The sequence below is a fragment of the Aquarana catesbeiana genome, linkage group LG01, assembly GCF_042186555.1.
Source record: "Aquarana catesbeiana isolate 2022-GZ linkage group LG01, ASM4218655v1, whole genome shotgun sequence".
NCBI classification, from domain to species: domain Eukaryota; kingdom Metazoa; phylum Chordata; class Amphibia; order Anura; family Ranidae; genus Aquarana; species Aquarana catesbeiana.
In genome coordinates, this window is record NC_133324.1 from 884,215,984 (window position 1) to 884,504,341 (window position 288,358).

Genomic DNA, 288,358 nt, shown 5'->3' on the forward strand with positions numbered 1-288,358 from the left:
GGGGGGTGTCCCTGAATGGCAGTTTGGAAATGTGGTCACCCTAGTCCTGATCTATTACTATAAACCTAAGATCAGTGTTCCTATGTCCAACCTCCAAAAAGTTTCTGCCCACAGGCAGCTCAGTTTTTCCAGATTAAAAGGAATACCTACAGTATATTGTACACTTCCCTGATTTTTTTGTGTAGTTTCACCTATACTGTATATACAAGATTACAGGTTTAGTAAATAAATTATGTATGTGCTCTGACATGTGAGATGATGTTTAATCACATAGTTATCATATCATCAGAACTGGAGAAGACATTGCCCTTCATGACATTAGCAAGCTGAGTAATATGTCACATATTCTTTAAGTATATAAACAGTAAAAAAGGGAGGACAGACCATATTGGCCCAATAAAGAATGAGGAAGGAAATCTGGTTACAAAGGATGGGAAGATGGCGAAGGTATTGAATTTATTCTTCTCCTCAGTCTTCACGAGGGAATCGGGGGGCTTCAGTAACCAAAACTGCAGTGTTTATCCTCATGACACATCTCAGGAAGCACCCTCATGGCTAACAGAGGACAGAATTAAAAATGGACTTGGAAAACTTAACATTAATAAGTCACCGTGACCAGATGGCTTGCACCTGAGGTTCCTTAGGGAACTCAGTCAAGTAATTGCCAGACCATTGTTCCTAATTTTTACTGACAGTCTAGTGACTGGAATGGTACCAGCTGATTGGAGAAAAGCCAATGTAGCACCAATATTTAAAAAAGAGCCAAAATACATCCCTGGGAATTACAGACCAATTAGCCTAACATCAATAGTATGCAAGCTCTTGGAGGGGATGATAAGGGACTATATACAAGATTTTAGTAATGAAAATGGTATCATTATCAGTAATCAGCATGGATTCATGAAGAATAGTTCTTGCCAAACCAATCTATTAACCTTCTATGAGAAGGTGAGTTGCCATTTGGATAAAGGAAGGCCTGTAGACGTGGTGTATCTGGATTTTGCAAAAGCATTTGACACAGTGTCCCATAAACGTTTACTGTACAAAGTAAAGTCCATTGTCATGGACCATAGGGTGAGTACATGGATTGAAAACTGGCTACAAGGGCGAGTTCAGAGGGTGGTGATAAATGGGGAGTACTCTGAATGGTCAGGGGTGGAAAGTGGGGTCCCCCAGGGTTCTGTGCTGGGACCAATCCTATTTAATTTGTTCATAAACGACCTGGAGGATGGGATAAACAGCTCAATCTCTGTATTTGCGGACGATACCAAGCTAAGCAGGGCAAACACTAATCCGCAGGATGTGGAAACCTTGCAAGAAGATCTGAACAAATTAATGGGGTGGGCAACTACATGGCAAATGAGGTTTAATGTGGAAAAATGTAAAATAATGCATTTGAGTGACAAAAATATAAATGCAATCTACTCACTGGGGGAAGAACCTCTGGGGGAATCAAGGATGGAAAAGGACCTGGGGGGTCCTAGTAGATGATAGGCTCAGTAATGGCATGCAATGCCAAGCTGCTGCTAACAAAGCGAACAGAATATTGGCATGCATTAAAGAGGGGATTAACTCAAGCAATAAAGCGATAATTCTCACACTCTACAAGACTCTGGTCCGGCCTCACCTGGAGTATGCTGTCCAGTTCTGGGCACCAGTCCTCAGGAAGGATGTACTGGAAATGGAGCGAGTACAAAGAAGGGCAACAAAGTTAATAAAGGGACTGGAGGATATTAGTTATGAAGAAAGGTTACAAGCACTGAACTTATTCTCTCTGGAGAAGAGACGCTTGAGAGGGGATATGATTTCAATTTACAAATACCGTACTGGTGACCCCACAATAGGGATAAAACTTTTCCGTGAAAGGGAGTTTAATAAGACACGTGGCCACTCATTAAAATTAGAAGAAAAGAGGTTTAACCTTAAACTGCGTAGAAGGTTCTTTATTGTAATGCCCCGTACACACGATCGGACATTGATCGGACATTCCGACAACAAAATCCGTGGATTTTTTCCGACGGATGTTGGCTCAAACTTGTTTTGCGTACACACGGTTGCACAAAGTTGTCGGAATTTCCGATCGCCAAGAACGCGGTGATGTACACCCCGTATGACGAGACTAGAAAAGCCAGTTCAGAACCAAGCGCGGCACCCTTTGGGCTCCTTTTGCTAATCTCGTGTTAGTAAAAGTTTGGTGAGAGACGATTCACGCTTTTTCAGACTCATGGTTTTCAGATTGTTTTCTGCTGTTCAGTTTGTGCTTGTGGGTTTGTATCTGCTCTTCAGTACCATTGACTCTTGTAATTGTGTTCTTGTTCGTTCGTTACTGTTTTTCAGGTCGCTCTTCACAGGCCTTACTGTTCTTCAGTGCGTTCTGTTACTTCGTTCTGAGCAGCCGACCGTTTTTTAGCCATATTGCGTATACGTACTCCTCGTAGAGTTCGTGCTGTGCGGGGGCTTGGTGTTGGGGTCCTGACCTTGACACAAGTCCAGTCCATGAACAGGGTGGGGAGGAGTTCATGGACCAAGAACTGGTCATCCTGAGAAGTTTCAGGAACTTTCTCAGGATGACGGACCCCGTATTTCACCATTTGTTGGCTTTGCTGACCCCCTATATCAGCAGGCAGGATACCTGCATGAGGCAAGCCATCACTCTGGAGCAGAGGCTAGTTGCCACCCTGCGGTACTTGGCGACTGGGAGAAGCCTGCAGGACTTGAAGTTCTCGACAGGCATCTCCCCCCAGGCTCTGGGGATCATTATCCTAGAGACCTGTTCTGCCATCATCCAGGTCCTGCAGAAGGAGTATATTAAGGTAAGATTTTTATCCTTTAATATCACATTTTATTGTATTTAATGTTTGCTAATATATTGTATTTCTTTCCTCATTCCCTAATTACCATGATTGCAATATGCTGTGAATGTCCCCTTTGTCCTCATGCATGCTGGATTGTTATGTAATTTTTTTTTGTCCTTCATACATATTTGCCTTCACTAACCTCCCCAGCATGGTCTCCTGTCCCTATATTCACCTCATGTAGTCACTTAACAATGTATTTTATCAGCTCCATAGTAGTGCTTTACCCCAAACACCCCCTGAAATGTTTTTAAATGTGATTTGTGCTTTAAATTCAGGCAGAGTGCCAGAGGTTTTTTTGGGGGGGTCCCCAAATCATTTGGAACCCTCCCTCCCCCCAACTGCTAAGTCAGCTGATAACAATTCTCTATCCTCAATCATCTATCTTCTGACTTTGCCAAACCCATACACACTATAGCCATCTCTTTTGTGGTCAGATTTATGGATGAATTCCCCAAAGCATGTAGTGCAAGGGCCTGCCTGTATACTTTCAAATGGTACTGTTTAAAGTTTTTGTATCCTACTATTATCTTGATAGGTAATAGCAGAATGTCCAAATGTGCTAAAATGTGTACAATGTGTATTTATATCTTTGTATTATGACACTTCTTACCTGTCCATTGGGCTGCCAATAGTGTAACTAAGGAGGGTCTGGCCAAAGTAATACCCATTATTTAGGCATTCATCTCTCAATGAAGTGGAGATGGTTACCTGTCCAAGAGCTCCCCCCCCTAAAATGTTAGAAATGGCCCATGGGGGGGGGGGGGGTCTGATAGGTGTACCTTATACTTTGGTCTTTAAAACTCCCTCAAATAAATGTTATCTTGATGTTGGCCAAGAATGTTTGTGTCTAATCTGCTTTCCCTGTTTATGTGCAAAATGACTAATTTGTTTTTCTTGTTTGACTCCACAGTTTACTTCCACGCCACAGGAATGGCAGACTGTGGCCTCGCACTTTGCCCAACGGTGGGACTTTCCTAACTGCGGAGGGGCAATTGATGGGAAACACGTCCACATCGTCCCACCACCCAACTCGGGGTCATACTATTTCAACTAAAAGGGGTTCAATAGTATTGTGATATTGGCGGTGGTGTCGGCTACTTACGAGTTCCTGTATGTGGACGTGGGGAAGAATGGCCGGATGTCCGATGGTGGAGTCATCACCCAGACGGAGTTCTACAGGTGTCTCCAGAATGGCAGCTTGGACTTGCCACCTCCAGAAGACAATGTGGAAGGACTCCCATTCGTCTTCGTTGCAGATTAAGCGTTTGCGCTGGGGGACCATCTTATGCGGCCATTCCCGATGAGGACCCTCACCCTGGACCAGAGGGTTTTTAATTACCGGCTGGCCAGAGCCAGAAGAGTGGCGGAGAACACGTTTGGAATCATGGGCAGCCAATTCCGCCTATTTCTTACACCCATACACATGGCAGAGTACAAACTGAATCATATCATCCTGGCGTGCTGTGTTCTACACAACTTTTTACGGCACCATTCTGCAAACTATGCTGGCTCAGTTGGGCCTGAGGCTGGAATTCAAAATGAACCAACCCTGACGGCGCTTGAAAGTGGCTATCCTGACTTGCCCCCCCCCCCGAGTGCCCGTGATGTCCGTCTAAGATACCTTGAATACTTTGCGGGTAGGGGGGCTATCAATATGCCAGACAATGTCTGAAACCTTTTTCAAATTAAAAAAAAAATTAACTACTAAAATCTTTGGTGACATTTACTGCTTGTGTTTCTTTTAGCTGACCCTGGCAGAAATGTGGTGAGTCCTGAAAATGGTGTGATTGTGTAACATTACAAAGCACTGTTGGGTGTTATTTACTAAAGGCAAAGACACTTTACACTACAAGTGCAGTTGAAACTGCACTTGTAGTGCAAAGTGGATTTTCCCTTAGGAAATAACCCCCATTGTCACAGAAAACACCAATTAGAGCACAACAATACCAGCACAATCACATGTGCATTTAGAAAAGGTTTTTAAAACAAACCAACATGTTTGTTGTATGACAATTTTTGGGGTCACATTAGAAAAAGTAGAAATGTCCATTTAAGATAAAACAGGCATGTTTAAAAGCAACAAGAAAGACACAAATCTTGAACTTACAAAGTTCACATTTGGTAGAACTTGAAGGCAATATCAGACATGAGTATTTACAAACTGTGTTTGATATTGCGTTCAGATGGGGTGAAGTCACCCCTAGAAAAGCCAAATTTTGAAGATGCACACCAATTGCCGAATGTCAACATGTGCTAGCTGCCATCAAGGGGGATCAAGGGACATGTTTTGTGGGTGCAACGCCTTCCTCACAGCTACTTTATTATTGAGGAAGGGGTTGTACCCCCAAAACGCGTCCATTTATCTCCCGTGATTGCAGATAGCACATGTTGACACACTGTGTGCCTCTTCAAAATTTGGCTTTTCGCAAATATGTCCAAAAACGGTAAAAATTTTTAGCTCAGAAAAAGCGCCAAAAAATAAGGGATTTTGAGGGGTTTTAAACTCTCCCTAAAACATCAATGATGTTCTTCATTTTTTGTTGAACATCATTGATGTTTTTCAGGATGTTTTCCAAGTCCCTATTACACCCCATGATCTCCCCAATCAGGATCTGTGCACTTTCTGAGGTGAAATGCCCTGGATCTACAACATCACGATCACCTAAAAAGATAGAAACAAAAAAACACCATGTATTATAAATATGCCGGTGTTCTGCCGAGAAAGTTTCCCTCGGCGGATAAAGACCCCCCTCTACTGCGCAGGCGCAGCGCTTGCGCAGCAGGAGCCGACGGAAATAGCCGAAGCCGAATAGAATAGAAATCAGCTGTACATGGCGCCTGTAAGAGGGCCCCTCGCGGGTTCGCTTCGCTTGCCACGCTTCGGGAACGGCCTTGCTTCGCTCGGCACTTTTTTATTCTCCCTCTAGGTCCACTTGGATGGTGGGGCTTGAACCTGGACCCAGGGCACAGGCGCCGTGTTCAGCTGATTGAAGTTTTTCAGCTTTGGCTATTTTCGGCGGCTCCTAGTCATTCGTACTGCGCAAGCGCTGCGCCTGCGCAGTACAGGGGGGTCCTTATCCCCCGGGGGGGAACTTTCTCGGCAAGACACTCACCTGATGTGGTGCCAATTTCCACCACGTCTTCCTCCTGCTCTGCTTGGCTTGGGTGGATTTCCCCTTCTTGCAGAGGTGGGGGGTCTGTGGTCTCCTTGGATGAGGGGTGTCCTCCAAGTCTTTTGTAAAAAAAAAATAGGTATACTTAACACACAGATATTTGATGGCAGAAAAAGGAATATGAAACATTGCTTGGAAGTGGGGTACAATTGTCTATTTTGGCAGAGTTCCAAGATGTAGAATTTTTATTGTCCTTTGTCAAGCTTCAATACTTTACCTGTTTTGTACAAGCTTCACAGATGGAGACACCCCTATAGTATACACTGGAGCACCTGTGTGGGCCCCCTAATAAAAAGGGTTTTCATGTGTCCCACACCAGTGCTCCAGCGTCCAGATGTGAAAACCGCTGCTGAGTGTCCTCTCCTTACACAGAATCTAGTTTGCATTTCATTCTAGTTACAAACCCATCTACACAACCAAATTATTTGCAGACAAGTAGGCCATAAAAAATGTGGGCAAATGCATATGGCCAAAACAATGGTGTTTTCTAGGCTGAACGAACAATGTTTTATACGAACGAATAATGTGCTCATGAACATGAAAGTTGCCATTTTAAACTGGATAACAGTTAAGAAAAGCACATGGAGCAGCACGAACGTAATAAACATAAAGAATAGGAACACAGCACAACTACTTACTCTTTTGCAGCACTCTCCGGATCTTTATGTACTGCTCGTGCTCTCTTAATTTTAGGTCCGAACACTGTTTCCTGAGCTGATCTTTCGATCGTTGTACCCCGAAATTCCGGTGCAGACTCTTGACCACTTTCGCCATGATCTTGGCCTTTTGGACATTGGGGTTGGGGTAAGGTCCATTCTTCCCGTCATAGTCGGCCTTCTTCAGGATGTCCACCATCTCCAACATCTCCCCAAAGGATATATTTGCCTTAAATCATCTCCTTCTGGATCGGGATGTTTCAGGCTCCAGGCTTTCCTCCCCCTCCTCCTCGTTGCTGTAATTATCTGACACCTGCTGTGTCTCCGCCATGTGCTCTTCCCCCACTGCGCTGAACGAGAAGGGGCGGGGAATAGAATAGAAAGAACGTTAGGGCGGGCAGAGTTTCACGCATGCGCAGTGTGTATAAAGCGTAACACGCGTGCGTAGTACGTACAATCTGTGAGCGGAGGAAGGAGTATCGGAGGCACCAATCCTGATAACGAAGGTAAGATCTAAACTTGGGCCTATACTGCTTTTAGATTGAGGCCTATATTGTAACAAGATTAGGAGAGTTTTGCCTGACATTAGGGTTTGTCTTGTGTTGTGTCTTGCAGAGAAAATGGATGGCTTCAATGACCACAACTTCCTCCCCCTGTTCATAGACAAGTACAGGGAGCGGCCCTGTCTGTGGCAGGTGAAACATTCACATTATAATCATAAGCAAAAGAGGCAGACATCGCTGGAGAAACTGCTGGAGTTGGTGAAGCCGGTGGTCCCCACAGCAACCATCCCCTATTTAAAAGCCAAAATTGGTGGCCTGAGGAGCACTTATCTAAGGGAGCGCAAGAAGGTCACAGATTCCCAGAGATCCGGAGCTGCAGCAGATGACGTTTATGTCCCCAGGCTGTGGGTACTAAGAGAGACTGCGCTTTCTGTCAGACCAGACTGGAGTCAGGGAATCCCTCTCATCCCTTCCTTCCACTCTTCCTTCCACCCCAGCTGAGGCTTCCGATGTCCAACCTGTGCCTTCCAGCCAGGAAGAAGTGGAGGAGCCCAGCTGGAGTCAGGTATAGCATTCTTCTACAGATTTCTGGTCAATAAAGAAATGATCTTTACTAGATGTTATTATTGATCACTAATTACTGATTTAATAAAGGCGTTTACATATCAATAGACAGTAGTGGGCAAAAATAATTGGGACAAGAATTAAAAATGCTGGGCTCAGAAGGATAGTCTTTTATATTTGTTAACATTCAATTTGCAACAGTCATGATATGAAAATTGTGTGTGATTGATGAAGTAAAAACTAAAACTATGTCCCTTTTTCATACACAGGAAGACCTCAGCCAGGACGAGGCTCTGGAATGTGGCACACAGGAGGAGGCTGTGGAATGTGGCAGCCAGGAGGAGGCGGGGGTTATTGGCAGCCAGGAGGAGGCGGGGCTAAGTGGCAGCAAGGAGAAGCCTGGGATCAGTAGGAGCCTGACTGAATCGCAGGTTCCTCCCCTCCGCCTTCCAAACAAAAGACCCAGGAAGGGGAGTCACGTGCAGGATTCAGCACTCAGGCTCATTCAGGAGGCTTTTGTGTCCCTCAGAGCCACCCCCACTCCTGAAGAGGCCTTTGCCTGCATGGCTACCACCAAACTGCAGGGCATGCAGGAGGGCCAACGCCAGCTGTGTGAGGACCTTCTTTATAAAGTCTTAACTAAGGGGGTGAGGGGTGAAATCACACCCAATACCCACGTGATTGAGTTAGAACATCCTCCTCTTCCTCCTCCTCCTGCCACAACTACACCACACAGCCACAGGGTAGAAGGAAGCGTGGAAGGAATACCAGAGAGTGATGACCCTGGGTTCAGTCTGGTCTGACAAAAGATGCAGGGTCTTGTATGACCACAGCCTGGGGACACAGATGTCATCTGCTGCTTTCATGATCTCTGGGACTTCTGGACCAGACTGCACTCCCTTATATATGGACTCCTCAGGCCACCAATTTTGCAGTAAAATAATTGATGTCTGCCCTGGGGATCAAAGGCTTCACCAATTTCTGCTGTTTCTCCAGCGTTGCTTCCCTCTTTGTTTGGTTCTGAGCCCTTAATAAAGGTTTTTTGGTTTCAATTATACTCGCCTATGTGTGTTTTCATTCAAAAAGGACAGTTTGTTTGTGAGGAGGCAGGTACATTTCAAAATACAATGTGAAATTAACAAGAGACACCAACACCAAGCAACCTCCTTGAGATTAAATAATAGAAGATAATAATGGAGTTGTGGTAACTTGACACACAAAACACACACAAAAATATTCTGGATGTTAAATAACTAAAAAAAAAAAACACAAGATCAGCCTTGAAAAAAATACAAACCAAAAAAAAAAAAAAATCGCATCACAAAAAACAAAACAAAAAATATGATAAAGATTTTTGGTCAGATGTGACAAATCATAATATATTGAGGGAATCACGATAAATAATAAAGAAAGAAGTTTGTGAGAACTCTGTGTGAATATGAGCAGCAAAACTACTTCATTCTTCTTGCGTTATAAAGAAGAAGAGAGTGCGCTGTATTAAACAATTTTAAAGATTGCAGCCTGACGAAAGTGCTATATCCATTCCGAACGCTAATTTTACCAGACGGAGCTGTTCCGTCTCGGAATTTCTTCTGAGCATGCGTGGCACTTTGTGCGTCGGAATTGTCCACACACGGTCGGAATTGACGCGATCGGATTTTGTTGTCAGAAAATTTTATAGCCTGCTCTCAAACTTTGTGTGTCGGAAAATCCGATTGAAAAAGTCCGATGGAGCCCACACACGGTCGGAATTTCCGACAACACGCTCCGATCGCACATTTTCCGTCGGAAAATCCGACTGTGTGTACGGGGCATAAGAGCGGCAAGGATATGGAATTCCCTTCCACAGGCAGTGGTTTGAGTGGGGAGCATCGATAGTTTTGAAAAACTATTAGATAAGCACCTGAAAGACCACAACATACAGGGATATACAATGTATTACTGACATATAATCACACACATAGGTTGGACTTGATGGACTTGTGTCTTTTTTCAACCTCATCTACTGTGTAACTATGTAACTATGTAACATATCTTTTTTAATAGATCCAGATTGGACCTCATTGACTGTTGACTGTATGTAGAGGGATTGGATCTCTTCCGGCATTAGATGAGCATACCCAAGGTTATACATAAGATCCCCTCATCCACTTACACAAGGACAGGATGTAGAAGTGACATACAAACTGGCAGAAGGAACCACTGAGTGAATCAGGGGACACAGAATATGATAAATCATTTTAGTGATAGAGTCACTTTAGTTTGGAAAGCTTTTGAAATTCCTAAAGCATTACCTTTTGAGGGTGGAAAGCAAAGTTTTACTTTTGTTTTCGGTAAGGTGGAGAAAAGAGTTATGCCATATACACACAATCGAATTTTCCGACAACACATGTTCAATGTGAGCTTGTTGTTGGAAATTCCGACCGTGTGTAGGCTCCATCGGACATTTTCTGTCGGAATTTCTGACAACAAATGTTTGAGAGCTGGTTCTCAAATTTTCCAACAACAAATATAGAGCGTGTGTACACAATTCCGACGCACAAAATTCCATGCATGCTCGGAATCAAGCAGAAGAGCCTCACTGGCTATTGAACTTCATTTTTCTCAGCTCGTCGTACGTCTTGTACGTCACCGTGTTCTTGACGTTCGGAATTTCCGACAACATACGTGTGACCGTGTATATGCAAGACAAGTTTAAGGCAACATCCGTCTGAAAAAAATCCACGGTTTTGTTGTTGGAATGTCCAATCGTCTGTACAAGGCATTCGAATCTCTTGATGATTTTTTTAAGCTGCTTGTGTCTTCACTAAAGGAGATTTGTCCTGCTAACCATTGTTACTGGAATGGAAAGTTAGGGAAAATATACATTTTTGAGTGTGGAGGAGAGAAATATCCTGCTATGTGATCTTTCCTGCTGGGTCCTCCCACACACCAGCCTTTCCTCCAGTCTCCAATGGTTTTAAACAAATTCCTTTTATGCCCCCAGGAATCCTGTCCACCTGCAGGAACATGGCTTATCAGGTCTGCAGGTCTTGACTGGTTGAACATTGCTTTAAATGGTAACATGTTCCAGTCTTAAGCTGCCCTCTAGAGAGTGGGTTATCTCTTCCCTGCAAATGTGCTGTTTTTAATTAAGCTTTGTTGACCTTGCTTTAAAGCTACCTTCTGTAGTCTTTCTTATATCTTTGCTGCCCGTCTGTCTTCAGTTATATCCATCAGTGACATTAGACTTCTCACCTTGATTATTCTACCTAACCACATAACACCATCTCTGCCTAGTTGAATACAATCTTTAACCGATCTCTGACCATAAACTTACCTAATACCTCTCCAGGTGGTCCTTATAGCCCTCATTTTTGGTCTCTGTAGCTTCCAGCTGTCATCAGCAAGATCAACCCAAATGACAAGGGCTAGGTACTTCTAAACACTGATCCCTGGTGATAATCTGTCAGTCCAGCTAACGACTGCATCCTATCTTCAAGTTCTGTAAGGATAATCACCCTCATGAAAGACCCTGTTAAACAGGTTCAGTAGGACTCATGGGTTCATTAATGTCAATAATTTTCCAGACAAAATCAGCTATTCAGTTTAAAGGAAAGTATTTACCGGTATCTGAATTATAAACCTCACGCAACATCCACGCAACCTTAAAAATAAACTTAAGAAGATAGCAGCCAGCAAATGATTTGTTGATTACAAATACTCAAAATATAAAGGGACTAAATATGCAGCATTATCAATAGTAAACAATGGTATTAGATTGCACATTAAATATCATATTCAGAAAAAGTCCATGGGGGTTATTTACGAAAGGCAAATCTACTTTGCACTACAAGTGCAAACTACAAGTGCAAAGTGCACTGAAAGTGCACTTGGAAGTGCAGTCAATGTAGATCCGGGGGGGACATGCAAGAAAAATAAAAAACAGCATTTTATCTTGCACATGATTGGATGATAAAATCAGCAGAGCTTCCCCCTCATTTCAGATCTACCCCTCAGATTTACAGCGACTACACTTCCAAGTGCACTTTCAGTGCAATTTCAAGTACACTTTGCACTTGTAGTTTGCACTTGTAGTGCAAAGTGGATTTGCCTTTCGTAAATAACCCCCCATGTATTGCAAGATGGAGAAAACAGATGGAAAGTCCCCACGCCAATCTTCTGTGCACAGGAGAAGCACACAACACCACCGTGCTCACAGTGGGTCTCCTTACCAGATAGAATGGGCCCTCAGATTAGTGAGTGGCCACATAAACGAGTATCCAAAAGGAAATCCTCTGATCAGCCCTGGGTATCCAATAGAGCAATTCGGAATAGCCTTCATAAACTGGACTCGCAACCTTTCATTCACATGGGCTCACTGGTAATGAGGGCACATAGTCAGACATCTGATATTTTATGTGCAATCTAATGCCATTGTTTACTATTTATAGCACTGCATATTTAGTCCCTTTATATTTATCTGAATTAGGCAACCATGGTGTCCGGGAATCTTTTTTGTCTGGAAAAGATAATCTTTGCCCTAGAAACACCTGCAAAATAGAATTCACTAGATGTCTATGGAACCATCTCCCAAACCAGGAGCTACTAGATGATTTTATGTTTGTACAAAAATGAACAGAAAATTTTGGCAAGAATGACACACATTTGTGGAAGAACTGTCCAAAGCAGCCTTTAAAACCGATGCCATAGTTATTATTATTGTAGTGATGGTGTTAGCACTACTGACAAACAATCCGCCAAATCACTCCACTGCCAGACTTCATGCATCCTTTCCAGAGACAATGAACTGTCTTTTGCAAGCTTTGTTTTTGTTGTTTTATTGGGGGGTACAACTTGGATAGGGATTGGGATATGGGATGCCCATAGATTTAATCATTACCATCATATTTACAGATTCCAATATACTTTGATCATAGTTAGAGCCTGAAAAATAAACTTGACTAAGTAGAAATCTTCTCCTGCAGCTCCCTGCAGACTGTTACTCCCTCTGCAATCTCCATGCAGACGGCTGTTCCTAAGAGTTCTCCATCCGCCACTGTGTGAGGGACAGAAACATCACTTTTGACCGTGTAAAAGCAACGGTCTTACATCTCTTCACATCCTGACCAGAACTTGCTTCCTCTTGCACAACTGGTTTCCTCCTGCACAAATTGTAGTTACATTTTAAGATATAACACATCCTCTTCTAATGGGTATGAAGAACACACTCTGAATAAGCCCCTCTACTGGCTCTGGTGACTCGCTGCTACTAGGCCTGAGGCCTGCAGAACCTCTCCCCAGAGGCCTAGTAGGTTAAAGTCTATCTTCTAGGAAATGGACTACTGCTCCCAGCCAGTCCAACTTGCAAACAATGTGCTAGCCAGCCACACTGATTTGACACAACTCCCCACAGTCTCTTCTCTCATCCAGGACTCCTCACCATCCACTGTGTGCATGATAAAGACTCTGCTAGTGACCATGTAGAAGCAGAGTTCCCTTCCAGATTCCCTGGCACCTCCAGCCATCCACTGTGGTAACACTCACCGACCTTCCAGCCCTGAGTCCTTGATGAGGAACTTGTCCGGACCATGCGTTCCGACACCTTCTCCTGCCCTCTGCTCCAGGAGTTCCCTGCCATGACCGTGTGGTGACAGAGACATTGCCAATGACAGTGTAGAGGCAATGTTCCCTCACAGTTCTCCCCGGGCCTCCACCTGCAATCGCTACACCCCCACCCCAGATGGGGGTGTGCTCCTGCAGCTGTCTAGCACTCCATTCCTCACGTCACCCAGCCGACTACTCCTACCCAGCAGCATGTGACCTCAACTTATTTAGGAGGGCCGCCCCCTGCCAACACCAGTTAGGGATTGGTCAGGGCGTCCACATGAGTTGCCTCCCACTCCAACTCTAGGTCCAGCCTCCTCTTCCAGAACATTCTCCCAGGAAGCAGGGGAGGCACCTCAGAACTGGAGCACAGGTGGTCACACCCACTGCTATTACCACTCCCAGCCCCCAGATCAAAACAGACAGGCCTAGCTTGCAGCATAGGCCTGCCTAAATTTGCCTGTGCTGATCAACCTAGTAAAATAACCCTTACTAGCACCTACCTTCTGGTAGAGGGTGCTACATTATTATTATACAGGATTTATATTGCGACTTTACAACATGGAGGCAGACAATAGAGTTAAAACTGTACAGGAGGAATCAGAGGGCCCTGCTTATTATAGCTTACAATCTAAAAGGGAGGGTCAAGTGATACAAAATGTAATTACTGTGGCGGATGAGCTTATGGAAAAAATAAAAGTTAGTTGTTAGGTGGAGGCAGGATGGCCTTCTCTAAAGAGAAGGGTTTTCAGGTATCACCTAAAAGATACAAAGTAGGAGATAGTGATTGTGGTAGGGAGTCCCAGAGGATAGGAGAAGCTCGAGAGAAGTCCTAGAGGCGAGCATGGGAGAAGATGAAAAGAGAGCTAGAGAGCCGAAGGTCTTGAAAGAAACAAAGAGAATGATTAGGTTGGTATTTTGGAGACTAGGTTGGTGATGTAGTTGGGGGCAGAGTTGTGGATGGCTTTGTAATTTATTGTTAGTATTTTGAATTTTTTTAGTTGATTGAGCAGAAGCCAATGGAGAGATTCGCAGAGAGGGGTGGCAGACACTGAACGGATGGTAGGTGGATGAGTCTGGCAGCAGCATTCATGATGGACTGAAGGGGAAATAGCTTATGTAAGGGTAATCCAATAAGGAGGGAGTTGCATTAGTCAAGACAAGAGATAACCAGGGAGTGAATTAGAAGCTTAGTGGTGTCATTGGTTAAGAAGAGGCATATTTTGGAGATGCTGCAAAGGTTGAAGTGGCAAGATTTGGACTCTGTTTGGATGTGGGGCCAAAAGGAGAGTTCATAGTCCAGCAACATCAGGAACCTTGGCATGCGGGGATGAGTTAATGGTTGTCCAATTGATTTGGACAGAGAAATCAGGGGAATGGGCACGTGGGGAGGAAATAGTTTTGGATAGACTGAGTTTGAGGAATTGTTGTGACATCATGATTGATATGCCTGGCAGTAAATTAGTGATGCGTGAGAAGACTGAAGGAGTGAGCTGAGGGGTAGAGAGATACGTTTGGGTGTCATCAGTGTAAAAATGGTATTGAAAGCCATGACAGGCCATGAGCTGACCCAGGGATAAGGTCTAGATCAAGATTAAGAGAGGTACATAGTGGAAACTTATAGATAGATTAAAAAAAAAAAAATTGGAATATCAATTTCAACTTTCTAGAACTAAACCACTCTTTAAATTGCTGGTGTTTATCTAAAACAAAATTACATTACATGGCCAGGTTAGATTCAAATTTAGATAGTGGCATTCTTTAATGTTTTCTCTGCATTCTAACATATAGGTTAAGGGTTCTGTTTTTTATCTGACGGTAGCATTTTTAAGTAAAATAGTTGCTCAGTGAAAATCAAAGTAAAAGAAATCTAAACTGCTTTAATGGATTTTTTTCATAGAGCATCTGGAGTGGTTTGTATCCAAGATGTCAGCACATTTCCACAAGATAGGACTTTGAACCCAGAGAGTTATTACCTCTTATAAACTGTTAAAAAGCTATGTTGATGTATGTGACTAGCAAGAAAAACAATCAAGTATTGCAATGCACCTGTAACATCATCAACTGCAACCCCCCCCCCACACACACACACACACACACACATACTCAGTGTACTGTAATTTGGCCAAGATGATTTTGATTTGGTTTCATTATTTCTGAGAATAAACAGAACTCTCTGGGATCTGAAAAGCATTTTATGTCTCAACTCAACATTAAAATTTTGTTGAGAGATGATTGCAGAAACACATATGCTAGAGGGAGGACTTCCTTTTTTACATGGCACATCAGGGAGCAATTTTGCTAATTCCTTTATTGGTTATTAAGTTTTGATGGGCTGGATCGTTGGCTCAACATTCAATGCTTTCTCAGCACAAGCTTGAAAATGGCCATGTTGGAGACAAATTATTAAATGGCAATTAATTATTTTTGTGAGTAGAGGGATTCGGAATGCCAAAAGGAAATCCACTCACAAATTTGTGAATAACATACAGTTTTCAGGGAGACACTGTTACCAAGGGGAACCCCAAAGAGAACTGAACCCCAGACCCCATTGCTGGCCTTCCCCTGGTCGCTGACTGTCACTTGGTAAGTTGAAGGATTCCATTTGATCTCAAGTTAGCCTGCAGAACTATAATGCCTTGTAGCCTTTGTGGGCAAGGGATGTGCTGGTTGGATGACGCCACCAATGATGTGATTTGGGACAGGTTGGGCTGACGGATCCGTTCACCTGGGATCCATCTACTGTAGAGTGTCTGTGTCCTCATGCACCCACCCTGACCTTGGCATGCCCTAACCACAAGTAAAGCAGGGTGAAGATCAAGTGACTGATCAGGGCAAACTGGTGACATTTCAGCTGCTTTGTTTTTGTTTAACCCCTGAAAACTGTAACAAGTACAGTAGCAAACCACATAATGTCACAGAACAGGGATCGAAAATGCACATAATTGCTTTCTGAAATAAGTGACTGCCCAACTGGCACTAGATTTGCACCAGATTGTTTTGGTTTCTTACTAAATCTCCCTCAAAGAACTAATTATATACACAAGATAGATAGACAACTAATAATAGTGAGCATGAAATGCAAAGGATTTACTCTGCCTTGTATGCTTTAGGGAGGACTCCAACCAAAATGGCACTATGACCAAAGACTACCTGCAAAATTATTTAATTTTCTGTGCATTCATTCAGAGTTACATAGTTAGCATGGTTAAAAAAAGACATACCTTATTTTTCGGACCATAAGATGCACTTTTTTCCCAAAAAAATGTCTCTGCGTTTTATGGAGCGAATATACACCACCAGGCACCGCCCCCCGCCCGCACCGCCCCCCTGCTGCTGGCGACACCACCCTCCCACCACCGCTGCAATGTTAGTACAGAGAACAAAGATCTCAAGCCCAGGCTGCATTAATGCCAATGGACAGGCTGCATTAATGCCAATGGACAGGCTGCATTTTATTGGCACTGGTAAGTCTGCATTTCTTTGGCATAGGTCAGGCTGCATTTCATGTGCACTGGTAAATATTTTAGTGCACCATTTTGTTCAGAATATTTTTTTTCTTGTTTTCCTCCTCTAAAACCTAGGTGCGTCTTATGGTCAGGTGCGAAAAATAAGGTAAGTCTATCCAATTCAACCAATAAAAAGGAACAAAAACATATTCATTGATTTTTACAGGGTCCTCCCATGCTGTCAGACTGATTTAGCTCAATGGGTAACCAATCCTTTTTCTCTTTCTGTATCTTTTTCCATGAGGTCTATCCTGAACTTTCTGAATTGGGTGTACTGTCAATCTTTCTTCCAGCACTTCTAGTGCCTGAAACAGGAAACTTTAAAGAGGAAATTCTTTCCCCTTTCATTTGGTTCAGTCCCTTCATTGGCATGGTCATTTTCTTTATTATGGCATCCGCGCAGATGTGCCAAAGGGTTCTACCTTCGCCTTTGGGTCTGGGCAGAGCCCTTTTGGCATATCAGTGCACTTGATATTTTCTGCATGTGCACAAACACGGCAACGTTTTGGAGGTGTCATAACAGCTGTGTTTTGTGTGCACACGGGGGGAGCCGCACATGGACAAGTGTGTCACAGAGAAGCCCAAAGCCCTGTGGCACATATGTGCATAAATATCATCCTTGCCTAGGCAAGAAATGCAGAATAAAACCCTGAAATAAATATTCAACTGTGAGAGGGGGTGTAGGGAAGGCCAAAATTAAAGTTAAGGGTGAAGGTCCACTTTAAAGCACATCTAATCCCAAAAAATAAAATGTAGTGAACTGCAGTTTACCAATCCCTAGTTTTTCTAATGGGGCGCACACACGGCCGGACTTTTCGGCTACAAAAGTCCGACGGACGCCGACGGACCAAATCCGGTGGACAATCCGATAGTGTGTGGGCTTCCCCGGACTTTCACCGGACTTTTCCAGTCGCAAATCTGACGGACTTTAAATTTGGAACATGCTTCAAATCTTTACGTCGTAACTCCACCGGACCCAGAAATCCGCTCGTCTGTATGCTAGTCTGATGGACAAAAACCTACGCTACGTCATCACGTACGAATCCGTCGGACTTTTGTGTGATCGTATGTAGGCAAGTCCATTCGTTAGAAAGTCCGCCGCAAGGGCTGTCCGACTTTTGTAGCCGAAAAGTCCGACCGTGTGTACGCGGCATAAGACATTTTCCCCTTTATTTTCACCTGGGGAATCTTCAAGTAACATACTTTATGTCTCTTGTGGCCACACTCACTCCTCCACTTTAACTATGGAGGAGCAACATAGCCACCATGGACAATAGTATTGTCAACCTGTGGAGAGGGTAGTGTTTGATGGACTAGTAGATTCAGATGGACTTTACTTAAGTGACTAACAAATTAAAGCTGAACACCAGCTAACACTTTTTAGGCAGTTACAGAAGCAGTTCTATTTTCCTGTTAGAAAAGCGTTTTTAACTATATGAATAAAAGCTGACTATTGAAGCACCCATGTCAGTGTTAAACAGTTCGTCTAAGCCCACTAAGTGTCACTTTTGCTGCACAGGACAGCTTAGTCTCTTAAAGGAAGATGGAAAACAGACTTATTGGTCAGATCGCCAGGTGAAAAAAGGACAAAAAAACGACTGCAGCCACCACAGCTAAGAATTGATATGCTGCAATATATTACATTTTGTTTTCAGGTTTAACCACTTCAATACTGGGAACTTTCACCCCCTTCCTGCTCAGAAATGTATAGCTTTCAGCGCTGTTGTACTTTGAATGACAATTTTGTGGTCATGCAACACTGTACCCATAGGTACACAGATAGAGATAGAGATTTCTTTTGGTGGTATCTAATCACCACTGGGTTGTTTTTGCTAAAGAAAGGAAAAAAAAAGGTACTGATAGACGGCACTGATGGGCACTGATGAGCACTGATGAGGTGAAACTGAGGAGGCTGCACTGATGGGCACTGATGAGGCGGCAATGATAGGCAGCACTGATGGATACTGATAGGTGGCACTGATGGGCACTGATGAGGTGGCAATGATAGGCAGCACTGATGGACACTGATAGGTGGCACTGATGGGCACTGATGAGGAGGCACTGATGGGCACTGATAGCCTGGACTGTTGGGCACTGATAGGCTTCACTGATGAGCACCGATGATTAGGGCCCTGATTATCAGTGTAAATGATGTGCTGACATTCTTGCTGGTTATCGGCTTTCCTTTCCTCCCACAGACACAGCATGATTGGACACAGCTGATCACATGGTAAAGGGCCTCTGTGATTGGGCCTTTACTCCGATTTGTGATAAGCTGTGTCCGAAGGACACAGCGGTCACAGAGTGCACTCGATTTGCGAGGTGGGGTTCTGCGATGAAATCTATAGACGCCCACCCAGAACTGGACGACCGCGCTGTAGCCGTCTTTCGGCTATATTACGGTCAAAAAGTGGTTTAATAGACTTTAAGTTGTATAGGAAACACCAAATGTACAGAGTGGAGACATGACCAAAGCTCTTACATCTAAACGGGCAGGAAATACAGTGGGAACTTTACAAATCTCAGCATGTAAACAAGCAGAGTTGTTAGATATCGAAGGAAGCATGACAGAGGGTAGCTTTTGAAGTAAAGCAAGCTTTAACTGCTTTAAACCTGCTAGAATTATTGTGTCCAGAGTTGGACTTTAAAGCATATCTAAACCCAAGAACAAATATGTAATATATTGTAGATTCCCAGTTCTTAAATGTGGTAGTTGCATTAGTTTCCTTTTTTCACATCAAGAACATTTTTACCAAGTACAGTAAACTCCAATTGATGCTGCCAGAAATCGAGCGTCCGTGTCACTCCCTTTGAGCTGAACTCAAATTTCAAACATTGTTATCAACCACCCTAGCTATCCTCTGTAGATTATAGACATAGGTGTGCGCATACGCCGCATAGAGTGTGCCAGATGTCTCTGGGCACACCCTAATCACCCAGAGCACCCACACCCTGCTGTTTGGCTGCAGAGAAAGGGATTTGGAAATCTCTGTCCTTAGTCCTTTTCCCTGTCTCAAAAGTGAGACATCAGGGGTTTGTTTGAACCTCTAATATTTCACCAAAGCCCCCCAAATGGATCTCCTAAAAAATTGTAAAAAAATATTGTAAAAAATAACAGAAAAATAAAATAGTAAGTGAGTACACCCCTCACATTTTTGTAAATATTTGATTCTATCTTTTCATGTGACAACACTGAAGAAATGACACTTTGCTACAATGTATAGTAGTGAGTGTACAGCTTTTATAACAGTGTAAATTTGATGTCCCCTCAAAATAACTCAACACACAGCCATTAATGTCTAAATCACTGGCAACAAAAGTGAGTACCCCCTTAAGTGAAAATGTCCAAATTGGGCCCAATTAGCCATTTTCCCTCCCCGGTGTCATGTGACTCGTTATTGTTACAAGGTCTCAGGTGTGAATGGGAGCAGGTGTGTTAAATTTGATTTTGTCACTCTCACTCTCTCATACTGGTCACTGGAAGTTCAACATGGCACCTCATGGAAAAGAACTCTTAGGATCTGAAAAAAAGATTTGTTGCTCTACATAAAGATGGCCTAGGCTATAAGAAGATTGCCAAGACCCTGAAACTGAGCTGCAGCATGGTGGCCAAGACCATACAGCGGTTTAACAGGACAGGTTCCACTCAGAACAGGCCTCACCATGGTCGACCAATGAAGTTGAGTGCACATGCTCAGCGTCATATCCAAAGGTTGTCTTTGGTAAATAGATGTATGAGTGCTGCCAGCATTGCTGCAGAGGTTGAAGGGGTGGGGGGGTCAGCCTGTCAGTGCTCAGACCATACACCGCAGACTGTATAAAATTGGTCTGCATGGCTGTCGTCCCAGAAGGAAGCCTCTTCTAAGGATGATGCACAAGAAAGACCGCAAACAGTTTGCTGAAGACAAGCAGACTATTGGAACATGGATTACTGGAACCATGTTCTGTGGGATGATGAGACCAAGATAAACTTATTCGGTTCAGATGGTGTCAAGCGTGTGTGGTGGCAACCAGATGAGGAGTACAAAGACAAGTGTGTCTTGCCTACAGTCAAGTATGGTGATTGGAGTGTCATGGTCTGGGGCTGCATGAGTGCTGCCGGCACTGGGGAGCTACAGTTCATTGAGGGAACCATGAATGCCAACATGTACTGTGACATACTGAAGCAGAGCATGATCCCCTCCCTTTGGAGACTGGGCAGTGTTCCAACGTGATAAAGACCCCAAACACACCTCCAAGACAACCACTGCCTTGCTAAAGAAGCTGAGGGTAAAGGTGATGGACTGGCCAAGCACGTCTCCAGACCTCAACCCTATTGAGCATCTGTGGGGCATCCTCAAACGGAAGGTGGAGGAGCTCAAGGTCTCTAACATCCACTGGCTCCGTGATTTTGTAATGGAGGAGAGGAGGAGGTTTGGCTAATGCTGGTTTTAAAGTGACAATAAGCAATATCCTTATTCTCCAAAAATATAATCCCCAATTTTTTTTATATTGTGAAAGATAATGTTACGTCAAGTAAATTGATACCCAATATGTCACGCTTCAAAATTGCGCCCGCTCGTGGAATGATGACAAACTTTTACCCTTAAAAATCTCCATAGGTGACATTTAAAAAATAATACAGGTTGCATGTTTTGCGATACAGAGGAGGTCTAGGGCTAGAATTATTGCTCTCGCTCTACTGATCGTGGCGATACCTCACATGTGTGGTTTGAACACCGTTTTCATATGCTGGCGCTACTCACGAATGTTCGCTTCTGCACGTGAGCTCGGCGGGACGGGGCGCTATAAAAAAAATTTTTTTTCTTATTTATTTTACCTTTTATTTTTTATTGTTACACTGTTTAAAAAAAAATGGTGTCACTTTTATTCCTTTTGCAAGGAATGTAAACAAAGCATGACAGGACCTCTTAAATATGAGATCTGGGTCAAAAAGACCTCATATTTACACTAAAATGCAAAAAAAAAAATTTTTTCATTTAAAAAAAAAAAAAAATGGCCCTTTAAGAGCTACATAAGGGCGGAAGTGACGTTTTGACGTTGCTTCCGCTCTGCAGTGTTATGGAGACAGGTGGGGGCCATCTCGTCTCCATGCACAGCCGCTGAGAGGACCGGATCGCCTCCGCCGCTGCTGGCGGCTCCAGTAAGCGGCGGAGGGCATCGGATCGTGGCGAGAGGGGGGGGGGCCTCTCTCGCCACCAATAAAAGTGATCTCGCGGTGAATCCGCCACAGAGACTACTTTTATTTTGTACCGGACTGCCGGCCGAACATGGCGATACCGGGGTTATGGCAGCTAGCTAGGTCTGGAAGTGTCCTTACTTTTCCCCCTCACTTCTGTTTGTTTGGGTTGAGCAGTGTATGTTAGTTGTGGTCATTATGCACACTAAACATTCCATAGTTACTGGTCCATCTGAGGATTTAGCAAGAGATGAGTGGCTACAGTATATTCCTACATACAGTGGGACCATGGGAAATGAACATAGCCACCTTCTAACAGAAGTCAGATCACAGCAGCAGCAGCAACTGCAAAAAAAAAAAAAAAAAAAAAACATTTGAAGATTTGGAGGCTGAGAGCAATATAAGGCACTTTTCTGAGTTGAGAATACATACTTAAAATGCCAATACATAATATACAATACATAGTACAAAACTATCAATAAAAGGTGTACTAAATGATGTCCATACTCACTCAGTTACTATGGGATTTGTTTTCTGTATCTCCTCCTCCATGCCCACTAACCAGCTAAACACAATGGGGGTGGGATATGTAGATATTACATGTAGATTAATGGTGGCTTCACCAAATTTGCCCGCATCATGGTATTGCCACAAAATAATAAAGATTTGATTTCAATTATATATTTGTATGACAAATTAAAACAGTTTATTGCTATTATTTATTGCTAATTTTATTTATTTTGAACATGTGACCACCAGCAGAGGACTAGAAGCTCCTCCTGACACTGTTTCCCTGTAGATAGGCTGGGAAAGATAGGCAGACTAGGGAAGTGGTAGTTACAGGACTGAAGGGAAACAGGCTGACCAGGGAAGGCTGCAGGAGCTGACAGGCAGTACAGGGGTGACCGAGCAGGAGCAGAGCAGTCGCACACACACACACACACACACACACACAAAAAGCCACAGATAGTTTTCTTTGTGAAACCAAGCTGTGTTGTGTGTTTTTGTATCTGGGAGTACCTTTAGTACTAGGGGTAACTAGGGTAACTGGGAGTACCTAAGTACCTGGGAGTACCTTAGTGCCTGGGAGTGCCCTTAATACCTGGGAATTTCTTTGCGACTGGGAGTGCCCTTAGTACCTGAGAGTGCTTAGTGACTGGGAGTACCTTTGGTAACTGGGAGTACCTTTAGTGCCTGGGAGTGCGTTTAGTGCCTGGGAGTGCTTTTAGTGCCTGGGAGTGCTTTTAGTGCCTGGGAGTACCTTTAGTAGCTGGAAGTAACTTAGTGACTGGGAATGCCCTTGGGACCTGGGAGTATCTTTAGGACTTGGGAGTACCTTTACTACCAGGGAGTAACTGGTAGTACCTTTAGTAACTGGGAGTACCTTTAGTGCCTGGGAGTACTGAGAGTTCCTGGAATAACTGGGAGAACTGAGAATAGCTGGAGTGAACCGGAGTGACATTAAGGCCCTGGGAGTACCTTAAGTACCTGGGGTTACTGGGCGCAGGGTGCTGAGAGTGACGCGGGATGCTGTGAAGTGACGCGGGGTGCTGAGAGTAATGCGAGGTGCTGAGAGTGACGTGGGGTGCGGAGAGTGATGCGAGGCGCTGAGGGGGGCTGTAAGGTAATTGGAGTAGCTGTAGTGCCAGGGGAGAGAATACTGCTGTGCGAGATGTCAGCTAGTTGTTTCTCTGGAAGCACAGATCCTGGATCTAGAAAACAAGGTGGTAACACTGCTCAGCATCAACAACCTGGAAAAGAGTTAGGACATTATCCAGCAGGTGCTGGCGGGGGCCAGTGTAGAAGAGTTTGGAGACAAGGAGGCACAAGAGCCAGAGGTAGGGAGCTGGGTGACAGCTAGAAGGAGGGGTAGAGGGAAGAGCGCTGTGGAGGCTAGTCCTGAGTTGGTACACCCCAACAAATATGCCAGGTTGCATGATGCTGGGGATATAAGCTCAGGGGTAGCAGTGCTGAAGCAGGCGCCCTTCCCTAGCTGCCAGGGGAGTGACGGCTCCGGTAAGGAGGGGGGCAGAGATGCAGGAAGGGTTAGACAGGTGCTGGTAGTAGGGGACTCAATTATTAGGAAGACAGAGAGGGCACTCTGTCATAAAGACCGTGGTCACCGAACAGTATGTTGTTTACTGGGCGCTCGGGTTAGGCACATCACAGATCGGGTGGACAGATTATTGGGTGGGGCTGGGGGAGGACCCAGCTGTCATTGTACACATTGGCACCAATGACAAAGTGAGAGGAAGGTGGAGAGTCCTAAAAAATGATTTCAGGGACTTAGGGAATAGATTGAAGAGAAGGACCTTTAAGGTAGTTTTTTCAGAAATACTACCTGTGCCTCGAGCCACACCAGAGAGGCAGCAGGAGCTTAGGGAACTGAACAAGTGGCTGATGAACTGATGTAGGGAAGAGGGGTTTGGGTTCCCAGAGAACTGGGCTGACTTCTCAGTGAATTACCGGATTTTTAGTAAGGACGGGCTGCACCTTAATGGGGATGGTGCAGCTCTATTGTGAAGAAAGTAGGTGTTGGGGGGTTCTAAGGGAGTGACAGCCAGCAGTGAGCAAAGAACGGGGGGTAATAGTGAAGCCAGTAGTGATAATATAGCCGTAACATCTAATCCAGGGGTGAATGAGTGGTCAAATAAAAAAAAAAGCATGAGAAAACTTAAGGAGAAACTAATATGCACTCATACAACACTGGGAGGCGTACACATTCATTTTAAGTGCCTAGCTAACAAAATGGAGGAACTGGAGCTGCTATTACACGAGGAGGACCTAGACTTTGTGGGAATAACAGAAACTTGGTTTGACAGCTCACACGACTGGCTGGCAAATAATCAGGGGTATTCCTTGTATTGGAAGGACAGGGAAGGTAGAAGGGGGTGTGTGTCTATATATCTAAAACGATGTAAGGGTGGTAGAGAGGAGTGACATTGTGAATGGGACTAGGGGGAGGTGAAATCTGTGTGGGTAGAACTCCAAAAAGAAGAAGTAAGAGGGAAATTGATAGTGGGGGTATGTTACAGACCCCCCAATCTAAAGGAGGAGGAGGAGCTGGACCTCCTATCACAGTTAGAAATGGCGATCATCGAAATGTCATCATAATGGTGGACTTTAATTATCCCAATATCGACTGGGCAGAGGGGACAGCTCACTCATTAAAGGCCCATCATTTCATGAATGTCTTGTAGGGACAACTGTCTCAATTGGTGGATTCTCCAACTATAAAGAATGCATTGCTAGATTAATTAATTACGAACAATCCAAGTCTGGATAAAGGACTATTACTGGGTACTAAGTATTACTTTCAATGATTTCCTGTGGTATTGTATGTTTGTACACTCAACCTGGAGTGTTAGAAGGGCTGAGGGACCTTCTTGAAAAGGCCAAGGCAGGGAACAGAGGACCCATCCTAGCCTGCGGCTACTACTAGGGTAGTGCTACACTTAAATCCCCTTATAACCTCTCCTATCTTGATATTGAGGTAATAACCCAAAGTTGTGTTTTATTTCTCTTTCCTATGTTGCATACAGTTACAAAGGTTCAGATCGTATTTCAACTACCTTATGAACAAGAAAAAACAAGACTCCTCTGATATTGTTCATGGTTTTATTGTCCACAATATGACAAAAATACATTATCTGTCTCTTGTGATATGTTTTTTGTATTCACGCTTTGTGTTCCTCACTGTAATTAAGTTGAAACATTGTGCATGTGTTATATAAATAAAAGAACATAAATAAATAGCTATCCTATAATTTAGATTTCCTGTTTTTGTGGGGGTGGGCGGTTGGATGATAGCTAAACTAGTTATAGAAGTTTTAGAACAACGGCATCATCATATCATAGAATTTCTGGAGACAAGCCCAATGTTTGGAGAGCCTTGTCCTTTCTGTAGATGTATAGACAAGACTATATGAGCAGTACTAAGCAATAGCCAAATACAGTGATGAAACACAGATACTGTATCTGTATGGGAACTGTTTTACTTGGCAAAGGATTTGTATTTCTGTCCAACCGTTCTGAGATTAACACAACCCTGCTGCCAGTGCTGGGACAAGGTCACCTAGCGCCCAGGGTAAAGATTCCAAACTGCGTCCCCCCTGCGCTGCTCATAATATGCAAGCTTAGCAGATACTACACCCAGCAGTCACTTGCTTGTCAAAATCACTGCTGCTGTCACTACCCCTGTCAGCCTTGCAACAGAAGGAAAGCGCCCCAGTAAACCATTGCACCCAGGGCAGCCGCCCCTCTCACCCAGTGCCAGGACAAGGTCATCTAGAACCCAGGGCAAACATGCCAAACTGTGCCCCCCCCCCCAAAGATGTACGAGCATTATGTGTCAGCAACCCCCACCCCCCCACCCCAAAAAAACACTAAGCACTAATCTGCATGCTTATCCCCTAGGCATAAATCCCCCCTCCAAGTACCAATCCGCAGCCCTATTGAAATCCCCCCTCTCAGCACAAATCTCTGCCTCCCCCCCAAATCCCACCATCTCAAATGCTCCCCCTCCAAAAAAAAATAAAAATCACCCTTACTAGTAGAGCTGCACGATTCTGGCCAAAATGAGAATCACGATTTTTTTTGCTTAGAATAAAAAGATCACGATTCTCACAACGTAAAATCTTTCACATTATACAAAAAAAAAAAGGCTAACTTTACTGGTTAGTTTTTTTTTTTTCAATTTATTAAAGTAATTTTTTCCAAAATAAAATGCATTTAAAAGACCACTGCGCAAATACAGTGTGACATAAAATATTGCAACAACCACCATTTTATTCTCTAAGGGTGTCTACTAAAAATATGTATATATATATATATATATATATATAGCAAAAAAAAATGATTTTAACTTGAAACCAACAAATGTCAGAAAAAGGTTTAGTGTTTAAGTGGTTAAGCTTTTTTCACTTACACACAAAGTCTATTCCATTGACCAATTGTTACAATGTTTATACTTAAGTTCAACTGATAAAGAATGTTTTGATTCTTTGCAGACTGCCCCATTTTTCTCTTCCTTTCTTTTGACAGCTGTGGCTTCAGAAGAACAGAGAGAATTCTTTGCATAGAAAGAATTGTGAAACACTTTAGTCAAGATTGTGATAACAATTCCTGATGATTAATTGTGCAGCTCTACTTACTAGCACAACTCTCTACCCTTAAAAGTTCCCCTCTTGGTTTTCATTGTCTGTCACTTCAAATTTCTCCATCCCAGCACAAATCCCCCCCATTCTCCTTCCCAGCACAAATCCCCCTAAATCGCCACTCTTAGCACCCCCCCCCCCAAATTTCCCCTCCTGCTGCCCCTAAAATCCCTCCTTCCAACACAAATTGCCCCCCCCCCAAATCTCCTTGTGGCACCCCCCCACCTCACATGATACTACAGTGCCCAGGGCAGCCGGCCCTCCTGCCCACCCCTTGTCACGGCCCTGCTCTCGCCCACCCCTTGTCCCGACCCTGCCTGCTGCACAGCCAGGTGGATAACATCACATTCTCCGCTACAGTTATAGGCTGCAGAAGGGATGCAATAGTGGTCCCCTCTCCACACCTAACCTGCCTATTGGTCAGTGAAAGGCCAACAGGTGACTAAACAGATCATCTCCCTTATAACTCTTCTCTGTCCTATCAGCATGTGAGCACATTTGCATACAACACATCTGACGGACTCCCAGTCTTGCTGCTCCCTCTCAGGTGTGAATGATACTGTACAGGGAGTTGCAAGAGGCTGAAAGTCAAAAAAGTCAAATGCAGTCACACTAGTTGCATTTCATGATTTTTTTAATAAATACACACCTGCATTCATTTGTGTTTTTTGTAATTTCATTGAGTTCACCTTTAATTGAATCCCCCCCCCCCCCCATTTCAAGCCACACCCACAAATCAAAATCACATCTCCATCTTTTTTTACAATTTATTTTTATACGTTTCAAATAAAGCATATATAAGTACCAAGATACAAAAATATAAAACCATCAACACCATTGGCTAAGCACCTTGCCACCAAGAATAATTAGCTTGGTGCAAGCATTATAAGAAAACAGGGATATAATGTCTTTTTCCTCTCTGTTTTCACCTGGTGATCTGGCCAGTAACACACCTCCTGTTTTAGAGTGTCCCCACTCTGGATGATGGAGCACAGGGGACACCTCTGGACAGCAGCATTGTCAGCAGTAGCGGCCCGTCCATAGAGGGCGCACGGTCGCCACCCCCCTATCAATGCATCCGGCCCCCCGATCTACATATCAGGGCACTGGACTATGGATTCCAATGGCGGGGGTGTTTTTTTTAAGAATGTGATTAGAGCCAGAGGCTCTAATAGTCTTCAAAAAAGGGTGAGCTCGGGGCGCAGAGCACTGTGCTCCGAGCCCACCCAGTTGTGTGCCGATAGCGAACAAATATTCGCTATTTTCACACTAAAGTTCCTCCCCACCAATCAGGAGGCAGGTCGTGAGACCTGTTTCCCGATTGGCCAAAGCGTCAGGCAATCCTATTGGATGCCTAGCACTTAGGCAGAGGAGACAGGAGACATACGGCAGAGGAAGCTGCTGGAGGAGCAGACACTGGAGCCACTGCCCACACCCTGCCACGTGCACAGTGGGCAGGCTGAAATACTGTATGTTGGTACTAGTGAGTTAGCAGCTGTCCCAGGCTGGGGGAAAGGGTTAACTGCTGTAGGCTCAGATCCCGGGCTTTTCGGTCCTAGCCAGCCCACCTGTGCTATAAAAAGGGGGGGAGGCTGAGATCCGGGGCTTCTTCTTAGCCGAATTGGTTGATTCTGACCTGCTTGTGGTATCAGAACTTCTGCACCTTACAGTCAATCCAGACATTCAGAGACATCCAAGCCATGTAGAATGCCAAGATGGGCTCTCACCACACAGAGTCATGCCTGGGAAGCCACTCAAATATAGTTTCCTTTCAGGAAACAGATTCTTCTCAGGACGTAGGTGTGCAAAACGCGTCTGGGCGGAGCCAAGGCAGTGACGTCACCAGAGTCCAGAGTGGCATGCGGTGTGTAGTGCTTTGATCACTCATGTAGATGATTAATGAATATGTAAGTGCCCAATCTGCATTACAATAAAGGTTTTAAAGATTTGGAAGCTATGGAGGCTTTTTATTTTTCATATGCATAATGTGATTGCGGTTACTTTATGGATACCTCAAATGATGTCATACTTGCGGCTTGGACCATCAGGGGCCAGTTTGAGTGGGGTGGTGCTGCAGGAGGATTGAGGCAAACGTGCTTGGGCCTTGTTTGTGGGGCCAAACCTTCTCATAAGTGACCTGTTTGCTCACTGGTGTGGTGGAGGTGCACCAAAGTTATGGTTGAGAAGCAGTGGGTGACCAGCACTGGCTCCTTTTATCCAGATGAACTTTTTGGAAATAGTTAATTTAGTTTTTTGCACAAGTCACTTTTTGGTGGATGGAGGTTGAAGTGGCGGTCAATAGGCGGCAGGAGATCTGCTTCTATTGATACAATAATATATAATATTGATACGATGCAATATATATAAATTAACTTATTTTGGTGTTTATATGATATACATTTATGTAGGAGACAATTTGAATGTGTCACTTTAATTTTGTGTCTTTATTCCTTTTTGCACTTTATATTTATGAATTTGTACGTGTGGTATTATGAATGAGTGAGTTAGCACATCTTTAGTAACCCTTGAAGTCAGGGGTCTGAAACTCAAATTACCTGAGGGCCACAGGACAAGTTTTCATATCCCATGGGGTCCACATGCAAACTTTCAAACTTCAAAAACAACATTAAACTAGTATATACAGTGGTAGTTACTGCTTACTACCAGTCACTGCTTACTGCCAGATGCTTGGCAGTGTTTGCCCTGCAGAATCCGGCAGGACCCACAGGTCAGTGGCCAGCAGGACCCACAGGTCAGCGGCTGTGGACCTGTGGGTCCTGCTGGCCACTGACTAATGGGTCCTGCTGGCATGTGGGTGCTGCTGGCCTATAGGCCATGGCTAGCAGGACCCACAGGTCACTGGACAGGGGCCAGCAGGATCCCACAGGTCAACGGCCAGCAGGATCCCACAGGTCAGCGGCCAGCAGGACCCCACAGGTCAGCAGCCAGCAGGACCCACAGGTTGCTTGGTGGTGTTGCCAGATGCTTGGCAGTGTTGCCAGATGTTTGGCAGTGTTTGTTCTGCAGAAGCCAGCAGGACCCACAGGTCAGCATCCAGCAGGACCCACAGGTTTGCAGCCAGCTCCTAGCAGGGTCCACCTGTGGATCCTGCTGTAGGCTGGCTGCGGACCTGTGGGTCCTGCTGGCCACTGACCTGTGGGATCCTGCCGGCCCCTGTCCAGTGACCTGTGGGTCCTGCTGGCCATGGTCTACAGGCCAGCAGGACCCACAGGCCAGCAGGACCCATATAGCCTACCTGACAGCCCCCCCCCTCCTTAGCTGAAAGTGACTATAGATGTAGATTTATCAGTCCCTTTCTATACAGCTTCAGCTACACAGATGAATGAATAGGAAATGTTCTGAGCCTCCCTGCTCATTCACAAACTGAAGCATAGTGAACACAATTTACTATGCTTCAGTGATGAATGGACACAGGAGTGATTGGTACCGATTGCTCACCGTGTTCATACAGAAAAGGAAGGGACCAGTAAATTACATATTTACTGGCCCCTTCCCACGTTCTCCATCCTGAAACATCCCACTGTGTCCCTGCAGCAGCTTCTGACATGAAAGGAGGTTAAGCTGGCAGCTCTGCAGAGGAAAGGGGCATACAGGGGGGCCCGGACAGCAGATGGAAAGGGTGCATGTGCAGCCGGATGGAAAAAGAGGCGTTGGTAGCGCTGCAGGGGATGGACAGAAGAGGATCAGTGTCTGCAATAAGACAGTACAGCTGGCCCTCCTGCTCAGCAGATGCCCGTACCCCCTTTTAAACTGGTGGGGCCCAGACCCAGTATACTAGGACTGGTTGTACTGCCTTATCAGCCCTGTAGAAGGGTGTCAATGGACACATATCTGTTGACACCCACCGCTCCATAGAGGAGACTGGAGGGTCCCATCAGGCCTGCCTGAAAAACTGACAGGTGGACTCGATTGGTCCGCCTGTGTGAAAAGGCCCTAAAAGAAAATCCCAAATTTTGTGTTGTCCCAGAAAAGTAATAGAAGAGAAATCTTTCAATAGGGACACTAATTCTGGTGACCTGGAGGTCCCCACGGTATTCCATAAATTTGCAGGGATTTCCTCTCACTTCCTGTTTGGCTATAAGACAGGAAGTGAAGGGAAATCGCCCCAATGAGACACAGATGGCAAAACAAAATGTGACAGGGGTTATAACCCTCCTTTACGCTATCCAAAATGAAAAAAAAAAGCTTTGCCTATAGTTCTACTTTCATATCTCTGAAGTGTTTGTGTATTTAGACACATTGTAGGTTTGTAGCTTTCTCCATATATCACTTTTTCACACTTTGCAGAGTCTTATGCACATAGGGGTCAATTCACTAAAGCCTCCTACACACGCTTAGACCCCATACACACTATTAGATTTTCTGCAGATTTTTGTCTTCAGATTTACCAAAACCATGTAGTGTAAGGGCCTGCCTGGTTGCGTACAAATAGAAACTCTTAGACCCCTTTCACTCCGAGGGCGTTTTGCAGGCGCTATAGTGTTAAAAATAGCTCCTGCAATCCGCCCTCAAACAGCTGCAGCACTGTCTCCAGTGTGAAAGCCAGCGCTGCGCTGGCAGGGCGTCAGGAAAAGTCCTGCCAGCAGCTTCTTTGGAGCGGTGTGCTTACCGCTCCTCCACCGCTGCTCCCCATTGAAATCAATGGGGCAGCGCTGGGATACCGCCGGCAAAACGCCGCTATTGCGGCGTATTGCGGGCGGTTTTAACCATTTCTCGGGCGCTAGCAAGGGGTAAAAGCTCCCCGCTAGCGGCCGTAATGCGCCGCTAATCCGACGGTAAAACGCCGCTACAAATATCGGCGTTTTACCACCGACGCTATGGGCGGCCCGGTGTGAAAGGGCTCTTAAGGTTTGACCTCATATTATATGGTTTTGGTAAATACGAAGACAAAAATCTGTAGAAAATCTAATAGTGTGTATGGGGTCAAACTATTAATAAAATTATTTCAAAAGTAGTCAATTCAATAGAAAATATTTTTTATTTACCAAATGCGTTAAATATTTATGTTTATCAATATTTATCACTTAAATGTTGCATTATTTTTTCATTTACATGCTAACACTGCACCAGAGGAAGAAATAATATGAAACTAGAGGAAACATTCTAGCAATGCTTTAATTCACAGAATGATCTCCCTGTGGTGAAATGTTATGATTAATTTTCATTCCTGAGCTCAGTGCAAAACATTCTGATACATTGTATGCTTTTAACCACTTCAAGTCCGTCCTATAGCAGTTTTAATGCTACAGGGCAGCGCCTGTGCGCCAGATCACACACACACCACACACACACACATATATATATATATATATATATATATATATATATATATATATATATATATATATATATATATATATATATATACATACATCATATGACACTTCCAGGTAGGGAGCCCGCTTCCACTATGATTAAACACGAATGATCGGCGGGTGCCGGCGGACATCGAGTACCGTGCACCTGCCGATCGTTCGGCAGAGCGGTGATCTGCCTATGTAAACAAGGCAGACAACCGTTCTGACAGGAGGGAAGGGATGGAATTCGTGTCCCTATGAAACAGAGAACAAATTCCATCTCTTCCCCTAGTAAAAGCACCTCCTACACTACACATAAACACTGGTTAGGCACACGGTTAACCCTTTGATCATCCCTGATGTTAACCCCTTCCCAGCCAGTATCATTAGTACAGCATATTTTTTTTAGCACTGACCATTGTATTAGTGTCACGGATCCCCAAAAAGTGTCAAAAGTGCCAGTTAGTGTCAGAATGGCCGCCGCAATAAGTCGCTGATTGCCGCCATTACTAGTAAAAAAAAAAATGTAGACACTATCATTTTTTTTTTTTTTTTACCAAAAATATGTAGCAGAATACATATTGGCCTAAATGTATAAAGAAATTAGATTTTTCCAATTTTTTCTTGAATATGTTTTATAGCAGAAATTAAAAAATATTGTTTTTTTTTTTTTTAATTGTCTTTTTTGTTTATAGCACAAATAATAAAAACAGCAGTTGTGATCAAATATTACCAAAAGAAAGCTCTATTTGAGGTATAAAGAAGGACATTTGGGTACAGCGTTGCATATCCACGCAACTTTCAGTTAAAGTAACGCAGTGCCGTATCGCAAAAAATGGCCTGGTCATGAAGGAATCTTCTGCAGGTCAAGTGGTTAATTTACTGGCCAGTGCAGAGTTCCCCTCATTGTTATTTTGTGCTTTGCTAAAATACCAACTGCCTACTGGCAGGTGATACATAACGAATGTGTGTGTTCTTTAGTGAACTATCTTTAAAGCAGTGGTAAACCCAGCCATGTTATACTTACCTGTTCTTTGCAAGGGTTTTGCACACAGCGACCCCGATCCTCCTTTTTTGGGTTCCCCCGGCGGTGCTCTTGGCCCCTCCTCTTCATTGTGTGCCCCCAGAGAGAGACACTTTCCATGGGGGCACCCGTATCGGGCGCGCTCCCGAGCCTGCTGCTGTGTCCATTGACGCAGACAGCTGGACTCGACCACGCCCCCCTTCTCACTGGATTTGATTGACAGCAGTGGTGGCTCCCACTGCTATCAATCTATCTAATGGGGATCCGAGACAGCGGCTGGAGCTACTGGGCTCCTGCTCGTCTCTGGAACGATTGGGTTCAGGTAAGAAAAAGGGGGGCTCTGGGGGGCAGCTGCAGCACTAAAGGTTTTTCACCTTAATGCATAGAATACATTAAAGTGATACTAAAGGATTGTTTTTTATTTTTTTTAAAATAACAAACATGTCATACTTGCCTCCACTGTGCAGCTTGTTTTGCACAGAGTGGCCCCGAACATCCATTTCTGGGGTCCCTCGGTGGCTCTTGCGGCTCCTCCCCGCATTAGATAACCCCTTTGGTAAAGCGCTCTCACGAGGGGGTTACCTTGCGGGCTCGCTCCCGAGTCCAGCATTTGGCGTCCATAGAGGCGGATTGCAGGATTCGGCCCCGCCCCCCCGACGCCCGCGTCATTGGATTTGATTGACAGCAGCGGGAGCCAATGGCTGCGCTGCTATCAATCTATCCAATCAAGAGACGGGAACCTGTGGAGAGAGGGACGGCGGGGACACGCCGATGTAAATTCGGGGCTTAGGTAAGTAAAATGAGGGGGGGCTAGGGGGCCGGTGACTGCAAGGTGTTTAAGGTGCATTAAGGTGAAAAAACACGAGCCTTTACAACCCCTTTAAGGTGAGAGACTTTACCAATCCTCTAATGATTTATTTATTTTTTTATTTATTGTACGGTATTTATCACAAATTTATAAAAATGTCCAGTGTTTATTTCACATTCAATATTTTACTTTGATGAATTGACTTTTATTATCTCATGCGATCCTTAAAAAAAACAAAACAAAACAAAAAAAAGCCGTGTGACCTTCATATTGCATACAGCAATCTTGAGGCTCCATTCACATCTAGGCGTTTTTCTGCTCTAAGCCTCCGCTTTAAAAACGCCCAAAATGACACATCCCATTAATTTCAATGGCCCCTGTTCACATCTGAGCAATCTGTCACCTAAAGCAAAATGACCATTGCTCCAAAAAAGTACATGAGCTTTTTTTTGGCCAATTACATGCATTTAACTGCTTTTACATTTGTGACCTTTTAACCCCTTCCCGCCGAGCGTACGCAGATGTGCGTACACGGCTTTCCGGGGTTATACCGGGATGATGCCCGCAGCTGCAGGCATTATCCGGTACCATTGTTTAGAGCGGGCGATCGGCTATCCGAGTATAACAACCGATGCGGCTAAAAGCCACTCGGCTGTTATACCGGAGAAGCGGGAGGGGACATTCCGTTGGGAGGCCCGATGACTAATCGGCTGCCTCCGGCGGCTGGGGGCGGGCTGGAACGAAGCCGTGGGCGGCTTCGTTCCAGCCTCCTAATCATAAACACGGAAGCGACGTCATGACGTCACTTCCCGTTTACTCGGTTGCCAATGGCGCCGGTTTAAAAAAAATACACAGTATTCAGAATCGCCGTTTTCGGCGATCTGAATACTTTGAAGTGCAAAGGAGGGATCGGGGGTCTTTTAGACCCCCGATCCCTTCATAAAGAGTACCTGTCACCACCTATTACTGTCACAAGGGATGTTTACATTCCTTGTGACAGCAATAAAAGTCATCAAAAAAAAATTTTTTTTTTAAACACAATTTATAAATATAAAAATAAATAAAATAAATAAGAAAAAAAAATTTTTTAGCTCGCGCAGCAAAGAAAACGCATATGGAAGTCGCACCTGCATATGTAAACGGTGTTCAAATCACACATGTGAGGTATCACCACGATCGTCAGAGCTAGAGCAATAATTCTAGCACTAGACTTCATCTGTAACTCTAACCTGGTAACCGTAAAAAAAAAATTAAATTGTCGCCAATGGAAATTCTTAGGTACCGTAGATTGTCGCCATTCCACGAGTGCGTGCAATTATCAAGCGTGACATGTTTGGTATCTATTTACTCGGCGTAACATCATCTTTCACATTATAGAAAAAAATTGGGGTAACTTTACTGTTTGGATTTTTTAAAATTCATGAAAGTGTCCCTTTTCCCAAAAATTTGCGTTTAAAACACAGCTGCACAAATACCGTGTGATATAAAATATTGCAAGAATCTCCATTTTATTCTCTAGATTCTCTGCTAAAAAATATATATATATATATAATGTTTGGGGGTTCTAAGTAATTTTCAAGCAAAAAATACAGATTTTAACTTGTAAACACCAAATTTCAAAAATAGGCTTAGTCGCGAAAGGGTTAAACTTCAAAACGCCTGTACAAAAACGCTGCAAAAACGCCCGTAAAATAGCAACGCCTAGGTGTGAACGGAGCCTTAGTGAATTGACCCCACAGTTGTTTATGATCAGTGTGATTACCTATAATAAATAAATGCCTGTAGGTAGCCTATGTATGAAGCACATTGTGGATTCACCCTCTGGCATCAGGCAGTGAATGGGTTACAGGATAGGCACAGTAAGAATTTGTGTGCATTTTTGTGGCAGTGTGGTTATTGGTTAGAGACTCTTGTGCAACCTTACACAGACATATGCATTCCCTCAAAGTCAGCTCCATACAGACAGACTTCTTTACACTAAACCCAGCCAAAGCCTCCTTACATGACTACAAATGAGAGCAATGAATGATTCCCCATGTGCAGATAAATCCAGGATCTCCTCCACAGGGTGTGCTGGGCTGTAACCTGAGCTATTGGAACACGTGAGCAGAGCGCTGCCTGGGAGGGAGAGAAGACTGCGAAGGCTGGTCCGCTCTCTACTGTGCCACATCAATGGCTGGACACTACGAACATCTCCTGAGCGGCTGTCTCATCATCACCCTCACTGCAGGGCTGGTGTACGGCTCCCCCCGCTGCCTCCCCGGAGACCGAGCCTTGGGTAAGAGAACATTATTAGTGACCATGTGCTGGAGAAGTCAGGACTTTGTAGAAGTGTAGGAACTGGAGGAAGATAGGACCAGAGGATACAGGTAGACTCCTCCTTCGGTCTAGATGTTATCCTTCTGTTAATGTAGATGTTCTTATCTACAAGATCCCACTTTTTATCTAGATGGTATAGCTGTCTCTGAGCTAAAATATAAAAAGCACGTATTGTATTCTGTTTCCTTTTTAGAAAGTTTTAGAAGTATAAATTACTATTGTTTTTTAGATATTTAAAGTGCAAGTAAACTTAAAGAGGAAGTAAAGTGCTTACCTTTCTTGTTTTGTTTTCCCTGACCTGCAAAGTAAAGGCATAATGTGCTAGTATGCATCGCATACTAGCACATCGTGTGAAATTTACCCGCAAACGAAGCCCTCGTTGTCGCAGCTGGAGGCCGCAACCATCTTTTGCCCGCCTTCCTTGACTGGCTGGAGCCGCGTGACGTCACTAACGCGCATGCCGGCGGGAGACGCAGGCATGGCACACAGTTCTGAAGAAACGGCACTGGAGGCCATTCCTTCAGAGTGCGTGCGCCAATGATGTCATCAGCTGCATATGCAGTAAATAGCTCCTAAGATATTTACAGTACCTATAGGTAAGCCTTATTCTAGGCTTACCTATAGGCACCAATAATCCATGGAAGTTTACTTCCACTTTAAAATAAAATAACCTGAAAATGGAAGAGGAAATCTAGTATAAACTTGGTGCATTTTTATAATAAATTAAAGTAGAAGTCCGGTCTAAATAATGATGATCTGGACAATTAAAGAGAGTAAATGTCCCTAATAAAGACACACAGATGATAATAAACACCTAAAAGAGATTCTAACCCCTCACCCCTCTGTCCAAACCTAACAAAAGTTGTTTGTCTTATGCCCAGAGGCGTTGCTAGGGGGGTGCGGTCCGCACCCGGGTGACACCTGCTAGAGGGGTGACACCCTCCCGACTGTGAGGAAAGCCCTGTTTTTTTTTTTTTTTTTTTTTTTTTTTTTTCAGCTGACCCGTTCACCCCACTGGGCTGGAACAACACACCTCTAGTGTCGCGGCCGCGCCTGGTGTGTCACTGTGTGAGTGTATCCTCCTTCTTCCTCCTCCCTACCCTACTGAGCCAGCGAGCCTCAGCCCGTCACATCTCACACTGCACTGCAGACATGATGATGATGTCACTACACACACTACTAGTATCTCCGCCCGGGTGGCGCAGCGGCTGCACGCTGTGAAGCTGCCCTCCTCTCCAGACTCCAGCTGCCGCCCAGAGCCCAGATTCAGGACATGTGCGGAGGGTGGGGTGTCCTGGTGTCCACTGCCGGCCCGAGTCCAGGGTGAGGTGTGTATGTATGTTATACCGCACCAGGTGACACCAACCCTAGTGACGCCACTGCTTATGCCGCGTACACACGATCGCACATTCCGACAACAAAACCTTGGAGTTATTTCCGACGGATGTTGGCTCAAGCTTGTCTTGCATACACACGGTCACACAAATGTTGTCAGAAATTCCAAACGTCAAGAACGCGGTGACGTACGACGAGCCGAGAAAAATGAAGTTCAATAGCCAGTGCGGCTCTTCTGCTTGATTCCGAGCATGCGTGGAATTTTGTGCGTTGGAATTGTCTACACACGCTCGGAATTTCAGACAACAAATTTTGTTGTCGGAAAGTTTGAGATCCAGCTCTCAAATATTTGTTGTCGGAAACTCTGACAGCAAATGTCCGATGGAGCATACACACGGTCGGAATTTCCGACAACAAGCTCACATCCAACATTTGTTGTCGGAAAATCTGACCGTGTGTACGCAGCATTAAAGTGATACTAAAGTCTAATTTTTTTTTCTTTAAAAATAACAAACATGTTATACTTACTTTCCTCTGTGCAGTTGTTTTTTCACAGAGCAACCCAGATCCTCCTCTTCTTGGGTCCCTGGCCAGAGCTCCTGGCCCCTCCCTCCTGTCGAATGCCCCACAGCAAGCAGCTTGCTATGGGGGGCAACTGAGCCACAGCTCCCTGTTTCCATTCAGACACTGAGCCACAGTTCAGCCCCGCCCCCTCTCTCTCTCTCTCCTCTCTCCTCATTGGCTAACTGACTGAGGCACTCATGGACATCGCTGGATAGAGATGGGGCTCAGGTAAGTATTAGGGGTGCTGCTACACACAGAAGGCTTTTTATCCTAATGCATAGAATGCACTAAGATAAAAAAAACCTTCTGCCTTTATTATTAGGTACACCTTGCTAGTACCGGGTTGGACCCCCTTTTGCCTTCAGAACTTCTTTAATTCTTTATGACATAGATTCAAACATTCCTCAGAGATTTTGGTCCATAGTGACATGATAGCATCACACAGTTGCTGCAGATTTGTCAGCTTCACATCCATGATGTAAATCTCCTATTCCACCACATCCCGAAGGTGCTCTATTGGATTGAGATCTGGTGACTGTGGAGGCCATTGGAGTACAGAGAACTCATTGTCATGTTTTAAAAACCAGTGGTGAGATGATTTGACCTTTGTGACATCGCAGCTGAAATCGAGACTCATCAGACCAGGCAACGTTTTTCCAATCTTCTACTACTGTCCAATTTTGGTAGCCTCAGTTTCCTGTTCTTAGCTGACAGGAGTGGCACCCGGTGTGATGATCTGCTGCTGTAGCCCATCTGCTTCATGTGTTGTGCGTTCAGAGATGGTATTTGAGTTACTGTTACCTTTCTGTCATCTCAAACCAGTCTGCCCATTCTCCTCTGACAGCAACAAGGCATTTTTGTCCACACAGCTGCCGCTCACTGGATATTTTCTCTTTTTCGGATCATTCTCTGTATACCTTGAGATGGTTGTGTGTGAAAATCTCAGCAGTTTTTGAAATACTCAGAGCAGCCCGTCTGGCACCAACAACCATGCCACGTTCAAAGTCACTTAAATCCCCTTTCTTCCCCATTCTGATGCACAGTTTAAACTTCAGCAAGTCATCTTCAGCACCTCTAGATGCCTAAATGCATTGAGTTGCTGCCATGTGATTGGCTGATTAGCAATTTGTGTTACCAAGTAATTGAACAGGTGTACCCAATAAAGTGGCTGGTGAGTGTGCTTTATTCTAAGTCCTATACGAACTACCCTGTAGAGCAGGGATATGCAATTAGCGGACCTCCAGCTGTTGCAAAACTACAAATCCCATCATGCCTCTCTCTGCCTCTTGGTGTCATGCTTGTGGCTTTCAGAGTCTTGCTATGCCTCATGGGACTTGTAGTTCTGCAACAGCTGGAGGTCCGCTAATTGCACATCCCTGCTGTAGAGGAAAGATTTCTACACTTACGTATTCTCAGGGGCGCTCTTGTCCAGTCTTGCGATCTATTTCCAGCGCCAGCTTCAGGGAAGAAGAGACAGCCGACAACGGATGCACCATTGTAAGTCTTTGGGTGACGTCACTGCCCAGGGATTGCAGTCATTGTCGGCGATCTCTCCTTTCACCTGAAGCCGCCACTGAAAGCTAATCATGTGAATGGACTAGAGTACCCTTAGATAAGGTAAATATTGACACCTTTCCTCTACAGGCTAGTTAGTATAGGACTTATAGTGTGGGCGAAAGCAAGTTTGAAGTGATTGTAAACCTTTGTTTTTTTTTTTCAAAGAACATGTTATACTGTGCAGTGGTTTTGCAAAGCACAGAACCCCCAATCCTCCTCTTCTGAGGTCCCCCATCAGCGCTACTGGCTCCTTACCCTGCTGAGTGCCCACCATTGACCCACAGAGTGTGGCTCGGCCTTACCCCCTGCTCCCTCCTCACTGGCTGCGATTGACAGCAGTGGGAGCCAATGGCCCCTGCTGCTTTCTCTGAGCCAATGAGGAGGGAGAGAGCAGACAGATCCTCTGCTCTCGTGCACATCTCTGGATCGAGACTGGGCTCAGGTAAGTTTTTTACCCTAATGATGAGAACGCATTAAGGTAAAAAATCTTCAGCCCTAAGACCCCTTTCATACTGAAGCGGTTTTCAGGTGTTTTAGCGCTAGAAATAGTGCCCGTAGGGCTCCTTTCACACTTGTGCGACTTGAAAGTCGCGTGCTATTTTGCCACAATTTTTGCCGCGACTTTGGCGCAATTTTGACTCATCTTGAAGCTTGCTTGTGTAATCTTGAGGTCTCTGGACCTCAAGTCGCATCAAATTCGGACAAAAGTAGTGCAGGAACTTGAAGACGCACAGATATGAATGGTACTCATTGGAAATCATGGGGTATGACTTGTCATGTGACTTTGCATTCCCAAGTCGCAGGACAAGTCGCACAAGTGTGAAAAGGGTCTAAACCGCCTAAAAACTGCTTCCCATTCATTTCAGTGTGACTTTTCACACTGGGGCGGTGCACTTGCGGGACGTTAGGAAAAGTCCTGCAAGCAGCATCTTCATTGTGGTTTGGGAGCCATCTAACAGGAACAGAGGGGAAATCCTCTAACTAGCGCCCCTGTTCCCGTGAGTACTGTCTAAGGTCTTGTTCACACAGGCATTAAAAATAGCCCCCACCGCTCGACCACTCCCCGAAAGTCTCTAGCCTCATGAACGCCTGGTAGCTGCTGCTCTACCACCCACCCCAGCGACTATCCTACATTTATCACTCACCCCACCCCCATTTCAGAGACTATCGCTGTGTGAACCAAGCCTAAGAAGTGATTCAATTCCTGTTGATTCAACACCCTGACAAAGGGGACCACTGTGCCCCTGAAGGTCTTGTATGGAACTTCTGTAAAGTCTTCAACTAGAACCTGGTGTACTAGTTTTTTTCTACATTACCAATTAAGATCTGACAGGGCAATCAAACCTTCCCCATGTCCCTATGTCTACCTGTGTCATTAGGTTTGTTTTGGAGCACTAGGGAGCCATTGAACCCTGGAGCCCCAAAACCAGTGTATATCAACTTCAACATGACTTCTCAATATGGAGGTCTAGTTGGAAAGATATGATAGGTTGGGCCAAAGTGATGACTTTTTATATTATTTAAACACCCCAAGTTGAGGACCTTCTGAGATGTTTTAGAGTAAAAATGAAGATGTTTGCAGGCCCACCTCCACTTTACCAACATGTATGTCAAATATAGTTTAAATGTAATATTGTAAAACTTAATTCATTTAGTAAATATGTGTTCTTACTATTCTCGGTATAGGTATTGTAAACACTGTGGCCTCATTATTTGATGGCTCAGGGAATGGAAGTCTTTTTGGCCCGACTGCAGTACACATGGGCCGAATGACGGACAGTTTCTATTGAACTTACTAATGCCGCTCGACATTCGGCCCTGTGTGTACAAGGCTTTAGCTATACACAAATATTTCAAAATATACCATTAACTTTGTAATGCTAGGATCTGCTACAGTTTTGCTTTTAAACTACATAAGTGGTATTTTTTTTATTATTAATTTTTTTTTTCAATTTGGCAGATCAATCCAAAAACAATTGAGACAGTTTATAGCTAGATTTAGACAATCTATAGTTCTATGTTCACTCTTCTATAAAGAACATAAAGAAAAGGAGACTGTTCTATGGGCAGTGGCAATTGTCTGAGATAACTAGACCTTCAGACACCTTAATGCAGGGGTACATTGATCTCAGCACTCCAGCTGTGGTCAAACTACAAGTCCCATCATGCCTCTGCCTCTAGGAGTCATGGCTGTGATTGTTAGGGTCTTGCAATGGCTCATGGGAATTGTAGTTTCACCACAGCTGGAGAGCCGAGGTTGCCTACCTCTGCCTTAATGGTTGGACCTCATATATCCCTTTTGGAACTTTTGACTGATTTAGGGTTTTTCACTGTACCAAAATATACTTATAATGCCAATTTAAGGGCTTTTGTATACATGATGTTAAGATCAGTTTGAAATTAGATTGTGCTTTTCTTTAATTCTTCCGTACGGATCAGGTGAATGCTTGCCAAATGCATGGTACACATTTGGCAAGTATGTCTAAGCACGTAGCAAATACATGGTAAATGCATCATAAAATGAACATGTTTTGCATATACAAAAAGTACATTTTAATGGTGGCTGCAAAATGAATGCATGTTCACCCCCCCCCCCCCCCCTCCACCACTTAGTTCTGCTGCTTGTGAAGAATAAAGAGAATAAAATTGGCACCACAATTTATCACAAAAGTCCTGTGTTTTTGAATCATGCATGCATTCGAAAAGTACTTTGTGGTTGACAGCCAACTCAAAATGAATTGGTTGAACATGTAACATATCAAATGCCCACATGTGTATGGCAATCCACTGCAAAGGTCTAAATCCATCCCAACTTTTTTATTAGGTAATATTTTCCATGATTCTTCAGGTTACTATTTCTGTCCTTACATCACTATGTAGAGGCTTCTATTGTTCTTAGGTGCAACTTCATCCTTGAACGATGTAAAGACATCATCAAGCTGCACTCATTGCATTGAAATGCATTGATGGTCTAGGGCAATGTTTCTTAACTGTGGAACTCTGTGGTGAAGTTTGGGCTCCCCAGGGGTCCTGCAAATATGAGATTAGCATCATGAGTTGCCATGTTGTGGGTGGGCTGGTCTACAGCACAATAACATCCAATGACGCTCTAGGGCCATGACCCTCAGCCGGCTGGTACTCTTATTCAGGGCAGGTGGGATTCAGGTCTGCCCCTAGGCATTTAGGAGAGGACATAAGTCCACCCCCTCTAGACCTGGTCCACCTGCTGCCTTTTGCCGTTCTATTTAGGTAGAGTCGTGTAAGAGTGATGGAATACCAGGTGAGGTCATGAGGCCCAAACAGACCTGCTGCTAATCAACTTTGCCCCTTTTGCATTCTCCTAAATTATGCAGACTGAGATCTGACAATTCATGAATCATTTTTCCTAAATATCTCTATAGCACAACATTCTGCAAATTAGACAAGTATACAGATATTCTGGAGGATAAAAAAGTGATGGACCTGTGATTCATTCGATTAGTCATCCCCAAAAATAAAGCACCATTGCTCTTTCATTCAAGTGATTTTTTTTTTTTTTTTACCATTCTAGTATTTGCTTACCAGGTTATTTAAAAAAAAAAAAAAAAGAGACTATACCCTGTTTTTACTAAAAACGAGCAGTCCAGCTGTTCAGTTGGAATGCTGCCTTGTGCAAAAATAAACATTTACATTTATAAAGGAAAAGAACACTTTCAGAAAAGATTATTTTGTAAAAGGCGGCTGTTCTAATAATCTGTGGCTTTTAGTTGAGAATGTGAAATTGTTAAAGAGGAAGTAAAGCGTCTGAAAAAAAAAAAATATGCCCTCTAAGAAAAAGGCATAATAAGCTAGTATGCATAGCATACTAGCTCATTATGAATTACTTACCTGAGATCGAAGCCCCCGCATTCGCCTCCTCCGATGCCGCCATCTATCCCGGAGTGACTTCCGGGTATCGTGGCTCCGGCGCTGTGACTGGCCGGAGCCGCGCTGGCGCCGCCACTGACGGCATGATTGCCGTTAGAAACGGCACGCTCAGTGCGCCTGCGCCCGATGTCTACGGCGCATGCGTAGACATCAGTACCGCTATTTCTGCAAATATCTCCTAAACCTTTTAGGTTTGGGAGATATTTCTTGCACCTACAGGTAAGCCTTAATCTAGGCTTACCTGTAGGTTAAAGTGGTTGTAATGGGTTTACAACCACTTTAAGTAGAAAGGCACCAAGGAGTGTATGATTTAATATGCTGAGCGTGGTATGTTAATGTGCGCTGTTATAGCAGCCGCTAGCGATAGTCGCAAGAAAATCCAGCAGGCTGGTTGTACACAAGCTGATACAGTCAAGTCCATAAATATTGGGACATCGACACAATTCTAATCTTTGGCTCTATACACCACAATGGATTTGAAATGAAACAAACAAGATGTGCTTTAACTACTGACTTTCAGCTTTAATTTGAGGGTATTTACATCCAAATCAGGTGAACGATGTAGGAATTACAACAGTTTATATATGTGCCTCCCACTTTTTAAGGGACTAAGAGTAATGGGACAATTGGCTGCTCAGCTGTTCCATGGCCAGGTGTGTGTTATTCCCTCAATATCCCATTTACAAGGAGCAGATAAAAGGTCCAGAGTTCATTTCAAGTGTGCTATTTGCATTTGGAATCTGTTGCTGTCAACTCTCAATATGAGATCCAAAGAGCTGTCACTAGCAGTGAAGCAAGCCATCATTGGGCTGAAAAAACAAAACAAACCCATCAGAGAGATAGCAAAAACATTAGGTGTGGCCAAATCAACTGTTTAGAACATCCTTAAAAAGAAAGAACGCACCGGTGAGCTCAGCAACACCAAAAGAATTCTTTCCCTGGTGAAAAAAACACCCTTCACAACAGTTGGCCAGATCAAGAACACTCTCCAGGAGGTAGGTGTATGTGTGTCAAAGTCAACAATCAAGAGAAGACTTCACCAGATTGAATACAGAGGGTTCACCACAAGATGTAAACCATTGGTGAGCCTCAAAAACAGGAAGGCCAGATTAGGAGTTTGCCAAACAACAACTAAAAGAGCTTTCACAGTTCTGGAACAACATCCTATGGACAGATGAGACCAAGATCAACTTGTACCAGAGTGATGGGAAGAGGAGAGTATCGAGAAGGAAAGGAACTGCTCATGATCCAAAGCATACCACCTCATCAGTGAAGCATGGTGGTGGTAGTGTCATGGCGTGGGCATGTATGGCTGCCAATGGAACTGGTTCTCTTGTAATTATTGATAATGTGACTGCTGACAAAAGCAGGAGGATGAATTCTGAAGTGTTTCGGGCAATATTATCTGCTCATATTCAGCAAAATGCTTCAGAACTCATTGGACGGCTCTACACAGTACAGATGGACAATGACCCGAGGCATACTGCGAAAGCAGCCAAAGAGTTTTTTAAGAGAAAGAAGTGGAATGTTATGCAATGGCCAAGTCAATCACCTGACCTGAATCCGATTGAGCATGCATTTCACTTGCTGAAGACAAAACTGAAGGGAAAATGCCCCAAGAACAAGCAGGAACTGAAGACAGTTGCAGTAGAGGCCTGTCAGAGCATCACCAGGGATGAAACCCAGCGTCTGGTGATGTCTATGCGTTCCAGACTTCAGGCTGTAATTGACTGCAAAGGATTTGCAACCAAGTATTAAAAAGTGAAAGTTTGATGGATGATTGTTAATCTGTCCCATTACTTTTGGTCCCTTAAAAAGTGGGAGGCATATATACAAACTGTTGTAATTCCTACACCGTTCACCTGATGTAAATACCCTCAAACTAAAGCTGAAAGTCTGAAGTTAAAGCACATCTTGTTAGTTTCATTTCAAATCCATTGTGGTGGTGTATAGAGCCAAAAAGATTAGAATTGTGTTGATGTCCCAATATTTATGGACCTGACTGTAGATCGATCAACTTGGTACATTCAGCCTGCCCATTAATGGTTGGAATCGAACTGTGTATGACCAGCCTTACAGTCACCAGCTCTCTGCTCTGCCCCTCCAGTGCTCACTGGAGTGCCCACCCATGCAGGCAGAGGGAGTGGCAGGCTCTCAGTAGCATGCTGAGAGGCTAAGCCAGATGCCCCTCAGTCATTTGGGTGGATTCCAACGTTAAAAGCGGGTTCCCTCTAGAGTTTGGACCAGCTGATTGACATCAGCCAGCAACGGGCTTTAGCCCACTGTTGGCTTAATACGGGTCACAAGAGCACAAAACATACTGCACTCCTATGACCCACAGCAGAAGTAGGATAAAAAAGTTTTTGACCCTACTTCTTCTTTAAATGCAAGCAGTGTAATTACTTGACCTTGACTTGGCATTAGCCCCTTGCAGCTCCTGTAAAGCAGGGTTGGAGTGTGAAAGGACAAGGGAACCAATCAGTTCATGTGCTTACAGGAAGCATGTTGATAGGAAGAGAAGACAGAGTAACAGAGTGATTAGCACTGGGATACCTCTGCTTTCACTGTCCGGTCACAGACTAGGGGTGGGTCCAAGATGACTTGGGCTCAGAAGAAGTGGGTTCTTCTTTACTGTCTAAGGACATCTAGTGGCATACAAAAGTACTGCACGGGAAATCTCTGGATTGAAGTTGAATGGGCTATTTGTTTTTTTATCATGGTAGTTGTGGCTGTAGTTCTGCTTTAACAACATACATGTCAGCAGTGCTGTTTATGTGGTAAGGTGATGTCTTTTCATTGCTTTGGTCAGATGCAGTCAGAGAGGTATTCAAAGGAAAGAAGAGCACTGAGTCGGCACACTCATTTAAGCACAGCATGCTACATAGTGATCTCTTCACAGCATGCTCATTGCTTTCTTTTGGTCCCTAGAAACTTTTGTTTCAGGTATTTTTTATAACACTTACAATTTACACAGCTCTTTACATATTGTACATTTACATCAGTCCTTGCCTTCAAGGAGCTTGTAATCTAAGGTCCCTATCTCACAGTCATGAATATATGCATACACATAATAGGCTCAATTTAGACAGGAGCCAATTTACTTACCAGTGTGTGTTTGGAATGTGGGAGGAAACCCACAATGGCACAGGGAAAACATGCAAACTCCATGCAGGTATTGTCCTTGTTGGGATTTGAACTGGGGACCCTAGTCCACTAATCACTAAGCCATTGTGCTGCCACAAAATGGTCACCAAAGATTCACACATTTTTCAATTAGATTTCATTTGAAAAAAAGTGTGAATCCGTGGTGAAAGTGATATGAATTTTAGGTGAAAATGTTTATAAACACACCCTTAATTGTTCCTAAGGACCAAAAATAAGTCTGGTTTTAGAAAGCTGCAGTTAGAAAAGCCAATTTTGTCACCCATATATACAATCCCTCATGCTCTGTTTTACTATCTGAAACTAGCTACAAATATGCTTAATTTACAATTCACTTCTAAAACATATGTCAGCTGGCTGCAGTAAGCATTGCTTTGGCTGCATCAGATGCACTGGAAACGCTTCCTAAGCTCAGGTCCTCAAAACGTGTCCGTATGACCCAAATTTAAAATGCCTCCAGAGATGCATATTTCCTTTTCTACTGTATTTATAATGAATTGTCCCAGAGCTCATTTCATTAACCTAACCACAGCCCCCTGTGTATAACACAATTTAATGGCCTTGTCATTTAATACATTGGAGGCTGAAGAACTGGAGAAGTTATTTTGGAGATTCTATGTTTTATTCAAAGTAGAAGAATAATTTAAAAATGCTTTCATTGTCAAATATATTTTCTTGTCAGGACATTTTTACATGGATTTAATGATAATGTTAAAACATCTGCTTATAGAACAGGATGGCAGGTCATAAAATGCATCAGATGCTCCAAGGTGCTAGGTTGTGATAATTACCCCCCTTGTCCAGATAACTAGGGAGTGTTGAGACTTGCTTTACTGCCCATTATGTGGAATGCAGAGGGTCTGCCTCTCCCAATAAACCACAAACCTTACATTTTTTCAAGCACATTTTTTTGTTATTGTTTTAGAAGCCTTTGTATGCCACAGAGTAAACATCAAATGTTTTTCTACCCTAAGCTATGTTTTAGAAGGAGATGAAATTACTAGTAGGGGGTTACTATATATAGATGGATCGTCATATGCCACCGCTTACATGGACATTTATGTCCAAGATGTCTGATGTATAAAGAGAATTTCCCAATTTGTTTCAAGGCAGAGCACAAATATATGATATTATGCACAATGATGTCCCTTAATCAGCACTGTAGAAGGTTAGAAGGTGCCACAAAGTTTGGATAAGTCCATCAAAAACGTTATTCATCAAGGTAAGTAAAAAGCTTGCTCTGAGCTGACTGGTTCCAGGAGCCGCTCTTGCTTTGAGTGCTCGTTGTGGCTGTCAGCACTAGCTGCTGTGCTGCACGGTGGACTCCACATCCCCCCCATATCTATGCCCTTGCCCCTTCTGTACAGCTCTCCCCCCTCATTACAATTTTACCCGAAGTACAGCTCTCCCCCTCATTACAATTTTACTCCCAGTACAGCTGTGACCTCTTGGTACAGCTCTACCCCCAATACAGCTTTGCCCCCTTACTACAGCTCTCCCCCTAGTTACAACTCTATCCCCCAGTACAGCTGTGCCCCCTTAGTTCAGCTCTCCCCCTAATTACAACTCTATCCCCCAGTACAGCTGTGCCCCCTTAGTTCAGCTCTCCCCCTAGTTACAACTCTATCCCTCTATCCCCCCAGTACAGCTGTGCCTCCTCAGTACAGCTTTCCCCCCTCCCTCCGTACAGTTCTACCCCCCTCTCCGTACAGCCCCAAGTACAGTTCTACCTCCTTAGGACAGCTCTCCCCACTTTCAATACTGCATTGGGTGTACAGCGTACTAGTCAATACTCAGTGCTGTGGTGCACTGTGGACTCCCCTCCCTCATCCATGCCCCTTCCCTGCTTCAGTACAGCTTTCCCAACTCAGTACAGCTCTACTGCCCCCCCCCCCCCCCCAATACAGCTGTGCCCCCTCAGGACGCCCCCTTTCAGTATAGCTCTTGTTTTCTCTCAGTACAGTCACTCCTCTTAATGCAATTCTGTCGCCCCCCCCCCCCCCCCCCCAGTACCCCTACCTAGACCAAGGCAATTCAGAGTAAGGGAAGTGACTGTGACTGAACTGAGAAGAGCAGCTCCTGCTTTGTGTGCCTGGCGTAGCTGTCAGCCCTAGCTGCTGCTCCGCACCATGGATAATCTTCTGAGGTGGGAGGATTGCACCCCTTACCCCCCCCTTCCTTTTCTACTCTCCTAGTCAACAAGTCAACAGTATTGCCTGAGGTCTCCTTGCAGCTGATTTTCTCGATTACAGTTTTACCATGCCTTATTCTGCACTGTGTGTTTGTGTGGAGGAGGCCATCTTGGTTGAGGCAGGGCTCTCTTTTTTTGCTAAAACCTCCAGCAAAGAGAACGATGAGCAGCACAGTATCGATATTATCACATCTCACTTTAATGACGTGTATTGACAAGCTTTTGTTTACTTCAGCACAGCTTCTCTCCCTATCCAAATCTATGGGAATGCAAACAAAGGTGATCCTGGCCAAATGCTGGTCAATTGCACTTGCAGTAATTTCTGAATGATCTCAGAAGCATCTCAAACTAATGCCAAAATTGTGCTGCATTTGCCTATGAAAGTGCAATTACAGGCACTAAATCTTGTGACACTAGCAGTCAGAGGCAGCAATACCTTTTTGATGTGTGTCAAACACACCAGGCCATTTCATGTGGTCCTCTCACCCAGGGCTATTTTTCAGTTGGAACGTCTTATCTCTGCTCCCCACTCACCACTGTCACTTGTAAAACACAGAAGCCTTCTGTGTTTATAAGGACAGCTTTCTTCTTGACAGCTCTCAAAGACCGCTCTGCACTCAGGGACAAAGGAGGTGCGGATGCAGTGTGGGATGGGTCACCATGTGGTAAGCTTCATTGTGATTCCCATCTGTGCCCAGGGGAACAGATGCCAACCAATGATCTCCCTGAAAGGGAGAAAGGCAGAGCCGCCTACACTGCCGGGAGGTACTAGAGCTGGCCTGGGTGCGTGAGATATGAGGAAACCTTTTTTGGGGAGAAGAGAATGAGGGCTGTTGAGGGAGATGTGTGCAGAGATGAGGGATGGGGGAGAGTGGTGCAGAGGTCAGTGCTGAGGAGGGGTGAAAGCAAGATGTGGAGAGAGTTGTAAAAGAATGCTTAACCCTGCACACTGCACATAGCACACCCCTAAGCCATACAAAGCGTATCCCTGAACCCTGCACTCTGTACAAAGCTTATCCCTGAACCCTGCACTCTATACAAAGCATACCCCTGAACCTCGAAATCTGTATAAAGCTTATCCCTTATCCCTGCACTCTGTACAAAGCTTATCCCTGCACTTTGTACAAAGTTTATCCCTGAACCCTGCACTCTGGACAAAGCTTATCCCTGAACCCTGCACTCTATACAAAGCACACCCCTGAACCCTGCACTCTGTACAAAGTTTATCCCTGAACCCTGCACTCTGTACAAAGCTTATCCCTGAACCCTGCACTCTGTACAAAGCTTATCCCTGAACCCTGCACTCTGTACAAAGCTTATCCCTGAACCCTGCACTCTGTACAAAGCTTATCCCTGAACCCTGCACTCTGTACAAAGCTTATCCCTGAACCCTGCACTCTGTACAAAGCTTATCCCTGAACCCTGCACTCTGTACAAAGCTTATCCCTGAACCCTGCACTCTGTACAAAGCTTATCCCTGAACCCTGCACTCTGTACAAAGCTTATCCCTGAACCCTGCACTCTGTACAAAGTGCACCCCTGAACCCTGCACTCTGTACAAAGTGCACCCCTGAACCCTGCACTTTGAATCTAGCGCACCCCTGAACCCTGCACTTTGAATCTAGCGCACCCCTGAACCCTGCACTCTGTACATAGGGTACAGAGCATACTGTCTGCGTGGATTGTTCTCAAGCTGTGTTATGGAATCTTAATGTCCAGTCAATGGCAAAAAACTGACACTTAACTTGATACTCTATGAAGAATATTTTTTTTTTATTTTGAAGTAAAGCAGCTGGATCTGCAAGCAGTTTAACCAATTTTACCATGTAAAAAAAACTATAGAAAATGGAATTTTATACATACACCCCTGAACCCTGCACTCTGTACAAAGGGCACCCCTGAACCCTGCACTCTGTACAAAGGGCACCCCTGAACCCTGCACTCTGTACAAAGGGCACCCCTGAACCCTGCACCCTGTACAAAGGGCACCCCTGAACCCTGCACTCTGTACAAAGGGCACCCCTGAACCCTGCACTCTGTACAAAGGGCACCCCTGAACCCTGCACTCTGTACAAAGGGCACCCCTGAACCCTGCACTCTGTACAAAGGGCACCCCTGAACCCTGCACTCTGTACAAAGGGCACCCCTGAACCCTGCACTCTGTACAAAGGGCACCCCTGAACCCTGCACTCTGTACAAAGGGCACCCCTGAACCCTGCACTCTGTACAAAGGGCACCCCTGAACCCTGCACTCTGTACAAAGGGCACCCCTGAACCCTGCACTCTGTACAAAGGGCACCCCTGAACCCTGCACTCTGTACAAAGGGCACCCCTGAACCCTGCACTCTGTACAAAGGGCACCCCTGAACCCTGCACTCTGTACAAAGGGCACCCCTGAACCCTGCACTCTGTACAAAGGGCACCCCTGAACCCTGCACTCTGTACAAAGGGCACCCCTGAACCCTGCACTCTGTACAAAGGGCACCCCTGAACCCTGCACTCTGTACAAAGGGCACCCCTGAACCCTGCACTCTGTACAAAGGGCACCCCTGAACCCTGCACTCTGTACAAAGGGCACCCCTGAACCCTGCACTCTGTACAAAGGGCACCCCTGAACCCTGCACTCTGTACAAAGGGCACCCCTGAACCCTGCACTCTGTACAAAGGGCACCCCTGAACCCTGCACTCGGTATCTAGAGCATCCCTGAACCCTGCACCCTGTGCATAGGACACCCCTGAAACTGTACTTGGTATGTCTGGCATTCCTGCACCTATGCTCTGAGTAAAAAAAGCCCTAGATAAATATATATAGTCTTACAGATACAACGGCCCTTTGAGAGCAACCATAATGCTGATGCGGAGATAGAAAAATCCTGGACTGCCGCACTCCATACAAAAACATCTTTATTGAAAAATGAGATTAAAATCCAAAATTGCAGATATGACAAAAAGTGGACACAGCGGGAATAAAATAGCTAACGCATTTCACATTCACAGATTAGCATCTTTGAATGTGAAACGCGTTAGCTATTTTATTCCCGTTATGTCCACTTTTTTTCATGTCTGCAATTTTGGATTTTAATCCCATTTTTCAATAAAGATGTTTTTGTATGGAGTGCGGCAGTCCAGAATTTTTCTATCTCCGCAGACTTGAGCATAGCCAGCACCCAGCACTGTGCAGTAGGGCGGGAGTACTCATGAAAGCACAGAGACTTCACAGAGTGGCATTTCCTTTGTACTATACTGCTGATGCGGCCTGCACTGAAATTGAGTTTAACACCCCTGCCTTAGATGACCCCACACTATATCGTAGATATACAGCTATGAGACTGTGAGTTCAGGAGTGCCTAGACACCCTCATGTTCCATAAAGTGCACTGATATTTTTTTAGGAGGAAAAAATAAAATCTTTCAGGATACTGCTTAGGCACAATTAACAATTTCCTGATGTTCCCTATAACAAAGCAAATCTTCACTCTTTGCCAATGCCTGCCTTTTAAAAACTGCTGATTACCTGTCTGTCTTTGGTGCTGATATTTTCTGAGCCGCTGACCTAGCCTGCAGCTTGTGTATGAATTGGCATTTTTGTCTTGCTGCCTGTCAGTCATATCTGTTCTCAGAAGTTAAAATATAAAACTGGTAATTTTCCTACTTCAGGGCCACAGTCGTCTAGAAGGCCCATGTCAGCCTGAAGGATGTAATTATAAGCCAGCAAAGCCTTTGTGTCAGGATCTTTAGTCTAAGGTCGTGTTTGCATTCGAATGATGAATAAAACAGGGTCAAGTCTATACTCGTTTCCATTCAAAACACATTTCTGTCTAATTCTAGATAAAACAGATACAAATACACTCCATGGTCTGGCCTAATTTGCCCTCTTCTCCCTTACAACACAGCTCAGCATGAAGACCATAAAAACTCATTTATTACACTGAGCTGACAAGTTATTTTGTTGATTTCTTTCTTTTTTTTTATGCAATATTGCTCAACAGACTATTACGCAAAATCATAATTGCTGTCCCCTAGGGTGAGTAAGCTTGTTTACAAAGATAACCACCCCCATGCATGTTATACTCAGAGAAACAATTGAAATGTTCCTGGACAAACCCACAGAACCCCCCTTTTTTTTATACAGGAAAGTTTAACCACTAAAGTGCCAATCTGTATATACCCCTTCATTATTAGGCCATTGTTTAGTTCGCAGTGCTGTGATGGTTTGACTGACAGCTACTTGGTCATGCAACACCCAAACACATTTTATATAATCTTTGAGACAGATAGAGCTTTATTTTTCTTGGTATTCAATACCACTTTTTTTCTATTATGCCCTGTACACACGATCGGACATTGATCGGACATTCCGACAACAAAATCCATGGATTTTTTCAGACGGATGTTGGCTCAAACTTGCTTTGCATACACACGGTGGCACAAAGTTGTCGGAAAATCCGATCGTTTTGAACGCGGTGACGTAAAACACGTCGGGACTATAAACGGGGCAGTAGCCAATAGCTTTCGTCTCTTAATTTATTCTGAGCATGCGTGGCACTTTGTGCATCGGAATTGTCCACACACGGTTGGAATTTCCAACAACAAGCTTCGATTGCACATATTCTGTTGGAAAGTCTGGCCGTGTGTACAGGGCATTACAGTATCTCACAAAAGTGAGTACACCCCTCACATTTTTGTAATGTGAGACCACTGTTATACAAGCTGTACACTCCTTTGTTTCACTTTACATTGTAGCAAAGTGTCATTTCTCCAGTGTTGTCACATGAAAAGATATAATAAAATATTAACAAAAATATGAGGGGTGTACTCACTTTTGTGAGATACTGTATATAAAGGAAAAAAAGACTTTAAAGTAGAAGTCCACCCTAATGCCGCGTATGCACGATCGGATTTTCCGACAACAAATGTTCGATGGAAGCTTGTTGTTGAAAATTCCGACCGTGTGTAGGCTCCATCGGACATTTTCCGTCTGAATTTTCAACAAATAAAATTTGAGATCTGGATCTCAAATTTTCCGAACACAAAATCCGTTCTCGTAAATTCCGATCGTGTGTACACAATTCCGACGCACAAGTTCCACCCATGCTCTGAATCAATTACGAGACAGAAGCGCTCGGTCTGGTAAAACTAGCGTTTGTAATGGAGATAGCACATTCGTCACGCTGCAAATTTTTTACACTTTTAATGCAGCGCATTCTCTTCTTCTTTATAATGCTAGAATAATGAAGTTGTTTTGCTGCTGATATTCACACAGAGTTCTGAAAAAATGATTTCTTTATTATTTCTCGAGATCTCCTGAATAATATTAGTTATTTTTTTCGTCAGATCTCCATAATAATGTTTTGTATTTTTATAGTGATTTTTTTTTTTATCAAGATCTCCTGTTTTATTTATTTTTTTCTAGTGATCTCCATAATATTTTTTTTCGTTTTGTGTGTCAAGTTACCACAACACCATTATTATCTTGTATTTTTTAACCTCAAGGAGGTTGGTTGGTGTCCCTTGTTAATTTGACATTGTATTTTTGAAATGTACCTGCCTACTCGCAAACAAACTGTCCTTTTTGAACTAAAACTCATAGGCAAGTATTTAAAAAAATATAAATAGCCATTTATTATGGGTCATAAAAAAATAAAGAGGAAGGCAACCCTGGATAAACTGGTGAAATTTGCAAAGCCTTTTGTACCCCAGGGCATACATCAAAACTATTTTACAGGCAAAATTGGTGGCCTGAGGAGTCCATATAATAGTGAGCACAATCCGGTCCAGGAGTCCAAGAGATCAGGAACAGCAGCAGATGACATATATGTCCCCAGGCTGTGGTCATACAACAGCCAGCATCTTTTCCAAGACCAGGTGGAACCCAGACTATCACACTCTTGTCTTCCTTAGACGCTTCCTTCCAGGCTGTGGCTCTGGTATTGGAGTTGTGGCAGGAGGTGGAGGAGGACGATGGTCGACCTCCTGGCTGCCACTTACCCCCGCCACCTCCTGGCTGAGGCTTTACTGTGTTTGAAAAAGGGACATAGTTTTAGTTTTTAGTTCATCAATCACACACAATTTTGAGCTCATGACTGTTGCAAATTGAATGTTAACAAATACCAAAGACTATCATTCTGAGCCCAGCATTTTTCATTTTTGTCCCAATCCTTTTTGGCCACTACTGTCTATTGATATGTAAACCACTTTGTTAAATCAGCAATTAGTGATCAATAATAACATCTAGTAAACATCATTCATTTTATGACAAGAAATATTTTGAAAAATGCTCTACCTGACTCAAGCTGGGCTCCTCCACATCTTCCTGGGTGGAAGGCCCAGGTTGGACATCGGAAGCTTCAGCTGAGGTGGAAGGAAGCCTTGAATGAAGAGTGGAGAGTGTCTGGCCGAGGTTCACTCTGGTCTGACAGAAAATGCAGTCTGTCATAGTACCACAGTCTGGGTACATAAACGCCATCTGCTGCTCCTGATCTCTGGGAATTCTGGACCTTTTTTCGCTCCCTAAGATAAGTACTCCTCATGCCACCAATTTTGGCCTTCAAATAGGTGATGCCTGCCATGGGGATCATCGGCTTCACAAATTCAAGCAGTTTCTCCAGCGCTGCCCTCCTTCTTCTTAGCTTATTAAAAAATGGGTGGTTCACCTGCCACAGACAGGGCAGCTCCCTGAACATGTCAATGAATATTGCTAGAAATTCCCTATCAATGAATGGATCCATTTTCTCAGCAAGACACAACACAAGACAAACCCTAATGTCAGGCTAAACTCTTCTAATCTTGTCACAATATAGGCCTCAATCTATAAGCAGTATAGGCCACTGATGCACCAAGTTGAAATTGTACCTTCCTTATTACGTTCGTCGCTTCTGCTACTCCTTCCTCCGCTCACAGATCGTACGTACGACGCACGTGTGTTACACTTTATATACACTGCGCATGCGTGAAAATCCGCACGCCCCTGACATTCTTTCTAGTCTATTCCCTGCCCCTTGTCTTTCGGTGCAGTGGGAGAGCACATGGCGGAGACAGAGCAAGTGCATGCAGACAGTAGCAGCAACGACAAAAGGCCGGAGCCACGAATGTCCCGATCCCGGGGGAGATTTAAGGCCTCAAATATGTCCTTTTATAGAGATGGTGGACATCTTGAAGAGGGCCGACTATGATGGGAAGCATGGACCTTACCCAAACCCAAATGTGAGAAAGGCCAAGATCATGACTAAGGTTCTGAGAAGTCTGCACAGGAATTTTGGGGTACAACGATCCAAGGATCAATTGAGGAAATGCTGGTCAGACCTGAAATTGAGGGAGCACGATCAAGAGAGTTCTTCAAAAAAGTAAGTAGTTGTCGTGTGTTATTATTATTATTACTTACATGCTGCTCCAAGTGCTTTTCTTTAATGTTGTACAGTTTAAAATGGCAACTTTCAGGTTCGTGGGCACATTAATCGTTCGCAGTAAACATCGTTCGTTCGCCCACTAATACAATGTTTTTGGCAGATGCAGGTTAACTACATTTGGTCATGCCCATTTGTATTCAAAGAAGTTTAGTACATTGTTGTCTAGATGGGTCTGTGACTAGAATGAAATGCAAACTTGATTCAGTGTAAGGAGAGGACACTCAGCAGCTGTTTACACATCTGGACGCAGGAGCACTAGTGTGGGACACCAGAACACCTTTTAGGTGCTCCAGTGGATACTAGGGGTGTCTCCATGTGTGAAAATTGGACAAAAAAGGTAAGTATTGCAGCTTTATAAAGGGAAAAAAAATAATGTCTATAGCTTGAAACTCTGCCAAAAATTGTACGACACTTCCAAGCAATGTTTCATATTACTATTTCTCTCCTCAAATATCTGTGTGCTAAGTAAACCTTTTTTTTTTTATTCACATAGGGGAGAAAAGACTCAGGACATCTGAGGACACCAGGGACCCCCCACCTCCTAAAGAAAAGGAAATCCCCCACACCACAACCATAAGATGTGGGGGAAGGAGAGGTTTATGAAGTGGGCGAAATAGTGACCACAACAGGTGAGTGTCTGAGACCACAGCTTCAGGTAATAGATGTATGCCTGCATATTTATAATACATGGTGAGTTTTTTTATTTTAGGTGATGTGGATGTTGTGGAAGAAGAATCTCATTTCACAAGTGCAAGTGCACACGTCCTCATCGGGGAGATCATGGTGTGCAATTGTGATGTACAGAAGATCAAGGAAGACATCAATGATGTGGAAAAAAGGCTCAAAAACATCATTGATGTTTTAGGCAGAATCTAAAAAACCCCAAATTCTTCTATTCTGTTTGTATTTTTATTATTTACACACATTTTAAATATTTTTATGAAAGCCAAATTTTGGAGATGCACAGAGTGTGTCAACATGTGCTATCTGCCATCATGGGTATCAAGGTACGCGTTTTGAGGGTGCAACCCCTTCATTGCAACTAAAGTGGATGAGAGGAAGGGGTTGCACCCCCGAAACACGTCCATTGATCCCCCATGATGGGAGCTAGCACATGTTGACATTAGGCATGGGATCAGGAGGGAAATCCCCATTTTGACTCTCAATTTGTGTGCATGTTCAAAATTTGGCTTTCACAGGGGTGACATCACCCCATCTGATGAAGGTACTATTAACACAGTTTGGAAATACTAATGTCTGATATTGCTTTCACTTTGTCAAAGTTGAACTTTGTAAGTTCCTGAGTTGTGTATTGTTGTATGGTTTTAAACATGCCTGTTTTAACACAAAAAGGCAATTTGTACTGTCGAAAACTAAAATGTTATTACTAAAATATGTTGGTTTGTTCAAAAACCCTTTTCTAACACACATGTGAATGTGCACAGAGTAAAAAGTTTTCTACTCAACAATGTGTGGCTTCTTCTTTCAATGCTCAATATCATTTTTTGGACTAAGTTGGTGTTTACACTGAAATGGGGGTTATTTACTAAATGTAAATCCACTTTGCACTACAAGTGCACTTTCAGTGCAGTTTCAAGTGCACTTTTGCAGTGCACTTGGAGGGCAAACAACTCCCACAGTGCTTTATAATTTGCCACAATCATGCCATTTTCGTGACTCAACAAAATTCATCCATGGTGCTGAAAATGATGTATATTTTTATCAGTAATGCATTACATACATTAACAACAAAAACAAGGTGTGTGTGGCAGACCCACCACATAATAATAGTTCACTCAGGAAGAGATTGTCACCTCATGTATCAAATAAATTACATTTGCACTATTGAAGAAAATGGCCAAAAAAAAAAGCCCATTGGATAACCTAGGAAATAGCTATAAGAAGCACAAGCAGTAAATCAAAGCAAATATTATTTCAGTTTAACTAAAAAAAAATGATTTTAAAAATGTTTATTAAACATTTTCTGGCATATCAATGGCCCCCCTACCCGCAAAGTACTCCATATATTTTATACGGACCTCGCGTGAGCTTTGGGGGGGCAAGCACTGAAAACCAGATACGAACCCACAAGCACAAACTGAAGAGCAGTAATGATCTGAAAAGCACGAGGCTGAAAAGCGCAAATTATCTCTCACCAAACTTCTACTAACATGAGATTAGCAGAAGGAGCCCAAAGGGTGGCACACTGGCGATTGAACTTCCTTTTTCTAGTGCCTTCGTACGTGTTGCACGTCACCGCATTCTTGACGTTCGTAAATTGCGGCAACATTTGTGTGACCGTGTGTATGCAAGACAAGTTTGAGCCAACATTCATCGGAAATAAAACGTGCATTTTCTTTTGGAAAATACGATCGTGTGTACATGGCATAACACTAAAATCCCTGCATCTACAGACATCCACGATCTAACACTAACCTATCTAGTCCTGTAAAGAAGAAATCAGTATACATACCTTTTTTGAAGCCGATCTGGTCCAGTCTCCAGCAGTGGGAGCTCTATAGAGGAGACAGCCAACAACGGCTGTTAAATGAACGGGGAGTGACGTCACCCATAGACTTACTATGGGGCTTCCGTTGTCAGCTGTGTCCTCTGTTCCCGTCTCCACAGCAGAGCCGCAGCCGATGGCTCAGCATGGGATCGGATCGAATCGGCTTCAGAAAAGGTATGTATAGCGAATTCATCTTTACAGGGCTAGTTAGGTTAGTGTTAGATCGTGGATGTCTGAAGATGCAGGGATTTTAGTGTTAGGGTGGACCTCTACTTAAAGTTTTGGTTTGCTTCTTTATTCTTACCTTTTATTTCTTTGGTTAGACCCCCCCCCCCTTCATTTCTCTATTTTTGTTGGGATAGATTTGCCCTTCTATTTGTGCTGGTAACAGAAATTGAGTGATGTCCAAAAGTATAGAGTTGTTACTAGAGTAAGAGGTAAGGGGAAATCATCCACAGGAGAAAAGCTCTCTGTTAACAACTAAGAGGAAATCGCAACGATGCTTGTCACTCAAAAAGGAACATGAGCTTCTTTTGTGCCACAGCGGCGTGCGTTACGATTTGCCGCAATTGCAGCTCGATTTACCATGCGTCAATCATGGCAAAATTTTGGCACGATTGGGGTGCCATTAGAAGTAATGGCATCGCAAACGTGTCCTGTGTTTTGCAGCGATTTGCAATCGCGGAGATTCCATCCATGATCATGTGTGAATAGAGCCTGACCCCGGGTTCACACCTATGCGAATTAGATGTGCGTTTCCCCACATCTAATTCGCATAGTAGGAGAATGTGACCGGCTCCCGAAGGAGCCAGTTCACATATCTCCGGGGCGGCTGCGGAGCACACTGCACAAAAACGCTGTGCGTCTTTGGCTCCGTTTCAGGGCCGAATTCAGGCATAGAATCGGCCCTGATTCATCCCTGAAACAGGGAACAGGGACGCACAGCCCTCCTGTGCGATCCGCAGCCTGTTATAGTGTGAACCCGGGCTGAGACAGAATTTGTAGAGATTTTCCATGATTTCTGTTGAGCCAGGAAGAAAGTGATGGCAAATCTTTCAAGTGGAGCACAGACAATAAAAAATAAAAACAATGATAGGGGTTGTAATGGCTCCCTACTTTATCTAAAACAGGGGTGTCCGACTTTTTGACCTTCCTGGGCCGCATTGGAAGAAGAGGAATTGTCTTGGGCCACACATGAAATTCACTAACAATAAGGAAAGCTGATGAGCAGAAAAAATAATTCTGAAGGTGCTTATAAGATATTTTGGTTCTAATTTTGCCCTTCGTGTGCTTCATCCTTGAAAATAGTTGCTCACAAATAAAGATGCTGCCAAAAACTGATGACATGAATAAGGCATGATTGTGAAGAGTGGGAGATTTTTCTTTGGGAAGATAAAACTTATAAAAGTCCAGTAAAGAGACACTGTCAAATTTTTATTTGGCCACATGTGTAAACGCATTTAAAAAAAACAAAAAAAACAAAAATCAACATTTTTAAGTAAGTTTACGATTTTGTGATGAGCTTCATTCATAGCTGTTTTGTGCCTCATGTGGTCCCTGGGCCACAGGTTGCACACCTCTGATTGAAAACATAAAAAAAGTTTTGGGCATACGCTTTGAATTGAAATTTTATGTATGGTCATTTTTACATAGTTACATTGCTTTAGCTTGAACCAATCTAAATCCCCATACACACTATCAGATTCTCTGCTGATTTTTGTCTTCAGATTTACCAAAACCATGTAGTGCAAGGGCCTGCCTGATTGCATAGAAATTGAAACTCCTAAGGTTTGACCTCATATTATATGGTTTTGGTAACTCTGAAGGACAAAATCAGCAGAAAATCTGATAGTGTGTATGGGGCTTAAGCATTTATATGTTATGCCTGTGGGAACCTGTGGAAGCTGGAAATCATTGTAATAGGAAACATTATTACATTCATCATCACTAACTTCAGGGTCCTGTGCTGAGCATCTGCCTTGCTGCTTACTGAACACAGGAGGCCTCTTGCAGGGCACAGGTGCCATTCAGAAAACACTTCATTTCCTCTTGATGATGCCTCCCCGTCTTCCCACCTTGTACAGTCAGAGAATTTCTTTGCATTCATTTAGAAAATTAAAAGTGTTCCCTAAATGATGCCCATGCCATCCTCCTGTGTTTACAATGTAGAAGACTAGATGCTTGGCATGGCGCCACAGATATGGCACTTACATACTTGTACTGGTCCAAGCTGAAGCAATGTAACTATGTAAAAATTGTCATACCTAAACTTCAACGTGGACGCCAAACATACTTCAGGTTTTTTTTTTGGTGGGTAGCACCAACTGTTCTCACAACATTGTCGGAACACAAACAATGCATGTGATGCTAATCTATGGATATTCCTTATAAGTTGAATTTTTAACCTTTTCTCATTTTAATATTTGCAGGGCGATGCGTGGATCCTGCTTCAGAGAAAGGTAAGTGATCCATGAAGTAGTGTGTGCACTAAATACTTAGATAATTATAGTGGCTGAACTAGTGTGGACAATGGAGGTGCAGCCTATCACAGACACTTGACCTAGGCTCACTGAACAGTTTTCCTTTACTTTTAGATTTGCCATCCTGTTATAAAAGGTAACATGGCCTTTTTGAAATGGCAATTATATTTTCCTGTACAGGAGGGGAAGCGCTTCTCTTGCATGAGAATATTATTAGAAGGAGCCTATATTAGCTACTACAAATTTGGAAGGCAGCACAATCTCATTAATGCGTAATGCCAATCAAAAAGCTATATAATTTTGGATACATTTGTGAAGGGTCTAAGCCTGCATCATCTTTTTTTTTTGTCATCCATGCCTTAGTTTTAGAAATTTTGTATTATATTCTACCTAATAGGTGACAGAGAGAACAGGAACTGAAAGGAAATCTCCTAACTGGGAAATGAAAAAAAAGGCAGGTGATAGATTGCAACAATTGGATCACGATTATGTACAGTGACAGTTGCATGGGTAGTTCTTCGGCAGCTCAAAAGTGACCACTGTTATGCCCCGTACACACGGTCGGACTTTGTTCGGACATTCCGACAACAAAATCCTAGGATTTTTTCCGACGGATGTTGGCTCAAACTTGTCTTGCATACACACGGTCACACAAAGTTGTCGGAAAATCCGATCGTTCTGAACGCGGTGACGTAAAACACGTACGTCGGGACTATAAACGGGGCAGTGGCCAATAGCTTTCATCTCTTTATTTATTCTGAGCATGCGTGGCACTTTGTCCGTCGGATTTGTGTACACACGATCGGAATTTCCGACAACGGATTTTGTTGTCGGAAAATTTTATATCCTGCTCTCAAACTTTGTGTGTCGGAAAATCCGATGGAAAATGTGTGATGGAGCCTACACACGGTCGGAATTTCCGACAACAAGGTCCTATCACAAATTTTTCGTCGGAAAATCCGACCGTGTGTACGGGGCATTATAGTGGGATAGCAACAGTCATTGAACACAAATAAAGCGCTCAAATTAACTCCCCAAAATAATGACCATTAAGTCGTTTTAGTGCTTTACTTGCGTTTAATGACTGTTCCTAAATGGGAACACAAACAGTAATCTGAAAGACATTCTGAACCTTCCCCACTGTAAAAAACAAAAAAAAAAAACATTAGTTGTAAGTTAAGTTGGGCATTCAGGACAAAGTGACATATTTTCTTATAAAAACTTTTCTTCTCTCCTGCTAATACTCACTGCACTCACCACATTTTCCTTCTGCACTCTTCTTCTGTCAGAATACTTGGAAACATGTGGAGGCATTTGACCTTCTCCCAGGATGTGGTGTTCAGGCCTGAGCATCCATTAGCAAGGCCCAAACACTATCACCTTGGGAAGGGAAAAAGGTAATTAATTTTGTGTAAGCTCTGACACAGATCAGTATTTAACTTACAATAGGCAGCTGGATAGCACAGGAAAAGTATCAATGAAAGAGTGACTTATCAAGAGAACCTGTCTATTTTGTGAGTAAAAAAGTCACTTTAAAGAAAGTCTCACTTCCATCTTTATTAATGTGTTCTGTTCCCCAGGGGACAAAGTACATGTCCCATCTGTGCTGTCTTTGGCTGGCTGTGAGGTCGCACAGGGCGCCCATCCTCCAAAGCTATGACTAAGCAACAATGATGTTGTGATGTTGTGAAACGCATCAGTGGTTGTCCTGCTTCTGTTGTCACGTGGACTATTCATTACAATGAAGGCTTTTATCGGAATGCGGCTGTCCAGAATCCATTTCTTCAATATTGCCCATCCTCCATAAACAGCCATCCAGCAATGCAGCTTCTTCATCCCCAAGCACTTGCCTGAGACAAGCATCTCACAAGGAATACAGGTAAAGGGGAGCTTGTAAGCTAAAATGTTCCAGGCAAGCGGGCAAGTGCTTGGAGATGAAGAGAAGTAATGCTTGTCAGTGCAATTGCCTCCTTGCTAGCTGCATTTTCTGACAGCCGTATAAGGAGAAGGGGCATTCTCTATAATCTCACAGCTAACCATAGACAGCACATTCAGAGAACACTTTGCACTTCATCTTGATGACACTGCCTCGGCTTCCCACCTTGTACAGTCAGAGAGTTTCTTTGCATTCATTCAGAAAATTAAAAGTGTTACCTGAATGATGCCCATGCCATCCTCCTGTGTTCACAATGTAGAAGAGTAGATGCTCGGCATATGACCCGGAAGCCAGCAGTGTAGCGGGTTCCCCGCTGACAGCTGACTGTAAAGAAAACATGCCGGCAATTAAAAATGATGAAAAATACCAGCTTGGGGTCCCCCCCAATGTATACCAGGCCCTTGGGGTCTGGTATGGATTTTAAGAGGAACCCTATGCTAAATTAAAAAAAAAATGTGGTGCCCCCAAAACTCATGCCACAGACCCTTATCTGAGCATGCAGCCCAGCAGGTCATGAAAGGGGGATACAAGTGAGAGTCCCCCCTCCTGAACCATACCTGGCCACATGCCCTCAACATTGGGTGGGTGCCTTGGGGCAGCTGTCTTATCGGAATCTGGAAGAACCCTTTATCAAGGGAGCCCCCAGATCCCCCCCCCCCCATGTGAATGAGTATGAGTACCCGTTCACCAAAAAAGTGTCAAAAATAAATAAAAACAGTACACAGGTTTTTGACAAATCCTTTATTAAAAATAATAAAAACAGTGCCCCTGAAGATCCATCGTCAATCATGAAGCCCGCGGCGCCGCCGGACATGAAAAAGGAAGAAAAAAAACCACAGAATGACTGGCTTGCCGTTTGACAGTTCTTATATAGGTCACTGACCCAGCATGCACCAGTTCTAAGCAACTAACCCAGCATGCACAGGTTCTAAGAAATTTTGTTATTTTTCTAAATATTATTAGGGTTTTTGTTCAGTAAAGTCTATTTATTCCAAAATTAAATGTTACAACTAAATCTTTTAAACGACAAACGAACGTTCTAAGAGCGTTCTGAGAATTTTCATACACATTTTCCTAAGACTTTTACTAAGAATTTGCATTCAAAATTCTGTCTATCTATGGCCAGCTTTTTCTTTAGAAAAGTTCAAATCCCCTTTTAAATATTTGTTGTTTCTTGGTTTTGCATTTTGAAACCTCATCTATGTAGAGCCAAAAGTTAATCCCTGTTTATTTTTCCCAGGAACATGTACCGACAATGTCCTGGGATATTGTGATGACTTGCCCTATAGCAAAACCATGTACCCAAATTCATTAGACCATCGATCAAGAGGGGATACAGAATTCAGTGCTGAGTACATCCTGCTGAGTGTCATTGACAATTTGCTAAAAGGAGAATGCAATCCTGACTTGAGGCTTCTGGGATGTGCTGTCCTGGCTCCACGATGTGAGAAGAATAAGATTGTAAAACCATGCAGGAAAATCTGTGAGACTCTAAAGAAGAATTGCCTTCCTGCCTTCGATGCTATTGACATGGCATGGCCTTACTTTCTGGACTGTGATCGCTTCTTTGCAAGTGATGAGGAAGGATGTCATGATCCACTGGAAAAATTAAGAGGTAAGCTATCTACTTGTCTGTCTGTCTATCTATCTATTTGCGTAAAGTAGAACTATAGGCAAAACCTTTTTTATTTTTTTATAGAATAAGGGAGGGGTACAACCCCTGGAAGATTTTTTTGTTTTTTTTGTTTTGCCATCTGTGTACTATTGTGTAGATTTCCCTTCACTTCTTGTCCCATAAGCAAACAGGAAGTGAGAGGAAATCAATGCAAATTAAGGGAATTCCTTGGGGTCCCCAGGTCACCAGAACTAGTGTCTTCATTGGGAGATTTCCCCTCTATTACTTTTTGGGGGTTAACCCAAAATTTGGGATTTTATTTTACTTTCACCTTCAATGATAATGGTAAACAGGACAAACAGTGAAAGTAAATCTCCTTAACGGAAGCACAGACAGCAATAAAAACTGACGAGTTCTAATCCCTCTGCACTGTATTCAAAACAAAAGAAAAAAGTTTTGCCTTACACTTTAAATCTAGAAACAGATTATGGTTCTGGGGTTCAATTAAAAATTCGGGTTACTTCTTTTCTCCTAATTTTGTGGGTGTGTTGAAGAAGGTCCTTTCCTGATGGCTCCATGTCAGCACAGCTGGGAATGGGCTCCGCCCCCCCATGCCTCCAGGACTTAACTCATATAAATTTGAGCCCACCTACAGCCTCAGCGTTCTTCTTTTTTCCTCCTATGCGCAGGACCTAGGTGTGCTCCTCTACCTGGCTGGTCTAAAGGGCTGTCCATCCGTCCATCCATGTGTGGATTAGACTGGGGTTAACAGCCTTGTCTGGGGTCCGCTGGGTCCATGTAAAGTGGGCAGCGGTTGTTGACAGAGTCTCCCCTATGCACGCGCACCCGCGCTGTGCTGGTGTTTATGGTCGGATGACAGGGGTTGGGTGAGCTAAATTTGAAAAATGCTTTGTATCCAAATGAATGCTGCATTGGTGGGTATTATGGTGCCTTGCTCCCTGCAGCCTCTATGCATAGCCTGAGCTCCTCCACAGGGAGTACTCTGCATAATAGGTACACAAAGTAATACTTTGTTCACACATGGCAATAACTTGCTGATGTTTGCTTTACTATTGTGCCATTGTCACAACCCCCTCAAAAGACCAGCATTTCCAGAGAAGGTAGAGGATTCACCTGTAAATGACTACTGGAGCCAGCTATGGCCTGTTGAGATATGGGATTTCCTTTTATATTTCTATGTGCTCTGCAGTTTTTCACCCAAAAAAAGGGGGGAGAAGCATGCTTATGATGTCTACAATTCCCTTTGTTTGCATACATTGCAGAATATTATTGTAATTCTGTTGAAAATCCCTACATTTTTGTTACTGTTCTGAACAAACTTTTTCATTATGTCCTGATTCCTGGTAGGGCAAGGTTTAGCTCATTAACCACCTGGTGAATCAGGGCTGTGGATGGAGGCTTCAGTCTCCCTCTAGCAGTGGTTAACCCTTTAGGGTCTTTTTACTAAGCAAACTACTTTACTGCATTTAATTATTTTTATGGGCTGGTTTGTTAAATGACAGGCAAAACCCTGTGGAAAGGTTATTTATTGGTAATTACCAGTCTCAGAGCAAAACAGCCCTCTTCCGGCTCTTCACTAAAGAAGATGTGGTTGAACATGGCTGTATGAGTCTTGCTTTTGTATGGTTATATGTTCTGGCAATGACCAGAACAGAGGCAAATCAGCCTCTTCAGACTCTCCAAAGGGGAAGATGTGGAGGAACATGACTGTGTGAATCTTGCTTTAATTAAGCAACCAGAGATGAGAATGATGATACCTAGCAGGTTGTCTTATTTATTAAACAAATGGCCAATACACTCATAGGAGTTATTCCCACTTACCCTGTGAAGGGGTTGAATTCTCTGGCAAGGAGCAGTCTCCCAGCCTTCCCAAGCAAATCATCCCTATTCAGACTCTATAAGAGGAATACATGGATGGACATGACAGTATGTATCCTACTGGCTCAAGAAGCCAGGCATAAGGATAACACCTAATAGAATGTCACATTCAATAAACACATTGTCATTACACTCTGAAGGAGTGGTTTCTGCTCACCCTTTGAAAGGGTTATCTGCTCTGGCAATGAGAAGCTGCCTAGCCATACCAGGTGAAACAGCCCATTTTCTGAATTTCCGGATGGACATGACTGCATAATTCTGCTTTGTTCAAGCAACCAAGAATAAGGATGTTGTCACATTCATTAAGCCTGTGGTCAATACACTCTAAAGTAGTGATTCCACTCACTCTGTGAAAGAGTTACAGAGCAGTCTCAAGCCTTCCCAGGCAAACAATCTGCTTCAGATTCTTCCAAAGAGAAGACAGACGAGCATGACTGCAAGAATGTTGCCTTGTTCAAGCGACCAAGGATAAAGATGACGACACCTAACCAGTTGTCACATTGATTAAGCATGTGGTCGATGCACCTTTCTTTTGGAGGTTGTGTAAAAATAAAAACTAAAACTTAATTGGGAAAGAGGAGCAAATATTAGGCTGCTGGACTGAATACTTTGAAAAACCATATATACAGTATGTAAACCCTCACCAAAGCAACCCAGTCAGTTTAAAATAGAAATGAAAGGCAAACCATTTGTGTTTATATATAAAAAAACATTATAAATACATATTCCCCTTTTTTTAATTGATCACATGTCCTCTGTTCTCATCTGCATAAGGAGCTCAGAGAGCTGGGGGAGGAGACACAGCAGCACACTGGTCTTCCCAGTGAATGGCTGTGCAGTGGGTAGGTGCATGTCAGGACATGTCTAATCATTAGAGGTGAACAGGCTGAGTTCTCAGCACAGCCAGAAAACTGACTGTGCTGTGCTCTGATTCCTCGTGTGATTCGTTTTTAATAGGAAAGCAGAGGGACTGGCAGGAACACCAAGGAGAGCACAAAGGAAGTGATCCAAAGAAATTGCACATTTCTGGCCATGTAAATATCTGTTTTTCTGTGTTGCACTCTATATTTCCTCTTGCCAGCTTGTATGTCATTACACCCATAAGCGTCAAATAGCTCCAGCCAGGGGGAGCAGTAACATGGCTGTGTTTCAAGACCCGAGACACCAGAAAAGTAAGTACAGGTGCATCTCAAACATGTTTTAAATCATCAAAGTTTATTTGAAAGTTAATTCAAAAAGTGAAACTCATATATTTTTTATAGATGCGTTTCACGCAGAGTGATATATTTCAAACATTTAAAAAAAAAATTGATAACTATGGCTTACAGCTAGTAAACACCCAAAATTCAGTATCTAGAGGCGATCAGTCTGTGGCACTACTGAGGTGTTATGAGAGCGGCCTTCAGCTCGTTTGCATTGTTCGGTCTGTTGTCTCTAATCTTTCTTTTGACAATACCCCACAGATTCTCTATGGGGTTTAGGTCAGGTGAGTTTATGAAACAAGAGAGACTGTGGCACTTTAAATGAGGTCCATGACCAAAGGGTCAAGGTATCTCCATCCCTGGTTCTATTGAAAAACTGAATAAAGGATTGGGACTTTGAATGAAGCATGTACAATAAAATAAATTATTATACGTATCAAATTTATTCCATATAAAAAATATATACACAAGACACACAGAACTATTAGTCTTATAATGCATTTCATATATATACATATAGAATCAATACATTTATGTACACACACATACATGCAAAGGCACAATAACACATGATAGTTCAATATAAGTAACTTCTAAAAAAAAATAATAACAAGATAAAAAATATCTAGTCTGGCCATAGATAGGCACAATGTTGCACATATCTAGATGTTGCTGTGAATGAAAGATGCATGGGTATAGCATCAGTAGCTCGATGCGTTTCGTACTTGATAACCACTCATCAGGAGCAATTGTGGCCAAAGTCTATAAAAATAATGAGTAATGGGTCACACTGATTGCACAAATAAGCACATGGGTTAAGTTTAGGAGAAGTGGTGAAACATTCACCCATACTTACAGAACCACCCAAGGGACTCGGGTGTGGCAGGATCAGCAATGGTGGGCCAGGGTCAAAGAAATAGCACGGGAGCTGAGGCGGCATATAGAGGCATGGCATCAGGGAGCAGAAAAGATATTGGGTGATATGGGATAGATGGTCCCAAACATGTAAAAAAAATGACTAGAAAATGGAGGATGAGATGAGTAAGGGAAAAAATAAAAAATGAAAAAAATGGAAGGGGCAAAAGGCATTGCCACCTGCCAAGGAGGTTACCTGAGGTCCGGATGTGTGAGAAACTGACATACATATGTGGCCATGTCAAACAAAAGCAAATTCTGTTCCCATGATGAGGAGTCTAATACTCCACTCCAGCCAATAGTATGCTGCCAACGTCACGTGGGCTGGTGGGAGGGGAGGAGAGGACACCAATAGCTGGGCAAGGTGCACCCAACGCTTGGTGCCAAAAACCTTCCTTCACACAGCCGCAGATGGATGTACGCAAGGTGCCTGCGTCATGACATCCAACTCATGGACGCCATGCGTAAGGTGCCTGGTGCGTGACACCGATGCACAGCTGGGTGTCAGCCCGAGCCCTCGGCCAAAATCGGAGGAGGGAGGGGGCGGACCCTAGGTACACATCGAAGCTCCCAAACTGTCAGAAGGACACAGCCCCACCAAGGTAATGACGGCCAACCTCCCAAGAAAAATTGCACCTAGCACGATTGTGTGAATGAAACCATAATTCAGGAATGTACAAAATGACAAATAAAGTATTATAATATATATGACATAGATGGGAAAACTAACCTATGCATGGACCCACAATGATGTAGGATTCTAAAACGTACAAAGGAAACCTATCTGTCACAAAAACTGTCAGGTCAGGTGAGTTTGCTGGCCAATCAAGCACAGTGATACCATGATCATTAACCATTTCTCGCCCGCCCCACTGCGGATTGATGTCTGTAATGTGGCTCTGTTATCCTGATTGGGCGTCATATGAAGTCTAGCAGGATAAGCCACGATCGCCTGCCCGCGGTGATCGGTGGTGCTGTGTGTCACTGACACACCGTATCTCCGATCGCGGTAAAGATTCTATGACGTAGGCTCTTTACCATGTGATCAGCTGTGACCAGTCGCAGCTGATCAGTGTGTCCTGAGTACAGTGAAAGGTAAGTGCCGTTAAAAGGGCTTTCCTTGGTTTGCACTGACGGGGAAAGCTGATCGGCGGCTCTCCTGTCAGAGGGGGGGGTCTGCGCTGATAATCAGCGCATTGATTATCAGCACAGCCCCTATCAGAGGTGCCCACCACAGCTGCCAGTCAGTGCCCATCAGATGCCAGTCAGTGCCCACTAAAGTGCCAGTCAGTGCCAATCAACGTGCCAATCAGAGCCCATCAGTAACGACTGTCAGTGCCCTTCATGGATACCAATCAGTGCCCATCAGTAATGACTGTCAGTGCCTCATCATCAGTGCTGCCCATCAGTGCCATCTATTAGTGCCCATCAGTGACGCCTATTAGTGCCCATCAGTGACGCCTATCAGTGCTGCATATCAGTGCCGCCTATCGGTGCCCATCAGTGCTGCATATCAGTGCCGCCTATCAGTGCCCATCAATTCTACATACTAGTGTCTCCTCATCAAGTGCCCATCAATGCCACCTTATCAGTGCCGCCTCATCAGTTCCCATCAGTGAAAGAGAAAACAACATTTTATAACAGAAACAAAGAAAAACTTTTTTTTTTTCAAAAATTTCAGTCTTTTTTAGTTTGTTTAGCAACAATCCCAGAGGTGATCAAATACCACCAAAAGAAAGCTCTATTTGTGGGAAGAAAATGCTAAAATTTAGTTGAGTACAGTGTTGCATGACCGTGCAATTGTCATTCAAAGTGTGACAGTGCTGAAAGTTGAAAATTGTTCTGGGCAGGAAGGGGGGAAGTGCCCTGTATTGAAGTGGTTAAACCTAGAATTGGTACTTTTGGCAGTGTGGGCAGGTGCCAAATCCTGCTGGAAAATGAAATCAGCATCACCATAAAGCTGGTCAGCAGAGGAAGCATGAAGTGCTCTAGAATTTCCTGGTAGAGGGCTGCGCAGACTTTGGACTTGACAAAATACAGAGGACAAAAACAACAGCAGATAACATGACTCCTCAAATCATCACTGACTGTGGAAACTTCATACTGGACCTCATGCAATTTGTATACGTGCCTCTCCACTTTTCCTTCAGACTCTGGGACCTTGATTTCCAAATGAAATGCAAAAAAAAAATGCAACATTTTCCACAGTCAGTGATGATCATGGAATCACTGTGCTTGATTGGCCAGCAAGCTCGCCTGACCTAAACCCCATTAAAAATCTGTGGAGTATTGTCAAGAGGAAGATGAGACACCAGACCCAACAATGCAGATGTGCTGAAGGCCGCTATCAAATAAACCTGGGCTTCCATAACACCTCAGCAGTGCCACTGGCTGATCGCCTCCATGCCACGCCACATTGATGCAGTAAATCATGCAAAAGGAGCCCCAACCAAATATCGGTATAGTGCGTACTATACCGTACATAGACTTACTTTTCATTAAGCCAACATTTGTGTATTAAAAATCCTTTTTTTATTGGTCTTATGTAATATTCAAATTTTCTGAGATACTTCATTTTGGGTTTTCACTAGCTGTAATCAATAAATCATCATAATTAAAAAAAAAAGAAATGCCTGATATATATCACTCTGTGTGTAACGCATCTATATAAAATAAATGAGTTTCACTTTATGATTTAAATTACTGAACTTTTTGATGACATTCCAATTTTATGAGATACACCTGTATAGCTAATCTTCCTTACAAGGCTGCCCATTTTTATAAGTGCCCCTGTAGTTATAGGGTCATTTTTGTACATAAACTGTAGGTATGGAAGAAATCACAAATGCCAGAAGAATGGAAATTAGAAATAGTTTAAGCTATCCTGAGGAAAAGAGACAAACCAGTATGCAAGAGTAATCATGGTATTTCCCTGCAAAATGTCACATATAAAGTAATAATAAGAATTTTGGCAATGAGATTGGAACCTTATGTTGTAAAGATCCTGGGAGACTATCAACGTGGTATTCGGAAAAAACGATTTACTAGTTACGCTTGGTGTGGGAAAATGTGGTGAATATAATATCAACTTACACCATATGTTTATTGATTACAAGCAGGCCTGTGAATACGTAAGGAAAACATTATATAAAGCACTACAGAAGTTCATAATAATTAACAAGCTGGTAAGGCTGGTAAAGATCACACTTACAGGCTCAAAAATAAAACTAAAAGGACAAAAATTATTAAGAAAATTTTCAGTGAATAGTGGACCGAGGCAGGAAGATGTCCTGCAATGCATGCTAATTTATTATAGCCAGCAAAAAGTAATACAGTACGAGCTAGTGAAAAGTAATACAAAAACTTTAAAGAAGATGGCAAGATCTATAAGGGAAACTTATGGTAACAACATATACTGTAGATCATGATCAATGAACATTGGGCTTAAAATGTTACTACACCCAGCACCCTGCATTCACTATATCTGGTACACAGAACATGGAAATGCAATTATTTTAGATTTTAAATATAAACCGCTAAATACCTTTTCTCATTAGCAGTATATGGCAGTCTTGTGACTTCTATCAGTGTCCAGCCAAGCACTGGTTAAAGCTTGTAGGAGGAGTTTTCTGACTGACCTATGAGACTGCAAGACCCCAGACCCTCTGTCTGGACAGTGCTGATTGGCCCTGTGCTGATCACATGCATCCCCCCAAGAAAAAAAAAAAAACCTCTCTAGCAATACACACCAAACTGAGCATGTGCAGCCTGACTCCATAGACTCTGTGTTATCAGGAAATTATTAGGAGTCAGTGGAAGGAGGGGAGGATCAGAGAAGACAGAATCAAACAGCCTTTTTTAACAATACAGAGGATTAACCCCTTAGGTTCCACCATGAGTATAACAAGCATGCTTTACTGCATATACAGACTGATTTTACTGTTGTGGGTTTAGTAACACTTTAGGAGAATGTTTTGTTGAATTAGAAGAGGAGTCATATAGATTGGGTTTGATACATGACTATAGAATAAAATATAATAAAACTAAAGATTATGAAAAACTTAAAATGATAAATGTTAGATTAGAAATGTTAAACATATTTAAGTATGTATCATGTATTATAAAGTAAAAAAGTAAAAAGTTAAAAAAAAAGTAAAGGTAAAGTAGTTAAAAGAAAGCTTAAAAAAATGCAGGAAATAGACATTGCTTTGTATATCACTCAATATTAAAATCAAATGTGGTGTTGAAAACTTTAAAGTTATATTTGTATAAAGCTATAATTAAAGCAGCTGCAACATATGGATCTGAAATGTGTTAAACACAGGCGGATGAGAAAATGCTTCAACTAAGAACGTTTAGGGAAATCTGTGAGTTCTGAGGATTAAGAACAAATTAAAACATTGTGAACCTATGCCGAATGAAATGTCATAGCAAATGGTACATTTTATCCTATGCTTATTGTAAAAGAAGAATTCAGAAAGTGATGTGGAGTTCCTTCAATCTCAGCCTGATATAGAGATTGGTGGGAATAATAATATAAATGCTTCAGTAGTTTAGGGAGGTACAGATAAATAGTGATGTTGAATTTCAAGTAAAACATTTACCACAAATGTAAAAGAAATAAAGAATAAATTGGATATTGGACTTTTGAGAAAATGGCATGGAAGGGTTCTTTAGTAATGGCTGTTGAATATGGAGGTGGTGAATGGATTTATAGCAGAGAAAGGTGTATGTTAGGAAATAGGTGTAATCTGGTAAAAAGGGAAGTTGATAAAGACCTTATAATTCATGTGGCTTTAGTTGGCACCAGAGTTGCCACCTGTCCAGAACTGGCTGACTGATTAGGGGCAAGCAGATCAGTACAATGGTACCTCAGATACCACTTCAGAACAGTGAGCAGCATATTATTATTATTATACAGGATTTATATAGCGCCAACAGTTTACGCAGCACAATATAAAAGGGAGACAATACAGTTATAATACAATAGGATACAGGATGATTAAGAGGGCCCTGCTCAGAAGAGCTTACAATCTAATAGGGTGGGGCAGGTGGTACAAAAGGTTGTAACTGTGAGGAATGAGCTGATGGAAGTGGTAAAAGATTAGTTAGAGACGTTATAGGCTTTCCTGAAGAGATGAGTTTTCAGGGATCGCCTGAAGGTAGCAAAAGTAGGGGATAGCCGGACAGGTGGAGGTAGCGAGTTCCAGAGTATGGGAGAGGCTCTGGAGAAATCCTGGAGACGAGCATGAGAGGAAGAGACGAGAGAGCTTAAGAGTAGGAGGTCTTGAGATGAGCGGAGAGGACGATTTGGGTGATATTTGAAGACAAGATTGGCGATGTAGCTCGGGGCAGAGTTGTGAATGGCTTTGTATGTTGTGGTTAGTATTTTGAATTTAATTCGCTGGGTGATTGGGAGCCAGTGTAGGGATTGGAGGAGAGGGTTGGCAGACACTGAGCAGTTGGTAAGGTAGATGAGTCTGGCTGCAGCATTCATGATAGACTGAAGAGGGAATAGCCTATGGAGAGGCAGGCCAATGAGAAGGGAGTTGGAATAGTGAACACAAGGGAGTGAACGAGGAGCTTGGTGGTTTCATTTGTTAAAAAGGGGTGAATTTTAGAGATGTTACGGAGGTGAATTCTACAAACTTTTGACAACGATTGGATTTGAGGCTGAAATGACAAGTCAGAGTCTAGGATTACACCTAGTACCCTGGCGTGAGGGGAGGGACTGATAGTTGCATTGTTGATTTTGATGGAAAAGTCATGGAGGGGGGCACAGGTGGGGGGAATATTAATAGCTCAGTTTTAGAGAGGTTTAGTTTAAGGAAGTGGTGGGACATCCATGCTGATATGTCAGTTAATAAGCTAGTAATGCGGGAGGAGACTGAAGGAGTGAGGTGAGGAGTAGACAGATAGATTTGGGTGTCATCAGCGTATAAGTGGTATTGGAAGCCATGGGCGGTTATCAAGTGACCAAAGGAGGAGGTGTAGATAGAGAAGAGAAGGGGTCCGAGAACAGAGCCTTGGGGGACTCCCACAGAAAGGGGCAATTGAGAGGAGGAGACAGAGTTGTAGGTGACACTGAAGGAGCGCTGAGATAGCAAGGCAGAGAACCAGGATAGAGCAGAGAGGTCAAGTAGTAGTAGGAGTATGGAGTACTGGCTATTGATTTTAGCAGTTAGTAAATCGTTAGTGAGTTTTATTAAGGCAGTTTCTGTGGAGTGCTGTGAGCAAAAGCCAGACTGTAAAGAGTTAAGAAGGTTATTTTCACTGAGGTAGGAGCTAAGACGATTGTAGACTAAGCATTCTAGAAGTTTAGAGGTGAATGGGAGCAATGAGATGGGTCTTAAGTTGTTCAGGTTGGTAGGGTCCAGTGAGGGCTTTTTAAGTATGGGAGTGATCTGTGCATGTTTTAGAGGGGAGAGTAAGGTGCCACTAGAGAGGGAGAGATTGAAGATGTGAGTGAGGGAGCATAGGATAGAAGAAGAGGGTGACCGTAGTAGTTGTGAGGGAACAGGATCCAGGGGACAAGTTAAGTGGGCTTCTGAGAAATGTTTTGTAACCTCTTCAGTAGTAACCAATCCAAAAGAGGAGAGTGTTGAATGTGCTGTTAGGCAAGGTATGTTGGATGGGGAAGATGTACGCACAGTGGAGTTATCCTCACGAATTGCATCAGTCTTTGAAGTGATTGGCAATCTCTTGGGCAGTGAGTGAGTTAGTGGGTAGAGGGGGTGGGGGACGAAGCAGAGAGTTAAAGGTTGAGAAGAGCCGACGGGGACTGGATGACAAGGAATTAAAAAGAGAGACAAAGTAGGCTTGTTTGGCAGCATGGAGGCATGAATTGTATTTTAGAAGGGCAGATTTATATAGGGTGAAGTCTTGCAGGCATTTGGTTTTACGCTACAGTCGTTCAAGAGCATGGCAATGTCTCTTGAGATTTCTAGTGTTGTCAATTTGCCAGGGTTGTAACGGTCGGGGCCTGATTCTGCGTGTGGTTAGAGGAGCAAGTGCATCTAATGATGATGAGAGTGAACTGTTGTAGACAGAGGTGGCCAGGTCAGGACAGGACAGGGGAGAGATTATGTCATATAGGTGGTCAGTAGCAGAATAGAGAAGAGAAGGGTTAAAGTGGCGAAGGTTTCTAGAAGTAATTGTTTGCTGCTTGGAGGGATGGGTGGTTGGAGGCAAGGATACAGTGAAAGTAATGAGGTTGTGATCAGAGAGAGGAAAGGGGGTGTTGGTGAGGTTGCCAGGGTTGCAGAGATGGGAGAATACAAGGGTATTACCATTAGAGTGAGTGGAAGTATGTGTCCATTGGGTTAGGCCAAAGATGAGAAGATTAGCTGTAGTTGGGCTGTTAACATTGACAGAAATGTTGAAGTCGCCAAGAATGATAGTGGGTATTTCAGAGGAGAGAAAGTAGGGTAGCCAGGCAGCAAAGTCATCAAAGCGCGATACCGATCCTGGAGGCCGATAAATTGCTGCAGTCCTCAGCGAAATGGGAGAAAACAGACGAATACACAGTGCATCTCGACTAGAGGTCGACCGATATGGGTTTTTCTCTGGCTGATGCCAATGCCGATATTTAGAAATCGCGGTGGCCGATGGCCGATATAAGATGCCGATTTTTTTTGGGCCGATATATTAAGCCGATTTTTTTTTTTTGTTTTTTTTTCTTCCCTTCATCTCATAAAATCTAACAGTTAGACCCCTTTCACACTGGGGCGTTTTTCAGGCGCTTTTGGGCTAAAAATACCGCCTGTAAAGTGCCTGTAAAACGGCTCCCCTGCAGTCTCAGTGTGAAAGCTCGAGTGCTTTCACACTGAGGCGATGCGCTGGCAGGATGTTTAAAAAAAGTCCTGCAAGCGGCATCTTTGGAGCGGTGTATACCGCTCCTCCACCACTCCTGCCCATTGAAATGAATGCGCACTGCTGCCGAAGCGCCTGCAAAGCGTTTCGGCAGCAGCGCTTCAGGGGCGCATTTAACCCCTTCCTCAGCCGCTAGCTGGGTTATAAGCGCCCCGCTAGCAGCAGAATAGCGCCGATAAAATGACGGTAAAGCGCTGCTAAAACTAACAGCGTTTTACCGTCAACGCATGCCCGCTCCAGTGTGAAAGCAGCCTTAAGTAATACAGAATATTTTTTACATTTAAACATTTATTAAACAAAACAAACCTCCACTCAGTTCACTTGTATGTATAATTTAGATTTAAAAAAAAATAACGATATCTTAAATATTAAATACACAAAAACAGGTAATCAAAACTTTTGGACGAAAAAAAATGGGCTAACTTTACTGCTTATTTTTTTTTTATTTTTTATTTCATTAGTGTATTTTTTAAAAAAAAATTGCGTTTGAAAGACCGCTGCTCAAAAACCGTGTGACATAAAATATTGCAACAACCGCTATTTTATTCCCTAGGGTCTCTGCTAAGTGATTTTCTAGCAGAAAATACAGGATTTTTACGGCTCTTTCTCACGGGGCGGATCAGTGATGATCCGCCCCGTGAACACCCGCTTGCTCAGCGGGGATCGTTCCGCCAATCCCCGCTGAGCAGGAAGATCCCCCCCCCTATGGGGGGATCGGATGATGACGGACCGTAGTGTCCGTCGTCACCCGATCCGATCCGAAAACGGATGGAAAAGTAGGTTTTTCCTCCGTTACACTTTTCGGATCGGAGCGGGGTCGGATGTCAGCGGACATGTCACCGCTGACATCCGACGCTCCATAGGGATGAATGTATGTCGTTTTTCATCCGAAAACGGAAGGATGAAAAACGGACATACGGATCCCTCGTGTGAAAGAGGCCTTACTTGTAAGCAACAAGTGTCAGAAAAGATTTAGTCTTTAAATGGTTAAACTGAGAGCTTCTACACATGGAGTTCAGCTCATTGATAAAAGAACCTGAAAAGATACAATGTATCTTCTTTATCAGACTTGGCAGGCTGCCCAGGGAGGAGAGAATCCTCTCCACAGATAATTTTCAGGCAACTTGCATTGACTTCTATTACAGAAGTCATTTGCAAGTCCCGCTGAAGTTATAATCGGCTTTTTTTATCAGCACAATCGGCCGATGCCGATTAAGTAAAAAAAGCCAAATATCGGCTGATATATCGGTCGACCTCTAATCTCGACCGAAGAAAGGTATAGAGAGGGAGGGACAGAAAGGACTTGGAAGGTGCATTGTGGGGATAGAAGGAAGCCAACGCCACCTCCTTTCTGTCTGTTGGGTCTGGGGGAGTGAGTCCAATGGAGACCATCATTGGAGAGGGCAGCAGGAGAAGCTTAGTCAAAATGTTGAACCCAGGTTTCTGTTATGGCAAGTACTTTAAAGCCATGAGAGATGAAGAGGTCATGTACAGATGTTAGCTTGTTACAGATGGAGCGGGCATTCCAAAGGGCGCATGAGATTGGTGGGCTGCTTTGAGGAAGCTGGGAGATAGAAATTAAACTGAGTGGATTGCGGTGGTTGCCAGAGGGGGAGGGGTATTGGATATGTGGCTTGCAGTTGGAAAATGGCAGACCAGGATTAGGAGAAATGTCACCTGAGACTAGGAGAAGGAGGAGGGCAAGAAAGGCAAGATGGTGGGATGCGCATGAGCGCACGTGTCTAGTGGCCCTGGTGTTTATGTCAGCATGTGGATGCAGCAAAATGCAGGAGATGATGGGTGCCATAGTAGGGATATGGTAGGAGTGAGGGTGATATGTGCATGCTGCAGGTAAGAGAGAGGGGGGGTAGATTAACCCTTTCATGACTAAGCCTATTTTTGAAATTTGGTGTTTACAAGTTAAAATCCGTATTTTTTGCTAGAAAATTAATTAGAGTACCCAAACATTATATATATTTTTTTAGCAGAGAATCTAGAGAATAAAATGACGATTGTTGCAATATTTTTTATCACACGGTATTTGTGCAGCAGTGTTTTAAACGCAAATTTTTGGAAAAGGGACACTTTCATGAATTTTAAAAAATTCAAACAGTAAAGTTACCCCAATTTTTTTGTATAATGTGAAAGATGATGTTACGCCGAGTAAATAGATACCAAACATGTCACCCTTTATAATTGCACGCACTCGTGGAATGGCGACAAACTACGGTACCTATGAATTTCCATAGGCGATGCTTTAAAATTTTTTTACGGTTACCAGGTTTGAGTTACAGAGGAGGTCTAGGGCTAGAATTATTGCTCTTGCTCTGACGATCGCGGCGATACCTCACATGTGTGATTTGAACACCGTTTACATATGCGTGCGCGACTTCCGTATGCGTTTTCTTCGCTGCGGGGACAGGGGCACTTTAAAAAATTTTTTTTTTTTTTTTTTAATTTATTTTATTTTTTTTTTTACTTTATAAATTGTGTTTTTAAAAAAAATTTTTTTTTTTTTACTTTTATTGCTGTCACAAGGAATGTAAACATCCCTTGTGACAGTAATAGGTGGTGACAGGTACTCTTTATGGGGGGTCTAAAAGACCCCCCATCCCTCCTTTACACTTCAAAGTATTCAGATTGCCGAAAACGGCGATTCTGAATACTGTGTACTTTTTAAAATTCGGCGCCATTGGCAGCCGAGTAAACGGGAAGTGACATCATGACGTCGCTTCCGCGTTTACAACGAGAAGGCTGGAATGAAGCCGCCCACAGCTTCGTTCCAGCCCGCCCCCAGCTGCCGAAGGTACCGATCGGACACCGGGCCTCCCGATCGCACGGGAGGCCCGGTAACAGCGGCGGGAGGGGGGGGGGATGTCCCCTCCCGCTCCTCCGGTATAACAACCGAGCGGCTTTTAGCCGCATCGGTTGTTATACTCGGGTAGGTGATCGCCCACTGGAAACAACGGTACCGGGATGATGCCTGCAGCTGCGGGCATCATCCCGGTATAACCCCGGAAAGCCGAGTACGCATATCTGCGTACGGTCGGCGGAAAGGGGTTAAAGATAATTTGAGGATAGAAGACACCAATGTGAGAAGGAAGAGAATAAGGAGCATGTTAGTGGATAGAGAGTGGGAATCTGACTTTATATAAAATATGAAATAAATGTCAAAAGTTGGTTTGCGTGTCGTCTTGCAGAGTGGAGCAGAGTTCTTGTATCTTCATCCAGCTTTAGTTATCCTGCTTTGGTTAAACTGTGTCGGTGAAACTGCGCATCACTTGTGACAGAGCCACTCGGGAAAGAGCCATGATGTCTGAGCCTTGTCCCTGTCTGTGCCACCCCAAAGGCTGTTTTAAATTTATGGGGAGACTAAGCAGGCATGCTTCTCTCAGTTGGTCATTATTGGGTCTGATTTGAGACACCTGAATATGAGAGAGGAGATGGCCAATAATTGACCAGCTACAGACACAGGCTAGGGTCGTAAAGCTACCTCTCTTGATCACTCAAGCCAAATGGGGTTGAGAATCTGTCAGGGGATCTAATTGACCAGACCGTGTGGACTGCACAGAGGAGACCAGAAACACATGTAAGTGAAATAATGGTGTTTATTAAACAAGTGATAAGGACACCGGGCACTGGTTCGGCATAACAGGTACTGGCTTGGCAGGCAAAGTGACGGACTTCGGTTTAGCAGACCGGGTATTGGGCACCGGATCAGCAGACCGGGTAACGGGCACCGATTCAACAGACTGGGTAACGGGCACCGATTCAACAGACTGAGACACGGGCACCGATTCAACAGACTGAGACACGGGCACCGAAACTTCAGGCTGAGACACGGGCACCGAAACCTCAGGCTGAGATACCAACATCACGACATCAGGCTGGAAGTCAGGTACCAGGATATCAAGCTGGAGGATGGGCACATCAGACCGGAAAGTGGAGTGGTTACCGAAACATCAGACCGGGCAGCAGGTGCTGGAACTTCAGGCTGGACAGCAAAGACAGGCGCTGGCACATCAGGCAGAACAGCAGGTACTGGCACAACAGGCTGAACAACAGGTGCATCGGACTGGTCAGTGGTCACTGGAGCATCAGACTGAAACATGGACACTGGGATTTCGGGCTGACCAGCAGGCACTGGGACCTCAAACTGGGCAGCGGGCACAGGCATTGGCACAACTGTCTGAGTAGCAGACATTGGCACATCAGGCTGGGAAGCGAACTGGAAAGCCGACACCGAGACATCAGACCAGGCAGTGGCTACTGGAACTTTAGACTGGGCAGCAGACACAGGCGCTGGCACATCGGGCAGAACAGCAGGTGCTGGCATACCAGGCTGGACAATAGGTACATCGGACTGGACAGTAGTCACTGAAGCGTCAGACGGGGTAGCAGGCACTGGATCGTCAGACTGAGTGGCAGGCACTGGATCGTCAGGCTGAGTGGCAGGCACTGGATCGTCAGGCTGAGTGGCAGGCACTGGATCGTCAGGCTGAGTGGCAGGCACTGGATCGTCAGGCTGAGTGGCAGGCACTGGATCGTCAGGCTGAGTGGCAGGCACTGGATCGTCAGGCTGAGTGGCAGGCACTGGATCGTCAGGCTGAGTGGCAGGCACTGGATCGTCAGGCTGGGTGGCAGGCACTGGATCGTCAGGCTGGGTGGCAGGCACTGGATCGTCAGGCTGGGTGGCAGGCTCGGGATCGTCAGGCTGGGTGGCAGGCTCGGGATCGTCAGGCTGGGTGGCAGGCTCGGGATCGTCAGGCTGGGTGGCAGGCTCGGGATCGTCAGGCTGGGTGGCAGGCTCGGGATCGTCAGGCTGGGTGGCAGGCTCGGGATCGTCAGGCTGGGTGGCAGGCTCGGGATCGTCAGGCTGGGTGGCAGGCACTGGATCGTCAGGCTGGGTGGCAGGCACTGGATCGTCAGGCACTGGAACGTCAGGCTGGGTGGCAGGCACTGGAACGTCAGGCTGGGTGGCAGGCACTGGAACGTCAGGCTGGGTGGCAGGCACTGGAACGTCAGGCTGGGTGGCAGGCACTGGAACGTCAGGCTGGGTGGCAGGCATCGAGACATCCGGCTGGAAGGCAGGCATCGAGACATCCGGCTGGAAGGCAGGCATCGAGACATCCGGCTGGAAGGCAGGCATCGAGACATCCGGCTGGAAGGCAGGCATCGAGACATCCGGCTGGAAGGCAGGCATCGAGACATCCGGCTGGGTAGCAGGAGCAGGTTGGGTTACTGGCAAGATGGTGTGGGTCGGGAAGAATTTTCGTTTCTTTTTTGGTTTAGCCCATGCAGTTTTGTATGTAGGTGCAGGGCTGTAAGAAAAGAAAGTAGCTGGATCGAAGGAAGACCAAGGAACTGTAGCTAGAGAAGGGTTTTGTGGGACTGTTACAGGTGGAGGAGAAGAGACAGGTGGATTGAAGGCAGGATAGGTGCGACACTTGGAGACTGGGTGGTAGTATTTGGTAGGGGGCTGATTAAACTGGGCTGTAGCTGAGGTTGCCATAGGCGACGGGGAGATAGATTTTTGGGAAGGCAGATGATTAATGGCAGGGCTGGAATATTGTGGCTTAGCTAAAGACAGGAGATCTGACCATGCCTGCAGCACAGGTTGAACAAACGCTGATTCACACACAGCCTGACTAATCAAGAATTGCACCGACTGGATGCAATTAGACAACACCTGCTGTGAACAGGAGGAATAATGCTCCATAAAATAGGCCGGATCATCCTCCAACAACCAAACCAGGGATTCAACTTGGCCATAATTGAAGGGGGGCGAAAAATCATCACTTCCCTCGGGAATGCATGACAGGGCTGGTTTTGCACATAACTGGATCAGGGGCCGAACATCTTCAAAAGACATATACCCCTGAACCACTAGGGAATGAGCTAATTGGATAGTTTCCAACAGCTGGTCACTAGTCCACCCTTTTAAAATCTGACGACAATATTCACCATCCTCTTCTGCTAGCAGAGAATAATAAATGATTTCATCGAAATCCATATTAGCAGACCCGACAAACCAGGATGGTTTGCTCAATGCAGCCACGTCTGGTCAGGGATGGCCTTGGTATACTGTCAGGGGATCTAATTGACCAGACCATGTGGACTGCACAGAGGAGACCAGAAACACATGTAAGTGAAATAATGGTGTTTATTAAACAAGTGATAAGTGAAAGGAATATAAACAGTGCAAAACCAACACAGCAAACCCACTACAAACAACAATATATACAAGTAAATGGAGATACCGGAATCGTAAACAAAGCCAGGCCAAGGTCATACACAGGGAGGTCAGCAGATGGGCAAGGACGGGAAACCAGCAGGACAGGGAGAGGATGGATGGTAAAGCTGCAGGGATCCAAGGGAATCAGGAGGGACAAGAACAGGATGGGCTTGGAATAGGGATCGGATCAGAGCAGAGCAGGACAGGACAGAAACAGGTTCACAATCGGGATACAGGCAGCAAGGTCAGGGCGCAGGGAGAAAGATACCAAGGCAAACCTATGAGGGCTTGCTGGGTATTTATAAGGCTGTGGTAAATTACCTCATGTCACAGCTGAGCGCAGTGTGTGCTGTTTGCGCCACACTGCCGGAGTGCACCCGCTGGTGGACACCGGTACTACGGCCCAAGGATGTAACAGTGCCACCAGCAGGAGAGACCTCTTACTGCAGGTCCCAGGTGTTGGAAGACACCCGCTGGTGGACACTGGTAGTGCGATCCAAGAGACCGATAGTGCCACCAACGGGTAAACCCTCTCATGACAGAATCAATCACCAGTAATTTTGCTATTGCAGTGGGGTTGGTTTAGAGCTAGCATTAAATATAGAAGTTTAAACATATGACTGCAGAAGACATTTACCAAAAATGTTAAAGCAATGTCAGTTCAGTAGAGATGTACAGATGGATAGATGTTTACCAAAGATGTTAAAGCAATGTCAGTTCAGTAGAGATGTACAGATGGATAGATGTTTACCTGTAAAAAAGCAGAGAAGACATGATCAGAATTGATAACTGCGTCAGTGAAACTGCGCATCACTCGTGACAGAGCCACTCAGGACAGAGCTATGATGTCTGCACTTTGCCCCTGTCTGTGCCACCCCATAGGCTGTTTTAAATTTATAGAGAGAATAAGCAGGCATGCTTCTCTCAGTTGGTCATTATTGGGTCATAGTAATGACATCACTGAATCTCACTCCACAATTCATGTGACCTTAACGCACTTGCACATGTCAGGAAGTACACCACTTTTCAGCAGGAAATCAACTCAAAAAGTAGATCAACTTCTGTTCAACTGCAGTGGGCACACATGGATCAAATTTGGCCAGTCCTTGCTGAAGCGGCTGAATATCGAGCTATTTATAAGAGAAAAGAACCAACTTGAATCCACTTGTGTATAATACCAAAAAATAAAATATCAAACGATTCGTCAATATGACAGGCTATCTCCCACGTAGCAAAAATATGTATGTAGAAAAAAGAAAAGAAGGATACCACAGCGGTCCCAGGAATGTAATCATAAGGGAGAATCAGCAACGTAATGTGATCAATATATATTGGAATATATAGTGGAATATCGAACTATCTCTGGCCAGCTTAAAGCGCTTGTATACCCGCTGACACTTCTTTTTTTTTTTTTTTATACCCCTGTAAGGCAAAAGGCATAATGAGCTAGTATGCACCGCATACTAGCTCATTATGAAATACTTACCTTAGAACGAGGCGTCGGTATCTTAGCTGGTCCATGCCGAGGTAGCTGACATGTTGCCTCGGCGTGTCTTACGGGTATTGCGGCTCCAGCGCTGTGAGTGGCTGGAGCCGCAATGTTGTCACTTTCCGGCAAGGTCCAGCATCTGCCGGGCCTTCAGCCGAGAAACCCCTGTGTGCATGTGCCGCTGCAGTCAGCGGCTCATTGCAAGGGGAATATCTCCTAAACCGTACAGGTTTAGGAGATATTTTTTTCACCTACAGGTAAGCCTTATTATAGGCTTACCTGTAGGTAACAGTTAAATTGACTATACAACCACTTTAAGAGAGCCAGCATGTGTTTAGAATAAATGTTAGCATGTGCTAAATTTACAATGTAGACAATTAAAAGTATATTAATAAGTAGGAAATCTGATGAGTCAAAGTGCATTTAAAATCTGCATATTAAACATCCGTGATAGATTATGGCACTAAAGCATGTTGTTGACAGTCCTGAGAGGTCTAAGATTAGATTTTACTGAATACAGGCATATACAGTATCTCATAAAAGTAAGTACACCCCTCACATTTTTGTAAATATTTTATTATATCTTTTCATGTGACAACAATGAAGAAATGACACTTTGCAACAAGGTAAAGTAGTGACCGTACAGCTTGTATAACAGTGTAAATTTGCTGTCCCTTCAAAATAACTCAACACACAGTCATTAATGTCTGAACCGCTGGCAACAAAAGTGAGTACATCCCTAAGTGAAAATGTCCAAATTGGGCCCAATTAGCCATTTTCCCTCCCTGGTGTCATGTGACTCATTAGTGTTACAGGGTCTCAGGTGTTAATGGGGAGCAGGTGTGTTAAATTTCATGTTATCGGTCTCACTCTCTCATACTGGTCACTGGGAGTTCAGTAACAAGTACCAATACACAAATGGTACATATTGTTAGGTCATATAAATGCAAATAGCAGTGTGTAAAAGTTGCAATCAATATCCCAAGCACTCAGTGTATCCACGTAGTTAAACATATAATTCTGTATAAACCAGGGGTAGGGAGCGAAGGGGGGGGGGAGGGAGGGGCAGTGGGGTATGGGGGAGGGTATAGATATAGAGTTAGTGTGACTGTTACATTTCATTCTTAATGTGGCTGAGTCAAGATGTATGGAGAGCCGTTCACTGGAGTGTGGTCATCAACTCATAAGGACCACTTACCCCAATGATATTCCGGCTGTGAACGCCTAGGGCTTTTCTCGGCTCATCTTCTGGCAATTCTGTGCAATAGTCTATCTGAGGTTGAGTAATGGACCAAGACATACCACAGTTTAGGGTATTTAGCCCAGTTGTCTCCCTCCCTAGCCTGCATCTCCTCCATTAGCATGATGTCATTGAGGTTAGCAATCCACCTATGAAGGGGTGGGTTACTTCTGATTTCCAGTATTTCGTGAACAGCTGGCGAGCTGCTGATAGAAAAAACCTGAGGAGGTTCATTTTCTGGGATTTGACTGATCCCGGGAGGATGGACAGTAGGGCCACCTTAGGAGAGAGGGCGAGAGAGTCATCATACATTTCATTATACACCTCAAATATTTCTTTCCAAAAGAAAGGACTTAATCACATTCCCACCATATATGGAGGTAGGTTCCTTTTCCTCTGTGACAGCACCAGCAAGTATCAGGAGCGTTGGGGAACATCCCATGGACCGAGACCGAATCTCTATAACATCTGGAGAGTAGTTTGTAGCTTTTCTCCTGCGCGAAGCTGGTAATTGAAGACTTATGGGTGAATGTAAAAGAGGTCTGCCATTCAGGCGGGGTAATTTCCTTACCCAGATCTCCAGACCAATTTTGTGTGAATGTGGGTAGGGTGTTGTGTGTGTGTGTGGGAGAGAATTTCCTTGTATGTTAAAGATAGCCTGTGTCTGGAGACCTGGGAGAGACCACACATTTCCTCGAAGTTCATCAGGGACATCATGGATAACCAATTTGTTGAGGGGGGTTGATTTCCCTCATGTGGTATGAATCTGCCTGTTGTTGCGTGGACAAATGAGTGTGCTGTTGTCCAGCCTGCCCTCTTATAGCCACCCACCTGTCCTAAGGTTTCATAGTCGGGAAGTGCTGGGTTGTCAAATAGTGGTGTTAGAGGATGGGGTTGGTGGATAATGCATAAGTTGTATGTCGGCGGTCGCACCCCCCCCCCCCCCTTTTTCTTTATTCTGTACCCTCTACTGCTTTACTTGAAAAATGGTTAATAAAAATATATTTAACCATAAAGATGATTCACAAGAAAGCTGCAAACAGTTTGCTGAAGACAAGCAGACAAAGGACATGAATTATTGGAACCATGTCTTGTGGTCTGATGAGACCAAAATAAACTTATTTGGTTCAGATGGTGTCAAGCGCGTGTGGTGGCAACCAGGTGAGGAGTACAAAGAAACGTGTGTCTTGCCTACAGTGAAGCATGGTGGTGGGCGTGTCATTGTCTAGGGCTGCATGAGTGCTGCCGCCACTGAGAGAGTGCAGTTCATCGGGGGAACCATGAATGCCAACATGTACTGTGACATACTGAAGCAGAGCATGATGACCACTGCCTTGCTAAAGAAGCTAAGGGTAAAGGTGATGGTCTGGTCAAGCATGTCTCCAGACCTAAACCCTATTGAGCATCTGTGGGGTATCCTCAAATGGAAGGTGTAGGAGTGCAAAGTCTCTAACATCCACCAGCTCCATGAAGTTGTCATGGAAGAGTGGAAGTGGACTCCAGTGGCAGCTCTCATGAACTCCATGCCGAAGAGGGCTAAGGCAGTGCTGGAAAATAATGGTGGCCACACAAACTATTGACACTTTGGGCCCAATTTGGACATTTTCACTTAGGGGTGTACTCCCTTTTGTTGCCAATGGTTTAGACATTAATGGCTGTGTGTTGAGTTATTTTGAGGGGACAGCAAATTTACACTGTTATACAAGCTGTACACTCACTACATTGTAGCAAAGTGTCATTTCTTCATGGTTGTCATGTGAAAAGATATAATAAAATATTTACAAAAATGTGAGGGGTGTACTTACTTTTGTGAGATACTGTACATTCTATGGCTATTTATCTGCGCCAAATCCAATTACGACAGTGTAATACATTTTTACGTAAATTATCAGTAAAGTTATTCACAGCATTAAGGTAAAAATACACTGACAACCCTCCTGTCCCCAGACACTTACCTATTGTCCCTAGTCACCATTGCAGGGTCCCTTCCCAATTTGCATCACTCCCCAAACTTTGAGGTCGTAGAGGAGAGGTGAGGGTGGAGCAGTGAAAGGTTTGTGCAGTTGCCTGTCAGGAGAAGGCAGGAGTGTGGCTTGTCAGGCACTTCGTATTTCAATAGACGCACAAAACGCCGCCTGAGACTGTGCGTGTGCGGGCGTCTCCTTAGAGAGACTAAAGGGAAAATAATCTCCTTGCTTTATCCCAATAAATTTTGAAATATATATAACTCTACCTGGGTATTTTGGTGACTTGTGGTTGCATTGCAGTTTCCGTGTGCTTGTGTTGAGGAAAAGAAGTGAGAGAAATTCGGGTCAATATTGAGCAATAAAAGCAGACGAAAACAATCAAAACTTTTTCCACTAAAAAATCAGATTGTGTTGTGCATGGTGCCCCTGTTGGAGAAAGTTTTAATCCAAATGTATTTTATGTGATAGACCAACACAAAATGGAACATAATTGTGAAGTGGAAGGAAAATGATAAATGGTTTTCAACATTTTTTACAAATAATTGAAAAGTGTGGTGTGCATTTGTATTCAGCCCCCCTAAGTCAATACTTTGTAGAACCACCTTTCGCTGCAATTACAGCTGCAAGTCTTTTTGGGGATGTCTCTACCAGCTTTGCACATCTAGAGAGTGACACTTTTGCCCATTCTTCTTTGCAAAATAGCTCAAGCTCTGTCAGATTGGATGGAGAGCGTCTGTGAACAGCAAGAGTGTCTTGCCACAGATTCTCAATTGGATTTAGATCTGAACTTTGACTGGGCCATTCTAACACATGGATATGCTTTGATCTAAATCGTTCCACCGTAGCTCTGGCTGTATGTTTAGGGTAGTTGTCCTGTTGGAAGGTAAATCTCCGCCCCAGTCTCAAGTCTTTTGCAGACTCTAATGCCCTGTATACACAACCGGTTTTGCCGTCGGAATAAACTGCAAAGGTTTCTCCGATGGAACTCCGACGGAATTCCATTTAAGCGGTCTTGCCTACACATGGTCAAACCAAAGTCTGACCGTCAAGACTAGTCTAGAAAAAGGAAGTTCAATAGCCAGTAGCCAATAACTTACGTCTCGTACTTGCTTCAAAGCATTCGTCGTTTTTGGTCCGTCGGAACAGCATACAGATGAGCGGTTTTCCCAATAGGAATTGGTTCCGTCGGAAATATTTAGAACATGTTCTATTTCTAGATCCGTCAGAATTTTCTTAAAAAAAGTCCGATGAGGCATGCACGCGATCGGAATATATGATGAAAAGCTTCCGTTGGACTTTTTCTGTCGGACATTCTGCTCGTGTGTACGCGGCATAACAGGTTTTGTTCTAAGATTGCCCTGTATTTGGCTTCATCCATCTTCCCATCAACTCTGACCAGCTTCCCTGTCCCTGCTGAAGAAAAGCATCACTACAACATGATGCTGCCACCACCATGTTTCACGGTGGGGGTGGTGAATTTAAGGGTGGTGTGCAGTGTTTAGTTTTTCTGCCACACATAGCATTTTGCTTTTAGGCCAAAAAGTTCAATTTTGGTCTCATCTGACCAGAGCACTTTTTTCCACATGTTTGCTGAGTCTCCCACATGGCTTCTCGCAAACTGCAAACAGGACTTCTTATGGCTTTCTTTCAACAATGACTTTCTTCTTGCCACTCTTCCATAAAGGCCAGATTTGTGAAATGCACGACTAATAGTTGTCCTGTGGACAGATTCTCCCACCTGTGGATCTCTGCAGCTCCTCCAGGGTTACCATGGACCTCTTGGCTGCTTCTCTGATTAATGGTCTCATTCCCCTGCCTGTCAGTTTAGGTGGACGGCCATGTCTTGGTAGGTTTAAGTTGTGCCATACTCTTTCCATTTTGGGATGATGGATTAACCAGTACTTCATGAGATGTTCAAAGCTTGGGATATTTTTTATAACCTAACCCTGCTTTAAACTTCTCCACAACTTTTATCCCTGACCTGTCTGGTGATTTCCTTTGCCTTCATAATGCTGTTTGTTCACTAAGGTTCTCTAACAAACCTCTGAGGGCTTCACAGGACAGCTGTATTTATACTGAGATTAAATTACACACAGGTGGACTCTATTTACTAATTAGGTGACTTCTGAAGGCAATTGGTTTCACTAGATTTTAGTTAGGGGTATCAGACTAAAGGGGGCTGAATACAAATGCATGCCACACTTTTCAGATATTTATTTGTAAAAAAAAAAAAAAAATGTATCGTTTTCCTTCCATTTCACAATTATGTACCACTTTGTATTGGTCTATCACATAAAATCACAATAAAATACATTTATGTTTTTGGTTGTAATATGACAAAATATAGAACATTTCAAGGGACATGAATACCTTTTTCAAGGCACTGTATATAAAATAACATAATGGAGCGTTTTGTCCTGTGGGAGAAGGTGCATTTCTGAAACGATTTCAGAACACATCCATTGTCTGTAGTGCTGATTTAGGACGCTAGAGGGAACCTGAAGGCAGCCAAATAATTTTTTTTCATCTGAGCCTTGGGAATAAATGCCAGGACTATCTACAGAGAAGACATAGTTCTATCCTGTCCTATACTTCTAAAAGGAAAGTAGATAAAAACAAAACCACTAACCGGAAACAAGCTAACCAGTATGCTATACATCTAACTGTAGCTTTCAGAAAATATAGTTTAATATTTTAAAAATATTATTTTCTACATACATGAAGATGTATTATATAGATCTGTATTATGATTTTTTTTTTTTTGAATCTGAAATGATCTCGTTATTTCAGTAAAGCAGTACAAAGCATAAAAAATAAGTGCAGATTATTGTTCCTAATAACAGATAATCAGAAGTCATCTTCTGGTAACACTAATGCCAAATCTGGTTACTATCAGTTGCTGTGCTTTGCATATTACAATTAGTTTTCTTAATAATAAGCATATAAAGTAGTACAAAGTATTTCCACCAGTAGACCATGAGTTAAGTACTGCTGAATCTTCATACCTATATAGCGTCGGGGGGTGGAGGTGTTCCAGTTGTGCCGGTGAGCCTCCCTGATGGGACTTATGCAAGAAATTGAATATCCAGTCTTAACATATAATTGGGTAATCTTGCTAATTATACAGTTATTTCTAGTTTTACTTGCTTTGTGTGAGTCTTATACTGCATTTTCACTTGAACTCTGGCAGTTTAAGTCCACTATGTGATCTTATACAATCTCACCTTCTGATTTTTTATCAAGCTGAAGTGTCTGGTCCAGAAAGAGTAAGCAAATCTTAATAAAGCAGAAAATGTAAATCTTTCAAAAGTAAGCCTGCACTTGTAGAATAATTAATGCCTATGTTTAGACAAAACATTTTAAAAATCAGCACAAGGGATTGCACTCACAAGCAATGTGATGTGTCCCTTGTGCTGCTGGCTGTGGCTTCAATTGAAATCTTCTGTGCTCTGATCCCTGCTAGCTCCACAGCAACACTTATCCAGTGCTGTGGGGGTTAATACAAGCCGAAGGATCAGTTATATTCATGTGTCAAGAGTGGAGACTAGGCAATAGCGTCACTAGGTTTAGTGTCACCTGGTGCGGAAAAACATGGTGCCCCCCCCCCATCAGACAAGCTCAGGGCTGGCGGCTCAGCTACTATATATATATATATATATATATATATATATATATATATATATATATATATATATATATATATATATATATATATACACACACAGGGCTTTTTTTCTCTCAGAGAATAGGTTCAGGAACTCCCCTTTTCAAGTCACCCCTTGTCTTCGCCCCCCATCCACCTCTGAGCACTGCCCCTTGGTTCCATCCTCTACCCACCATCCAGTACAGACCTTTTTAGAGAATACAGAACCAAGTATCATTTTGTGGTATGGTAATTTGTATAGATTTTATTAATAAGCATTAGGATATACACCCTTCTTTCAACAATAGACGCAACAAAATGTCCCTCCAGTAATAAAAGATCCACCCTAGTAACAACAGATCTACCCCAGCAACAATAGACCCCTGTCAACAACAACAGTTCTCCCAGAAGCAAGCATCAATAGACCCTCCAGCAGCCAGCAACAATAAACCCCTCTCTCATCAGTAGATCCCTCCCAGCAACAATTGGCCCCCAGCAATGATAGATCCCCCATCAGCCAGCATCAATGGACCCTTCAGTAGCCAACAACATAGACCCTTCCCATCAACAATAGATCTCCCAGCCTCCAGCACACCCCAGCACCCTTTGCCATTACATACATTCAGTGCAGGAGGTGCCGGAACTGCGTTCCCCCACGTTCCCGCTGATAAAAAGCCATATATATATATATATATATATATATATATATATATATATATATATATATATATATATATATATATATATATGTGTGTCCAGCAGCACCACCGTTATATATATAATTATAGCTGTGTCCAGCAGCACCTCCCATCCCCCCCTCCCTTAGCAGACCAGCTCAGGGTGGGCAGCTCGGCTACTATATATATATATATATATATAGATATATATATATCTATATATAGATATATATATATATATATATATATATATATATATATATATATATATATATATATATATATATATATATATATATATACAGAGAGAGAGAGAGAGAGCTGTGTCCAGAAGCACCCCCCACCCTCCTTAGCAGACCAGCTCAGGGTGGGCAGCTCAGCTACTATGTATATGTGTGTGTATATATATATATATATATATATATATATATATATATATATATATATATATATATACATTGCCTGCCATTGCTGAGCCTATCATCTACTAGGACCCCCAGGTCCTTTTCCATCCTAGATTCCCCAAGAGGTTCTCCCCCGTAGTGAGTAACTTGCGCTAGTATTTTTAGCACTCAAATGCATTACTTTATATTTTGCAACATTAAACCTCATTTGCCTTGTAGTTGCCCACCCCATTATTTTATTTAGATCTTCTTGTAAGTTTTCCACATCCTGCACAGAAGTTATTGCCCTGCTTAGCTTAGTATTGTCTGCGAATACTGAGATTGAGGTGGTTATCCCCTCCTCTTTATCGTTTATAAATAAACTAAACAGAATTGGTCCCAGGACAGATCCTTGGGGGACCCCACTTACCACACCGGACCATTCCGAGTACTCGCTATTTATCACCACCCTTTGGACCCCCCATAGAAGCTCTACTATGAAAAGATGATGGGTGGATGAATGAACGGTCCACCCCCCCCATTCAAAGATCGTTTTTCATTCATGGAAACTACCATTTCTAGGGATAAGAAGTCCTTTGTACTGATTTTTTTTTTTTTACTAAACTTAGGCTTTAAAGAAAGAATATTCAGATTTTTGCATTAACCCATTTAAAAAATAACAAACATGTCATACTTACCTGCTCTGTGCAGAGCAGCCCAGATCCTCCTCTTCTCGGGTCCCCCTGGCACTCTGGGCCCCTCCCCCTTGCCAAGTGCCCCAATAGCAAGCCTCTTGCAGTGGGGGCACTCGTGTATGTCACTTCGGAGCTTGCTCTCTACGTCCATAAGACACAGAAAGCATGGCTCAGCCCCACCCTCCGCTCCCGCCTTGCTGGCTGTGATTGACAGCAGTGGGAGCCAATGGCTCCTGCTGCTGCATCTCAGCCACTCAGGAAGAAGAGACCTGGGAGACCCCTGCGTCTCGTGCACATTGCTGAATCGAGATGGGGCTTAGGTAGGTATGAGGGGGGGGGGGGGCTGAGGGGGAGCTGCACACTGAAGAATTGTTTACCTTTATGCATAGAATGCATGAACGTAAAAAAAACCTTCAGCCTTTATACTGTAACTACTGACTTTTACTATTAGGGCACTTACCTGTCTAGGCATCCAGTGGTGTCCTCATCCAAGCTGATTCATAAATCGGCTCTTAGGTGTTGGCTAAGGGAAACCGACACTGAAGCCTTGCGGCTTCTCAGCTGGTTTCCTACTGCACATGCACGAATCACGTTGCACTTTGTGAATGGGCTGGCTGCTGGAGGAAGGAGGGGCGACAAAACAAGGTACCCCTCCTCCGAAAAGGTGCCAAAAGTGGCAGCGGAGGGGGGAAGGAGGCAGGCAAGTGGAGCTTCCCTTTTTGGGTGGAGCTCCGATTTAAGCTTTGAAAATGTAGAATTGGTGGCCATGCACAGCTACTCCATATTCTGGCTGTTCCAGTTTTGATACATACAGGCCTTCTGATTCCTCTTGTACCAAATTGTATTGTACCTGTAATGTCTGCCTTCATTTTGTACTGAATGAAGGAGCACAGGGGCACCCAGGAAAGTAGCATTGTCAATCTGGGGGTAGGCGAGTCTTACAGCTGGACTCGCCTTAACTTAAACAGTTACAGCTGGAAGAGAGCTTGTTTTTATGAAAAACAACTTACTGGCTGAATCACCAGATAAATATTGAAGATAGAAAGCCTCAAAAAACGAATGCCACCATCACATCTCAGAATTGGTAAGCTGCAATATAATAAATGTTTGCTTTTGGGTCTATTACCGCTTTAAGGTATAAAGACCAAGAAACAGATTGTAAGCTCTAACAAGCAGGGCCCTCTGATTCCTCCTGTATTGAATTGTATTGTTAATGTACTGTCTGCCCTTGTGTTGTAAAGTGCTAAACAAACTGTTGGCACTATATAAATCCTGTATAATAATAATTCCCCTTATATTATGTTTATAATACAGCTGATAATATAATATAACATTTAGTACTGTTAAAACATTTTTTTTATAGTACAGTATATAAATATTTTTTTTTTGGAAGTTCAAGGTTATAGTTGGTCATGATACCTGTGTGTCATAATAAATCATATGTCAAAAGTTATTGGTGTTAAAAATTAATCTGTTAAAATGTGTGGCGCTCACTCCCACAAGTAGAACAGCCATGGAACTTTTCAGAAGGCAAAAACAGATTTACTGCATTTCCAAATGCTTGTGATATGACTATATACACATTTACAGGTGCCTTTTTGGCTGTGTGAAGTTGTCCTTAACATTGAACTTAAAGTGATATTAAAGTCTTTTTTTAATTTAAAACTAACAAACATGTCATATTTACCTGCTCTTTGTAGTGGTTTTGCACAGAGTAACCCAGATTCTCCTCTTCTCGGGTGCCTCTTCTGTGCTCCTGGCCACACCCTCCTGCTGAGTGTCCCCACAGCAAGCAGCTTGCTATGGGGGCACCTGAGCCAAGCCACCACTCTGTGTGTCCATTCAGACACAGAGCCATGGCCTGGCCCCACCCCTCTAATTGGCATACTGACTTTGACAGCAAGACTTGCCGAAGAAGCTCAACGTAACGCGTACAACTGAGAGAAGCTGCATTTCTGGACGTTTTTTCCTTGTATGTCAGCGTAGAGAGCTGCTGATGTGCATGTTTTACACATATCTATACAACTGATTGAGATCCCAAGAGGAGGTCATCAATGTCCAGGGACGTCCTTTGGAGGAGAACAACGTGGCATCCTGAGAGGCATACTTACAGGCGACTGGGAGTCTGTAATGGGCTCATCGTTTGTAGGTGAGCAGTCATTCCTGCTAGAGGTGGTGGTCACTGAAGTCACTGGATTACACAAACTCTTATTTTGAATTATTACTCTGAGTCACACCAAGGTGGAAATTTTACAATATTGGGACTTTATATTTAATATATTATTGATTGTATTGGTTGCGCTACACTAGTTATGGTATACTGAATTTTTATCTTGAAACATATTTGTCTCCCAACCTCAGGGGAGCTGATGATCAGTTATCCCTGCTTTCTTCATAAGGTGGAGGGTGCCCCATCTTGTTACCGCCCTCATATAGTCTAGGGAAGACAGTGCTATTGTCCTTAATTTTTTGCTACCCGTAATAGCTGGATCCAATCTTTAGATCAGCCCAGTCTTGCACTGGCCTTAGTTTTATTGATTGCAGTTCTGTAAGGTGCTCATGCATCTGTGGGATTTGGACCTCATACCTCCTGCTGCCCACACGTTGAAATTAAATAGCCTTTTTGGCAGAGACATCAGTAACCCATATTTTTTGGTCACTGAAACAATCAATTTGATACATTTCTAAGGGAGGGGGCTGCTCTTGGCAGGAGGAGTAATTTTGTGCAAAAGAGAGTTCATCCTGGATTTAAGCTTTAATAATCCCAAAACCCATCCATGATTACTTTATTATTGACGAAGATGTAACATCGAAACATGTAGAGCGGGACAGTGATGTCATCACACACGCTACACAAGGCTTCTTGTACTCTGCTTACCAGTGGAGGGATAAAAACCAATGTGATCTTTCTGATACTTTCCATGATAGAAGCTGTTCTCTATTGGTTATATCACGATGTCTATGATTGTTTAGTGCACTTGATACATGTGAGATAAATAAATCACAGTAAACGGTTTTACTCATTTTTTAAAAATAATTAGTATTATGCTATGTGAGGTTTCAGTTGTTTTAGTTTACTTTTGTTTTGTGGAATCTATTTTGTGGAATCTGTTATCATATTGGAGGAAGCAGTATGATTGCCATCTTATCTGTTTGGGAACAATGCACTTCTCAACCCACCTGTAATTTGGAGGTCACAACTGTTGGTGACTGCATTTGTAATTTGGTAGAGCTGCACAAGGTGATCAGGATTTGGATGCCTTCATCATTACTTGAGAAATTTGGGATTTTGGATATTTCACAAATGTTGGACCTTACTACTTTAACAGTATATTTATTTTTGGCCTGTTAGAGATATAGAACTTCACTTTGCTGAATTTTTTTGATTGAATGATATTTTTTTAACACGTTTGCCTGCTGAGTGCATAATGTGGGACAATTATTTTCACAATAAGGAATAACCACTGCTCTTATGGGATTGTATGTAGGATGCTTACTTTATTATTGCTAATTACTTTATTGCTATTTACTTTATTAGTATTATTACTGCTAACAATATAGTTACATAGTAGGTGAGGTCGAAAAAAGACACAAGTCCATCAAGTCCAACTTATGTGTGTGGACACGGTACATTATTTAATTCATACTTGCAGCAGTAGTTTTCAAGTGCCCAATCATTATTATTTTTTTTTTTTTTTTTTGAGGTGCATGTATTATACGTGGATATTTACTTTTTTCTTCCTTTTTTTTTTTTTTTTTTTTTACAGTTAACGTTGAAGAAACGCCTGACGACTCACTTCCTCAAATGCCAAATACCTTCATTGATTTCAGTCACCACAGCTATGCACAAATGGTCAGCGTTCTGAAGAAAACTGCAGGCAAATGCTCCCATATTGCTAAGACGTACAACATTGGACGCAGCTTTGAAGGGAAGGATCTCATAGTAATTGAGTTTTCAACCAAACCAGGCCATCATGAACAATGTGAGTATCAGTTTCTTTAACCACTTCAATACCGGGCACTTATACACCTTCCTGCCCAGACCAATTTTCAGCTTTCAGCGCTGTCACATTTTAAATGCCAATTACGCGGTCATGCGACGCTATACCCAAACAAAATTTTTATCATTTTTTTCCCCACAAATAAAGCTTTCGTTTGGTGGTATTGGATCACCACTGGGGTTTTTTTTGCGCTACAAATAAAAAAAAAGACTGAAAATGTTAAAAAAAAAAAAAAAAGTTTTTCTTCGTTTCTTTTAAAAAACTTTGTAAATAAGTAAATCTTCCCCTACACTGACGGGCACTGATGAGGCAGTACTGATTGGCACTGATGGGCACTGATGATGAAGCACTTATATGCAGCACTGATGGGCACTGATAGGCGGCACTGATAAGCAGCACTGATGGGCACTTATAAGCGGCACTGATAAGCAGCACTGATGGGCACTTATAAGCGGCACTGATGGGCACTGATAGGTGGCACTGGTGGGCACTTATAGGTGGCACAGTGTGGGCACTTATAGGTGGCACTGATGGGCACTGATGGGTGGCACTGATGGGTGGCACTGATAGAACTCACTGTTAAGCAGCACTGATCAGGGGGCACAGGCAGGCATCACTGAAGGGCACAGTGCTACCCCTATTGGGCTTTGATTGGTATACCTGGTGGCCCTGGATGGGCATCCCTGGTGATCCTGGGTGGCATCCCTGGTGGTCCTGGGTGGGCATCCTGGGGGGGGCTGCACAGATAATAAATCAGTGCAGACACCCCTTGTCAGGAGAGTAGCCGATCGGCTCTCCTCTACTTGTGCCTGTCAGTGCGAGTGGAGGAAAAGCCGATATACAGCTCGTCCTGTTTACATTGTGATCAACTGTGATTGGGCACAGCTGATCACGTGGTAAAGAGCCTACGTCAGAAGCTCCTTTACAAACCCAGGTTCTGTAGAATACCCCAAGACCCAACATGCACCCCTCGAATAACTTCAGACCAGGCTCAAGCACTTAATATAACTTAAAATAACTTTACTGAAGACTCAGCAAAGCAAGTGCAGCAAGGTAAAATGTCTTTTCCCTATCTAACGCTACTGGCGGCAGCCCCAGCATACCTCTGTAGGTAAAGTCCTGATGGTTGTAGCCCAAGGTTGGGAAGTCCAGAGTGGAAGTGTCCATAGCGTCAGGGTTCTGATGAGTCGGTGTCCTAGAGGTCGACCACAGGTCCCAGCAAGCTTCTGCTCCCATCCTACTGGGCCTGGAATCTCGTCCATTTTATTTAACATGGGAAGGGAAGCCGGACCCCAGAATGCCCGTAAACATAACTAGGGACCAATAAAACCATTAACCCCTTCCCCTGATCTGGGCAGCAGAGCTAGCTAACTAAACACATTGGGCAACCTGCCTACACATCCACCTCCTCTATTGCAAGCAGTCACGGCTGCGAACAACCGAAATTACAAATAAGACATTACAACTTTACAGTATAAGTAACAAAACCAAGCCTCGAACACAGTGCAAGTTCAACAGGTCAAAAAAGGCAAAAATAAACACCTGATCAGATATAAAAGTCTGGGACTGGAAGGTGCACAGACTGGTTGTTGGCTGGGTTCCTTTAACACGGTGAATGGTAGAGTAGAGGCAGCAAGGCTTGATGATTTCCAGCCTATCCATATAGAGGTGTCATCCAATGCTGTATTCCTTTTAGAAGCAGTAGAACTCAGCTCTCTGCTGAGTGATCAGCAGTCTTTGATCGCTCACTTCTCAGTCTTAGAGACAGGGCACTGATGCTGCATCCAACTTGGGAGAATATAAATCTTTTCTCTAAGCGTCTTTCAGGACAGCCCATGAGACCTCGGGCTCCTCCTACCAGGACAGGAAACACGTTAACCCCCACCTGATAAAAGGGCGGTCCTCCAGGCCCCATGTCAGTATTAGTGTTTCCTTCGGACGGGGGGGTGTTACATGTTTCCTGGAACTGGTTCTCCTAGGTCTCATGAACGTGGTTCCTGTGGCGTTTTGGGGTGGTATTCCTACCTTCTTCTTAGTTCCAGAGCGGCACATCCACCAGGAGAGTAGGCTTGTGGCTGCTGTCCCTGCTTCTCAGTGCATGGGGAATGTCAGCACCACAGTGTATGTTGGATCTCCGGGGCGTGTGACCCCATCAGCGGGCGCCGGAGACGCTTGTTCCTGTCCCTAAAACAGCGCGAACAGGGATGCTGGGAGGCTGGTGTTTAAATATGTGAAAGCCGGCAGAGGCTGCGGACCACTACAGGGGCTGGATGGACTCCTCTGCGACACCTGCACAGGCAGCGGAAGCAGGCCCTAACACCAGTACCTCACAGGTAAGCCTGAAGTGTATTTTACTTACTTGCACATCCCGTGAGTGTTCTCCCCCTTGTAACCAGTAGGGACTAGGTGAAGGGAGCACATTTTTCCTTTCCTCCTGCACGGGGTGTTATGGAGTGTATGTGGCATAAAATTTATTGGAGTCATTTGTTCTCTTGCAGGCCAAGACTCAGGACAAGGCCCAAGCACAGCCACCCAAAAGGAAATGTGCAGATTGTAGAAGCAAATTGAGCTCCTTGTGGAGCAAAGCAGTTTGCCGCACCTGTATAGAAAGCCTAGTTAAGGATGACCCAGTAGTCTCCTGTCAGAAAATGCTGACTCATTTAAAACTCTAATTGTCAAGATTCAAGTCCTCTCAGAGGGGTCATCTCCAGTTAGGACTTCCTAACGCTCCACAGCATAGTGTGGAGAGTGAAGTCTCTGAGGCTAATGCCGGATCTGCCCATTCTTCTCCGGAAGAACCAGGGTCAGATACAGGGCCCAGGGATAGAGAATCCGCAAGGGGCTTGAGGTGTAAGTTATCATTGGAAGATGTAGATGACTTATTAAAGGCTATCTATATGACACTTGATATAGAAGAGGAGGAGGTACAATTGTCTAAACATGACCTTATGTACAAAGGTTTGCATTAGAGAAAGGCTAGAGTTTTTCCCTTCTTGATACTATCAAGCTGGAGTGGGAAAATCCAGAGAGAAAATCTTTCTTTTCCGGTAACCTAAAAAGAAGGTTTCCATTTGAAGAGGACACAGCGTAGCCATGGAACAAAAATCCTAAGTTAGACGCACCTCTTTCAAAAGGTTAAAAAAGCTCAGATCTAGTGTTTGATGATATGGGCACGCTTAGGGATCCGATGGATAAAAGAGGAGATATCCTTCCTCACAGAGCCTGGAACTCAGCCATTGGGAATCTTAAACCAACTCTGGCCTCCACTTGTGTAGCCAGAAATTTAGACGTATGGTTGACACAAATACAAACACATTTGTTGGCAGGTACCTCTAGAGAGCAGATTCTGAGATCTTTCCCTCTCCTCATTCGTGCAGTGGGGTTTTTGGCTGAATCTTCCGCAGAGTCGGTAAGAATGACAGCTAGGACCTCGGCATTAGTGAATTTGGCCAGAGGAAGCCTATGGCTTAAAACCTGGTCAGGTGACGCTGCCTCAAAGTTGCGCCTAGGTGGTCTTCCCTTAACAGGCGATCATCTTTTTGGCCCAGGTCTGCAAGAGGCACTGGAACGCATGGCCGATAGAAAAAAGGCCTTTCCAGAGAATAAGAAAAAGCCGACAGCCAGAAAATGTTTTGTGGCCAAAGTAGGCAGCAAGGTCCTAGAGAAAGGGACAATAGGCCCAAAAAACATTGGCCAGGGCACAGGGGCAGAGGTAGAGGGGGCGTCTTGTTTAAGCCTCCTCAAAAACCCGGCAAGCCACAGTGTCTCGTGTCTCCCAGTGGGAGGAAGATTGAGGGCCTTTCTCCCACAGTGGGCAGCAGTCACCTCAAGTCCATTCACCCTGGACCTAGTGACCAATGGGTACAGGCTGGAATTTTCTTGCCAGCCCCCAGAACGATTATTGGTCACCTTCCCTCCCCAAGATCGGGTAAAAGCGAGGGCCCTGGGTCTCTAAATTGGAAATTTGATAGATAAAAAGGTCCTGATCCCTGTTCCCCGGTCAGATCAGAGCAAGGGATTTTATCCCCATATATTTGTCATCAGAAAGCCGTCAGGAAAATATCCTGAACCTCCGGTCTCTAAAACGTTTGATGAGGTACAAGCACTTTCGTATGGAGACGGTGTTCTCAAGCAAGCCTTCCAAAGATTCTTGAGACTAGCGGACAAGATGGGAACAGAGATTCGGCACTATCAATTTCAAGCACTCCCCTTCGGTCTGTCCTCAGCCCCATGCAAAAGTTATTAGCAGATCTCCAGACTGTACAGGACTTCCTTCACACTCTAGGCTGGTTAATAAACAAAGAAGTCTTCCTTAATTCCAGCCCAGAAAGTGACATATCTGGGATACAAATTTTGCTCAGTAGACCAAAAAGTTTTTCTCCCGCAGGAGAAGGTCTCAAGAATGATGCGGACAATGTCAGCCTTACAGAAAAATCAGTTGGTCTCACTGAGAGAGGTTTCAAGAGCAGTGGGTCTGATGACCTCTTGCTTTCCCGCAGTGTCATGGGCAAGATTTCATCAACGCCCATTACAGCTGTTTCTACTAAGGAACTGGGACAGAGACGCAAGTTCCCTGGAATCAAGGGTCTTGTTACCCTCCAGGGTAAAAAGAAGCATGTGGTGGTGGAGGACGCACTTGCACCTAACAAGAGGTCTACCACGGTCCATTCCTTTATCCCAGAGGATCACGACAGATGCGAGTTCCTGGGGATGGGGAGCCCATCTCAGCAACACAATGGCACAGGGAGAATGGTCCTCAAGGGAAGCAAGAGCTTCATCGAATCAGAGAGAGCATCTAGTGGTTCAGAGAGCCGTGCAGGCATTTCAGATGGAAATCAGGGGTCACAGTCTCCAGATTCTATCTGACAATATCGCTACTGTTGCGTACTTTTACAAACAGGGAGGTATGAGCAGTCGGATACTTCGATCTATCGCCCAGGAGATTTTATCATGGGCAGAAGGAAATCTAGCCACAATTACAGCAGTGCACCTGAAGGGGACACAAAACTGTCTGGCAGATTATCTCAGCCACTACCGGGTATGTGGAGACAATTGGTCCCTTCATCCTGAAATCTTTGCGGGTCTCACCGACAGATGGGGATGTCTCAAAGCAGACCTGTTCGCAGATCAGAACAATCGCAAGACAGAGAAGTTATTTTCTCTGAACCCAGCGGATCAATCATTGGGGATTGATGCTCTGGCGAATCCGTGGCCATTCGGTCTCTGTTACACCTTCCCGCCGATCAGGCTAATTCTGGAAGTCCTCCCGAAAGTTTCTTCTAGAAGAAACAGATCTTATCCTAATAGCCCCTTTTTGGCCCAAGAGGCCATGGTTTTCCCTGTTACTGACTCTGGTATCAGGGCCTCCACTGAGTCTTCCAAAGACAGAAGACTTATTATCGCAGGGTCCAGTTTCGCACCCACAGGTGGTTTCCTCAAGCTTGACGGCCTGGTATCTGAAGAAAAGATACTAAGTGCCTAGAGGTTCTCTGACAAAGTAGTCAAGACCCTGGTAAATTGCAGAAAACCAGTCACTAGAGCCATATATTCCAAGGTTTGGAAGAAATTTAACTTAACTGGTTATCTGAAAATCAAAGATTAACTCATGATGTTCCTTCGATTTTGGAATTTTTTCAAGAGGGTGTCGACAAAGGTCTTTCAGTTAGTACCTTAATGGTACAGGCGGCAGCTATCAGTGTTTTTCTCCAAATTTCTCTCTTGGAAAATCCCACTATAGCTGGATTCTTCAAATCAATTTCTAGGTCCAGGCCAGTAGTGGTTAGAAGTTGTCCAACCTGGGACCTGTCCCTGGTGCTTCAAACTCTGGTAGAATTCACTTTTGAGCCCCTAGAGGATATTTCAGTTAAGTTACTTACCTTAAACAATTTTTCTTGTGGCAGTTACCTCAGCTCATAGGGTAAGTGTGTTACAGGCCCTACCAGTGAGGGAGCCTTTCCTCACAATTTTTGAGGATCGGTCATTTGAAAACTGATCCTGGATTTCGGCCTAAAGTGGCCAGTACATTCCACAGTTCTCAGGACATTGTACTGCCAAACTTGTGTAGTTCGCCAAAGGGCGACCAAGAAAGAAAATGTAGTTTTTTAGATGTGAGAAGACCTTTAGAAAAACAGACACCTTGTTTGTCCTCTTTTCAGGAGCACACAAGTGAAAGAGTGCATCTAAAGCCACCTTGGCTAGATGGATAAAGCAAACTATTTTTGAAACTTACAAAATTAGGGAAGTTCCTCCGCCTTTTGTCACTGCGCACTCAACAAGAGCCTTGTCTGTGTCTTGGGCTGAGAGGGCTGGAGCCTCAACGGAACAAATTTGCAGGGCTGCCACAGTTTTTCGACCTTCATTAAACATTATTCATTAAACATTATCGCCTTGGTCTCCTATCTGCTCAGGAGCAGGCGTTTGGTCGTAAGGTCCTTCAGGCAGTTGTCCCTCCCTAGACTGGTAATTTCTGGCTCATGATCTCATGGGCTGTCCTGGAAGACGCTTAGAGAAAAGCTGAGTTAGACTTACCGGTAACTCCTTTTCTGAGAGTCTTCCAGGATAGCCGGATTCCCATCCGGTTTTGTCTTGAAGTTATGTGTATTATACATATGTTTTACAGGGACATCCTACGGTTCTCAAGAATACTGATATGGGGCCTGGAGGACCGCCCTTTTATCTGGTGGGGGTTAACGTGTTTCCTGTCCTGGTAAGAGGAGCCCTAGGTCTCATGGGCTGTTCTGGAAGACTCTCAGAAAAGGAGTTACTGGTAAGTCTAATTAAGCTTTTTCTTTTTGCATTCCCATACTTCTCTTTTAACATAGATCTGACCTTTCCAAGCCTATTCGCATTTCCTGCAGAATGGAAAACCCTTTGAAGTCTGTGGACACGTTTTTACTTAGGGCTCCTTCACACCAACGGCACTGGACTGCATTGCCCAATGTGGTTCCAATAGGAGGAGGACAAGGAAAATAGCCTTATTTCCTATAGTTTCAGTTCACATCTATTTATAGATTTTTGCACATTACAAAAAGAAATCATCACGGCACCATGGTTAATATGGTGTCAGGGTGATTGAAGCACATTATTTCTCTTATTACATTGTAATATAAAATGAAATACTGGTAGTTCAACTCACCATAATACAGAATCAGTGGGAGCCCTGAGCGTGTCACTTGCCAGCATCACCTGCCTTCAGATGGGGCTTGTCATTTTCTACATCGCCTGTTATCAGATGCAGATTGTCAGTGCTAGTGACAGTATCCCTGTTGTCCCAGAGTGAAGCCTGCACAGTAATGGTGGTCTTCTTTTAGATGCAGAAATGCAGCAAAGCAGGGGGGCAGTGAGAGACAGTGGCGTCTCCAGCTTTCATATTTAGGGGGGGCACATGGGGGGACAGGGACAAAAGTAGGGGGGCCAACTATAAAATGCAATAATATATACACACACACACACACACACACACACACACACACACACACACACACATATAAATACACAGTGTCTTGAAAAAGTATTGGTGGTTGCTGCCAGGTGGAGGGGAGGACAGAGTGGGAGCAGTTAGGTGGAGGGGAGGACAGGGTGGATGTAGCCAGGTGGTAGGGAGGACAGGGTGGGAGCAGCCGGGTGGAGGGGAGGACAGGATGGATGCAGCCAGATGGAGGGGAGGACAGGGTGGATGTAGCCAGGTGGAGGGGAGGACAGGGTGGGAGCAGCCAGGTGGAGGGGAGGACAGGGTAGATGCAGCCAGGTGGAAGGGAGGACAGGGTGGATGTAGCCAGGTGGAGTGGAGGACAGGGTGGGAGCAGCCAGGTGGAGGGAAGGAAAGGGTGGAAGCAGCCAGGTGGGGGGAGGAAAGGGTGGGAGCAGCCAGGTGGAGAGGAGGACAGGGTAGATGCAGCCAGGTGGAGGGGAGGACAGGGTGGGAGCAGCCAGGTGGAGGGGAGGACAGAGTAGATGCAGCCAGGTGGAGGGGAGGACAGGGTGGGAGCAGCCAGGTTGAGGGGGGGGCAGGGTGGGAGCAGCCAGGTGGAGGGGAGGAAACGGTGGATGTAGCCAGTGATATGGTCCTGTACCTCTATGGAAGCCTGCACCCCGCCCCCCCTCATCCCCCTCGCTCCCTCCACCTGGAGGTAAGTTCTTACCTTGGAGGTTAATAATAGAATCACTGTCTCCCTCCACCCGATAGCTTCGTGGTCCCTCTTCTCCTCTCTTCCCCCTCCCGCTCGGCATGCTGGGGGCTGCAGTCCTCTCAGGGAATCATCCTGTGGCCTGCTGGTATTCAGGACTACATGTCCCATAATCCTCTGGCTGCTAGTTTCCCAGCCATTGGCCCTGAATGTAGCCAATAGGAGGACATTGCCAGGTGCCTTGGCTCAAGGAGAAGAAGGGGTAGAAATCCACTGCAGCTGTGGCTCTGCCTGTGTCACTCGCTTCACAGAGCCTGTCAGTTTCGGCGCCGCTGCCCTGTGTCAGCAACGACTGATGGGGGGTCAGCATCAGCACAGCCTGCTTATTATTTTCTTGGGAGGGGCAAACAAGCCAGAAAAAAGGGGTTCAAAAACCAACTGCAACATAGGTAAAAACATAAGTAAAAAAAGTTGCATCCTAGCATGGCCACTGAAAAACACATGCCATTGTATGCGTATTATGCACAAGCTATCACATTTGCAATGGTGTGAAAGAGGCTTCAGGAGGAAAATTTTACTTGTTATTACTTTTGGCTGCTGTGTTACTGAGCTGCACAGACATTACTATGAGTTTATTTTACCATAAAATTAGACTAAATCGTCATATTTTCAATTGTTTCTACAGTAAAGCCGGAATTCCGTTACATTGGCAACATGCATGGAAACGAAGTGGTTGGCAGGGAGTTACTGATCTATCTTGCCCAGTATTTGTGCTCAGAATATCTCCTTGGCAATCCCAGGATCCAGGAATTGATCAACACTACAAGGATCCACCTCTTTCCTTCAATGAACCCAGATGGCTATGAGTTGGCATCCGAAGAGGTAAAACTAATTTATGCTGTTGAGTTTTAGTGGTCAAAATGTTGTGCTTATTCTCTAGCCCTACTCTGATAGCTATTACATTTCTAGGTGATTCATAGAGTATTAAAAAAAATACAGCATAAAATCAATTCCTATAAATCACTTTTATAACTTCATAAATTGCATTGTATTTTTCATCATCCCTTGGCCTGGCGGATCAACTCTGCCTACTTCTCGGTGCATGCATGGTCACCTGCACCTTTGTAGCAAAATCTCAGTACTTTGGTCCCCATTTTACACCTGATTGATTGTCACCACTTTGAAAGGGCAAACAGACTTGTTTTGTATTCAGTGTGTGGCTGCTATGTGTATCCATTCTTGATATATGGCATCCGCCTTCACAGGTGAAATTGAATTAGCTCTTGGAAACCCACAGTGATAAAGTACACAGAACAGTGGTTTTCATCAAACTACATGTAGCGGGTGCCCCTCAGCCCGCCCGCACCGAAATGAACACTTACAGGCTTTAGTGACACAGAGCCTGTCAGCAACTCCAGGTGAATTCTCCCCCCTTCCTCTCCTCACTGAACTCTCTGTATGCGAACGGTGCTGTCAGGGACTCAGCTGGCCATTCTGCTCCCTCCCCTGCCTCCTCATTGGCAGGGGGAGGAGAGCCAATCACAGAGCAGCTGCAGCAAAGTATTCTGTGGCATGTAGTCCCCAACGCAGGTGGCCCCATTGTAATCTTCTGGGGGAGAGGAGGAAAAGTCACTACGAGGCTGCTGGGGAGCTGAAGGAGAGACTACGAGGCAAGGAGAAGACAGAACGCTGGAGATAGGTGCTGTGATCCAGGGTCAGTGTGCCTGTCGCATTTCCACAGCCGATCACAGATATCCCACCAGACAGGGACCCCGGGTGCATTTCCAGGTGCATTCCTGGAGAGGCATTCCAGTTGTTGGATGGCCAGTCAGTTCCCTCCGTTTTATTGCTCCTCTCCCTGTCCCCCCCCCTTTTTTCCCCCCTCCCCCTTCCCCACTTAACATTTTTGTATTCAAACTTTGCAAGTTGCCTCTATCCTTGACTATGAAAAAGCGATAATGCGCAAAACGCGTCGTCAAGGCAACCTTATGACAGAGGTCCTACTCAGAACCATGCCACGGTGAATATCCATCCATCCACTCTCGGGAGCTTCACATTGCCCACAGCAGCGCTTTCCATCTACATTGCTGGCTCTATCATTTCCCTCCTGGCTGGTGGTTCATGTTTTACCATTGGATTCCCTGAGTGACACCGTCTTTCATTGAGGCTTTTCTACTTAGAGGGGACACAGACCAGTGAGTTATCAGCTCAGCGTCACCAGCCGACTCTCCGGCGGCTCCTCTGTACATCATTCCACTCCTTGTTGGCTTTATTTATGTTACCACTGGATTCCCTGAGTGACACCGTCTCTTACTGAGGCTTTTTACCTAGAGGGGACACAGACCGGTGAGTCAGCAGCTCAGCATCATCAGCTGACTCTCCGACGGCTCCCCTGTGTGAAGCCACGCCCTCTCCCTCCAGCTGGGCTGACGTCATCGCCCCTCGGCACGGAGCCTCAGCGAGACTTCTCTCCTCACGGTGGAACTTTTGCTTGTCCTCATGTTACATCTACGAAGCCGTCCTCTGGAACCGGTGAGCCAACTCCTCTGGATCCCACAGCCAGTGGGGAGAGTGTGAGTCTCCAGTGTCTGCTCGTTTGGGCTTCTACCTCCCCTCCATCCCCCTTCAATTTGATTTCAGCCTGGGGCTAGGTTAGTTGGATGGATCTCCCGTTTAGGCTTCCTGTTGCTGATTGGACTTTATGTCTGTTCTATAATCCTAATCCAAGTGCAGTATAGTGCTGTGTTATTATGGGACTATTTTTATAATTTGTTTTACCATCTGCTTTTATAATCTATTTCTATTAAATGTCTCATTTTTCATTTTGGACTGCTGCTTTTTGTCTTTGTGACATTCAGAGCGCTGAACATTCTTTGTTTTTTGCTTTAGATCTGTATCTATCAGTTATGGTTGGTCCAGCTGCACTGGTTTCCTGTCCCCCCCTCCCCCGCACCCCCCCCCCCTCCCTCCCTCCCCCGAGTTCAAGTCATGCTATTTTACACAGTACATGTTATGTACCACATGGTATGTTGATTGTAAATTATAAATGATATGTCATTTATCACGTCTTGATTGAGCTCCCCGGGTGCACTCTTATTGGCGCTGGGATATTATTGTTGTTGGTTGTTCTGTGTCCTCAGGCAACCTGAAAGCCTCTCCCAGGATATCTCTCCTTTGGGCCTTCTGACGCAGGATTGGTGCCCTCCCCCCTTTTTACAAGAGACACTGCATGCAGACAATGTTGTCTTTCTGTCAGTTAAACTTGTAGAATCCTGTGTTACACTTAAACCCTGCTGAGCATTTACAATATATACCTTGCTTACCCAGATACTGCCAGCATACTGCACATCACTCTGCTTATCAGTATATCTCCAATGCACCACCAAAAGAGCTAGCTGAAGATGCAAGTTCTTCATTTCTTCTGAGAGACTAAAACATAACCCTATCGCAAGTGATAAAATCCATTGGTGCCAATAAGGGCCCATTCTTTCACCCACGACTCTGGTTACTAAGCGAGCGGGCTTAGGACCTAAAGGTTAAGTCAGTTGCATTCAACTAAATACTGTGTTTGAAAAGTTATTTCGGACTGTGGTGTTGAGGTACAGAAGGGAGCGGTCTGACATAAGAAAGGGTCATTCCTCTGCCCTCCTCCTGCCTTGACTCATAGAGCCCAATTTAAGTAGGGTTATTAGTTAATCTGTTGAAGTGTTCTCATCATACTGCAATCTGTCGTTATTTTGTAGTTATCTCTGCTTCCAGGATTATTCGCCTTAGGGAGTCCCCTGGAAGTAGCCAGATCATATTGCTCAAATCTTTTAGTAATTAAGACACAGCTATTCTATTTGGATTACACCTAACAGTCACGTTATTATATTGTCACTGTATTACTCTGTACCGAAAGAAAGTGTTCAGTAGAAATATACTTCTGGTTCACTACCGCCTGTGTCTAACATTGCTCTCTAGCCGTTTCAATACCGGGCATTTTCACCCCCTTCCTTCCCAGACCAATTTTTAGTTTTCGGCGCTGTCGCACTTTAAACGACAATTGCGCGGTCGTGCGACGTTGTACCCAAACAAAAGTGACATCTTTTTTTCCCCACAAATAGAGCTTTCTTTTTGGTGGTATTTGATCACCTCTGCGGTTTTTATTTTTTGCGCTATAAACAAAAGAAGAGCGACAATTTTGAAAGAAACACAATATTTTTTACTTTTTGCTATAATAAATATCCCAATTTAAAAAAAAAAAAATTTTTTCCTCAGTTTCGGCCGATACGTATTCTTCTACATATTTTTGGTAAAAAAAATCGCAATAGGCGTATATTGTTTGGTTTGCGCAAAAGTTATAGTGTCTATAAAATACGGGATAGATTTATGGCATTTTTTTAAAAAAATGTTTTTTTTTTTTTTTTTTACTAGTAATAGCGGCGATCGCAATTTTTTTTCATGACTGCGACATTATGGCAGACACATCAGACACTTTTGACACATTTTTGGGACCATTCACATTTATACAGCGATGAATGCTATAAAATTGCATTGATTACTGTGTAAATGTGACAGGCAGTGAAGGGGTTAACCACTAGGGGGCGGGGAGGGGTTAAATGTGTTTCCTAGGGAATGCTTCTAACTGTAGGGGGAGGAGGGGCACAAGGGGAGGAGACCGATCAGTGTTCCGCTGTTCTGGGAACACAGATCGGTCTCTGAGCTGACAGGACGTGGATCTGTGTGTTTACACACACAGATCCCCGTTCCGGCCCGGTTAACGGGCAATCGTGGGTGCCCGGCGGACATCGCGGCCTCCGGGTCCTGAGCAACGCGGCGAGCGTGCGCCCCCGGGGGCGCGCGCGTGCCCCCTAGACGGCCGGGAACCCGAGGCCGTCATATGACGTCCACCCAGGATGGGAGAAAAACGGGTGTAAAAAGCACAGTGTATCCAGACATTTTAGAGACCACCACAACAGGGACCCCTCAGGCCTTGTTTTTTATGCTATTGATAAAATCAAAGGGAACTGGAGGGGCGACAACAAGAAAATTAAAGTGTCGAAAACGAAACTAGATGGATTTTCCAGCTAGACACACTACAACCATCAGGAATGAATATAGATGTCGACCTAAATTGCTTTCTCACTAACTATTAGTACTACCAGTAAACTACCACTATTAGTAAGCTTAATCTTTTTTGACGTGAAAAATAAAAAAGGTTCCTGACGTATGACATTAATTTTAGGCTCCATGATGACACAAACACCATCTTCCCTCGGTCTCCTTCCTACCCCTCTTATTTTATCCCCCTTTTTTATCATTTTTATTTTAATTTTATTATAAAATTTTTATAATTTTTTTTCATATTTAGTTAACTTTTTATTTTACAATATTGCATGTACATAGTGACATGCAATTTATTTTTAGTACTTTGGAGCAATAAATATTAAACATTTCTATGTATATGTATTTTAAATTTTATTTTTTATATTTCTATGTATAATTCGTCAGGTATACTTAATTATACTGTGCGAGTAATTAATACTGCCCCTGCCTATGATGATTCTTTACGGGTTTATTTTCCATCTTGATAGAGTAAATCTGTGGCTCAGAGTGACACATACTCGAACGGAGAAGTTTTTTTCGCACGGGGTCACCGTATAATCCAAACATACCCCGCACATTCTACAAGAAAATGGCCGCGGACTCAGGCATGTTAAATAACCTATAGCCTACATAGATCTTGCAGAACCTACAAGAAAATGGCCACGGACTTCGGCCTGCAAAATAGCATATACCTATCAATTGCTCTATTGGGCTTCGGTCTGCAAAATCTCTCACAAAATGGCCACGGATTTCCCTTTGTTCTATTTCCTGTTTTTACAACACTAGGGATATTCCACCAAAGGTTTATACACATGGCTCCGGTCTGCAATAGCCACATGCAAGATGGCCGCGCAAAAACCTAAGGGAAAATGGCCGCCGGAGGTTTCCGGTGTGCAGGCATGCAGCACATCGCACAGTATAAAAGGAGGGGAGGTGACGCAAAGGGGGCACGCTCCAGTTGATGTCCCTATGATGAAACAAGTAGGGCGTGGCCTATTTTGACGCTTTTGCATCATCTCTCAAAGGATCACCAACTTAAATCTGACGCTCTCCTGTTTTGATGACATTTGGTTGCCTATTATAAACTGCTTAAATGTGAGTACCATTCTGTCATCTGCATTCAATAAAGAGTGTTTTGTGGTTTTACGCTATGGAATCTCCTCTTTCTTCTCTTATGCCTAAAACGTCACCGTGACCCAGAAACAGCCTGTGGATTGCAGCACAGTGGCAATTGGGTGAAGATGAATAAAATTTCTCATTATTTCATCCAAGGAGTACACATGTTCTAAACAGAGCCAATGCTAATGCATTTCAGCCTATCAAGGCCTTACTCATAGTCTATAGACTATGAACAAGGCCTTGACAGGCTGAAATGCATTAGTGTTGGCTCTGTTTGGAAGAGTTGTACTCCTTGGATGAAATAAAGAGAAATTTTATTCATCCTTACCTGACAAGCCTGCCTCTCCAAAAATCTGGGAGAAACTGCAGATATAACCAGTGACACAGGCTTGCCTATCTACAACATCTAAATGATTCAGAGAAGGATTGGGAGAAAGTGCTGTGTTCTTATGAAACCAAAATTCAGCTCTCTCGCCTGTGAGTGCCAATGCTTTTTAATATCGTTTTTTTATCTTTTAATAAATTGTGCTACACGATGCCTGCTTGGTGCTTTTTTCGCTTCCCTCATCCACTCTTTAATGGCAATTTAATATATTTTTCGTGAAACTGTTTGTTTCTTACTGTGTTTTTCTGCCTCCATGTAATATTCTCCTTGAGTCTCCAAGCCTCTCCCTTTCCCCTTTGCTTCCATTATTTTGGAACGAGCAGTGCACAATAGTTGCAGACATGTATACTCAAATACCACAGCCCCCCCGCCCCCAATAACCCTAGTGCAGCTGCCAGAAAAATCAAACACCACCCACAGTGTCTTACAATCTAATTAATAAATGTGTTCTAGCGCTACTCAATAAAATTTGCAACCCCCATGGAACATGCATATGGTACAATAGGGTGAAATCATAATTGTGAAACAAATGTGGAAATAAAGAATTGAAGTCTAAGGTAATAGAATGAGTCTTTTCAAATATATATTCCTCAGTCACCAAAACTTCACCGTGATACTTCTTAATTGAGTGAGTAAAAGAACATTTTCTGATTTTTTTGAACCAGGCCAGAAGGTTTTCAGTAAATTGATGCACTCCCTAATGGGCACCAAGCTTTGATTTTTACTCAGTTTAGAGATAGGTTAGAAGAAAAACATCTCTATAGTGTTATGTATAGATATTTGGAAAAGATCAGACTATTGTACTCACTAAAAAAAAAAAAAAATTATGTCACTGTCACATCACTTAGAAGCTTTGTGCCATTCACTAAGCCCAGGGGCAAATTTCCTTGCAAAGTTAACAGTCTATTTGCCATAAGTGGATCAACCCCAGTTCCCTCAAGTCACCCTGGCAACCAGTTTAGCATGTTGGGGACCCTAGTTTTCTCCCCTTCATTTAAGTATTACAAGTTCATCACTGCCCAACCCCTAATCTGCTGCTGGATAGTAAATTAACTGTACTTACTGTATTAACACTGCTCTTTCTTCATGTCAGCAGGTTCCCAATGTTGAATTACCAGCAATATAAAAGATAAACCTAAATTACTTCCACATCCTCATCCTGGCCATACATTACACAATTTTCTTGTACAATTTTCCTTTAGATTTACCAAAACCATATATTATGAGGTCTAACCTAAACACTTTCAATTTCTATGCAATCAGGCAGGCCCTTGTACTACAGTACATAGTTGAAGTTAAAACTAAAGGAAATTGTATATGAAAATTGTAAAATGTAAGGCCGGCCTAAACCTGGTACACACAATGAGATTATCGGATGATTGTCTATTTTTTTTCCCTGCATGCTGGTCTCATATCGTAAATGAAGAGGTTGTTAAAGTTATGAAAAATTCTCGTATGACAAAATAAAATTTCAAAAGTGATGTAACATATTGCTTTGTATTTGTAATGTATTTTCATACGAAAACTGTACTGATTAAATGAAAATCGTACGATCTGGTATTGTACGAGAAAAAATTTCATGTTTGTACCTTATTTTTAATTTCGGACAAACTGACGTGATCCGCTCTTGTAAGCTGCATATTAATGATCAGATTATCGTACGATTGCTTCAAAAGTGGTATTTTTTGTTCAATTTTCTGTGTGTACTAGGCTTTATGCAGTATGAACATAGCAAACTAATATAAACTTAGATTTGAGTTCCCTGTATTTAAATTGCATTACATTTTTTAAAAATAATTATGTTACTTTATTAAAAAGGCAATCTTTACTAATCTGCTTTAAGATCATCTTTAACAATCTTTATTTGGGAATTTGAAGGCTATAAGAAACGAAAAGCACAATCCTTGTGGAAAGAACCTGTGCTGATCAATCAGGGTACTTTTCAGGAGGTTTGTAATCCGTTGCAATGTATTTCTCTTACAGGGTGCTGGATACAATGGATGGACAAATGGAAGAATGACAGCTCAGAACATTGATCTTAATAGAAATTTTCCTGATCTGACTTCTGAAGTTCATAAAATAATGAAAGTACGCTCAGCTCGTGTTGATCACCTGCCCATCCCTGAAACCTATTCGTGGGAGAGGGTATGATTTTTATTATTATTATTATTATTATTATTATTATTAGCATTATTATTATTACTATTATTATTATTATTATTATTATTATTAAAAGGTATACAACATATTCATGATGCGATATGTTAACTTTGAATGGCAAAATTAACTAAGCAAGAAGGATTGCTTAATAAATATGCAGGGCCAGCTTTCCATCTCGGGGGCCTGGAGACAAAGAAGAGTTGGCGCCCCAAAGCAACACATTCCTGCCAGAATTTCCTCTTTGCATTTAACATAATCTTGTTTTTCTGGTACTGGTACTTTAGAATATTGTCAGAATAAGTAAAAAGGCTAAGGATATTTTATACATAGTCACAATGATCCAGCTTGGACCAATGTAACTATGGGTATACCTGGCAGATGGTCCTGGAAGCTGGAAATCACAGTAGACACCGCTATTCCAGTGCTTCTGGCTCCCGTGCTAAGCAGCTACCCTATAGCATTCTGAACACAGAAGGTTGGCTGCTCGGCATAGGTGCTGTTCAGAGAACGCTTTGCATTTCCTGACTGAATGCAAAGCATTCTCTAATTGAATGAGGCGGAGAGGCGGGGAAGTGATGTTATACTCTCTACCTTGTCCAATTAGAAGCTGATCACCAGATGAAAACAGAGAGAAAAAAGTAAAAAAATTAATTGCAGCAATCACATCCAATGTTTGGTAAGCTACAATATATATATTTTTTGTTTCTGGGTTTAGTTACACTTTGGTGGGTTTTGTAGTGCTTTAAAGCAAGCAGATGTAGATGGAAAGCATTTTATTCCGGAAGTGTGGTTGAAGGTATCACCAATGTGAAAGTATCAACTATCTTACATGTTATATACAGTAGTTGCTTTTAACTTCATAAAAGTTATTGTTTAGCCCAGAGTTGTTCTTTAACTTATGTGTAACTGGGTAAATATTGGTGGATTTAGAATACCTCAAAGTACAGATAAAATGTCTCATTATATCTACGTGTCAAATTCCCTCTTACATTGTTCTGTCAATCATTGATTCTCTCGGTTGCAAGTCTAAACCTCACACTCTCCTGATCTCATTAAACTTCATGTCGAGTTATAGGGAACTTATTATAAGTTCAGATGTGTGTGTAATGAGTTTCAGCCCTGATAAGGCTTAGCAAGGTATGAAAGACATTTGTGCCATCATTAAAAGCAATTATGGAGATTATTCAAAGAAACGGAAACAATTACTGTGACCATTCACCACTGAACTGTCATCTACATTTTCAATTAAAATTATTCATGTCTTGGTATATCAGAGTCATTGTTCCTTTCCTGTTGTCCTGTTCCTGATGGACAATTTTGGATTATATGGAATCATTTTGAATACAGAATAACTTGATAATGATATTTTTTTAGGATGCATTGGTGCTTGACCTCCTGTGTAATGCCGCGTACACACGGTCGGATTTTCCAACGGGGAATGTTCAATGGAAGCTTGTTGTCAGAAATTCCGACCGTGTGTAGGCTCCATCGGACATTTTCCGTCAGAGTTTCCGACAAACAAAATTTGAGATCTGGATCGCAAATTTTCCAACAACAAAATCCGTTGTCGTAAATTTCGATCGTGTGTACACAATTCCGACGCACAAAGTTCCACGCATGCTCAGAATCAAGCAGAAGAGCCGCACTGGCTATTGAACTTCATTTTTCTTGGCTCGTCATACGCGTTGTACGTCACCGCATTCTTGGCGATCGGAATTTACGACAAGATTTGTGTGACCGTGTGTGTGCAAGACAAGTTTGAGTCCACATCCGTTGGAGATAAAACATGGATTTTGTTGTCGGAATGTGCGTTCGTGTGTACGCGGCATAAGGCTTTTCTCAGCAATATGGAATCACGTTTGTACCTAATACAATAGATTTCTGATTCTATTAGTTTAGTCTGTATTCAGGGCCATTGCTAGGGTAGTGCAAGACTTGGAGCACCTCTGCTCTAAGTCCAAGCCAATGCACCCTCCAAGACCACATTATTTCTACCTTTATTAAATTACAGCTGTTTTTTTTTTTTTCAGACATTTCTGTTTAAATGTATTTTTTTTTTTTTTTACTTTTCACACAAAACACAAAAGCACATGTATAATTGTCAGTTCAATAGTGCATTCATTAATAGTACAATAAATATAGCAAGTCTGAATCAAAGTGAATAGTTGGCAATATACATACAAGGGTCCACAATAAGCACGAAGCACGAAAGTAATCTGTCAACAAGAATATAGAGATCAAAGGCTAAATTTGCCCAAATATATAATACAAGCACAATGTTGTGTTGTCATGGTATCAAACAATGTGTCTACAATAGATCCCCAGCCCTAAAAGGAGGGGAAGGGGAAGTTAGAATAATACAATACATAACTATTTTCTTGATTAATTATTTTTGCATACGTTTCAGAAAATTGAAAACTCTCAATATTACTCATCCAAAGTTATTTGTGATGACTGTTATTGTGTTTAAATTTCTAATTTGGAAATTACACTGTCAGATACAACCAGGCCACTTATACCCTTTATATATACCTTTGGTGCATGCATCAAATAGTCCAGCATTTTAGATAAGCTGATGAATGTATATCAACTTTTTCCCTTCCCGTCTTTCAGGACAGCCACATTGAGAGACCTTGGCTCCTCCTCTTCCTGGGAAACACTGCGCCAGCCCCCATAAATTTCCACCTCCCCCTGCCAGCCTCAGTTGTTTGTGTTTCCCCCAGTGGGGAGACACTGCTTTGGGAACCAGGCCTAAAACAGTCAGGGAGGCTGGGGGCTATATTACTAAAAAGTCCCTAACTAGGAGACAGGGGTCTCTGGGGCAGCGCAGGCTACATACCGGCCGCATCTTGTCCGCCTCCTCCACTTCGCAGAGCGCTGGTGGAATTCTGGGGGGGCCCTCTTTCACAGCCACAGGGCTGTTTGCAGGAAGCATCTCTGTCCCCCCTGTACAGGCTGCAGTGGAGCCGAGCGGGCCGGACGGCGGGTGACGTCATTTCCGGCGGGGGGGCGGAAGTGTGTCCTTTGACCCGCGACTTCCGGTTCCGGGCCGCGCGTCGCTGATAGAGGGCCGGGCACAGGCTGGAGAGGAGTTTGTTCACTGCACGGGCAGTGTGAAGACTCCACAGGCCGCCCACCAGCATGTCAGAAGCAGATGCTCAGACGGCTCTCAGCGATGCCAGCCTAAGGTAAGGGTACCCTGGGGAAGGGTTCCCCCTCTACCTAGGCTTTCCCTCCCCCCTTATGGTTCCTGTACTGGGGGGAGGGGAAGGAACCCCTCTAGGTGGGCAGAGGGGGGGAGACCAGGTCCCTCTTTTTTAAAGGAGGGACTTGAATCTCCCCATGGTTGTATTTCTGTGTGAGGCTTTGTGGGAATATTGATTGGTGTTTGGTTTTTTCATGTTTTTCAGAAATCTTCTGAGAAAAAGCCCCCACATAGCTCTAAGAGAAAGTGTGCCTCCAGTAGGGACACCCTGGAGGAGGCTTGGAAAAAGGTCTTATGTAAGAACTGTATTGATGCTCTTGTTGACGAAAGAACTTCTGAACAGGAGTCAGGGTTAGCAGCATCAGTTAAGGAATTATCTTCAACCTTCCAATCATTTAAGACCCTGTTTGAAAGGTTACAGGTTCCCCTTAAACCCTCACCTGCATCACAGAATACAACTCCACGCTTAGCACAGGACTCTGCATCTTCCCAACCAGGGGCCGCCACTTCAGCTGAAGTAGCAGGCACTTCCAGAGAGGAAGCAAGGGAGGAACCAGACAGTGCTACCTCCAGGTCTCAGGACGACTCGGAGGAAGAGAGTAGGGAGGGGGAGTGCAGGAAGCCCTCAAGGTACAAGTTGTCCCTTGATGAGGTAGAGGACCTCTTAAGGGTTATCCACACTACCCTGGGTATCCAGGAGGATAAAAAGACCCTATCTCTCCATGACCAGATGTATAGGGGCTTGAAAGAACAGAAAAGAAAGGTATTTCCTGTTCATGAGGTCCTAATAGAAACAGTCAAAAAAGAATGGCAGGATCCTGAACGGAAACCCTTCTTTTCTGGGGCCCTAAAAAGAAGATTCCCTTTTTCGGACGATCCTGCCTCAATCTGGAACAAAAACCCCAGATTGGACGCAGCATTCTCGCAAGTGTCCAGACACACAGATCTGGCCTTCGAGGATCTGGGAGCTCTGACAGATACCATGGACAAGAGAATTGATTCCCTGTTAAAAAAGACCTGGGAATCAACTCTAGGTAATCTGAAACCAGAGATGGCAGTCACGGTGGTGGCCCGAAACCTCGAGCACTGGCTTACACAAATCCAGGCTCATATTGAGGCAGGTACGGCAAAGGAGACTCCTTTCCAACTATGCTAAGAGGCGTAGCATACATAGCGGATGCTTTGGCCGAGTCAGTGCGCATGTCAGCCAGGACTGCGGCACTTGCCAACTCAGCCAGAAGAGCCCTCTGGCTCAAAACGTGGCCAGGCGACAATGCATCAAAGGTCAAACTGTGTGGCATTCTGCTGACCAGTGATCTGCTCTTCGGCCCAGGTCTAGAGACAGTATTAGACCGTACCGCTGATAAAAAGAAGGCATTCCCAGTAAAACGAAAACCCCCAAATCAACCCAGGAAGGGGTTTCGTGCACAAAAAAGAAGGCCTCCCAAGTCACAGGAGAAAAAGACTTGGAGCCAAAGGGGTAAGGGCAAAGGAGGAGCAATTTTTCACCCTCCTGAACAGTCCAGTAAGACCCAGTGACTCAGGGTCACAGTGGGGGGAAGATTGGGAGCCTTCCTTCCACAATGGGAAGTAATCTCCCCCAACCAATTTATACTGGGGATCATACGAAGGGGGTATTGTCTAGAATGTACAAAGCCCCCTCCATGTCGAAGCTTAATAACGCTTCTCCCCAGGTGTTCGGCAAAAGCAGAGGCCCTCCTAGGGGCATTAAAGGAACTAGAACAACAAAATGTGGTGTGCAGAGTTCCAAAGGAAGAAGAAGGGACAGGCTTTTATTCACACGTTTTCGTGGTGAGAAAACCCTCGGGGAGTTACAGGTTAATTCTAAACCTGAAACCTCTGAACAAAGTGATTGTTTACAAAAGATTCCGGATGGAATCGATATTCACTGTCAGGGCGTTACTTCCCCAGAACTGTTACATGGTGACACTGGATTTGAAAGACGCTTACCTCCACATCCCCATTGCGGAGGCCTTTCAAAAATTCCTGCGCCTGGCAGTAAAGGTAGAAGAAGAAACTATTCAACTGCAGTTTCAGGTGCTGCCATTTGGCCTATCCTCGTCACCCCGAGTATTTACGAAGGTAATGGCGGAGGCCATGGCTTTTTTGCAAATCAGGGGGGCATCAGTTATTGCTTACCTAGACGATCTTCTTCTCTTCGCACCATCCTCAGAACAACTAATCAGGGATCTGGAACTCACAAAGACAACCCTGAAAGAGCTAGGATGGCTACTAAATTTGGAAAAATCCAGCCTTATTCCAGCTCAACAGATTTCCTTTCTGGGATACCTGCTGGATTCTACTCGGCTGAGAGTTTTTCTCCCACCAGAGAAAATTCTGAAGCTAGACCAAGCAGTAGCATGCCTTCAGAACAATCAGCAGGTACCAATACGGGTGGCCATGTCAACCCTCGGCCTACTGACTTCTGCCATCCCGGCAGTCCAGTGGGCAGGCCTTCACTTCCGTCCCCTGCAGGCACTGATTCTAAAGGTGTGGGACCACAGCCAGGAGTCTTTAGACACTCTGCTTTCTATCCCTCCTTGGGTCAAAAGGTCCCACTGGTGGTGGAGGAAGCAGATAAATCTGTCACAGGGGCGCCGGTGGATCATTCCAGTGTCCAGAGTGATTACTACGGACGCAAGTGGCAGAGGCTGGGGGGCACATCTGGGACCTCAGTTGGTGCAGGGGACATGGAAGGAGGAGGAGCTCAAAAGGTCCTCCAACTGGAAAGAACTAAAAGCAGTAGGACTGGCACTCAGAACTTTCAGGGAAGACCTACTGGGACAACATATCCAGGTACGGTCCGACAACTCTTCGGTCATTGCTTATATAAACAAGCAAGGTGGCACGAGAAGCGGGGTTCTGTTAAGCCTAGCCACAGAGATTCTCGGCTGGGTAGAAGCCAATGCTCTGTCCCTTTCAGCAGTGTACCTAAAAGGGAAGGAGAACGTAGTGGCTGATTTTCTCAGCCGAACACAGCTGAGAGAGGCGGACTGGGTACTCAATCAGGAGGTTTTCGACCTCATAGTCAGGAGATGGGGCCTCCCAGAGGTAGACCTATTTGCCTTAGGGAGCAATACAAAGACCCCATACTTCTTCTCTCTCAGCAGATGGGAGAACCCGTTAGGGGTAGATGCTCTGACACAAAGTTGGCACTTCAGAGTTTGCTACGCCTTCCCACCTCCGGTGCTTCTGCCAGCAGTTCTAAGAAAATTCCAGGTAGAAAACACCACACTAATTTTAGTGGCTCCGTACTGGCCCAAGAGAGCTTGGTTCTCGATTCTCGATCAGTATGCGGCGGAACCTCCCTGGCTCTTTCCATCCAGGAAGGATCTCCTGTCGCACAGCCCAGTTCTCTGTCCCCAGGTAGCCCGCTGGAACTTAGCCGCTTGGCTTCTGAAGAAGAGATTCTAAGAAGCAAGGGCTTTTCTGATCAACTGGTAGCCACCCTCCTTGATAGTAAAAAAGAGGAGACGCGCCAAATCTACCAAAAGGTTTGGGGGCGTTTTAAGGCTTGGTGCCTAGAAAACTCTTTTAAGGTGCAGAGCCCTATAGCAGTCCTGGAGTTTCTGCAGTGCGGGGCTGATAAGGGGTTAGCCATCAGTACCCTTAAGAGCCAGGTTTCAGCACTTAGCGCTTACCTTGAGAAATCCCTGGCCACCAACACCTGGGTGGTCAGGTTTTTCAGAGCCCTGTCAAGACAGAGACCAGTGCAGGGTCCTTCCTTCCCTAAGTGGGACCTTTCCCTGGCCTGGCAGGTTCTGACTGAACCCCCGTTCGAACCTTTAGAGGAGTGTACTCTAAAGGACCTAACATATAAAGCTTTTTTTTGGTGGCTGTAACCACAGTCAGGAGGGTCAGTGAAATAGAGGCCCTTTCAATTAGACCCCCCTTTTGTGTTGTATTTTCGGATAGAGTCGTTTTTAAGACTGACCCGGCTTTTTTTACCGAAGGTGGCTTCAAAATACCATAGAAGCCAGGAAGTAATTTTGCCAACTTTTTGTCCTAATCCCTCAAGTGAAAGGGAATTTAGGTTTCACACTTTAGACATCAGGAGATGTATCCTACGTTATTTAGAGCTGACAAAGAGTTTTAAAAAGTCAGACTCTCTCTTTATTTCTTTTTGCGGAGCAAGAAAGGGACAGAAGGCGTCTAGATGCACCATTGCCAGGTGGCTCAGAATAGCTATTAGTCAGGCCTACAGGCTAGCGGGTAGAGAGGCCCCCATGGGAATTAAAGCACACTCTACCACAGCTATGGCAGCTTCACAGGTGGAAAGAGCTGGAACAATGCCAGAGCAGATTTGCAAAGCAGCCGTATGGTCCAGTTTCACCACATTTGTGAAACACTACAGAGTGGATCTGGTATCAGCAAGTGAGCAATCCTTTGGGCGAAAGGTATTGCAAGCTGTTGTCCCACCCTAAGTGGTAAGTGCTCGTCTATCCTCTCAATGTGGCTGTCCTGAAAGACGGGAAGGGAAAATTAAAGTTGCGCATAACGGTAACGTCTTTTCCAGTAGTCTTTCAGGACAGCCCTAGTACCCACCCGAAGTTTTGGGGGGTGTTGAGGAAGACCTAAAAAAGGGCACAATAGTGATATGTGATAGTATGTTATTAACGTGTTCTTGTGTCTCCCCAGCTAACCGGAGGTGCTCTAGAAAAAACTGAGGCTGGCAGGGGGAGGTGTAAATTTATGGGGGCTGGCGCAGTGTTTCCCAGGAAGAGGAGGAGCCAAGGTCTCTCAATGTGGCTGTCCTGAAAGACTACTGGAAAAGACGTTACCGGTAAGCGTAACTTTAATTTTTTTTAAGTAGAACTGAAGGCAAAACTTTTGTTTTCATTTTAGATAGAATACAGGAGGATTATAACCCCATGAAAGGTTTTTTTTTTCTGTGCCCCATACCAACAACAGGACTTATAAGGACATCCCTCCAAAGTGCGGGAAGTTTCTGGTGGTCATCAGTGTCCTCACTGGAAGATTTCCCCTCTGATCACTCAAAATTTGGGATTTTCCTTCACTAATAACAGTGTGGCTATGCCTGTGACAGGCACTTAACAAGAGTGCTAGCTATACCCTCTCATTCCCACCTCTTCCTCAATGCATGAAACCCAGACTATAGCTTCTATCATTGGAAAGTGATCTATGAATAGAGGACAGGTGAATGAATGACAGGTCTTTGTCATCCATTCATAGATCGCATTTCAGTCCTTGCCTTGTCAGGTAATGTCCAACGGATTGTGCAGACTCTGCAGAGGTTTGGATGGCTCATAAATGTCCAAAAGTCAGCGCTGGAACTGGCCCACCACTTGGAGTATCTGGACCTATTTCTGAATACGATCCAGTCCAAGGATTTCCTCCCTCCATCCAGCAAAATCTTGGCCCTCTGCTTCTAGGTTCAGACCTTACGGTCCAAGGCACGCCTCACCATCTGTTTTTGCATGAGGATCTTGGACCTAAGGGTAGCCTTCTTTGAGGCAGTATCATACACCCAGTTTCACTCCAGATGATTGCAACTCAATGTTTTGGTTGTGTGGGACAAACAGAGCTAGTCTTTTGATCATACCATTTGCATGACCAGCGGAACTAGTCTTGCCTCAGCATGGTGGATTTCCATCTGTCAGGCTATCCTGGAGACTCCCTTGGTACAGGGGACGTGGTCGCCAGTGGAAACCCGACTCCCAATCAACATCCTGCAATTCAGGGCAATTCAGTTGTCCCACTCTTCTAAAAAACCACCTGACCAAATTTCACGCTGTGGCTTATGTCAATCACTAGTGGGGAACAAGAAGTTGTGCAGCTCAAGGGGAAGCAGATATCATTCTAAATTGGGCTGAACTGTAATTTCCAACCTTGTCTGCAGTGCACATTTCAACCATATAAAATTAGCAGGAGATCTTTCTCATCAGCGTAGGGTTCCAGGGGAATGTTTTCTCCACCCACAGGTGTTTCTAGACCTTTGTCACAGGTGGGGGAACTAGACATGGATTTTCTGGCGTCCAGATTCAACAGCAACCTGGACATGTTTGCCACTGGTACCAGGGACCCTCAGTCTTTCACAGTGAATGCCCTTGTAGCTACATGGGATCAGTTCATCTTGACCTATGCTTTTCCTCCACTAAAGCTCCTTTCCCATCTGCTTTGCAGGATAGAGATAGAGGGTGTTTCAATGATCCTCATACTCACCGACTTGGCCGAAGAGGATGTGGTACTCAGATCTCAAACTCCTAGTGGACTGTCTGTGGGCCTTACAGGGTTGACCAGATCTACTGTCACAGGGGCCACTTCACCATACTGTTTCTTGGTCTCTGGCTTAAAAGGCTTGGCTGTTGTAGCCTAAGTCCTAAGGGAAAGGGGTCTCTTAAGTTCAGTCATCACTATGCTCCTAAAAGGTAGGAATTCAACTTCTCGCAAAGTCTACCATTACACCTGCAGGGTCTACTTTGCCTGGTGGAAGGGTAGGAAATTCCACCTTAGGAAGTACTATACTTTATACAAAGACTGAGAAAACCCTGTGCATTTGCAGATAGTTCGGCGGAGTAAGAATAGTTCTTACTTCACTGAATAAAAAAATCAAACACATATATTTGAGCCACTTACTTATAGCAACAGTTATTCATATAGTAACATTGCTTCATACAGTGATATACGCACAGTGGTCAGTCAGAAGTCAGCTGCGTCATAGGGAGAGCCTTGCAAAAAGGGGGGCTGCAGAGGTAACAGGTGTATGTAAGCTTACCCCAATAATGCTGTGCATATAGTTATTGTAACATATATATCAATTGGGTAAAGTAGCGCTCAAATTGGAGGGTCTCAATTCAAGAGGAAATATCAGATGAATGTATTCCTAAGTTACTTCCATCCAATATATAGTACAGTACACAATATTGGTGTGCTGGGCAATCACTACTCTGGGACTCAATCCTACCCACTGCTGATAAATACACTATATTACCAAAAGTAATAGGACGCCTGCCTTTACACGCGCATGAACATTAATGGCATCCCAGTCTTCGTCTGTAGGGTTCAATATTGAGTTGGCTCACCCTTTGCAGCTATAACTGCCTAAACTCTTCTGGGAAGGCTGTCCACAAGATTTAGGAGTGTGTCTATGGGAATGTTTGACCATTCTTCCATTTATGAGGTCAGGCACTGATATGGAAAAGAAGACCTGGCTTATGGCCTCGCTCGCTCATCCCTGTCTTTATGGACCTTGTTTGTGCGCAATCATATTGGAACAGGAAGGGACCATCCCCAAACTTTTCCCACAAAGTTGGAAGCATGAAATTGTCCAAAATCTTGGTATGATGACACCTTAAGAGTTCCCTTCACTGGAACTAAGGGGCCAAGCCCAACCCCTGAAAAACAACTCCACACCATAATCCCCCCTCCACCAAATGATTTGGAAGAGTGCACAAAGTCCATAAAGACATGGATGAGCGAGTTTGGGGTGGATGAACTTGACTGGCCTGCACAGAGTCCTGATCTTAACCCCCTAGAATACCTTTTGGATAATTTAGAATGGAGACTGCGAGCCAGGGTTTCTTGTTCACATCAATGCCTGACCTCACAAATGCACTTCTAAAAGAATGGTCAAACATTCCCATAGACACACTCCTATACCTTGTGGACAGCCTTCCCAGAAAAGTTGAAGCTGCTAAAGCTGCAAAGGGTGGGCCAACTCAATATTGAACCCTACAGACATAGACTGGGATGCCATTAAATTTCATGTGCGTGTAAAGGCAGGCGTCCCAATACGTTTGTAATAAAGTGTTTATCAAAGGTTTCTGTTATTATAGATTATAGATTAAAAAAAAAGGCTAGTCATCACCCATACTCTTTTACTTATATAATATATAGGCTCCATTTAACCCATTGGGTCATTCTCATGTTACCTACTTATGCACATTTCAACTGACAGTGTCCATAAAGATGGAGGGAGCATACATACCCACCTCTAAAGCACAGATTCGTGGGGCACCACTGTCAACCTATGTACACTGTCGGATGCACATATCCGATGCCATGTAAGGGTTCAACATATAGGGGCTATAATCTGAAATATGTAATATTAAATGTTTGCATATGGATTTTTTTTATTGATTTTCAAAATAAACAGTTAAAAAAAATGAGAATATTGTACCGTGAGCGTACATTTTTTTTTTTTTTTTTAATAAATACTGTGGGTAGATGTTAATTTGTTTTTGTGGGCCTGTTAGCATTTGTTGCTTTGTTGCCCATCCTTCTTTTGGACACCCCGCCCATCTAAAATTAAGATCCTATGTCCTGTATTCGTACATAGGTGGCAACCAAATAGGATAATGCACGTGTAGATGGCTTAGCAATTGTTTATTTGTCATAAAGAGGGTATAAAATCGCACTCGGTATGAAATATATAGCAAAGCCATTAAATATATACACACAAATGATTAAAGTACAGTTCATGAATACATAAAAATAAGGATATAATTACATATTCCAAACAGTTCATATACATATACACACATTATAAAAGCGACATAGCAGCACATTCCAGTAACCCACGTATGGGGTAAATACTCCGTATGAGGATTAGAAAGTAGCAGAGATTAATGGAGTACATGTACTAATAATTGTTGAATTGAATAAAAACACGGTGCATCCTATCAATTCTCAACGCGTTTTGTGTTACTAAAACACTTCATCAGGAACGTCATAACTCTCAACGTCACGCTAGGCAAGATAGAGGAGGTGAAGCGTGCCCTTCCCGGTGGCAATGCCGTAAGTGGAGAGGTGCCAGTTGCCCCTCCTATATATCAGCCGGAGTGTGGAATGGCGCACACGTCATGACACCCTACGGTGGCACACACGCGCAGCGCCGTGCGTAGTGCCAATGCGCAGCGAGCTAATAGCCCTGCTGCCCCACCCTTCAACCAGTTCTCCCCAATCATTTCAGTGTACTCGTATGCCCTGTGTGTGGGGGGGGGGGCAGGGTAGGGTAAAATGGAGGAGGAGGAAGAAGGGCACCAGCAGACCAGTAAAAAAGACAAAGATGTTCAAAGATTATTTCAGTATAATCATACTTGAACAGTACATTTTGGGTGTTGTAACCAGAGTGACGACATGGCCATAAATTTTTTAACATTTGCATTTTTCCTAGCTACTATCCTTTCCATTTCACACTGAAAGTTGAGATCAGCGACAGTACTTGAGATGGAGGGGATTGTAGTAGTTTTCCATAGTCTGGTAATGTTTAATTTGGCAGCATATAGTAAATGGAGGACTACACATCTAGATTGAGGTGGGAATTTGTCAATGCCAATGTGTAAGAGGGCCAGTTCAGGGGTCAGGGACCACGAAGTCCCAGTGATGGAGGATATCACAGCTAATACTTGATTCCAGAAGGAACTTAAGGATTTGCAGAACCACAGTATGTGTGCAATGGAGCCTATACTGCCGCAGTTTCTCCAGCAGGATGGTGGGTGGGATGGATACATTTTAGATAGTCGGTAGGGGGTTAATACCATCTGTAGACGGTCTTCTGGTAGGATTCCCAGTGGTTGGAGCAATGAGATGCCTTAAAGGTTTCTGTGAACGCTCGTTGCCATTGGTATTGGGTGAGGGGAACATTCAATTCCTCCGCCCATTTGTTCAGGGAATGTACTTGGGAGCAAGGTTGGGTGTTGCTAAGGCATGAGTACATCTGGGAGATACCTCTGCTAGGGCATGGGGCAGTGGAGTAGTAGTGGTATATTGGTACGGGGATATGCGCTGTGGCAGGCAGTTTAGTTATGTGGAGGAAGTGGGAGATTCACCTATAGGCGATAGCTTCTGAGCTGGGGAGGTTGAATTTGGCTTGGAGGGATTCAAATGTATGCAGCGAACCATGGTCTGTTAGGTCTTCAATGGTCAATATACCAGCGGAGTGCCATCGGGAGAGGTTCAGATTAGGGATGCAGGAGGATATAGCTCTTAATGGTATTGCTATTGATCTACTAGGTGAGTTTTGAGGATATATGTTTAAAAGTTTTTTCCAGGCCAACAATGTGGCAGAGATCCTTGGGTTAGTTTCCCGAAGGATTGGCAAGTATCAAGTCATTAGAAGGAGGTAGTCTGGTAGGGTAGTTGGATGAGAGTAGGAAGATTCTATGGTAGACCATAATTTCTTGGATGTGGGATGCCACCAAAAGTAGAGTTGGTCCAAGATTGAGGCATAATAGTAATTGCCAATATGGGGTAAGCCCACTCCTCCTATGTTATGGGGCCTAGTGAGTATGTAGCCAGTGCATCTAGGGGGTTTAGAGTTCCAGATGTATTTAGTCAGTTGACTCTGGATTGAGGACAGGAGGGAGCGGGGAAGAGGCAAAATGAGAGTTCGAAATAGATAGAGAAGCTTGGGCAGTATAATCATTTTAAAGGCAGCAATACAACCTAGAGTAGAGAGGCCTATATTGCGTAGTGATTTCAGTAGTGTGGGTAAATTTCTAGCGAAGGATAGGTAGTTTAGGTCAATCAGTCATTTCGAGTTCAGAGCAATCTGAATTCCCAGGTAAGGGATAGCAGTGCTCGCCCACATGTAGGATGAGTTGGATTTTAGACGGGCAACCATTTGTGGCGGAAGATGCACGGGGAGGATCACGGATTTTGTGGCGTTGAGTTTATAATATGATACCAAGCTAAATTGGTGGACGGTATTTTGTATTTCTTGTAGGGACTTGAGGGGGTCAGTGATCATCAGGATCACATCATCAGCAAACAAGCTAATTTTGTGGTCTATGCCGTTGCAGGAAATACCTGTAATTTGCGTGTTAGATCTTATTTTAGAAGCCAGAGGTTCCATTAGTAGGGCAAAAATAAGTGGGGAGAGGGGGCAACCCTGTCGCGTGCCATTAGTAATCTCGAAGGGGGTGGATAGGGTCCCTCCGATGAGGACTTTGGCCGATGGGTTGGAAAATGTTGATAAGATTGCATCTTGGAACCACCCTGTAAAACCAAATTTAGTTAGCACTGCTTGAAGAAAGGTCCAATGGACTCTATTAAACACCTTCTCTGCATTGAGGGACAATAGCAGAGAAGGCGTTTGAGTTTGTGTGGCATGATGGACAAGGTTGAGGACCCTTCTGGTTGCATCTGGGGCTTGCCTACCTGAGACAAACCCAACTTGGTCTGGGTGTATCAGCTCAGGAAGAAACACCATCAGTCTGTTGGCCACAGCTTTAGCGAGTAGCTTGACGTCAGTGTTTAAGAGAGATATTGGTCTGTAGTTGGAGGCAACAGAGGCATGTTTCCCAGGCTTTGGGATGGTGGTTATGATCGACCGTAACATATCTGTAGGTATGGAGCCCGAGGACCCAGCAGCATTGAAGAGGTCCGTCAGTCTGGGGACTAGGATGTCGACAAATTTTTTGTAAAAGATATTAGTGAAGCCATCTTCTCCTGGGGACTTATGTAGAGGAAGAGCCTTAATTGCTCGAAGGATTTCCTCTGAGGTGAAGGGTTTGGAGATATTGAATTGTGACTCCGAGATCTTGGGGAGATTTATGGGGGTGAGAAAGCTATGTATTTGCTCTGCAGTTGCTTGGGGGTGAGAGGATCTTGCTTAAGGTTATATAGGGATGCGTAGTATTCACTAAATGCATTAGCAATTTCTTGAGGGTTAGTTAAGAGTTGTTTCGAAGTAGGGTGACGGAGAGAGAGAATTTTGGCTTTTGTATGTCGGGCTTTAACTTGTTTCGCTAGTTAGTTACCCAGCTTTATTACCCAATGCATAAAAATTGGCCTCGGAAAATTTAAAGTTGTGTTCGAATTTGTGAAGTAGGCGGGTGTGTAGTTTCTGTCTTAGCTCCAGGAGCTGGATGACTTGCATGTGAGAGAGAGAGGATTTGTTTATTTTTTCTATGTGGGCTATTTGTGACATAACCTTGTCAATCTGCTGCGTCCTCAGGCGTCTCGATCTTTTGCTCAGTTTTATGAAAATTCCTCGAAGGTAAGCTTTGTAGTCTGACCAGTGCATAAATTTGTCGGTATCAGATAGTCAAAGAAAGATTGGTGTTCAGCTTCAATTTCTCGTTGGACTTTAGGGTCCTCTAACAAGGAAGGGTCAAGTCTCCATAATCTTGGTGGTCCAGGTCGTTGGTCGCCCAAGGTTATGGAAATAGGGGCATGGTCTGACCATGATATGAGACCGATGTCCGAATGCATGACGTTTTGCGGGGTCAGTTTATCCACCAGGAAGGAATCTATTCGTGAGTATGATAGGTGAGAGTGAGAAAAGTACGTGTAGTCATGTTCTGAGCCATGTTGTGCTCTCCTTACATCATAGAGATCTAGGTCGTGGAGTAGAGGGTTCAAAGCTGGTCGGCTTTGGATTGTGTTAGTGGAGGTGTCCATGGAGGGATCGCCAATTATATTGAGGTCGCCACCTAGTATTATATTGCCCTGACGTAAGCTGTTAACTTTCTTGTACAGGCGTCGAAAAAAGCGGAGTTGTCTTGAGTTTGGGCCGTATATGTTGACCAAGGTGTAGGTGGCTTGAGCAGATAAGGTGTCAGCCCTGTGGATCAGCATATGTGTGGTGGTGTTGAAACTGTAAGGTATCTCGAATAGCTGTCATCACTCCGTTCTTCTTTGAGCCCGAGGCGAGGTAGACAGTGTCAAATCCTTTGAGCCTAAACCATGGGGTTTTGGATTCGCAAAGTGCGTCTCCTGTATAAATGCAATATCTGTGTTTTGTTTGGTAATTTCTTTTTGCAAATTGGCTTGTTTGTGCGGGCTGTTCAGGCCCTTTACATTGAGGGAGGTCAGTTTTAATGGCATTTTAAGGCAGTTGACAGTTGTTCTTTATAGCAAGTCTACGGTGGTGGGTATGGAAAAGCCTTTGACAGGAGCGGTTATTGACAGATGGGCGTGGTCTTGGGAGATCAAAGCAGTCCAATCCGTAGAAATGCGAGTTGGTGGTGCAAGGTCAAGGATCAGTTGGAAGTTGGTGCGGAGTAGAGAGGGAAGTAAAAAGGGAGAGCCCATTAACAATACGGATTCAATGTGCAGAGTTACTGCTTATACTTTCAAACGGGGGGGATTTCCTCCAGTGGTGTCCCAGAACTTGGAGTCAATGGAGTGAAAGAGAGGCTTGGCGGAGGTAGTCATCTGCTGCAACCCGGCTGTTAATATAATGTGGTCTAATGTGCAGACGGGATAAGTTCAGTCATTTTGAAGTGACCAGTCAGCTTCCATTTGCAAAGGGGGTGGTCGTGGGTTTTCCTCAGGAATTATGCGCCATTGCCTCAGTAGTTGGAGGCCAGCCTGAAGTGTGCGCACTACATTTTACCCTGGAGCGTGATCATCAGTTTGGTGGGGAATCCCCATTTATATTGGATATGGTGGTTTTGGAGTGCCTTTGTGATCGTGTTTAGTTGTCAACTATTTTTTATTGTTGTTTTAGAGAGATCTGTATATAGCGCAATTGCAGTGAACGGTTCAGGGAGGTTAGAGGTTCGTTTGGTGGCAAGCATCACCTTCTCTACGTTGTAGAAATGTATGCACGCTAATACATCATGTGATTTCTCTGGCGGGAGGTGGGGTGGCTTTGGTAGCCTGTGGGCTCTATCAATTTCCAGATCCCTGTCGGTTAAATCAGGTACCAGTGTCCGCATTAGGGATTGCAGGAATCACACCAGATCGGGTAGTTGCGGAACTTAATATTGTTCCTGCGTGAACAGTCTTCAAGATCTGCTAATTTAAGTTTAATCGTCTGCATCTCCTCTTCATGTGCTGTGCATACATCCACTGTATCATTATGAGCAGTGAGGAGATCAGACATTTTGTTTTCAACGTGTTGAAGACGGTGATCCTGGTGCTGCACTACATTAGCCAGCGAGGACACTGCAGCTGAAAGATCTGTGTACAGTGTCTGTTTAAGGGATATCAGCATGTCCTTCATTGTTTGCTCAGAGATAGGCTGGTCTGAGGCAGGGAAATTATCTATTGCTGAGGGATGCTGTTTATTGGGAGGAGGCAGAATAAATGGTATACAGGGGCTCTGTCCTGGGGTGTCATCCTCTCTCCTGGGCTTAGATTTAACTAGGGAGGCAGAGGAGGGTTATAGGGGAGGAGAGTACTCAGTCAGCCAGATTAGGAAAGCCTGGGCGCTGTGGTCCGCCACCGACAGCATGAAGGGAGAGCTGAGTTGCAGTGCTGTGGGAGGTGCCGGCGCCATCTTGTCCTTGGCTCGCTCCGGCCAGGGAGAAGAAATCCATCAGCTTTTGAGGCATAGTAATTTGTTTTCTCCTCTTCAGCATCGTGCCTGGTCATTCTGTGAACAGTGGTGAGGATAGTCGGGTGTTTTATGTCCCATGTACTGCGCTGTGGAGCTGCTATTAGCCGTGGGTTGTGCGGAGCAGAGGACTCAGGCAGCCATCTGCGGTGTAGGCAAGCCACGCCCCCAGCTGCTGACTTTTAAAATAAGGACACTTACCTGTCCGGGGCATCCACAATGTCCTCACCCGAAGCCGACACGTCCCTCGGCTCCCGGGTGGAGGCGCCAGCATCTTCAGTAAGGGAATCAGGAAGTGAAGCCTTGCGGCTTCACAGCCTGGTTCCCTACTGTGCATGCGCGAGTCGCGCTGCTCGTCTTGACTGGTCCCTGCTGTCTTCTGGGACCTGTGTGTCTCCCAGAAGACAGCAGGGGGGACGGAGAAGGAGCCAGAAGTGGGAGCAAATAACTGTATTAGACAGGTATCTGTTCCCCCCTCCCCCCTGAAAGGTGCCAAATGTGACACCTGAGGGGGGGGTGGAACCAGATAAGCGTAAGTTTCATTTTTGGGTGTGACTCGGTTAAATTGATGATAGGCAACTCCTATCCTCATATTGATTAGTGGTTCCAAATTAATAATAACTACTGCAGTAGGGAACAGACACAAAAGATACGCTCAGCATCTTTCCAAATAACTGTTCTGCTTTATTATGACGCAATTGAAGGTTTTTATGCACATGATTACGTAGGTATCACATTAATATTACAATTGTAGGTTTATCGTAACAAGGGGCGTTACATAGGCAGGCTTATTCTAATCAGGACTCAAAAGAATGTAAACATGTACTGAAAACATTATTAGTGCCGTGTGCACAGTGAGGGCAGTGTGCGATACATACAAAATACAATACAATTATATACAGAACTTACAAATTTCCATTACAGGTGGAACTCTGCTTTACTGTTTCATCATTCACCCTTCGTTCTATACATATGCTTGTCATACTTACCTTGCACTTAAACCTCTATTTTTGTTGGCCATGGTCTCACGATCCTCACATTAGTGATGTTCCCTTCACTTCTCTATCTCCTATTGCACACTGGTTTCACCTGGTTCACATTAGTATCTTTACAAGAGAGCGATTGTTAGCAATTTTATTTTTCCACAGAATCCTTCAGAGCCTCACCCCATGGTACCATTTTAATATCACAGAGAATCCATTCCCTGGGAATCTCGTGCTTGGATGTTCACCCTGCATGCAGTGTGACTTCCTTAGCTCCTGGGATAGACAGTCTATATTAGTGGCTCCTTCCAATTGCAGTAGTACATACCTCTCAATGCCAGCTCCATGTAAGCAATCTAGCTTCAATATCTTCCTTCTCTCCCCTTCCTTTGTAGTTGGAGTTTCAACTAGAATTTATTGTTTTTTATATTTCTTACAGACTAGTGGATCCACCCGCTACCTGATGAAGTGTTTTAGCAACATGAAACGCGTTGCGCATTGATAGGATGCACCATGTTTTTATTCAATTCAACAATTATTAGTACATGTACTCCATTAATCTCTGCTATTTTCTAATCCTCATACGGAGTATTTACTCCATACATGGGTTACTGGAATGTGCTGCTATGTCTCTTTTATAATGTGTGTGTATATGTTTATGAACTGTTTGGAATATATAATTATATCATTATTTTTATATCATTATTTTTATGTATTCATGAACAGTACTTTATTCATTTATGTGTATATATTTAATGGCTTTGCTATATATTTCATACTGAGTGTGTTTCTTTACCCTCTTTATGACAAATAAACAATTGCTAAGCCATCTATACATGCATTATCCTATTTGGTTGCCACCTGCCTCATACAAAGTCCCATCTCTCTTTCTATGTTCGATTGAATCAGGGATGGAGGCACATAATACACGGTATGTGCCTCAAGTAAAGTCCCAAACCTCTCCCCCCCACACACTTTTATACTGTGTCCTGTAATATAGGATTGATAAAATATCTTCCTGTCACCACACAGATTAGTGGACCTTTATTAAGCCTTCTCTGGTCTTCTTTCATTTCGGGTTTTACTACAACTTGTTCACCGTTTCCAAACCCATCTGCCCCATCTTGGATCTCAAAGCTCTGAATGTCTTCCCCTCAAAATCTGTCATTGCCCCCCCTTATCAGGTAGACTTTCTTCTTTCTGTAGACATCAAATATACTTATCTTTGTGTCCCCATCTTTCCAGTACACCAGCTATTCCTATTCTTTGTGAGGAGTCCTGGCACTACCAGGATTCTCTGTCCCAAGGACCAATTTACGATCCTGCTTAACAGTCGCTGGCTTTACCAACATGGCTGTTGAAGCCCAGACTTTCAGGAACAGAGCACAAAATAGCAAACAAGCCACAAGCCCAGGAATATATAAAATCTATATTCACTTTAATGTAAAGTTAAAAAAGCATGATATGCAGGAGTGCCCAGACTGATACATCACCAAGCCATTGGAGAGGAGAAACACATAATCCCAAAAGCTGAAGGATGACATATGATCCTGTACTCAACAGTAGGTTATGCCCCCCAGGAGCCTAAGGACAGTGGGAGAAGTGTGTGGATTATGACAGCCGGGGTCACTGAGATGGCACATCCTCAGGAAGTGAGGCATCCCGGAACAGGATATGATGTCATGCACCTGGCAAGAGATCGCCCAAATGTCGGCTGGTGTGGGCAAATTGGAAGTCTTGGAGAACACTTAGACCATGCCAAACCAAAGGAGAGAATCCGGTCATCATGATAACATATTTCCGGGGCTTGTCTCTTCCTCAGATCATCATGATTGCCTTCACCAGCCGACGTTTGGGCAATCTTCCAACAGGTGCATGACATCACATCCAGTTCCAGGTCACCTGACTTCTGGTGGACACGCCATCTCAATGAACCCGGCGCCCGTAATCCACACACTTCTCCCACTATGCTGAGGCTCTTGGATGGTTTAGGATCATGTCATCCTTCAGCTTTTGGGATTATGTGTTTCTGCTCTCAGTCTCCACTGGCTTTCTGATATATCAGTCTGAGCACTCCTGCATGTCATGCTTTTTAACTGTACATTAAAGTGAATTTAGATTTTATCTATTCCTGGGCTTGTGGCTCTATTGACTTCCACAGGGCAGGGAGCGCTCCTTTATTTGTTGTTTTGTGCTAATGTCTCATTGCTGGTTGGATGAATAGTTGGAGCTGCCCTTACTGTGTTTATCTACATACCCCTTAGATCCACATTGCGCTTAGTACTTGCATTTTTTTCTCAGGGACAGAGGCCTTTTTGAATCTATGAAGCCTATGATTCTTAAGGCTGAGAAGTCTGCTTTCTGTAATGTCTATCTTGGGATGTGAAAGACATACTTTACTTGATGTGAGTCTCAGGGCTTCCACCCCAGGAATTTCTGTTGGATGAATCCTTAACTTCTTGCAGCTGGGTCTGGACCAGCATTTTGCTCTTGGCAATATAAAGGGTCAGGGTTCTGCCCTTTTTACCCTGTTTAAGAGAATTTTGTCCATTCATTCCTATATAAAGACCTCTGTACAGGGGGTCTCCAATGTAGTTACCCTGTCGTATCCTCATTTATTCCATGTGACCTAAATATTGTTCCCTCTATTCTTTAGAAACTATCATTTGAACTCATTAGGCATTCCTCTTTCACCCACAAGGTATTTTTTAGCCATCACCTCTACAAGGCAAGAGTCTGAGCTGGTGGTCTTGTCCTGCAAAGAATCCATTTTGGTTTACCAAAATTAAAAGTGGTGTTGTGGTCCAGGAATTCCTTCTTGCCTAAGGTAGTTTTTGTCATTCACATTAACAGGTTATTATTTTTCCATCTTTCTTTTCTTGACGCAGTTCTTTAAAAAGGAGATTCCCAACCCTTGTTAGGTTTTAATTATAACCGTGCAAGTCTGCCTCTCAGACTCTACTTTTTCCAGAAAGGCCGATTCCCGTTTTTTTCATCCTTGATACAGCTTGAAAGGCTGCACCAGCTTTTTTAGGTGGCTCACACAGACCATCAGTTAAGCTTATGGTCTCAAGAACTGATTGGGTTCCATAATTTCCTGTCAAAAAGCATTTTACTAGACCTGTGAGCGCTTTTTGGGCTTTAAAGGATCAAACAACTGTTTCTCAGATTGCAAAGCTGTCACCTGGTCTTCTATTCACACATTCTACCAGGTAGACATTTCGGCCTCATCTGATGCCAGCATTGGGTATAAGGTCTTTCAGGTGGCTCTTTGAGATGCAGGCAGTGCTCTTTTTTTCCTTTTCTGTTGGGCATGTTCACATTTGTTTGCTGTGTTTCCCACCCCTCAGCTGGACTTCTTTTGGACATCCTGAAAGTTCAAGTCTTCCTACTTCTCTGTGTTTGTGACCATGCTCTCTGTACTGCTTTTTTCTACAAAACTGAGGCTTGCTGGTAGTAGAAGGGGTTGTTCTGGGCAGTTCTACAGTTGTGTTTTTTTTTTTTTTTTTTTTGCCAGTGCTACAGTATAGTCCTGTAGGCAGCAGTATAACTTGAAAGTTAAAGGCTTTGTCTTTCCACCAATGCACTCTAAGAAATTGATTTTTATGGTAAGTACAAAAATTCTATTATCCACATTTACTGTACTATATATTGGATGTGAGACCATGCAATAAGCATAATTAACCCTCCACAGAAATCAATGGGAGAAGAAAATCAGTGGTTCATTATTTCTTGTGCAAAAGTTGAGCTATAGCTGTCAGATATATGATAAATAATGTAGATTTTACCAAGACCCGGTTTTGCCATTAAATGTGAAATCAAGATATGTAATTATTGGTATTCAATCTCCCCAATTTGCAGGCAGTAAATCAGGTGGGCCAAACAGTCAATGAGTAGGAAATCAATCATTTGCTGCTAAATAAAATATTCTCTATAGTTTTTTGTCTTTAACCACTTCAGCCCTGGAAGATTTGGCTGCTCAATGACCAGGCCATTTTTTGCGATACGGCACTGCGTCGCTTTAACTGACAATTGCACGGTCGTGCAATGCTGTACCCAAACAAAATTGACGTCCTTTTTTTCCCACAAATAGAGCTTTCTTTTGGTTTGATCACCTCTGCGGTTTTTATTTTTTGCGCTGTAAACAAAAGACCGACAATTTTGAAAAAAACACAATATCTTTTACTTTTTGCCATAATAAATATCCCACATTTAAAAAAAAACAAAAAAAAAACAAATGTTTTCCTCAGTTTAGGCCGATATGTATTCTGCTACAATATTTTTTGTAAAAAAAAAACTAAAAAATTGCAATAAGCATATATTGATTGGTTTGCACAAAAGTTATTGCGTCTACAAAATAGGGGATAGATTTATAGCATTTTTATTATTATTTTTTTACTAGTAATGGCGGTGATCAGCGATTTTTATCGGGACTGTGATATTGCGGCGGACACATCAGACACTTTTGACACATTTTTGGGACCAGTGACAATTATACACTGACAGGGAAGGGATTAAAGGGGTTGTAAAGGTAATTTTATTATTTTATTTTTTTTTTTAAATAACTAACATGTCATACTTACCTTCACTGTGCAGCTCGTTCTGCACAGAGTGGCCCTGAACCTGCTCTTCTGGGGTCCCTCGGCGGCTGTTTCAGCTCCTCCCCGCAAGAAATAACCACCTTAATGCGAGCTCCCTCGCATGGTGGTTAGTTGTTGCGGGCGCGCTCTCGTGATACAGCCGGCGGCTATAGCCGCTCGCTGTATCACTCAGCCCCGCCCCCCGGCGCGCCACGTCATCGGATGTGATTGACAGCAGCGCGAGCCAATGGCTGCGCTGCTTTCAATCCATCCACTGCAGCCAATCAGCGACCAGGCTGAGCTGCAATAGAGATGACGAGAACGAGCAGCGGAGATTCGAGGTGTCAGGTAAGTAAAATGGGGGGGCTGGGGGCGGCGGTATTGTCAAAAGTTTTTTCACCTTAATGCATATAATGCATTAAGGTGAAAAAATGTTTACCTTTACAACCCTTTAACACTAGGGGGCGATCAAGGGGTTAATTGTGTTCCCTAGTGTGTGTTCTAACTGTAGGGGGGATGGGACTGACTAGGAGGAGACAGAGATTGGTGTTCATACTTAGTATAAACACACGATCTGTCTTCTCTCCCCTTAGAGAACCCTGATCTGTGTGTTTACACACACAGATCCCGGTTCTCGCTCTGTCAGGAGCGATCGCGGGTGACGGGCGGTCAACGCTCCCATTGGGGACTCGCATCGGCTCCAGGGGTGAGCCGCGGGCACGCGTGCCTCCAGCGGCGCGCGCCCGCTAGTGGCCAAAAGGAGAAGTGGCGCAAGGTAATGTCGTTTTGCCCAGGGGAGCCCCACAGTACAGCTGTAATGGCTGGTCGGGAAGGTTTTAAAGCGGCATTAAACCCAAAACCAAGACAATAATATATTGCAGATTATCAATCCTTAGATATGGTGGCTGCATTTGTTTTATTTAATTATTTGTAGACTTTTTTCCTCTGCTTTCACTTGGTGATCCGGCCAGTAATACACCTGTATTACAGTACCTCCTATTCGGATGAAGGAGCACAGGGGACACCTTTGGACATCAGCATTGAAATTCAAGGGGGGGGGGGGTGTTAGATGTACTAGCAGATTGATATTCACCATAAAATTGAAGCCAAGCTCCAGCTCACACTTTATAACTTGCAGCAACAGTTTTTTGTTTCTTTTGAGATAAAGGTTTTACATAAATAAATAAAAGCTGATCATTGTAAGCACCCTGTCATTGTTAAATGGTTTGACTAAACACTCTACCTGCTATGAGAGAGCTTGTTCTGTTGACAAACAACAGACTCACTGACAGAATCACCAGGTCAAAAATAGGAAAGAAAATAGCCTAAAAAAGAAAACGAATGCAGCCATCTCCTCTAAGATTTGGTAAGTTGCAGTAAAATAAATGTTTGCTTTTGGGTTTAATAACACTTTAAGTTCAATAAACCCATTAGTATTTACACAAGAAATACCATCATAAGACCTAATTTAAGGATTTGTAATGTGGAAGCTGTGCCCAAAAAAAAGCAAACAGAGAGTAAAGGACCAGTTACCAATATTGTCAGTAGGCTCGCTGATGACTGGTGATCTAATACCTAGAAGGGGAATATTCAAAACCAGCTGGAGAAGTTTAAAAAGCACAGATCTGCAGAAAATGTAAATCAAAAGCATTCATTCATTTTAGTGACATCACCAAATCTCACTCCAAATCTCACGAGCTTAGCATTCAGAGGCAGCACTAATTTCGATGACTTTTTCTGCTGCAGATATATAGCTATTATGCTGTAGGTACACTCACATACCAGGAAGTGCACTGCTAGTTTTTCAAGAGGAATTCAAGCGAAAAAGTAAATCTTTTAGCCTACATCTAAAGCTGGGCATACACTGTTCAAATTTCCTCTTTTCTTATCTGATGAAGTGGCAGAAATTTACTTTGTAGTTGCTCTATTGGCTTTCTCCTGCCTGATATCATTCATTTGAAAAAACGCAGGAGCTGAAGGGAAAATCAGATGCAGCCACTGTTTGGGTGTTCTGTCAGAATACAGTAGCCCAGCAGGGAGATTTGTTCATCTGTGCTGTATAGCGTGGATGGAGGAATCTGTTGGACTCAGGGGTTGATTTACTAAAACTGGTGCAGCTGTGCTTTGCAGCCAATCAGCTTATAACTTCAGCTTGTTCAATTAAGCTCTGACAAAAAAAAAAATGGAAGATGATTGGTCTCCGTGCAGAGCTTTGACAAAAAAAAATGGAAGATGATTGGTCTCTGTGCAGAGCAGCACCAGATTTTACACTCTCCAGTTTTCGTAAATGAACCCCATAGTGTATGGCCAACTTTAGACAATGTTTGCTCTATGAAAGTGCAGATCTTCACTTTTTGAGTTCAGGTCCATTTTAGTAGGGTAATTAAAATGGAAAACTTTTGGCAACTCATTAAAAGCAGTTATAGGTAAATTATGTTTTTTTTTGTTTGTTTTTGTTTTTTTTGCACTGCCTTAATAAATAACTGCATTTGGGGACTAATCTGTTATTAACACATGCACAGTACAATGTGCATTATAACAATTTTCCACAAGATGGTACCATTGGCCTAGAAGTTGATTGCGATTGTTCTTCCACAAGATGTCACTCTTTCTAAACCATTTGAGCATTTTCCCTATAAATAGTAAGCTACACACACGTGATTTAATATTATCTGTAACCGCTGCAACTGTTCCCTATTCCTTTTCGGTTTGCAGAACTGTCTTAAATGAAAAACCTAAGTTTAAAAAAATAATAGAGGTTACTAATTATTGTAAGCTGGTTTTAAAAGTTAAAATTATTAAGTGATGAGATCAAAATTAATCTGGATAACATGAAAGGCTGAATGGTGGATAACTAATCACATAATTCAGAAGCCCAGCAAAAGTTTGTGCATTTATACAGAACCAAGGTATGTTTTCTTCTCCTGGCAACAAAAAGGCATTGGCTGTAATATTTTTGACAAATTTGGCTGCTTGGCTCCTCTTATTTCCCAGAGAAGATGTAAAATATATTTTGTGTACTGTTGTTTTTTTTTTTAATCAGAAAATTACATTACATTACAACTTGGCATAAAATCAAAAATAAAATATATATTTTTTTCTTAAAGTCCTGTAATATACAAGGGCTGATTTTACATTGTGGCTTCATACATCTCTAGAGAGCTATGGCTCTCACTGTTGCCACTTCATGCTTCCCCTCCCCCAACGAACTCCCATTACTTTGCCTTATTGTTTGTGAAATAATCATAAAATTAAAAATTTTGCGGGGACGCTGATACCATATCATAATAGCTGCCGGTAACTTTGTGGACTTGGAAATGCAGCTGCAGAAACTTTGCTGGTGGTGTAATAAAACATTTAGCTTTTACTCTGAACTGAAACTGAAATATGGTTATAGATGACCTTTTAAAGCTGAAGTCCAGGCACCCCAATTTAAGCTGCAGCAGAGACACCCTGGGTAGTGGGGAGGCCCTTGCTATCCTCTTGCACAATGTAGGGCTGTTGATCCTGCATTGCACTTTTTTTCCTTTGTTTTTTTTTTTTGAGCTCACGGTGTGCAAAAACTAAACATCAAAGTGAACCAAAAAAATGCGTTAGGGTGTGTCATATGGTCCCCTCCTGAAGAGGAAGGACCCTTCCCTAACCACCTGGGGTGCAAGATTTCTGATGACAGCAAAGCACTCTGGTTCACCTAGCCAAAAAGTCTGGCAGACCCTTTCCTCCTAATCAGCCAAAGCTGACCACTGAGTACTATTTTAGGGACTCTCTTGATTAGAGACCCCCCAAGCCAAAGGAAGAAGGAACCTAAGAGCCACATATCCATCCCCTAGGCTTCAGAGCTGCCCTGACACCCCCATTAGTGGAGTGAAAAAAAGACACAAAAATACGTACAGTGATGAACAAGCAGAAAAAATAACTAAAAAGGGCCAGTGTGTAATACAGACCTCGTAACAAAAATTGCCCAAAGGTCTAGCTCAGGTGTCCAAACTTTTGACCTTCCTGGGCCACATTGAAAGAAGAGTGCATAAAAAATACACTAGCAATAAGGATAGCTGATGAGTTGGGCAGATCATAAGTTAACAATCACTGATACAGATAATGTACCTATCTGAGTAATACAACTTTTTTTTGTACTATTTTTATTATAAAAGTAAAAGAGGACAACATAAAACGAGTGTGATATTTGACACTGTTTTTGATAAACAAATGCATCAATATCTGGTTGGATGGATGTAGTGGCAATTCTCAATGAATTCTCATGGTGCTCATCATATATTTTGGTTCTAATTTTGCTCTTCGTGTGCTTCATCCTTGAAAATAGTTGCTCACCAATATAGGTGCTTCCAAAAGCTAATTACACGAATAATGCGTGATTGACAAGAATATTTTTCTATAGGAAAATAAAATGTATCTAGTAAAGAGACACTGTCAAATTTTTCTTCAGCTGTTTGTGTTTGCTAAGTGTAAAGGCATTTTTACAAAAAAGTCCTAAAAAACTTAAATTTTTAAGTAAATTTACAATTTTGTTTTGGGCCACATTTATAGCCATCTTGGGCTGCAAGCGACCCTTGGGCTGCAGGTTGGACACAGCTGGCCTAGCCCATGTGGAGTAGTCTAGTAAAGGACAAAGTGCTATTTCGCACAGTGGGGTCACAAACCCCTACTTGGTGACATCAGTGTTCGACCACTGGCCGGAGGGGGGGCGGTTGCACAGCATGGAGGAAGCCTGCTGGAGTGACATAGGTGTGCGCAGCCTATTGCATTAGGGTGTGCACCCTAAAGCTCAAAAACACACGTGTGTGTGTGTCACTGTCTACATATATATGACCTTGGCTCTTCCCGACAGCACTGTGAAAGAAAAGTGCATAAGCACTTCTTTTATGGCAGAGACGGTAAGAGGGAGATCTTTCCTATCTTCCCACTGGCACACAAATGGATAATGCTAATGTTCATGAGTTGATTAGGGTGTGCTCAGGCACACTGGCACACCCTGTGCGGAGTGACAAATGAGGTGCGTAGGGGAGGGCCCACTACAGGGGTGCCTTTCATGTAGTTCCCAGAGTTCCGTTTATAAAAATTTTTTTTAAAAAATCAGCAGTCTACATGCTGCTGATTGGACTGACACCAGAAGGCGGTGTCATGTCTCCTCCCTTCTACTGGCATCATTAGGGTAGTAGAGTGTATTTCTTTAATATATTTTCTCCTCTATTTTCTCCTTCCTAATGCAGACCCCTATAGAAATCATGCACTGCAATGTGGATTTTTTTTTTTGTTTGTTTTTTTATTACAGGTATTTATGTTTCACCAACAATTTACAGAGCACTTTATATATTGTACATTCATATCAGTCCCTGCCTTTAAGGAGCTTACAATCTAAGGTCCCATTTTCACATACATTACATACAGATCAAAATATAAAAAAGAGTAAAGAACACTCCTATTGCCAGTCAAACCAAAAGGGGAAAGGGGAAGTGGGGGGGTAGTTTAGAGAACCCCTAATCGGACTTTAAAAGCATAGCAAATCAAACAAATTCATATACGAAATAACAATACAGTAAATTTTATTAAATACAAATGTATAAATGACAAAGACATTGATAAACAATCTAAAAAGCATCTGTGTGAAAGATATACGTTATGTAAACCCCGGTGCGTCAACGCGTTTCGTTTTAAAGAACTTCATCAGGACACATCCAGGTTTCAGAGAATACAGAAAAAACGGGGTCTTATTATCTTGAAGGAGGCTTTCGTAGACTTAAATGATTAGAAAAAACTCTGTGGTTCATATTTCCACTGCAAAATGCTGATTATTGTATCATAAAAGCAACCGTCAGCTGTTGCCGTGTATCTCCAAATTCTGGGTTCATTCCCAGTAAAGGAGAGGATAGGGGATATGCTTATTGGCCATAGAGGTGAATATTCACACCGCCAGAGCTCCACCAATCAATATAGGGCGTCAGATAAGAGCACATGAGATATCCATCTAATCATCCATGTGGGGCTGTATAGCGACAATAGAGGAGCTATTAGTTGGATAAAGGTTCCATCTCCTGGAGAGCACAGAGATGCTAATACATTACATACATATACTGGGACCAATTAACCTACCACCATGACACTCGTGCAAGCACAGAAAACTCCATGCAAATTGTGTCCTGATTGCTGCAGTGCTGCAAGGTATACATTCTAGCCACTATGCCATTATGCTGCCACGAATACATGGATAATGCTTTCCCTGCAAAAAGCAAAAAACACATAACTATGACTCTGACAGGTCCTACGATCCTCCTCTAGCCCTACTTTTTGTAGGAAACCATAAACTTGTTAATGTTTTATTAATGCTAATTTTTTTGCTGACCAGCTTAACTTCAGGCCGTTTAGCAGTACTCTGACAGAATTTTCCGTTTGGTGAAAACAATTTCTGTGCAACCTGGCAGATTCTCAACTGGCTGTAAAATGACTAATATAACAAAAAAAGCAGAGGGACAAAAAAAAAGAAAGTAAAAATTTGTAAACAGCAGGATTTATAATTTGTTTTAAATGTAATAGTATATACTGTAAGTATACCCTGATAATGAATTTTATGTATTTGTTGTCTTTTTGGTCTGTTAAATATACCATATAATAAGTCCCCAAAAAACATATTCTTGTCAGAAATCCAGTGAGCTCATAAGTTGTACACTCTGCAGTGTTGTCTCACCAGTCTTATCAGCGCTGTACATTTCAACATAGGAGGGCGCTGCTCTGTAATCCTACCACATTCTCTGTCTTAGGATGACAACGCTGCTTATAGATTCTGTATGTTGAGAAAGCTTTGTCACCCTAGGACAGGAAGTGTGTTATTGACAACATCACCAAGTAAATATACAGGGAAAAGAGCTTGGGAAAAAAAAGAAAACAAATGCAGTCACTGCCCCTAAGGACTAGTACGGTTATAGTTTCATAGTTGGTAAAGTTGAATAAAGACACTAGTCCATCCAGTCCAACCTGTGTGATTGGTGTATATGCGATTCTGTATTCATGTCAACAATCATTTCCCATATCCCTGTATATTGTATTTACTAAGATGTACTTCCAAGAGTCTTTTAAAACTATCAATAATTCCTGCTGGCAACAACGATTGTGGAAGAGATTTCCACATCCATACCGCCCTGACAGTGAAAAACCCCCTGCATAAGGTTGAACCACTTCTCCTCCAGTCTTATTGAGTGGCCCTGTGTCTTTCTACACTACCCGAGACTAAATTGTTTTCTTCCTATGCTGGGATCACCCTTGAGATATTTGAATATCGCTATCATATCTCCTCCCAAGCGTCACTTCTCCATGGAGAATAAGGATCCATTCACACCTATGCATGCTGCTTTTGAGCATTTCTGCAGTGCTTTTTGCTGTGCTTTCCGCATTTTTGGACATGCATTTTTGATGCTTTTTTTTTTTATGTTTTTTTTTTCTTTTTATTTGCCCAATTTGTTGTTGGGCAGATTAAATAATGCAAAACGTACTATAAATGCACTACGTGCTTTTCTAAAGCGTCTCCATTGAAGTCTATTAAACCAAAAAAGCAAAAAAAGCAGCGTTTTACATTTAAAAAGTCCCTTACCCGTTCCAAAAATACAGAAGCACAAAAATGCATGGATGTGAACGTATAACGTATTCCATAGGAACCCATGTTAAAAAATATGTCCTGCATTTTTGCAAAAAGCATGAAAAAACACATTGGTGTGAATGGAGCCTAAGTTTAGTGCTTGTAGTCGTTACTCGTAATTGAGGTCCTCCAGTCCCCTTATTAATTTTCTTGCCCTTCTTTAGACTCTCTCTAGTTCTAGCACATCATTCCTGAAGATTGGTGACCAGAACTGGACGGAATACTCCAGATGTAGTCAAACTAGAATTTTATAAAGTAGTGTGATTATAGTTTTATCTCAGGAGTAAATTCCCTTTTTAATGCATGGTAATAGTTTGCTTGCCTTGCTTGTCATTGCATGCTATGGCCCAGTCTGTGTTCAACTAGGACCCCCAGGTTACATTTTGTTACATAAATACACTTTATCTTGTTTCAAAAAGCTAACTCTTGTGGAATGTGTTTTTTACCCACATAGGTAGCACCAGAGACAAAAGCTGTCATGAAATGGATGAGGAACATCCCATTTGTCTTGTCTGGCAGTCTTCATGGTGGTGACTTGGTAGTCAGCTATCCTTATGACTTTTCAAAGCACCCTTTGGAAGAAAAGATGTTTTCTCCTACTCCAGATGAAAAGGTAAGTGGAAATTACATACAGAAGTGTGCTAAGTTGTTTTTTGAGTGGTCAGGTCATGATGGAGGTGTTGTGTGCTGGGTCTGTATATAGTGTAACAGAATTGTATTATAATCATGCCCAGTGATCAGGTCATGACGGAGGTGTTGTGTACTGGGTCCGTATATAGTGTAACAGAATTGTAATATATTCATGTCCAATGGTCAGGTCATGACAGAGGTGTTGTGTACTGGGTCCGTATATAGTGTGAGGGCGAGGTCTATCTACACCTGTGCATGTGGGGTAACAACTTGCCCAAAGGCATGCTCCCCAATGCCCAGGACCAGGTGGAGGCTGCAGTCATGTAAAGAATCAAACATTAAGGCAGTCCCCGATTCAAAGATGAGCCACTTGTATGCAGCAATAATGTGCAGAGTTCTTCCATAGATGTTTCGTCCCACGTTACTACACACTTGTAACTGATGTATGTGTTGCATTCAGAGGGACATGCAGAGCCCTTGCCCATTCCACCAGCCCATGTGTACTTCCATTATTTCACTTCCAGTAACGGAATGAAACACTGGTCTCATATGTATTCTAAGTTGACTGTTTCCTTACGGGTACCTAGTGATCAGGGTTAGATCTCTGTAACACTGAACTGCTCCGGTGACTGGAGGAGATGGACACCTAGGGAGGGAGTCAGAACACCAAACCCCTCGCTACCGAAGGACCTGTCACCTTGCCAGGTACCATGCAAACAACTGATTGCTGTAGCTGTTCTTCCTTTTGGTTACCCATGAACCTTTTGAAGTGGTGTGGCACATACCCCATGGTGCTTTAGGAATACACCAAGACTCAACATGTACCCCTAAATGACTTCAGATCAGGCTCAAAGCGTTGAAATATTTTTTACTGAGAATTCAGCAGAACATGTATAACATGAATAAATGTCCTATTTCTATCTCTAGAGGTGTCCATGGTTCTGGGGATCCCGATGAGTTGGTACTCTGATAGTGGACCACAAGGTCCCAGCAAACATTAGCAAGGTTCCTGTTCTCATGCCCCCTGGGACCCAAACCTCCTCCCTTTTGTATTAGATGGGAGGGAGGCTGGACCCCTGAAAAAGCCTGCGACGTGATCAGGGAAGGTGGCAAGAAACATTAACCCCCTCCCCCCTGACCTGGCCAGCCAAGTAGCTAACTAAAACATACAATATAGTAAGCAACCGGCGTACAAGTGTAATCGAATTGTATTATAATCATGCCCAGTGGTCAGGTTATTATGGAGGCGTTGTGTACTGGGATTGTATATAGTGTGTAAAATGTAATAGAAATGTATTAAAATCATGCTCAGTGGCCAGTTCATGATGGAGGTGTTGTGTACTGGGCCTGTATATAGTGCAATAGAAATGCATTAAATTCATGCCCAGTGGTCAGGTCATGATGGAGGGTTTTAGTACTGGGTCTGTATATAGTGTAATAGTATTGTATTATAATCATGACCAGTGGTTAGGTCATGATGGAGTTGTTGTCTACTGGGCCTGTATATAGTGTAATAGAATTGTATTATAATCATGACCAGTGGTCATGTGGTGATGGAGGTGTTGTGTGCTGGGCCTGTATGTAGAGTAATAAATTTGTATTATAATCATGCATAGTGGTCAGTTCATGATGGAGGTGTTGTGTACTGGGCCTGTATATAGTGTAATATAATTGTATTATAATCATGCCCAATGGGTCAGGTCATGATGGAGGTATGATACTATTCTGGAGGTGCGATACATGATGGAGGTGTTGTGTACTAGGTCTGTATATAATGTAATATAATTTTATTATATATATATATATAATGTTATATAGATAGTATTACAACTCTGACCAGTGGTGAAGCCATGATAATAGATATAGTGATGTATGTCTGTGTAGAGTATGCCAGCATACCCTGCTTTACGTACCCTCACTTTACGTACACTCGGGAGTACGGACACATTGGCATCTATAGGAAATCTTGGTCAGCTTGACATGGCACTGCTCCCAGTTTTTAACATTTAACATTGGTGTCTATGGGAAATCTTGGTCAGCTTGACATGACACTGCTCCTGAACCATAAGTGACAGGGACACCAAACTTGGGGAGCACTGAAAGGGGACCAAGAACCACAACATATCTGATTCTGGGGTCAGCCAGCTTGCCAAGGTAAACAGTTATGCCTGTAAATGACTATTGCAATGCAGGACATGCATTGAGACGTGAAAAAAGTACATTTTCTTTTTACAGTCATGGTCCCATTGTGTACTTAAAAGTGGGGTATGCCTGTACAACCTAATAGAAGTGTTTCTAAGAGATACATAAGCTCCCTATGTCAATCTTTTTCACAAAAAAAAGCTAGTTGCCTGGCTTTTATACTGATGATCTGGTTTCTGTACTCCACCTGAGTTACTGTGTACTCCTTATGGACACATTTACCATATACTCCGCACCCTATTCCATGAGTACCACATGGGGAACTACCCTCACTTGTAGGTGGAAACCAGGTAAAAGGGCATCAATAGAAAATTGCAGGGGAACTTTCCCTCTGCTGAAAGCCCACACAACATTCAGTGATGAGTGATGATGTTTCCCTTGCATGGACCAAAAACCAGCTCTAACTCCAGTCTCAGCGTCCAATTCTAGCTCTATTTCAAATTGACAATCTGACAAATTATGGCCTTAATACAGGCATCTTCCTCCAGGGCCCAAAATGCCTCTTCTCCTACTCTCATTTCTCAACCAATGTCAGATCTTGATATGCTAGGGGATGAAGACACAGAAGAAAATGAAGAGGATATTGGGGTAGTATGGGAGGAAGCTGCTGAAGATTTTTCTCCTCCAGATTGTCACTATATTGAAGAGAAAGCTTCACGCAACATGCTTTTCAACATTGAAAAGCTCATTGTCTCTGTACTCAAAATCTAAATTTAGCCCTTATTTTCAGTGTAAGGCTTGGCACACATAGGCCACCAATCTTTCCCCAAAGCCCTCTTCACAATGAAGGGATCCCCTCGCTGCTAAGTATGGGGTTGATATCTGTTACAGTTTGCCTCTCTCTGGATCACAGACCTGTGGGTTCAATTGGTTGTTTTAAAGGAGTACAAAATGGAGTTAAAAATTCTACCTCCCTCACTGCTTTCTACTTTCAAATCAACCAAAAACTGCCTAAGGGCAGTTAGATTTGAAAAACCACCTCTCATCAAAGGAAGTAGTTGTGCCAGTACTCCCACAAGAGAGGTTCAAGGATTTTTACTCAAACCTGTTCAGGGTACCAAAGCCCATCAGTGGTATTTGTCCTATTCTGGATTTAAAATCCCCCAACAAATGTCAACATTTAATTTAGAATCTGCAAGGTTAGTGGTTGCCTCTCTTAGATAAAGGAATACATGGCATCTGTGGACATACAAGACGCCTATCTACATGTTACCATTTACCAACTCATCAGCGCTTTCACTTTGCATTGTCAGACAACCTCTTCCAGTTTGCATTGATCTTTGACTTATCCTCTGCTCCCAGAGTGCTCACAAAGGTCTTAGCACATCTGCTTGCCTTGCTCAGAACTCAGGACATCCAAGTCACTGGCTATTTAGATGACCCAAGACAATTCAGATAAACCAGGCCATCAGCTTGGTGATCAATTTCAACGGATTTGCTCTATAGCCTTCCCTTCATCTGGAATACTTGGGTCTGGTCCTTGACACATCCCAAGCAAAAGTCTTTCTACCAGAAAAGAAAGTTGTTTCTCTAAATGCACATGCCCAAGAACTGAGCGCAAAGAGACATTTCACATTAAGATTCTTCATGAGAGTTTTAGGCTTAATGATAGCCTCCTTTGAAGCGGTACCATTCACCCAATTCTTTTCCAATATTTTTTATTGAAAATAGTACATGGAAAAATATACAATATACATTTCTTGTATATAAAAGGTAATTGAAAAAGGGAAGGCACATCTCGGCCAACATGGCCTGCAAAAGTTACATTTGGCAAATTATAGCATCTCTACTAGCAAGGTATAACATCTCTGTATCTGTCTATCCTTATGGAAATGATTTTGGGGCAATTAAACTATATCACTTTTGTGTTCCTTGGTGAGAAGGCGCGACTCCGGGCACCCACCCGTCCACCCCATTTGGGATCTACACTGTGGACGGGAGGCGCCCAGCCCCACCCCCTCCCGACCCGCAACTAGTAAATCTGTTATCACATCTTGACTTTCTGCAATATTATAGTCATTCACCCAATTCTAATCATGAACTTTCCAACAAAATATCTTTTTTGCCTGGAAGAAGCAGGGTCCTTCCTCTGATTTGCCATTGCACCTGTCCAGCCAAGCAGGAAAAATCTTAGAGCTCAGAGCAGCCCTAAAGCACTGGACCCCCTTCTGAAAAGGCACTCAATCAGGGTGTAGTCAGACAATGCCATGACGGTGGCTTACATCAGCCATCAAGTGGGCACCAGAACTCTAGCTGCCTTAAATGAAGAAAATCAGATCATCTCTTGGACAGAAACTCATTGTCCAGTGGTCTCTGCAGTCCACATCGCAAAACTGGCACCTGGAAAGCGGATTGGAAAAATTCAACAATTGTCCAAAGAAATACAAAGTACAATGGAGTGTTGTCTAAAACAATTTCTGCATCAAGTATTTCTTCCCAGGTGCATGAGTAGGGTACATCAAAATGTGCTCCTGCCACCACATCTAGGAACATATTAAGCAAACAAGGCTCATGTCAGGTACAGTATTTAGACTGTTATCCACCACTTCACAAATGCCTCAGATGGATATATTAAAAAAAGCACCAGAGAACTCAGATGGTGTTATAACTTCTTGATAATTTTATTGAAGACACTAAAAAAACTACTCAGACTGCAATAAGAAGGGGCACATTGAAGCAAGATTTCCCGTGGAGAGCATATGCAGCAGCAGGATGCAGCAATCAGCCGGCCAGCCGCTCAAATCCTCGGACTACTCACAACCCTTCCACTTCTTATGCAGTGTACACGTGGTCGGACTTTTCGACCGGACTGGTCCAACGGACCGAGTCCGGCGGACAATCCGACCGTTTGTGGGCTTCATCGGACCTTCAGCGGACTTTTCCAGTCGAAAATCTGATGGACTTTAGATTTGGAACATGCTTCAAATCTTTACGTCATAACTCCACCGGACCCAGAAATCCGCTCGTCTGTATGCTAGTCCAACGGACAAAAACCGACGCTAGGGCAGCTATTGGCTACTGGCTATCAACTTCCATATTTTAGTCCGGTGTACGTCATCACGCACGAATCCGTCGGACTTTGGTGTGATCGTGTGTAGGCAAGTTCGTCCGTTCAAAGTCCGTCGGACCAGTCTGGTCGAAATGTCCGTCGTGTGTACGCGGCTTTAGGAGAAATAGATCCAATGCTCTTCCCACCATTAGACTCCACTCTCAACAACTACTTAAGTGCCCATCAATCACAAAAATGATTTAAATAACACCAATCACATGTACAAAATGCTGATATTAAATATCAAATAAATCATGCTATGAAAAATATATTAACTAATAATTTGCCTGTTTATTGCAGAAATTAGTAAAATTCCAACAAAAAATACCCCTATTAATTAATAAAATGTACAATACATCAAATTCTAAAAAATCATAATTAGTTTAATCCAATTATAATATCACCTAATATTTATCCTAGAATAAATTGACCCCTAATATACCCTAAAAATAATTAAATAAATAAATATCAAAACAATTGTATCACTATCAAATTCCAAACATTTGTACTGAGGATATGTAATAAAGATCATTAACAAAGAAAGGGATAAAGAGGGCAATCATAAATCTACTAATAATCGAGGAAAAACATGTATTAGTAAAATCATTAGTAAAATCAAACATGTATTAGTAAAAATATATTAGTGAAAATAAAATCATGGGGAAGAATGTTAAGATAGCGACGATAAAATAGAATAATACAAAAAACAGGTACATAAAAAGGTGGGTACATTTGTTTTCAACACTGTATTTTGTAAAAATGTGGGAACACGTGACAGTGGAGAATATATATATAAAATTTATTTTGGTTGGTGCAAAATAGTGTATACTGTTTAGTATACTGTATTTTTTATATTTGTTCCTTCCTATTCATTGCTTATGGTATGAATACTCTGCCTGTGTCATGTACTGTATGATTAGGATAAGGGGGATTTTGACTTACCTGTAATTTACAGGTCTTGGAGTGCAATACAGAACACAGGCCACCCCCCTTAGTTTCCTTGGGTTTCCTTTGCTTGCTACAAAACTGAGGATTCACAGAGTGAGGTAGGGTTGTAGGAGAGGCACTCAAAGGGTGTATCCTCTAAAGCTTTGCCAGCATGCAATAACCTGAAGGTACACGCCTATAACCCATGGTGTATGACTATTCTGCCGGTGTCCTGTACTGTACTCCAAGATATGGAATTTTTTGGTAAGTCAAAATTCCTTGTTTTAGAAAGTTATCAAAGGAAGCCTAAATGTTTGTCTTTTGACAAGGTCCCTATAGATTTTGTGTCAAATGGACAGATCTTGTGAGGTTGTAAAAATCTGCTTCCATTAGTGAATTTTGTTATGAATATCCATGGTCAGGTCATGTTGTGTTATGTTCTTTGTCTATATAAGATGTAAAATAATAATATTATAATGCAAAGTAGTCAAGTGTAGTTGATTTGTTATGCCGCGTACACACAAGCGGACTTTTTGACGGACTAGGTCCGGCGGACCGGACTCCGTCGGACAATTCGACTGTGTGTTGGCTCCAGCTGACTTTTTTTCCCCAAAAGTCTGACAGTCCTAGAAATAAAACATGTTTCAAATCTTTCCGACGAACTCGAGTGCGGTCGAAAAGTCCGCTCGTCTGTATGCTAGTCCGACAGACAAAAACCGACGCTAGGGAAGCTATTGGCTACTGGCTATGAACTTCCTTATTTTAGTCTGGTCGTACGTCATCACGTACGAATCTGGCGGACTTTGGTTGATCGTGTGTAGGCAAGTCCGTTCATTCGAAAGTCCGTCGGAAAGTCCGTCGAAAAGTCCGCCCGTGTGTATGCGGCATAATAGTTCCTTATGTTAATTGTAAAAGTTATAGTCAGTTAATGAAGTATATTTGTAATGTTTCACATTTCTGTGAGTTGGTTATCTGTTGTGTAATGTCTATGTTGTATTGTGACCATGGTCTGTAGTCATGTCATGTTTGTATCTGTGTTGTACTAAGTCCTGTATTGGGTGTAATAAAATTATATATGACCATGGTCTGTAGTCATATAATGTTAAAAATGTGTAGTGTCCTAAGTCTATATAGAGTGTAATAGAATTGTATTGTAATCATGGCCTGTAGTCATGTCATGTTTGGTATTTGTAGTGTCATATATCTATATAGAATTGTATATAGCCACGGCTTGTAGTAATGTCATGTTGAATATCTTTAGTGTCCTTAGTCTAGATACTGTATGATAAAACATTTTTGTGACCATGGTCTGTATGTATGTCACGTTTGGTGTATGTATTGTCCTAAGTCTATATAGAGTGTAATATAATTGTGTTGTGACAATAGCCTATAGTCATTTCATGGTGGGAAATAGGAGTGTAAAATACCTGTTTTGTCATAATGTATAGCGGTCAGAGAGCATTAGGTAGTTACGATGCTTTAACACAGTGGCTAGTGTTTTAGATACATCTATTTAGTATTAGATAGAAACTAAATGAATGTCAGTATTCATTCAACAAAGTATTGAAAATGTTCCTAAGGGATTTTGGTCTATGCTGACTTGATAGCATCAAATAGTTCTTGGTGTATGTATTTACTGCATACAGCAAATGCCTTGTGCCTCCTCTTCCCAAAGCATTAATTTAGTGTAGGCTAAATTTTCACAATATGCAATTTCCCCATTTGGTCAAACTACAACTCGACCATTTCTGCATATTTTCATGTATGAAGTTGCAGCCACATACATCTATTACATAATTATTTGCATTATTAAGCTGTACTTGGACTTAAAGTGTTAACCCAAAAAAAAGAATTCAGGTCCTGGTCCCTTAAAGCAGATTAAACAGCACAGTGCTTGTGCTGTGTAATCTGCCCCCCTCTAAACTGTAAAAAAAAAACCCCTCCCTGAACCTTGCCACTTCCTGTATCCCCTCTCTGTACTGACCACGAAAATCAGGGCTGCTGAGCCCTGACCACCGTGGTCAGAGTGCGTCCCTCCATCAATGGCATCTGTCCTCTGTGCTCTCCTCTCTCCCCCTCCTTCCCACCTCCTTGCCTGTCAGCTCCCTTACTCTCTGTCTCTCTGTCTACACCCCCCCTCCCCCCGCCGCTATTATTAAGAATGAAAACCCTACAGTGGTCACTGCCAGCCCCTCTATTAGAGCTAGGCATACCACACTATGAAGTCATTTCTAAAAACAGGCGTTGTAAATACCACTTTAGAGCTATCTTTGGGCCAATCACGTGATTCGTGGCCGATTTTGAGCTCTAAGACAGGGCTTCTGGGGGGGCCATGTGATCTCACCAGCTGACTTCAGAGGCCCCTCCTGCAGAAGTCATGTATCGGAGCTGATAAGCTGCCACGAGTCACTTGACCAGCCTGAAGATAGCACTAAAGAGGTATTTACAACGCTCATTTTTAGAAATGACTTTCATAGTGTGGTATGCCAGACTCTAATAGAGGGTCTGGCAGTAATTTATCATTTAGACTTTACAAACACTTTAAAGGATAAGTTCACCTTTTGTAACATGTTACACCCATATTCAGGGTGTAACATGTTACAGATGCACTGGCCCCCACTCCCCCAGAACCCCCGATCTTATCTCTCACACTAGCTGTCACAATCTGTAAAAAACACAGCTATGTGAGGCTTCGCTTGCCCAGCCGTGTCATCCAATCACAGTGTTCTGTGAATCAGAAAACTACAAGCCTTTGCGGCTGTCAGCTCTTAGTTCTCAATGAACTACCGGGGCGCTGTTCAGTAGTGTGGTAGTTCATTAAGTCTTCTCATCAGGTTGTAACTGCCCAGCCGTATTGGAGGTACAGACAGACAGATACACAGACAAGCTGCAGGACTGTGGCATTACACCCATGATCTGATGATTGTGGGTGCAATGCTTTATAGGTCCATTACCAATAAAATACTAAATGCATATTTTTTAACCTGCAAAACCTGTGCTTATTATTGTTTTTGTAAAGATGGACTTATCCTTTAAAAATGTGGCCACCGATTGCAGGCCTGTATACAGAGAAACAATTTGCATTAAACATAGTTCATTTTGAGTCACCGTTTTCTCATGTTGAAGTGCTCTGTTTACCGATTCCAAATCAAAATATCTTTAGTATTATTCTGGCACGGAGGGTTTAACTTTCTATAGAGAGGATTGGATAGTACCTGAATGAAAGCATATGTTGTAATTTGATTCCTTTACACATAAGTGCCAATGTTTCTTCATATTCAGGTATTTACTATGCTTGCGAAGACGTATGTTGCTTCACATCCCAAAATGTCAGACCAAGCAACAGAAAGATGTGGTGGAAATTTTGTAAGAAAAGGGGGCATCATTAATGGTGCTGAGTGGTACAGCTTCAGTGGAGGTAGGTTTGTTTTATTCAAAAAAATCCATATGTGCTTAAATGTTAAAGCTGAAGTTTAGCTTCAAAAATCCCAATAGCTTTAGTCATGTCACTTACCTGATAGGAGTATGCCCGACAATGTGTTCTGATGCCAGAACCAACTTTGTGAAAGATGTCATGTGCTCTAAGGCTTAGGTCTGCCTCCCTACCCTTTATGTGACAATATTTGGGCCAGGTCACTTGGGCGTTGAGAGCTGTTGTGGGGAAGTTGGGGGGGGGGAGCGGAGTTTCAGGAATTTCAGACTGCACTGCTACAGGTTTTTATGCTAACAAGGCATGGGATTGCAAACCCTATAAGCACCCCTTTAAACAAATAATAATAAACCCCATGAAATAAAAGGTTAGTTAAATGAAACAACAAACATGAAATATCTTTGGAAAATATATGTGTTAAAAGCACATAAATACATTGCTTAATAAACTTCCATTAAACTTTTTTTTTTATTTAACTAAAATCAAGCCAAGAACATTTGGGAAACAAATAACAAACACCAAAGCTCAGTCACCAAGGCTTGAACTGAACATAACAGTCCATTAAAGTCCTGAATCACACTGTCCACCTGCAAAAGTGAGCAAAAATAGGTACCCCTAACAAAGGATAGCTGCGACTAAGGTAAGGGTGGATGTGACAGTTGGTCTTGTTTGAAGATCTCATATCGTGAGGCAGATAATTGAAGGTAGGTGAGAGTTCAAATTGGGTGCAGGTTTTCCCTCCAGAAGTCCCTACCCAATCCGAGAGTGATGAGCAACCAGTGACAGCTAATATCTGTGAATCTGCCTGGATACAGTAAAGGGGGGTACATGAAACAGACAAAAAAGGAGATCCAAGAAAGTCCCCAGTACCAAAAAACACTAGCAACAGCTAAATAGATTTTATTTAGCTTTAACAAGGGGTGCCAGGGCTCGAAATCCCATGGGGCCACCTTATGATGTTTGTGGCCCTGAAAAGAACATTGCTGTACCTTTTTATAGTGCTTACTTTTCAACACCTTACTTGATACTGTTTATTCTAGTACAAGTTTCTCATCTGTCAGTGTTTGCTGACTGTTCCCACCCTAAAAACACAGTGATGACGCCAATCATCCCAAGTATCGTCTCAAAGTAGAAAACTTTCTGTTTAGTTTTGGATAGAGTGGAGAGGGATTAAAACACCTGTCTGGTTTTTATTGTTCTCCCTGTTAGGGAGATTTGTCCTGGTGACCGTTATCACTAAAAGTGAAAGAAAATCCAAAATCTTGAGTGGGATTTCCCTCACTTTGAAGAGATTTCTTCTCACATCCTGTTGTGGCTATGGTACAGGATGAGCTAAACTCCCCAACGGGACCCAGATGACAAGAGGTTTTAACCCTCCTATACTCTATCCAAAATGAAAAAAAAGTTTGGCTTCAGTTTTTCATTGAATGTCCCACTCTTGACAATAGTCAGTTCAATGCGTGACCACTTTTTTTTTTTTTTTTTTAACTCTAATTTAAAAAAACAAAAGGTCAGCTATTTTTTCTCTTAGCATATTCCATATAGTATGTGATATGTCAGTACTGGCTTCATATAATCGTATTCTCTTCCAGGAATGTCAGACTTCAGCTATCTCCACACAAATTGTTTTGAACTTACCCTGGAGCTGGGATGTGAGAAGTTCCCAACTGTGGATGAACTGTATACGGCCTGGAAAGACAATAAAGAATCTTTGCTGAGCTTCATTGAAATGGTACAGTGCACAGGTTTTTAGCATGCAGAGTTATGACACAATATTTCAGCTCTATGTCAGTTTGAAGTCAGTCTCTGTGAATGAGGCTGGGGTAGGGAGGATGGTGTAGAAGGCAGAGGGGGGCTTTTCAAGGTCGAGGAGGAAGTGCTCAATTGTTCCAATTATTAACTGTCCTTCTTATTGATATTTGACGTATGGGCCAATGTACTGGGCAGTGGCACAGGAGGGGAGGAGAGGTGGGAATTGAGTAACTCAAACCGGTATAAAACAAAAAAAAGAACCATTTAAGGGAAACAAATTCCAGATATAACCTATGTCATTATTCTTTTCCTCAGCTTGAAGACTGCCAATCTTGCATTCCTCCACACCATCAGGGATTCTTTTTCATCTTTCTCCAAATAGCATCACTTGTCAGAAAGGCCCTTCTTTGCAGTGAAATCTAGAGAATATTTCCACTTCAAAATCCTGTAACATACTAACTTATTTAACTGGCCAAGTCCTAAGGTGATAATCTAATAGAATGCATTTTGTGAGGTTCTCAAACTCTAACTTAACCACTTAACACCCAGGCCAATTCTGTCACTTTTCTGGTACATGTAAAAATCATCATTGTTTTGCTAAAAAAATTACTTAGAACCCCCAAATATTGTGCACTGGTATTTCAAGCACAATTTTTTGGATTTAATACACTTTAACCTCCTTGGCTGTAATCCCGAGTGTGGCTCGGGGTTAAATTTCAGTACCATTAGCGGTAACCCCGAGCCACACTCGGGATGGCATCTCAGGATCCTGGTCCAGGTTGCTTACCTTGTCACCAGAATTCTGCGATGTCCCCCCACTGTGTCTGCAGGCAATCTTACAGATTACATTACTGTATTTAAATCATTTCACCTCCCTTTTGTCTCTAGTGCTTTGTCCAGTGACCTGCATGCAGTTTAATATTATATATATTATATATGCAGTTCTTGCTGCCTGGAAATTTGAGATTGTTCATGGCAACCAAAAAGTGTCCCTTTACGTCAAAAGCAGTTTTAGACCAGCTAGAAAACAGCGAAAGTAAATTAGAACACTTGCAGAATTGAGCGATAGTGAATTGTGGGGAAATTCATTTTAATATTATTATATAATTATTTTTTTATAATTATTTATAGTTATTTATTATATTATAATTTATGATTTTGTGTTTTAAACTTTATCATACCTGGGATGTCTTCTAGACTCTTGCTTGGACAGATTTAAGTGTGTTATTACTAAGAATTAAAGGCCTACAATACAGGTGATACTTAAAAAATTAGAATATCATGCAAAAGTTCATTTAATTCACTAATGCAACTTAAAAGGTGAAACTAATATATGAAATAGACTCATTACATGCAAAGCAAGATAGTGCAAGCCGTGATTTGTCATAATTGTGATGATTATGGCCTGTATAAAACGCTAAATTTCTATGCAAAACAATGCACCGCTATGAGATTAACCTCCCTGGCGGTATGATTATGTCAGATTTTTTAATGAATACTAGTGAACACATACATGATATAATACCAAATTTTTGGTAAAATATAAAAGATGATGTCACGCTGTGTAAAGATACCTAACATATCATGATTTAAAATTGCATATGCCCATGAAAAAGATAGGTACCAAACTATGGTACCTAAAAGATCTCCATAGACGACGCTTTAAAAGCTTTTACAGATTATCAGTTTAGAGTTGCACAGGACATCTTGTACTAGAATTATTGTTCTCATTGTGACGTTCATGGCGATACCCCACATGTGTGGTGTGATCACAGTTTACATATGTGAGCGGGACCTACATGCGCAATCGTATTTGCACATGAGCACAGGGGGTTGGTCGCTTTAAAATGTTTTTAATTTCATTATTTATTTTATTTAAATGTTTTTTGTTTTTAACACTGTACCTTTTTTAGCAAGTTTATTGCTATATCAGAAGGGATGAGCAACATCTCTTGTGATAGCATGGGCTGTGACAGGTCCTCTTTATGGAGAGATCTGAAGTCTGTTATACCCTAGATCTCTCCTCTGGCCTCCACAGCATCTGATCAAACCGAGATCTGCTGTCAATAAACAAACCGAAACCGGACAAAATCCTTGTTGCTTCTGGTTTTTGACATCATAGAAGAGGGACGGGAACTTCCATTTCTTCTACTCTTCCTAGGGATTGCGACTGAAGTGGTCGCATCATTACCAAGCTCCTCAAACTGGTGGGAGAGCCTGGTAAAGGTGGCGACAGGAATGGGGGGGCCCCTTTTTCACCACCCGTAGAAGTCAATGTGTAGGAGGGGGTATGAGTGTAGAGCAGCTGCATACGACCTTGCAGCTGCAGGAGCTGAGACCTGGACGGCCACCATAGGAGAAGTATAGTGGATAGCTATGCTCCCAGCACACAGTAAAAATGTAAATTGTAACTTAAAGAGATAAATCGACGAGGTGGCATGCACATCTTTGGAACTAATCCATATTAATTCAAAACATTTTAGAAAGTGGCTGAATTCCTGGAGTTCTACTTTAAGGACTGGTAAGCTGCAAATATATTACATTACATATATTACATATTACAAATTAACAAAACAAGGTTTCAATAACATTTATGTATGTATATATAGTAGTTTGGGGAGAATTTCACTGCAGGTATTTAGGTATCAAATTTGAATATTTTGGATATGTTGGGAGGGATAAGAGTGCCCAGGTATGTCGGTGCCGTGCTGTTCCATTTTAGTTTAAAGTTGCTCTGGAGTTGTAGAGAGTCAGCTGCAGGAGATTGATTCCCATCACCTCGGACTTGGAGAAATTCATTTGGAGATTGGAGATGGCTACTCTATATCTCTCAAATTCTTTCATCAGGTTCGGGAGTAAGATCAGAAGATTCATGAGGGAGAATAACATGTCGTCAGCGTAGGCCGAGATTTTGTGTTGGGTATCTCCAACCGTTATGCCGGTTACATCCGGGTTATAAAAAGGGTTCCAATGACAGGGTGAAGAGGAGGGGCGACAATGGGCATCCTTGACATGTTCCATTTGTGATTTAAAGGGTTCTGACAGAACCCCATTGACTCATTGTAAATTGTGGAAATCCACTGAAGCATATTGGTGCCGAAGCCAGCATACTTGAAAACTGAAATCATGAAGCTCCAATTCATCCTATCAAAGGCCTTTTCCACGTCGGTATTAAGGAACATATATTGGGTGCCGGATTTGTTGGGTACATGTAATAAATGTAGGACCTTGGTGGTATTGTCTCTAGCTTCTCGAGTGGGGACGAAGCCTACTTGATCTAAATGGACAAGATTCGGAAGAAGATGTAGAATCCTATTCACCGAAATTTTTGTAAAGAGTTTGAGGTCTAGATTTAGCAGTGAAATCGGCCGATAGCTGCCACAGGAGGTTGGGTCTTTTCCCTCCTTAGGGATCACTAATATATGGGCCTGTAAGGTGTCTACCGCAAATGTTGCGGTAGAGCCTTTTGCGCTAAACAATTTGATCATGAGTGGAGCAAGAGAAGGTAGTAAAACCTTATAATATTGGACAGTAAGGCCGTCCGGTCCTGGTGCCTTCCCTGGTTTAGTGGCCTCTGTGGCTCCCTGGAGTTCCTCTGTAGTGATGGGGTCTTCAAAGGCTTCCCTATCCACATTGAATAGTTGGGGCATATGGGAGGATGTCAGGTAGGAATCTATGTGTTCCTGTGGTGAAGACCTAATTGTCAGGTGTATAGTGAGATATAAAATTCCTTGCTATGTCGTGAGGCATTGTAACCTTGGGTCCGCATGGCAGTGTCAGATATGGCACATAGGTCGCCAGTTTCTGTTCTCTCAGGGATCTAGCTAGCATCTTGCCCACTTCTATTTCCGGAATCGTACGATATTTTCCGACAAAGCCAAAGCGGCGCTACAGATCTGAATTGCAGGAGGTCTGTAATTTGTGTGCACCGGGTTTAGGAGGTCTTTCTCTAGGGAGGGAGATGGTGCATGTTTATGACGGGCTTCCAGGCCCCTCAAATCCTCCAACAACGACGTTAACTGTTTGGTGCATTGTTGCTTGAGCCTCGCCCCATGCTTGATAAGCACACCGCGAATGACCGCTTTGTGTGCCTCCCAAACAATACCGGGGTCTGGTGTATCATTGGTCTTGAAGTAGAATTCAAGTTCCTTAGTGACATCCGCAAGCACCTCATGATCCTGCAGAAGCCTCCATTTAGCCTCCAGCTTTTGGACCTGGATGTCATGAAGTCAGTGAGAGTATAGGACAGGAAAACCGGGTATTAACCGGGGTATTAAGGCAGGCAATTTAGGTATGTACATGTAACATCTTTCCCGCCCTGGTGCAGCACATAGTAAACAATATACATTCCTGGTTGGGCCAAAGTAACCAGGTGCAATGGGAAATATTAGCCAGAGGTGAGGGGAGGACTGGATGGCATCCCAACCATGTAGAGAAACAGTATCATCCTGTAGCAGGAAAATGTTAAGGCTCTAAGACATGGTTTAAGTATCTGGTAGGAAGTCATTGAATGTACTATTAGATGGGATTCCTGTAACAGCGGAAAAAATTGAGGCACAAAGACATCGCAGCCATTTCAGGCCAGGTAACACATCCTGTGAGCTGTATATAGGTACGCACCTGTAGATTCTCAAGGAGAGACAGAGATCTTCTGAAGTGCAAGCAGGGGAGAGAGCCAGTCACCCCAGCTGTATGTGAGTGGCAGGGACTGCTAGGAACTTCTGCCGTTAGTCCCGTAGTCAGGTACCTCACAGGAGCTGGATTAGAACAAGTGCCATTTTAGGATTCCCGAGACTGTTCTCCGGAAGGGGTATGGGATCTCCTGTGGAAACTTTGCTGGCGTGCTTGAGGGAAACTCCGGGGACCCGGGAGGCTGGGGCAACCTGTATGGAATAATCTGGAGCCAGTTCGGGATCTGGATGGGTTCCACATCAAGAAAGGTAAATAATTTGGGTAAATGTGCAGGGGAGTATAAGAGGTGGCTCTCTGAAAGGTGACCGCCAGCGGGTAGTCCCATCTGTAGGTACATCCCCGGTCTCTAGCTAGGTCAAAGACAGGGCTTAAGTGGGCCCTGTGCCATAGTGTTGCCCTCGACAGGTCTGGAGGAATTATGATGTGGGCACCGTTAAATTCGATCTCGCCGGCTTCCCAGGCTGAACAAAGTATCAGTTCTTTTTGTGGGTAGCAATGGAGACGGCACACCACATCTCGGGGCCTGTCAGGATCATTAGATCTGGGGCCCAGGGCCCTATGGACCCTGTCCAGTTCCACAGTGAGCTGAGGGGATTTGAGGACTTTTTGGGCCCTCCAACCCCCTGATGAGACCTCTGTCTTGTGGCTTCTGGCTGGGGCCTCTGACCCCAGGTAAGACCTTCTGTGTTCACAATGGGATCGGTCTCCAAACTGGGAGCTCTGAGCTATCCTCGACCCTGAGTATATAGTAACTGATACCAATAACTGGCAAGTCTGTCAGTACATTGTTTACACTGATAATCCGGGCACTGATCATCAGTTCCCTGATGATCCGTGCAGCCCCGTCAGTGCAGCTTATCAGTGCTGCCTATAAGTGCCCATCAGTGCGGCTTATCAGTGCCACCTCATCAGTACAGCCTCATCAGTGCAGCTTATCAGTGCCACCTTATCAGTACCCATCAGTGACGCTTCATTAGTGCAGCCTCATCAGTGCCCATCAGTGCAGCCTCATCAGTGCAGCCTGTCAGTGCCCATCAGTGCAGCCTCATCAGCACCACCTCATCAGTATAGCCTCATCAGTGCAGCTTATCAGTGCCACCTTATCAGTACCCATCAGTGACGCTTCATTAGTACAGCCTCATCAGTGCAGCCTCATCAGTGCAGCCTGTCAGTGCCCATCAGTGCAGCCTCATCAGCGCACATCAGTGAAGAAGAAAAATTATTCATTTGCAAAATTTTATAACAGAAGCTAAGAAAAACAGTTTTTTTTTCACAATTTTCGTTTTTAGTTTGTTTCGCAAAAAGTAAATGCCCAGTGGTGATTAACCACTTGCCGACCGCTGCACGCCGATATGCGTCGGCACAATGGCAGCAGTGGGCAAATGGGCATACCTGTACGTTCCCTTTAATTGGTGGGGCTAGTGGGCATGCGCGCACTGCCGTGTACAGCGTGACCGTGCCCGCGGGTCCTGTGGACTCGGTGTCTGTCTGTGTCCCGTGATCGTGTCACAGAGAGGCAGAACGGGGAGATGCCTATGTAAACAAGGCATTTCCCTGTTCTGCCTAGTGACCAGACAGGAATCTACTTCTCCCTGTCATCATAAGCAGTGATTGCTGTCATGTCAGTGGTAGCCCTTCCCCCCACAGTTGGAATCACTTCCTAGGACACACTTAACCCTTGATCGCCCCCTAATGGTTAACCCCTTCCCTGTCAGTGTCATTTACACAGTAATCAGTGCATTTTTATAGCACTAATTGCTGTATAAATGACAATGGTGCCAAAATAGTGTCAAAAGTGTCTGATGTGTCCGCCATGATGTTGCAATCACGATAAAAATCACAGATCGCCGCCATTACTAATAAAAATAATAATAAAAATGCCATAAATCTATCCCCTATTTTGTAGACGTTATAACTTTTGCGCAAACCAATCAATATACGCTTATTGCGATTGTTTTTACCAAAAATATGTAGAAGAATACATATTTTTGTTTATAGCGAAAAAAATAAAAACCGCAGAGGTGATCAAATACCATCAAAAGAAAGCTCTATTTATGGGGAAAAAAGGACCTCAACTTTGTTTTGGTGTAACGTCGCACGGCCGCGCAATTGTCAGTTAAAGCGACTAAGTGCGAAATCGCAAAAAGTGCTCTGGTCAGGAAGGGGGTGAAATCTTCCGGGGCTGAAGCGGTTAAACACCACTAAAAGAAAGCTATATCTGTTTTTTTTTTTTTAAATAAAAATTTCATATGGGTACAGTGTGGCATGACCGCGCAATTGTCATTCAAAGTGCGACAGCAATAAAAGCTGAAAATTGGCCTGGGCAGGAAGGGGGTGAAAATGTCTAGTATTGAAGTTACGTGATGCTCATTGCACCGTGTGTGTATATATATATATAATATATACACACATGTTATATGACATACTTGGATATTTGTACCTATTGTATAATCGTATGTATGTGCCTAATACAACTTTATTGCTAAATAATTTTTCTTATGTGGTGTGCTTACTCTATATATTTGAACTTAAACTCTTCTTCCTGGAAGCTGATGCATCCATTCTGGGGGTCAGGGTGATACTCCTAAAGACTGTCCGAGGCAGGAAGCATCCTTGTGCATTCTCCACTAAGAAATTTTCTTCTGCAGAATGGAATTACAGCATGATGGATTATGAGTTTTTGGCCAATAATTTGGCACTAGAGGAGTGGTGGCATCTTCTTAAAGGAGATGCCACCACTCTTCTTTTCATTGCCTCAACTCCTCCAGTTTGGCCAACAACTCAATCCAAGATATAAGCATGCTTGTCCAGTTTCTTTTCCCATTTTAATTTGTCACTACATGCAAAACTGCTTCCGGCAACAACAGACCTGACAATCCCTTTCGGTCCTCTTACGGTACTCTGACTCTCATGGTCATAAAATGACCTTCAGCCCAGAGCCCATAATTCCCTCCTGCAGATTCTGGCAGCAACTTTCTTTACAAAAACTCTCAGTCCTCCAGGCAAAGCTCTAGTGTCACTGAATCTCATGACTAAAATTCTCTGTTGGGCTTACAGCTTCAACTGGCTGGTCACCCTGGAGTCCACAGGACATTCACTTTTCTCAACCATTGGTACTAATGGACAGGGGTTAAGTGGGACATAAAGGGCTTTGTAGCAGCTTGTACTACCTGTGCCAAGGCCAAGGTTCTGTCTTGTGTCCCAGTGGGTTCATTGATGCCTCTTCCTGTTCCCCCTGGGAGAACTTGTTCATGAACTTTATTACATGTCTTTCCACCATCTGATGGCTGTACAATCATTTGGGTTGTTGTTGATAGGTTATCATTTTGTTCCTCTCCCTGCTCTTCCTTCAGTCACAGCTCTATCAATCTTCTTCGGGGATATTTTTAGATTGCGTGGCTTGTAGTTTAATATTGTTTCTCATAGGAGTGTCCAGTTGACATTTTGTAAGGAACTTTATAAACATTTCTAAACATCTCTCTGCTAATCCAATTTGCCAAATGTCCAAATGGAAATAATTAACCAAACCCCTGATCAGTGTCTAAATTCTTTTATATCTGTCCATCATGATAACTGGGTTTCCCTCTTGCCTTGTCAAATTGGCTCATAACAAGAATGCCAATTCCAGTTCCAGGAGTCACCATTCTTTGTAGTTTTTGGTAAACATTCTTGACCTCCCCTTCCATTGTCCAATGATGTTACTGCTCTGGCCCCCAACCATCAAGGCAATCTGGTGCCAGGTACACCAATGTCTTCTTAACTCAACCTCCAGGTACAAAAGTTTGCAAACCATAATTGCTCCAAGTCCCCTGATTTTCAGCCCAGGAACTGAGTGGTCACAAGGAATCTTCATCTTAAGATGCCCTTAAGTAAGTTTGCTCCATGTTACATTGGGCCATTTGAAATTTCTGCCAGTCAATTCAGTGCCTTTCAAGCATTGTCTGCCTCATTAGGTATACTACTTATGCTTAACCTATCTCTCTGTTGAAGCTCTTGGTTCTCAACAGGTTCTCTTGCCCAACTCCAGTTGTTCTTCTGCCAACAGTTGTCACTAGGGAATAGAGGTCCAACAAATTTTGAATCCTAAAATCTCCAGGGCAAGTGCTATCTGTTGGATTGGAAAAGTTACGGCCCTGAAAAGCGTTCTGGGACCTTGCTATCTGATGCGTTTGGCTTTCCAGTGCCAGCTACTGTACTTGTCCTTCTCTCATGGCCTCAGAGAGTGTGCATTCAGGGACATACACTCACCCTGCATGATGGTCAAATTGGGACCATGCAGCCACTGAATCCAAATAGACTCAAATGGTACTGCTTGTACACAAATGAACAGAACACCTGTGCATCCCGTGTGAGAAAACACAGCCTGTCACACAGATGTACACCTAAGTAAATGATACCCTAAAGTATAAAAAATATATAGCTAAGCCAGTAACATAGGTTATTTACAGTAAAATTGTATTTTAAAGAGATTTAAAATCCTAAAAGGGCAGAAAAATTAAGAATAAAATATGAATTATTAATACTTCAATTAAGCCAGCCTTTTTCAACCAAGGTGTCCAGGCACCCTGGGGTGCCTTCAGGTTTCTTTAGGGGAGCCTTGGCAAAATGCCTTAAAATTGCCCGACAATTCTATACAGGCCAACTGGTGGATCATGCTTCCCCTTTAGTTACACAAAGCCACAGGTTATCATTGTGCAACATGACAACCTTCTAGCCACAGGCGTCATAACAACCAATTATGTTATTTGTTGATAAGAAGGACGTGGGGTGCCTGCACAGCATTCTTGTTTGCCCCTTTACTGCCCCTCTCCATCAGCACTGGGGTCACATTAGCTGGGAGAGGGAGAGAAACTGAGGGAGAAGAGACACACTGAAGTACTAGTCAGTACCAGTGTGCAAAGGTGTGTTTGTTTTAGAACAATAAATCGCCTCTAAAGTTGGGTGTCCTATGTGTGTGGATGTTGCGGCATTCTGTAAAACTATTTGTTTTGTGTTTTATATTTTAGACTGGGGTACCGCAGAATTGTGTAGGATTTTAAGGGGTGCCTTGACTGAAAAAAGTGAAAAAATGTCAGCACACCATGGATTCCTCGAAGGGGTCCAAAGTTTTATTTTCAAGGTCACATGATAAACATACGACAACTTTTCAGAGCCATGCAGGGCCTTCTCCAGGCAAGGGACGAAGGGGCCCTGCGTGGCTCCGAAACATTGCTGTATGTTTATTGTGTAACCCCAAAAATTAAGCTTTGGGCCCTTTTGAGGAATCCACAGTGTGCTGATTACATTTCTTCATTTTGATCATCCATGATTTCCTGTGGTCATTACAGCACCCAGCACTACTGAACAGCCAGTTTCTTGGACATGTGCGTGGGGAATATTGCATTTGGACTTAACTGAAAAAAGGTTGAGAAGCACTGAATTACACATTGTAAAAATAGTTGTATTCCTCTTTAAAAACTGTAGGAAACAGTTTACACTTCAGTTATTATCATGGTTTGTGTACTCAATGTCATAGCACAGGAAGGGTGTTTGCATTTGAGCTTTAGCTTTTGATAAATCAGTCTCCCCAACACCCAGCAAGCAAGCTAGGTCAGTTTGTGTGAAATTTCTCCAAATACTCTGGCTTCCCCCCTCAAAACATTTAAATTGGTCTCGACCACAACTGAAAGACATATAGTTTGCTAAAGCACAGTGTATAATAAACAGCTGCCATTTAAAAAAAAAAAAAAAATACTTGAGGGAGAGATTCCACCCCATAACAGCAAGTGCCTGAACAAAGGTCCTCTTGGCTTAATCACTGAATTTTGTTTTTTATTAAAGCTGCAGATGGTAAGCAACTTTTAAAATGTCATCAACATGTTAAAGCATATATGAGATTTTAATTATTGAGTTTGGATCTACTTTAAGATGTAAAGCAAAACCTGGAGAATTTAGCATTAGATGAAAAATGCATAGGCAAAGGTTTCCTTATTTAAAAAAACCACACGTCAAAACAATTAGTAGATCAGGATATATAGGTAACTGAATTTTTATGCTAATGTTGACATGTTGTATACAAGACAATGTTAGTCTTACCATCCAGGCTGCCTTATTGTTCTTTTAATTTTATGGACAGCATTAAAAGGATCAATAGGAAGGTACAGGGGGAGGCTGGGAAAGGCTTGATTTTTACAGGAAAAGTTGTGATTTGCTTAGAACTTCACCTGTCTATGTATCTGCACCTACATTTGCTTTTAATGTCTAGTTTTCTAGGAAGTCAAACTGTATGGGTGTATAGGTAAATTTAGATCCATTGTTTCCTGGGTTACTGTCATCCCTGATAGTTATACCATTGTGCATTGGTTGGAATGGGACTTACAGTACTCCAGTAACACAATAATAAAACCCCAAAAAAGGACATCTTTTATACAAAAAAAAAATGTTTTTTTCTTTATTTATGTATGCAAATAAGTAACATATTGTCATATAAAGCATTTTGTTAAAAAAATGCGTTTTGCTGATACATCTCAAAGCTTTAATAGTCTTAGTTAAAGTCACCACTGGCAATTTAACTAACGTGATTACCCCAAACATTATTTGGAGAAATAGAGTTACCAGTTGTCAATGGTGACTTTTTTTTTGTAACAATACATTTTTATTTGGGGTCTCCAAACTTTATAAACAAAGGGCCAGTTTACTGTCCTTCAAACATTAGGGAGGGCGGACTGTGGCCAGCGAAGTAGATAATGTCCTGGTGTCACTGGAAGTAAACAGTGTCCCCTCTTTGGTATTAGAGGGGGTCACTGGAGTTCCCTCTTTGGTATTAGAGGGTCACTGGGAGGAATAGTGCCCCGTCATTGGTGTCAGTGGGAGGAATAATGCCCCCATTATTGGTGTCAGTGGGAGGAATAGTGCCCTATGGTTGAAGTCAGTGGCAGGAACTATGCCCCAAGGGCCAAATAAAAGCAAGCACACTGGTCAGTAGTTTGGAGACCACTGGTATTAAGCATCAAAATATTAGGTACAACCAATGGTTACTTTAACGCTTTTAAACGTGGTTTGAGATGTGCCAAACATTTTTTTAACAAATTGCTATACAGTATATGAAAATATGTAACTTCTTTGCATATATAAATGTATGTTTTTATATAAAATATTTTTTTTTTTTTGTGGTTTTGTTAATGTGTCCCATTCTACAAAATACACAACAGTTTTCTCAGAAAACTAACCTTTGCTTATGTATTTTTTCATGATATATTCAATATATTTTTCCCAAGTTTGTAATGGGCTTTAACCAAACTTTTGGTTGGAGCTTGTTACACATCCTACTTGGATTGCTGATTTAGATGCTGCTGTCCGTTTGATTTAATTGAGTTTTTATTGTATTTGTTTGGCTTAGTTATGGTTAAAGCTCCATGTACACTAGCATTTTTTTTAAGCTCCTAGAAGCTGTTAGCATTTTTTTCTGCTCCTAGAAGATAAATACAGAACTAAAGAGGAAAGGGAACTAGTGAACAAGCTAGTCCTGAGGGTCTTTTCCACATCCCAAAAATATTGTGGAAAGAAAGAAATGCCCCGAAAGGGATAGTATGGGCAGAAAACCAGCACAGGATCAAATTATAATAGGTACAAAAACAGATAAAAATGTATACGTTTTATTCAATATACAAAAATACAAGAATAAGAGACGACAGTTTAAAACCATTAGATGAAAAAATGGGAAACACAAGTGTACAAATACAAGTACTACACGCTGCAGCAAACAAATTCTGAAAAATGGGGATCAGAAGCAGTTTGTAGCTGCGATATAACCCAACAAGACATAAAAAGATTAATTTCTTTTCATGATACTGTATTTCCTTCTTCAGGGGTTCAAACACAGCCTGCTGTTGTATTGCTAGAAAAAAAGGGAACATATATACACAAAGTAAATATTGGATTCATACATATAACAATTAATATTTGATTTTTTGTTTTTCAAAAGGGCAGACATGTGCTACAATGTGCACTATATATATTTTGGTACTCACAAAAACAACAGTTCCTCTGCAGTCATAAAAGGACACAGCAACAGTGTGGATAGATGAGTTCCCACATCTGAAGGTCCTCTGAGTAGTTGGGATAACCCAAATAAGATTGAGTCCCACCACCCTCTTTGATACTGAGTGGATAAAATATAATATAGCACACAGATCTCAGTTTAGAAAGGCAGGTGAACTGGGCTCTCAAGAGATGAAGCGGCAAGTCAGAGCTCACAGGAACCGCCAATAAACATGAAGGGTGCGGATCTAGCAGACAACAAAGGAAACAAAAAGTATATGTGTATATATATATATATATATATATATATATATATATATATATATATATATATATATACTATGAGTATGTGTATGTGTTTCCACCAGGTATGATTAAAGGCATGGAGATAGGAAATAAAAGACAGAGAAGCTGGTTAAAAGGTTAGGATAAATGTGACATACTAGTGTATGTAGAAAATAGGAAAAGAGGAAGAAAAGAACACCATGAGAATAGCTAGAGAGAAAAGGAGGATGGAAAAAAGGAGAGGAAAAGAAAGGAGGAAAGGAAAAAGAAAAAGGAAGAGAAAACAGAAGAAAAAACAGAGAAAGCAATAAAAGGAAGACATGACAGAAAGAAAAGAAATAGGGGAGAGATAAAGTGTTTGTTTCTAACCTCTGAGTAGACTAGCCTCTCATGTCCTTGCAGGAATGGTATTCCTCTGGGCTGTGCAGCACTGCTATGCTAAGCTTACCTGTATTTAACTGGCCCACAGGTTGATGTGATAAATTGAGAACAGCTGTTCCATGCTAATTAGAAGTTTTCTGAATGCAGATTATAGAAAGAGAAAGTGGCCTAGCGATTGGTCCATCACTCACACAGGCTCCTATGCGAGCGTCACACCTACGTGTGGAAGCCCCTCCAATTGCGGCTCCTCATCAACTGGTGTGATGACGTCAGACGTCGACGTAGGCCGCTGACACGGACGGAGGGCGTAATTGGAGTAAAAACACCTGTGCGCCGGCGCAAAGCACCAAAAGCTCCGCGCATACGCACAAGCGCCGTAACAGTGCTTCCGTCTCCAAAGGGTAAAAGGGGACGGAGGCCCCCCCATGTCAGGGAGTACCAAAATATATATAGTGCACATTGTAGCACATGTCTGCCCTTTTGAAAAACGAAAAATCAAATATTAATTGTTATATATATGAATCCAATATTTACTTTGTGTATATATGGTCCCTTTTTTTGCATTTTTATCTGTTTTTGTACCTATTATAATATGATCCTGTGCTGGTTTTCGGCCCATACTATACCTTTCGGGGCATTTCTTTCTTTCCTAGAAGCTAAATACTGTATATACTTGAGTATAGGCCAAACCGAATATAAGCCGAGGCACCTAATTTTACCACAAAAAACTGGGAAAACGTATTGACTCAAGTATAAGCCTAGGGTGGGTAAATGCAGCAGCTACTGGGTAAACAATGCCCATCTGCAGCTTAACTGTGCCCATTTGCAGCCTAATTGTGCCCATCTGTAGTCTCACTGTGCCCATCTGTAGTGTCACTGTGCCCATCTGTAGTCTCAATGTGCCCATCTGTAGTGTCACTGTGCCCATCTGCAGCCATACCTTACATTACTAAAACAGTGTGTGTCTCCAACTGTGTTATGCAGTCTGTTCGGCCGTCCATTGTAACAAAGCCCCGCCTCCTCCTCGTCTCTGATAGACGGAACGCTGATACAGTTTCCCAGCATTGTATCAGTGTTCCTCTATCAGGGACAAGGAGGAGGCGGGGCTTTGTTACAGTAGACGGCCGAACAGACTGCATAACACAGTGGGAGACACACGCTGTTTTAGTAATGAGTCACTTGAGTACAAGCCGAGGGGGGGGGGGGTTCAGCCAAAAAATTGGGCTGAAAAACGTGGCTTATACTCGAGTATATATGGTAGTGTTATCCTAGCTGGTATTAGCATTTTTTTTTCTGCTCCTAAAAGCTAAATAGTGTTATACTATGTGTCCATGCACACTAATTTAGTAGTCTCTTGGAGCGTTTTTCCAGCAGAAATGATCCTAAACGCTACTAATAGCGTTTTTTGAGCTTTTTGTTTCCTTTTACTGCAAAAACGCTAATAAAAAGCTAAAGCTCCTAAATGCTCCTAAGTGCTCTTAAACACTGCTAAAACGCTACTACAAAAAGTTATTACCAGCATTTATTCCACAGTTTTTTTAGCTTAAAAAAAAAAAAACAATAGAGTGCATGGAGCCTTACATTTTTTTTCAAGTGCACAAATATTATCTTGGGTTTTGTAATGGTTTTACTGGTTTATAAATTATTTGAAAGGTTGCAGGTTTCTGTATGACAGACATGTATTTGATAGGTTCCAAGTACTCTTGCTGCCTAATCCATTGGCACTAAACAATTACTGGAAAAAAAAAACAAAAAACGATTTTCTTTTTTTTTTGTACAAGTCCCCCCTCCCCCCCCCCCCCCCCCCAAACAAAAAAAAAAAACAAAACAAGTTATTGTTCTTTTACAGCTAGCCTAAAACTAATGTAAACACCTTATTGAAGTCTAATCGCATGCAGACATGCCCTTGGATTGAGTTACTTCTCTGGGTTCTGTTTTTTTTTTTTGTTTTTTTTTTTTTTTTATTCATCCCTTTCGCTGCCTCCACAAAGTCTAGACATGGTTTGAGGTTTTATGATTATGACCGACCATTGTCCCAGATTCACCAACCATATTTAATTCTGTAATTATTAACTGCTACTGGCGATGTTCTATCTATTATGACTCTTGTGTTAGGGTGCTAAAGGTTAAGTGATGTTTCATATTATTGTAACTGGAGTTGTAACTCCAGGGGAACCATTTTGGAAAATCTGCACAGCACATGGCGTATAGATCACGGCTGGTCACGAGTAAGATGTCAGCGTTGCTGGATCGATTTGCATTTCCCCTTGCTTGCATATTTTAGTTAGTAAAATGGTGCACACAACCAGGTTAAGCACAGAGAATATTAGCTTACTAGGCCAAAAGGGAGCTTAGTGATTTCCTTTAGAGAGGAAAAGAGGATGGATGTACTAAGGAAACATGTTGGACAGCGGAGAATTTAAAGCTTTCACCTGAAGGCATTTGTAATTGATAGCTTTTATATGGAGAAACGTTCCAACAACAGCAAATAGTGAGTAATAACAGTCATATGAGTTTTCTTATTTAAAAAACCTTATGTCTTCATGCTGTGCTATCCACATTTATTTTTGATTGCACTTTTTTATATTGCATGAGTAGTACAGTTTATGTTTTTTTCTGGAATCAAAAAGTTTTTTATTGCACACATAAACATACAAAAAATGTTGTTTTTCTCCACACATAAAGCACATTACACTTTGCTCTTATCTTAGATTTATCCAGCATATAATCCAAAAATACATTTTGTCAACATTATCAAAAAGTGTAGCTCTCATTTTTGTAGTCTTTACATATGCTATATCCTCAAATGGTCTACTATCTCCGCCATACAACTACCTCCTAGCAAAGTTTTTGCTGCACTGGAACTCACATCCTTCTTCCCTTACATATTGCCCTGTCTAGCTAATTCTAGTGCCCGAGATATATCTATGTTCCTTTCAACAACCTCATTTGCCCCAGCTCCATGGGACTTATTCCTGGTACGTCGAGCCAAGCATCCCATAGTTTATCAAATTTACCAGGGATCCCCCTATGCTGGTATATGTATTTTTCCATGATAAGCATCCTACCCATGTGTTGTATCCAAGCTGAAGTCTTTGGCGGAACAGCTGATTTCCAGTTCATGAGGATTGTGTTCCTGGCTTGAAATAGAGCTCTGGAAAAGGCAATTCTCGTCCCCTCCTCCTCTATCACTCCCTCCAGAATTCCTAACAAGCAACACCCAGGGTCTAAGGGAACGTTGGTCTGGAACACTTGGTTTAGTGTGGCCAAAGCCTCCGTCCAATATCTGTGTAACTTTGGGCAACGCCATAGGAGATGAATCAAATCACCCGGCTCCACTCTGCACTTGCTGCAGAGTGGCTCAGGTATCCTGCCCATTTTGTATAGTTTCACTGGTGTGTAATGAACTCTTAGTAGTATATATAGTTGTGAAACCTTTTGTGCTACATTCAGTGAACAAATGCTAACTGCCTGTAAAGCCTCTTCCCATAGCTCCTCCCCAATGGGTCCTAAGTCCGCCTCCCACTGTGCCACTACCTTCATGGGATATCCATCTAGAAAGGACCATAGCATATTGTAGTATTGGGAAATTACACCTTTAGTGTCGGCCATGTCTTGCAATATATGAAAAACTGGAGTGGTCGAATGAGTCCACTCCACTGCCTCTCCCTGAGCCTTGACTGCGTGTGAGAGTTGTAAATAATAGAAGAACATGTTTGATGGTAAGGCATATTTAGACTGTAGTTCCCTAAAGGACATCAGAGCACCATTATGAAAAATATGTTTCAGATGAGTAATGCCCACCCTGTGCCACCGGGGTCCCTGTTGAATCTTAGCTAATTCTGCATACGAACTGTTATCCCATATCGGACTATATGTCGTGAACCCATTTACATCCTGTAGCTGTTTGATTTTATTCCACACCTTCTGAAGGAGGGTGTACGTGGGCATAAGTTTGTTGGGTTTTTGAAATTTTTGCGCCTCTAATCCCTCGGGTATGGAATCTGCCCCCATGCCAAGTAGCATAAGTCTAGCAGATGAACCCAACGGCAAGGGATCCACAGCTCTTACCAAGTGTTGCAGCTGTGCAGCAAGGTAATATACCCAAGGGTTGGGGAGGGCAAGTCCCCCCCCCCTTTTGGACGCTGCAGCTGCTCCAATCTAATCCGGGGGGATTTAGTGTGCCACAGTAACCGCCTGAACAGGGAGTTTACCACTCTGAAAATCTTCAGGGTGATAACCACCGGGGTGTTATGAAGCATGTAAAGGAATTGAGGCATCAAAATCATCTTAATAAGATTTGTTTTACCTGCCAGTGACATTTTAAGTTTATTCCAAACATTTATTTTATCTCTAAAACGAGTTAGCATGGGGTATATGTTCAACTTGCAAAATTCTATTGGTTTGGGGGTGACCAGAATGCCCAGGTATTTGAAGGAGGTCACCATGGGGACTGGCAAACCTGCCCTACACTCGCCTCGTGAGCGTCATCCAGAAGCATTAGTGCTGATTTGGACCAGTTTATTGTGAGACCTGAAAAGTGGCCGAACTCCGTAATAAGGGACATAATTTTAGTGAGGGATTCTTTCACATCCTCCAAAAAGAGAAGCATGTCATCAGCATAAAGCATTATTTTCTCCTGCATTTCACCGTAGCGGAATCCCTTTATTTGTGTGCAGTTCCTAACCTGCGCCGCAAGAGGCTTATTGGCGTCAAGAGACAACAGTGCTCTGTGGCCGACGGAATCTGAAGGGGTCTGCATGTTTAGGTATAGGCGTTTTAGACTGGTCGCAGTGGATGTTCGCGGCATAAAGCCTGCCTGGTCTGGGTGGACAATGGACCTAATTATTTTGTTAACCCTCATGGCCATTACTTTGGCTAGTATTTTGACGTCACTCTGCAAAAGCGATATGGGCCTGTACGAACTAGGATCTAGTGGGTCTTTGCCTGCTTTAAGTAGTAAAACTATATTGGCCCTCGTCATGGTAGTAGGTAACTTCCCCGATTTAAATGAAGCGTTAAAGACCTCAAGTAGTTTGGGCAGCAGCACTTCTCCATATTGGGTGTAGGCCTCCATGGGAATCCCATCATCCCCCGGTGCCTTGCCTGTGGAGAAGGAAGCCACGGCCTCACCCAGCTCCTCCAATGTGAATGGTGCCTCCAACTCCATGGATTCCTCCTGAGTCAGAGTTGGAAGGATCATTCCGCCCATATACCTCTCCAGCTCATCATCACTGAAATTATCACATGAATCATAAAGTTTTGCATAAAAGGTAGCCAGTTCCTCCATTATTCGTTCAGGGTCATTGACCAAGGGTCCCTGGGAGCTACGTAACGCTCCTATGGCTGGCGAAGATTGCTGAGATCTGGCAATCCTCGCCAGCATTCTAGTACAGTTTATGTTTGATTATCAATAAATCCTGTATATGGATTCTAAGTGTATCCAAATTCAATAAAGTTAGGTTTTTATTTCTGTCTGTGTTCCCACTAAGAAGATTTATCTTCTCTATTTGTCCTGTTTATGATGAGTCATTGGGGTTGATTTACTAAACGTTGTTCACTTTGCAAGGGAAGTTTGAACAGGAACTTTCCAAGGGAATCTGCCCCTTAACCACTTCAATACCAGGCACTTTTACCCCCTTCCTGACCAGACCAATTTTCAGTTTTCACGCTGTCGCACTTTGAATGACAATTGCGCGGTCATGCAGCACTGTACCCATATGAAATTTCTATAATTTTTTTCACACAAATAGAGCTTTCCTTTGATTTGTATTTAATCACCACTGTGTTTTTTATTTTTTGCTAAATAAACAAAAAAATGGCAAACGTGAAAAAAAAATGATTAGTTTCTGTTATAAAATTTTGCAAATAAATAATCTTTCTTCATAAATTTAGGCCAAATTGTTTTCTGCTACATTTCTTTGGTGAAAATAACCTAAATCAGAGTATAGTATTTAGTCTGTAGAAAAATTCCACAAACTATGGTATATACACTGAGCAAAATTATAAACACAACACTTTTGTGTTTGCCCCTATTTATCATAAGATGAACTCTAAGATCTACGACTTTTTCTATGGACACAAAAGGCCTATTTCTCTCAAATATTGTTCACAAATCTGTCTAAATCTGTGTTAGTGAGCACTTCTCCTTTGCTGAGATAATCCATCCATCTCATAGGTGTGGCATATCAAGATGCTGATTAGGCAGCATGATTATTGTGCTTCTAACATTATCACCAGCTTGATGACTGGGGACAAATCCTGTTTGGTCACGATGTATTAATTGGTCTATGATGGTATTTAAACATGTTGCCATGATTTTGGATAACAGCTTGACGTCGAGATTCAGGAAGGAGATGGGGCTATAGCCCAGGAGGAAGTGTCAGATCGTGGTTTGGGTAACATGTTGATTATGGATGTTAGCGTCTCGGATCTAAATGAGTGTCCCTTCAGCACGGAGTTAAAGGCACTTGTTAACATGGGTGTCAAAATGTGTGAGAATTGTCTATAATAAATCGCCGAAAAACATCCTGGTTTCTTATATAGTTTTAGAGCTTTGATGGTTAGTGCCACTTCCTTATCTGTGATAGGACACTTAAGTGATTCTTGTTGCAATTGTGTGAGTGAGGGAAGAGAAATAGGAGAAAAAGGGGCGTCCATAAGCCGTGTGGTCCAAGTCTGGGGATGATATATAGAGTTGGCAAGTTTAGAACGGAATACTTCCAGGATTTTAACGGGATTGCTGGTATAGGTGTCACGTGCTGTTTTTAGTCGCATAGATGTTGTGGGGCGGTGTATTTCTCATAGTGCTCGAGCCATGGGTGTGTCGGGTTTATTTGCCTTGAGATAAGATATATGTTGTCGTTTATGTATGAGTTTGTCTGCCGAGTTGGTGAGAAACAGATCAAAGTCAAGACGAACCTTATCGAGACAGGAGTTAGTGGTAGGATTAGGGTTGGCTTGGAAGTCAGCATGACATGCATTAAAATTGGCCTCCAGTTTTAGAAATAGATTCTTCTGGACTCTCTTAAAGGATGCAGCTTTTTGGATCAGTTTGCCCTGAATTACGGGCTTGTGAGCTTCCCACAATGTTATTTCTGAAATATGATCAGTAGCATTATGTGATAGGTATTCCTTAAGAGTTATTTCCACGTCTAGCCGGTATGAGAGGTGGGTGAAGGTGGAGTCGTTGAGATACCAGGATGTGTCGTGTGTCCTAGGATTTGGAGAGGAGACAGTCTTACACACTGTGCAATGGTCAGTCCAGAAAAACGGGGTAATCGCTGTGGTACCTGGTGAGAAGATGTTGGAAGGTCTGCTTTACTGGACTTGTGGAAGGGGCAGGAGGGGACTTATCCAGGAATGGAAAGATCACCTGATTAGAGTCACCACAAAGTACTACCATTCCAAATTTATGTATGTCTACTATCTGGAAAAGATACGAGAGAAAGGCTGTCGGGCGCTTATTGGGAGCGTAATAGGACACAATGGAGTTCGCATTGTCTGATATATGGCCTGTGAGGATCAAATACTGGCCCTCTGGGTCTTTAATTTGGGAAGTTAGGGTGAATGGTGTGGAGCGATGAAAACCAATGAGAGTCCCACGCTGTTTGGTGGTGGCTGAGTCTGCATATAATTGAGGGTAGGAGGCGCTGAGATATTTAGGAGTGTATTTCTCAGTGAAATTAGTTTCTTGGAGACAAATGATGTGAGCTTTTGCAGCTGCAAAAGAGCGCAGTGCTTTGGTGCATTTATGTGGGGTATTGAAGCCTTGAACATTCAAGGAGAGAATGTTTAAGGGGGCCATAGGTGAGGTAAGTTTGGTATAGTAGTGATGTTCATAGATCCCAAATTAAGACCTGCGGCTACTGTAGGGAAAGAGAAAGAGAAGGGGGGGGGAAAGAGCATAGAGAAGAACATAGAGAGAACGTACAACCCTCAATAATGTAAGCAGTGTTGCAGCATAACAGTAAAACAATAGGGTATGTGAGCATGCTATGGAACTGACGTGCGGTCCTGAAAAAGGCTTGGAGACTGCCGTCAGTCCTGCATAATAAAAGCAGGGAGCTGAGGGCGGTAAATGTGGGTGCAATAGGTTCCAATGCGGGAACATCACCAGAAGAAAAAAACAACAACATTGAATGGCATACATACTAGTTGCATGGCAATAGAACTAAAGGAGGTCTACGAGGACCTGCCACCTAAGTTTAAAATTAACCGAGGAGTGAGGCTGAGGCATAGACCAAACATAACGTAAATAAACATAGTCAATGGAGCAGGGGCTTCCACAAAAAGTTTAATGAAGGTTAAAGGTATGTGACATGGGTCACAGGTCACTGAGCTCACTTTGAAGGGGACCAGCTTATTAATTTACGCTATAGGCCCTATGGGCCATGAACCCCTTAACATAAAAGTCCCCGCTCTTAACCAACAGTGAGCAATGAAGCTTCAATTATGATCAATAAAACTTTGAATTTTGGCCGGAGACAGTCCAGACTAACAGAAGCAGGGTAAGAGAAGGGATCTGGTTGCAATAGGAAACTAGTGTCCACTAAAAAAAAGGGGGGGTAGAGAGCCGATTAAGGCGATCTTCATCTAAAGATGACACAAAAGGGGAGACACAAAAAGTACCAGCGCTAGCTGGTACTTGTCACCTGGTCAGAATCAGTCCATGGAGTGGATGCTGCAGGGTTGTCGAAGTGACAGCACTTGTAGAGATTTCCACGGCGTGTGCTGGATCCGTGGCAGCTGTTTTTTGCAGGGAACGAGAAACCGAGCGTCTGCGGGAAGAATCCCTACTTGAGGTATGATCCATCAGGTCCAAATCTTGCAAGGCCATCTGTAGCTCCTCAGCTGTGCGGCAGACGTATTTGGTCTCCAGGTGTGTGAAGCGAACAGAGAAAGGAAATCCCCAATGGTATGGGATCTTATGTCACTGTAGGATCTAGAGGTGTGGTTTCAGGGTGCGTCTCTTTGCCACTGTAAGAGGGGAAAGGTCAGCAAATATCTGATATGTGTGTCCCTGAAAGGTCAATGCATCCTTCCCTCTGGCTGCTGCAAGGAGCTGCTCCTTCGTGCAGTAGTAGTGAAATTTAGCTATTATGTCCCTAGGGGGACCGTTAGTTTTGCGTGGGGTCATGACCCTGTGTACCCTGTCCATTTCCAATCTTTCAACAGGGATGCCAGGTTGCAGTTCCTGGAACATGGCCATCATAGTAGCTTGATGGTAGTAGTAGATCTAGCACCGTCTCTGGTATCCCCCTGATTCTCAGATTTGAGCGCCTGTCCCTATTCTCCTGATCTTCTAAGCGGGACAGTAGCACAGAGTTTTCCTCCTTGAGGTTCTCAAATTCAGCCATATAGTCCTGAGTGTGGTTCTCCAGGTCATCAACCCTCATTTCCAGCTCAGCAGTTCTCTGACCTAACTCCCTGATCTCACGAGTCAGCTTGTCTGTGATGTGGTCAGAAGTCTGCTTAAGGGCTTTCTGCTGCATTTGTTCAAACTGCTTGAACATGCCTGCTTGGACCACTGTCTGTGTGCTGCCTGTGTCGGAGTCTGAGTCGTCGTTACTGACCTGAGGCAGCTCAGTATGCTGTGAGGACTTGGCAGAGGGCGGCGTGCTGGGCAGGGAGGAAGAAGCCAGCGCCATCTTGGGAGGTCTGGGAGGCCTGGTCAGGGCATCCCTAATGTTTCTGGAGCATACCACCACTTTGGAGCCTCCAAAAACTATGGCTGTGCAAGCGGCGACCTTCCCACGATTAGATAAGGCAGCGGTTGCAGTTCAGGGAGCCGATGCGTGACCGTGAGTTCCCGTAATGTTCTCCCTGGAGCGGAGCTCTAAGCAGGCATGTCTGTCTCACTCAGAGTCTGCGCATGCGCCGATGTGATTGTAATTTATGATCATAACTGATTGACCACATCTCTATTTCCACCATGTAATCTCGTAATCTGATTCATTGTAACACAATTAAATTCATGAACATAGTTTCTCACTGTTACAGACTATTACAAAACGATTAATAATGTTAGGTGTTGACCAATCAACTTCGTTTTATTTAAATGTTTATTGAAATTGTGTCTAAATCGATCAAAAGGGAACGTATGGCTATATGGTTGTTTGGAGATTTGATCATTTTGACTGAAACGCACATCGATCAAATAATAAAATCTAAGCATGTGTGCCCACCATAAGAAAGGACTTCCCCCCATTTTGAAGAGATTTTATTTTACTTTCTGCTGTGTCTACCAGACAGGAAGTGATGGGAAACATTCCCTGCGATGCACAGGTGACAAAAAAAACCCTGACAGGGATTTATCCATTCCCTGCTGTATCCAATGCTTAAAGAATAGCTTTAGTTCGGCTTCAAAGAACAACTCCAGAAACACATGGTCAAATCATTGAACTTCTAGCCCCAATAACACAATACATATGCACATTATCATTAATGCTTGTTGCACATTCTGGCATGTTTTACGTTACCATTGAACTCCAATAAATGCATGTTTTGCTGGAAACCGCATTAAAGATGCTGCAGCCAGAATTTTTAGAACAAAGCAGCCTCAGCGCACCTAAAACAGATGTGAACAAGGCATTAAGAAATACCCTATAAAATTGTCATAATGTATAATTTATATAAAGCATTCTGTAACTTATTGTTTTTAAAAAGTACCTTTCCCTTCCAGCCTATAACCAGCTATAATTTTCTAAACATGACAGAAGTTCAGATGTAGTTTTGTTGCAACTATGAGAACCTTGGGGGACGTTTTGTGTTACAGAATGTCTTCATATATCTCTGATGTGATTGGTGCACCACTTTTCCCAGCAGCTTTTTTACTGCAATACTGGGACAGATTATGCAGTTATAACAGACAGCTCCTCCTCCTTATGCTAGATGAAAAAAGGAAGGTTATAACTCTTGTCACCCTTGTCAGTTTTTTTCTTTAGCCATCTGTGTCCCATGGGGGAGGTTGCCCTTCACTTCCTATTCTATATCCAAAACAGATGAGAAAAAATTCCTCCAAAGTGAGGGAATCTTTGGTTGTCACCAGGGTCACCAGAACTAGTATCCCATTGGAAAATTTCCTCTCTATTCCCATTCTGGTGAAAACTTAAAATTATGGATTTTTCTTTCACTTTCACTCTGAGTGATAGTCATAAACAGGACAAAGCTGTGGCCAGCCAACATGGCTTCTCCTTTCTGACTGGCCAATTTGAACACAGTGCAGCTTAAAGGTTGCTGCCTGAGCAATATTTTTCAAGCTAACTGCCAAATCTCTTTCTGGTAGGTTCTTCCTTCTCCCTTGCCTGTGCCCTGTATTTTGAATGTCTACTAATCTCTTATGGTTATCTGCTGCCTGCTCTGACCTCTGGCATGTTTTCTGGTTATCTGTATTTGCCAATTTCCCTGATCTGTGGCCTGTCTTCTGGTTATCCTTGTCTGCTGACTGCCTTCACATCCGGCCCGTTTCTTGGTTATCCACGTCTACTCCCTGCCCTGATTTCTGGCTTGGATCCTGGTTCTCCTCTGCTGCCTGCCCTGACCTGCAACTTGTAATCTGGTTATCCATGTTCACTGCTTTTCCTGTTCTCTGGCCTGCATTCAGCTGTCTGTTCCAGTCCTCTGCAATTTTGTGTTCCTCTATCTATGATCTTGGTGGTCCCTGGTTCCTAAAGCAGGATAAACTCAGTGGTCTCGACCTAGATTCAGCACACAGCTGCTTTCAAACTCCAAATAGAGGGTCCCTGGTAAAAAGCATCTGCTCTTAGACTCCATGCCTAGGGGGATCTTGTGTAGCCTGCTCTCCTTTAGGACAACCTTCTAGCATCTTGAGGAGACTTTGGTCCAGCAAGGGTTGTATTACAAGACCCTGCTACCAGTTCTTCTCCATTTTATGCTATTTATCTTCTGAGTACCTGCTGCAGGTCTAAACCTCTGGATTACATTTACCATTGGGTGTCCCATACTGTGTAGTAGAGGAGTTCACACCAGTGAAGGCACCACCTGACAGTTTGCTTGGACCATGGACCCTTCCAGCTTTCCAACGCCTTCTAACAAATGGATCCAGGCTCCATACCAGGAACTTTAAATCCAATCGGGGCCACTTGATTCAGTTCCTGCAAGAATTGGCTACTTGCCTTGACCAGCTACAGGATTCACTTCTGTCAGTTCAACAGCTGGCACCTGCTTCTGTTCCTTCCCCTTGCACTTGACCACTCTGCCACACTTTTCTGGGAATCCCAAGGCCAGCAGGAGCATCAATAGTCCGTGCACAACCCAATACAAACTAAAGCCTCATTCAGTTTTCCTTCAGATATATCATCTCCCTGTTGGCTCGGGAAGCCTTGGCATTGGAAATTCCATTGCAGAAGAATAATGACCTGTGATCTCCAACTTTTCCAAATTCTTGAACCTCTTCTCTGGTAGACATACATTCTCACATCAGTTACTTTCCAAGTCATACTCAGTCCATGTTCCATCCTACATTGTCTCTGGGGGTGCTGGTAACTTTGTAGATTGAGGTATAGTTTTATCCCTAAAGCTTCTGCTAACTCCTTTATCCTCACCTCTTAGTTTCTGTTACTGATGCCACTATCCTTCTGAGAGAATCAGGAGAAAATCAGCTTTTGGACTTGTTCTGTTAAAATGTGTGTTGGTGAGTACTTTACCACAAATGGATTTCCTTCCTAATGTTATCCAAGGCTTCAGCTTCTTGACTTCCCTGGCACAAGCTTCACTCTCACCAAATGGCCACCCACATAAGTTTCAGCCTTGGGTTCTTCCTGTTTTTGGTGCTGCGAGAATCTACCAATTGCAGTAACCCCGTACTTCCCATTTGCTTCTGCCCACTTCCAGTGAACTCAAGGCCTTTTTTGCAAGAAACCGACTGATATACTACCCCTTCCTTCACAGATCATTTGTGCAAACAACCTCATACCTGGTTCCACTCAGGTTGCGCATTTCCTCTCTGTTCCTGAGTTGTAGGCCATGTGGGAATACATTTCGGAGAACTTACAAAAAGGTTATTATTCACAAGTCTTCATCCACAGTGGGTTTAGTGCTCTTCTTTATCTCCAAAAAACATGACTCTCAGGAGGCCATGTAATTACTGTTGGGGTTTAAATACCATTACCAACAAGAATTGATATCTGCTGCCTTTGACTACTTGCTGCCCAAGCCAATTCTGACACTTCTTACATGCATTTAAAAAAAAGCATTTTGTGTTAGAAAATTTCTTAGAACCCCCCAAACATTATATATTTTCTGAAAACTAAGGTCCTTGAGAAGTAAATGGTGGTTGTTGCAATTTTTTTATGTCGCACTATATTTGCACAACAGTTTATCAAATGCAAATTTTCAGGAAAAAATACACTTTAATGAATTTTAGCACACACAAATACAATATAATACCCAATTTATTTATTTTTTATTTAAAATGTGCACGCTCATGGAATGGCGACAAACTATGGTACATAAAAATCACCACAAGCCTCGCTTTAAAAACCTTTACAGGTTACCAGTTTAGTGTTACATAGGAGGTCTGGTGCTAGAATTATTGTTCTAACTCTGACATTCATGACAATACCTCACCTGTGTGGTGCGATCACCGTTTACATATGCCTGCATGATCTACGTACTGTATGTTTTCACATTTGCATGTGAGCAAGGGGCGTTTGGGCACTTGAAATTATATTATTTATTTTATTCACAATATTTTTTTTACACTGTCTTTTTAAGTTTGTACAACATCCCTTGTGATTGCATGGGCAGTGACAGGTACTCTTTACTGAGAGATCTGTGGTCTTTTAGACCCTGGATCTCTCCTCTGCCTTCAAAAGCATCTGCCCAAACCATGATCAGTTTGATTAGATACTTTACAAGCCGGCAACGGCTTGTAAAAAAAAACCTGTGACTAAATCCTTCACTTCTGGTTTCATTTCATACATCATTGAGACAGCCCCACAAAGTTCCATTATTGAGATGATTGGGGAACAGAAGTGGATACAGAAGGGGCTATGGCCCTAACCAGCTGAATTTCGAGCTGTGGGTTGCCCTGTCTGCACCACCTACAAAAGTAAATTTTTCAGTTGACTGGAACCAGGCGGAAAATTGTCTGCTGAACAGGGATTGCATCCAATCAGTTGCAGTCATTGTTTTGGTATTCTGATGGCCATGAGTGCCAGCTATCAGAATACTATAGCTAGCAGGGAAAATTCCATCCACGATGTTTAGTGTGTATCAAGGTATAAATTTAGATTTTTCCCAACTGAGAGAAATGTATACAAGTATAGCTAGCCTTTTTCTGTTAGGTCTCACTTGCCCTGCGGTATCACGGAGAATCCTAATGTCTTTGCTGCATTATCTGTAAACCATCAAGGCGTTGATGAGATAACCTGAATAAGGGTCATGTCCCAGAAACATGTAGTGTCTCCAGTTGGCGATGTGTGACTCTCTTTGCTCCCTTGGCATCGACAGTTCCTAATTGGTTCCAGCAGCAGGGTTTGCCCATAATCTTCAGATTCCTTTGGCTGACTTCCGCCAGGCTGTGACATCACTTCCGGGCTTCGTACACAGTATGAGCGGTCGCTGTATACTGGCCCCAACAGTTCCTGTGCCTGAAGTTTGGTTCCCCCTTCATCGGACCCCTGGCCTTACAGTCCTGGACAGGCCCCCCATCAGTGGTGCTCCTGTGTTCTTTGTCCAACGGCTTTGTGCTGGGTTTCCCTAAGCCCCTGTGTCATCCATGCGGCTCCAGCCTCCAGTTGCTAGTTGCTCAGCCGCTCCTAACAATTGTAATAAAGTTCTTCTTTAGGTTTGGATATTTCATCTTTCCCCCATGGTTCCTCCGGATTGGCGGTCCTCATCCTGATCGGTGGAGCGGAAAGGAGATGCCCCTTGAGATCCGGGGTTCCTTGGATGACATCTTCCATCTTGGATCTCTAAGCCTGTTTGATTCGGTGTCGCTGGCATCCGAATCCACCGTCTCCGGTAAGAGTATTCCATCTATTTCTCATTCAAGAGTTTCATGCCAATGAAAACACAGACCTGAGGATTTTCCATCCATTTTGGATTCACCATACACTTTTTGTTATGGGACTTTTTTCCATTTATTTTCACCAAGGCTCACTTTAAACATACTGTAGTCATTGAACTTTATATATTGATTTTTCTTTTTATGTCTCAGTGAATTGCACCCACTGATCACTACATCACCCTTTTTGTTCATTTTAGCTCTACATTTTATTATAACACAGTTAGGCCCTGTGCACTGGCCCAACATATGTATATCTGAAAACTAGATTTAGCAAAGGTTTTAGGATGTATAATTTTATTTTGCTTTTCCTATTATATTGCTAAATGTTCTATACTCCAGTCCTAAAATGTTACTTATTTTGATTCTACTATTTCTGGCACATTGCTTGTCCTTTGTCAAACTAGATCTGTTTAGTGAAACTAACTTCAGCCTATCAATGCCAACAGCTTGAGTCTATTCTATCCAGAGAAGTCAAATCCTAAAAACACAATCTGGTAAAAATATTTTTTTTTCAACGTATTCTCAAGTTGCTTTGGGAAGAGAATGTTTTGTATTGCTAATTCTCCCATGCCCGGTACACATACAAGTATGTGCACATAACCGTTTGCATCCTTGTCAAGGTGTTGAGAATCTTCACAAAATAAATTGTGTGAAATAACTTTAAAGCCTAAGTTTAGATATTTTTTTAAAGGATAAGTTCACCCTTTCATAAAAAATAATAAATGCACATTTTTTGCAGGTAAAAAAATGTGCATTTTTTTGGGGGGAAGCCTGCAGAGCATTGCACCTGCAATCAGCAGATTATAGGTGCAAAGCAAGGCTCCTGCAGACTCTCAAGATAGCTCTCTGCCTGTACCTCGTATGGGCAGGCAGTTACTTGAGAGCAGGAAGAATCAATGAACTGCGAAGGCGCTCACCAGCCAATTCTGGTGCTGCAGGCTTATTATGAGCCCTGGATTTTTCACAGACACTTGTCAAGTAGACATGTGCAGAACGGAAAAATTCATTTTGTTTTGAATAGATTTGTTATGTTACTAATTTTGTTTAGTTGATTTGTTTCAGAATTTATTTCGTTTCGGTTCATTTTGTTTCATTTATTCATTTGCTAACACATTCCAAATTTTCGGAAAGATTCAAATTTGGATCGGTCGAAAAATGATCGACCAATTCAAATTTTGTGTGAAGAATAGCTGGTTGTTAAGGAGTGGGCTGGGAAGCCAGCCACTGCGTACTTAACCACTTGCCTACCAGGCACTTTCACCCCCTTCCTGCCCAGACCAATTTTGAGATTTCAGTGCTGTCGCACTTTGAATGACAATTGCGCAGTCATGCTACACTGTAACCATGTGAAATTTTTATCATATTCACAAATACAGTTGTGCTCATAAGTTTACATACCCTGGCAGAATTTATGATTTCTTGGCCATTTTTCAGAGAATATGAATGATAACTGTTAATTCACTGTTAAATAAAGCTACTTATACATAGTTTTGCCTGTAGCAAAAACATTTAGGCCAGATGGACATGTTAGCGTGCATTATGCTAAGCATTAATCTTGCAAATGGACTTTCAACACACAACGCTGGTTTTAATGGACCTTTATTTTTTTCCAACATGGATCACCATGACAGACAGATGGGTCATAGTTGTGTTTTAATGGTGCACCAAAACAGATCCATTGTGGCGTGTTGGGGTTGTGCATTGGGGCACCATTCGAAATGAATGACACCACACCGTGGTTACTGTGCATTGCAACAATGCTTGTTTCTGCAGTGCAAATATGTATCTGGTGGTTGCCATGTTTTTGTATCTTTTTCAGTATATGGCTGTAGGGCTTCCCTGGAGAAATGCAAATACCTGCAATACTGAGTTGGTTGGATTTGACTATTTAAATGAGACTCAAGCATATTTCTATTTAAAGAACTTGTGTTAGCTTTAATGTTTCTGCATTTCCTTAACTAACAGTGAACACATTGACAGAGTTGGCGGCCTCGCCGGAATATTGAAAGCTCTCAGTGCAGAACATTAATGTTGCTTGTGGTAAGCTTTATAAGAACATAAGTACTGCAGTTCAGACCACCAAGTCCATTCCATTTTACAGGTCTCTGGTGGAAATTGTACTTGGTGAGCACAATAAAGCCAAATAAAATCCATACACATTACACATTAAAGCTTTCAAGATTAAAGATTGGCCATGGAGACATTGTGGAAGTCTAGCCTTTCTAAAATGTGGAGCAAAAGCAGAAGGCTGATAAAATATGGAGATAAAGTTTAGTGAATTACTTGAGAAGCTACTCAAATTTGCCAAGTCCAATCAAGGATTATTACAAGCTGATGCACACCAGATCCATTTACAGGGATTAGAAGTACCTGCAGCATTGATTATCTGAAAGTTGGACGAAACAGTTTCATATAATCATTTTACATCCTTATAAAAAGGTTGTTTAGGCAAGTGAAGTACTTAAATAAAGTGTCTGAGATGACATTTCAGAAATCAATAGAAACAGGGTACAAGGCTCAGCAAATGGAAATGAAAGTTTTATCTTCCAGGCAGAAGAGTCTAATAAGGCAACCATTATTAGACCGTGTCACACTAACTTGAGTTGTGTTAAATTTGATATTTGATAAACTCTGGAGTGTGTTCATACCCAGCTGACTTAAAGAGCCACTGAACAAATTGGAAGATTGATCCTATAAAAGACCTTTAAATATTTTTTTTTTTTAAATACAGTTTTTAGGTATTGGAACAGATGTGGTGCCTTGCTATACCTGCATTATTCAGTGCCTTGCTATACCTGCATTATTCAGTTTAACTTTGCTGTATTTTAGTTTGTTTAATATTAGTTGGGGAATAGTTCTTAAAGAGAACCAGGAAAATGTGAAGCAGTTAATTAAATACAAATTAATAATATCAGAATTAAGGTTGTAGCAGTTACTGCATTATCTTTTCTATTTTACAGTATGAATGAAGAAAATAACATTTTAGGTGTGTTTCTTTTTTCAGGTAAACATGAACTGTTTTATCGCAAACTAATAACAAAAATAATAAATATATTTTACTCTTTAAGAACTTTTTTTTATTTCCTCAGTCTTCTTGTCTCCTGTCTAGAGAGCTCAGTAGCTCAGGCTGAAATGTGAAAGTCAAAGCAGTGACTCATCTATAGGGATGGACCGAACGGGCCCCTGTTCGGTTTTGTAAAGTGGCAGATCTGTAACATGTCTACAATCTGCTGCAGCAATAATTGCATTTATAAAGCCAAAAAAATGAAATTTTCCCAGCAAGCTGCCTTTATTTTGCTCAGCAACAGCTGGGGAGCTAGAGTGTATGATGAGGCCACACATTAGTGCACTGGGAACAAGATTAGAGTTTTTTTGTATACATTCTGGTGTCACTTTGACTTTGGATAATAGTAACGGGTGTGTAAAAATTGGTCTTTGGGTATCGGTGGTGCCTTCCCACCATAACCCTATAGAGGTAATCTTGATGAAAGCAAGAATTGGCCTTGCTGTAAAAAATTGCAATGATATGCACCTGTCAAACAGGTGCAAAAAAATTGGTCTTTGGGTGTCTGTGGCACCTGCCCACCGTTACCCTATAGAGGTACACTTGATGAAAGCAAGAATTGGTCTTGATGTAAAAAATTGCAATGATATGCATCTGTCAAACAGGTGCAGGAAAATTACTCTTTGGTTGTCGGGGGCGCCTTCCCACTGTAATCCTATAGAGGTACTCTAGATGAAAGCAAGAATTGGCTTTGCTGTAAAAAATTGCAATGATATGCACCTGTCAAACAGGTGCAGAAAAATTGGTCTTTGTGTGTCTGTGGCACCTTCCCACCATAACCCCATAGAGGTACTCTTGATGAAAGCAAGAATTGGGCTTGCTGTAAAAAATTGCAATGATATGCACCTGTCAAACAGGTGCAGAAAAATTACTCTTTGGTTGTCGGGGGCGCCTTCCCACTGTAATCCTATAGAGGTACTCTAGATGAAAGCAAGAATTGGCCTTGCTGTAAAAAATTGCAATGATATGCACCTGTCAAACAGGTGCAGAAAAATTGGTCTCTGTGTGTCTGTGGCACCTTCCCACCATAACCCCATAGAGGTACTCTTGATGAAAGCAAGAATTGGGCTTGCTGTAAAAAATTGCAATGATATGCACCTGTTAAACAGGCGCTGAAAAATTGGTCTTTGGGTGTTAATTGTACCCATGAAACCTATACCAAAAACATTCTTCCAGATGAAATGATTGAACACCCACAAAGTTAGGCAGCCTTGAAGTCCTGCAGAGATTCCACATCCCAAAAAGACTTAATCAGTGACATTGGCATCAGGGGCTTCATAGCTGGTAATCCAGGACTGATTAATTTTTATAAAAGTCAAACGCTCCACGGAGTCTGTGGACAGACGTGTTCTATGATCAGTAACTGAATGCCCATTCTGAAAGCACTCTGGATGCAGGGCAGCCCAACAACTCAAAAGCATACTGGGCAAGTTCTGGCCAGTGGTCTATTCTCATAACCCAGTAAGTGAGTGGATCATCAGCTGGAAAGCTCTCCATCTCTGTTTTGGCCCTGAGGTAATTGTCCAGCATGTGATGCAGATGCTGCCGATGGGATGTGGCAGCTGACAGCCCTGGGCGGTGAGGACTAAAAAAATTCCGAAATGCCTCACTTAGGCGGACGCCTTCTCCAATGCTCCTCTCTTGACCAACAGAATACTCAAAACTACGTTTTCCACGACACTGTAACCTACTGGAGTTAGGAAAAGCATTCCATAAAATCCTCTTTAACGTGTCCTCAAGAGATTTTATCTTCTGCACTCTCTGTGGAGACAGGATGAGTTCAGAGACCTTTCCCTTATAATGGTCGTCAAGGAGGATTGCCAACCAGTAATCTTCCTCTTGCCACGTATTCTTGGGTCCTTTCACAGGCTTTGAAGCATGAGGTTGCCCATGCGCTTCAAATTTGCCGGGCTTGAGAAGCAGACTCCTCGGGGTCACTCAGCATGACAGCATCTGGAACTTCCTCCTCCAAGCCACGTACTACTCCCAAGGGTCCTGGGGTTGGAAAGCCATTGCTTACAGATTGATGCATGTCTTCCTCTTCTTTGAAGACTATGAAAGTGCAAGAATCCTCATCCTCCTCCCCTCTCTCCTCCTGTGTGTTCTGTGACATAGGATGATGGTGTCTGGATAAAGTGGGCCTTGAGAGGAAAGGAAGTCCTCCTCTTTCTCCTGCTGCTCTGCCTCCAGTGCCCTGTCCATAATGCCACGCAGAGTCTGCTCCAGCAGGAACACAACAGGGAATGTTGCCTCCTCAAATGGTGACAGTACAGTGCATGCATCCTTAATGATCAGCCATTGGCATGGAGAAAAGAAGCCGAGGCGGTCTGAGCCTCTCGTCATGTCGTATTCGACGGCCCAGGTACTTATTGACGGCCCTCTGCTGCATGTTTAGCTGCTGCAGCATTGACAAAGTCCAGTTCCACTTGGTGGGCATGTCACAAATCAGGCGGTTTACGGGGAGGTGGATTTCCTGCTGAATTTCAGCCAACTGAGCACTGGCTGTGTATGACCGCCTGAAATGGCTACAGACTCTTCTGGCCAGCTTTAGCACATCTAGCAACCCTGGGTACGTATATAGGAAATGCTGCACCACCAAATTGAGGACATGTGCCAGGCATGACACATGTGTCTACTTTCCCTGTCTAAGGGTGGACAGGAGGTTTGAGCCATTATCGGTATAGGTAAATAACTGCCGCGCTGTCAAAAAAAGAAATAGGGTACACTGCAGCAAACACCTGGTAAACTGATCCTAGGCAGAAAATGGGTGAATATATAAATGAGTGTTGCACTGTGTAAGTGCAAATGTGTGCCAGAGAACTAATTAAAATAACAAGTGAAAATTAACATAGGCAAAACTTGCTCAGAACAAACGATTGAATAAAGTGATTAAAGTAGTGACTGATTATAAAAAATATACTATAAATGAAGCCAATATAAAGCAGGTGAAACAAAGTGAAGAAAGTCCAGTGTGCACAACCAAATAAACAGTGAAAAGGCTGCAATCTACATAAATGATAATAGTCCAACAATTGAACGATGTGATCCAAAAAATATTTTATTATGACAGTCTAAACGATTTTCCACACAGATAAATCCCTCCACCATGATACAGCCAAACAACCAGTGCCTATCCAATCTTCAGTTAGTGGCACCTCATCATCATCATCTCCATGTCGTCCATCATCAAAATTACCACGTCCACCTTTGCCTGTGGACACATTTGTTGCTGGCCCCCTTAAAGTGCCAAGGGAACGTCTGCCCCTCCCTGTTGTCATCCTTGACATTATTGGGAGGGAGGGGACGGTGCTTATAAGCACAAGTAAAGAAGAAGTGGAAATCTGTACGTAGATGCACTTTAATTAATGTAAATGGTGTTTGGTGCACTTTAATTTGAGTACTCACACTACACAGACACACTCCACGGATAAAATAATATACTGCAATATAATGCGCCAAATGTACAGTGACGCACAGAACTATATGGCATTAAACTTGCAGTAACGCACACAGAACTATATGGCGTTAAACTGACAGTAACGCACACAAAACTATATGGCGGTAAACTGGCAGTAACGCACACAGAACTATATGGCGTTAAACTGGCAGTAACGCACACAGAACTATATGGTGTTAAACTGGCAGTAACGCACACAGAAGTAAATGGTGTTAAACTGGCAGTAACGCATACAAAACTATATGGCGTTAAAGTGGCAGTAAAGCAATCAAATAGACGGTGTTCAATACTCTGACGCTATCTGAACTGTCCCAACTCTAGCTATACACTAATGTCAAGATTACTGGAACCGTCACACTACACTACACTGAAACTATCTGAGCTGTCCCTACTCTACACTAATGTATGTGTGAATGACACGGTCTTACTACACTACAGTGACACTATCTGAGCTGTCCCTACTCTAGCTGCACACTATGCAAAGCTATGAATAGTGGTCCTCCTCACTACACTCACACTATCCCTAGACTGGCACTAAACTAATATTCTACACTGACAGTTGAAGCAAAATAGCACAGTATAGCACACTAACTACCTAATAGCACTGAACAGAGCCCTGTTCTATCTCTCTCCACGTCAAAATCACACTGAAAATGGCTGCCATTGAAAGAATACTTTTATACTGTGGGGCGGGAATGAGCCATGATTGGACAAAGTCATGATGACAGTGTCCAATCATGACTCTGACAGTGCTCTGTGCCCTGATTGGCTGAAGCTTTCACTGCTTCAGCCAGTCAGGGCTTTCAATGCACTGTTCAGTGCCGCATTGTGGTCGGTTCGGGGAGGGGGGGTGTGAACAAACGGTCGAATGACCCGTTTGTTGGGCCGAACCATTCTCCCATCCCTACTCATCTATTACCTGAGGTTTTGACCCATATAACACATATAAAAAAATTATGTAGATGTTTCATCGATCATCCAATCATCATCTGCTGTATATACTACTTTTGAATGAGTAGCTTGAGTCCAGTGTGTCAAGCACTGGGTTTACAGTATTCCTAAACTAGCATCCTCCATGTATTTTAAACATGCCAATCTGATGAGAAAACTAATGAACTGTTGATTTCCTAAAAATTAAACAAATTATTTAATGTAAATATTTTGCAATGCCAAATTAACAAGAATGAACATAACTCATCCCCGCAGAGGACATGTCCACCACAATGTACACAAATGCAAAAACATTGTTAGACTAACAACATGAATGTAGGCATATAAAAAAACAATGTATAAAATATGTACTAGTACATTTTATGCTGTTTTGTATAGTATAAATAATTTTAAAGAAAATTTCCTTGGAAATATGTTGTACCTCTCATCATTTCATTACTTACCCCAGTGGTTACAGAAAGAGACATCACATGGTGGCAAAAGTCCAACCCAACCTCATGTCCATTCCATAGCCAGCATTCTAATGTAAGCAGGAATAGAAGCCAAACAATAAAAACATCAGAGTAAAACTAGTATTCATCTTAAAATAGGCATTGGCTGAAGAGTTAAGTTTTTTTAACACTGAATGACATTTCAGGCCAAGATTTTAGTGTGGGATTTAATTAGCATTTTCAGTCTTGGACATAAAAATGTTTTAACACTTTGACTGGCACTAGGATATCCTTTTCACTATACTGCAAAACTAGTTGTGAGCTTGTTTTACCGGAAATGGTTAGCCACTTTGCTTTTAATAGTAGTCACTTAGTTTCAAACATAAATATTTCCATTTCCCTTTTGCTTTTGAGTTGGCTTCGATCGGGTCTCCGATGTAAAAACCCAGAAGCGACATCACAACATCACTTTGGGTTTACTCAGCTGCCAATGGCACGGATTTAAAAAAATGTCAGTATTCCAAAATGCAGATTTTGGCGTTTTGAATACTTTGAAGTACAAAGGAGGGGTTTGGGGACCCCCAATCCCTCCATAAAGAGTACCTGTCACTGCCTATTACTGTCACAAGGGATGTTTACATTTCTTGTGACAGCAATAAAAGTGATCAGATTTTTTTTTTAAAGGGACAGTGTTAAATAAGAAAAAAATAAAAATAAATAAATAAGAAAAAAAAATAAGGAAAAAAAAATTTAAGTGCCCCTTGTCCCTGCGTGCTCACGCACCAAACGCATACGTAAGTCACACCTGCAAACCTGTAAACAGTGTTCAAATCACACGTGAGGTATAGCCGCAATTGTCAGAGTAAGAGCAATAATTCTAGCAAAAGACCTTCTCTGTAACTCTAAACTGGTAACCGTTAAAAATAATTAAGCGCCGCCTATGGAGATTTTTTAGTACCGTAATTTGTCGCCATTCCACGAGTGCGTGAAATTTTAAAGCGTAACATTTTAGGTATCTCTTTACTTGGCATAACATCATATTTCACAATATGCAAAAAAAATCGGGCTAACTTTAATGTTTTCCCAAAAAAATTGCGTTTGAAAGACTGCTGCGCAAATACCGTGTGATATCAAATATTGCAATGACCACCATTTTATTCTCCAGAGTCTTTGCTAAAATTATATATATAATGTTTGGGGTTTCTAAGTAATTTTCTAGCAAAAAATACAGATTTTATCTTGTAAACAACGTGTCAAAAATCGGCTTGGTCCAGAAGTGATGACTCTAGTCTCTAAGCCTTAAGCACCCTGTTAAAAAAGAGTTACTTATATTTACCTGTCTAGCAGGTTGCAAGTCCAATTTCTACTTTTTTCAAAACCTACGGCTGCTTGTATCCAACAGTTTATGGTGTTTTAAATGCCACTTCCCTGGTGCATGCTGTGGTTCCACCATCCAGCTTCTGTAACAATGCCTGGTGCATGCTATTTTGAGTCTAGAAATATTTTTCATAGTTCATTTTTTTCTTCTATGTATTTTTAGTGTAGTATTCTCAAGATGGGAAAAAGAGGGGGGATGGGATTATTACGGTGCCACCAATAAAATAGAACAATTTTATTGTAAAATCATCTTATTTATTTTATTTAGTATCAAAAAAGACTAAAAATTGTACATTAAACATTTTAGTCTTTTTTGATACTAAATAAAATAAATAAGATGATTTTACAATAAAATTGTTCTATTTTATTGGTGGCACCGTAATAATCCCATCCCCTCTCTTTTTCCCATCTTGAGAATTCTTTCAACTGGGATGAGGTGCCGTATCTATTAGGACACACCACCTACTTTTAGTGTAGTAGGTTATTTTGTGCTTGTGCGATTACCAATTTAGTGTATTTGGAGAAAATTCTAGTTCGATAATTGTTTGCAAATTATTATGAGGCACGCAAAATAAAGAATATTTTTCTCTATGGATCCTTTTCATTTTTTTAATTAAATATATAGTTTAGTGGTCAGTTAAGGAACTTTAAGTCTGTAATTCACACATTGGTGCAAAATGAAAGCTAACCACTGGCAGCAAACAAGATAAAGAAATCAACTGTTCTCTTATTTTCTTTTATGATCAGGTACACCGAGGCATAAAAGGAGTAGTAAAGGATGAACATGGAAATGGCATTAAAAATGCCCGCATCTCAGTGAAAGGAATTCGCCATGACATCATGACAGGTACTTTTCCAACTTTTTCTGGACCTTTATTATATTTATGGCGATGACATACAGCACACAGTAAAGTTAAAGAAAAAAACTGGAAAACAAACTAAAATGCACATTGGTTGATTTATTAAAGGCGAAGCACTTATTCACTGAGCAGAGTGAATTTTCAGTTTTGCAAGGAAATTGGCCATCTCAATTTTTGTCCTTGTGGCCATTGACACTGAGACAGAATCTGAGAAGAAATCCAAAACTTTAAAGTGTTCACCAGAAGAAGAGGAGAACATAAATAATCTATTGGAAACAAATTTTGCAGTGACAACTAAAGCTTGGTATACATGGGCAGTTGTATTTTTCCTTCAATCAGTAGGTTGAACAAAAAAAAAAAACCTGACAGATCCCTGCATCCACACAAGCGATTTGGATGCAGTGGAATGCTGGTTTTCCAGCAGGACCAGTCAACAGAAGCTGGTCTAATGACTGCATATTTTACATAATAACGCACGCTTTATTTTATAAATGTTTTTTCGTGAATTGCAAACAATTTTCACAAAAACGCAATATGTAATTTTACCGCTAATTATAAAGCGGTAACTACAGTTTAGTGAATTGCGCCTAGTGCCCTGTACTGTACAATTAGGAAATAAGGATGTTTTAATTACCTGTAAAGTCCTTTTCCTGAAATAGCGTACAGGAAACAGGCCACCCTCCCCTCTGTCTTAGCATTTTTCTCAAATTGCTTGCTAAAAAAACAAGTATTGCTGGAAGCAGGGGGGATTTTATGGGCTTTCTTAACAACTTTTGTTTGCCAGTGTCCTCACCTGAGAGTGATAATGTATACCTCATGTTCATGACTTAAAGGAGCCTATGTCATGTACTGTACTGCAGCAAAATGATTTTGTAGGCAGGTCAAAAATCTCAATTTTTATATTTAACAAGATTTTTTTTTTTGCTATTAAAATATACAGTATATACAACATCGGGAAGACTGACAAAAGTAAACCTTGTTTTCAAAAATAATTTAAGTGTAACCAAAGGCAAAAGTTTTCTTTTTTCATTTTGGATAGAATAATGGAGGGTTATAACCCTTGTAATTTTTTATGCCATCTGTGTCCCATTGTGGAGATTTCCCTTCCCCTCCTATCCCATAGCCACAAAAGGAAGTGAGGGAATTCTGGTGTGTCACCAGAACTAGTGTCCCTATTGGAAGATTTCCCCTCTATTACTGTTCTGGGGACAGTCCAAAATGTGGGATTTTCTTTTACTTTCACTGTCGATGATAACAGTATACAGGATAAATAGGGTGAATCTCCCTAACAGAGGAAAGACAGCAATAAAAACTGACAGGTGTTCTAATCCCTCTCTGCTTTATCCAAAACTAAAAAGAAAAAAAGAAAAAAGTTTGGCTTTTAATTACACTTTAACCAAAATGTTATAATTACTTTAGAAATGTACTTATTAATTAAATGGGGTGTGTGGGAGCCATGGCTGGCGGTGCCAGGTCTGGCTCCATTTTCACTGGTCTCTTTCAGGCTATTACAGTGTGGTTAATCTTGTAGTGGAGTAGAAAGTTTACCATGCATATGATCATGAGAAATTGCTGGTCTCTAAACGGTTAGTCAAGTTGATAGGGTTGGGCATACTGCTTCAAATTGCAAAAAAGGTGGACAGTCATACATGTGCGCTGATAGGGCATGCTTTGGCTCCTATATTTAGTGGTACTAATGTTTTTCTATGTTTTACTACTTCGTAAGGACAGTTGAGATATTAAACTGACTCATGATAATTTGAAACCCTATCTTTGTACTGTATATTCATTTGTCGGACTAATTCACAGCTACTGTAGGGTTGGAAGTCTACCTGTATAATGTGACAGTATGTGAATATCTTGTTGGTGTTCTGTGCATCTTTTTTTTTTTCTTTTTTGCTGTTTTTTTTTTTTTCTCAATGTTTTTTGTTTTGTTTTATAAATGCAAAAACTTCATTAAAAATTATTGGAAAAAAAATTAAATTGGGTGTAAAACATGTGGTAGATTACAGAATACTGAAGTTGTATGGAGTGGGTGGAAGGGTATATTAAATGACAAGGCTAAAGGACCAGAAAGTTAAAATCTGGTTTACTCTGGTTAGCAATACAGTGCCCAAGTGGTGTGAGACTGCAGTCATAATTCTTTTTAATGGAACAACTGTTTTCACCTCTAGGCATAGTTCAGGGTTTCCAGTATTAAAATAATTATTTTGAACTTGATTGCATATTAGATCTTAAATTACTTGACACAGTAAACCCTGTGTCAATGATCTGACCAGTAGCACATTTCCTCTCTTAGGGTGGTTCCACTCTGTATAGGGGAGCAACAGAGACACTTTTAGACAGAAGTAACATCAGTCTGGTGAGAGGGGAGTATTTAGAGGGTTTAGAGGGTCTTGACTAACAAATTAAAGGTGCATGTCTGTTTTTGAAGCTGTCGCAGCAACAGTTTTTTCCTTTTGGGATAAAGGTTTTACATAAATAAATAAAAGCTGGGGGGGCGTGGCCTGGACGCTGATGGAGATGGCTGCCTAATCTCTCTGCTCTGATACTCCGCGGTCCATCTAATAGCCACTGAGGGAGAAGAAAGATGCCAAAATGGGGAAACCTGAGCGCAATCACTCTGCCACCCATTCCTGATCACCGCGGGACACATACACACAGCTTAGCGGCAACCTACCTGAGATCTTTCGGTCCCGATCATGAGGCACAGTCTCCTCTTCACAGGCCACAGGATCCTCCAGGGCCGTAAGTAATAGCCTGACAAGATCCCACAACACACAGCCACCTGCCCTGCCTGTGCCAGCATCCAAGTCTTTCTGCCTCGATGATCTCAAAGCTGTAGCTGCAGATATAAAGGACACATTAACTGCAGCCATATCTGACCTCCGCCTAGATATGCAAGCTGTTGCAGCTCGCCTAGAAGAAGTAGAAGAGATCACTGACCACCATGACACTGCCATACATGAGGCCCAGCAGACTCTAGGTGCACACTCTATGCAGCTAAGAGATCTGAACAGACATCTAGAGGACCTAGATAACAGAGGTCGACCACCACAACATCAGAATAAGAGGGCTCCCTGAAACGGTTGAGCCGGGTCAACTCTTACAAGCCATCCTAGCCATCTTCAATGACCTTTTAGGGAGACCTCTAGATACACCAATAGATTTGGAGCATCTTCATCGAGCACTTCACCCCAGAGGCAGAGACACATAACCCCCGCAAGATATTATAGACTGCCTTGTAAACTTCAAATTGAAAGAAGAAATACTAAGAAAAGCCAGAAACAGAGGGCGCATCCTGTATCATGGCACTGAGATCAAATTATACCTCGATCTCTCACATATCACTATACAGAAGCATAAAGCTCTACAACCTCACTTAGACGTCCTTAGGGAGAGGGAAATTCCATACAGGTGGAAATTTCCCTTCTGCCTGACCGCAGGCTCGGCCGGACAAACCACACATCTACGACACCCAGAAGAAGTGCAACCATTTTTGAAAACCTGGGCATCCCTCTGATCTAGATACCCTTTGGCGCAATGCCAAGAAAAACCAATGGAGGTTCACCATCACAGAGGCCCTTCTACATATAGAAGACGCCTGTCATCTCCCCGCTCTTCACTGCCACCAGCGAACCATCGATCTCTGGGAGGAGGCAGTGCTCCTGCACACAGAAGAAGAGGAAGTGCTCCTGCATCTCCTGCACACAGAAAAGGCAGAAGAGGTTAATCTCATGAATACCTGCCTCACTGAACCCTCAAGCTCTGTAAAATACCTTCACATAAGATGTCCACAAACAGTGAGTAAAAATTTCCTTCATTACACGGTTTCCCTCTAACAGTTCTAATGTTCTTTCTCCCAAACCCTGACATACGCCAAACTTTGTCATCCAAAATCCGTCAGTTCTATTTCCCCCCCCCCCCCCCCCCCCCCCCCCACAATGGATGTAGTGGATGTAGAATGATCTTACACCACTGGCATAAATCAACAGCATACTGCTTTTAGGAACTCTGTCTTTTCAATCAACATCAAGAGCAGAAAAATTCTCAGTAAACCCTTGGTACTCAGACTCTTTAACTCCGATATATTATTACCACATAAACTACCCATGTGTTTTGGCACACTCTGTTCCCATGATACAACATCATAGCTCTCTTCCATACAACTTTATATAATTCCAATACTACTAAGAAACCCTTGCATGGTTTTCTAGCATAGATCAAACAGACCATCATGCAAAAATCCTAGTAGACGGAAGCACCTCAGCCTGCATTTCTGTCTACTCACTCGCACTGACACGGTAAACTGTAAATACAAAAAACCCGTCACCCCTGGGTAGATTACTCCTGCTGTTTTCATTTAATACTGCTCCATGGATCCCCTGTACCTGCCCACTGAGAGCAAACTAAACTGCTCCCACCTAAAGTCCCTATAAAATACAATGCCAATGTTGTTCTATAGTTTTAAGAAGAAGAATTTGATTTGTTATTACAGCTTCCCCTGGTTTATTATAGATAGTATCTTGAACTTCTGGGGACACAACATACTTTCTGGCCTGCTCACTATTGTACTGTAACTTATTTCCTCTATATGAACTAATCTACAATCTATGACCATCCCCCAGACAATTCAAATGGATTATTGCCTTTCATTTCACATATCTCTAAATATTAAGTGAAAGGGTGATGTCTAGCTGAAATAGACACGGATGGTGATTCATTTCCAGAGGGCTCTTTCTATATATGATTGGTAAACCACTTTAACAAATATATGTATAATAGTGGTTCTGCCAAATCAATACATCTGGAACATAGTCGACATGTATTAGATGTCCATACATCGTCTACATTGATATATCTGAGTTTAAAGATTACATTGTATAGTCTACCTTGTTATACCTTGTTTTCTCTGGCATTAATACAAAAAATTCTCTCCTCTGGCCAACTTATACATGATTTCACTGTCGCAAGAGTTTAATCTCCCCAAAGTATCATCTTAATCTACTGCTCATTCAATGCTGGCAATGAAACTTAGTACTGCCCTTGCCTATTAACCTCTCTCATCCCAGAATAATTTCCACAGGTTATTTAAGCAATGACATAAGCCTACCCTACTGAACCTTTACCCCACCCTGTCATATATAACATTAATAAGCTTACACACAACCTAACAACCACATCCACAAACTACTATTCCCAGTCTGACCTGCAGTGTGGGGAGCATGGAGAGATTAACCAAACGTACAAGGAGTTCACGGAGAGACAAGTTACCGGTATATCTAAACGTCTGTCGTGACAAAGTTGAAAAGTTGTAAAGTTCTTGTTAAGTTTTTAGTACCCAGTTATATTATGTACATTTAGGAAAGTATCCAGGCCTTTCTTAAAGCAATCTACGGAGCTGGCCAGAACCACCTCTGGCGGGAGTCTATTTCACATTTTCACAGCTCTTACTGTGAAAAAACCTTTGCGTATTTGGAGATGAAATCTCTTTTCCTCTAGACTTAAAGAGTGCCCCCGTGTCCTCTGGGTTGACCGTACAGAGCATAACTCAACACCAAGTTCACTATATGGACCCCCTTATATATTTGAACATGTTGATCATATCCCCCCTTATTCTCCTCTTCTCAAGAGTGAATACATTCAGTTCCTCTAATCTTTCCTCATAGCTGAGCTCCTCCATGCCTCTTATCAGTCTGGTTGCCCTTCTCTGCACTTTCTCCAGTTCCCCGATATCCTTTTTGAGAACTGGTGCCCAAAACTGAACTGCATATTCCAGATTAGGTCTTACTAATGATTTGAACAGGGGCAAAATTATATCTCTCTCTAGAGTCCATATCTCTCTTAATACAAGAAAGGACTTTGCTCGCTTTGGAAACCGCAGCTTGGCATTGCATGCTATTATTGAGCTTATGATCCACCAAAACCCCCAGATCCTTCTCCACCAAGGATTCTCCCAGTTGTACTCCCCCTAGCATGTATGATGCATGCATATTCTTAGCCCCAAGTGCATAACTTTACATTTCTCAACATTAAACCTCATCTGCCACATAGTCACCCAATTAGACAGTGCATTGAGATCGGCTTGTAAACTGGAGACATTCTGTAAGGACGTTATTCCACTGCATAGCTTGGTGTCATCTGCAAAGACAGAAATGTTACTTTCGATCGCAGACCCAATATCATTTATAAAGATAATAAAAAGTAAGGGTCCCAGCACTGAACCTTGGGGTACACCACTGATAACCTTAGACCATTCAGAGTAAGAATCATTAACCACTACTCTGAATTCTGTCTTTTAGCCAGTTTTCAATCCATTTACAAACTGATATTTCCAAGCCTGTAGACTTTGCCTTACACATGTGGTGAACTGTGTCGAACGCTCTTCATAAAAAGAAATCAGGTTTGTCTGACAACTTCTGTCTTTTATGAATCCATGCTGTCTGTTGCTTAAAATGTTTTTTTCCAGCAAGAACTCGTCTATGTGGTCTTTTATTAAACGCTTCAGTATCTTCCAGACTATAGAAGTTAAACTAACAGGTCTATAGTTACTTGGTAAAGACTTTGATCCTTTTTTAAATATAGGCACCACGTTCGCCCTGCACCAATCCAGTGGCACTATTCCCGTCATTAATGAGTCCCTAAAAATTACATTTGGCTTTGAAATTACAGAGCTCAATTCTTTTAGGATCCGTGGGTGGATGCCATCAGGTCCAGGTGCTTTATCCACCTTTATTCTGTCTAAATAATTCTGGACCATATCACTTTTGAGCCATTGTGGATCATTTGGGCTGTGTCACTACCACCCCCATTATGGACATGGGCTCCCCCATGCTCTTTTGTATACACAGAGCTGAAGAAAGTATTTAATAAATTTGCCTTCTCTTTGTCCCCCGTCACCCACTCTAGATTATTTTGTAAAGGGCCTACATGCTCAGACCTGGCCTTTTTACTATTAATATATTTGAAGAATATATTATTACAAAACCTTTTCAGACTTATTACAACACCTTTTCAGAACTACTTTCAGACCCATTTCTAAGAGTATTCAATCAATTATCTAAACCGAACATCCCAAGTTTTAATCGTCTAGAAGCACACATCTCAGTCATCCCAAAACCTGGAAAAGTCCATGAACTGGCCTCCAGCTATCGCCCCATATCACTCCTGAACACTGACATAAAAATCTTTGCAAAAATCCTAGCGAATCGCTTGCTCCCCTTGATCATGAAACTAATAGCAAAAGATCAAGTAGGATTGAGAGGCTAGGGATAATACACTAAAAGCACTTAACATACAACACTGGCTTACCAAAACAAAGCACCCCGGCTTTTTCCTCTAATTAGATGCTGAGAAGGCATTTGACAGGTTGGCGTGGGACTACCTGGAAGCTGTATTACATGTACTAGGTCTCGGCGATCGATTGGTACGTTTCATAATGTCACTTTACATCAACCCTACAGCTAAAGTCCAAATAAATTGCGCATCCTGTCAAACACCTTCTCCATCAAAAATGGCACCCGTCAAGGCTTCCCCCTTTCTCCCATAATATTCATTTTCACTCTCAAATCCACGACAATGCAAATATTCAGGGGGTCACGATTGCTAATAAGCAATACAAACTAGCCCTTTCGCGGATAAAAACCTATTATTTCTCACAGAACCCCACATCACCCTACCCAACCTTCTATAAGACTTTCGCCTATTCCAATTTATAGCACACTTTAAAATTAACTTCACAAAGTCACATGCCCTGAATGTAACACTAACAGCACCTCAAGTCCTAAATTGTAAAAAAAATTCCCGTTCGCTTGGCAACCAGGCGCCATAATGTATTTAGGAATTCAATTACCGACACACCTCTCCAATCTATATTCAAAAAACTACCAGCCCTTTATCAAGACCATAACAGAAGACCTCAAACAATGGAACAAAGCACATTTTTCATTGTTTGGCAGAGCTGCTATCATCAAAATGAATATTCTACCACGTATTCTATACCTTCTCCAAACAATGCCTATTTGCGTGCTGACCACTTTCTTGAAATCCCTTAAAAAATATGTAGAAATTTTCTATGGAACCAAAGACGTCCCAGAATCAGTTATGCCCAACTAGCAAAACCCAAAAGCAAGGGAGGGATAGGTCTACCCAATATTCAATATTACTACTGAGCTTGTCACCTGCAGCGCCTAATAGATTGGCATGTTCATTACCAAATAAAGGATTGGGTAGGCTTGGAAAACTCCTTCTCTAATCAACATATAAGCTGTGCACCTTTGATCCGACATAACTGTATACCTAAAGGCCTAACAGGACATCCCACCATGGGTCCATCCCTTCATTGCTTTGCTGAAATTTGTCGCAAAATCAAACTTTCACGAACCCCAGGCCCACTATCTCGTTTACTAAAGAATCCAGATTTTCCTCCCGGATTTGCTTCCCACCCCCTCTCAAGCAAACAACCAGACATTGGCATAAGAATACACCACCTCCTCCAAAATGGACTATTACACTCATTCGATAATATAAATACACTCTAGGCAGAACCACTCTTAAATACTCTAGAATATTTGCAAATTAAGCACTCTGTAAACTCTGTACAACACACAACTAACCTTTCCAAACCCCTGACTTCCTTTGAAACACTTTGTTTAAGCCAAACGCCTCAACAACATGTCATTTCAACTGTTCACAATATGAACAACTGTTCATAGTTATGACTAAGCACTCCCTGTAGTGCGAAACGCGTAAGCTTTGTTCCACTTTGCTGTGACCTGTATTTTGGATGACACCTTTTTGAATAAAGGCAAGTATCTTTGGATTGCAGTTGTCCAGAATTTCTTTGAAATCAGACCTCCCAAGTGTCTGTGCTGGTCACACACACTCTCACACAGGATGAAACATAGATAATAGAAGCTGCTTCACAAAAGACTTAAAAAGCTCTGAGACAACTCACCGCTACACCTTCTACCAGATATTACATCTCAAATAAAGCATAACCAATCCAGACCACTCTATTCTCTGACTACAGCAATTGTATATTCTTTCTTATCAGTCATTTTCTTACCTTCTTTTGAAACACTAATGTTGTACCTGCTTGAACTCTTTGTGCATTATGATTATATACCATACACCATGGTTCTATACTCTACTCCTGGAACAGTTTAAAAGAATAGTTTTGTACTGATTCTTGTACTTGTTATTCTAGAACATTATTACTATGTTCTCTTGTATTTTTGGCAATAAAATTAGTTTGGAACAAAATAAATAAATAAGTAAAATCTGCCTGTTTTAAGAACAATGGTTTTTCTCAACCCTCCAAGTGCTCCTTTGTCTGGACAACTTGATCTTTTGAAGGAAGTTGAAAAATAACAGACTTACTGGCTGGATCACCAGGTGAAAATAAAGGACAAAAGGCCTAAAAAAATACGACTAATTGAGCCACCTCATTTAAGAATTGGTTTTGTATTTAATCCCACTTTAACTACTTGCCACCAAATCAGGTACCTTTACGTCATTTGGCTTCAAGTGGTTGTACCGTAGCTGCAGCCATTACCCCGGTACCGTTTTTAAGAGCCAACAGTTGGCTTTTCCGTAATGACAACCGATGCAGCTAAGCAGCCACTTGGCTGTTATTACAAGCAGCAGGAGACCCAAGCCACCAGCCGGGAGACCCAAGCCACCAGCCGGCATGTCCTCCGGCAGGCCGGAGACCCGAACAAAGCCGGAATCGGCTTTGATCAGGTCTCGGATGTAGTAACCCAGAAGTGACGTCACTTCTGGTTTACTTAGTAGCCAACGGCGCCATTTTTAAAAAATCTAAAGTGTTCAAAAATGCTGATCTTGGCGTTTTGAATACTTTCAAGTGCAGAGGAGGGGTTTGGGGCCTTTTAGACCCCAGATCCCTCCATAAAGAGTATCTGTCACTGCCTATTACTGTCACAAGGGATGATTCTTTGTGACAGCATTCAAACTGATCAGATTTTTTTTTTTTGTAAAAAAATAAAAATAAATAAATAAGAAAAAAAAAGAATTCCCATTTATACAGGTATTGATATACCTATTACAGTAGTAGTAAGTTACATTAAATTTGACAGTTAACATTATAGAACATGTGCCTTACTAATACTAGGTATACCTAATTCCTTGTTCAGCATTGCCAAAAAGGTGAAAGTTATTTCACATTACCTACAGTATATTGCTATTCACAGGGGATTTTGTACAATGTATGTAAACCCTAAATAAACTTATCTCACCTGTTTCCTGCTGCTAAATAAACTATTGAAGGTGTTTTGTTACACCTGTTAAAAAATGACACAAAATAATCTGTTGATCCTGCCAGAAATCTTGTGAACTGATAACTTCCTGCACTCTTTGCTTTTGCCAACTGTTATCGGTTACAATGTTTCCAGCACTTTTTGTGGACTGCTGAATGCCCTACCCTATGTTATGGAAAGGGGGAGGATTTTGTATTCCTAACACTTCTTGTCCTAATGTGTCATTATCACTCCAGGACAGCAAGTGTGCTAGGTAAAACTAAAGGGAAAAAAAACAAGAAAAAAGAGAATGAAGGCAACCATCACAAGGACTGTCAAGCTGCAGTATATTACATTTTTGTTATTGGATTTAACTGTGATATATTGGTGCATTAAAGTAGTGTAATTCTGTACAGTTTTTAGCTATGTATATACTGTATTTGACTCATTTTTACAGGTGTTTTTGTCCCTGTCCATGCTTGTTGTTTTCTAAAACCTCCGATTTGTCTTCATTTGTGTCCATAGTGTGTGAACTGTGAATTTTCTGCCTACAACTGTTATCTAACCTCCTCGGGGAGAACTTTTCTAGATGCCATTTCATCATTTATTTATAAGATGATTTTGAAAGTATTGATTATCCTCTTAGTTGACTGATTTTTCCTTTACTGTTTCTCTAGCTGAAGATGGAGATTATTGGAGACTCTTGATTCCTGGTGTCTACATCATTTCTGCTGAGGCTTTTGGCTACTCAAAGGTCACCAAAAAAATTACCCTACCAGCAAAGATGACCAAGGCAGGACGGGTTGACTTTGTTTTGCAGAGGGTTGAAGTTAATAACCGTAGATTTAATAAAGTTATTCCACAAGACATTTATGATCGATTAGACCCATTGGACTCTTATGACCCACATGCTCGACAAGATGGGGAAGATGGGGAACAGTCACAAGACAGAGAAAAACCATGGTGGTGGTCTTATTTCAGTATACTTGGTCATAACAGACCTATGTGGCTACTTAAAAATAACTAACCCTACAATAATTATTTTGGCAACATCCTTAAGATATTTTTTTTTATAACAGTGTCAGGTTTGTTTTATATTACTGTAGTGTAAAACCAAATATTTTATCTGCTTTCATGGTAATTCCAGTTAATAAGTAATCAAGTTTTACAAAGTTAATGTTTTTTATTATAGTGATCACAAAAGGCAGCAAATGTCATATTACAGAAAATATGGAAAGGCATTTTTAATAAACATAATGTTACAAACAGATGTCATTCTGAAAGCTTAATTAGGCCAATACGATTTAGTCAAATCTTCTCGAAGCTTGTAAAGTAAAGTAGGAAAATCCCATGGCATTGTTTGTTTTTTGTTTTTTTTAATGCTTTTCTGATCTATACTCTGCCTTCTCCTAGGCCTTCCTCACAATTTTCAGATGAATTCATAATCGTACAGCCACTTAATCCTTTACATTTCTATTCACCTCTTTCCTTTAGGGTTTGTGTTTAAGATTTTTTGCTAGCTTATTGAACGTACTAAGGACTGGAGTCCAGCTTTGTCAGTTTTTGGTACCATGGTAGGTTGGTTGTATAATTCGTAGAGTTAGCTGGTTATTCAAACTCTCCATCTTTCTTTTTCAACTCTCTACTTCCCTTTTAAATTGGCCGGTTTGGATCAAACCCCACTCTTCTTCACCCAGAAATAATAACACCCAGGAAAGCTGGGGAGATGATATTGGTGCCAGCGAAAGAGCTTGTGGATTTCGCATTACTGGAGGGAAGGTGAATATTGAACGGTTTAGTTCTGCTTTGAAACCAGGTGACCCCTGCTGTGGCTTCATTTTAGCAGCCCCCTTTCAAGAAAACTTTATATGGTTAGTACTTGAGTACTCCAGCAACTTAACCCCTTCAGCCCCGGAAAGATTTACCCACTTCCTGACCAGGCCATTTTCTGCGATACGGCACTGCGGTCGCTTTAACTGACAATTGCGTGGTCGTGTGACGCTGTACCCAAACAAAATTTATGTCTTTTTTTTCCCACAAATAGAGCTTTCTTTTGGTGGTATTTGATCACCTCTGCGATTTTTATTTTTTGCGCTATAAACAAAAAAAAGGGTCAATTTTGAAAAAAAACAAAACTTTTTTTTTTTACTTTTTGCTAAAATACATATCCAAAAAAAATATATAAAAAAACAAACATATTCATTAGTTTAGGCCAAAATATATTCTTCTACATATTTTGGTAAAAAAAATCACAATAGGCATATATTGATTGGTTTGCGCAAATGTTATCACGTCTACAAAATGGGATAAATTTAGGGAGTTCTTTTTTATTGTTTTTACTGGTAATGACAGCTATCTGCGATTGTTAGCGGGACTGCGACATTGCAGCGGACAAATCTGACCCCAAATTACACTTTTTGGGGACCAGTGACATTATTAAATTGATCAGTGCTATAAAAATGCACTGATCAATGTATAAATGACACTGGCAGGGAAGGGGTTAACACTAGGGGGCGCTCAAGGAGTTAACTGTGTTCCCTGGGTGGAGGGATGGGCTACCTGTTCCCGATGACTGGGAACAGCAGATCTCTATGATGTCTCCTGTCAGAAAGGGGATTCGCCTTATTTACATAGGCAGATCCCCGTTCTGCCTCTGTATATCACAATCGCGGGTCGCAGGCGGACATCGAGTCGCACGCCCGCCCACTATATCACATGCACGGACTGACGTACACCTACGCCGATTTGCTCTATCCAGCCACCTTGCCTCAGTATAACTGCGGCGGGTGGACAGGAAGCTGTTAAAGTGGAATAGAACGCTAAACGCTGTTTCCAAAAATGACAGGTGGAAAAGAAATGACTAGTCACCAGTGTTGCATGTGGTTTCCTTGCAGCTAATCATCCTTTCTTACTGACTCACCAAATCTTGTTCTGCACTCCATGTGGAGGTGGCCATCTTTGTAGAAGCAGGGCTTTGCTTTCTTGGTTTATAGTCTCCAGAAAATAAAAGAGTGTGCAGCACAGCAGATCAACTCTGTTAGGACTAGCAATGAGAGGCCTTAGATCTCACATTGCATATACTGTATACAACTAATATGCCCTGTACACACTTTTCCAGAGAAAGTGCGATCCGATTGTGTTGTCGGAAATTCCGATCGTGTGTGGGCTTCATCAGACTTTTTCCATCAGAATTTCCAAAACACAAAGTTTGAGAGCAGGCTATAAAATTTTCCGACATCAAAATCTGATCAGTTAAATTCCAATCGTGTGTACACAAATCCAACGCACAAAGTGCCACGTATGCTCAGAATAAATTAAGAGACGAAAGCTATTGGCTAATGCCCCATTTATAGTCCCGACGTACGTGTTTTACGTCACCGCGTTCAGAACGATCGGATTTTCCGACAACTTTGTGCGACCGTGTGTATGCAAGACAAGTTTGAGCCAACATCCGTCAGAAAAAATCCATGGATTTTGTTCTCGGAATGTCCGATCAATGTCCGACCGTGTGTACAGGGCAATAGGCAAAATGTCCAAGAGCGCCTAGGTACACAGGGTACTGCTCAAGCTCTATTGACATTTCTAAATGTCTTCTATTACATAGAAAATATTCACTTTTTGAGTTCAATTCCATTTGAGGGCTGAACTCTGGGCACAAAAAATTTCATGTAAATATATATTTCTCAACAGCCACAAATTAAATGAATTCACTTTATGTACATTAAATGCCTTTGCAAACCCAGATAGTACCTTTTTTTAACTTTTACTTGCCAGCTTCCAATCGCTCAATATGCTATCTGCTGTGTTTAACCATTTGGGTTCACATGTGCTTTAACCACTTACCGACCGGGCCATAGCTGAAAGATGGCTACAGCATGGTCGGCTTATTCTGGAAGAGCGTCCATGGATGTCCTCCCAGAATCTTGCTGCCGCGCGCCCCCTGGGGCGTGCACCCGGGAATATCCATGACCACTGGGTCAGGAGGACCTGGCGCATCACAGATCACGATAAATGGCCGCTAACAGCGGCCGTTTACCACGCGATCACATGTAAACAAACCGCCGTCACGTCTGGTTCCTCTCTCCCCTCTTTGTACAGCACAAGGGGAGAGAGGAGAGATCGAGTGCTGCAGCGCTGTGGGCTGGATGTGTAGTGCCCACAGCGCTGATATGTGCCCACTCCAGCACTCATCCATCCATACCCAGCCATCCATACCATCCATACTCAGCCATTCATACCATCCATATCATCCATACTCAGCCATCCATACCATCCATACCCAGCCATCCATACCATTCATACTCAGCCATCCATACCCAGCCATCCATACCCAGCCATCCATACCATCCATACCCAGCCATCCATACCCAGCCATCCATACTCAGCCATCCATATCATCCATACCCAGCCACCCATACCATCCATACTCAGCCATTCATACCATCCATACTCAGCCATTCATACCATCCATACTCAGCCATCCATACCATCCATACCCAGCCATCCATACCATTCATACTCAGCCATCCATACCCAGCCATCCATACCATCCATACTCAGCCATCCATACCCAGCCATCCATATCATTTATACTCAGCTATCCATACCATCCATACCCAGCCATCCATACCTTCCATACTCAGCCAACCATACTCCGCCATCCATACCATCCATCCATCCATCCATCCATACTCAGCCGTACCCAACCATACTCAGCAGTACCCAACTGTACTCAGCAGTCCGCATCCATCCCATCTATACCCAGCCATACTCAGCCATACCCAGCCATCCCATCCATACTCAGCCGTACCTGGCCGTACTCAGCCATACTCATTCATGCTCAGTCATCCCATCCATATTCAGCCATCCCCATCCACGGCTCATCCATCCCCATTCATGCTCATCCATGCCACATCAGTTCTCATCCATGCCACATGAATGCCACTACAGTGCCTCACAAAAGTGTAATAGGTAGTCAAATTAGATTTGAAACGTATGTCCCTAGAACACCTGATGGTGCTCCCTGCATGTTGGGCCTCTCTATGTGGCCAGGCTGTGTAAAAGTCTCCGACATGTGGTATCACCGTATTTAGGAGTAGGAGAATCTATTTTGGGGTGTAATTTTTGGTATGTACATGCAATGTGTTAGAAATATTGTATAAATGGACAACTTTGTGTAAAAAAAAATGCTTTTTCATTATCTTTACACATTTTCCAAAAACTTGTTGAAAAAAAAGACATGTTCAAAAGACTCATTATGCCACATAGATTATACATTGGGTTGTTTTCTTTCCAAAATGGGGTCATTTTTGGGGCGTTGTCATTGTCCTGGTGCTCCAGGGCCTTCAAAGTGTAATGCCGCGTACACACGATCTGAAATGCCACCAGCAAAACTCCGATGAGAGCTTTTTGTCGGAAAATGCTACTGTGTGTATGCTCCATTGGTCTTTTGCTGGCAGAATTCCAGCCGGCAAATGATTGAGAGCATGTTCTCTATTTTTCGGTTGGGAAAAGTTCCTACTCGAAAATGCGTTTGACTGTATGCAATTCGGACGCGCAAAAAATCACGCAAAACAATTTGACGCATGCTCGGAAGCGTTGAACTTCATTTTTTTGGCTCGTCGTAGTGTTGTACGTCATAGTGTTCTTGACGGTCGAAAGTTCAGAGAACTTTTGTGTGACCGTGTGTATGCAAAGCAAATTTGAGTGGAAATTCAAACCATGTTTTTTCTGACCGAAAATCCGATCGTGTGTACGCAGCATAAGAGGTGGTCAAGAAATTATATGTGTAATTTATGGTCCAAGAATGCCTGATGGCGCTCCCTGCATGTTGGGCCTCTGTATGTGGCCACGCTGTGTAAAAGTCTCTATCACCATACTCAGGAGGACTAGTAGAATGTGTTTTGGGGTGTAATTTGTGCTATGCATATGATGTGTGTGAGAAATAATCTGCTAATATAACGATTTTGTGAAAAAAAATATTGATTTTTCAAAGAATTGTGGGAAAATAATTACAACTTTACAACTTCAAAAAACTCATAATGCCTCTTACTAAATAATTTGGAATGTCTACTTTCGAAAAAGGGGTCATTTGTGGGTATTTGTGCTGTCCTGACTTGTAGGGCCTCAAGAAATGAGCTGTCAGTACATCAGGTGTGATCAATTTTCAGAGATCGGCACCATAGCTTGTGGACTCTATAACTTTCACAAAGACCAAATAATTTACACCAATTTGGGTTATTTTTACTAAAGATATGTAATAGTATAAATTTTGGCCAAAATTTATGAAGAAAAATTACTCATTTGCAAAATTTTATAACAAACGAAGAAAAATTCATTTTTTTACAGAATTTTCGGTCTTTTTTCTTTTATAGCGCAAAAAATAAAAAAACCCAGCGGTGATTAAATCCCACCAAAAAAAAGCTCTATTTGTGTGAATAAAAGGACACAAATGTCATATAGGTACAATGTTGCATGACTGAGTAATTGTCATTCAAAAATGTGAGAGCACCGAAAGCTGAAAATTGGTCTGGTTAGGAAGGGGGTTTAAGTGCCCAGTGGTCAAGTGGTTAAAGCGACTTTGTCATGAGAAAAGGATGGAGCCTATCGCTGAATTTCCTGACTGTCGTGTTAAAACTTTGGCTGACCTGAAAAAAGTATAACAAAGTACTCAAACATTTCATTAAAGACATTTACAGGGTTCTTGTTCAGGGTCTGTGACTCAAAAGTATTGAAGCCAGACACAGCCAGGCTGTCAAACATAAGAATGAACTGAGCACTGGATTGTGATTTTCAAGGATCACTGAAACAGTCACTGAGCACACTTGCTTCAGTTGGGCAGCACTCTAGAAAACAGGAACTACCCTCAGGAACAGGGAAAGGATCCAGAGTTAAAAATTCACTGCAACAGAGGGAGAATATTGGAAAATTTGCCACAGGGTTTGCATTTAGAGTAAACATGATGTTCCAGACTATTGTTTCTGGGCAGAAAAAGCTGTGTCTAAGTACACAGGTGTGCATGGTCATTATATTCTCAGGTCTGAAGATAGCTCAGAGCTTCCAGTTTGGACCAGCTCCCAGTGTGGGAAATGGAAGTTCTTACCCAGGGGTCAGAGGGCCCAGCCAGAAGCCAAGAGATAGAGGGTCTCAGGGACAGCAGGTCTCATTCCAGGAGTCAGGTTGGCTCTTATTGGGGTGTCAGGAGAACCCCAAACCATAGGCCAGAGTTGGGCCATGCAGCAGGGCACTGCGACTAAAGGCTAGAGAGTCAAGTATCCAGGAGAGCTGGACAACACAGTCAGAGTGTCTGGGAAGAGGTGCACTGTGGCACTGTAGTTAAAGCTGACTGAGCTTATGAGCCAGGTGGCTCAGCATTTTCCAATGTTTGTATTCTGCTGGAGAAGATCCCCCGTATGGGAAACTTTATATTGGATTGTTGCTTTGCTTTCTGCCATTTTAATAAAAGTTGACTACGAGGCCCAAACTATAGTTCCTGTCTGCCATGAATTTGCTGTATAAATGCATCTACCACAAGAGCTAACTACCCCGTGTCACACCACATACATACACTTCAATGAGAGTTCCAAACAAATGTCCAAGAGTCCAAGATTTTAATAATAAAATTAATTCATAGCAGAAGACAGGCAACACGTTTCGGAGGTCAAACACAACCCCCCTTCATTGGGACTTAGAAATTTTGACTGTGCCTAAATGGACTCAGTTAAGCAGATACCAAATAGACCTGCAATGTGATTTACTGCTTGGAAACGTTTCAGGGGGGCAGGTTATGCCAGTGTTAGTCACTGCAGGAATATAGAACACCGTCCTCCCTTCCAGCAAAATAAAATATTTGTGCTATGGCAAACTAAGTGTGCATGTTAATGTAATCATTGTTTAAAAAAAGGAATTCATTGGCTGTATTGTGCCCCAGAATTCAACTTTCTTTAAGGATCTGTGGAAAGTTGAGTCTGGTTCATATACGCAAGTCATGTTTCAAATCTTTTCGACGGACTCGAGTCCGGTCGAAAAGTCCGCTCGTCTGTATGCTAGTCCGATGGACAAAAAACGACGCTAGGGCAGCTATTGGCTACTGGCTATGAACTTCCTTGTTTTAGTCCGGTCGTACGTCATCACGTACGAATCCATCGGACTTTGGTTGATCGTGTGTAGGCAAGTCCGTTCATTCGGAAAGTCCGTCGTAAAATCCGTCAAAGTCCGCAGGACGAAGTCTGCCGTAAAATCCACTCGTGTGCACGCAGCATTACAGTAATTTAATCATATTATAAAAGCAAATTTCAGAAAGTGCTAAAAAATGTTTACTACAGCCAAATATCCATAAAAATTTTAGTAATTGAGTAAGGGGTACTTAAATAATTCTTCCATACAAGAAAATGTATCTTGCTTTCTGTGAATCGTGATTATGGCAAACTTTGTAAGTACGTATTGATATATTCCTAGCAGGGCCACTATTTAATTGCAATACCTGGGAATGTTTTGCAGACCTCCTCGTCTTCATTTAACTTTTAATTTCTGGTTAGTGTTTGCTCCCTCTTGAAGACCGCATTACCGTAAGCATCAGGAAAAGGTATAAGCCAGGAGAACCAAAAACCGAATGTCTACATAGGGACTGTAAAATAAGAATAGTTTCCTCCTTATCCCCAAATAAAAAAAACTCAATAGAAAAAAACATGAACTATCCTTGAAAACAAAAATACAGAGTATGTCATCTGACTCCATGTGCGGTACTGCACAAGAAATAGTAACACCTTATAACTGCTTTAAATCAGCTCAATGTTTCTGAATGTAATATAATGCATCTAGGGAAAATGTATTCCTTAAAGCGGAGGTTCGCCCACCGCTGCAAAAATTAAAAGCCATTTATTTAAGGCTCACCAGTTCCTAAATGTCTTGCAGGACAATTTTATGGGTCAGATGGTAGACGCACCAACTAGAAATAAAGGGTTACTGGATCTACTGATTGCCAACAATACAGACCTGGTCATGGATGTGGAAATATGGGGCAATTTAGGTAACAGCGATCACAGGTCAATTGGCTTAAAAAAAAAAAAAAGAGCCAACTTCCCTAACCTACAAACCTTGCTAAAAGGCATAAATTGGGATAAAATCTTAGGAACAAAGAACACGGAGGAGAAATGGGTTTGCTTTAAGAGCATATTAAATAAGGGCATTAGTCAATGCATCCCATTGAGTAATACATTTAAAAGAGCGAACAAAAGTCCTGGATGGCTTGACTCCAATGTAAAAATGCATATACAAGCGAAGGAGAAGGCCTTCAAAAAATACAAGGTTGAGGGATCATCATCAGCATTCAGACTTTATAAAGAATGTAACAAGAAATGTAAGGGTGCAATAAGAACGGCTAAGATAGAACATGAAAGACGCACAGCGGAGGAGAGAAAAAAAAATCCCAAGAAATTCTTCAAGTATGTAAACAGTAAATAAGGGAGGGCAGACCATTTTGGCCCCATAAAGAATGAGGAAGGACATCTGGCTACAAAGAATTGGGAGATGGCGAAGGTATTGAATTTATTCTTCTCCTCAGTCGTCACGAGGGAATCGGGGGGCTTCGGTTACCAAAACTGTAGTGTTTATCCTCATGACACATCACAGGAAGCACCTTCATGGTTAACAGAGGACAAAATTAAAATTAGACTTGTGAAACTTAACTTTAATTAATCACCGGGACCAGATGGCTTGCACCCGAGGGTACTTAAGGAACTCAGTCAAGTAATTGCCTGACCATTGTTCCTAACTTTTACTAACAGTCCACTGACTGGAATGATACCAGCTGATTGGAGAAAAGCCAATGTAGCACCAATATTTAAAAAGGGCCTAAAATACATCCCTGGGAATTACAGACCAGTTACCCTAACATCAAAAGTATGTAAATTCTTGGAGGGGATGATAAGGGACTATGTACAAGATTTTAGTAATGAGAACGGTATCATTAGCAGTAATCAGCATGGATTCATGAAGAATCATTCTTGCCAAACCTAATAACCTTCTATGAGGAGGTGAGTTGCCGTCTAGATAAAGGAAGTAGACGTGGTGTATCTGGATTTTGCAAAAGCATTTGACACAATTCCCCATGAATGTTTACTCTACAAAATAAGGTCCATTGGCATGGACCATAGGGTGAGTACATGGATTGTAAACTTGATACAAGGGCGAGTTCAGAGGATGGTGATAAATGGGGAGTACTCGGAATGGTCAGGGGTGGGTAGTGGGGACCCCCAGGGTTCTGTGCTGGGACCAATCCTATTTAATTTGTTCATAAATGACCTGGAGGATGGGGTAAACAGTTCAATCTCTGTATTTGCAGACGATACTAAGCTACGCAGACCAATAACTTCTCCGCAGGATGTGGGAACCTTGCAAAAAGATCTGAACAAATTAATCGGGTGGGCAACTACATGGCAAATGAGGTTCAATGTAGAAAAATGTAAAATAATGCATTTGGGTAGCAAAAATATGAATGCAATCTATACACTGGGAAGGGGAGACCCTCTGGGGAATCTAGTATGGAAAAGGACCTGGGGGTCCTAGTAGATGATGGGCTCAGCAATGCCAAGCTGCTGCTAACAAAGCAAACAGAATATTGGCGTGCATTAAAAAGGGTATTATTTCCAGAGATAAAACGATAATTCTCCCGCTCTACAAGACTCTGGTCCGGCCGTATCTAGAGTATGCTGTCCAGTTCTGGGCACCAGTCCTCAGGAAGGATGTACTGGAAATGGAGCAAGTACAAAGAAGGGCAACAAAGCTAATAAAGGGTCTGGAGGATATTAGTTATGAAGAAAGGTTGTGAGCACTGAACTTATTCTCTCTGGAGAAGAGACGCTTGAGAGGGGATATGATTTCAATATACAAATACCATACTGGTGACCCCACAATAGGGATAAAACTTTTCAGCAGAAGGAAGGTTATGAAAGACACGTGGCCACTCATTAAAATTAGAAGAAAAGAGGTTTAACCTTAAACTACATAGATAGATCTTTACTGTAAGAGCGGCGTGGAGTTCCCTTCCACAAGCGGTGGTCTCAGCGGGGTGTATTGATAGTTTCAAGAAACTATTAGATAAGCACCTGAACGACCGCAAAATACAGGGATATACAATGTAATACTGACATATAATCTGACACAAGGCATATAATCTCACACAATACTGACACAAGTCCATCAAGTCCAACACATAGGTTGGACTTGTGTCTTTTTTCAACCTCACCTACTATGTAACTATGTAGCAGCTGCACATACTGCAGCTGCTGACTTTTTTTTTTCAAATATGTTTATTGAAATTTTGTATAATTACATTAAAGACAAAGTAGAAATAATACAAAGTAGCAATAGTATGCAATACTTCTACATACAAAACCATGTAAAGTGTTAACACTTTCTTGTGAACCATTGTTTAAACATACAACTTATGAACTTATAACATTACATAAAGCAGTTATGCCTCTATATCCTCACTAGTGGTAACAAATTACGATGTCCCCCTCACCCCTAATGGGATCAAACTGTGAGTGGGATATGCCAACTTCCGGATGCAGAAGCATAACATATTGCTCTGGGTCCTGCTTCAGTAATGTGATGTGATATGACAAGCAGGTGATGTCGATTATTATAAACCAAAGGTATGTAGAATGCAAACAGAAACTGAACAGAGGGAAGGGGTAAGGATAAAAATTAAAATGCAGCTGCTGACTTTTAATAATCTGACGCTTACCTGTCCTGGAGTCCAGCAATGTCGGCACCGCAGCTGATGTTTCCATCAGCCGTTGGGTGTATGCCGCCTCCATTGGGAGTAACGGAACCCGGCAGTGAAGCGTCACATAGTAGCCCTTTATGTGTCACTTATCTGAAACTGTGATGCCTGTGATGTCATCGCTGTCCCCGCTGCCTGGAAGCATCCATCTTCACCCCTCTTCCTTCCGGGGCCGCAAACTCCGACTCCGTGACTGGCGGGAGTGGCGTGACGTCACTCCCGCACATGCGCGTGGGAGCCATCAGTCACGGCATGACCACCTTTAGAAACATTACAATCTGCCCTTTCTAAAGTGCGCCTGTGCCGTAGTCATTGGCGCACGGCTTTTTTGCAAATATCTCCTAAACCATGGAGGTTTAGGAGATATTTCCAGCACCTACAGGTAAGCCTTAATATAGGCTTACCTGTAGGTAAAAGTGGTTGTACAGGGTACAACTACTTTAAGCTAGGCAAAAATGCCCTCGCAAAGTAGAATCACATATTATTAATATTCAGGATATACAGTATATATTCCCAACACTTTGCCCTGTTACACACATGCATAAGGGAGACAGTACAGTTACAATACAATTCATCGGCACAGTGGTGCAGTGGGTAGCACTTTCGCGTAGCAGTAAGAAGGGTTGCTGGTTTGAATCCCAACCACAACACTACCTGCCTGGAGTTTGCATGTTCTCCCTGTGCCTGTGTGGGTTTCCTCTGGGTACTCCGGTTTCCTTCCACACTCTAAAGACATGCTGGTAGGTTAATTGGATCATGTCTAAATTGTTCCTAGTATGTATGAATGTGAGTTAGGGACCTTAGATTGTAAGCTCCTTGAGGGTAGGGACTGATGTGAAAGTACAATGTATATGTAAAGTGCTGTGTAAATTGATGGCAAACTCCAGGCAGGTAGTGTCGTGGTTGGGATTTGAACCAGTGACCCTTCTTACTGCTAGGCAATAGTGCTACCCACTACACCACTGTGCCGCCCATCGCTTTTACCTATTTTGTTACATTACAGCCTTTAGTTCAATTTTTTTATAGATGAATTAAATGTGATGGATCAGAACACAATAGTCTAAGTTGGTGAAGTAAAATTAGAAAAACCTATACATAAAACTATTTTTCAGAAATAAAAAACTGATTATTGGTATGTGCGTATGTATTCACCCTCTTTGTTATGAAGCCCATAAAAAGCTCTGGTGCAACCAATTACCTTCAGAAGTCACATAATTAGTGAAATGATGTCCACCTGTGTGCAATCTAAGTGTCACATGATCTGTCATTACATATACACACCTTTTTGAAAGGCCCCAGAGGCTGCAACACCTAAGCAAGAGGCACCACTAACCAAACACTGCCATGAAGACCAAGGAACTCAGCAAACAAGTAAGGGACAATGTTGTTGAGAAGTACAAGTCAGGATTAGGTTATTAAAAAATATCCAAATCTTTAATGATCCCTAGGAGCACCATAAAATCTATCATAACCAAATGGAAAGAACATGGCACAACAGCAAACCTGCCAAGAGACGGCCGCACACCAAAACTCACGGACCGGGCAAGGAGGGCATTAATCAGAGAGGCAGCACAGAGACCTATGGTAACTCTGGAGGAGCTGCAGAGTTCCACAGCAGAGACTGGAGTATCTGTACATAGGACGACAATAAGCCGTACACTCCATAGAGTTGGGCTTTATGACAGAGTGGCCAGAAGAAAGCCATTACTTTCAGCAAAAACAAAATGACACATTTTGAATTTGTGAAAAGGCATGTGGGAGACTCCCAAAATGTATGGAGTAAGGTACTCTGGTCTGAGACTAAATTGAACATTTGGCCACCAAAGAAAACACTATGTCTGGCGCAAACCCAACACCTCACATCACCCAAAGAACACCATCCCCACAGTGAAACATGGTGGTGGCAGCATCATGCTGTGGGGATGTTTCTCAGCAGTCGGGACTGGGAAACTAGTCAGAGTTGAGGGAAAGATGGATGGTGCTAAATACAGGGATATTCTTGAGCAAAACCTGTACCACTCTGTGTGTGACTTGAGGCTTGGACGGAGGTTCACCTTCCAGCAGGACAATGACCCCAAACACACTGCTAAAGCAACACTTGAGTGGTTTAAGGGGAAACATGTAAATGTTTTGGAATTGCCTAGTCAAAGCCCAGACCTCAATCCAATAGAAAATCTGTGGTCAGAATTAAAGATTGCTGTTCACAAACGCAGATCATCAAACTTGAAGGAGCTGGAGCAGTTTTGCAAGGAGGAATGGGCAAAAATTCCAGTGGTAAGATGTGGCAAGCTCATAGAGACTTATAACCGCAAAAGGTGGCTCTACAAAGTATTGACTTTAGGGGGGTGAATAGTTATGCATATTGACTTTTTCTGTTATTTTCTTCTATTTGTTGTTTGCTTCACAATAAAAAAAAAAATCTTCGTGGTTGTGGGCATGTTCTGTAAATTAAATGATGCAAATCCTCAAACAATCCATGTTAATTCCAGGTTGTGAGGCAACAAAACACGAAAAATGCCAAGGGGGGTGAATACATTTGCAAGGCACTGTATGTAAACAAGGCATTTCCCTGTTCTGCCTAGCAACATGACAGGGATCTACTACTCCCAGTGATCGGGAGCAGTGATATCTGTTATGTTCTAGTGAACCCATCCCCCCTACAGTTAGAACACACTTAACCCCTTGATCGCCCCTAGAGTTTAACCCCTTCCCTGCCAGTGTCATTTACACAGCAGTCAGTGCATTTTTATAGCACTGATTGCTGTATAAATGTCACTGGTCGCAAAATAGTGTTAAAAGTGTCCGATGTGTCCGCCGCAATGTCGCAGTCACGATAAAAATCACAGATCGCCGCCATTACTAATAAAAAAATAATAAAAATGCCATAAATCTATCCCCTATTTTGTAGACACTATAACTTGTATGCAAACCAATCAATATATGCTTATTGCGATTTATTTTACCAAAAATATGTAGAAGAATACATATCGGCCTAAACTGAGGAAGAAATTTGTTTTTTTATATATTTTTATAAAGAAAGCTCTATTTGTGGGAAAAAAGGATGTCCATTTTGTTTGGGTGCAACATCACACGACCACGCAATTGTCAGTTAAAGCGACGCAGTGCCGTGTCGCAAAAAGAGCTCTGGTCAAGAAGGGGCTAAATCCTTCCGGGGCTGGAGTGGTTAAACACCAGGAAATAAAGAATAAAAAATAAATATATCCAGATCTGTAATAAGTAAAACCCCTATCAGCAGGCAAAGCTCTTTAGGAGGGGCTTCTGTTACCCTGCTGATATATGCTCTGTACAGTATAAGTCTGTGTCTGGCCAGCCCTGATTAGTGTTGTGCCAGTCACATGACTAGTTTCAGCAGAGTAATTAATATTAATTTCTAAATATCAAACAACTATTGTTTTACAGCTCCCTATACATTTTTATTGAACATCAAACGTGTAATTTTTGTACAATAATATGGTGTTGATGGAGCCAGAGGTGACTGAGACTAGCTTTCTTTTTGTTCAGATGTCATCTGCATCCAAGGCTCTGTTTTTACTTTACAGGTATTAGCAATTACATTAGATATATTTAAAGTGATTGTAAAGTTTAGTCTTTTTTTCTCTAAAACTAACAAACATGTTATACTTGCCTGTTCTGTGCAGTTGGTTTTGCACAGAGCAGCCCAGATCCTCCTCTTCTTGGGTCCCTCATCGGCTCTCCTAGCCCCTCCCTCCTGTTGAGTGCCCCAACAGCAAGCAGCTTACTATGGGGGCACCCGTGCCACGACACAGCTCCCTGTGTCCATTCAGACAAGGATCCCTGGTTCTGCCCCGCCCCCTCTTTCTCCTGATTGGCTAACTGATTTTGATTGACAGCAGCGGGAGCCAATAGTACTGCTACTGTGTCTCAGCAAATCAGTACAAAAGCTAAAAGTTATAATGTACAGAACCATGACTTTCAAAAGAAAAAAAAATGCACCAGAACTCAAGGATGAAAAAAGTCTGGACTGGACCTTAAATGGTTAAAATGGTAGCTCATGACAGAATCCAAATATCTTGCTTTCAGCTGTACAATAGCCCTTCCCCCTCCCCAAAAAAAAGAGTCTCATACCAAGTACAAAAATTAAAAAAAGACAGTAAAGTCAAATAATGTATTAAAAATGAGTCTTTTAAATTAAGTTTCTACTTGATTTATATTTGTGTGTCTGTGTTTTTGTTTTATTTTTAATTTCTTTTCAAAAAGAGACCAAAGGCATCCCTCCAAAACATTACTCGGTGGCCTCATTCTTTGCTGTTTGTAAAAGAGGTCATAATTTGTGGAAGGAATAAAAATCTTTTAAAGCTTTACGCTCGAAATCCCTGGAGTGAATAGAATTCAACGTAGCATAGATAATTTGTTTGCTTTGCAATTATTTTCCGTCAGTGGAGACAAATTGATTCATACTATAAAACTGACTGTCACTGCAAGACAGCTGGCTCTTGAAACTGCAGAAGGATTTGACTAGTTAAAGTGAGTGTTGAAACTCTGATATATATGTCGCTTCACAATCTAGGTTGCGGGTAATTATAACATTTGATATAAGTGAGACACCATCCATGTTTTTATGGGTCAGCCATGCCAATTGGAGAATTACATGTGCTTGGATGGGCGCCTTATCTCTAAACGCTTTCCTTTTTGAAATTAAAGTAATCTAAAGATGCTGAAGCTGCTCTTGTGCGGTGTTTGAAATGTGTTACATTGGCTATATAAATAGTACCTTTAATGCCTGCTTAATAATTCATGAAAATGACTTGGTTTAAGTGGGGCACATTTCACAGTCTCTTGCACTGTCATAGCTTATATGTGCAAGTGAAAAAAAAAAAAAAAAAAAAAACTTTATGATAAATCACCATCTGGACTATCCTGGTTAGGGAACAGCCTATACATTTGCAGAAAATGATTTGATATATTATACATGTAGTAATAAATGTAAAATGCAGTGTGTGATGTTCTTTAAATGTGTTCATTAACAGGAAGTTAAAGTGATACTAAACAGAGAAGTGTTAATTGCCATAATTCATTCACATGAATCATTAAAACTCACCAGCCACTCTATTATTAGGTACACCTTGAAAGTACCGGGTTGGACCCCCTTTTTCCTTCAGAACAGCCCTAATTCTTCGTGGCATAGATTCAACAAGGTGTTGGAAACATTCCTCAGAGATTTTGGTTCATAGTGACATGATAGCATAACGCAGTTGCTGAAGATTTATCGGCTGCACATCCATGATGCAAACCTCCCATTCCACCACATCACAAAGGTGCTCTATTGGATTGAGATCCGGTGAATGTGGAGGCCATTGGAGTACAGGGACCTCATTGTCATGTTAAACAAAAACCGTTTGAGTTGATACAAGGCAGGATTCATGCTTTCATGCTGTTTACGCCAAATTCTGACCCTGAAATCTGAATGTTGCAGCTGACATCAAGACTCATCAGACCAGGCAACGTTTTTCCTATTTTCTATTGTCCAATTTTGGTGAGCCTGTGCGAATTGTAGCCTCAGTTTCTTGTTCTTTGTTGACGGGAGTGGCACCCGGTGTGATCTTCTGCTGCTATAGCCTATCTGCTTCAAGGTTCAATGTGTTGTGCATTCAGAGGTGGTATTCTGCATACCTTGGTTGTAACAAGTGGTTAATAGAGTAAAGCCCCGTACACACGATTGGACTTTCTGACGGGAAATGTTGGATGTCAGGCTGTTGGCAGAAAATCCGACCGTGTGTATGCTCCATCGGACAATAGTTGTCGGACTTTCCGCCAACAAATGTTGGCTAGCAAGTCTTCAAATTTTCCGCCAACAAATGTGTGTTGTCGGATTTTCCGATCGTGTGTACACAAGTCCGTCGGACAAAAGTCCAAAGTACAAACACGCATGCTCGGAAGCAGAAGTGATCGGTCTTGTAACTAGCTTTCGTAATGGAGAATCAACATTTGTGATGTGGCAAATTATGAAATCTCCAAATGCAGTGCACAATTCTCTTCTCTTTCTTTAATGGGATAATAATGAAGCTGTTTTGCTGGTGATACTGATGGAGTTATTGCAAACGAATTTTCAAAGGCGTTTTTTTTTCTAGAGATATCAAGAATAATATTATTATGCTTTTTTTTTTTTTTTTTTTGGACAAGTTACCACAACACCATTATCCCGCAGTTTTTAAGATCAAAGATACAACTATGTTGGTGTCCCTTGTCAATTTTACATTGTATTTTTTAAAATGTAACTGCCTACTCCCAAACTGTCATTTGAAGAAAACACATAGCCAAGTATTATTCTCCACAATTGTTTTATTGTGCATTAAAAAAAGAAAACAAATAAAATTAGACATGCTATCTGCCAAGAGAACTTAACCAAAAAGTGCATTCTATGCATCCAAAAATATAGAAAATATACCAAATCAAATCATTATTCAACCAAAAAAATAATGTCAAAGCAATAACTTCAAGGCCAATAATAAATAATACGTTATCTCCTCTGATTCCGCAACATGGCTGGTTGATGAACGGCCGTTCAGAAATGAACTGAAAAGTGCGAAATGAAAAATGCAAAAAGAAAAGCGTGAATCAACACCGACCAAACTTCTACTAACACGAAATTAGCAGAAGGAGCTCAAAGGGTGGAGCTAATGAGCTGAAAAACCATGTAGTACGTCTAGTACGTCACTACGTTCGTAATTGTTGGCCAACATTTGTGTGACCATGTCTATTCAAGACAAGTTTGAGACAACGCCCTTCGGACAAAATTCCACGGTTTTGTTGGTGGAAAGTCCGATCGTGTGTACGAGGCATTACTGTTGCTTTTCTATCATCTAGAACCAGTCTGCCCCTTCTTCTCTGACCTCTGACATCAACAAGGCATTTTCGTCAACACATCTGCCGCTCACTGGATAGTTTCTCTTTTTTGGATCATTCTCTGTAAACTCTAGAGATGGTTGTGCATGAAAATCCAGTAGATCAGCAGTTTTTAAATACTCAGACCAGCCCCTCTGGCACCAACAACCATGCCACATTCAAAGACACTTAAATCCTTTTTCTTCCCCATTATGATGCTTGGTTTGAACTTCATCAAGTTGTCTTCACCACATCTAGATGCCTAAATGCATTCAGCTGCTTCCATGTGATTGGCTGAGTAGCAATTTGTGTTACCAAGCAATGGAACAGGTGTGCCCAATAAAGTGTTACAACCAAAAATGTAAATGTATTTTATTGGGATTTTATGTGATAGACCAACACAAAGTGGCACATAATTGTGAAGTGGAAGGAAAATGATAAATAGTTTTAAAAATTTTATACAAATAATTATGTGAAAAGTGTGGCGTGTATTTGTATTCAGCCCCACTGAGTCAATACTTTGTAGAACCACCTTTCTCTGCAATTACAGCTGCAAGTCTTTTTGGGGATGTCTCTACCAGCTTTAAACATCTAAAGAGTGAAATTTTTGCCCATTTTTCTGTGAACAGCAATTTTCAAGTCTTGCTACAAATTCTCAATTGGATCTAGGGTGGGACTTTGACTGGGCTATTCTAACACATGAATATACTTTGATCTAAACCATTCCATTGTAGCTCTGGCTGTATGTTTAGGGTCAATGTCCTGCTGGAAAGTGAACCTCTGCCCCAGTCTCAAGTCTTTTGCAGATTCTAACAGGTTTTCTAAGATGGCCCTGTATTTGGCTCCATCCATCTTCCCATCAACTCTGACCAGCTTTCCTGTCTCTACTGAAGAAAAGCATCCCCATAACATGATGCTGCCACCACCATGTTTCACGGTGGAGATGGTGTGTTCAGGGTGATGTGCAGTATTAGTTTTCCGCCACACATAGCGGTTTGCTTTTAGGCCAAAAGTTTCATTTTTGGTCATCTGACGAGAGCACTTTCTCCCTCTTGTTTGCTGTGTCCCCCACATGGCTTCTCGCAAACTTCAAATGGGACTTCTTGTGGCTTTCTTTCAATAATGTCTTCCTTTTGCCACTCTTCCAGAAAGGACAGATTTGTGGAGTGCACAACTAATAGTTGTCCTGTGAACAGATTCTGCCACCTGAGCTGTGGATCTCTGCAGCTCCTCCAGAGTTACCATGGGCCTCTTGGCTGCTTCTCTGATTAATGCTCTCCTTACCTGGCCTGTCAGTTTACGTGGATGACCATGTCTTGTTAGGTTTGCAGTAGTGCCATACTTTTTCCATTTCCGAATGATTGAACAGTGCCCCGTGAGATGTTCAAAGCTTGGGATATTTTTTTATAACCTAACCCTGCTTTAAATTTCTCCACAACTTTATCCCTGACCTGTCTGGTGTGTTCATCGGCCTTCATGATGCTGTTTGTACACTAAGGTTCTCTAACAAACCTCTGACGGTTTCACAGAACAGCTGTATTTATACTGAGATTACGTTATACAGAGGTGGACTCTTATTTACTAATTAGGTGACTTCTGAAGGCATTTGGTTCCACTAGATTTTAGTTAGGGGTATCAGAGTAAAGGGGGCTGAATACAAATGCACGCCACACTTTTCAGATATTTATTTGTAAAAAATTTGGAAAAACATTTATCGTTTTCCTTCCACTTCACAATTATGTGCCAATTTGTGTTGGTCTATCACATAAAATCCCAATAAAATACATTAATGTTTTTGGTTGTAACATGACAAAATGTGGAAAATTTCAATGGCAATTAATACTTTTTCAAGGCACTGTATTTATTTTTTTTTAATCTTCTAAGTATCCCATTAATGCAGCGCTGTTTTGTGGTCACATGATCTTTCCCTGTTCTTTGGCATCTGCAGGGAAAGATCTTTGGGAGGGGTTTTTATTACTCTGCTGATGTATGCTTTCTACAGTATGAGTCTGTGTCTGGTCAGCCCTGATTGGTGCTATGCCAGTCACATGGCTAGTTTACGAAGAGCAATTCAAATTAATTTATAAGTATCAAACAACTGTTTTACAGCTCCCATAAATCTTTATTGAACATCAAATGTGTATTTTTTGTGCAATAATATGAGGTAGGTAGAGTCGGAGATGATTGACATTAGCTTTCACTTGGTTCAGACAGCATCTGCATCCAAGGCTCTTTTTTACTTTACAGTTTTTAGCAAGTAGATTAGAAATATTTAATGCTGATTTATCTTAAAACTAACTTTTGTAAGTTTATTATTGAATGTAATTAATCAGCATACTATATACTGCCCCCATAATGTTTAGTAATAGGAGGCCATGGAAGAAGAGGGAGGGGGTGTCATTTACTACTGTGTATACACCCCCATGTATGACTCTACAGCCGTGGCCAAAAGTTTTGAGAATGACACAAATATTAGATTTCACAAAGTCTGCTGCTTCAGTGTTTATGGATCTTTTTGTCAGATGTTACTATGGTATACTGAAGTATGTTTACAAGCATTTTATAAGTGTTAAATGCTTTTATTGACAATTACATTACGTTTATAAATGTATATTGAGGCACTAGCATATGAAATTGATATATTCATATAGAAAAGCATTAACCAAGCAAAGTATATTTAAGTGATCTACTTTAACATATCAAACAGTGTATACTTCGATAAACTAGTAAACCACTTATAATTTAATGTATACAAAAATGTATGTGTAAATGGTCCATAGTAAAATAATATACTTAATAAAATTCCTTTCCAAAAATATAAAAAAATCATTTTCATCAACTTCATCGAACTCCACCACGTGCAAAGATGAATGTATTAAAAGTAATGTGCTTTTCTTATGTGATATGCACCTCCACCTGAGAAAATGGGGCCACTCGCCAGATCACTTTGGGCCAATAGGACCCTCACAGCTTTAAGAGGTAGGTATCTGCAATGATTCTATCCTGGTCATCCACTCCCTGGTCTCTGTCCTTTGCTTTAATCCATCAGGGTGATCTCAGGATAAAAAAAAATACCTGATAATCGCACAATCATTTATTAAAAGGTAATAGTAAAACATATAAAACATATAGCAATGCAATCATATTCAGATGTGCCCTGAAGCGGCACCCACTATACAGAGCCTTGGAGTGGTGAAAGCTGCGCTAAAAATAAAGTCCATAAAGATTGACAGCAAGCCAAGGCCTTTAAGCTTGCTGATGACCACAATATTCGGATGGCAGGGATCGCTCACTAGAGCCCACTTCCGGTATCCACGTACTCAATAGATTGCCCAGAAGAAAAGAAAACTGGCCATAGTGTGATAACTTCGAAACAGTTTATTAAAAGCAAGTGATGCACTTACAATTAGATGGCGATATCTCGCATAAAAAAGCCAGCCGGCATGTACAAAAAGCGGAGCCCGTTCTCCTACTCCGATGGCGTGGTGACGTCAGTGCGTACCTTGGGTACGCACTGACGTCACCATATAACGATATGGTCAAAGTCCAAAATATCCAAATGTGATAAAACGATTCTTCTAAAAAGTATGTATATGTGTGTGTATATGTGTGTGTATATACATATATATATATATATATATATATATATATATATATATATATATATATATATATATATATATATATATAATGTAGATATGGAGGGGATTCTTTTGAACACAATCTCTGTGACTTCACTATATCTTAATGCTCCCAGAGCTCTTAAAAAAAAAAATTGGCTCCTGTAGTGTAAAACATAAACAATATAGATTTATATTGTTTATACGTTTTACACTATGGGAGGCCATTTTTTTGTTCTTATATGATATTTAAAACCTTGATATGACCGGATAATTGGGAGACCGGAAATAAAAGTTTGGCACCATCAAATGGAGTCCTGAGCCTGGTGTAACACCATCCGGAACCGGAACTTCCTGTAAATTGGAGATCTATAGCTGTAAGCCTGTCCTTACCACAGGAGATCCATAAGGCTTATTATACTTCTTACTGAGGTAAGAGATCTGGGAGCATTAAGCTATTGCGAAGTCACAGAGATTGTGATCAGAAGAATCCCCTCCGTATCTACACATATACTGTATATATATATTTTTTAGAAGAATTGTTTTATCACATTTGGATATTTTGGACTTTGACCACCGTCTTCACTGTTATACTTGTTTAATTATTCCATCATTCAGCACATGATCTACTTATTATTAACTTTATTCATGATTTAGAAAGTTGCGTTGATCATTTTTATTCACATTTTTGCTGTGATATTTGGTAAATCCAAATCAAGTTTCACACCTTTGTAAGAATACTTGTCTAACCCGTATTGACTACCATCTATTGAAGTGATGTACCCTTTATCAGACAAATGCATCCACATGTAGAATAAACTGCAATACAAACTCATTTTGTGCATAGGAGCCTTCATGCTACCCATAGGCTTCCTGACCAGGCATGGTGGATACTTCATTCCGATATGACCAAGATATACCCAGCAGTTGATCTTAAACATTTCTTCATTATTAAGATGTTTAGGGGTGTATGTCAAACTGTAATGTCATACCTAAGTTCCTTTTGCATATGCCTCAAGACCTGTAATTACAATTGTTCTAAACATTTGACGTCTAACAATGCTTCGCTTACTAATATGGCTGGAGAATATTGGTGCCTTCGGAGTCTTTTTTTTTAATTTAAGGTTTTGTAATAGAACAATGCAAATAATGCTTCTGTCTTGCAAAAATTTTCCCCAAGGATATCTCCAAAGATATTTGTGAAAAAATAAAGTATTTCCACTACATATGACATACATACATTCTAACATTGTGATATGCATGTACAGTACATTGTATTATGTTTGGAGTGATTTGGAGGTTTATGCAGCAAATTATGTCTCTGCTTGTATGTACATGAAGAAAGTCTCTTAAACTCTGGAGAAATGATCCAAAAAGGTACTCATATATTCCTTCAATATCGCATGCCTGGACCACCACTTATTTAATGCATTTGCTTATTTCTTTCCTTTATTGAATTGATTGGTTTTATGCGTTTTATGCAGTATTTACTTGGCTATTTTACTTTTTGAGGTAAATACTGCATAAAGGGCTAGTGTATTGCCATTTTTATTATCGCATGCGATATTTGGGTAAAATGTGTCACGTGAGCCAAATACCACATGCGATATGCTTTATTGAGCCCAGTATCCCCAATGGGACACAAAAGACAAACATTAAACTGGTGGCTTTTTTAACCTTTACCTACTCTAAAAATGAAAAGAAAAAAAAAAAAAGTTTGCACTATACATCCCCTTCAAAGATTCCAAAGGGAGACAGACACCTCACTCAAAGTTTTGTTCCTTGTCGAAATCTGAGCTGTATAATTATAAGACAGGGCTCTCACTGTGGTAAGAGGATTTATCCCTGATAAAAAAAGGAAGGATTTCACACAAAGATGAGTGACTGTGTGTTACTTTTCTTAGAAGAATAAGTTTATGAGCGTATCCATGGTTTGTGACTGTCTCATCAAACTTTGATCCCTTTATAATGTATATGTGCCCCCTTTGCACCGGTGTTGTAAGTGAAGTATCCCCTTTGTATGTGTCCTTGACAGCAGTAAAAGCACTATATGGTATCAGTTCCATCCTACACTCCATGGAGAGCCCCCTTTTCCATGGAGTTGTCCTTTCAACATGAAATATTCAATAAAAATTAAATTAACCAGATATTAATTGCACAACTGATATAACAAAATGAGACCAATACAGAGAGAGCAGGTCACGATTTTAAAGCATGGAAAGAAGTAAACCTTTTTAAAACAAAGTCACAAGTTTGATCGATCAGATAAGCAGGCGTCAGCCTGACCTAGCTGCTTAAACAAGGGTTACATTTCATTTTCACCAGCTAGTCAAGTGAACTGGAGCAAAGGTTACCAATTACCTAGGGATAAAGGCAAAGTTGTAAAGATCAGCTATTAGCTGCCACCTTACATTAGAATCAACACACTTACAGGTAGGATGTCAAGTGTAATTTATTGATTGTAATTGTATTGCTTGTCAATTGTTATTAGATTTACGATTTGAAATCCTCAATGTGAAATAATGCAGTAGGTATGGAATCTTCTACTTGGAATGCACGTACCTTTTCTGTATATGCATACAGAACCCATTATTTATTCTAATACTTTACTCAGTGCATTATCATTGTCCAGAAGTACTATGTAAGCAATAATATTACAGTAAATGTAAATAAGGTCTAAATTACTTTAAAGCAAAAAGTAGCATATAGAAAATTTAAAGTGTTAACTACAACAGCTTATTTAATTAATGCCTTAGTTCTTCTGCTCATGTATATAAAAATCTAATTTCTATGCAAAGGCCATCTTTCATGTGTCCAAATGAAAGCAGACCTCTCCATTGGAATGAATGAGATTTTTCTTTGTATGGGCTTAAGGGGATGAGAGTCTATAGTGGCAGCTGTATGTCTACCCATGGGCTGCACAGTGTGGCTTGTTAGAAGTGCAACAGGTGAGTGTTATGCCTCGTACACATGATCGGATTGTTGGCCAACAAAACCATGGAATTTTGTCCGAAGGGTGTTGGCTCAAACTTGTCTTGCATAAACACAGTCACACAAATGTTGGCCAACAATTATGAACGTAGTGACGTACTAGACGTACTACATGGTTTTTCAGCTCTTTAAGGCCACCCTTTAGCTCTTTCTGCTAATTTCGTGTTAGTAGAAGTTTGGTGAGTGTTGATTCACGCTTTTCTTTTTTGCGTTTTTCAGTTAGTTTCTGAGTGGCCGTTCGTCAACCAGACATGTTGGAGGAGATAACGTGTTATTTATTATTGGCCTTGGAGTTATTACTATGACATTATTTTTTTGGTTGAATAATGATTTGATTTAGTATATTTTCTATATTTTTGGATGCATAGAATACACTTTTTGGTTAAGTTCTACAATGGATGGCATTAAACAAGTAAAAATTTGCGCTGAACTGAAAAAAGCAAGCAGCCAGCAAAGTTCATAGATAACAAACAAAAAGTCACATGCATAAAAATTATTGCGGCGCTGAAAAGTTCAAAATGAAATTGAAGAGTGGGAGGAATCCAATCACCAAATATATTGTGCAGATGTAGAAAGAGTCACTCGTCACCACGTGGTAATGTAGTCTGCTTACCAGAAGGTGTTAAGGATTAGGCATAGATGATAAATTCTCAATAGCATCCAGCAAATCCAGCCCACTGGAACCCCTCATCAGACCACAACATCCGTGGGATTTCCTTCACATATAAACATCTCCCAATGGTCACTTCAGAATTAGGCATTCAGGCATGTAGTCATCATATATCCGAGAAAAGAAAATGAAGGACCCATAGTGAAGCCCGTAATGATAGATAAAAAAACTTTTATTGTAGTAACTTACAGTTGAAGCTTAAAACAGCATGCATCAATGATAGGAACAAACGGCTGCAGCAATCAGCGTACGGCTGCAGCAATCAGCGTACGGCTGTCAGCCTGCCTGACATGTTTCATCATAACAGATGTCTTCAGAGGCATGGCTACAGCTACAACCGCACGCTATATATATGGTATGGTTAGTGGGTGGATCAGAGGGGATATAATCAAACCCATCACTAACAGCTGGGTAGGATGTGTGTCTTGTCCAGCGTGCCCTGGTGCTAACAGGATAAACCTGGTTAGCAACTGATGACGCGACAGCGCACGGCCAATCAGAAGAAAGAGAGGATAGGAACAAAAAGAGGATGGCAACAGATGACTCAGTGCCACCTCATTGGTTATCCTATCTCTCAGTGAACAGAAAAATTGAAAAATGCCAGATAAGCATGAACAGGCGACGAGGAAGAACGCCGGCTGTGCGGTTCGGCTCAGGGACATGAAAAAGGCTAAAAATGTATTTTTGATTGATCAGACAAAAACCTGATATCATATAACTCAATATACACAATAAAAAAATGATAAAGAATTAACACCCACACAGATAAGCTATGAGATTAACGCCTGTCATGCAGTATAGATCAAAGGCATAGAAAAAAACGCTAGACTTTGTATAACAAATCAGTGCCTGCATGGGAAAAAAAACACTAACCTATGTATAACAAACCAGTGCCTCACATGCAACTAAGCAATAGACATTGTGAATGCGATTAATCGCACACAATTCAATAAAAAAAACATGCATGCAATATACATCAATACATGTGTTAAAATCAATACAGATGATTGTAAACATCATTCAAAAATATTGTTTTAAAAAACTGACCTAGACCCAAGATTTGCAAATAAATAAAGGAGAAAAAACAAAAAATAAATAAATAAAACGAATAAAGGAGTGTATTGATGCTAACTGTTATTAATGAAGCTATTAACATCCCACTCTACGTTTAACCCATATGGCGTATAGCATTTGAGGGTGTGTATCCATTGCGTTTCCAACCTTGAGATTTCTCTCTTGGTGTAACTACCTCTCCAATGGGGTGTGAAACGATCGATGGCGGTAATCAGAGTCCCTACTGGATTTCTGTTATGACATTCTAAATAGTGACGTGAGACCGTGTGCTTAGGAAAACCTTTCTTTATGTTTTTTATATGTTTCACACCCCATTGGAGAGGTAGTTACACCAAGAGAGAAATCTCGTGGTTGGAAACGCGATGGATACACACCCTCAAATGCTATACGCCATTGGATTCCTCCCACTCTTCAATTTCATTTTGAACTTTTCAGTACCGCAATAATTTTTATGCAAGTTCTACAGTGGAACCTCGGTTTGCGAGTAACACGGTTAACGAGCGATTCGCAAAACGAGCACTGTATTTCTAAAAATCCTAACTCGGTTTGCGACTGTTGTCTAGCAAAACGAACAGGATTCAGGCCAAAAGCAGTGTGTAGTACTGCTTTTGACCTAAGGTGGGGGGCGCCGGAGCCAAACGGCGCTGATCGTCGGCTTTCGGAAATCCACGGAAAGGCCCGAGGACAGTTCAGCTGACCTCAGCAAACCTCGGAAAGGCTTGTGAACGGAGTCTTTCCGAGGTTTGCCGAGGTCAGCCGAAGTGTGCTCGGGCCTTTTCGGCCATTTCCGACACTCTCCGGCGCCCCCCCGCCTCATGCGGTACCCCCACTCTCATGGCCGCATGCGGTATTGCATCCCATTGAAGTCAACGCGGACCAAATTATTTTCATTTCCATTGACTTCATGGGAAAACTCGCTTTGATATGCGAGTACTTTGAATTAAGAGCATACTCCTGGAATGAATTATGCTCATAATCCGAGGTTCCACTGTATTGGCAGATAACATGTCTAAATTTTTTTTTTTTAATGCACAATAAAAAAATTGGAGAATAATACTTGGCTACATGTTTTACTTCAAATGGCAGTTTGGGAGTAGGCAGTTACATTAAAAAATAGGGGATAATGGTGTTGTGGTAACTTGTACAAATAAAAAATAAAAAAACATAATCATATTATTCTTGATATTACTAGAAAAGAAAAGCCTTTGAAAATTTGTTGCAATAACTCCATCGGTATCACCAGCAAAGCAGCTTCATTATTATCCCATTAAAGAAGAAGAGAATTGTGCGCTGCATTTGGAGATTTCATAATTTGCCACGTCACAAATGTTGATTCTCCTTCCGAACGCTAGTTTACAAGACCGACCGCTTCTGGCTCATCCTTGCTTCCGAGCATGCGTGTTTGTACTTTGGACTTTTGTCCGACGGACTTATGTACACACGCTCGGAAAATCCGACAACACACATTTTGTTGGTGGAAAATTTGAAAACCTGCTAGCCAACATTTGTTGGTGGAAAGTCAGACAACAATTGTCCAGTGGAGCATACACACGGTCGGATTGTCCGCCAACAGCCTGACATCCAACATTTTCTGGCAGAAAGAACTATCGTGTGTATGGGGCTTAAGACTTTAGGGTTGTGCTTTAGAAAAGGAGATAATTTAAATGGAAAACACAGTCATCCTTTAAGTTTTAAGGGTTCAGTTTAGCTATTAGGTTGTGCTAGGGTCAAATTAAACTTTAGGAGACAGAGCCAATTCATCTATAAGGCAACATATGCAGTAGCCTAGGGCCAGCTAGATGCGCAAAGGGCCCAGCTATAACTGGCAAGCTCTCTCATTCAACCGAGGGGGTAGAGCAATGTTCAAAGTTGTACAGTTGCCAGTCTTTTCACAAAAGACTTGTATGCAATTGACATCTAATAGGGTGGGACATACATTTGAAGGGATGGGGTCCCAAGCTGCTACCTTGACTAGTGGCCTACTCTGTCTTTATATGTCTCTGTCTAGAGGTCACAGAAAGGCTCATGCACACCTTTATTTTCCTTACAATTTAGGTATTCAATCTCTTCACCGAAGACGACATTCACTGGATGTCTGATCCTGAATTGTGGTGTACCAACAATTTTGTAACATACTGTCCAGCTAGTTTCAAAAAGCTTTCCAGCTCTGGTGTCAAAATAAGCAAAACAAATAATTATAAAGTCAGATTTGCTATTATTTCAATTAGATCAAACAAAACCTTACATTTTTATTATCTAAATAATTATGATAAATAATAAATTCAACAGTTTTTCTTATGATGTCCATAACTGGTTGCATTCACAAAGGAAAAATGTCAATGAATAAAAACATACAAGGAAAGCAATTAAAGCGTATGTAAAACCCAACAAAAATTAAACAAATTTTTTTTGAGTCTACTGCTAAGTCTCTTTTTTGAAGATCCTGCCGGTAAACGTACTTTCTTTTGCATGCTGACAAAGTTAAGACACTACCTTGCAGCAGAAGCAGCGTTTTCAGCCAACCATTTGCTCTACTTCAGCTGGTTGTTGGGCTGCCTTTCAGTTTAGCATGGTAGGCAGGCAATGCTACTGCTATTTGCAGGGCAGTGGCTTAGTGTTGTCAACCTGCAACAGGAAGTGCTATTACTGGCAGGATCTCCAGGCAAGAAAAGTTGCCAAAAAAAATGTTATTTTTAATTTTAAAAAAGTTATACATTTAAGCATCTAAACCTGAAGGCAAAAATGTAATATATTACAGATTACAAATCCTTAGATTGGTGGTGGTGACTGCATTCAATAATTTTAGGATTTTTCCCATGCTTCACCTACCAGTAAATCTGTTATTTTTCAAGGTCTTTTCACGGACCAAGCTGTCCAGCAAAAGTTAGGTAAAACCTTTATCCTAAAAGGAAGACCACAATGGGGTTGATCTACTAAAACTGTAGAGTTTTAGTAAATCAACCCCAGTGTTTCTGTAACTGCTTAAAAAGGGTTACCAATTTGTTAGTCACCTATGCAAAGTAAATATAAATTTACTAGCAAATCTCAGACCCTCCCAACAGATTGAAATGTTGCTGCCCTGTGTATATATATATGTATATATATATATATATATATATAGTATGTAGGCACTCTAAGACAAGAAGTATGTTACTGGCTGCATCACCAAGTGGAAATAAAGAAAAAAAAGCTTAAAAAAAACCCCAACTGTATACGCTGAGGCTTGATATCAAACATATTAAAAGTTTTACACTTTTAGTGTACATACACTTTAATTAAAGAATTGTGAAAAATATAATTTCTATGAATGTTAGCAATAGTTATACTTAGAATATGTAAACATTTCGTAAATATACGTAATCTATAATAAAACCATAAGCCAATGTGCCCTGGCTTTTTTTTTTATTCACCATAATATTTCTTCACATATTAGCATACTAATAATAATTAAATTAAGACACGTGATCTACAATATTTAACCCTACAAATTTTGCAATGTTGGTGAATAATTAATTAAAATGATATTGAAGTTTAAATGGGAAAAAAAAACTTAAAAGCATACATGAGGATTTGATGAGACCTTCCTTCCAAGTTAAGATTTTAGTTCCCATACTTTAGTTTCAATGAAGTCACCAGCATTGCCTTACACTCTAGCAGTCTACAACATAGAGCCTTTGTTTTCTTCTCTGTTCAGGAAGTCGTGTAAGAATAATCAAACAAGAGGACAAAAGTGCCCAGGGCATCGGTAATTCTTGATCTGATTTCATTTGGGGAAAATTCAGGAAGTCAACAGCATCGTAACAATTTGAAATGTCTTTCTCTCTGACAATGAAGGCATGGAGCTTGCATTGATACCTTACCTAACCCCTAAGCACTCCATAATTGTATCATAAATGAGTTTATTTGACAAGAATCAGGTTATATTGTTTCAATGTAAATAAAGCCTGCTTTTATTCTAAACTAAACTGGTCCTGTTTTTGCAAATAGAACTACATTTCAATGCTTTGTATTTCAGGTGATTGAAGAAAGACTTCACACTAGCCATAGCCAGTAAAGAGAGAATGTTTGCAATTATTCAATTTTAAAATTTGGGGTATTGTAATCTAATCATAGTAACTGACTTATTTAAAGATGGACTCCAGATAAAAATTACAATTCAATAGACAAATAATAGTAAAAATGAAAAAGCAGCCTGTGCTTCAATATTTGCCTTCAATGCAGAGCTGCCCCCCACAGTATGTCCTTTTTATCACTAGATTTCAGTACAGCGTTGTGCCATTTTAGCCATGGGTAGTAGAAGGAACGTAAACATGTAGGTGATACCCAATTTCCTTCTTAGGCATGATAAAATGATCCATGAAGAAAAACTAAATTTCAATACTTTATATTTCAGGTTATAGAAGAAAGACTTTACTCTAGCCATAGCCAGTAAAGAAAGAATGTTTGCAATTATTACATTTTAAAATGAGGGGTATCGTAATCTAAACATAGTAACTGACTTATTTAAAGGTGAACTCCAGCTAAAAATGACAATTTAAAAGTCAAGTAATAGTAAATATAAAAAAGCATTCTTTACTGCAATATTCACCGTAGAGCTGGCATTCAATGCAGAGCCCCCCCTCCCCCCCACAGTACTTCCTTTTTATTATTAGATTGCAATACAGCATTGTACCATTTTAGCCATTGTTAGTAGAAGGAAAGTAAAAATGTAGGTGATACCTAATTTCCTTCTGAGGCATGGTGAAATGATCCATGAACTTAGGGGTTGATTTACTAAAGGCAAATAGACTGCGCACTTTGCAAGTGCAGTTGTGTAGTTACTTCAGAGCTTAGTAAATATGGTGCTATAATGCTCTGCTGACTTCCATCATCCAATCATGTGCAAGCAAAAATGCTGTTTTTTATCATTCTTGCATGTGATTGGGTATTCTTTGCAAAATGAAGCTTCCCCTCATTTACTGAGCTCTGGAGCAACTGCACTTGCAGTGCACAGTCTATTTTCCTTTAGGAAAACAACCCCAAAGTGTTTTCAAAAGCTTGCTACTCAAAATATGTATATTCAGTTAGCCATAGGAAAAACATTCCCTATGTTTTCCTTCCCTACTATCACTAGATGTCCCCAGTCTTCTCAGGTTCAATGACAGCCAATATTATTCAGCCCACTTTACTTTGATCGCCTGTGCCTAAACCGTCATAGACCCACTCCTTGGGCAATGTGATTATGTGGCTCAGACATCATTATGTAAGTACTTTTTGATGTAGCAGTAAGGACCCAAGGCCACCATTGGGAAAAATAAAGAATCCATGGCTGTGCTGAGCTGTCTTCCTACTTTATTATGTAATCACCAGAGCAAGCCTGGAAGGACAGCAGGCCTGGGAGAACAAGAATCATAGGACCTACCTTCTCACCAGGCAGAGCCTGGGAGATAAGAGAGCTTTCCAAGATCACTCCCAAATATTTATACTCTCCCCAAATTACGAGCTAACATCCAAGCCTTTGCTTTTAGAGGGCCCATATTATCTGATTTTTAAAATTATTATTATTGAATAAATTGGCATAAAAATTTGAAATAATACATTTTAATAATTGAATATGTGTATTGTATATTCACTTTATTTACCTTTCATTTTTGTCTATAATTTTTGTCTCCATCCTATGGAACTCCCTACCCCAAACTGTCTGACTATCTCCTACTCTCTCCACTTTTAGATGACCCCTAAAAACCATTCTCTTCAGAGAAGCCTATTCTGCCCACACCTAACAACTGTACTTTTATTTTCCTTATCAGCTCATCCACCACAGTTATTACCTTATGTATCTCTTGACCCTCCCTCCTATATGATCAGCTCTAACGAGCAGGGACCTCTGGTTCCTCTTGTATTGAATTGTAGTTGTACCTGTACTGTCTGCCCTCATGTTGCACACCTCTGTGCACAATGTCGTTGCTATATAAATCCTGAATAATAATAATACTTATTATTATTATCATTATTATTTTTATTACATTCCTTGTCTTTCTTTAAAGTGACTCTGACATGGCTGAAAATTGCCAAAGGTAGCAACATTAAAAACAATAACAGCTGATAGCCCAAATGATACTGTTGTACATTGTATAAAAGTTGTTTAGACTGGTATATTGCTTAGCTCTTGTTGTTATAGCTATAACCTCTTCTCCCTTCCCCTCCCCCCTTACCTTCCCCCCTACCTCCCTACCCTGTCATCTCCTGAGTTCACATTTTTAGCAAAAGCTCATTATAGAACATGTACCCCCTTAGGTCCACTATAAAACCTTACTTAAGTACTGTATGAGTATTGTAAACTCACTAAATGTCCTTTATATAACTGTGAACTCGTCCTACCTACCCCCTGTTTTCTTGTTTCTTTCCTCTGTACTTGTTTAATACTTCTATAAAGACTACTTGAACATAAAAACAATAACAGCATCAGTCTTACAACTTAGATCCTAATTTTTATTGTTGACAATGGGGTTGATTTACTAAAGTTAAATATACTGGTCACCTTGCAAAGTAATTAATATACTTAATTTGATTAAATGTATTTTGCTATTTTATTGTAAAGGGGAGTGTAAAAAGTTTTTCACTTTTTAGCCCTGGTTTTTGGATGGTTGTATGTAGCAGTAGAATATTCTGTTATAAGATGGACAAATGGGTAAATACATTATCAAGGCCATGAATGTTGCAGATTGGATAGACAGATTGTTGGGTAGGACCTTGAAAAACACATTGGGGTTGATTGATTAAAGGCAAAAAAGACTGTGCACTTTGCAAAGTGCAGTTGCCCTCTGCAAGGGCAGTTGCTCCTAAGCTAAGTAAATGAGGTAGGGCGTCACTTTCCAAAGAATACCCAATCATGTGCAAGAAAGAAAAACAGCATTTTTGCTTGCACATGATTGGATGATGGAAGTCAGTAGTGCTTCTCCTCATTTACTAATGACTGGAGCAACTGCAAAGTGCACAGTCTTTTTGCCTTTAGTAAATCAACCTTAATGTGTCTTTCAAGGTCCTACCCAACAATCTTTCTATCCAATCTGCAACGTTCATGATCTTGATAATGTATATACTTATTTGTCCATCTTATAACAGAGTGTTCCATGGGCATCCACATGGGGGGGGCAATACCCCCCCTGGAGCAAGGTATGCGCACACGCAGCCCTGAAATTTTCCACTCGCCTGCTCACATTTGATATGCTGCACTGATGGGCAATGGTATGCTGCACTGATGGGCACTAATACGCTGCACTGATGGGCTCCATTGATGGGCAATGACATGCTGCACTGATTGGCAATGATACGCTGCACTGATGGGCAGAAACACGCTTCACTGGTGGGCACTGATAGGCTGCACTGGTGGGCAATTATACGCTGCACTGGTGGGCAATTATACGCTGCACTGATGGGCAATGATACACTGCACTGATGGGCAATGATACCCTGCAATGATGGGCAATAATACGCTGTGCTGATGGGCACTGATACGCTGCACTGATGGTCAATAATACACTGTGCTGATGGGCACTGATACGCTGCACTAATGGGCAATGGTAGGCTGCACGGATGGGCAATGGTAGGCTGCACTGATGAGCACTGATAGGCTGCACTGATGGTCAATGTTAGGCTGCACTGATGGCCACAGATAGGCTAAACTGATGGGCACTGATATGCTGCACTGAAGGGCAATGATAGGCTACACTGATGGGCAATGATAGGCTGCACTGATGGCCACTGATATGCTGCACTAATGGCCACTGATGAGGCAGCACTGATGGCCACTGATGAGGTGGAACTGATAAGCTACACTGATGGGGCTGCACTGATGGGCACTGATGAGGCTGCACTGATGGCCACTGATGAGGCGCAACTGATAAGCTACACTGATGGGGCTGCACTGATGGGCTGCACTGATGGGACTGTACTGATGGGCACTGATGAGGCTGCACTGATGGACACTGATGAGGCTGCACTGATGGGCACTAATAGGCTGCACTGATGGGCACTGATATGCTTTATGTTAATATTGTTAAAGTTGTTGTTAATATTTATTTTTGGAACTTAATTCTGCATAAAAAATTTTCAAATGTAATTTCTAATTTCATTAGATAATTTACGAGGGCGTGTTTCGGGGCGGACTTAGGGACAGGGCAGGGTAGGGGTTAAAAACTGATTAGAAATTGCTAATCAGACAATGACAGCTTGATCCTTCTATTAAGCTTTTGCATCAGGTTTCTCAAACCTTTGCATACCTGTGCTTTATATAATGACTAAGCCCCTCCCCTTCATGACATTGTCGAAAAGGTGCAGAGCATAGGTGACCTTAAAATGATGCCCCCTGAAAAAAGTTCTGCAGGCACCCATGGAACTGCTATATACAACCATCCAATAACCAGCGCTAAAAACTGTTTACACTTCCCTTCAAAATTAAATAGCAAAATAAATTGAATCAAATCAAATATATTAATTTGTAGTGTATCAATTTAAATAAATTCAGCTCACCCCACCAGTTACTCAAAAGCATTGATCATTCATAGCTCTGAAATCACATAACTTAGCAGGTAAAGCAAAACCTTGTATCCTCACAATGAGTGGACTCTTGAGGTGCCCCAGAGAAAACCACAATACAAAATATAAAATTAGTGGAGGATACACACCCCTTTGACATTTTTATTCATACAAAAAAATCATACATATATAGTACTTACATATAAAGGTCTATGCACATATAAAAGTGAAACTGAATAGTCAACTTCCTTTCTATAGTCAAATGCTCTTCATCTCTACTGCTAATATAGACATTTCAGAATGGGGTAATAAATCCCCTTGATCTCTATTTATCCATCATCATTATACAACATCATCCTTCATCAAAATTCTTCTTCGCCCCGTACACACGATCGGACTTTCCGTCAATAAAACTGTGAAATTTTGTTCGAAGGATGTTGGCTCCAACTTGTCTTGCATACACACAGTCACACAAATGTTGGGAACGTGGTGACGTACAAGACGTACGAAAAAGGAAGTTCAATAGCCAGTGCGGCTCCTTCTGCTTGATTCCAAGCATGTGTGAACTTTTGTGCGTTGGACTTGTGTACATACGATTGGAAATTCCGACAACAAATTTTGTTGGCGGAAAATTTGAGAACCCGCTAGCCAACATTTGTTGGCGGAAAATCCAATCGTGTGTACGGGGCACATGCATTTTCCAGGAGTTAGTATCTGCATCATTAGGATGATACAGAGTAGAGAGGCCAGTCGCTATGCAGTATAACAATAAAATTTGTTTGCACTGGGAATAACTGCATAAGGTAACATCCCGCCCCACCATGCAGGGATCTGGGAGACCAGGACAGTCAAAAGGCAGGCATCCCCCATGTGTGGATGCAAGGAGCATACAAGAGCCCAACTGCTAGGGATCCAGAAAAGATGATAAGCCATCCAATGACATCCACATCCTGCAGAGGACTATCCACAGGGCCAAAGAGTAAATACCAAGCCTTCACCCATCATATATAAATGCAAGGAGAAGGGAGGAAAGAATGGGAAGTGTGTCCTCCAAAAAAGCTGGAAATAAGTGTTCTCTCAGATACCCCCCTGCTGCCTCTAACCATAAGTAAAGCACTCATCAGAAAGGACCCACTGGACTTGTGTAGGTCAATAACCCATTATATACAGAATCCAGCAATCACCCATAGGACTATATAATTAGGCAGGTAGGGTTCTCACCAGAAAAATATGACCCATTACTAAATGCAGGTAAACTACTGCTACAACCTGTCTGAATTTGCTGCACTCGTCTTGTCATCATTTAATATAGAAGATATCCTTCTGGGTAGGGGTATTTTTAAGCAGCTATTATATATTATAAGTGATATATTTTAAAGCTGCTATCAGCTTGTCTTTTTTAAAAAAGTTTCCTAGTCCCCAATGGCCCATTTAAACCTGTGCCCTTTGCCATGTATGGTATCATATGTAACATACAAGAATTATGTGTTTTACATACTTTTTTACATTCTACATAAAAAAGAAATCCCACCACCCCACCACTGCAATGTGCCATAGACAGGGCTGGACTGGGACAAAAATTTGGCCCTGGACTTCATCCAGACCGGCCCACTTTAATTTTGCAAACATGCACAAAAACAGTATATAAACTATACACAATTGTGCAAAAAAACATAAGGGTCCCCAGAGAGCCCCCTTACATCAGAGTACCCAGAGAGCCTCAGTCTTGCATCAGGATCCCCAGAGAGCCTCAGTCTTGCATCAGGGTACCCAGAGAGCCTCCTCCTTACATCAGGATCCCCAGGGAGCCTCCCCCTAACATCAGGGTCCCCAGAGAGCCTCCCCCTTACATCACAGTCCCCGGAGAGCCCCCCCTTACGTCAGAGTCCCCAGAGAGCCTCCCCCTTACATCAGGGTCCCCAGAGAGCCTCCCCCTTACATCAGGGTCCCCAGAGAGCCCCCTCTTACATCAGGGTCCCCAGAGAGCCCCCCTTACATCAGGATCCCCAGAGAGCCTCCTCCTTACATCAGGGTCCCCAGAGAGCCTCCCCCTTACATCAGGGTCCCCAGAGAGCCTCCCCCTTACATCAGGGTCCCCAGAGAGCCTCCCCCTTACATTAGGGTCCCCAGAGAGCCTCCCCTTTACATCAGGGTCCCCAGAGAGTCTCCCCCTTACCTCAGGGTCCCCAGAGAGCCTCCCCCTTACATCAGGGTCCCCAGAGAGCCTCCCCCTTACATCAGGGTCCCCAGGGAGCCTCCCCCTTACATCAGGGTCCCCAAGGAGCCTCAGCCTTGCATCAGAGTCCCCAGAGAGCCCCCCACTTACATCCGGGTCACCAAAGAGAGGGCGGACAGTGAGAGATGATGTAATCTCTCTGCTGCCCGTGGTTGCACAGTGAGGGCGGAACAGCAGTGATGCAGGGCGGGCGGTGAAAGATGATGTCATCTCTTTGCTCTCTCGCCCGCCCGCCTCTGCCTGTCCACTCTCCGGCTTTCCCATGCTGCCCGCCTGCTCTCCGGCTCTCCCATGCTGCCCGCCGCACGGCTGCAGAGAGGCCGCGACACACTACCTGTGTTTGGGGACTCCTGGGACTCTGGGCTATGGGCCCCAGATTCGGAGCTATAGCCCCAAACCGGCCCTCTGAGCCATCGGCCCACCGGGAAACTCCCTGTAGTCCCAATGGCCAGTACATGCCTGGCCATAGATAAAACACAGCACAACTTAAAATACGCAATACATTACAGAGTTCTAACATAATTACGGGATTGGGCCTCATTCAAAGTTAGGCTTCAAACTAAATACAAGTTCAGCATGATTTGTGATCCTTCTTTACCAAGTAACAATGTTTGTTCTACTTAATATAACTGACTGGATAAGTGTTTTCAGCCACTGCTTCCCTTGTAAGCCTTTTCCTGCTTTGTCAGAAATTCCAGGTAGATATATTGCAACACTTTGCCTGCACCAGCACAACAAAGACTAATATTCCTACAGCCCATTATGATTTTGTGCAAAATCAATATTAAAGCAACCAAAGTCTAGACGCATAAGCATTGGACTATTTAGCAGGGAGACTAGATACAAACTATAATATTGCTACATCAGGATATTGAGATAAAGATCCAAAGATACATAGCATCAATTTAAAGGGGATGTCCATCAGTTTGAACATCATCCAAGCATCTAGCCCTTATATGAAATTGTTTCAGAGTAGTTAATGCATTGTTTTCAACAATACTTACTTGCCAAGGTATAGGTTCATTTTTAATGACTAGCCAAGGACTGCAGACAGTTTACTTTATATTATACGTTCTCTTCTCCTTCTTATATCATTCTGTGGGCTTTAATTCATTTTGGGAATTAATTCAGATCTGGAAGTAATCTTTATTAGCTTTTTCCAGCATGCATTGTAAAACTGAGCCTTTCTCTTAGCTTTTTACCTCTTCTACCCTCAAACCCAGCATCTTCTCCAAGGAAACAGAAATGCAACATCTATATTTCTTAAAGTGTCACCATATTACAGTATAATGTTTATATGCTCCCATTCAACCTTTTTGGAGCCCCTGTCCTTTCGCTCTTCTAATACCGCGTACACATGACCGGACTTTCCTTTAGAATAGACTCTGACGGTCTTTCCGACGGAGTTCCGCTGAAACGGACTTGCCTACACACGATCGCATCAAAGTTCGATCGTTTAGAACACGATGACCTACGACGGGACTAGAAAAAGGAAGCTCAATAGCCTGTAGCCAATAGCTGCCCTTGCGTCGTTTTTGGTCCGTCGGAATAGCATGCAGACGAGCGGTTTTCTCTATAGGAACTGATTCCATCTGAAAGATTTGAAACATGTTTTATTTCTAGGTCCATCAGAATTTTAGAAAGAAAAAGTCTGATGAAGCCCACACATGATCGGAATGTCTGACGAAATTATTCCGTCGGACCTTTTCTGCCGGAAAGTCCGGTCAAGTGTACGCGGCATTAGTAGCATGCCCAAAGGGTTTGTCTAATTTAAGCCCAGTCCTCAAGTGAATGATGAAGATCTGCTTGATATACACTTCAACATTCAGTTTCCTTGAAATTCAAAGCTTCTGTTCAAGAAGATTACAGCTAATCAGAAGAGGGAAGGTAGCGGGGCTATCCCTATGAGCAGCATAAACCACAGTGCTCCCCAATGCATATTTATCCACCATGAGATAAGCACAGCTTGCTGCACACATGTCAGTACACGCTCCCCCAAAGTCACCTAAAGTGTTAGTAATGTGAAATTTGCAAAAGTAAGGCGCTACTGTGTGAACAATGATAAGCCATAAATTAGTCCATACAAAAAAAAATGTGAAAGAATATAATGAAGATTGAAAAATAAAAAAATAATAAGTCCCATGAAATACATTTTGAAAATTCTTGAAAAGATTCCAATCACTGTGATGAAAATATTTGTGCACTATTCATCAACTCCTTCTCATAGTGCTCCACCAACCATGTGTGTAAAATGCACACTCACCAACCATCAATATAACACCAATCTTCAGATATTATCAGCTCCTGCTTCTCCAAAAATAAACTGGGTGATCTCGTGGTAGTGTAAAGGGTCACCCACCCTGACTTTCCAGATACCTCTTTCTCGTAAAGTATCACAGAAAACACCCGGAGAAAGTGATAAAACGTTTCATAGTGTAGTATTTTAATGTAAATTTACCAGTTCAAAAAAGGTGACAAAATGCACACTTACATTTAATGGTGCTATAGTCAGCACCAACATAAACAGCCTTAAGTGTATTCCCAGCCACTCGCTCCAAGCCGACGTGGTTTCCAAGGACCAGGAGCTGAACCCAAGGACAAACCGGAAGTGACGTCAACGATGGCGGACGTGCAGCCTCAATGCATTTTGAAATTTTGTGTCATCTGATGTCGCAGGAAAGTATATAGAAAGTCAGGGTGGGTGAACCCTCTGTACTACCACGAGATCTCCTGGTCCCAGTTTATTGTTGGAGAATCAGAAGCTGATAATATCTGAAGATTGGAGTTATATTGATGGTTGGGGAGTGTGCATTTTACACACACGGTTGGTGGAGCACTATAAGAAAGAGTTGATGAGTAGTACACAAATATTTTCATCACGGTGATAGGAATCTTTTAAAGAATTTTTTTACTTAAATTGATGGGACTTATTATTTTTTATTTTGCATTCTTCGTTGTATTCTTTCACATTTTTTTGTATGGACCAATTTATGGTTTATCATTGAACACACAGTAGCGTCTTACTTTTGCAAATTGCACATTTTTGAGAGTGGTCATACCACTTAACCGCTTCCTGACCTCCCACCGCACATATACTGTGGCCCGGCGGCCCGGCTGCACGAAACAACGTACCTGTACGTTGTTTGTTTCTTCCGGGTCTGGGGTGCGTCATTTGGAATCACTTAGTTTCAGATTTGTCCGCCGCTTGGTCGCAGTCCCGCTAAAAATCGATGATTGCCTCCATTACTAGTAAAAAACGTAACAAAAATAAAAGTCCATGAATCTATCCCATAGTTTGTAGACGCAAACCAATAAGTATACGCTTATTGGGATTTTTTTTTACCAATAACATTTAGCAGAATACATATTGGCCTAAATTAATGAAGAAATTAGATTTTTTTACATTTTTTTATTGGATATGTTTTATAGCAGAAAGTAAAAAATATAGTGTTTTTTTTTTCAAAGTTGTCGTTTTTTTCTTGTTGATAGTGCAAAAAATAAAAACTGCAGAGGTGATCAAATACCACCAAAAGAAAGCTCTATTTGTGGGAAAAAGAGGACATCAATTTTGTTTGGGTACAGCATCGCACGACCACGCAATTGTAATTTAAAGCAACGCAGTGCCGTATCACAAAAAATGCTCTGGTCAGGAAGGGGGGTGAAACCTTCCGGGGCTGAAGTGGTTAAAGGGGGAGCTGTATTTTTTTTTATTAATTATTTTTTATTTTCCATTTTTTTAAATTATTTTGTGCCATATATGTTGAGTAAGGTTCTTGTTGGCGCCATATTTATCAATTTTTTTTTTTTATGATTCAGCTCTTGAAGTTGATTTTTCATATTACTATTTTATTAGTGCCTGTTGTTCTTCTCCATTACCTGGATGATCCTGCCTGTGCCACTCCTCCTGATAGTAAACTGACCATGCTAAGCATGTTAACCAATCCACGCTAGCATGGTCAGCTTATGTCCTTTGTCATCCGGCACGTAGATACAGGCACGCTGTGCAATCGCACCGCATGCCTGTATCTTCTGTGGTGAATGTAAACCACCCCCCAGCCATCCCTCCGGCCTTGACTGCCAGTGGCTTCCCCTCCAGCCACACTTCACCTCAGTGCAATAACGTCCTTACAGGATGTCTCCAATTTACAAGCTGACCTCAATGCACTGTCTAATTTTGCCACTATGTGGCAGATGAGGTTTAATGTTGATAAATGTAAAGTTATGCGCTTGGGGGCTAAGAATACGCATGCATTATACATACTAGGGGGAGTCCAACCGGGGGAATCCATAGTGGAGAAGGATCTGGGGGTTTTGGTAGATCATAAGCTCAATAATGACATGCAATGCCAAGCTGCAGTTTCAAAAGTGAGCAAAATCCTTTCTTGTATTAAGAGAGGTATGGACTCCAGAGAGAGAGAGAGAGATCTCATTTTGCCCCTATACAAATCATTAGTAAGACCTCATCTGGAATATGCAGTACAGTTTTTGGCACCAGTTCTCAAAAAGGATATCAGGGAACTGGAGAAAGTGCAGAGAAGGGCAACTAAACTGATAAGAGGCATGGAGGAGCCCAGTTGTGAGGAAAGATTAGAGGAACTGAATTTATTCTCTCTTGAGAAAAGGAGATTAAGGAGGGATATGATCAACAGGTATAAATACATAAGGGGTCCATATAGTGATTTTGGTGTTGAGTTATTCACTTTAAAGTCATCACAGAGGACAAGGGGGCACTCTTTACGCCTAGAGGAAAAGAGATTTAATCTCCAAATATGGAAAGGTTTCTTCACAGTAAGAGCTGAAAATATGGAATAGACTCCATCCAGAGGTGGTTCTGGCCAGCTCACTAGATTGCTTTAAAAAAGGCATGGATTCTTTCCTAAATGTACATAATATAACTGGGTACTGACATTTATAGGTAAAGTTGATCCAGGGAAAATTTGATTGCCTCTCTGGGGATCAGGAAGAATTTTTTTCCCCTGCTGTAGCAAATTGCATCATGCTTAGCTGGGGTTTTTCACTTTCCTCTGGATGAACTGTGGGTATAAGATTGGGTATATGGGATTGTAGGATATTATGTTTTATTTATTTATTTTTATGGTTGAACTAGATGGACTTGTATATTGTACGTGTATTTTTTAAACCTGACTAACTATGTAACTATGTAACTATGTAACCTCCCAAGCAATTCATAAACCTGCTGGAGGATAGAGTGGGGCAGACACATCTGACATCACAAAAGGGAGAGGAAAAGCGGCTGAAGGGGAAGCCACTGTCATCAAACTCTATACCTGCCCACCAGCAGATCTGTGAATTGATCGGGAATCAACAGCGATCACATGACCTGTACCAGAAGCCAAAAAATGCACTAGAGGACTTTTTTTTTTTCAATTTAAAAATGGATTGATTAAATGGTTATATATACACCTATTCAACAATGTTTTTACTCTCACTGACATTCACAACAACTTTAAACCACCCTAAAGTGATATGTTGCTGCTACCCAACACAATCTGTTTTCCCAAATGCTTTTGTAGCAATAACTCTCGGTGGAGCTGCTGGTTTAAGCGGGCTTGTTACCTTCACTCTCGATACCTCTGTTTCACCGGGTCTAGGGTTCCGTTGAGTTTACCTCTGGGCGATGTAAGCACTGAACACTCGAGTATATTTTCCAATGCTTTAATGAACAAATAAAGGAAGTAGCAGGAAAGAGGCAGAAGGAAAGCTGCAGGGAAACTCAAATACCTTTCCGTAGTATTCTTCAGAACATTCTTTGCAATTGAACACTTGTAGCTGAATAGTCTCCCCTTTATAGGATTTAATCTTTGCCCGCCTGGATAGACATCTCTCACATGCCTAGCAGCCAGTACGCAGCACGAACAAAAGTCTCTGCCACAGACTTGTTTGGAATGAAACCCGTACGATCCTCTGCCACAGGATGTATTGGTTTGTGATGAATGTCAGACACAGTACTTGAACCTTTAAGCCAACCCGGCAGTACTATGCAGTAAGACTACTTCAGGATACGTCCTCCAACCGAGTCACCAGGCCCCTCTCCAGACCAGCACTCTGCATGATCCTTCCATGACAGGTCCTCCCCTGGGATCTTCTCAGTTGTCCAGCTTCTTCACTCAGGATAGACAGCTCAGGACCATTCCTCTGCTGCTGTGGTAGGCCCCAGACAGGCTTCTGGGCCCACCCACACGCCGCAGCGACGTGGGCCTCCGTTCCGGAGGGCCACGAGGTGGTACTCTTAACACATACCTGTCAGTCAGGAGGGCCAGTAGGTGGCTGAAAAACGAACCCAAAAATATGGCGTCTGTCCCATAAATACCCTCTCCCAGAATGCAACTCGGAGGACCACCTCCACCGAGTTATCTCCGGGACAGAGGAGCACTCATACGCTTCAACACGTTGCTTTTCCAACACTGGCCCATGGTGACAATGACACCCACCGACACAGTGTGGAACCACATGCAACTCAGCCAAGCTGGAACAGAGGCAAATCTAACTTCCTCTAACAAGTGACCCACTAGAATTACCTATCAGTGGTGGATCAAAAATCTACCAGCGCTACACTTTTAACACCTGTACTATTTGCTGGGTAACTTGTGAGAACCTGCAGGGTACTACAGTAATGATTAAAATATTACTTTAACCCTGGAGGGATCAGTCTGCCCAATAAAAAGCCTCCACCCTGCCAGTGTCTAAAGATGCCTATAGATAATTTATATATTTTCATGTTTTAGCCCCCAGGTGGGTTAGCCCTGCTAGACTTAAATGACATGTGGCTTTCACATGTTACTTAATCTTCTTGATGCATAGTTACATTTTTCTCTAAAAGATGTACAGACACTGACATCACTGTTCCTGGAAATAATTCAGAAACTAGTATAATTAAGCACCGCATACATGAAATGGGAGAGTGAGGGATCGTCTGTGCCACAGTCTATCTTTTTAGTAAATTGACCTTACACGATTGCGTTCATAGGATAAATCCTTAATTCATTTGTGTTTACCTTAAGCCAGCATTAAAACATTAAAGCGATTTGCTCTGTTGAAATTCAATGAGCAAATTATGTGACAATAACTCTCCTACAATTTAAAGCAATTTTGATGATCTTTAAAGATAGTGGATGGTATTCTGATAACAGCTCTAAGCGCCTTTATATCACAGCTGTGGTGAGGCTTAATGTGGCAGGAACTGTCAGACCCAATCAATACATGCTTCTCAGGATTCTTTGGTTCTATAATCCTAGCAAGTAGTGACCTCATGAGCAGCAAACAGTCCTGTTGTTCTTTTTCTGTTGTGTTAATTGAAAGTGGATGGACTCGGGGAAAAAAAAAAAATCACAAAGATTGGCCAAAGCTTAATTATGAAAGAAAAACTGTTAAGTCAGGGGTGAGTCTGGGTCAGCTACTGTATGTTTAAAACTGGAACACAATTCCCCACCTTGAATGTATCAAGCTACTTATGAGTTTTTTCAGACTGTTGTAGTTTGCCTGGTGCCTTGTTTGTAGATCAACATTTTGGTTTTTAGTTTATATCCATAGCTTAGGGTTATTTGCTTCCTAAAGAATATTTAAAGTCTAACCCCATGTTTACTGGCTCAAGCAAACAATTTCCTTCACTAACAGATGTGCCTGCTGGGCAAGCTGTTTTATCTGTATGTAGCATTAGCTACATATGATCTACAGCGCTGTGTTCCAGCAATGGGATGGGGACTTCCCATCCTGCTTCTGGAATATAAATGAGTTGGGATGAGCACTGCACTGCCATTCACAGGAAGCTTTGTATTCTATTTAGGAATACAAAGTTTCCTCTGATTGGCTGAGGGTGGAAGGCAGATTGATGATATCATGATTCCTTTCTCAGTCAATTAATGGACGCTTTGTAACTAGATCCGTAACTAGATCATTCAGGGCCCCAGTGAAAGAAACTATGAACGGCCCCATGGCCCCCCGCCGGGGGGGCCTTCCCTCTGAGCATTGGGCCCTCACCTCCGAACCCAGTGGTGGAATGCCTTTGCAACCCTGGTAGTTCCGCCACTGGTGTCAGTAGTTTTTTATTTATTCTTATTTTTTACAATATTATTTTTTACAATTTTTTAGGAGCCTCCCTGGGGGACTTTGGTGAGATATCAGAGGACTAGACAGATCTTTTATGTTTAACCTTTGAGAGAGAGAAAGGATATTGAGAAAACAACCCTCAATCTCCTTTTCTGTAGCCTCAGCTGCACAGAATGAATGGCCAGGAATAGCTCTGTACAGAGCTTCCCATTCATAAACAAACTGAAGCAAAGTAAACACAGTTTACTACACTTCAGTTATGAAAGAGCAGTCAGTGATCAGCACCCCTTCCCCACTCTCCATCCTGACACATCCCCTCAGCAGCCGGTGGGAGAGGACAGGGGGAAACCTGGCAGAGCTGCAAGAGAGGAGGGGGGCCAGAACATAGCGCAGGGATTGGAGAAGGAGGAGGGAGGGGCGGGAGAGAGCATGGAACTGGAGAAAGGGGGAGGGTAGGGCGGGAGAGCACAGGACCAGAAAAGAGCCGGCGGGGGGGGGGGTGCGAGAGAGAGCACAGAAGTGGCCAGAGAAGATGGGGGGGCAAGAGAGGGCAGAGGGGCTTACGGGCAGCGGAAGGAGGCTGGGCAGGAGGGGCGGCTGCATATAGAGGAACCAATGCCTTCTATGTTCTTTCTGCAGCCGCTGAATACCTGCAGGAGGGAGAGGAGGAGAAGCGGGCATTCACTGGCTGCAGGAGGAACATCGGTACCTCTATATGCAGCTACCCCTCCTGTCCAGGTGTAGAGGGAAGCCCCTGCGACCCCTCTAGTTATGCCTCCGCTTTGTATTCCTTCATAGAATACATAGCTACTTGTGAATGGCTGGGCAGTGATCAGGCTGACTCAATTTTGTTCCAGGAGAGGAACAGGAAGTCCTCATCTCACTGCCGAAATGCAGTGCTGTATAGGGTATGTAGCTGATGCTGTATACAGTTTATACAGCAGTTAGGGAAACAAATAATTTGGGCCAGCTTGGCCCACATAAACTATTTAAAGTCACAGTAAACATGGATTTATGTTTTAACCCAAGAAGAAGAATATAATATATTGCAGCTTGCTAGTCCTTGGATGTGTTTTCAATAGTCTTCTTTTTTGAGGCTAAATACATTTTCTGCAAGTATTGAAAAATTATTTTTATTCTGCTAGAAATCCAATGTCCTTGTAACTTCCTGTGCACTAAACTGTCATTTCAAACAATGTCAACTGTCTTTCATAAATGTATGACTCAGAGGGTTGGCCGTGTCATTGCCAACATCCCTTGTAATTTTTAGAACTAGATGTGTACCTCAAAATGGGATTTTAAGGGCAATGCAGAAATTGGCAGTGTTGAATTATAGTTAAAAAGAAGTTTATTGATACAAAAACGAATAGGATATACATGAACATACACATTGATCTAGTTAAGAATAATTATAAAAACATCAGATATATGGAAACATATGATGCATCCTACTGCTAGTTACAAGTACCACCCCCGATAGGTGTGATGGCGTCCTGATAGCAGATTTCCAACACGTTTCAACTTATTGTAGGGATAAAGTCTTCCTCAGGGAGGGACTGCATCACATTCTAAAATTTTAAGTAACAGCATGATTATTGGTATATACTTAAATATTTGTTTGTTACCTATATCTACAGAAATCGCATTACAACAGAAAAGTATTATATGCGACTTACATTTGCGACTACAGAAATCGCATTACAACAGAAAAGTATTATATGCGACTTACATTTGCGACTACAGAAAATCGCATTACAACAGAAAAGTATTATATGCGACTTACATTTGCGACTACAGAAATCGCATTACAACAGAAAAGTATTATATGCGACTTACATTTGCATTTAACTGTGAAAAATCGCTTTCCCAGTGCTGGCAGGGGTCCTAACACGTGATTGTCAATGCTGCTCAAATATCCTCTACGGGATGGCCTGGTATATTGTAAAGAAACCAGTATTTGGCAGTCGTGATAATTAAACAACTGAAAAACATGAAGGTATAAGGGAAATGCTAAGAAATTGAACATCAAAGAGGTCAAAGAATGGAAATAATGGTGATTCGTAGGGGAAATAAGGTTCCCCAGGGCCATCATAGAGTAAAAGAGATCAAATACCTTAAATTGATTGTGTCAGGTGTATTGTTCCAAGTGGCAGGGAGCTCCGGTCCTGGAGTACCTCTCTGTAACAAAGCCAGTTGTGGAATGCTGCCTGTGGCCATCCCTGGCGTCCTAATATATGGGGTGTGGGCGTGGCTAAGTGATGGGCGTAGCCCTATTCTAGGTAGAGTCTCACATTCATTGGTGGTGCAGTGGAGGGGGTGCGACTTCAATTGGCTGCTGTCACTGTTTAGAGGAAGCACCTTTGTACAATGTATTGAGGGGAAGCGTCCACAAGCTTCCCTGTTATCTAGGTAGCAGACGCTTGGACCTCCTCCTTCCTTTTCTCCTCCCCGTGACGTGAAGCCTATTGCTTACACGTAGCCCATGTAATATGGGCACGGGGTGAGGCGGGGAGAGAGGTGCGTCTGGTTGCCGGGGCAATGTGCATATGACGTTGGGGTCACATGGCCCCGACGTCAGTTCCTAAAAGAGGGAGGGGCGCCGTGTGACTCCACAGCGCTATTGAGCAGTCTTATTCATGTTAAACCGGGCATCGGGGCATAGTAGCCCCGCTGTCTGACAAAAAAGTATCAGACTATGCACAGCGGTGTATGGGGTACTGTTCTATGCTGATGTCATAGATGTCACCAAGATATACAGTGATAAGTATGACAAAAAGTAGCAGGTCTATACTCCCTCATTTAGAGATGGAAAAAGGAAGGAAGAAAAATTGTATAAAAGAATTGCAAAGAATTGATTGAAATGGGGATAGTACTGATGAAATATGAAATATATATAATAAGAGAATGTGAAGGGGGATTTTTATTCTTAAATATGCCCAAACCTCTTTATGATGATTGTACTGTCATTGAGCGAATGGCAGAACATCAAAATTAGGGCTTATAACCACCGACACAGTAGGAAATCCCGGGGCATCAAAATAAGATCTGACGCCTTCGGGGTATTCGGGCCATGATGTTGCGTCATGGCCCCCCCCTGTGCCGGGTAGGGATAGTGGGCAGAATGGCAACGGTATCATTGGCCCTTTGTTTCAGCACTGAGAGGCGGATTCATATGGCACAGTCGCATGAAAAATGCATCTGCAGAAATAACAGCAATTAACATAATACTGTATACAAAATAGTTACACAAAAGAGATTACAGTAATTACAGTAAATAAGTTTAATTAGAAAAACTCTCCTATATAGTTTCTGACTGGGTAGGGTGTAGAGTCTTAGCAGTTTAAGACATATGATCATCAATGGGGAGATAATGGGCCTATGGTGTTGTGGAGGAAGCCCTCTGTTTCTCCGCAAGGGGTACTGGAATAGAACTCCAGTTCTAGAAAAGCAGAGGTGCAAGGGAACAAAGAAGGTGAGAAAAAAATTATGTTAATCCGTTTTCCCCGAGCTGAAGCCCTCCAAGAAGGGTCTGAAACTTTCGGTTTCATTTAGGCCTGGGGGGGTAGTGGCCCTAAGGTACCTTATCCAGCGCATTTCACGCTGGAGGAGGACCTTGTTCCAGTCTCCCCCTCTGAGTGGCAAATGAATCCTATCAAGGACTGTGAAGTTCACCGAGGGTAGTCGGTAATTGTGATATCTGGCAACATGCCTTCCCAAAGGCAGATACAAGTTGCCGATTTGCATACTTTGCATATGTTTGTCGACACGTTTTCTAAATTCCTGTCTTGTTTTGCCCACGTAGAAGGCACCACACTGGCACTGCATGAGGTATACCACACCCTGCGTCTTGCAATTGGCAAAATGACGCAGGGAAAAACTTTCCCCATTAGGCAGTGCCAGTGTGGTCCTCCTACCGATGACTGGACATTGGGCACAGGAACCACATGGGTATGTACCCCATGTTTTACAGGGGTCCTTTCTTGCCGTGCCCTTGTATTCACTTTGGATGAGTGCATTTCCTATTGAGCCAGGTTTTCTATAGGTGATTTGGGGTTTAGGACCAATTAGTCCTTTCAGGATTGGATCATCTGTAAGGATGGACCAATATTTTGAGATAATTTTATTGATTTTAAAATGCTCATTAGAAAATCTCACAATAATCCTTGTAGTGTCATCTTCTTTGGTTGGTTTCTTTGAGAAGATTAAATCCCTTCTATTGGTTTGCTTAACTCGGTTGAACGCTTTTTTTAAAGAGGATTTGGAGTAGCCTCTGTTCATGAGCCTAATGGTAAGTTTGTCCGCTTCGTGTTGAAAGTCTTCGTTGTTACTGCAGTTTCTTTTAAGGCGGAGAAACTGGCTGTAGGGAATGGATCTTTTCAGAGGTTCCGGGTGAAAGCTGTTTGCATGCAACAGGGTGTTGCCAGCAGTCTCCTTTCTGTAAAGTTTACTTGATAGTCCGCCCTCAGAGTTTTTAAAGATGGTAATGTCCAGGAAATTTACTTCATGGGTATCCGAGGTCATAGTGAAAAACAGGTTAAAAGCATTGTTGTTCATCAGCTTTAGACAGTCCCTCAATAATTCAGGGGGGCCGTCCCAGATGATGAAGAGATCGTCTATGTACCTCTGCCACATACATATGTGGCGAGTGTACACAGACGCTGCCTCCCCCTGTAGGAACTCCCTCTCCCACTCCCCCAGGTACAGGTTGGCATAGGAGGGTGCGCAGCACGTCCCCATAGCCACTCCCTGCACCTGGAGGTAGTGGGAGCCCTTGAAAAGGAAGGTGTTGTGTCTGAGGATATAGTCCAGCATAGTTAGAATGAATGCATTGAATTTCCAGTCTGTTGTTGCTCTTTGTTGTAGGACACGTTCAATTGCAGCTATGCCTAAGTGGTGTGGGATACTATTATACAGCGATTCCACATCCACTGTAGCAAGTAGAGCTGAACTGGGAATGGATATTCCATCGAGGATTTGCAATAGATGTATGGTATCCCTTGTATACGATGGAAGTTCCATTACATGGGGTCTCAGGTATTGATCTATTATTTGGCTGATCCCCTCTGTGATGGAACCATTCCCGGAAATGATAGGTCTCCCTGGTGGGTCATTTAGTTTTTTATGCACTTTGGGTAGTGCATAAAAGGTGGGTTGACGTGGATGTCTAGTGCGTATAAAATCCCACGTGTCTTTATCTATTACCCCTTCATTGACAGATTCATCCACCAGGGAGAAGAATTCCTGGTTGAATTTGTCTACTGTGGAGGGAGAAATCTTTTTATAGCATTTGGTATCATTCAATATGTTAAAACACATTTTTTCGTATTTGGCATTGTCCATAAGGACGATGTTCCCTCCCTTGTCCGATGCTTTGATTGTAATTTCTGTGTTGTTTTTAAGGGAGTTTAATGCCTTTTGTTGTTCCCGATTTAGGTTGCTTTTTTTGTTGTATTTTTCCATCTTGTTGATTTCTTTAGTGATCTGTCCTACAAATAGAGCTATGGCTGGATTCTGATTCAGTGGTGGAAATCTGTGTGATTTCCTTTTGTATTTTTTGGTGGTTTGGACTCTGCTGGGTTCCTCATGTTCTTCTTCACTGCTTTCACTGTCAAGATCCCTCTCACAAAAATCCTCTATTGGGCCACTTTCTTGCAGTAATAGATTAAGATCTCTGAGAGCTCTAAAGTCTGCTGCTTTGAGATTAGGTTCCACTTCAGGTGTAGCCGTGGTTTTTTTAGTCGCATATAAGCTTTTGAGTAAAAGTTTTCTGGCGAACAGATTTATATCTTTGATGGTTTCAAAGCTGTCTAAACTCCGATTCGGACAAAAGGAGAGACCTAGAGACAAAACTTCCTGTTCTATTGTTGTGAGTTTGTGAGATGAGAGATTTATGACATTTAGTTTTCCTTCACCGGTGGAGCTGTCAATTGTCAACACTGCCAATTTCTGCATTGCCCTTAAAATCCCATTTTGAGGTACACATCTAGTGTCAACTGTCTTTCAAGCCATCTTCTGTGAACTACAAAATACTTCCCGTTTATATTACAGAGATGAGTAGGAAGGTGTTTTTAGTCCAAATCAGGAGAGCAGCTTATGATGGCAGGCTGCTTCTGTAATATATACATTACAGTGAATGATCATTGACACCCTAGAACAGGAAGTGTGTTACTGATGGAATAACCAGGTGAAAATACAATTACATTTTTAAATACATGTTTTGTATTTAAATTTAAATAAATACACTTTGTTTTAGGGTTTAGATACACGTGTTGCATCTAGATACAACTGTATTGCTAAAGTAAAGAATAAAATTACCAACTGCCTGAAAAAATACATACCTTTTAAGCTGGCATTGGGAGTTTATTTACTAAAACCAGAGAGTGCAAAATCAGATGCAGCTGTGCATAGAAACCAATCAGCTTCCAGGTTTTTGTCAAAGTTTAATCGAACAAGCTGAAGATAGAAGCTGATTGGCTACCATGCACGGCTGCACCAGATTTCACACTCTACAGTTTTAGTAAATCAACCTCAATGATTTAAATCTTTGCTCTTTTAGAGATATGGGTGCTGCTAGTATTCAACACTTTCAGACATTTTAGGCCCTTGGTCCCCCCTTTGGGCAATGTGGTTCCTCCTGCTAGCTCTTAAGTCATTATTTGGGTTCTGTAGTGACATAATGACTGGCGAGAGGAACCATAGAAGGCTTGCATAACTATTTATTATGTATTACACTACTGGTTCAATGATTGATTAAACTGTATATCTCCTTAATTCAGTTACAAATCAGTATTCATTCACCATATTTTAATTTCTGTCTTTACAATCCTTTATTTTTCTGTTGCACTTCTCATCTTGGGTTGGTGTGGAATGACACCCTAAAGGGGTTGTAAAGGCAGACGTTTTTTTATCTTAATGCATTCTATGCATTAAGATAAAAAGCCGTCTGTGTGCAGCAGCCCCCTCAGCCCCCCTAATACGTACCTGAGGTCCCTCTCTGCCCAGCAATGTCCACGAGTACCCCAGCCAGCCAAGATTCTCCTTCCTGATTGGCTAAGACCCAGCAGCAGCGCCATTGGCTCCCACTGCTGTCAATCAAAGTCAGCTAGCCAATCAGGGGAGAGATGGGGCAGGCCGGGTCAGGACTCTATGTCTGAATGGACACAGGGAGCTGTGACTCGGCTCGGGTGCCCCCATTGCAAGCTGCTTGCTGTGGGGGCACTGAACAGGAGGGAGGGGCCAGGATCACAGAAGAGGGACCCGAGAAGAGGAGGACCGGGGCTGCTCTGTGCAAATCCACTGCAACAGAGCAGGTAAGTATAACATGTTTGTTATTTTTATACGAAAAAACAGGAGACTTTACAATCCCTTTAAGTAGTGTGACAGGCTAACATTTCCATCTCAGGGTCTAATTCTTGGAGTATCTTTTTATCTTTTATTGTTGAACTCAATTCTAGGAAAGAGGTTTAAGGGGTGCAGAATACCAAAATGTATTACAAAAGCAGGAGAGGTATTCTGAGTGTAGTAGTAGGCCTTTTATGACCAGCCCCCTGTGTATTTGCTGGCCCTGGCAAACCAGCCAGACAGATCTATGGCCCTGTAAAACAGTCATGGTTTTTCTTTTAATATTTCTTTCTAATAAATATGGTTCTTGACCCTTTTAGAGTAGTCAAAGATACCTTGATTATTGGGTGATGAACCATCCTCCAGATATCCACATCAGTAGACAGCTTAAGTTCTTGGGCCTCCACTACATGTTCAAAGCTGAGGCAAGGCCCAAGTGGAGATCCCTCTAAACACATATCCTCTTAAGGCAAATGCCCTAGAAATGAAAAACACCATGGAATGGTGCCCCAAATATCTATCATCCTCAACCCATACCTGAACAAGGACTTCAAGGGTCAGATACATATTCAGAACCCGGTGTTTGCCTTTCCCACACCGATTACAGGAACTTCCCTAACAGTAAAGTAACAGAGCTCAAGCTGATTGTAGCCTAGCAGCAAACCATACTAAATTTAATTAGGCACACAGCAGCATATGTACTTGCCAACTGTCCCAGATTTTCTGGGACAGTCACACTTTTTAAGTAAGCTGTCTGCGATGGCCGTGTTCTGGGCAGCATCCTGGAATCATAGCTGTGGGGACAGCAGCAGCCTGTCATTGCTGCTAAATACGTCATCCAGAGTGGAATCTTCCCCTCTACCTCCCCCCAGCAGTTTCTGGAGTTCTCGTACAGTGCAGGGATGCAGGAAGAGCACTGAGGAAGTGAATTTTACTGCTAGCTGCTGTTGCTTATGTGGGTGGGATGGAATGTGTTGTTGAGCCTGCTTTTCATCGGCATACAGGATGGTCCTGGTGTAAGCTTTTTAGCAGCTTTTGCAGCAGCTCCTGCTGTCTTTTCCCCCTGTCAGGACCGACTCTCTCAAACTACAAACTACTTTGCAGAGGAGGGAGTTTTCCCAGGCTCTCCCAGTGATCTCCCTGCAGCTATTCCACTGATGTCTGCATACAGGATGATGGTTTTGCAGATGTAAGTCTCCATGTTTTTCTACTAAATAAACTTGTATTTATTTTAATTACTCTAACACCCTTCTCTTTCTTGTTTTCAGAGATCCCACCTAGAAGGGAGGATGAGCTGAGTTCTTGTTTTGAGGAATGTGTGCAGATGGCAACTGGCGGGGTTTTTAGGGATTTTTTAGCAGGTACATATATGCTAAGCTAAGTCTATGCTGAGCTCCTGCAGCTTAGCATAATTTAAAGTGCTGTTAAAGTGGAGTTCCACCCAAAAGTGGAACTTCCGCTTTAACCACTCCTCGCCCCCTTACATGCCATATTTGGCATGTAATTCTTTTGGGGTAGTGGATACCTGGTTTTGACAGGTACTTCCTGTCCCACTTCCTGCTTCCTTCGCCTTGTCGCCTAGGCGACTTCTCCTCTTCCCCTCCCTCTCTGCAATCTTCTGGGACACGTCACAGGTCCCAGAAGATTGCCTGGCCACTAAGAGAGCGCAGTGCGCACCCGGCTGTGAAGCCGCAAGCTATCACAGCTGGGTGCTCACACTTGCCATGATGGCATCGTGGAGAAGAGGGGGAGAGGAGCGAGGCTTCGAGCGGCCGCATCGCTGAACCATGGGACAGGTGAGTGTCTGTTTATTAAAAGTCAGCAGCTAAACTTTTTGTAGCTGCTGACTTTTAATAAACTTACAAACGAGTGGAACTCTGCTTTACAAGAGAAGTATGGCCAAAGCCCACCCCTAATTGAATTACATTCTCAGCCTACAATGGCTTGCTTGACACACAGCAAAAATTTGTCCCTAGAAGCTTTTTTAAAATGTCGGCAACTGTGAGCATAGGTCAGGGTTCCTACATTTATTTTACTTCTATCAATCTTATTAATCATAATTATGCTTGTTCTTTTTAGACAAATTTGATGCGCGATTGATACATTTTAATGTCCATTTTATGCTTAAAGTACTAAACTAATTGTTGGCCTTGTTTCCTCTCCCTTGTTTTAACTAGTTGAAATGGTAACATAAACTTTAGTTTTCTTGTTATAGATGACCGAGGATAAGTGATGTACTTTTCAGAAAGCACCATGGGTATCAATTTTTTTTGGCTAGAGATATATGAGGTTTATTGTACAGGCTAAATTGGGTAATTCCAATTTGATAAATATGGACTTGCCATTGAAAAGCCTGGATTTAACATGCAATGTTTCTGAGTATTAATCAACAGGCTGGTATTAACATGTTATTTTTTTAAAGATTATTCACAAGCCTAGCTTCAAGATGTCATTCTTTCAAAGGTCATTCAAGAGCCTTACTTCAAGATATCATGACTAGCTTGGAAACTGGCATGTACCATCATATGTCTATTTGTGTATATGTGCACTTTGCATTGGCGTCGTTACAGGGGCAAAGGGGGGGGCAAGAGCCCCCACGTTATTCCTTCCCCCCCGCCGTGTGCCCCCCCGCTAAATTAAGCTGCTGGGCAGTGGCAGAACTACCAGGGTCACAGCAAGGGGGCCCAGGTGTTCCACCACCTGGGGGGAAACCCTGACAAGTGGAACGGGCCCAGGCAGTATCAAGGCCCCTTCTATATGCAAGCCAGCGCTAGCATAAGGCAGGCAAAGCTGGGGATACCCCAAGAAGTGCTTATGCTGGCGCCGGCTCTGCTTGCATCCTTACCCAGCTCAGCACACTGTGGCAGACAGGCAGCACAGCACAGCCCTGGGCGCTGTTAACTTCAGCCGCTGCCTCTAGGCTCCACTGACTTCCACACCTGCAGGCTGCCCCAACCCTTGGACTTGCCTACTCCACTCCTCCTCCTCTTTGCCAGATGCAGGGCAGAGAGAGCAAGATGAACTTCCTCAGACTCGGAGACACTCCCTCTCCCTTCAGCCCTTGAGCCTCACTATGCTAAAAAAATTCCTCCTCTCACCTGGGCAGTAACCGACAGAGGAACACAAACACCTTAAGTCCAGCAGCACGCAGACACAATCACTGCTGAACTGGAGGGCATGTGAGAGGTGGAGCCCGGGGAGGAGCTGATTGAGCTGGGTGAGACCAGGGGGAGAGCCCAGGGCCAGCCGAAGGCGCAGGAGGAACATGAGTGTCACTAGCACAGCACGGATGAAGATCATCAAGCAAGATCTTTGCTGCTTTTAGCTTTATGATGGCAGAATCTGACTGGCTGTGTACATTATTGTACTGGCCCTGCCCTCTAGAGATACATGATTTGTGTGCGGTCTCTAATCATCTCTTGTGCCAAGTCCTTAATCTCTGACCATCTCTTGTGCCATGTCCGCAGTCTCGGATCATCTCTTGTGCCATGTGCATTACTCTCATATTTTGTAATCTTATTTATACATGCATATTACGTTTTTTTCAGTGGTATAGTTTAGTGGTGAAAATTATTGGTGCCCCCCAGTTTTGACTGTGGTATCTTATGTGATTGCTATATATTGTTCCCAGGGTCACCACTGGCACTTTGACAAGTGGTTGGACTGACCTGCATGCATGCATGCTCATGCAATCCCTAAAATCATAGCCAACTTACATGACACACAGCGTATTTGAAGAATACTTAAGTCTTTTAGAACATTTAGATTTAGATCTTTGGTTTTCAGAGCCGCAGTCGCAGTCAGTAAGGTACATTATTCCGGACCCCTTTATTTTAATGATTAACGTGTTCCTGGCTTGTACAGTCCTTTCCAATAAGCTCTCTCCAGATGGGGTGCATTGGTAGGAAACCACTTTACTTGCATATGGTTAGTTATGACAAATAAGAACATCACCAAGGGTATAAACCCCATATCACTCTGCCTATATGTATAGCCATATACTCCGGTTCCACTATTCAAATTTTGTTGCAAGTTACAAGGTGAAAGGGACCATCTTAATAATAACACTCTTTTTCCCTCCTTCAGTTTTGAATTGTCAAATCAGTCTGTTCTCTATATTTACCACATCTCATTTAATAACTGTAACAGATGGTTAACCATGACTGGTGTTTCAGAACCATATTTATTATTATTGTAATAATATAAATGAATAATAAAAATAATAATTACATTATTATCAAATATTGAATATGCAAAGATTAATTCACTTGCACTTTGAATGACACTGTCCTGCTAGAATTATGAAAGTTGGGAGTCTGAGAATTACAGCAAGTCCACCAAAGGCCAGGTATAATAATATCCTGATAATAAGGGATCCAGCTGAGCTCCTGTAGCAAATCAAACTGGAATATATGTGCATGCTTTCCATGATTCTTCTCGAAGTGTAGTTAAATCCTAATTTGTTTTTGATGGAAGGCTTGGAACTTAGTTTAAATGTCCAATCGGAGGAGATTTTTTTTTTTAGACTATACATTTTGTTTTTGCCCCAGTGAGGATTTTTCTGTTCACAACTAATTATACCAAAATAAACAAACAAACTTAACCACTTCAGCCCCGGAAGGATTTACCCCCTTCCTGACTAGAGCACTTTTTACAATTTGGCACTGCGTCGCTTTAACTGCTAATTGCATGGTCATGCAATGCTGTACCCAAACAAAATTTGTGTCCTTTTCTTCCCACAAATAGAGCTTTCTTTTGATGGTATTTGATCACCTCTGCCATTTTTATTTTTTGCGCTATAAACGGAAATCATATTTTCTAATTTTTGTTATAAAAAATCCAATAAACTCAATTTTAGTCATACATTTAGGCCAAAATGTATTCGGCCACATGTCTTTGGTAAAAAAAATGTCAATAAGCATATATTTATTGGTTTGCGCAAAAGTTATAGCGTCTACAAGCTAGGGTACATTTTCTGGAATTTACACAGCTTTTAGTTTATGACTGCCTATGTCATTTCTTGAGGTGCTAAAATGGCAGGGCAGTACAAAACCCCAACAAATGACCCCATTTTGGAAAGTAGACACCCCAAGGAAATTGCTGAGAGGCATGTTGAGCCCATTGAATATTAATTGTTTTTGTCCCAAGTGACAAAATGTTGTCACTAAATGATATATTGCTCACACAGGCCATGGGCATATGTGGAATTGCACCCCAAAATACATTCAGCTGCTTCTCCTGAGTACGGGGATACCACATGTGTGTGACTTTTTGGGAGCCTAGCCGCGTACGGGGCCCCGAAAACCAATCACCGCCTTCAGGATTTCTAAGGGCGTAAATTTTTGATTTCACTCCTCACTACCTATCACAGTTTTGAAGGCCATAAAATGCCCAGATGGCACAAACCCCCCCCCAAATGACCCCATTTTGGAAAGTAGACACCCCAAGATATTTGCTGAGAGGCATGTTGAGTCCATGGAATATTTTATATTTTGACACAAGTTGCGGGAAAGTGACACTAAATGATATATTGCTCACACAGGCCATGGGCATATGTGGAATTGCACCCCAAAATACATTCAGCTGCTTCTCCTGAGTACGGGGATACCACATGTGTGGGACTTTTTGGGAGCCTAGCCGCGTACGGGGCCCCGAAAACCAATCACTGCCTTCAGGATTTCTAAGGGTGTAAATTTTTGATTTCACTCTTCACTGCCTATCACAGTTTCGGAGGCCATGGAATGCCCAGGTGGCACAACCCCCCCCAAATGACCCCATTTTGGAAAGTAGACACCCCAAACTATTTGCTGAGAGGCATGGTGAGTATTTTGCAGCTCTCATTTGTTTTTGAAAATGAAGAAAAACAAGAAAAAACATTTTTTTTTTCTTTTTTCAAATTTCAAAACTTTGTGACAAAAAGTGAGGTCTGCAAAATACTCACTATACCTCACAGCAAATAGCGTGGGGTGTCTACTTTCCAAAATAGGGTAATTTTTGTGCCACCTGGGCATTCCATGGCCTCCGAAACTGTGATAGGCAGTGAAGAGTGAAATAAAAAATTTACGCCCTTAGAAAGCCTGAAGGCGGTGCTTGGTTTTCGGGGTCCCGTACGCGGCTAGGCTCCCAAAAAGTCTCACACATGTGGTATCCCCGTACTCAGGAGAAGCAACAGAATGTATTTTGGGGTGTAATTTCACATATTCCCATGGCATGTTTGAGCAATATATCATTTAGTGACAACTTTGTGCAAAAAAAAAAAAAAATTGTCTCTTTCCCGCAACTTGTGTCACAATATAAAATATTCCATGGACTCGACATGCCTCTCAGCAAATAGCTTGGGGTGTCTACTTTCCAAAATGGGGTCATTTGGGGGGGGTCCTGGCATTTTATGCACAACATTTAGAAGCTTATGTCACACATCACCCACTCTTCTAACCACTTGAAGACAAAGCCCTTTCTGACACTTTTTGTTTACATGAAAATATTTTTTTTTTTTTGCAAGAAAATTACTTTGAACTCCAAACATTATATATTTTTTTAAAGCAAATGCCCTACAGATTAAAATGGTGGGTGTTTCATTTTTTTTCACACAGTATTTGCGCAGCGATTTTTCAATTTTTTGGGGAAAAACACACTTTTTTAAATTTTAATGCACTGAAACACACTATATTGTCCAAATGTTTGATGAACTAAAAAAGATGATCTTAGGCCGAGTACATGGATACCAAACATGACATGCTTTAAAATTGCGCATAAACGTGCAGTGGCAACAAAATAAGTACATTTTTAAAAGCCTTAAAAAGCCTTTACAGGTTACCACTTTAGATTTACAGAGGAGGTCTACTGCTAAAATTACTGCCCTCGATCTGACCTTCGGGTGATACCTCACATGCATATTGCAATTGCTGTTTACATTTGATGCCAGACCAACGCTTGCGTTCGCCTTAGCGTGAGAGTAGGGGGGACAGGGGTGCTTTTTTTTTTCTTTATTATTTTTTTGCTTTTTTATCTTATTTTTAAACTGTTCCTTTCATTTTTTTTTTAATCATTTTTATTGTTATCTCAGGGAATGTAAATATCCCCTATGATAGCAATAGGTAGTGACAGGTACTCTTTTTTGAAAAAATTGGGGTCTCTTAGACCCTAGATCTCTCCTCTGCCCTCAAAGCATCTGACCACACCAAGATCGGTGTGATAAAATGCTTTCTCAATTTCCCAATGGCGCGGTTTACATCCGGCGAAATCTAAGTCACGAAATGCTCGTAGCTTCCGGTTTCTTAGGCCATAGAGATATTTGGAGCCACTCTGGTCTCTGATCAGCTCTATGGTCAGCTGGCTGAATCACCGGCTGCATTCTCAGGTTCCCTGTTGAGACAGGAGAGCCAGAAAAAAACACGGAAGACGGTGGTGGTGGGGGGGGGCATTCCCTCCCACTGCTTGTAAAAGCAGTCTAGAGGCTAATTAGATTACATGAAAACCAACCGCTGGCTGAAAAGAATGATATCAAGATGATACCTAAACCTGCAGGCATCATTCTGGTATAACCACTCAAAGTCGTGAATGGCGTACCTGAAGGCAAAAAAATGGTTAGTAATAAAACACAGTAAACGATAAAGTATAAAAAATTGCATACCTGAAAAGCAAACGTGATAAAACATAATAACAATAAAACATTGCAGAATAGAATACAGTAAAAAAGAGCAGAACAATAGAGAGAGAATAGAGAGAGAGAGAGAACAATAAAACGACAACTATTTTTTTTTAATTTTATATATATATATATATATATATATATATATATATATATATATATATATATATATATTTTTTTTTTTACACTTTTTTTTGTAACTAACTTTTATAACTGTAACCGGTTCCAGGTTCAGGTCTCTCAAAATGCGATGGCATCTTGGGAGACCCTGTGAAAGTGTGCCTAGTCTGTGCAATGCTGTACCCTACGCTAATGCTCAACTAGTGAATGGTAGCGTTCAAAACATTCCTCAAATGCAAAGACCAGGATTGTCAGGACAGGAGGGACAATAATAGCGGGTGTCACGCCTATATCCACGCTTGCTGCAGACACAACATCTTTTTTGGGGGGGTTCGTTGGGTAGGGGTACTCGGGAGGACATAAAGAAAATGCCTGTCATGCAGCTGACTGCATTTGATTGGGGATGTGAATGGGGGAAGTACGGGTGCTGCAGAAGTGGTGGGTTCCCAATTAGGATTGGCGAATGCAGCAGGAAGGGCACTATGGGCACGACGGGCCTGTGTTTGTCTTCTTGGTGGCAGCGGGACACTACTTGTGCTTGCCACCTCACCAGCTTGAACTGCACTTATGGGACTCGCCATGTCACCAAGTGTTACTGCAGTGCTGGTTTGACTACGACGGGGGTGTGCTTGCCAGTTCACCAAAACACTACCAAAAAAACTGTTAGCGATCGCAGGGATCAGGCCTGACTCTGCGAACACTGCAGTTATGTGTTTAGTGTCTTGTAAGTGACAGTGATCGATCGATACTGCACTTGGGTGGGCTGGGCTGGGCCGGGCGGAGGGGCAAAACGCAGGTGCTAGCAGGTATCTGGGCTGATCTCGCTAACACTGCATTTTTGGGAACCCTAAACTGCTGGGGACGCTAGTATAGATATGATCGTATCAGATATTGATCCGTTCAGATACTATACCACTAAGGGAGGCGTATGCTGCACGCATTGGTGTTAATGGTACTGACGCTAACCTGAGGCTGCCTGGGGCAACGCATATCACCGCCGGGCGATCAGGGGTCTAAACCTTTATTAGGTAATAAACGGCGGGTGCCCTGACACTATAAAAAATAAAAAATAAACGAACTAACCAGCGTTACCCGTAACAGTTATACGGTGATCGCTGGTGAAAGGGTTAACTAGAGGGCAATCAAGGGGTTAAAACCTTTATTAGGTAGTATATGGGGGTCCCTGATGCTATAAAACGCTGACGGCGAACCTAAATATTTACCTCCCTAACTAGCGTCACCAGTGACACTAATACAGCGATCAGAAAAATGATTGCTTAGTGACACTGGCGACGGGGGGGGTGATCAAGGGGTTAAAACTTTATTAGGAGGGGTTAGGGGGGTATCCTAGACCTAAAGGGGGCTAACACTAACTGCCCTACCACACTAACTGTCACAAACTGACACCAATGCAGTAATCAGAAAAAAAAACTGCTTGGTGTCAGTGTGACGGGGGGGATGATCGGGGGGTGATCGGGGGGTAAAGGGGGGTGTATTGCGTGCCTGGCATGTTCTACTGTGATGTGTTGTGTTGGTGCACTCACATTGCAGTCTTCTCTCCTCGGCTCCGAAACGGAAAATACCGAGCCGAGGAGAGATGACATCATTTCCTCTGCCTCTGTGTACTATACAGAGGCAGGGGAATGATCTGATTGGCTGGGAGAGATCGCGAGGGGGGGCCAACGAATGGATGGCCTCCCCCTCATCTCTGAAGGCTCCCAGTCAGAAGCCGACTGCCTCGGGCACCGGGGGTACGTGATTCTGCCTGCCCATGCCATTCTGCCGACGTACATTGTCGTGAGGCGGTCGGCAAGTGGTTAATTTCCATCTCATGCAAATAAAGGTGTCACACTTAACCATACAAAATATTAAAATTCATAAATTCAATATCTCAAAGTGTCCATTATTCTTCATAAAAAAGGGAGGTGTCCCCCATATGGGGTTCTCTAAGCAGCAAAAATAGTAGAAGAATGCTACATAGGATTAAAATTTATTTGATTTTATTAATGACAATCATATCAAAAAGATGACAATGACAGTTAAAATATGAGCTGTAACAGAGATAAATAATAACAGAGATGTTGATAGTACACAAAATCTGATGCGTTTTGACCCAAAAGGGTCTTCTTCAGAGGGTTTGTTTGCTGTAGAGGAATTTACATATTTTGATGTGATTGTCATTAATAAAATCAAATAAATTTTAAACCTATGTAGTTTTCTATTATTCTTCATAAATAGTGCAAAATAAACCGTGACTGTTCCAAATACTACACCAAGTGCCAGCAGGTGATTTCCACTCACACAAGCCTCACTCACCAAAAACATTTGCCTCTCATTTTACTGATCAGCAAATATCATCTTGGCTTATAATCTCTTTAATGGCTCAGAGGAATGGTACCACATTTGATTCTTCTTTCTCTATCCAGCTTCCCTATCACAGCTTCACTGAGATTCAGAGATAAAAAGAACTGCCATATTATAATACAGTAGAAACTTTTATTAAAACTGATTAAAATAACACTCACAAATAAATTTAAAAAACAGACTCATTAAAACATAGCTAAACCATCAGCATCAGAACCACCAGGTCCAGTAGGACTGGTGAATGCGGTCGTCTCACCTGGTCCCCAATCACTTCACTTCAGGCATGCCACTTCTGGATTGGCATCTGACGTCATTTCCAGTTGCCATGCAGGCACGTCCCGATATGTTTCGGCCTTACGACTTCCACAGGTTGTCAAACAGAATCTGTGGATCACCAATCAGAATAACCCAGGAGAATTCAGAGAATGCAGAGATGGCAATACCGTGATCTGCAGACCTGCTCTGCGTTGTGACCCCAAACAATCAGTACGTTCTGATCCCCAGACTTGCTCAGTACTGACCACCGGACTCATTCTGTTCTGGTCCCCTGGCTTACTGTGAGTTCTGGAAGTGTGGGGGAAAAAACTGCGCTACAACAAAAATAAGTGAAAAAGGAAAGCTGCCAACACTCAAACATACAAGGTTCGAATTGAATAGTAAAGTGACAGTGTGGCGCTAAATGGAAACTGTGTAAATGTGTACCCTGGATGTGGTACAACTATAACAAAATAATGTGCGAGTGCACCATAACAAAAAACAAAAAACTGAGCTGGACAATGTGTTGAATCTGTGCAGCATAAAACAAAGTCCACAAAAATGTGACAAGGTGAGTTCCTCCCATAAGGATGTCTTCAGTCACATAGGGATGATGAATTGCTTGTTTGAAGTTACTTTTCAATAACAAATTGTAGAGAAAAATGGATACTCTTACCGACTGTGGTAGATCCTAGGTGTCATACGACAAATGGGTCATACAGGCTCAAAATCATATGAGGTATGGATCAGGTGCTAGGCACATGAAGGTCAGACGGGTCCTGGTGTGGTATGGTGTCCCCAACTCTCGGTCTGTAGATTCCACATGCACTCTGCGGTCCAAACGATGGTCTCCGAACACACCTCCTCAGGCTTTATCTCTAGCAGAGAAGACCTGTCTCCTTCCCAGACTGAGGAGTACTCAGTGGATACATCAAGGCCAAGGGTGTAACCTCAAATTTTATATTTTACCAAAAAATTGGGTAATATATTGTCCTTGTGTGTACTAAAATTTAATATGTGCTTGATTAACCACTTGACGACCGCCTCACGCTGATGTACGTCAGCAGAATGGCACGGACAGGCAAAATCACGTACCTGGTACGCGATTGCCTTCCCGCGGGCGGGGGGGTCTGATCGGACCCCCCCCGTTGCCTGAGGCGGTCGCCGTTGGTCTGGCAGCGATCAGAGATGAGGGGGAGGTCATCCGATCGTGGCCCCCCCCTCGCGATCGCTCCCAGCCAATGAGAATCCTCCCCTGTGGATGTGATGTCATCTCTCCTCGGCTCGGCAGTTTCTGTTCCGGCGCCGAGGAGAGAAGACTGTAATGTAAGTGCACAAACACAAACACACACAGTAGAACATGCCAGGCACACTTTACACCCCCCGATCACCCCCCAATCACCCCCCCACCCGTGTCACACTGACACCAAGCAGTTTTTTTTTTTTTTTTCTGATTACTGCATGGTGTCAGTTTGTGACAGTTACTGTGTTAGGGCAGTTAGTATTAGCCCCCTTTAGGTCTAGGGTACCCCCCTAACACCCCCTAATAAAGTTTTAACCCCTTCATCACCCCCCGTCGCCAGTGTCGCTAAGCGATCATTTTTCTGATCGCTGTATTAGTGTAGCTGGTGACGCTAGTTAGGGACGTAAATATTTAGGTTCGCCGTCAGCGTTTTATAGGGACAGGGACCCCCATATACTACCTAATAAATGTTTTAACCCCTTGATTGCCCCCTAGTTAACCCTTTCACCACTGATCACCGTATAACTGTTACGGGTGATACTGGTTAGTTTGTTTATTTTTTATAGTGTCAGGGCACCAGCCGTTTATTACCTAATAAAGGTTTAGCCCCCTGATCGTCCAGCGGTGATATGCGTCGCCCCAGGCAGCATCAGATTAGCGCCAGTACCGCTAACACCCACGCACGCAGCATACGCCTCCCTTAGTGGTATAGTATCTGAACGGATCAATATCTGATCCGATCAGATCTATACTAGCGTCCCCAGCAGTTTAGGGTTCCCAAAAACGCAGTGTTAGCTGGATCAGCCCAGATACCTGCTAGTACCTGAGTTTTGCCCCCTCCGCCCGACCCAGCCCACCCAAGTGCAGTATCGATCGATCACTGTCACTTACAAAACACTAAACGCATAACTGCAGCGTTCGCAGAGTCAGGCCTGATCCCTGCGATCGCTAACAGTTTTTTTGGTAGCATTTTGGTGAACTGGCAAGCACCAGCCCCAGGCAGCGTCAGGTTAGGGCCAGTACCGCTAACACCCACGCATGCAGCATACGCCTCCCTTAGTGGTATAGTATCTGAACAGATCAATATCTGATCCGATCAGATCTATACTAGTGTCCCCAGCAGTTTAGGGTTCCCAAAAATGCAGTGTTAGCGGGATCAGCCCAGATACCTGCTAGGACCTGCGTTTTGCCCCTCCTCTCGGCCCAGCCCAGCCCACCCAAGTGCAGTATCGATCGATTACTGTCACTTACAAAACACTAAACGCATAACTGCAGCGTTCGTAGAGTCAGGCCTGATCCCTGCGATCGCTAACAGTTTTTTTGGTAGCGTTTTGGTGAACTGGCAAGCACCAGCCCCAGGCAGCATCAGGTTAGGGCCAGTACCGCTAACACCTACGCACGCAGCATACGCCTCCCTTAGTGGTATAGTATCTGAACGGATCAATATCTGATCCGATCAGATCTATACTAGTGTCCCCAGCAGTTTAGGGTTCCCAAAAACGCAGTGTTAGCGGGATCAGCCCAGATACCTGCTAGGACCTGCGTTTTGCCCCTCCGCCCAGCCCAGCCCAGCCCACCCAAGTGCAGTATCGATCGATCACTGTCACTTACAAAACACTAAACGCATAACTGCAGCGTTCGCAGAGTCAGGCCTGATCCCTGCGATCGCTAACAGTTTTTTTGGTAGCGTTTTGGTGAACTGGCAAGCGCCAGCGGCCTAGTACACCCCGGTCATAGTCAAACCTGCACTGCAGTAACACTTGGTGACGTGGCGAGTCCCATAAGTGCAGTTCAAGCTGGTGAGGTGGCAAGCACAAGTAGTGTCCCGCTGCCACCAAGAAGACAAACACAGGCCCAATCCTAATTGGGAACCCATCACTTCTGCAGCACCCGTACTTCCCCCATTCACATCCCCAACCAAATGCAGTCGGCTGCATGAGAGGCATTTTCTTTATGTCCTCCCGAGTACCCCTACCCAACTAATACCCCAAAAAAGATGTTGTGTCTGCAGCAAGCGCGGATATAGGCGTGACACCCGCTATTATTGTCCCTCCTGTCCTGACAATCCTGGTCTTTGCATTGGTGAATGTTTTGAACGCTACCATACACTAGTTGAGTATTAGCGTAGGGTACAGCATTGCACAGACTAGGCACACTTTCACAGGGTCTCCCAAGATGCCATCGCATTTTGAGAGACCCGAACCTGGAACCGGTTACCGTTATAAAAGTTACAGTTACAAAAACAGTGTAAAAAAAAAAAAAAACACAAAAAAAAAATATAAAATAAAAAAAAATAGTTGTCGTTTTATTGTTCTCTCTCTCTCTATTCTCTCTCTATTGTTCTGCTCTTTTTTACTGTATTCTATTCTGCAATGTTTTATTGTTATTATGTTTTACCATGTTTGCTTTTCAGGTATGCAATTTTTTATACTTTACCGTTTACTGTGCTTTATTGTTAACCATTTTTTTGTCTTCAGGTACGCCATTCACGAATTTGAGTGGTTATACCAGAATGATGCCTGCAGGTTTAGGTATCATCTTGGTATCATTCTTTTCAGCCAGCGGTCGGCTTTCATGTAAAAGCAATCCTAGCGGCTAATTAGCCTCTAGACTGCTTTTACAAGCAGTGGAAGGGAATGCCCCCCCCCACCATCTTCCGTGTTTTTCTCTGGCTCTCCTGTCTCAACAGGGAACCTGAGAATGCAGCCGGTGATTCAGCCAGCTGACCATAGAGCTGATCAGAGACCAGAGTGGCTCCAAACATCTCTATGGCCTAAGAAACTGGAAGCTACGAGCATTTTATGACTTAGATTTCGCCGGATGTAAACCGCGCCATTGGGAAATTGGGGAAGCATTTTATCACACCGATCTTGGTGTGGTCAGATGCTTTGAGGGCAGAGGAGAGATCTAGGGTCTAATAGACCCCAATTTTTTCAAAAAAGAGTACCTGTCACTACCTATTGCTATCATAGGGGATATTTACATTCCCTGAGATACCAATAAAAATGATTAAAAAAAAATGAAAGGAATAGTTTAAAAATAAGATAAAAAAGCAAAAAAATAATAAAGAAAAAAAAAAAAAAAAAAGCACCCCTGTCCCCCCCTGCTCTCGCGCTAAGGCGAACGCAAGTGTCGGTCTGGCGTCAAATGTAAACAGCAATTGCACCATGCATGTGAGGTATCACCGCGAAGGTCAGATCGAGGACAGTAAGTTTAGCAGTAGACCTCCTCTATAAATCTAAAGTGGTAACCTGTAAAGGCTTTTAAAGGCTTTTAAAAATTTATTTATTTTGTTGCCACTGCACGTTTGTGCGCAATTTTAAAGCATGTCATGTTTGGTATCCATGTACTCAGCCTAAGATCATCTTTTTTAGTTCATCAAACATTTGGGCAATATAGTGTGTTTTAGTGCATTAAAATTAAAAAAAAATTGTTTTTTCCCCAAAAAATGCGTTTGAAAAATCGCTGCGCAAATACTGTGTGAAAAAAAAAATGAAACACCCACCATTTTAATCTGTAGGGCATTTGCTTTAAAAAAATATATAATGTGTGGGGGTTCAAAGTAATTTTCTTGCAAAAAAAAATAATTTTTTCATGTAAACAAAGAGTGTCAGAAAGGGCTTTGTCTTCAAGTGGTTAGAAGAGTGGGTGATGTGTGACATAAGCTTCTAAATGTTGTGCATAAAATGCCAGGACAGTTCAAACCCCCCCCAAATGACCCCATTTTGGAAAGTAGACACCCCAAGCTATTTGCTGAGAGGCATGTCGAGTCCATGGAATACTTTATATTGTGACACAAGTTGCGGGAAAGAGACAAATTTTTTTTTTTTTTTTTTGCACAAAGTTGTCACTAAATGATATATTGCTCAAACATGCCATGGGAATATGTGAAATGCATTCTGTTGCTTCTCCTGAGTACGGGGATACCACATGTGTGAGACTTGTGGGAACCTAGCCGCGTACGGGACCCCAAAAACCAAGCACCGCCTTCAGGCTTTCTAAGTGCGTAAATTTTTGATTTCACTCTTCACTGCCTATCACAGTTTCGGAGGCCATGGAATGCCCAGGTGGCACAAACCCCCCCCCCAAATGACCCCATTTTGGAAAGTAGACACTCCAAGCTATTTGCTGAGAGGTATAGTGAGTATTTTGCAGACCCCACTTTTTGTCACAAAGTTTTGAAAATTGAAAAAAGAAAAAAAAATTTTTTTTCTTGTCTTTCTTCATTTTCAAAAACAAATGAGAGCTGCAAATGACCCAAATGGGGTCATTTGGGGGGGTTTTGTGTCATCTGGGCATTCCATGGCCTCCGAAACTGTGATAGGCAGTGAAGAGTGAAATCAAAAATTTACACCCTTAGAAATCCTGAAGGCGGTGATTGGTTTTTGGGGCCCCATACTCGGCTAGGCTCCCAAAAAGTCCCACAAATGTGGTATCCCCATACTCAGGAGAAGCAGTTAAACGTATTTTGGGGTGCAATTCCACATATGCCCATGGCCTGTGTGAGCAATATATCATTTAGTGACAACTTTGTGCAAAAAAAAAAAAAAATTGTCACTTTCCCGCAACTTGTGTCAAAATATAAAATATTCCATGGACTCAACATGCCTCAAAGCAAATAGCTTGGGGTGTCCACTTTCCAAAATGGGGTCATTTGGGAGGGTTTTGTGCCATCTGGGCATTTTATGGCCTTCAAAACTGTGATAGGTAGTGAGGAGTAAAATCAAAAATTTACGCCCTTAGAAACCCTGAAGGCGGTGATTGGTTTTCGGGGCCCCGTACGCAGATAGGCTCCCAAAAAGTCCCACACATGTGGTATCCCCGTACTCAGGAGAAGCAGCTGAATATATTTTGAGGAGCAATTCCAGATATGCCCATGGCCTGTGTGAGCAATATATCATTTAGTGACAACTTTTTGTAATTTTTTTTTTTTTTTTGTCATTATTCAATCACTTGGGACAAAAAACAAATAATATTCAATGGGCTCAATATGCCTCTCAGCAATTTCCTTGGGGTATCTACTTTCCAAAATGGGGTCATTTGGGGGGGTTTTGTACCGCCCTGCCATTTTAGCACCTCAAGAAATGACATAGGCAGTCATAAACTAAAAGCTGTGTAAATTCCAGAAAATGTACCCTAGTTTGTAGACGCTATAACTTTTGCGCAAACCAACAAATATACACTTATTGACATTTTTTTACTAAAGACATGTGGCCGAATACATTTTTACCTAAATGTATGACTAAAATTGAGTTTATTTGATTTTTTTAATAACAAAAAATAGAAAATATAATTTTTTTCAAAATTTTCGGTCTTTTTCCGTTTATAACGCAAAAAATAAAAAAGGCAGAGGGGATCAAATACCATCAAAAGAAAGCTCTATTTGTGGGAAGAAAAGGACGCAAAGTTCGTTTGGGTACAGCATTGCATGACCGCGCAATTAGCAGTTAAAGCGACGCAGTGCCAAATTGGAAAAAGTCCTCTGGTCCTTATGCAGCATAATGGTCCGGGGCTGAAGTGGTTAACCTCTGCACTAGTATTATGTGATAACAAATGTAGGTGCCTGCTTTCAGAAAATACATGATGTATGGGGGTTTAACTAATCTGCAGGCCTAAAATAATTGTTTTAACAGGTTAAAACATGTTTTAAAAAATGACTGTGGCAGCGAAAGGATTAAATCCCTCATGCTTAGTCAGCCAAATCCTACATCATATTGAATTGATAATCCTAGGTAACATATCCTGTCGATTGATCCAAGGCTCACTTGCCCCAAGGGAATGTGTCCTGTTGCTGGAAGAGAAACTACGTACGTCACCTTTGAATTGTGAGACAAGATTCTGGCAAATGTCCAAGGCTAGGATGGAAGCAGTGGGAAGAGCATGTACAATATCGCGGTCAGTCCTAAAATCTAGGGGTGGCCAAAAAAGGTAAATTTTTGTAAAATTTAGCCATTTTGGAGCAACATATCGAAATCAAGGGGAGACAAAATTAAGAAGATTTTTGGTGGTTTTTAGGCTTTAAATGGCTTCTAAGGGTTTTTGAAGCTACTTTCAACTCTCTGGGATCTGTTCTTGTGTCAAACAACATACCCTGATTAGCCTCATCGTTATATTATTATATAGGATTTATATAGCGCCAACAGTTTGAGCAGCGCTTTACAACACAAGGGCAGACAGTACAGTTAGAATACAATTCAATACAGGAGGAATCAGAGGGCCCTGCTCATTAGAGCTTACAATCTAGAAAATATATTATTAAATTCGTTTTTTTAATTTTTTTACAGAAAAAAAATTACAGTTAAAAAAAAGTAAAATATAAAAACATTACAGTAGCAATAAGCAATACAAAAACAATACATAATTAAATACCCTAAATAAAAACACAAATACAAATAACCCAAAGTAAAATAAATACCCTAAACAAACCTTACCCTACACACAACAAAAAAATTCTTCTATTTATAGTAAGCACATAATATATTTATAATGTAAATTTCACATAAGCAGCTCAATGAGCTGAGAGTCTTCAGTGACACGGGTAATTTTGCTGATAAATCAGTTTAACCGAAAATCATTCTTTTCATCCCTACTCGTAAAAACACATGATTATATGGATTGTGAAGGACATTTTTTTGAAAATAAAATATAAATATGACAAGATAGGATGGTCAGAGGAAATCTCAAGGGCACAGCATCCTTAAATGTATGGGAACAGGACACTTGGAATGCTCTATGTAAGAGTTGAAATTTTTTTAGGTGCCAATAACTCAAATCATAATCACATATTAAAATGCAATATTTTATTCATAACTTGTTAAAAAACAAATAAAAATGTATACATTCTTAAAAAAATAAAGATAATTCATGTTTAATAACCACATAGTATATTCATTTCAATTGCTTGTCCTGGCGTAGCAATCCCAACATGTTTTGCCGTTTTGATGGGCTTTCTCAGGGGAAATGCACCACCACCACACCACAGAAACGCATTTAGTTAGATTCACATTGAATCAACAGGAAATTTTCAAACAAAGGTTAAAATCCAAGTTTCATACCAAGCAGGGGGATAGAGAAACATCCCTTTCCATAGGCGGGGGGCTGCGGCAGGCACTATCGTGGCGTTTGAAGACTAAACAATGATGTGTGTTATTGCAAGCACTTTCAATCCTTGTGGAAGTACTTGGTGGATTGGACACCCTTATTGAGGGCTGCCTTAAAGTTCTATCTTCTTGGTAGGTCTTTACTCAGACCTTACCTAATCCAGTTATCTGATTTGATAGCCCCTTCTGCGGCTGACTACAGCTTCTCTACTGTAGCGCTAAAGATGTGCATTTACATTTGCAACATATATCTGTGAAAAAGTGCTGAAGAAATAATCTATACCTATTGGGTAATAAGTGTGGTAAGTGAACATCTAATATGTAAACAGATTAAGAAAAAAGTTCATAAATGTATGGTGGATCATCTGTTAATCCAAAAGCACATGGGGATTCATGGGCATGGATGGTGTCGCAACTCCCCGTGGAGTGGGGGCTGGAAAAGACTCTGTATGAGGAGACACTCTGCACATGAATCTTCTAAGTTCCAAATGGAGACTGCAAATGGTAGAAATGAATATCCTTACCAGAAAAGGTGGACACAGTCACCGTACGGTGGAGTGTCATACAGGCTTGAGGGATTCAACGATCCCAAGGGTATCCGGCTGGAGAAGTCCTGACGGGGAGTCACATCCAGGTCGACAGTCACTGTTCGGTGGTATGGAAGTTCCCGGTCAATCGGAGTCTTGCTCTCAGACGGAAGGAGTATCCAAAGAGAAATGGCTGGGGCTCAGCAGGGTCCCATTTATGAGGGAAGATAAGAGCAAAACATTCTCCACATAGGGCATGGAAAAAAAAGGAAGCTTTATTTAAAAGCTGAAAAAGTGCTAGACAATGCACTTCAATACATAAAACGTGATCACAAAGAATAAAATAAAATCGCGTGATAAAAGGGCATCTGTAGGCATTAGCATTGGGCATTGGGTTGCTAATGCCTACAGATGCCCTGTTATCACGTGATTTTATTTTATTCTTTGTGATCACGTTTGGTCGTAACAGTCCACTTTGGTCTGTCTACCCAAAGCTGATATATTTTAGTTTTCAGCAGATAATAAGAGATTATTATCACCCACCAGCTACATATAGCTCTTAGAGACTTCAGAGCAGAAATCTGCTCTGTAAACTACGTTCCATACTAGCTTGTCTGTCAGCATGTTAGAAATTCAGCTAAAAATGAAATATCAGTGTATGGTCAACTAACCTTTTAATTGCTGGTAATTTCTGCACCTACAGTATTTACTTACATTCCATATATTTAAACTACAGACAACATCGACATGCTCCACTGGAATATGCCAAGCGACAAGGCATCAGAGTTCATACATGCATGTAATATGCAGACAAGGACTCCCATAACAGCTGCTGTTCTTGCATTGGTGGAGAAGGTGAGCCAACTTAGCATAAGACATCTCGCTGTGGCATTTTTGCACATTGTCCTATTTGGTGACCCACTTTCCATGCATGTGTTATGACATAAGACACATGCAGTAATTAAAAACTATTCTTTCTCTCTTTTCTTTTTTTTTTTGCATTTTGGAGGTTATGATCTAAATTTATTTTAATCTATTTCAGTACATCCTTAAATCTGAGCTCCAGGAAAATATAAGAGGCATACATTAATGCAGCTTTTAATTCATTAAATGATTTGTTTCTATGCAAGCAGTGTAAGCATTTGAATTTGAATTGGTTTCAGCTTCTTGCAGTACCTGTACAGCAGAGCACATAGTGGGAAGGGAAGAAGCATCACAAGAAGCCAATAAATTTGTGTGATGCCCAGCAGCATTATGATAGGAGAAGAAGCAAAAACACAGAGCAAACAACTCATCACTGTGCTGCTTCTCCTTGATTGTTCAGTCATAGTCTGGGGGCTCAGAGGATGTTGGCTGAATAATACTGGCCATCACTCATCCCAGAAGACTGAAGACATCTAGTGGTAAAAAGAACTACTATAAATAGGGGGGGGGGGGGGGGCTCTGGGTGACAGGTGAGTATTGAAACAAAAATTGCTTTTTTTTTTTCTTTTTTTTATAGACTGTGAATGTAGTTGTTTTTTTATTTAAAGTGATACTAAAGTCAATTTTTTTCATATAAAAATAACAAACATGTTATACTTACCTACTCTGTGCAGTGGTTTTGCACAGTTCAGCTCCAATCCTCCTCTTCTCGAGTCCCTCTTCAGTGCTCCTTGCCCATCCCTCCTGCTGAGTGTCCCCACAACAAGCAGCTTGCTATGGGGCACTCGAGCCAAGACGCTGTTCAGTGTGTCTATTCCGACATGGAGACATGATTTGGCCCCGCCCCCTCTCTCTCCTCATTAGCTCAGTGACTTTGACAGCAGCGGGAGCCAATGGCGCCCCGATGCTGTCTCAGCCAATGAGGAGGAAGAGTCCTCGGGCAGCTGAGACTCTTGTGCAACATTGCTGGATCGAGATGGGATCAGGTAAGTATTAGGGGGGCTGCTGCTCACTGAAGGTTTTTTATCTTAATGCATAGAATAATAAGGTGGCACTGGTGGGCACTGATCAGGAGACACTGATGAGGCTGCACTGATAGGTGGCACTGAAGGGCATTGATGGGCACTAATAGGCACTGGTAGGTGACACTGATAGGCAGCACTGATAGGTGGCACTGATGATGAGGCACTCATGGGCACTGATTGGCAGCACTGATGGGCACTGATAGATGGCACTTTTAGGCACTGGTAGGTGACACTGATGGGCAGCACTGATAGGTGGCACTGATGACGAGGCACTGATTGGCACTGATAGGTGGCACTGGTGGGAATTGATAGATGGCACTGGTGGGCACAGGTAGGTTGCACTGATGGGCATTAATAGGTGGCACTGAGGGACACTGGCAGGTGGCACTGATGGGCACTGCTTAGCAGCAGTGGGTGTGGAGTGTGTGGGGCTGATAACCTGTTTACACAAGCCAGCAATCAGCTTTTTTTTTCTCCTCACACTGTTAGCATGAGGGAAAAAAAGCTGATTACTGCCTTCTGTTTACACCACGTGATCAGCTGTCAGCCAATCACGTGGTAAGGGACCGGGATTGGCCACTTACTCCGATCTGTGATCAGCCAAGTCTCAAGGACTCTCTGATTACAGAGCCTGCTGCCCACGCCCCGCAGGGAGCACACAGGCAACACATGCATGGAGGACGTACATGGACACCCTCCCAGCAATTTAGGGGAGGGAAGAGGTTAAGAAAATGAACATAGCCTGAAAGAAGAAAACCGGGACTAGTATTTGGCAATGTCTTGAATATTTGTGCGCTTGGATACATTTAAAGAGGAACTTCGGTAGCTCCTCTGATTTTTTTTTTTCTTTTTTTAGCTCCACTTACCTGCCATGCAGCCTTGTCCTGGATTCAGATACTCACCTGCCCAATGGATCCATTCGCTGATCAGGTATAGCCCTGGTCCCACACTGCCATCTTGCTCCTCCTCATCAGAAGCCTGGTGCCTCTTCTGAGTTCGGGCATCCAGCCTCTGACAATGACTGCAGCTTTGCTCACCAGCCACTGTTAGTCCCAACTCCTGCAGCCTCCTGAGATATTTGACATGGAATCCCAGGAGCCTGAGACAGCAGAGACACATCATTCTCACCTAGGTGAGAATGGTGGCGGGTGGGGAAAGCCATGCCTAAAAGCATAAAAAGAGCCAAAAAAAAAGCGCCCATTTATTTTGCAGAGGGTAGCGGTTGTGCATTGAAGCTTAGGTAATCTGGGGGATGAAGGTGTGCTTTAAGCAATAATTATATTTCAGTTAGTTCAGTGATATCAATAATTAACATGCAGATGCTCTATTTTATTCTTTTTGTTTTCTGTCAATTGGTATAAAAATTACATTTTCTATCCATGTGAATCCTGAACAGCACAAATACAAATACATCAGAAAAACACAGCGATGCACATATTTTATGGGCCACTTCAACATTAATATAAAAAGGGGAATTGAAAAGGACGAGCACAGTGACATGTCAGTTAACATGAGTGCTTTTTAAAAATAATCATTTTTGGCTAAACATCCAGAAAAAATTGCTCCGCTTTAGCTTTTCACTTCTGACAACAGATGGTGTACAATTGATTTTTCATACCCCAAAGGAAAAATCAGCATGAGCAATATCCACGGCTTACACCAGGAGCTATTTATAAAGATGAAGGTGGGAGAATATCAGCAAATTAAAGGCACATGATGAGTGTAATTCTAGGAGTGTTGATGCAGAAGATAAAATGTGTTCTTTTGTTTTATCTAATTTTATTTAATTAGATGCATTGCGCTCTGATGAACTTCATAGCAATTTGTAGAGCACATGGAACCACTCACATCAGTCCTTGACCTCACCGAAGCAGATATTCTCAACTAGGGTCCCAACGGAGGTCACCAGGGATTCCATAAGCACTGTGCCGTGGTCTAATTCATCTCCCACCCACAATGACCACTGATACAAAGAGGAAAATTTCCACGAAATACCAATGTAAGGAAGGGGGTCACTTCTACGCTGACATCTAATGTTAGGGGACACCACAATTTCACTGTCAGCATTTCTTTTCTGTTAATATTCATCACTTCAAGATTTTTACTGAAAATAATTTTGTCATATACAGAAGATACATCTAAACCACTTACGTGTACATCAGTCCTTGACATCACAGAAGCTTATTAACCACCTCAATACAAGGCACATGCTACACTGTAACCATGTGACATTTTTATCATTTTCTTCACACAAATAGAGCATTCTTTTGGTGGTATGTAATCACTGCTGGGTTTTTTATTTTTTATTAAAAAAAAAAAAAAGACCGAAAATTTAGATTTTTTTCTTCGTTTCTGTCAGTAAATTTTTTAAATAGGTAATTTTTCTCTTTCACTGATGTGAGCTGATGAGGCGGCACTGATGGGCACTGATAGGCTGCAATAATGGTCACTGATGAGGTGGCACTGATATGTGGCACTGATATGTGGCACTGATGAGCACTGATAGGTGGCACTGATCAGCAGCACAGATGGGCACTGATAGGTGGCACTGGTGGGCACTGATAGGCAGCACTGATGGGCAGCGCTGATGAGCGACACTGATGGGCAGCAGTGATGGGCACTGATGGGCAGCATTGAGCATTGAAAGAAGAAGCCACACATTGTTGATTATCAAATGTTTTACTATATGCACATTCACATGTGAGTTATCAAATTTTGGTTGACAGCATTTTTTTTTTTTTTTGTTATTTTGTTTAATTTTTTTGTTCTAAATAGGCATGTTTAATAACATAACATACAAAACTCTGGAACTTACAAAGTTCAACATAGAAAAACGAAGGCAATATCAGACATTCTAGTGTCCAAAGTGGCTTGATATTGCCTTCATCAGATGGGGTGATGTCACCCCTGTAAAAGCCAAATTTTGAAGATGCACACAGATTGGGATTCAAAATGGGCATTTATCTCTTTATCCCATGCCTAATGTCGACATGTGCTATCTCCCATCATGGGGGATCAATGGACGTGTTTTGGGGGTGCAACCCCTTCCCCTCACCTACTTTATTTGCAAGGAAGGGGTTGCACCCACCAAACGCATACATTGATCTCCCTGATGGCAGTTAGCACATGTTGACACACTGTGTGCATCTTCAAAATGTGGCTTTTAATAATTACCAAAGTATTAAAATGGTTGCATTATTAAGATTTTTTAAATTCTCCCCAAAACATCAATCGTGTTCTTCATTTGTTGCTCCATAAAATTTAGTTTATTTCTTATGATGTCAATTTCACGATTCTATGCCATGATGTCGTGGATGAGCCTTTGGGCACTGTCACTTGTGAAATGTTGAGCTTGCTCTTCCACAACCAGCAAATCACCTGTGAAAAAACATGTATTATAAATATGCAGGCATACATATATTACCTGAAGCTGGGGTATCAGACACTCACCTGTTGTGGTGACAAGTTCCTCCACCTCTCCTTCCTCCAGATCCTCAGGGTGTGTTTTTTTTTGGAGTTCCCCTTCTTTGTCAGGTGGGGGGTTCCTGGTGTCCTCCATTGAGAGGTGTCCTCCGAGTCTTTGGTCCCCTATGAGAAGGAAACAAAAGGTATACTTAGCACACAGATATTTAGGCATGACCAAATGTATTTAACCTGTATCTGCTCAAAACATCGAATTATGAGCGAACAATGTTTACTAGGAATGATTACTGCGCCCAATAACCTGAAACTTGCCATTTTAAAATGTCCTACAGTAAAGAAAATCACATGGCGCAGCATGCAATTAATGATAAGAATAATAAGAACACACGACAAGTACTTAATTTTTCGAAGCACTTTCTTGATCTTCTATACTGATCCTGCTCCCTCAGTTTCAGGTCTGACCAGCGTTTCCTTAATTGCTCCTTGGATCGTCATACCACAAAATTCTTCTACATACTCTTCACAACTTTAGTCATGATCTTGGCCTTTCTCACATTAGGGTTTAGGTCTATACTTCCCATCATAGTCGGTCGTCCTCCAGATGTCCACCATCTCCACCATCTCTACAAAGGACATATTTGAGGCCTTAAATCTCCTCCGGGATTGTGACGTTTCTGGCTCCAGGCTTTTCTCCTCGTTACTGGAATTACTAATAACAGACACCTGCTCTATCTCCGCCATGTTGCTCCTACTGCGCGCTGAAGAGAAGGGGTGGGGAATACACAAGAAAGAACATCAGGGGTGGGCAACGCGGGTGAAGCATGAGCAGTGTATATAAAGTACACGCGTGTGTCGTACACAGTGGCGGCTGGTGAAGTTTTAGGATAGGGGGGCGCCAGACCCCGCCCTTCCTTTTTGACCCCTCCCACTTGGTGAAAATGGGTGTGGTTTCAGCGAAATAGTGGGCGTGGCTCTAAGGTGGTGTGGTTAGCATCTGAGATGAACAAGAGATGGAGGGAGAGGGACAGAGGGACAGCAGGCCCAGATCCTACACAACAATAGAAATATGTGTATTCTAGAAAGTTTAACATTCAGCAGATAAAGATACTCCAAACACCTGGTGTTAGCACTTCAATCATCCCGGCACCATGGTTGTTATGGTGTCAGGATGATTGAAGCGCATTATTTCTATTATTACATTGTAATATAGAATTAAATCATTCAACTCACCATAATGCAGAATCAGTGGGAGCCCTGAGCGTGTCATTAGCTACGTCGCCTGCCACCAGATGCCATCAGGCGTCCCCAGCAGAGTCCGTCCTTACATGCAGCCTGTGTCACATCAAATGCAGCCTCTGTCACATAAAATGCAGCCTCTGTCACATCAAATGCAGCCTCTGTCACATAAAATGCAGCCTCTGTCCCCCCCAAATGTAGCCTCTGTCCCCCCCAAATGCAGCCTCCGTTCCCCCCCCCAAATGCAGCATGCCTGTGTCCCATTAAATGCAGCCTCTGTCCCCCCAAATGTAGCCTCTGTCCCCCTCAAATGCAGCCTCTGCCCCCCCAAATGCAGCCTCTGCCCCCCCAAATGCAGCCTCTATCCCCCCAAATGCAGCCTCTGTCCCCCCCCAAATGTAGCCTCTGTTCCCCCAAACGCAGCCTCTGTCCCCCCTCATGCAGCCTCTGTCCCCCCCAATGCAGCCTCTGTTCCCCCAAATGCAGCCTCTGTCCCCCCCCAAATGCAGCCTATTTTCCCCCAAATGCAGCATGCCTCTGTCCCATTAAATGCAACATGACTGTGTCCCATTAAATGCAGCATGCCTGTGTCCCATTAAATGCAGCTTCTGTCCCCCCCAAATACAGCCTCTGTCCCCCCCAAATACAGCCTCTGTCCCCCCAATGCAGCCTCTGCCCCCCCCAAATGCAGCCTCTGTCCCCCCCAAATGCAGCCTCTGTCCCCACCAAATACAGCCTCTGTTCCCCCCAAATGCAGCCTCTGCCCCCCAAATGCAGCCTCTGTCCCCCCCAAATACAGCCTCTGTCCCCCCCAAATGCAGCCTCTGACCCCCCCAAATTCAGCAGCCTCTGTCCCCCCCAAATACAGCCTCTGTTCCCCCCAAATACAGCCTCTGTCCCCCCCAAATACAGCCTCTTTCCCCCCCAAATGCAGCCTCTGCCCCCCAAATGCAGCCTCTGTCCCCCCAAATGCAGCCTCTGTCCTCCCCAAATGCAGCCTCTGCCCCCCAAATGCAGCAGCCTCTGTCCCCCCAAATACAGCCTCTGTTCCCCCCAAATACAGCCTCTGTTCCCCCCAAATACAGCCTCTGTTCCCCCAAAATGCAGCATGCCTGTGTCCCATTAAATGCAGCCTCTCACTTTAAACCCCCCATTCCGTTTTCCACACAGTGGTACTTACCTTGCTGTCTCCTCTCCTGCAGTGTCTCCTTCACACTGGCAGCGGTGATGGAGCAGCATTCTTCCTGTTTCCTCTCTCGGGCGCAATGGGAGAAAGAAACAGGAAGTGACATCTAACTCAGGTCAAATGTCAATCAAATCTGAAGCGCCGAGAAGCTTCCGCCCGGCACCAGTAGTATATATTACTATGGCAGGGCGGAAGCTACTCGGCGCTTCAGAAAATGCCACAAGGCGGGCTAAACGCCCGCCAATGCAGCGCCACGTCTGCAATCTCGTGATTGCATAGACGTGGCGCTTCCCATAAGTGCACTTGTCTGGCGTCGCACTGTGTCCATCGTCTGAACTCAGTGCACTTAAGGACCTTTTTTTTAATTAATTTTTTTTAAGGGCCAGTATTAAAACATTTTTTTTGACATTTTTTTTCTTTGTGGCTGCCTGGAGGGTGGGCGGCGCCCAGTCTCCCTCTATGGACAGGCCGCCACTGGTCGTACGTGCGTTCAGTTGCTGAGGAAGGAGGATGAACGTGCTATAACGAAGGTAAAATGTTTTTATTTTGGAACATCAGTGGCCTATACTGCTTAAAGATTGAGGCCTATATTGGGATAAGATTATGAGAGTTTAGGCTGACATTAGTGTTTTTGTCTTGTGTATTGTCTTACAGAAAAAATGAATAAGTTTAAGGACCCTGAATTTATGTCTAGTTTCATTGACAAGTACATGGAGATGAGGAATCTGTGGGAGGTCAAACACAGTTTATATTACAATAAACAAGTAAGGAAGGCAACGCTGGAGAGACTTCTGGAATTTGTGAAGACTCAGATCCCAGATGCAACCATCAAGTTTTTGGAAAGTAAAATTGGGATCTTGAGGAACATGTATAAGAAGGAGCATAATAAGATCCAGACTTCCCTGAGATCAGGAGCATCAGCAGATGACGTGTATGTACCCAGGTTGGGGTACTTCAACAAACTGTGTTTTCTGGAAGACCAGACTGAAGCCAGGGAATCTCTTTCAACCCTTCCCTCTACCCCAGCAGAGGCTGACGAGGAACAACCTGGGCCTTCCATCCTGGAAGAAGTGGATGCACCCAGCTGGAGTCAGGTATATTATTTTTCTACATATTTATTGTCCTAATATTAATGATGTTAACTAGATGAGATAATTGATTACATATTAATGATTTTATCCAAAAAATGATGTATACATATCAATTGACAGTAGTGGCCAAAAATGTTTGTGACCAGCTTGAAAAATGCTGGGGTCAGAATGATAGTCTTTCATATGTATTAACATTGAATTTGCAAGTCATGACCTGAAAATTGTGTGTGATTGATGAACCAAAAACTAAAACTATGTCCCTTTTTTATACACAGGATGAGCTCAGCCAGGAGGAGGGTCTGGAAAGTGGCAGGCAGGAGGAGGCCAGGCCCAGTGACAGCCAGGAGGTGGTCATGCCCAGTGACAGCCAGGAGGTGGCTGGGCCCAGTAGGAGCCTCACCCAATCCCAGGTGCCTCCCCTCTGCCTTACAACAAAAAGGCCCAGGAAGGGGACAGTGATAAAGGAGGCAGCACTGGGCCTCATCAGGAAAGCAACTGATGTCCTCAAGAGCCCCCCCCCCGACGCTGAAGAGGCCTATGGCTGCTATCTAGCAACAAGATTAATGAAATTGGAGAAGGGCCAATGCCTCCTCTGTGAGGGAATTTTTAGTGAGGCCCTTCAGAAGGGGCTGAGCGGCCAGCTAACTGAGAACAGCCACATATATGATCTCACCCATCCTCCTCCTCCTCCTCCTCCTCCTGCCACAAGTCCACCACCAGAGCCCCAGCCTTCAAGAAAGGCTGCAGGGAAGGCTGCAGGGAAGGGTGCAGGGCAACATGGAGGGAAGGGTACAGCGAAGAGAAGAAAGTAATGTCCTGGGTTCAGTCTGGTCTGCCAGAAGACACAGGCTGTTGTAGTACCACAGCCTGGGGACATATATGTCATCTGCTGCTGGTCCTGGTCTCTTGGATTCCTGGACCAGTTTGTGCTCCCTTATATATGGACTCCTCAAGATCCCAATTTTCTTTTCCACAGACTTGATGTGTGCCTTGGGGGCCAAAAGGCTTCGCAAATTCCAAAAGTTTCTCCAGCGTTGCCTTCCTCTTTATTTTGTTACCCAGAATAAATGGATATTTTATTTTCAGAAAAAAAAATACTTGCCTATGTGTTTTTCTTCAAATAGGACAGTTTGTTTGTGAGTAGGCAGGTACATTTC

The 288,358-nt window shown here is 42.5% G+C and overlaps 1 protein-coding gene across 1 annotated transcript; it reads left to right on the forward strand.

Annotated features, from left to right (window-relative positions):
- The first annotated feature begins 36,283 nt into the window (after positions 1–36,283).
- Positions 36,284–207,156, forward strand: CPZ (carboxypeptidase Z). Its single transcript, XM_073610824.1, has 11 exons — positions 36,284–36,612; positions 61,712–61,741; positions 64,939–65,313; positions 97,298–97,513; positions 106,343–106,539; positions 114,233–114,394; positions 145,546–145,704; positions 155,182–155,317; positions 156,922–157,061; positions 195,520–195,619; positions 206,566–207,156. The coding sequence occupies exons 1-11, from the start codon at positions 36,507–36,509 to the stop codon at positions 206,913–206,915; spliced, it is 1,971 nt and encodes a 656-aa protein (XP_073466925.1). The 5' UTR covers positions 36,284–36,506; the 3' UTR covers positions 206,916–207,156.
- Positions 207,157–288,358: the final 81,202 nt, after the last annotated feature.

Coding starts and splice junctions, on each gene's coding strand:
- CPZ (XM_073610824.1), top strand. CDS start 36,507: ATGGCTGGACACTACGAACATCTCCTGAGCGGCTGTCTCATCATCACC. Junction 145,705..155,181: donor CTCCTACTCCAGATGAAAAG/GTAAGTGGAAAT, acceptor CTTCATATTCAG/GTATTTACTATGCTTGCGAA. Junction 157,062..195,519: donor TGCTGAGCTTCATTGAAATG/GTACAGTGCACA, acceptor TTTTATGATCAG/GTACACCGAGGCATAAAAGG.